Source organism: Acartia tonsa, chromosome 4 (assembly GCF_053477335.1).
Source record: "Acartia tonsa isolate MP-2025a chromosome 4, ASM5347733v1, whole genome shotgun sequence".
Classification (NCBI taxonomy): Eukaryota; Metazoa; Arthropoda; class Copepoda; order Calanoida; family Acartiidae; genus Acartia; species Acartia tonsa.
In genome coordinates, this window is record NC_137263.1 from 52,399,367 (window position 1) to 52,676,108 (window position 276,742).

A 276,742-nucleotide genomic window follows, 5' to 3' on the forward strand; every position below is an offset into this window, starting at 1 on the left:
TTTTGTGATTTTTATTTTTATATTCGTGGAAATTGTCTGTAATACGATGCTTTACACATTTTTCAGTATGGCTAAGAACCGGTTCTAATCTACCGGATATTAATCGGTTTCGAAGCCATACTGGAATAGTTATTTCTCGCATCGTATTATAAACAGCTTTCCACGGATATAGAATGTACAATTATAAGATTAAAACCAGTTTTTTTTAGCCCCGAGGTGCCGTAGGCAGGGGCTTAAAAAAACTGGTTTTAATCTTATGATTGTACATTTTTATATTCGTAGAAAGCTGGATATAATACGAGGCTAGACATAGTTTTTTCGTATGGATGAGAACCGGTTCATATCCACCGGATTCGAATGAATACGAGAAAATTAATACCTGATGTTTATTGAAAATTTCCGGGTACCCTTCCTCGATGTCCTTGCCCAGGTCTGTCAGGGAGAGGATGGTGAAGATAAGGTCGGCCATGATCATCAGACCTGTCACAAATATCCAGGGCGCCAGGAACAGGTTGGGTCTCCTTACAATTATAGGGTTATGTTAAAGAGAAATCATGTTCATGTCAAGGATGGAGAAGACATTAGGTTGGTCATTACTCTAGTCAACAAAGTTTTTACAAACGTTTTCTTATTCGTTGACTTAACAACTTTGGGGACTTTTAATTGGTTCATTAAGTTGGAGTGTCCAAACGTTTCAACCAACAATTGTGAGGTACAGAATGGATAATTTTGTGCATGATCAATGGGGAAGTACATTAATTTATCGGCCATTTGCATTGTCTCATTCCTGAAGATTCAGATTCATATGATCTAGTATTGCGAAAAAATATATATTTGTTTAAATCAAATGTGGTTTTAAAGTCTAAACTACATTAATAAACAATAGTGGTTTTACATTAACTTTGGAATTATATTTTTTTTGTTTATTTTTGAAATATTTTTGACAATTAATATAGGCATTGTAAAATTGTCCTACAGATTTTTAACTTTGAATTATGATTCTATAACTGTAAGGTACAATTTAGAAAGTGTAGCAACTCTATAATTGTTACCAAAAAGTTTGTACGTCTATTTCAAAAAAAGCTGTTTCATAACTTTTTGGACAAAAAGTTTTTTGTTTGATACTGTAACGTGGGTGATCACATGATTTCTGAAACAATGATTTCTTAAGGACAACAAGGTACAATATTTTGCAAAGCATCTCTATAATCAAATCTTACAAATGTAAGCAAGTCCTTCAACAGAATCCTGTATTTACGCAATTTTGCAACAAGTTTTTACATTTAAATCAATATTCTATTTTATTTACAAGTGTTCTACCGTTTGATTTTAGAGTGTCGCTTTTATGGATGTTGTCATCCTTGTTAAATTTATTATTAATGAAAAAACCTACTTTAAAGATTTTGGAATAACGCTGGCAGTTATAATCCAGAATAAGTAGAGAACTATGTACACTATCTAAACAAAAGTATATATATACATTATAAATATTCAATAACAACCAAACTAATTGAATTCTCCTTTTCAGGGAAGGTGCACTTAGCTCCCAGGATGGTTTTAGACTACTTTCTACCCCCTTGAAACAGAGCCCCTATATGATAGGGGCACAGCCGCTAGTAGCTTATAAAAGAAAGAAAGAAAATCACTCAAAAAAATTACCTGCCATATGACAATATTATCAGATTTAGTTAGGTCATTAGGATTGTATCTAGCAACTTGAACATCACTGTCTTTCCAGGTGCACTGACCACCTCCTAAATATAAAAGTCAACATGAAGAATATTTATAGGGCACTTTTAAAGTAAAGAGAAATAAACAAGGATGACAACATCTTTAACTAGTGGAACCCTTAAAATTAATGATAGGACAAACAGACAAAATGAGTTGTAGAGAAGATGGTCAGTTAATAAAAATGCAATAATTCATAGAAACAACGAAACCTTTCTGTAAAAAAAACTTTTATGCCTTTTTATGCATGAACGACAGACTGATAGACAAAGTCAACTTTAACTTCATCTACGTGAAATGTAATCTAAGAAAAAAGGTTTCAAGAATGTTTAATCTATGCAAGTTTTTCAAGTGCAGAATTAGCGACAACTTTATTTTTTCAAAATTTTTGACAAAACTTATTATTGGTAAAAAGGAGAGATATTAATGAAATATCTTGAATGTAGCACATCTTAAAACTTATCGGAATTCGTATGCAGACTTGACAGACAGACCAATTGACGAGTTATAGACAGGCTTCGCTTCTAATAATAACCAGGAACAGGGGACCTGGATTCTGACAAACAATTTGCTGAACCACGGCCCCCTAATAATACTATTTTACCTACAATATATTTGAGGTAGATGACCTGACCAAGACTTTCTCCATCATTATTTACCTATAATACAATGGATGTAGAATATACAAGGATATTATGACAGGGGAAAAATTGCCTTCAATTTAGGTTGCTATTTCCTAACATTTATTGGTCAGTTCGTTCATCCAGTAGGAGGGGAGGGGGTAAAGGGGCTGGATGGGGAGCTTGATATTTCAGCCAGCTGAAAGTTTCACTTTGTTAGACTCTATGATAATCTGGTGTAAGCTCCAAGTAATAATATATCCATTCCTACAATAATCAAGTAAAGTAAAATCAGAAACCCGCGATCGTGGCTCAACACCTAGCGCTTACGCTCTTCGCCGGGGAGGTGATAGGTTCGAATCTCGGGTCGAAACCGTGTCATAACTAAAGACGTTAAAAATTGTTTGTACTGCTGCTCTGTCAGGTGCGTGACATAAATAGTAAGAGTTGGGGAATGCCTTGGCTCATAAACAGGCGCAACTCATTACCATGCACAGTTAGGACTTCTCTGACAAAGGTCGTGCAATCAAAGGCTTGGTTGTCTGATGGATGTTACTTAACCTAATATCCTTGGGTGTCAGAGTATCGCATCCCATTACACGCGGATGATGCTCTGGATTCTGATCACTTAAATCGAAGGAGAATTTCCCCCTTACGATGTAATTGTAGAGTAAAATCAGGAAGTGTGATTTTAGTAAAGATCCTGTAATGAACATACTATCGACAAATCTTGAAATATAAATTGGGGGAGGTCATCTCCAACTTCCAAAAGAAATCGCTAAATCAACGATTTACCACCCACTTTTAAAACTAAAATTAAAAGTAAAAGATCGATTCCCATAGGTGACTTTTAAGGCTTCTAGGAGCGTATCCTCTAGTTATTGATATAAAAATTAATAGCGTTACCTTTATTACACAATTATAGTAAAGCAAATAAAATGAACCACAGGCTAATCCAGCTATACATTCAAACTAAAAATAAGTTTTGTTTATTTCAAATCTTAATACTTTTTTTTAAATTATCTTTTTAGTCAAAATTCGATCGGTTTCTACAAAAAAAAAAATTTTTATAATCCAATTAATTTCCGCCGGAGTAAAATCGGCTCTAACCTACACCACAAAAAAATAATATATTATATCTTATTTTTAAAAATGGTCTAAGAAAAATAAACATGATAGAATTAATCCCTGTTTGGTGACGCGCATAATATAATTTATCTTATAGCACTATACACAATTTTTAAATTAAAAAGAAATTTAAAATTTAGGATTTCTTCTGGTTCGGTCCGTAAGGGTCGAAAGCCAAAATAACAGAAAACTGTTTATATTCTTTTCGCAGAAAAGAAATGTGTCTAAACGATACAGGGATTTTCATAACGGATATTGATTCAGCGAAAATCAATCAGATTCTGGGCCACACTGGAATTTTGGAATGTCATAAAATCTATTAAAAAACTGAAGCAAAACTAACAAAACTGGTTTTAATCTTATAATTTTCATTTTAATATCTGAGAAACCTGTATATAATACGATTCAAAAAGAAGAAAATAGATAAATAAAATTAAATTCAATCAAAACATTTGCAGTAAATATAATTTTTGGTTTTTTTAACACAAAATGTTCAGTTGCTCTATAGAAAGATCTGTAGAGCATACTTCATTTAAAGAGTAGCTGCAGCTTTAAAAAGAAGTTTACCACTGTTATAATAAACGTCACTAAAGCGAGTGTTTTAAATGTAAAACACCCACTCTCACTTTCTCCTTTGCCCATTTTAGAATTTAATTTACATCATCAATTCTAATATAATAATATACACATTATTTTTATAAACTATTATTTGATACAAATAACATGTATATAATTAGTTATATATAATCACTGCAAGAAATAACTTTTTTCATGTTTGGGTAAGAGATAAGACACAGGGGTCTAAAGGGATAAGACATTTGCTGTTAAATGATGATACACTATATTACCCTTCTGTAGATTACAATGAGTGGTTTAAACGTTTAAACACCCAACTTAATGAACCAAACAATCAAAATTCAATGAAAGTCCCAAAAGCTGTTAATCCAATAAAAAATAAAACGTTATTATAAAACTTTGGGGACTAGTGTAATAAACAGCCCAATGTCCCCTCCCTCCCTGGATAAGAACTGCTTTGTGATTAGAAGGGAATGATTAGCCTTCAAGTAGGATTTAATTTATTCTTATCTTTATATTTTTATTACAGGGTCTCTATTTATTTTTATCACTAGTGGTTACTCCTCAAGTGGGAGGGAGGGGGGATTCAAAAGAATAAACTAATTTTAGGAGAGAAACATTGTAAATTACAACCATATCCGTTCAGTGGTTACCGAGATCCTTCGGTACAGACAGACAAACAATTACTGATTAAATCCTGTTACTTTCATATAAGGATTTAATAACCTTATTTCCTTGTAAAAATCGTGGGATTTACTCAGCGACTGTATTAAAAAATTTTTATCCTTCGGCAATTTAGGGTTAACAAAACTGGTTTTAATTTTATAATTTTTTATTTTGATATGCTCGGAAAGCTTTCTATCTATAATACGATGCGATAAATAACTATCCCTAACATCTTTTGAATAATATTGAACATATATTTCCTTGCGCTGATTTTTTTTTTGATGTTTTAAATATTTTGTATGTTTTTACTCGATTACAAGGATGACAACATCCATAAAAGCGAAGCTCTGAAACGGTAGGACAGACGAACATTAATTTTTGTAGAGTGTCAAATCTGAATATGCAAAATATAAATATAAAAGTTTTGACAAAATTATATGAATATTTTTTGCAAAATTCTCAAACACAGAATACTGTTTAATGACATACTTACATTTTTAGGACTTGATTATAGAGATGCTTGGCCTATAATATTGTACCTTGTTGTAATAGGAATCAGTACTCCAAAATTCAGATCAATCGGATAAATATATTACATAAAAATTTGTTGTTAAAAAAGTTAAAAATCAATATGTTTTCATTTCATTTTTTTATCACCCTGTATTATAATTCATAAAATACCTCCTGCTAATCAAATAATAATTAATCATACAAATAAATTTATATTGTTTTACTTGTAAAAAAAATAATAAAAACATCATATAGCATGAATTTTTAATGCATAAGTTGAAAAGTTTTTATTTTAAATCATAATAAAGATTTGAATACAAAAAAAAGTTTTTATTTAATTATAAGCATATCGTGATTTATAGACATACTGGATATAAATTTAATATTTTTTTAAAACTTAAGTTGATACAGAAAGTGTAATGTGTGACGTCATAAAAATATGTCTAAACAGGAAGGATGAGAGGAGCAGAGGACAAAGTAAACCCCTAGAGGGAACAGAAACGTTTAGTCTTTTTATGTAAATTTCCACTAACAAGGATGACAACATCCATAAAAGCGAAGCACTGAAACGGTAGGACAAATGGACATTAACACTTGTATAGTGTCAGAACTGAATAGTCAGAATTTAAATGTATAAAAATAAAAGAATCGGAGCAAAATTGTAAGTAAATTTGTTGAAAAACTGCTTGATACAGGATAATGTTTATGAACATACTAACATTTTTAGGACTTGATTATAGATTTGCTTTGCTTATAACATTATACTTTGTTGTCTCAAGAATCAACATACCAAAAATTAGATCAATCGGATGATTAGATCAGATAAAAATTTGTTGTTAAAAAGTAAATAAATCAACAAGTTTAAAATGAACGTACGGACATTCTTGTTATGATTATAGAGTTGCTACGCTTTCTAAATCTTACCTAACTACTAAAGAAACCACCATGCAAAGTTTGAAATCGATAGGACAATTCTAACATGCCTAAATTAACGAAAAAAGCTATCTGTCTCGGACGGACGTACGGACGGACGGACCGACCCTAATTATAGAAAAGCTTCGCTTTAAAAATACTTTGACGGTTTTGATTTTTTTGGTTTTTTTTGGTAGAGTAACTACATTGTAACGATGGTCTGTACGTACGTTTGTTCCTTGATCGTATTTTAGACAATATAAAATGAAAATCATAAGAATAAGTTTTGTTGTCACTTGCCTGTAGCCCCTCGTGGCGAATAATCTTGAATTAATCTTACAATTTATTATCCGCAAAAAGCTGTCTTTGATAAATAACTATTCGTTATCGATGGTGCTGCTAGCCTATGAGCACAAATGCCCTTATCTAAATTAAAAATATAGAATAACACAATGTTAATGAAAATATTTCTTTACTACAAGTTATCACAAAATGAAAGCTATATGTTGTTCTTTCATAATAAAACAAAATAAAAACAATGGCAGTTGATGTTAATATTCATTTAGAAGCATTTTCTGTGAACAATACCAGGTCCAGATTCATCATACTCCTGCTTAGAGATCCACATCTGCTGGAAGGTGGAGAGGGAGGCCAGGATGGAGCCACCGATCCAGACAGAGTACTTCCTCTCGGGGGGAGCGATGATCTTGATCTTGATGGTGGAGGGAGCCAGGGCGGTGATCTCCTTCTGCATTCTGTCAGCAATACCTGGATACATGGTGGTGCCACCAGACAGGACAGTGTTGGCATACAGATCCTTTCTGATATCAACATCACACTTCATGATGGAGTTGTACACAGTCTCGTGGATGCCACAGGACTCCATGCTCAAGAAGGAAGGCTGGAACAGAGCCTCTGGACAACGGAATCTCTCATTACCGATGGTGATGACCTGACCGTCGGGAAGCTCATAGGACTTCTCCAGTGAGGTTGAGGCGGCAGCTGTGGCCAACTCCTGTTCAAAGTCCAAGGCAACATAGCACAGCTTCTCCTTGATGTCACGGACAATCTCTCTCTCAGCTGTTGTGGTGAAGGAGTAGCCACGCTCAATCAGGATCTTCATCAGGTAGTCAGTGAGGTCACGGCCAGCCAGGTTAAGACGCAGGATGGCGTGGGGCAGGGCATAACCTTCATAGATGGGGACTGTGTGGGACACACCATCTCCAGAGTCAAGAACAATACCTGTGGTACGACCAGAGGCGTAAAGGGACAGGACAGCCTGGATGGCAACATACATAGCTGGAGAGTTGAAGGTCTCAAACATGATCTGGGTCATCTTCTCTCTGTTGGCCTTGGGGTTGAGGGGAGCCTCAGTAAGGAGTATGGGATGCTCCTCAGGGGCAACACGGAGCTCATTGTAGAAAGTATGGTGCCAGATCTTCTCCATATCATCCCAGTTAGTGATGATACCATGCTCAATAGGATACTTGAGAGTCAGGATACCTCTCTTACTCTGGGCTTCATCTCCAACATAAGAATCCTTCTGACCCATACCAACCATCACACCCTAGAAATAAATGATATTAAAAGTAGCAAGAAAATTTGAAAAAGCAGGCAGAATGTTTACAAAAACTTGAATGGAATATTTCAAGGTATCATTATACAATAACATGCTGTATTTAAAATCAATCAGAGAGAGAGAGAGAGGGGACAAAGGGCTGTTTATTACACTAATCCCCAAAGTTTTATTATAACATTTTCTTATTCGTTTGCTTAACAACTTTGGGGGCTTTAGTAAATTTTGATTGGTTGGTTCATTAAGTTCAGTGTTCAAACGTTTCAACCACTAATTGTTATCTACAGGAGGGGTAATTTTGTGTATTATTATTTGGGATGTACACTTTATATCTCTGAAAACAATATTTGATAAAATAAATGTTGAAAAGTGAGTAGTGACCCACAAAATAATTTTTGTTCCATAGCAAAATACTGCCGTTCCTTGATTATAATTGTACCTGATGCCTGGGACGGCCAACAATAGAAGGGAATACAGCTCTGGGAGCATCATCTCCAGCAAATCCAGCTTTACACATACCAGAACCATTTTCTACTACAAGAGCGGCTACCTCGTCGTCACACATAGTGTTTTTATTTTTTCTAAAGTCTCTAAATTATTAGAAATATAAAACGTCTACATAAAAAACTTTTAATAATATTACTAACGTGAATAAACTTAAAGAAATAGAAAGGTGAATTTTAAAAAGGGAGAACATGGTAAAAAAAAATTTTTAAAAATCTTGCTAATACTGGTATTGTTTAATCCTATTATATAAAGAAGAAATTTTTTTATAGACGAAAGCTTAAGGCCTCAATTGAACCAATTGGTTTCTTATTTTTTAGGAAGCTTCACATAGGTCCTGTTATACATAGTTTTAGGTTAATTTATTTTCAGATTTAAATCTTAGGCTGGTGTAAACCTATTTTCTAGTCCGTCTCTGCTCCTTTGAATACAAAGCCCCTAGATGCTTGAGGCGTGCCCGCTAGTAATATAAAAAGTAAAAAACCCGCGACCGTGGCTCAACACGTAGCGCATCCGATCGTCGTCTGAACCATTTTCTGGACCACCCCTGCTCCCCTGTCTCTCATATGAACTAACAAAAATAATTAAATATAGTTCTCTGGACCACCCCTGCTTCCCTGTCTCTCATATGAACTAACAAAATTTATGTTTTGAGATTTTTAATATAAAATTTACATAAAGATGAACATATTTAGAAAAAATTGTTCTTCTAGCTTCAAAAATAAGAAAATTACAGCAATTAAAAATTTAAAATAGCAAAGATTTTGTTGTAAAATATAAAAGATTATATGCCGGATATCCAGCCGGATAGTTTCCATATCCGGCCTGATATGATATAAAATGGCCGGATATCGGGCCCAACCCTACCTAAGAGTAAATAGTAGACCATAGAAATACTACACCACCCCTCTCTCCCTTATTTTGAAATAAATTTAAAGTAAAGGGGGTTTAGATTTGTCTGGTGTTATTTATTTATGATACGATGCGATAAATAACAATTATTTACCTTAGGAAACCAAAAGCAGAGTCAACATCCTAAATTAAATTTATTTATAAATGATAAGTCTTCCCTAATTAACAAAGCTTTAATTTTATTTTATTTAAAACAGAAGAAAAATATTACCTTGCCAATTTGTTTTTACAATATCAACAGAAACAATATTTATCTTAAGAAATATTTTTTTGGATGAAAGATTGATAAAAAAAAGATTAGTGCTTTCCCTAAAAATGCTTAGCGAGCACTGAAGCTAAACTGGCCTAAAGTAACAAACAACCAAAAAAAACTAGTTATTTATATTTTTTGAATATAAGGGGAGGTTTCTTTGCTCTACTAATCAATTATGGGGAAACCCCCAAGAGATTTGGTATGACAAAATATTAAAATACCTGTACAGGGACACCCTTCCTATGATGGGGTAAGACTGGAGTCTCAGCAATAGAGGCATACGCCCCACCTGCCCCAACATGCCTCTAAAAATGCTAAAAATTAGTAATTCTCAAATATATACCCGCAACTTGTTACCATGTACAGTTGGGACTTTTCATACAAAGGTCGTGCATCTCAAAGAGTTGATTGTTTGTCTGATGGGTGAATATACCGCAATCATAAGTTTTTCAAGGTGCGTGGAGAGTTCTAGTACCAGAAACGACACCAAGCCACCTAGAGTCTTAACTTTTTATTCTGAAATATGCACGACATATGGAAACATTAATGAGCTTCAGCAATGCTTTATTATTCCGAATCCGTCTCATTTCCGGTGGGTCAAAACCGGTTTGGAGTCATATTGAAATATAAATTTTCTTTTATCCCTCTTAATGGTTTACTGATTTCTAATTATATAAATACTAGTTTCTTCGCACCTTAATGGTGAAGGGAAGATTCCTGCCCTTTTACTGAGATCTTAAGCTTCAGACAGACAGTTGGAAAGACAGATATCTTAGTACTTTTCATTTTATTAATAATTGCTTTATTAATCTCGGATCTAGTGCAGTTCAAGGTAAAATGATTCTGGTAACGCTCATCTCATTTTTGGAAATAATCATTACTAGGAACATTTTATCCACAAACCAAACAAAAAACTAGCTCTTCATATTTTTTTGAATATAAGGGGGGTTTCTAGGCTCTACTAATCAAAAGGGGAAACCCCCAAGAGATTTGGTATGACAAAATATTAAAATACCTGTACAGGGACACCCTTCCTATGATTGGGTAAGACTGGAGTCTCAGCAATATAGGCATACGCCCCACCTGCCCCAACATGCCTCTACAAAAAAATTATAAAAATCAGTAATTCTCAAATATGCATGAAATTTGGAAACACTGCACTGTATTAGACATGCTTTACTATTCCAAATCAGACTCATTTCCGCTGAATCAAAACCGGTTCTGAGCCACATTGAAAAATATCTTATATTTTATCCCTCTAGGAAGTTGGTAAGAAGGGGAGAAAAAAGGGAAGGGGGTTTAAGGGAAATTTTCACTTAGTATTGTTTGTCGGAATCACATTCCCTTTTCCATGTTAAATACTAGTTACTTCGCCCCTTAATGGTAAAGAGAAGATTCCTACCCTATATTTATTTTGAAACTTTTTTTTTTGGTAGGTGGTTGTTATATCCTTGTAGACAATAGATTTAAAACCACAGAAGTTATAGTCCCTACAATGCACAACCTCGTCAGTAGTTACCGATATCTTAAGCTTCAGACAGACAGGTAAAAGGCAGATATCTTAGTACTGTGCATTATAGATAAATTGCTTTATTGCTAAAACAGTAACAATTCCGGATCTAGTGCAGTTTACGTTAAAATGATCCTGGTAACGCTCATCTCATTTTTGGAAATAATCATAACTAGGAACATTTTATCGTGAGCTGTACTAGATCCACAATTTCTAATAACATATTAATTGTTTACCTTATTTTCCTTAGTTTCTTTGATTTTGTCCTTGAAAGACTTTGGCTTTTCTGGTTGAGATCTTCCATTTGGACTTTCTGGCTGGTATCTATTATTCTGTCTGTCAGGCCGAGAGTATCTGTCACTCGTTCTCTCTGGTTGATATCCAATATTATGTCTGTCAGGTTTATATCCTGCCAGTGGTGCACACTCAGCATTACTTCCTAGATTAATGGATATAGAATATACTTGGATATCATTACAGGGGGAAAATTGTCATCAATTTAAGTTGCTATCTCATTTATAGGTAATTTTTTTCATCCAGTAGGAGGGGAGGGGATGGGGTAACAAGGGTATCGTTGTTTTAGCCAGCTGGAAGTTTCACTTTATTAGAGTACAACATCCAGGTAATAATAACTCCATTCCTGGATTATATCCTCCTTTGCTATGCCTGTTGTCAGGTAGGTATCCATTATTGTCATAGGCAGCCCGATGACCTCCAGGATTTATGACATATCCATTCAGGGGATCTGTACCATTCTGTCTTCTCTTGTGGTGTTGACCCTGCTGTGGGTCTGCATATGTGTGATGTGGAATGATCTGGGGAGTGTTTGCAGATTTAGGTGCTTCATTCTCCCTAAACTCTGAAAGTGGATATAGAATATACGTGGATATTATGACAGGAGAAATTTTATCATCAATTTAGGTTGCTGACACGGACATCATTTATTGGTCAGATTGTTTATCTACCCTTTGTAGACAGTGAGGTATTTTTTTGTTAATAATACGAATTTAAAATGGGTCTTTATTACCTAATTACTACGTTATAAAAAAACTAATTGGCAATTTTATATCATAAAATAAATCCTTAATAGTAAGTAAATTGTTTCAACTATATATGACAAGTTAAATATCCCTACAAACATTATAAGAAACAAAAACGTTCAGATTTTCCCTGTTTTTTCCTTTTTCCCTCCCAAAATACCATAAAATCAAGGCATTATTCCTGGATATTTTTGTTAATAGGACGTTTTTGGTTGATCAGTGTAGTGAAATGTGCTTAGAAAATTTTAAGATTTGATAATCAGATGAGAAATTTTTACATTTACACTCCCTTTAACAATACTAACCTGTAGTCATCTTGTGATCCAAGTCATTTGAATTATCAACACCATCCGGAGTATCATCACCTTTCTCATCATCATCATCAACACTTAAATTGTATTTTTATATAGTTAAATCAACCAATCTGTCAACATTTTCCTTTAAGCTAGAAATCAATCTTCTTACTTGCAAAATATAAAAGGAGCTAAAAATCTGCTTATAAGCTGTCCAACCGCCATGAATGTTCTATAGTTAACCCTTAACAGTCGGGCCTCTTGCCGCACCTTAATCGGTTGGTGGGGGGGGGGGGGAGGGCGCTCAACATAATTTATGTAAATTTTATATTAGAAATATCAACATGTAAATTTCAGCGGCCGCAGCTGTTCTTGGCAGCTGCCAGCCGCCGCAGTCGGTGGTCGGCGGGAAAACGGCGGCAGATCTTTATGAAATTATGTAGACATGTAATAAAAAGCCTAAGTTCAGAATCAAAACTTGCGGATACAGGATACATCTCATATTTACCTTAGGAAACCAAAAGCAGAGTCAACATCCTAAAATTATTTTTTTAAGATAAATCTTCTTTAAATAAAAAACCAGAAGAAATGTATTACCAAATTCATTGAAAGATTGGTAAAAGCAAGATTGGTGCTTTCCCTAAAAATACCTAGGGAGCACTGAAGCCCCTTCTCCTTATGTTTGAAATGAATTGAAAATAAGGGGGGGAGTTAGCTTTTTCTTTGCATAGTCCCTGCGGGAGTTCTGACCCTGCGGGGCTAATCTGTACCCAATATAACCTAACCAAAGAATAATTACCCCCTCTTATTTTCTAATTATTTTAAAATAAGGGTGGGGAGGGGGTCTATGTCGACTAAGAAATTTGAGGAAAACCGCCAAGGATATTAATATTAATACCTGTACAGGGACACCCTTCTTATGATGGGGTAAGACTGGAGTCTCAGCAATATAGGCATACGCCCCACCTGCCCCAACATGCCTCTAAAAAAATGCTAAAAATTAGTAATTCTCAAATATATACCCGGGCCGTGACCGTGGCTCAACATGTAGCACATCCGCTAGTTGTCGGGAAGGTGATAGGTTGGAATCTCGGTCCGACACCGCATCATAACTAAAGAAATTAAAAATGGTTCCCACTGCTGCTTTGTCAGATGCGCGACGTAAAGAGTTAGAGGGGTGAGGGGAATGTCTTGGCCCAAAACAGGCTCAACTTGTTACCATGTACAGTTGGGACTTTTCATACAAAGGTCATCTCAGAGAAATGGTTGTTTGTTTGATGGGTGAATGGACTCTTTATACCGCAATCATAAGCTTTTCAAGGTGCGTGGAGAGGTCTAGTACCAGAAAAAACACCAAGCCCCCTAGAGTCTTAACTCTTAATTCTGAAATATGCACAACATATGGAAATACTAATGAGCTTCAGCAATGCTTTATTATTCTGAATCCGTCTCATTTCCGCTGGGTCAAAACTGGTTCTGAGTCATATTGAAATATATCTTTTCTTTTATCCCACTTAATGGTTTACTGATTTCTAATTATATAAATAATAGTTTCTTCGCACCTTAATGGTGAAGGAAAGATTCCTACCCTTTTACCGAGATCTTAAGCTTCAGACAGACAGGCAGAAAGATAGATATCTTAGTACTTTTTATTTTATTAATAATTGCTTTATTAATCTCAGATCTAGTGCAGGTCACAGTAAAATGATCCTGGTAACGCTCATCTCATTTTTGGAAATGATCATTACTAGGAACATTTTATTGTGAGCTGTACTAGATTCACAATTTCTAATAACATATTAATTGTTTACCTTATTTTCCTTAGTTTCTTTTATTTTATCCTTGAGAGATTTAGGCTTTTCTGGTTGAAATCTTCCATTAGGACTTTCTGGCTGGTATCTATTATTCTGTCTGTCAGGCCGAGAGTATCTGTCACTCGGTCTCTCTGGTTGATATCCAATATTATGTCTGTCAGGTTTATATCCTGCCTGTGGTGCACGCTCAGCATTACTTCCTGGATTAATGGATATAGAATATACTTGGATATTAGGACAGGGGGAATATTGTCGTCAATTTAAGTTGTTAACTCATATATAGGTCATTTTTTTCATCCAGTAGGAGGTGAGGGGATGGGGTAACAAGGGTATTGTTGTTTTAGCCAGCTGGAAGTTTCACTTTATTAGAGTACAACATCCAGGTAATAGTAAATCCATTCCTGGATTATATCTTCCTTCGCTATGCCTGTTGTCAGGAAGGAATCCATTATTGTCATAGGCAGCCTGATGACCGCCAGGATTTATGACATATCCATTCAGGGGATCTGTAACATTCTGTCAATTTAGGTTGCTGACATGGACATCATATATTGGTCAATTTGTTTATCTAGTAGAAGGCGAGGGAATGGGGTATGGGGGTTGGATTGGGGTTATCATTATTTTAGTAAGCTGCAATGTTTACTTTATCAGACTATATGAAAATCTTGTGCAACATCCCAATAATAATATATCAATTATATTAACAATCTTAACCTGTAGTCATCTCGTGATCAGAGTCATTAGAATGATCAACGCCATTGGGAGTATCATCACCTTTCTTATCATCATCATCAACACTTCAATTACATTCAAATTTATTGTTTATTAATCAACAAATCTATCTAGAAAATCAATCTATTTATTGAACAATGTTAATTGTAGAAAATTTTAGAAGCGGTAAAAAAGAAAATATTCCAGTATGGCATTGAAACTGATTAATATCTGTTGGATTAAAAACGGTTCTCAGCCATACTAATAAATCATGCAGAGCATCGTATTACAGACAATTTTTCACAAATATAAAAAAAAGAGGCCGCGGAAAGCTGTCTATATTACAATACGATACATAATTATTTTTGATTTAAAAAAGGAATATTAGGAAATAAGTGAGAAGAAAAAGAAGAAGAATTTGAAAAGAAAAAATTGAAAATGCTAAATGAAATTACTTAGTAAGGGAATTGTAGGGAAAGAAAGGGCCAGGAAGAAAAAAAACATAGGATAGTTATTTATCTGCATTGTATTATAGACATCTTTCCGCTGATATTAAAATGAAAACTGGAATTGATTTTATGATTTTTATTTAATATTTGAGGAAAATTTCTGTAATTTAATGCTATACATGATTTTTCAGATTGGCTGAGAACCGGTTCTAATACAGCGGATATTAATCAGTTTCGAAGCCACACTGGAAAAGTATTTTTATACTTGCTATCAGAAGAAAAACCCAAAATTCACCTGGAGAGCTCATTTTTGATGTCATCGATGTTTTTATCTGTCCACAAGGATCCATTATCAGATTTCTCCTTCTGTAATTAAATTAACATTTATTTGGCTATAGTTTAATTTTCCCTGAAAAACAGAGTCACTTTTTTTTAAATACAAGAACCAAACAATAAGTAGATTTTAATGCATGATCGACAATCGACTGACAAAGTAAGTTGTATCCTGGATTCTCTATTGAAATGATTATCTTCACAAAGAAAATAAGCAATTTATCTAAAATGGCAGCTGATAAAATCACATTTACCCCCGGATTATTGGAAGAACAGATTAATAAGTGAGTACTTTTGCTACAATTAACAACCAAAAAAACTTTTTGGATATCTTACATTGAAAACGAAAAAAAATTACAAGACAACTATATTCAAACTAAACAAAATTCACAATGGTACCGTTAATAACTTACATTGACAATAAGATAGTTGAGAACCCAGACAAGAAGAACAACATTGATGAGCCAGATGACACCAGCCTTGCAAGAGTACAGAACCAAGCACACGATGCTCATATCCTTGGGATAAGAATATTTAGTTTTAGTGAAAGACATATATAAAAATCTATTTTCTAATACTCTAATTTAATTCGTTAGAGGATAAAGATCTCTGTTTTAAATCATTTTGAAACCAAATGAGTAAGCTTTCTATTATTTCCTTTCCTGTTGATATTGAACTGGGCTTTCAGTCCCGTAGGACCAACAAAAAAGTATTTTTTCCTGTATTTTCTTAAAGGGAGTGTGAACGTAAAAAATTCTCATCTGATTATCAAATCTTAACATTTACTAAGCACATTTTACTACACTGATCAACCAAAAATGTCCTATTCACAAAAATATCCAGAAATAATGCCTTGATTTTATGGTATTTTGAGAGGGAAAAAGGAAAAAACAGGGAAAATCTGAACGTTTTTGTTTCTTATAATGTTTGTAGGGATATTTAACTTGTCATATATAGTTGAAACAATTTACTTACTGTTAAGGATTTATTTTATGCTATAAAATTGCCAATTCGTTTTTTTATAACGTAGTAATTAGGTAATAAAGACATATTTCAAATTCGTATTATTGACAAAAAAATACCTCACTGTCTACAAAGGGTTGAATCTCATAGGTCATATAAAATAATAATATCCTTTTTTATTGTGTTGAACAATAAATAACCCACTTTGGAGAATTAGTTTACACTTTTATCAGACTGTTTATAAAGAAATATTGCGTCTTTATTATTTACAAATTTGTAATTAAAGGTGGGCGAGAGATGGGCCATTTAAAGTTAATTGGATACTAATAAAAAACCTGTTTCTGGCTTTGTTATTGTATTTGGTTTTCAATAAAAAAATATTGCTTATTTCATCAATTTCTAAGTAACTATACATTGGATTAAAGCAAGGATTATGTTAAAAGTCAGCTTAACTGTTAGGAAAAATCTAGAACTATGTGAAAAAGTTTAATTTTAGCTATAATGGGAGAAAAAAGCAATTTAATGCACATTTTATATAATACGGAAAGTTTCTTCCTTTCCCCGTACCTTATAAAAATCGTCGGAAAAAGCCATTTTTTAAGCAAACAAAAGCGCGTTTGGCTCTATCTGTGAGATATTATGAATGAGATAATGTTAAGATTTGATATTAAGATGAGAAAAATTTACGTTCACAGTCCCTTTAATTGATAAATAGCTTTTGATAAAACTACATATTACTTTAGAGATTTCTATATTATAATTTAACAACTTTATAATTCTTTAAAAATTAACTATCTTTTCATTTATAAATATAATAGTTATTTATCGTATCTTATTATAGACAGCTTTCTGGGGATATTAAAATATAAAAATTATAAGATTAAATTCATTTTTGTTGACCGTGAGTGACCGAAGGCTTGGGATAACAAAACTGGTATTGATTTTATGATTTTTATTTTTATATTCGTGGAAATTGTCTGTAATACGATGCTTTACACATTTTTCAGTATGGCTAAGAACCGGTTCTAATCCACCGGGTATTAATCGGTTGCGAAGCCATACTGGAAAATGAATACCTGATGTTTATTGAAAATTTCTGGGTACCCTTCCTCGATATCCTTGCCCAGGTCTGTCAGGGACAGGATGGTGAAGATAAGGTCAGCCATGATCATCAGACCTGTCACAAATATCCAGGGCGCCAGGAACAGGTTGGGTCTCCTTACAATTATAGGGTTATGTTAAAGAGAAATCATGTTCTTGTCAAGGAGTGAGGTTACATTGGACTGCTTATTACACTAGTCCCCAAACTTTTATAAAAAAACGTTTCCTTATTCGTTGGCTTAACAACTTTGGTTTTGGTTCATAAAGGGAATGTAAACGAGAAAATTTCTTATCAGATTATCAAACCTTAACATCATCTCATTCATATAATCTCAAAGATAGGGCAAAACTGTCTCTCGTTTCCTTAAAAAACGGCTTTTTCCGCCGATTTTTAGTATGTCCAAGATTGGAGAAAAAATTTCTAGACTATATAATTGTGTAGTTAATTGTCTTTTTTTCCATCTATGGCTAAAACTAAACTTTTTGACATAGTTCTCTATTTTTCCTAACGGTTGAGCTGACTTTTAACATAATCCTTGCTCTAAACAAATGTATAGTTATTTAGAAATTGATAAAATAAGCAATATTTTTTATTTAATACCAAATACAATAACAAAGCTAGAAACAGGTTTTTTATTAGTATCCAAGTAACTTTATTTGGCCAATCCCTCGCCCACCTTTAATTACAAAATTATAAATAATAAAGGTGCAATATTTTTTATAAACAGTCTGATAAAAGTGTAAATTAATTATCCTAAGTGGGCTATTTATTGTCCAACATAATGAAAAAGGATATTATTATTTTAAATAACCTATGAGATTTAACCCTTTGTAGACAGTGAGGTATTTTTTTGTCAATAATACGAATTTAAAATAGAACTTTATTACCTAATTACTACGTTATTAAAAAACGAATTGGCAATTTTATATCACGAAATAAATCCTTAACAGTAAGTAAAGTGTTTCAACTATATATGACAAGTTAAATATCCCTACAAACATTATAAGAAATAAAAACGTTCCGATTTTCCCTGTTTTTTTCCTTTTTTCCCTCCCAAAATACCATAAAATCAAGGCATTATTCCTGCAGATTGTGTTAATAGGACGTTTTTGGTTGATCAGTGTAGTGAAATGTGATTAGAAAATGTTAAGATTTGATAATATGATGAGAAATTTTTTCGTTTACACTCCCTTTAAGTTGAGTGTCCAAACGTTTCAATCAACAATTGTGAGGTACAGAATGGATAATTTTGTGCATGATCAATGGAGCAGTACATTAATTTATCAGCCATTGTCTGATCCCTGAAGATTCCTTTAATGGTTTTACATTAACTTTGAAATACTATTTTTTTTATTTGTTTTTGAAATATTTATGACAATAAATATAGGCATTGTAAAATTGTCCTACAGATTTCAAACTTTGGATTATGATTCTTTAACGGTAAGGTACAATTTAGAAAGTGTAGCAACTCTATAATTGTTACCAAAAAGTCTGTACTTCTATTTCAAAAAAGCTGTTTAATAACTTTTTTGACAAAAAGTTTTTTGTTTGATACTGTAACGTGGGTGATCACATGATTTCTGAAACAACGATTTCTTAAGGACAACAAGGTACAATATTTTGCAAATCTTACAAATGTAAGCAAGTCCTTCAACAGAATCCTGTATTTACGCAATTTTGCAACAAGTTTTTACAATTAAATCAATATTCTATTTTATTTACAAGTGTTCTACCGTTTGATTTTAGAGTGTCGCTTTTATGGATGTTGTCATCCTTGTTAAATTTATTATGCAAAAAAAGCCAAAAAAAACCTACTTTAAAGATTTTGGAATAACGCTGGCAGTTATAATCCAGAATAAGTAGAGAACTATGTACACTATCTAAACAAAAGTTTATGTTTATCTATAATACAAAGTAGTACCATGTCTGTCTCTCTGTCCGTCTGTCTGTCTGTCTGAAGCTTAAGATCTCAGTAACCACTAAACCGATTGGGCTCTACTCTTCAGGGAATATACCTACTGGTCATGGGATTGTTTTAAGCTATTTTATTGGGGGTTGGGACACCCCTACCCCCCAAGAAAATGAAAAGTCCCCCCCCCCAAAAAAAAAAAAAATTCAATGTTCCCCCCCAAAAAAATTTTTACTTTTTCCTTTTAAATCAAAATAACACTAAAATAGGTTGATTAAACCTCTTGGGGCAAAGCCTCTAGAGGCTAGGGGCGAAGCCGCTAGTATAATACAAAGTAGAACGATGTCTGTCTGTAATACGATGCTATACATGATTTTTCAGTATGGCTGAGAACCGGTTCTAATCCAGCCGATATTAATCGGTTTTGAAGCCATACCAGAAATTATTTTACCTGCCATATGACAATATTATCAGATTTAGTTAGGTCATTAGGATTGTATCTAGCAACTTGAACATCACTGTCTTTCCAAGTGCACTGACCACCTCCTGAAATATAAAATGAACATATTATAATTTTCTAAAAATGGAGAACTTAATCGGTTCAGTAATAATTGTTGTCTTAAGACATCTTAAAACGTGTTGTAACGTGGTACAGAAACGAAACATTTAAACATTGACGAGTTATAGACAGACTTCTCGAATAAAAATCAGGGATCTAAAAGGATAAGAAAATGTCCAATAAATTGATGTACACTCCAAATGATAATATACAAAATTACCCCTCATTTAGATTACAATTATTAGTTGAAACTTTTGGAAACCCAACTTATTGAATCTTGATGAAAGTCCAACAATTGTTGATCCAATGAATAAGAAAATGGAAACTTTTTGTGACTAGTGTAATAAACATAGCAATTTCAGCTGACAAAATAAATACTTTTTTACCTACAATATATTTAAGGTAGATAACCTGACCAAGACTTTCACTCTCATTATTTACCTACAATAATAGATTTATTATTACCTGGATGTTCCACCAGATTTTAATATACTCTAATGAAGCAGTACTCGCAGCGGGCTAGTATAGCAATACCCCCATTTACCCTCTTTACCCCATCCTCTTCGATCCTACTGGATTAACGAACTGACCAATAAATGATATTAATGTTAGCAACCTAAATTGATGACAATTTTTCCCCTGGCATAATATTTTTTCCATCATTAATAAAGTAAAATAGGGGAGGGTGATTTTTGTAGTTATCCTGTAATCAACATATGATGGACACATATTATAGGCTCAAGCATAGAGAAAATAATAAAAGAGAGAAATCGAGGTATTTGAAGGACTAAAATAGGCAGTGGGCCTACAGGCCTATATTGAGCAATTGCCGCGCTGAATTTTTAATGTTATTCCACCACTTTTCAAAATGGGAATATCTTAAAATTAAATATAATTTCAAGACAATTATAGTTGCTGTTTGAAGCATAAATCTAATTTTTAAGGGATGATATAGAAATATTTTGAATTATCATCCATTCTGATGAAACCCAAAGAAAGAATATAAAATTATCTTTATTAATTTTTCATGACTTTGCTACTGACTTTAACCATAACACTCATTATCAGCTTATAAGATTTATATTGCAGTCTATCTAACTTATATTTTTTAATAAATAAACGTTTTTACAAATTTAATATGAACATTTGATTGTAAATTATAATAATCAGTTTTTCAGTGCCATCTAGCTTTGGATATAGAACTAGAATATCAAAGCGTTCATCAATTTTTATTTTGCCTGTATTTTTCTTGTTTTGGATTTTTGTCACTAAAGGGCCAAACCCTGAGGGGTAAATAACATCACTTGAAAATGTTAAAAATATTGTAAAAACGAGTATTGTCTGAGAAAGAACATAGATAGCATTACAGATTATTCACTTATTTAGATTATTCAGTTATGAAATTTTTTATTTAATATTTAGCCTTAGTTTTAATGTATGTCTTAGAAGTAGACAACTAGCAAACCTGGTGGCTGAGAGCTAAACTATTAATTTTTTATTAGTAAACATTTAAAAGTTTTATCATGTTAATTAGATTTAAATATTACATTTAGGCTAATTTGAAAAAAAATAAATTTTTGATCATAAAAGGTGAACCCTCCTATTTTTAAACTAGGCGAATCATACTTTTCTGCTGCACTAAGACCGTCCGCGGCTGTTTGTTTTTTAAGATTCTAAATCAAATTGTATTTTAAATATTTTCTTTAATTTTTTTTAAAACATAATAAATTACAGAAAAATAATAATAATTAATAAGATAAAATTTTTTTTATTTTTTTTACATATATAGAATAGGTTATGATTAAGATGCAAAAAGCCGCGGACGGTTTAGATAAATAGCAGACAAATTATTTTAGTAGGGGGGAAGTAATATTTTACAATGAAATTGGGGTGAGTATTCATCCTCTTATCCTTTTTCCTTATGGGCTCAAGTTAATTTTTAGGATTATTAGTTTCAATAGATATTAATAAGTATATTCAACGCTTCAAAATATTGGTTACCTCTTATGCAAAATTATATTTTTGGAATCTACTGCATATTTTAAAATTTGGTTGAATAGCATTAAACGTAGAATGTAGATACAAATAAATATCTCCTACCCTTTTCCAATCACATTTTTCGTCTACTAGCAAATAGTTTTCTGCTACTTGGCTGTGTTAATATTCCCGACAACATTGGTTGATTTTCAAACACAAAATTGAGAGTTGGCACAAGGTCATTGAGATAGGAATATACATACGGTTATTTAAACCCTTCCCCATCTAGCGTTTTAATCTAATTCTACATTCTTTCAAGATAAATCGCAGTATAGAAAAACAAACTCCCACCCAACAAAAAAAAATACCTTTTAATCTAAAACTGAAAGTAAAATGTCGACTCCCTTTCCTCCTTCCTCTAATTGCTCTTTTAAGGCTTCAAGTGGCGAAGCTTCTAGTTATTCATATAATGATTAATAATGTTACCTTTATTACACAATTATAGTAGAGCAGATAAAATGAACCACAGGCTAATCCAGCTATACATTCAAACTAAAAATAAGTTTTGTTTATTTCAAATCTTAATACCTTTTGAATAATATCTTTTTAGTCAAAATTCGATCGAATTCTGCATGAAAATCTAGATTTTACAATCCAATTAATTTCTGCCGGAGTAAAACGGGTTCTGACCTGTACCACGAAAAATAATGTATTGTATCTTATTTAAGAAAAAGGTCTAGGAAAAATAAACATCATAGAATTAATGCCTTTGATGCGCTTCATGTAATACACAACATTTAAATTTAATAGAAATTTAAATTTAGAATTTTTTCTGGTTCTGGCTAAGGATCGTAAGCAATGACCAACAAAACAGAAAATTATTTTTTTTTTATTATTTTGCAGAAAAGAAATGTGTCTAAACTCTAAACAATACAGGAATTTTTATAACGGATATTGATTCAGCAAAAATCAATCAGATTCTGGGCCACACTGAAATTTTGGAATATCATAAAATCTATTAAAAAACTGAAGCAAAACCAACAAGGTTTTAATCTTAAAATTTTTTCATTTTAATATCTGAGAAACCTGTATATAATACGATGCAAAAATAACTATGTTTGCAAAATTTTATAAAGAAAAGGCAGTTAAGATTAATTCAATTTATTTAAGGTAAAAAACAAATACAATTATGTTCTTTCCATAAGAAGTGGAGAAGAAAATAAAGAAATAAAATTGAATTCAATCAAAACATTAGTATATAATAAATATAATTTTTGCTTATTTGACACAAAATGTTTAATTCGTCTATTGGAAGATCTGTCGAGCATACTTCATTTATAGAGTAACTGCAGCTTTAAAAAGATGTTTACCACTGTTATAATAAATGTCACTAAAGCAAGTGTTTTAAATGTAAAACACCCACTCTCACTTTCTCCTTTGCCCATTTTAGGATTTAATTTACATCATCAATTCTAATATAATAATATACACATTATTTTTATAAACTATTATTTGATACAAATAACATGTATATAATAAGTTATATATAATCACTGCAGAATGTAGATGGACAGGACAAGGACAAACTACAACCAAAGATGGCCACCTAATACTTTATTCTGGTCATGAAAGCCAACATATGTATGGTGTTGCTATAATTATTCAAAAACAACATGTCAATTCACTAATAGATTGGAAACCTATATCAGACAGAATAATTAAGGCTAGATTCCAATCAAGGCACTGCTAGTTGACCATTATCCAATGCTATGCCCCAACAAATGACAAAGATGGAGAAGTAAAACAAGAGTTTTATGATCAACTGCAATCAATCAGAAACTCAGTACCCAAACATGACATGTGCCTAGTTCTTGGAGATATGAATGCTAAAGTAGGAACTGACAGGACTGGAGTGGAAAATGCAATGGGACACTTTGGCATAGGTACAAGAAATGAAAATGGAGAACTTTTACTTGAATTCTGTTTAAATAATGATATGGTTGTATGAGGTACATTATTCCAACACAAAAACATTCACAAATATACCTGGACAACACCTGATGGACAAACAAGAAACATGATTGACCACATTATGATCAATAGAAAATGGGTCAAATCAATGCAAGACTGTAGGAGCTATAGAGGAGCCGACATATTTAGTGACCATGAACTAGTTGTCAGTAAGATTAAATTAAAGCTGAAGCGTACTGGCCATGATAAAAAGAGTGAGATTGGTAGACAATATGATTCTTCAAGATTAAAGGACCCTGTGATAAAGAATGAATTTGTCTTAAAACTCAGAAATAGATTTCAAGTCTTAGAGGACCTAAATAACGAGACTGAGATCACATGGACTTCAATTAAAGAAAACTTTCAATCTACTGCTAAGGAAATCCTAGGACACAAGAAACCAGAGAAAAAGGACTGGATCTCTGAAGAAACATGGATCAAAATAGAAGAGAGAAAGAAGCTCAAAAACAAAATCCATAATGCTCAACATTTGGCTGACATGAGCAATTTAAAAGCTGAATATACTGCTAAAGACAAAGAAGTCAAAAAGTGCACAAGGAAAGACAAGAGAGATTACATTGACAATCTGGCTGAAAAGGCCCAGAGAGCAGCTGACTTTGGTAACATGAAAACAGTATACAACATAACCAAGCAATTAAGTGGCAAATATAGCAAAAAGAGTGGTGAAACTATCAAGGCTAAAGATGGTAAATTACTCACTACAGAAAAAGAAATTGCTGAAAGGTGGAAATCACATTTTGAAGACCTGAACCAGAAATTACTGCTGAACCAGAACCAGGACATGAAATAGACATAGATATAAGACCACCAACTATTCAAGAAGTTAAAGCTGCTATACATAGCCTAAAGAATGACAAAGCACCAGGACCTGACTTGATAACTGCCGAAATGCTTAAGGCAGACATAGATCTTTCTGCTAGGACTCTAACTGATCTTTTTGATAAAATTTGGAGGCAAGAAAAGATACCAACGGACTGGTCTTAAGGTATTATCATAAAACTACCTAAGAAGGGAGATTTGAACAATTGTGATAATTGGAGAGGAATTATGCTGCTTTCTATCCCAAGCAAGGTCCTATGTAAAGTTATTTTAAACAGAATTGATGAGAAAATTGACAATAAACTGAGAGAAGAACAAGCTGGATTCCGTGCTGGAAGGGGCTGTGTTGACCAAATTTTCACCCTTAGGACAGTTATTGAACAATGTGTTGAATTTAACAAGCCACTTCACGTAAATTTTGTTGATTTCGCTAAGGCCTTTGACTCCATACACAGACAAACACTCTGAAAAATACTAAGAAGTTATGGTATACCAGAAAAGATGATAATTATGATAACTAAATTTTATGACAACTTCCAAGCCTTTGTTTCAGTTGGAAACAATAAGACATCTGATTTCTTTAAAATAAGCACTGGAGTTAGACAGGGATGCATTTTATCACCTATTCTTTTTATATTGGTCATTGACTGGGTGATGAAGAAAACCACAGAGGACAAAAAACGTGGTCTCCAGCTGGGCATACTAGGACACCTAGAAGATCTGGACTTTGCTGATGACCTGGCACTGATTTCAGAAACAATTAAACATCTACAAGCTAAGACAGATAGACTAGTCAAATATGCAGGACAAGTCGGGCTCTTTGTTAATGTCAAGAAGACTGAAATTATGAATATACCTACAATCCCTGATCAAACTATAACAATAAATGGTGAACAATTGAAACAAAGCAACAAATTCACCTATCTGGGGAGTGTTGTCAGCAGTGAAAATGGCTCAAAAGTTGATATTAAAACCAGGATTGATAAGGCTAGGGTTGCTTTCAACAGTCTACACAATGTTTGGAATTCAAAGAAACTTGCTCTGAAAACAAAAATCAGACTTTACAACAGTAATGTGAAATCAGTTCTTCTCTATGGAGCAGAATGCTGGAGAACTGTGAAAACTGAAACAAATCAACTTAATGCATTTCACAATAGCTGCCTAAGAAGAATTTGCAAAATATTCTGGCCAAACAAAATATCAATCCTTGAGCTGTATGCTAAGACCAAGTGCAATAGTATTGAAGCAGAAGTGAAATATGAAAGACCAAGGTGGCTAGGACATGTGCTCAGAATGGAACAAAATAGGTTTCCAAAAAAGTAATTAAAATGGAACCCCACCACTGGTAAACGTAATCGGGGACAACCAAAAATGACCTGGAGGCGGAGCACTGAAAAGGACCTCTTTAATTTGAAATTAACATGGAGAGAAGCTGAGAAACTTGCCAAAGACAGCAGGAATTCATGGAGGAACAAGGTGTCCGTATTCTCTGGCCTTCACAGTCAAAAAGAGAGATGCGTCTGATGATGAATCACTGCAAGAAATAATTTTTTTCATGTTTGGGTAAGAGATAAGAACTAGGGAGGAACGGGACATTGAGCTGTTTATTACACTAGTCCCCAAAGTCTTCTAATAATGTTTTGTTATTCCTTGGCTTAACAAACTTTGGGACTTTCATTGAATTTAAATTGGTTGATTAAATTGATTAAATTGGTTGAGTGATCAAACGTTTCAACCATTGATTGTAATCTACAGATGGGGTAATTTTGAGTTTCTTCATTGGGGATGTCTGTAAATTTATCGGCCATTGTCTTTTCCCCTTTTATCTCTGGATAAGAATTAATTTAGATAAGATTTAATTTATTCATATCTTTATATTTATATTACAGGGTCTATATTTATTTTTGTCACTAGTGGTTACCCCCAAGTGGGAGGGAGGGGGGGGGGGGGGGGGGTTCAAAAAGACTAAACTAATTTTAGCAGAGAAACATTGTAAATGAGAACCATATCAGTTCAGTGGTTACAGAGATCCTTCAGTACAGACAGACAAACAGTTAAACACATAGAGATCCTGTTACTTTTATATAAGGATTTAATTAATCCCATTTCCTTTAAAAAATCATGGGATCTACTCAGCGACTATATTAAAATTTCATTAGCCTGGGCCTTCGGCAATTCAGGGTTAACAAAACTAGTACTTATAATTTTTATTTTAATCTCCTCGGAAAGCTTTCTATCTATAATACGATGCGATAAATAACTTTTCCTAACATCTTTAGAATTATATTTTTCCTTGTGAGGTTTTATTTCTTTGTGATGTTTTAAATATTTTTAAAATCGGAGCTTTTCTATAATTGGGGTTTCCGTCCGTCCGTAACGGATAGCTTTTTTGTTAATTTAGGCATGTTAGAATTGTTCCTGTAATAGTTAGGTACGATTTAGAAAGCGTAGCAACTCTATAATCATTACCAGAATGTCCGTAAGTCCATTTTAAACATATCGATTTTTTACTTTTTTAACAACAAATTTTTATGTGACCTAATTATCATTATATAATTTTGTGTCAGAACCTAAATTGGGACATAGTGCATTTCATTACCCTAGGTTAGGTAACTTCATGAAGTGGATGAAAATTGAACTTGAAATTTTCAAATCTAATTTTCTTAAAAACGGCTGCATATTAGATTTTATTGAAAAGTAAAATTACCTGGGGTAAAGAAATGCACTATGTCCAAATTCATTTCATTTTTGATCACCCAGTATTATAATTCATAAAATACCTCGTACTAATCAAATATTAATTAATCACAAATGAATTTATATTGTTTATATAGATGAGAGGAGAAGAAGGAAAGAAGAGATGGATAATCCCTCATTTTTAGTACGTCACATGGATCATTTTTGACACAATTTTGGCTTTGTCGCAGGTGAGGGTACATGAGAAGAATATACAATAAGTACAAATCCTCTGTAAAACTCTTATGCCCCTAGAGGTAAAGCTATTTTTTCGAGTAGATTTGTCATTAATAAAAACTTGCAGTTCAGCCTCATTTGTTTACTAATGGGAAGGTATTAGGTTTGAGTCCCAAGGCTGCAATAAAATTTTAAACTGCTTGCGATCTTTTAGGCATTTCACAAGTGTCAAACGAATTTGCAGGAAAAATGCACACTCTAGTCAGCGCAATATGGAAGACGTTAAAAATGGAACTTACTTTCCAGTATGGCTTCAAAACCGCTTAATAAATGCTGGATTATAAACTGTTCTCAGCCATACTGAAAAATCATATTTTGCACCGTGTATCAGACAATTTTACACGACTATTCTAAAGTAAAAATCATAAAATTAGAACGTAGAACAAAACTGTTCAACAATTTAATGTTATATTTTTTACTTTAATATCCGTGGAAAGCTGTCTATATTAACCCATTAGTGCCGAGCGCCACTTTTATGGGCCGATCGAGCTGAAAATCTCAGGGAAGCTTTATAATGGTCAAAACGGAATTCCAATTTTTTTGTTTTGCTCTAGTGGCGTGCACAGGAAAGTTGAAAAAAAACCGGTTCGGCATGGCCATAAATGCCTTACAGGCATTGAGACCCGTTTTGGGCGGTTTCTGCCGGCATAAAAACCCGTTTTTTTTCTAAATACCCGGTTATTTCGACAAAAAAATGAAAAATGTAATTTTTGAACGCCCAAAGTGAGATGAACACTTTTTAGAACTTTAATACCATCCGTAATTGAAAACTACACAACCTCATGTAATCTATAGAGCTACAAGTAATATACGAAGCGATTTATTTCAAATTTAGTGTTTCGGCTATAGGTACCATCCTTTTCGGTTAAAAAAACCCGTTTCTCGAAGTTTTAAAACACACACACTACAAAAAAAGAACATATAAAATTTGGGTGTTACATATCAGAAAAAGAGCATACAAATATTGGAGGACACATATAGAGATTACTAGGGTATACTGATTAGGGTGGCTCAAGAATAATAAATCATAAACAAATATTTAATGGTTGAAAAGTTAAAACCGGGTAATAAAACCAAAACCGAGCAGGGTTTTAAAACTGTCGGGTATTTATGGCCATGCCGAACCAGGTCATAATAGGGCGTAAAAAAAACGATAAAAAAAATCATATAAAAAATAATAATTTGAATAAAACGAATTCACAAATAGATGTACTTGTCAATAAACATTAGATTTCACGAAAAAAAATCAGCTACTTTACTATAAAAACAAAAAAGTTAGAAGGGGTATTTTGAATTCACCAAAATTTTCGTGGTTTTTTTTGTTGAGCTATACCGGCAAACGGAAGTAAGCAAAACTGCCTGCTCCAGGGGGAAATGAAAACCAGGGTAGTAGAGGGGGGATTCATACTGAGAATGATGCAATTATGAAGCTGGAAACCGGTTTTTTTTTACATTTTATGGAACCGGGTGGAACCGGGTTTTAATACCCGGTTCGTCACTAATGGGTATATGATAAATAAGTATTATTTGTTCGACACTAGACTTAATAATTTCTTTTCATTTAAATTAATATCTTCTTCTACTGATAATTTTATTATTTAAATAATGATAATTTTATTGAACTAACACAAATAATAATTATGCGATAATAAAAATGAAAGAACAATCGATATATTATTTCTTGGATGTTGCACCAGATTTTGATGTGCTCTAATAAAGTGATTCTTGCAGCTGGCTAAAATGACGATACCCCCCCCCCCATCCCCTTCCCGTGGATGAAGAAACTGGCTAATAAAGAAGGTCCATATTTGTAAGCTAAAATTATGACTAATTTTCACCTGTCAATATATCCACGTTTATTCTATATCCATTGCATTGTGAAAAAACAAACAAATAAATAATATTTATAATAATGACATCATACAAAGTATATGCCGTGAAGCAAATGAATGTAGAAATATTATGATATATGGATATTATGACAGTTTAAAAATTGCCGTCAATTTAGATTGCGGGATAATCCTAGTTTAGGAGTGGATATACCCGGTATCATGAAAATTAAACCCCCCCCCGGGGGTATGCATCTATTTTGACACCCGGTGTGTATCATAATGGATACCCCCCGTATGCGTCATTTTTGACCCCCGGTAAATGTCAAAATGGACACCCCCCTATATATCATTATGTAGGGGGGTGTCTGTTTAGACATATACCAGGTGTCAAAACCGACACATACAGGGGGGGGGGGTCAAGTCCATAGTTGCAAGATATTTTTCAGATCAAAGTGTACAAATAAGGTGTACATTGGACCTCCAATGTGTACATTTGGAGGGGGAAGGGGAAAAGGGAGGGGGGGAAGGGGAGAAGGGGATGGGGTACAAGGGGGATTTGCTACGCTATCCTAATAGGTAGGAATTACACTAGTGGCATCTAGGAGCTCTTAAGGGAGAAGGGGGAGTCAACCTCACACTTTCAGTTGTAATTTTGCAAGTTACTACAAAAAATATAAATATTCAGTTAAACTTTAATGTTTATAACCAGAAAATCGAGGAAGGAAGCCAATTTTTGGGGGTAAAAAGTCCATTTTTGGAAGGAAAATTCCAATTTTTGTGTGTACACGTGTACATTTCTTTAAAAATGTTGAAAATGCGTACATCCTCATCGGTTTTGCCCAATGTGTACATTTGTCAAAAATCAGGTCAGAAATGCGTACATTACGCGCAAAATGTGTACATCTGGCACCGCTGGTCAAGTCTATTGAGGTCATTCCTCGCGCGAATTTCCTCTAGACCAATGTTCATCTTTGACCCCAATTCTTTTTCAAAGAGGGGAAAGGGTTGGTTAGGAGTGGTTAATACCTTGTTAACCACTAGATAGAAGTAGCAGGAGGCTCTGATCACATATAAAAGATGATTAAAATGATAAAAGTATAGGATAAAATAGTTTGGCCTTTGTTTATAAGTGTTTGTTATGTGTTTTTAATGCCTGTATGGTCATATTGTAATTTGGCAAGTCTAAGTTTCCTTAAAACTTGGAGACATCTATGTGTGAATTTTTAAACTAAACAAATATTTTAACTTTTTCTTGATTTTACTCCCAATAGATGTAAGTCCCTAGATAGAGAATTAATACAGACCAATAGGTGAATAAAAAAACGTGATTTTTAACATTTTTTTGACTATACTTTTAAAGTAATGTAATGGCTATAGAATAACGGCCTTTTTTGCTGTTTTCAACGTTGTTTTAACGTTAAAATCGTCAAATTTAATGCTATTTTTAAGCTAATTTAATAGATAAAAACCAGTTTTGAGAGAGTTTATAATGCTGTTTTCTTATCGTTTTTAGTGCCTTTTTTACGAAAGCGATAACTTTTTTCGTATTGCTTCGATATTTATAAAATTTTTTGTGTGTACTAAAAACTACTTAAACTAACTATGTTTAAAATTTCATTGATTTACGATGAAAAACTACCGAGTAAGGGCCATTCAAAGGGGGATCGTGATTTGAGGAGATATTTTTAGTGTCATTTAGTACCTACGGACAAACATCGCATAATTAAAGGATTTTAAAGTTAAAAATCGAGCACAAAGCATAACATAGCGGCGATTTTCATTTGTTTGAGGAATCTACACAAAAATTTTCAGACTCCTATCTTTATTTTAATTGTTTTTTTTTGCAAAAAAAGTTAACGTTAATTTTGTTGAAATTTAATTGATACGAAATTTAAACGTAAATAACCTACGGACAAACATCGCATAATTAAAGGGTTTTAAAGTTAAAAATCGAGCACGAAGCATAAAAGAGCGGCGATTCTAATTTGTTTAAGGAATCTACACAAATATTTTCAGCCTCCTATCTTTATTTTAAGTGGGTTTTTTTTGCAAGAAAAGTTAACGTTAAAAATGGCTTCGCAACCGATAAATATCCGCTAGATTAGAATAAGTTCTCAGCCATACTGAAATGCATCATATTACAGACAATTTTCTCTCAATTAATAAACCTGTAATGAATAAGGCTAATTATATTAAGAGGACTAATTGGTACCCAAACTTTTATAACCATTAGTAACCATTGGACTGTAAGTTATATTTGGTACCCAAAGTTTTATAACCATTAGTAAACATTGAACTTTAAATTACATTGGGTACCCAAAGTATTATAACAATTTGTAAACATTGGACTGTATATTACACTTGGTACCCAAAGTTTTATAACCATTAGTAAACATTTCACCGTAAACTACACCTGGTACCCAAAGTTTTATAACTGATATCTTTACACCTAGTCTCATACAGGACTTACTCTAAATACTGGATTTTAAAGAAATATATGTATAAAAGTTTCATATAAAAAAGTTAAAAGAATTGTATTTAAACTTGTAAAAAAAAAAGGGATAATCCTAGTTTAGGAGTGGACATACCCGGTATCCCCCCCTCCCTATCCTGATTTTTTACATCACCACCCGTCAAAAAAAGATGTTTGTGCTTCGCTACTTATGGATGTTGTCATCCTTGTTTTTAATTTTGTTTATCCAATAAAGATATTTGATAAAGATTGTTTGTGTGTGTGTGTGTTTGTGTGTGTGTGTGTGAGTGTGCGTGTGTGTGTGTGTCTATGTATGTGTGTATATGATAAAGATTTACTAATGGATCTAAAGGGATAAGACAATGGCCGTTAAATTGATGTTCGTACCCATTGATGAAAGACAAAATTACCCCTTGTGTAGATGAAAATTATTGGGTGAAAAATTTGGATAACCATTAATAATTTAAGAGTACTCAAAGTTTTTTACTAACCTTGTTATATAATTTTGGGTACCTAAGTCCCGATATTTGATGATTGAATAGTCCTATTGAAATAAAATTATTTTACTTTTATTTAAAGGGATTAGATAAACCTTATCATAAAGAGGATGTCTGTTTGTTTGTTTGTCTGTCTGTACCAAAGGATCTTGCTGAACCGATCGGGTTCTCCTTAACAGGGCCGCTACTCATAGGTCCCGGGAAGGTTTTTAACTATTTTGGGGGAGAGGCCTCTACGGGCGTGGCCGGTAGTATAAGAAAAATTGATGTACATCCCTTATAATAATAAACAAAATGATCCCTTTTGGTTGAAATATGTGTTTCATTACTGCTAACCAACCAATTAGAATATAATTAAAAGGACAAAGCCCAATCTGTCCTACTTTTGATTCCTGTGACGTCATAAAAATGAGAGATTATCCACCTCTTTTTAAGGGTTTTCTTTCCCACTTCTCCTCTCATCTCCCTCATTTTTATGACGTCATAGGAATCAAAAGTAGGAAAGATTGGGCTTCGTCTAATAAAAGTTTTTTGAGCACATAAATAAAGGAGTATGTATCTAAAACTTTGGGCACCAGTTTAATTTACAGTCCAATGTCCCCTCCCTCCCTGTTTATGATACGGATATACAAAATCATGATAACCGGTGGACCAATTTGTTTTTTTAAATTAAAGAATTTAGATAATCATTTCTTATTTATATAAAAAGTAAGGATTTGTGTATGTCTAGGTGTACCGAAGGATCTTGCTAACCACTGAACCGTTATAGTTCTCATTTACAGTGTAGCTTCTCATAGGTCCTGGGAAGGTTTACAACTATTTTGTGTAAGGGTACCACGCACCACTCATAAAAAAAAAACATTTTATTTTCCAAATTCATCTTTTTAAAACTAAAATTCAAATCGGGGGGAGGGTCAATTTCCCCATCCATCTCAAGTGCCCTTAGAGGCGAAGTCGCTAGTTTATTATAAATTAAAAAGATAAAGTAAAATCTTTTTTTGGAGGGGGGGAGGATATGTGTATTTTTTTATTATGTTATTATGTTATGTTTTGTTATGAACCTTCCCAGGACCTATGAGAAGCTACACTGTAAAGGAGAAGGATATCGGTTCAGCAGTTATCAAGATCCTTCGGTACACAAAGACAGATATACACTGATTATGTTACTTTTATATAAAGATTTGTTAATTAAGAAAATACTGTTCACAGTTATTTCTCGTATCGTATTATAAATGGCTTTCCGCGGATATAGAATGTACAATTATAAGATTAAAACTAGTTTTAATCTTATGATTGTACATTTCTATATTCGTAGAAAACTGGATATAATACGATGCTAGACATAGTTTTTTCGTATTGATGAGAACCGGTTCATATCCACCGGATTCGAATGAATACGAGAAAAATCTTTATTGAATAAAAAACCCAATAGGTCCACTGGTTATCAGTATTATAAACAGGGAGGGAGGGGATATTGGACTGTTAATTATACTAGTGCCCAAAGTTTTAAATACATACTCCCTTATTTTTGTATTCAAAAACTTTTGGTACTTTTATAGAAATTGTTTTTAAACAAGGATGACAACATCCATAAAAGCGAAGCTCTGAAACGGTAGGACAAACGGACATTAACACTTGTATAATGTCAGAACTGAATAATCAGAATGCGAATGTATAAGAGTCAAAGCAAAATTGTTAGTAAATTTGTTGAAAAACTGCTTGATACAGGATAATGATTATGGACATACTTACATTTTTAGGACTTGATTATAGAGTTGCTTCGCTTATAATATTGTACTTTGTTGTTCCAGGAATCAGTATACCAAAAATCAGACCAATCGGATAATTAGGTCACATACAAATTTGTTGTTAAAAATGTAAAAAAATTAACATGTTTAAAATGGACGTACGGACATTCTGGTAATGATTATAGAGTTGCTACGCTTTCTAACTAGTACCTAACTATTACAGGAATCACCATGCAAAATTTGAAATCGATAGGACAATTCTAACATGCCTAAATTAACGGAAAAAGATATTTAAAAAAGTAAAAAAAATCAACATGTTTAAAATGGACGTACGGACATTTTGGTAATGATTATAGAGTTGCTACGCTTTCTAAATCATACCTAACTACTCAAGGAATCACCATGCAAAATTTGAAATCAATAGGACAATTCTAACATGTCTAAATTAACGAAAAAAGCTATCCGTGACTGACGGATGGACAGACGGACCGACGGACGGACCGACCCTAATTATAGAAAAGCTTCGCTTTTAAAAATACTCAAAACCAACCCAAAGCTTCAATGAATTAAAGAAACCAAATTGGTCCGCTGATCCTTGCATAGAAAAAAAGTAGGTATATAAAGGGATAAGACAATGTAAAATAAATTAATGTACATGATTCACAAAATTAACCCTTCTTTAGATTACGATTAGTGGTTTAAACTTTGAAAACTCAACTTAATATAAACCAACCAAACAAAATTCTCTCAGGTCCCCAAAATTCTTATAAACATTATTAAAAAAAACTTTGGGGACAAGTGTAATAAACAATCCGTTGTCTCATCTCTCTCTGAGAAAAAGAAAGACAGTTAGACATCCTGTTACTTTAATATAAGAATTAATTGCACCAGTAGAAATAGAGAGAGAGGGACAATTGGCTGTTTATTACACTAGTCCCCAAAGTTTTATAATAACATTTTTCTATGACACCAACAAAATTAAGATAGATGGTCAAACATTTACCCCCCCCCCCCTGGTATGCATCTATTTTGACACCCTGTATGCATCAATTTGGACACCCCGTATGCATCAATTTGGACCCGGTATGTATCAATTTGGTCACCCCAATTTTTTTGCTTTATTGCAAATAGCTTGCCTCTTTTGTGTCTATCACATGACAAGGGAAGGAGGTGGTCCATTTTATTGAGCAGTCTAATCATCTCATAACTCCATTGATGATGAAGCATCAGCTATTCCAGGCCAAATTTCAGGCCCTATATATTAGTAACAAAATCTCCCACTAGGAGTCTCAATTTTTAAATAAAACAAGGCACAAACCTACAAACTTTCATCAATGTTAGGTAAAAAAATGACATATTCTACACCACACACATATTAGAAAACAATTTTATTATACAATAAAGTCAGTTTAATACAAAACAACATATGGATAGTGGCAGTTGTCTAACTATATACCTCCTTATGAATAGAATATCACTTTATCATTCAACCCTTTCCCCTCTTTGAAATAGAATTGGGGTTAAAGATGAATCTCAGTCCAGAGGAAATTCGCACGCGGAATGACCTCAATGGACACTAGGATTATAAGGGGGGGGGGGGGGTATCCATATTGACACTTACCGGGTGTCCAAATTGTTGCATACCGGGGGGGGGGGCTATATGTTTGACCCTTTATCTTTTTACCCCGTATCTTTCATTTTATACCCTGTATGCATTAATTTTGACCCACTAACCATTGTTCATTACCCATTTGTCTGAATTAAGCAAAAAAGTTGAGGTGACCAAATTAATATATACCGGGTCAAAATTGATGCATACCGGGGGGGGGGGTGTATATGTTTGACCCTTTATCTTTTTACCCCGTATCTTTCATTTTATACCCTGTATGCTTTATTTTTGACCCACTATGTATTGTTCATTACCCATTTGTCTGTTTTAAGCGTAAAAATTGGGGTGACCAAATTAATATATACCGGGTCAAAATTGATGCATACCGGGTGTCAAAATAGATGCATACCCCCGGGGGGGGGTTTAATTTTCATGATACCGGGTATCTCCACTCCTAAACTAGGATGCTGCCTTAGATTGCTATTTCCTCTCTCATTTATTGGTCAGTTCGTAATTACCAATAGAAGGGGAGGGGCCCGCTACAAGTTTCACTTTATTAGAGAACATACAAATCTGTTGTAACACCTAAGTAATAATATATACATTGATGTGAAGCTAAAATTTATTTAATTTTCTGTTGTTGTTGTTATAATGATGTTTTGCAGATTTAATTAATTCTTTATGCAAATATATTCTATCTAAGTTTGTCCCTAATGAGTGGGAGAATCATGCATATTTAATTACAAGGATGTGCAAATTATAGTGGCGTAGCACAATTATTCAATAAAATTTCATTTTGTCTTTTTTATGTCTTTATATTGATTATTTACTTTTATTAACCTATAAGCAGTTTTGCCCCCTAGAGGCCTCTAGGAGCACGATAAATGTTTTCTTTTCGATCTGTGTAAAGATTAGCTGTTAACCAAAAAAAATCTGCCAGGCGGCGCTAGTTATATTATTTGGATTTATGGCGATTTCTCTTGGGAAGATGGTGGTACCCCAAAAAAGTTTTAAACCTTCCAAGGGCTCACTGTAAAGGAGAACCATATCGGTTCAGCGGTTAGCGAGATCCTTCGGTACAGACATACATTTTGAAAATTTGAGAACCTCCCCTTCTCCCCCCGACAGCGAACTATGAACTCTGGCCGCAGCGCTCGGCTCCCTAGCCTGCCTAGCCGCAGCGCTCGGCCCCCTTGCCTGCCTAGACGCAGCGCTCGGCCCTCTTTCTTGCCTGCCTAGCCGCAGCGCTCGGCTCCCTAGCCGTCGTTGTCGGGGGGGGGGGGGGGCGGGGGGTACTCAAATTTTCAAAATTGAAAAAAAAATTTCCAAGAGGATAACGCCCATTTACTTTATCATTGATAATTTTCATTTATAATGTCAACATATATATCAGGCAAATTTATTTTCTAAACGGAATGTCGGTTCATATGTCATATATGTTCCCTTTAACATAAAAAGATTAATTTTTTAAATGGCCTCATAACCAAAATGATACCTTAGTTATTGAAAATTCACAATTTTGAACTCCTTAAAAAACCCTTTGAAAATTTGTTTTTATGCTAAAAACGGGACAATTGCAGAGGATTGACAACAAGTCTATTCTAAATTTGTCTATTCTATAAAATCTATTGTTGCTAGGAGTAGTTGACGTCCTTGTTATAAAGCTAGCTAGGATATATGAGTATGCACTTGAAATTTTCAATGCCATGCCATTATGTATAATTTCAATGGCAGCGTCTTATCTCCAGGGACTTCATCTGTCAATTTATGGAAAACTGAAAGAATGGATATAGGACATACGTAGATATATTGCCAGGAGATATTTGGCTTACTAATATTGAACTCATTTATTAGTCAGTTCACTTACACTGTAGGGGATGGTATGGGGTAAAGGGAGGGGATGGAGGATATCAAGAAAGCCTAAAGTGTCATGTGTGACGTCAAAAAAATACGTCTAATAAGAAAGTATGAGAGGAGAAGTGGGAAAGGGAACCCCCTAAAAATATACGGATTTTTATGACATCACACATGATACTTTAGGCTTTCTTAGGGTATCATTATTTATTCCGCTGCGAGTTTCACTTTATTAGAGAACATGAAAATCTGGTGTAAGATCCAAGTAATGATATATCCATTTAGACAAGTTGTATTTTTTTCTTTCGTTTAAATGAGTATTAAAATTAATACAAAGCTTTCCTGAAAAGTATAGACTAGTTTGTCAAGGTGTTTTAAAATCTAAAGTTAAAACAAACAAACAAACACAGTAATCCTATAATATAAAGTAGTAAGCATTTTTTTGGTCAGTAGACCCGGGTAGAGTGCCACTAGAGGCCTTTAGGGGCGTAGCCGCTGGTACTTTAGTTACGGATCTAGGCCGATAGTACATTTTTAGTAGCAAAGCTACTCTATAATTTTTAATGTCTGAGAAAGCGTGATTTTCTCGGCTCCTATATCAGTTACTTAATCAAGGTTCTCTTAAATAATAAGCATTAAGTATATAATTTACTTAGTCGGTTGGTCTTTCGGTCATGCTACAAAATACAATATATTCTTATGGACTACTGAACATCTGCCCTCTATAACTCACTTTTACCGTTTGTCCTTCTATTATTTGTTTTTGTGCCTCGTTATATATGGATGTTGTCATCCTTGTTAGTAGCGAAGCTACTCTATAATTCGAAATGTCCGTCCGTCCGTCTGTCTGAGACAAATTGGGGGAAACGTGATTTTCTCGGCTCCTGACAGCTGAATTTTTTAGTGAAGATTCCCATGACATATGCGCATCTAATCTATACATTGTTTTGTCCATCTGTTTGTTAATTGGGGTGCTAGATCGATTCCTAGATTTTTTTGTTTTCGTAATTTTCTCGACTCCTTTTCAAGACAGACAACTGAAATTTTCAGGGGTTAAGTAAATTTGCATCCTACATATTTTTACTAAGTTTCAATAAGATTTTCATATTGATTGGGGTGCTAGATCGATATCTAGTTTTTCAAGTTTTCATGATTATCTCAACTCCTGTTCAAGATAAACGGTTGTAATTTTTAGGGATTTATTAAGTCAACATTCTACACATTTCTGTAATTTTTTTTAAAGATTTTCATATTGGTTGGGGTGCTAGATCGATTCATAGTTTTTCAAGTTTTCATGATTTTTTCGACTCCTGTTCATGATAAACAGCTGGAATTTTTAGGGATTAAATAAGCCAACATTATAATATTTACACCAAGTTTAATAAAGACTTGCTATTGGTTGGGGTGGTAGATCGATTCCTAGATTTTTCGTTTTTCTTCTTAGCTTAATGCTTCAAAAGATATTATTCATTTTTAAAAGGTTTGTGATTTATTTCATTTATGTCTTTTTAACACACTCAAAAGATTAGTTTTTCCTGATGTCTATCAATAAATTTTTAGCTTCGCTACTTATTGATGTTGTCATCCTTGCTAATATTATACTTCAACATACTTTGGACTCAATTGATATAGAATATACATGGACATTATGACAGGGAAAATTGTCGTCAATTTACCTTGGACCTCTTTTATTGGCCAGTTCGTTCATCCATTAGGAGTGTGAGAATGGAGTAAAGGGGGTAGATAGGGGGAGTTGTATTTTAGCCAGCTACATGTTTCCCTTTATTAAAATACATGAAAATCTGGTGTAAGATCCAGGTAATAATAAATCCATTTTGGACTTATTCACGAGGAAGAATAACAAACAATATTTATTATTAAAATAAATCTTACCATATATAAATAATAAATTTCTTTAATTCATTTAAATTTATATTATATCAAAATTTCATATTTGTACAATTTAACAATGATTAAAATTTCTAGAAAAAAATCTATCAACTTTTAGCAGCAACTGAAAGATTTGTGTTTGTCTTTAAATGATAAAAATTTTAAGCTATGTAATTCAACAAAACAAAAGATTAGAAAAAATTTCACAAATAGTTACGTCAAAGTTATATGCATAAATAAAATTACAATAATCTTAAATTGCATTGTTTCATTTTAAAGATTTTAAAGACTTTGGCCTAAAAAAACATGTATTAAAATAAATCTTTTTATATGTATCATTATCGATCTTTTTTTATATGAAAATAAGAAATAAATATTTTTTCAGTGTGGCTTCTAAACTATGAATATCCGCTGGTTCTTAGCCACACTGAAAAATCATGTATAGCATCGTATTATTGTCAGTTATCCACAAATATTAAAATAAAAATTATTAGGTACCAGTTTATTAACCTGGTCCTTTGGTACCTAGTGTCCATCAAAACTGGTTTTAATCTTATATTTTTTCATTTTAATATCCGCGAAAAGCTGTCTATAATACAATGCGATAAATAACTATTAATCATCAACCGTTGTCATTAGCGTGGGGGGAGGTTGTTGTTGTCCTCCCCACCTGGCCGGACCATGGTGAGGCTGGTACACTGGCATGGGGTACATCTCCATCCCAGGCATAGGATACATGCCCTGCTGACCGCTGGGGTACGGCTGGATTCGTCTGCTTAGGTTTGGCAGCCGACGAAGTTCCCTATAAGAATTTATAATAGAATTAATACACTAAAATTTGTGAAGCTCTTTGTAATTCCTATTACAAATGACCAATGATAGGCCAGTTTACATTTTAATTGACCAATGGTAGGCTAGTATGGCGTAATTTTGAATAGGCACTGTAAAATGCTTCAAAACTGCATTAATACAGAAAGAGTGAAAATTGTTTGATTGAGCCAATTCAAGTCCCATACTGCAACTGAGCCTTAAATCTTAGCAACTCTTTAAAGAAAACTTTATCCTTAATTGCCTAAAGAATCCTTCTTTAACCTACAATTATTTTATCTATGTTATGAGGGAATTAAAGCATTATAGAACACGTTTCACATCGTAAATAAAATCAACTGCTCAGCGTATGCGCGTCGGCCACGGGGAAATCAACCTTTTAGAATTTTAAAAATTAGCTCGACGTCTAAAGTTGACCCAAATATGACAATCCCTCTTTTGAAATAAAATTTGAAAGCATCCAAACTGGTTCTGATGCTAGCGCCGCGTCTGAGGCGCGGCTGCCAAGCCCTGTTAAAAAATCTTACGTTTCCCTGACAACATCATCCATTGAGTAGAATTTGTAGAGCGATCTGACCGCTATCCATTGATATAGGTACCAGCACGGTAATAGTATTCCAATTATGAACATCAATATTCCTCCCAAATCATCTAGATTATAATAAGATTATCTATAATACAAAGTAGAACGATGTTTGTTTGTTTGTCTGAAGGATCTCGCTAACCGCTGAGCCGATCGGGTTCTCCTTTATAGGGTAGCTTCTCACAGGTCCCGGGACGGTTTATACATATTTTGGGGGAGGGTGCCACCACCCTCCCAAGAGAAATCCCCCCCCCCAAAAAAAAAAAATTAAAATGAAAGGGGGTTAACCCCCCACCCCCAAAAAAAAAAAATTTTGTTACTTTTTCTTTTAAAATCTAAAATAATAAATTGGGTTATCAAATTCGACTCTCCCCTCTTCAAGTGCCTCTAGAGGCCTCTAGGGAGGGGTGTAGCCGCTAGTATATAAATATAGGACTAGCGGCTACGCCCCAATAGACCTCTAGGGGCGCTGAAGTTTGGGTGGAATATTCAACCACTCACCACTTTCAATTTTGGTTTGAAAAAAATATCTTTCTAACAAAAATAACAGGGGTCATTTTTTCTGGGTGCAATTTCTATTGGGAGGGTGGTGTTTTCTTTCCCAAAATAGCTATTAACCTTTCCAGGACCTAAAATAAGCTAAACTGTAAAGGGGAACCATATAGGTTTAGCGGTTAGCTAGATTCTTTGGCACAGACAGACACACAAACACAGATCCTGTTACTTTTATATAAGAATGTGATTATTTCATTTAAGGAATAACAGGACAACGTTCATAACTATATCTCAATAATTATCTCAGTTTTGTCGGCCCTGAAGGGACGAAGGCCCGGGCCAAGAAAACAGAGATTAATTTTTAATTAGAAATATAATGACCAACCTGATGTAGGAAGTTTGTCCCTGGCCTGATTCTGGAATTCATCCTCCTGGTGTCCAGGTAGAAATACCTCCAGATCATCCCTAGTATTATTATTTATTATTCTGATCCTGGTGTCCAGGTAGAAATACCTCCAGATCCTCACTAGTATTATTATTTATTATTCTGATCCTGGTGTCCAGGTAGAAATACCTCTAGATCTTCCCTAGTATTATTTATTATCATTCTAATTCTGGAACTTATACTCCTGGTGACCGGGTAGAAATACCTCCAGATCCTCCCTAGTATACTATTATTTACCATTTTGATCCTGGTGTCCAGGTAGAAATACTTCCAGATCCTCCCTAGTATTATTATTTATTATTCTGATCCTAGTGTCCAGGTAGAAATACCTCCAGATCATCCCTAGTATTATTATTTATTATTCTGATCCTGGTGTCCAGGTAGAAATACCTCCAGATCCTCCCTAGTATTATTATTTATTATTCTGATCCTGGTGTCCAGGTAGAAATAACTCCAGATCATCCCTAATATTATTTATTATCATTCTAATTCTGGAACTTATACTCCTGGTGTCCAGGTAGAATTACCTTCAGATCCTCCCTAGCAGGGGCGTCCAAGCTTTTTATTTTGGGGGGGGTAAAATTTTTTTAATGGGGGGGGTAATTCGGTTTTGGGGGGGTAAAATGGCGCGCGAAGCGCGCCGCAAATTATTTTACCCCCCCCCCAAAATTTTTACCCCGGGCGTAAAATTTGCATGGGGGGGGTAATTACCCCCCCTGAAATCTGTTGGCAGGGGTAAAATTTGTTTACCCCCCCCGAAATTTACCCCCGGGGTAAAATTTTTGGGGGGGGTAAGTTAAATTTCATCAAAAATTTAGTATTAAAAATGCGCGCGAAACGCGCAAAAATTTTTTTGTTAGAGATTTTCTATTTTGGGGGGGGTATTTACCCCCCCAAGATTGTTTGGGGGGGTAAATACCCCCTCCTAAATGGTTGGGGGTGCCTACGGCACCCCCAGGGTAGGGGTAAATTTTAAATGGAGGGGGTAAAATGAAAAAAATTTTGGGGGTGCCTACGGCACCCCCAAATTCGTTTGGGGGGGGTAATCGCCCCATTACCCCCCCCTTGGACGCCTATGCTCCCTAGTATTATTATTTATTATTCTGATCCTGGTGTCCAGGTAGAAATACCTCCAGATCCTCCCTAATATTATTCATTATTACCAGTGGCTTCGCCAATAGCCTCTAGGGTCTTCGCCCCAAGAGGCATTGGAAAGTCTACCTCTTTGTAAAAAAAAAATAAGAAAAGAAGTTGCATTGAGGGAATTTTTATCACGGGGGCTTCGCACCAGGGTGCACTTGGGGTTCCCTTGTTATTTTACTTTACAAAAAGAAAAGAAACTCCCCCCCCCCCCCTTCCAAAGAAAAAAGCCTAAACCACCACAGGACCATTAGGTATATTCCCTGAAGAGTAGAGTATAACACAATCAGTTCAGCAGTACGGAGATCTTAAGCCTCAGACAGACAGGCACCGTTCTACTTTGTATACTAGCTAGCGGCTTCACTTATAACATTATACTTTGTTGTCCCAGGAATCAACATACCAAAAATTAGATCAATCGGATGATTAAATAATATAAAAATTTGTTGTTAAATAAGTAAAAAAATCAACATGTTTAAAATGGATGTATGTGCATTCTTTTAATGGTTATAAAGTTGCTACGATTTCTAAATCGTACCTAACTACTTAAGGAATCACCATGCAAAGTTTGAAATCGATAGAACAATTCTAACATGCCTAAATTAACGAAAAAAGCTATCCGTCTGTGACGGAGGTACGGACGGACGTAAGGACCGACTCTAATTATAGAAGAGCTTCGCTTTTAAAAATTAAAAGTTTACCAAGTTATAAAATCTGAGTTGGTTCTGTTTTGTAATTGTTGAGTTGTTGTTTGTTTACTTGTGCTGTTACCATACTCTCTAGAGCTACCATACTCAGATCTAAAATAGTTGGGAGGTTGAGTTGTTATTTGTTTACTTGTGCTGTTACCATACTCTCTAGAGCTACCATACTCAGATCTAAAATAGTTGGGAGGTTGAGTTGTTATTTGTTTACTTGTGCTGTTTCCATACTCTCTAGAGCTACCATACTCAGATCTAAAATAGTTGGGAGGTTGATTTGTTATTTGTTTACTTGTGTTGTTTCCATACTTTCTAGAGCTACCATACTCAGATCTAAAATAGTTGGGAGGTTGAGTTGTTATTTGTTTACTTGTGTTGTTACCATACTCTCTAGGACTACCATACTCAGATCTAAAATAGTTGGGAGGTTGAGTTGTTATGTGTTTACTTGTGTTGTTTCCATACTCTCTAGAGCTACCATACTCAGATCGAAACTAGTTGGGAGGATGAGTTGTTATTTGTTTACTTGTGTTGTTTCCTAATTCTTTATAGCTCATTTTAGCCATATACAAATTTCACTTCATTAGAGTACATGATAATCTGGTGTAATCTGGTGTATTAGTAAATTAATTACTATTTATCAATATCTTAAATTATCTTATTTTGAAAAAGAGATATGTGTTTGACGTCCCAACTATAAAATACAAAAAGTGATCTAACAAGTTAGCAAATATTAGGTTTATTAATATCCAAATTTGTTTAATCAATTAATGTAACTAATAGTGTAGGTTTGTCAAGCGACTGCATTCCTAGCATTTAGGTAGGAGGCAGAAAAATACCCTAAAACTAATCCCGGGACTTATTTGAAACTTCCCTAAAATGTAAAACTCAATCTGGTCAGTTAGCGAGATCCTAACAGACAAATAAAACATTACTACATACATATAACATATATCAAATTTAAATGTAAATAACAATTTACATCGGTCTAATGGCATGTAAACAGTAATTTATTAAATTTTCCTTAGATTCTAACAGTTTTAATAAAAATATTTGTTGTTCGAAACAAACACCTTGAAAAATGTTTATCCAACTTTGTTGTTTTCCATTCTTTCATTGTTGAAGTAAATTAAAGAACCCTTGGTGTAAGTTTGTGGTCAACATCAGATAGAGAGAGAAAAAGAGGGGACAATGGGCTGTTTATTACACTAGTCCCCAAAGTTTTATAATAACGTTTTATTATTCGATGGCTTAGAAACTTTGAGAACTTTCATTCATTTTGATTGGTTGATTCATTAAGTTGAGTGTTTAAACGTTTCAACCACTAGTTCTAATATACAGAAAGGGTGATTTTCTGTATCATCAATGGGGATTTACATCAATTTATCGCCCATTGTCTTATCCCTTTAGATACCTGAGTCAACACAGAGTTTAGTTAAACTCCAAATATTGTATTTTATAAAGGGTGAGCAAAAAAATGCGTAGATTTTTAAAATTCAAATTGCGCGGCTTGTGTTAATAGTAGAACAATGTTAGGCATACCATTAGAACCGCTATGAACTGTATTTTTTTGAAATATAAGAACGGTTTCTCTGCTACGTATAGTTAGGGAGCTACGTGTTAAAATGTCCCAACTGACTTAAAACTTGACTTGCGAGTATATTAGTAAATATTAGACAATAATTCTTGCAAAAAGACGTGCGTACATTTTTAAAATTCAAATTGCGCGGCTTGTGTTAATGGTAGAAAAATGTTACGCATACCGTTAGAACCGCTATGAACTGTATTTTTTGGAAATATAAGAACGGTTCCTGTGCTACAAATAATCTAGGAGCTAGGTGGTAAAATGTCCCAAAATTTACTCGCAAGTCAAGTTTTAACTCAGTTGGGACATTTTAACATGTAGCTCCCTAACTATACGTAGCAGAGGAATCGTTCTTATATTTCCAAAAAATAGACTTCTTATCGGTGCTAATGGTATGCGTAACATTTTTCTACTATTAACACAAGCCGCGCAATTTGAATTTTAAAAATCTACGCATTTTTTTTTGCTCACCCTTTAATATAATTGTTGCTAAGCTTTCCTAGGATTTTAAAATGAAATATTAAAAGTTTGATAAGAAAACTGGTATGAATTTTATGATCTTTATTTTAATATTCGTGTAAAACTCCCTTCAATGCAATGCTATACAGATTTTTCAGTATGGCTGAGAACCGGTTCTAACTAATCGGTTTTGAAAAAACCATTCTTATAATATGAAATATAGTCATTTTTCTTGCAATAGATATAAAAAATACACTATTCAACAAATTAATATTATACATAATAATTACCCAAATTCATTTTTCCGCCTTAAGCCATTAGAGTTAAAACTACTAGAAATATGATGATTACCTTAGATGAAATATTGCCATTATTCCTGCTTGAGTTATTAGAGTTAAAACTACTAGAGATATGATGATTACCTTAGATGAACTATTGTCATTATTCCTACTGGAGTTATTAGAGTTAAAACTACTATAGATATGATGATTACCTTAGATGAACTATAGTCATTTTCCCACCTAGAGTTATTAGAGTTATAACTATTAGAGATATGATGATTACCTTAGATTAACTATATTCATTATTCCTACTAGAGTTATTAGAGTTATAACTACTAGAGATCTGATGATTACCTTAGATGAACTATAGTCATTATTCCCCCTAGAGTTATTAGAGTTAAAACTACTAGAGATATGATGATTACCTTAGACGAACTATAGTCATTATTCCCCCTAGAGTTATTAGAGTTAAAACTACTAGAGATATGATGATTACCTTAGACGAACTATAGTCATTATTCCCCCTGGAGTTATTAGAGTTAAAACTACTAGAGATATAATGATTACCATCTAGAGTTATTAGAGGTACAACTATTAGAGATATAATATCATTACTAATAATTACCTTAGACGAACTATAATCATTATTCCAGCTAGAGAGTTATTAGAGTTAAAACTACTAGAGATAAAATGATTACCTTAGACGAACTATAGTCATTATTCCTGCTAGAGTTATTAGAGTTAAAACTACTAGAGATATAATGATTACCTTAGACGAACTATAGTCATTATTCCTGCTAGAGTTATTAGAGTTAAAACTACTAGAGATATAATGATTACCTTAGACGAACTATAGTCATTATTCCTGCTAGAGTTATTAGAGTTATAACTACTCTAGAGATATGATGATTACCTTAGATGAACTATAATCATTATTCATACCAGAGGTATTAGAGTTACAATTATTAGAGTTATAATATAAATACTATAATTACTTTAGACGAACTATAGCCATTATTCCTGCTAGAGTTATTAGAGGTCCAACTATTAGAGATATAATATCAATACTAATAATTACCTTAGACGAACTATTATTAGAGTTATAACTATAAGAGATATAATGATTACCTTAGATGAACTATAGTCATTATTCCTCCTAGAGTTATTAGAGGTCCAACTATTAGAGATATAATTAGATGGAGCATGTAGACTACCAGCCATGGTATCAACAGAACCTAGAAAAAAAATTCTTTTTATAATCTTTTTTTAAATGGATAAAGCAAATAAAGCGAAGCTACTCTTTAATCATAAAGCCGTCGGATTGTCTTTAATGCTCTAAAGAACATCAAATTTCAAAAGAAAATATATGCTTTTCGCTGTTGTTATTAAAGATAGACTGCTACAATTTTATCTGAAGGTATATGACCTTTAAAGATCTGTTATACATTATTCTGTCTGTCTGTTATGTTTATTTCTACCTTATTATGTGTATGTGCTCCAGCCGCCATGCCAATGTCAGCCGCGCAGAGAACCAGCAGCCAGCCGCTCAAGCCATCCATGTCCAAGAAGGTGAGAATGAACCAGGGGAGGACCATGAATGCAAGGTTCACTATGATGTTGATGATGCCCATCAGAAACACTCCTGAAAATAGTAATAAAAAAGGAGGTCGATTGTGTTTAACATTGGGGAGGGAGGGGACATTGGGTTGTTTATTACAGTAGTCTCCAAAGTTTTATAATCACGTTTTCTTATTCGTTAGCTTAACAACGTTGGGAAACTTTATTGAATTCTTATTTGTTTGTTCAAAAAATTGAGTGTTTAAACGTTTCAACCACTAATTGTAATCTACAGAAGGGGTAATATTGTATATAATCATTGGGGATGTACATCAATTTATCGGCCATTGTCTTATCCCTTTAGATCCCTGATTACCAATCATTCAATTAAGACCAATTGAATGATTATACAAGAGTTAGTAACAAAAACTTGTCTATGCCATTCAAGTGTTTTGACCAATTTTCCAACAAATAAGATTTATTTCTTAACTCAAGAAAGTTGAAAATATCAGGACTCGGCATCATCACCCGCAGACGCAAAGTCAGCCAGACGACTTTGAAAGCCACCCAGTAAGACTCAGCAAAAGCAATATAATTTCAAATTTTAAAGCTCTAAGCCTCATTATTCTTAGCCATTAGTGGGTGCAGCTGCCGAACCTTGCTTCATACAATGAATTTTAAAAAATATTTCTATTGGTAAAGATCTTCTATAAAAAAATATCAAAGAAAAGGTTGTGCAATCAAAGTGAATTACCCGAGGGAAGAGGCCTGCAACCAAAGCAACATGATTTGATTATGCAACAGCAACACATTCCAACATTACAACAACACCTTACATTTTACTCTTAATTAAATAAGAATTTTTTTATTTTAATTTGCTATAAAAATTAATATAAACCTAAAATTCAAATTTTCAAATTGTTTAGAAATTTACTGTATAACTCAAATAAGCAAATCTAATTCATATTTGGAAATGGTTCTTTGTATGAGTAGCTCTTTGTTATAGCTTCCTAAATTTAATCTTTAATTTATGCAATCAGCTAAACCTGTTTTTTCTCAACTTTTTAGGTAAGTTTTATATCTTTTGTTATGAAGCCTTTATAAGACATCAGAACATATTATGAATTAACACGAAGTAAATTTAAAGTTAAAATGAAAAGAATTTACTGCTTGAAAAACTGCCTATATCCAGATCATAAGTAAATTTAATTAAAAAATTAAAGCTTTAGCAAATATAAAAATAATAAGAAATACCAGACTAATTTTTTCTCCTATCCAAGGTCAACTTTTAAAGAAATAAAAAATTTCTGTGAATTTAGTCCAATACAAATACAAGAAAATTTATATAACTACCAACAAACCTTAATAAAGCATTAATAAAATGATTAGTTTTATAATTTAGATATTCTATAATGCTTAGTAGGATATATAAGTTGGAAGGAATTTTAATGTTAGAGGAAGATTTGAAATCTGCATCAAATTTTAAGGATTTTTTATAAAATACAATTTAAGTTCATAAATTTTGACCAATAGGATAGGTGGATTGGAAACTACCTGCGCTCTAATTGGTTGAATGATGTGCGACAATTAAGCTTCTCCTATCAGAGCGAAGATAATTTTCAATCCACCAATCACAGATCTCAAAATTAATTAACTTAAATTGTATTTCCGCTTTTAGGTAAAGAATTATACAAAAAATTAATTTTATAAAAAATCCTTAAAATTTGATGAAGATTTCAAATCTCCCTCTAACATTAAAATTCTTTCCAACTTATATATCTTACTGCTTAGACTAGGTCTTGTTGAATAGACATTTATTATAGACATTATTTATTATCGTATTATAGACAGCTTTCAGCGGATATTAAAATGATAAATTATAAAATAAAAACCAGTTTCGTTAGACCCGAAAAGCAGAAGTCCAAGGCACACATATCTGGTATCTGTCCTTATTTAAATATTTGTGGAAAATTGTCTGTCATACTGTGCTAAACACGATTTTTCAGTTTGACTGAGAACCGGTTCTGATTCAGCTAATATTAATCGGTTTCGAAGCTATACTGAAAAATGAGCATATAATAATGCATATACGGATTATGTTTTAACAACAAATAATGTGTAACAAATAATAAAACAAGGATGACAACATCCATAAAAGCGAAGCACTGAAACGGTCGGACAAACGGACATTAACACTTGTATAGTATCTGAACTGAATAATCAGAATTTAAAAGTATAAGAGTCGAAGCAAAATTGTAAGTAAATATGTTGAAAAACTGCTTGAAGCAGGATAATATTTATGGACATACTTACATTTTTGGACTTGATTATAGAGTTGCTTCGCTTATAATATTGTTCTTTGTTGTCCCAGGAATCAATATACCAAAAATCAGATCAAACGGATAATTAGAACACTTGAAAATTTGTTGTTAAAAAAGTAGAAAAATCAACATGTTTAAAATGGACGTACGGACATTCTGGTAATGATTATAGAGTTGCTACGCTTTCTAAATCGTACCCAACTACTACAGGAATCATCATGCAAAGTTTGAAATCGATAGGACAATTCTAACATGCCTAAATTAACGAATAAAAGCTATCTATCTCGGACGGACGTACGGACGGACGGACGGACCGACCCTAATTATAGAAAAGCTTAGCTTTTAAAAATTAAACTACAAAAGTACCATGTTGATTTGTTGACTAAAATAACTAATCAATTTAAGACATTTGCTCAACTCAAAGTTGGGTGTTTCAAACACCTATTCTTTTCCAAAAATATTATGTTACATATTAGTTTTTATTACTTATCGTTAGATTTAACTTTTTAATTACGAGAGGGGTAGGTTTCTGGTAGAATCCGTAAAGGTGTGTGTTATAAGTTAAAAACAGTAGTAGAACGATAAAAATTTATGTTAACTTTTTTTTAAATTTTGTCTATAGTTCTTTTCAATAAGAAATACACATATTTAGTGAACATTATCGTTCTACTACTATTTTTAAGCCTTAAAACACACATCTTTACGGATTCTACCAGAAACCTACCCCTCTCTTTCTCAATAAAAACTTTTTGATTCCCCCTGAGCAATGGGTCAAGTGAAACACATATTGTTGTGTTGATGAAATATTTCCTCAACAACGTATAAAGGTTAACCTTCAAAATTACCAATTCATTTATTATTTCATCTTTTTGGAATGTAGAAGATGTCAAACTTAATAACATCTTGGAAAATACAGAAGGCACATAAGAACATTTAATTAAAATTTGTAAAATTTTCAGTGTTGAAAATTAAAGTATGCTCTATTAATTTTGATTATAAATTACATTGCCATAAAATTAGCAAAAACTATTTTTTTAAATTGCGGCAATTAGAAACTGTCGGGAACGTTTTGGGTTCGAGTCACTACCATATTGCCTCATACAGAGACGTTAAAAAAGAACCCTAAAGCTGGTATGTCAGGCGTGTTACATTAATTTTAAAATTGGGAGGTAAAAAGGTGGAACTCATTACTAGGTATAGGACTTTTAGATAAAGGTTTTGATATCAAAGGGTTTATTGTCTATGGGTGTTACTATATCTCATTCATCAAGAGTTTATGCAGAAAGGAAACCCTTGGCTATTGAACCTGATTTTACAGCGACATTATAAAAACATAAACCCAACTTTCCTTTTACTAAAAGTGACCAAGTAAATGTTTTTATTATTATATCTCTCCAGTAACCATTATTATTAATATTTAATTAGATAATAAGTTCCCCAATTGAATAAATACAGAAATGCACCCACCAAATAATAAATATAGCATGCTTATAGGTTAGGTGGGGATCTTAAGGGATAAGACAATGGCCGATAAAATGATGTACATCCCCAGTGATGATACACAATTACCCCCTTCTGTAGATTACAGTTAGTAGTTGAAACGTTTAAACACTCAACTTAATGAACTAACCAATCAAATCCAATAAAAGTCCTTAAAGTTGTTAAGCCAACGAAAAACTTATCATAAAATTTTGGGTACTTGTGAAAAAGAACCCAATGTCCCCATGGAGGAATCCAAGTTGTATTAGTTTTGCTGGAAATAGGTCGACCTCGAACCCAATACTTCATCTTCTTAAATATAACTTTTTGGCATTTAAACTAGATTTAAAATTGAATATAGCTATGGCATATAATTTTATATTATTTGTATTTGATTAAGTAATATTAATTAGTATATAATCAGAGAATTTTGTTACATATAATATACTAGAAGTTAGAGTTTTTACTATAACCCCCCGCCCCCTCCCCACTTAATTTTTGTGCACGCTTTTCATTTTATCATTTTTAATAGAGAAAAAGAAATAGATGGTTCTCTACAATTTCATAAACAAATTGGAAAATGATCATATAATTTAAAATTCAAGTAAATGTTCTTTTATTTTAAATCGTAAAACAACAAAATTAAATTATTTAAAACAATATTGAATACGAGCGGCTTCGTCCTTAACCTATAGGGGCTCTGCCCCAAGAGGTAATTTAAAAAAAAATTAAATACCTCTGGTGCTGCTACCACTAATTTTAAATAATTTTTAAAAATTGAGGGAGATTTTTTTGTTATTGGGGGGGTTGGGGTTGTCCCAGCCCCCAATAAAATAGCTTAAAACCACCACAAGACCAATAGGCATATACCCTGAAGAGTAGAATCCAATCGGTTCAGTGGTTACCGAGATCTTAAGGGACAGACGGACGGATAGACATCATTCTACTTTGTATCTATAATACAAAGTAGCTTGGTGTCTGTCCGTCTGTCTGTCTGTCTGTCCCTTAAGGTCTCGGTAACCACTGAGCCGATCGAATTCTACTCTTCAGGGAATATACCTACTGGTCCTGTGGTGGTTTTAGGCTATTTTCTTGGGGGGTGGGACACCCCCAACCCCCCAAAAAACAAAAAAAATCCCCCCATTTTTTTTGTAACAGATATCCTTGGTCCTTTTTTTGTAGAAGATTTTTTGGTCCTTCTTATTTTTTTTTTTTTTTTTTGAATTTCACCACAAATTTTTTTATCATCTCTTGGAGCAAAGCCCCTAGAGGCTAGAGGCGAAGCCGCTAGTTATAGATAAGATAATATTCCCCTAAATTAATTCCTATCTAAAAGTGTTTTAAAACAAACTTTTACACAAAACTCTCTTTTTTTAATCCTATTTCTCTTAGTATGTATTTTGTTTAATTTTTCATAGCAAAACTTTTCTTCAATTACTTTTGTACGTCAGTGCAATTAGAATCCACATATATTCTATGTTATTAATAATCTTTTACAGGCTCCAAGACGAAGGTTGATAATCTAATTCTAATATTAAGGGTAATTCTATTATTCTACAATTAAACCTTATTACTTGCTGGGTGCTTTCTTTTCAACAAGAAAGAATACGTGATTGTCTCAGTGAGTACGTATAGACCTAGATAATCTGCTAGAGTATCTGCGCTACTACAAATTTGATGCAAATAGCCCCCAAAATGGATTTATCATTACTTGGATCTTACACCATATTATCATGTAATCTAGTAAAGTGAAACTTGTAGCTGGCTAAAATAATTATCAACTTCCACCACCTTTACCCCATCCCTTTCCTTTCTACTGGATGAACGAACTTACATATATATAATGTTTATATTAGCAACCAAAATTGACGAAAATTTTTTCCCTGTCATTCTATCCACATACGTATATTCTATATCCATTGCCTTAAATAACAGAGATAACATTTTAAGTTGCTGTCGTTGAAAATTTCATACCGATGACGTCATTAGTCCACAAGAACAATCTGGTCCATAAATAGTGCAGCTACAATCACTAACAGCTTAGCAAAACATTCGAAAGAACAATGTAATCATTTTGTCTGTTTGTTTGCACCTTAGGATCACGCTAACCGCTGAACCGATCGGGTTTTCCTAAACAGGGTAGCCGGGAAGGTTTAAAACTATTTAGGGGGAGGGTACCACCACTCACCCAAGAGAAATAGCCCCTACAAAAAAAAATAATTTTTTTTAACATAAAACTAAAAATGGGTTTTTGGATTCGACTCTCCCCTCCTTAAGTGCCCCCTAGAGGCCTGTAGGGGCGTAGCCGCTAGCAAATAATATTTTATAGGGGAGAGGGTCTTGAAAATGAATAGAGATAAAGAGGAAATCCCAAGAAATACAGAAAAAAAATTATAAAAGAGAGTGAAAACAGAAAACAAGAATTTAAATGTACTATAATAAGAAAAGAGGGCAAAAATCAAATTTAGATAGTAAAAAAAAGAGAGAGAGAGAATGCCAAGGTGAAAAAAAGGAAAATAGAAGAAGAAAAGAACAAAGTATGAACTATCTAAAAGAGAGAAAAATTAAGAGAAAGGGAGAAGAAAAAAGTTTAAATGAAAAAGATAAATAAAATAGAAAAGGAGAGGAATAATATGAACTATCTAAAAGAGAGAAAAATAGGAAGAGAGAGAAGTAAAGCTTGAATAAAAAGAAAATAATTTCATAATATCATAAAAGAGAGAGAGAAATAGAAATGAGAGACAAAGGGTGAGAGAATTTTCAGAGGCTCATAGTGTCATGTGCTTATAGCTGCGTCGGCCAATCACGCTGCCCGGGGCAAGATGCACTACACACACACACACACACACAAACACTGTACTCTCCCTCTCACCCAACACACGCACACACAGCTTCACCTGTGCAGTGTAAATAGGGGAAGTAGAAAGGTGAAGTATTATGGGCTGTTTACAAAAGGGAAAGGTTGGGTGATATAATATAAAAGAAAGCTGTATAGCAAAGGCAAAACGCCTAAAGACTAAATTACAATTTTTGAGGAAAAGAATTATATTTATATTTAGGTATTAAAGATAAAAATAAAAGTTTAAAACAATATTTGTCGAAATCTTATATTTTATTTTTTGTAATTCTTTTTAAAAATAACATACAAAAGTACAAAATATAATTATATAAGTCTAATTCTTACTTAAATTAGATATTTTGTTTCTACGCTTGAAGTGGCTTTACCCTTAGTAGAAAAGGGAGTGATTGCACTAAGTAACAACAGAACAGATTCTAACTAAACTAAACAGGTTCAGGTATACAACACAGGTATAGAAACCTGTACAGGATGGAGAAGCTGGAAAACTTCTGGCACAACCTCTTCAGGAAGAAGGATAAAAAGTGCTCTGGTGGTGCAGATGATACAAAACCTGAGGAGAAATGTGTTAAAGATGGTGGCAAAAGTGAGGATAAAAATCCAGCAAAGATTGTTACTACTAGTGATGAAAATAAGGAGAATGTTGTGAATGAGAATAAAGCAACTAATGATGCAATTGATAATCCAGGTAAAAAATATCCGCTGGATTAGGACCGGTTATCAGCCAGACTGAAAATCATGTATAGCATCGTATTACAGACAATTTATCACGAATATTAAAATAAAAATTATAAAATTTAAACCAGTATTGTTGGTGCAGACATTCGGCCCCTCGGGGCTAACAAAACTTGTTTTAATCATATAATTTCTTATTTCAAATATACGTAAAAATCTGTCTATAATACGATGCAATAAATAACTATCATGAATTTCAACATCGATTAGCTTCAAAAACAGCATTTGTATTAAGATTTATACCTCAAATTAGGGCCATTAGTCCTCAAAATGAACACATTTTCGTTGGCTTAAAAAATTTGGAGACTTTTATTTAATCTTGTTTGGTTTTTTAAAAGCCAATGGTGACCAAACTTTTCCACCAATAACTTTAATCTATAGATGGGATAATTTTGTTAAACAAGTGAATGTGAACATGAATGTATTGGTCGCTTTCTTATCCCTTAAGATCCTATCATCCTTGCATCATTGATAATCAATAGAATTTGTCTTAATAATATACTATTTTTGACTGGCAAAAAATTGGCATCAAATTGTTTTTCTTCATGTTAATTGATCTGTTTCATTACATCTATGTTAATATTTGTGACAGGTATACAGCGGGGAGACGACCGGTACCTGCTGCACACCCCGCGGTCACCAGCCATGTCCACCAGACACTACAGAGGCCACCAGAGTTTGACCACCTCCTACACATCACTGAGACCCCCACGACCATATGACAGGCATGGAATAGTCAAGTTTTTAAGACAGTAACTCATAAGTTTTAAGACAATAACAAGCAAAGCAGCTTACAGTGCCTAATAAAAAATGACGTCATACAATACAAATGACCAATGATAGGCCATTAAACATTTTAACATTGGTCAATTAAATGTATACTTGCCTATCATTGGTCATTTGTATTGTAGAACGTCATTCATTATTAGGCACTATGAGCTGCTACGTAACAAATATGTAGCTCTTCCTCTAAACGGTTTAAAATCATCAAAATTGTGCATTTATAAAACTTTTGAATCATTACCCAAGAAATAGGCACCATTAAAATCTTTAAATATTGTATAGTTAAAAGTTTTAATACATGTTTTTTTTTTAAATTGTCTCTTTAATGATCATTTTTGAATGGTTATTTTGAAACGACTTTTTTCTAAAGAAACAAAAATCTAACTATAAATTTCCTTCACTAAGATATTTGAGCTCCTTAACTCTTTTTCAATTTTTCATACCATAAATAAATCTGCTAACGGACGCATTTGCCTTGTACTTGTAAAACGAAACTATTCTAAACTAATGGCAGGCATCAGTGGTCAAGTACTCAACATTTTCATATTCCTCAAGGACAACAGGTAAATACTAGGGAGGGAGGGGATATTGGGCTGTTTATACAATAGTCCCCAAAGTCTTATAAGGTTTTCTTATTCGTTTGCTTAACAACTTTGGGGACTTTTATCAAATTTTGACAGGGTAGTTTATAAGTGTCCAGACTTTCAATTACTAATTGTAATCTACAGAAGGGGTAATTTTTTAAATCATCATTGTTGATGTACAGCAATTTATCGGCCATTGTCTTGCCAGAAATAGTGGTTGCATACCTCTTACTAACTGCTTGCAGGATACCCTACATGGTAATTTATTGCATCGTTCTGTAGACAGCCATCCGCGGATATTAAAATGAAAAATTATGAAATTACAACCAGACAAATTTAAACATATTAGTAAATAATGGGATATATTGGAATGCCCCCAAATAGAAGTGTCTGAAACTGTTTATTTTTTATTATACTACATTTTAGTAGCTTATGCAATGTGAAAATTATTTGCATCGTTTAAGCACTTGCAAATTACATAAGTAATCATTATACCAAGGATAGGTGTATGTGTTGTAAAAGGGAATTAGTAATCCCCGTATAATACATAGCTAAAACATTTATTAAAGTAAAATAAAAGAGGGGGCACGAGCTATATGTAACTCTATCCAGGGGGTGGGGACCCTATGCCGACTTTCAATTGATTTTTTGAATATCAGCGAATAGCGTCGTAAACATTAAAATAGCCAAGTCGTTATAAAAGAGCAGAAAGCAATTAGCAAACAGAAGAAAAAGGTCCCCAACACTTGGGCAAGGTAGTTGTCTGGGATATACATCTATACCCATTTATTAAACATTTCTTAGACTAATGTAAAATTTCCCAGAAAATCATAAACCAATCGGTCCAGCTGTTTGCGATATCATAGCGTTTTGTATATAGGATATATTGATTAATTCTATTTCATAAAGATTTTAGTAATTTTTAAAGAAAATAATAAATACATAAAAAAAGGAATCATTTTTAAAATTTAAGTAGATTTTAAACAATTAATTGCACCTAGTATGTCCTCGAAATGTACTATTGAACATTAAGCTATAAAAATTGGAAAGAATTTTAATGAATATAATAGATTTGAAATCTGCATAAAATTTTAAACAATTTTTATAACATTCGTTTTTTGTATAATTCTTTATCTATAAGCGCAAATACAAATTAAGTTAAATAATTTTGACATTTGTGATTGGTGGATTGAAAACTATTTGCGCCCTGATTGGAGAAGCTTAAGTGACGTACATCATTCAACCAATTAGAGCGCAGGTAGTTTCCAATTAACCTATCCTATTGGTCCAAAATTTATTAACTTAAATTGGATTTGCGCTTTTAAATAATGAATTATATAAAAAACGAATTTTATAAAAAAATCCTTAAAATTTTATGCAGATTTCAAATCTATTATATTCATTAAAATTCTTTCCAATTTTTATAGCTTATTGAACATACACAATAGTACATTGGTGGTTTCCCTCAAAGTGCATAGTCAAGCACAACCGCACCCCCCCCCCTCTCTCTTTATTTCAAAATACATTGAGAAAGAGGGCGGGGGTGGGGGGTTAGTTTCTATTTTTAGGTTATATTGGGAACGGTTAGGGCACCGCAATGGTTAGACATAAGAAATAAACTAAGTAACCCCCTCTGCCTTCCCTTATTATAAATTTATTAAAAAATTATGGGGGGAAGAGGCTTAGTGCTCTATATCTATAATACAAAGTAGAACGATGTCTGTCTGTCCGTCTGTCTGTCTGTCCCTTAAGATCTCGGTAACCACTGAACCGATCGGATTCTACTCTTCAGGGTATCTACCTATTGGTCCTGTGGTGGTTTTAAGCTATTTTCTTGGGGGGTGGGACACCCCCAACCATCCCAAAAACCAAAAAATCCCCCCCCCCCATTTTTTTTTTTTTTTTTTTTTTTTTTTTTTGAAGGAGATTTCCATGGTCCTTTACGATTTTCGCCATAATTTTTTTTTATCACCTCTTGGGGCAAAGCCCCTAGAGGCTAGGGGCGAAGCCGCTAGTGCAATATAACTGAAACACCTACATATTTACATTAGGGTTGGGCCTGAAAATTTTTTGGCTGGATACCGGATATCCGGCTGATTTCTAATGCCGGATATCCGGTATCCGGCCGTATATTGAAAAAACGGATATCCGGCCGGATATTGAAAAACCGGATATCAGGCCCAACCCTAATTTACATGAATAGTAAATACACATAAATTGCCAACATGATTTAATTTATTTGGGTCGCATTCCTATTTTCCACTTCAAAGCCTTGATTCCAAGTGGTTACCTGGCAAAACAGCTAATAGTATTATAAACATCTTTCCGCGGATAGTAATATTAAAAAAATATGATCAATTCCAGTTTTGTTGGCTGAAAGGGGATGAAGGTCCGAGCCAATAAAATGGTAGAAATTTTATGATTTTAATGTTATGACTCAACGAAAATTGTCTGGAATACGATACGATACTTGATTTTTCAAGACCGGTTTTAATTTAGCGAAATAAATTCACACTCCCTTAAGATGTATTTAAGGAAAGGGTTTATCTAAATTGAATAGAAATGATGTGGAGTATTATTGTAAAGTTTTTTTTATGGTGTGTCAGCCCCTTACAACCCCCTTATCGCACGCCTCGGAATCATATCCTATAAAAAAAAAGTAATTAAATAACTTTGGAAATTGAAGGAATTACTAAAAAAAGTAAACCTGTCGTAACTGATGAACACCATATATTCAGCAACCAATTGAAAATTTGAAAGTGGATGAAATTATCTCGCTGAACCAAATGTTAAATTGGCATACATATGTACAATCTATATTAATCTTAATCCTTAATTTCTATTATTTAAATAATAATAAAATTAAAATCAATAATACAATTAAAGTAATTAATTTTTTTTAGCAATAAGTGATTTCAAATAGTTAACGTCGTGTCATTGTAATTGCAAAGTTTTTTTTGCTCATCAACAGAAGAAACCACTAATTACTATTTACCAGCGGCTATTGGCTTCGTCTCATTTGTATCAGATGCTGGGTATTAAGCAGTTAGATGTATTCAATTTGTAGACAATTTTGACGGCTCTGTAATTTGTAGACAATTTTGACGGCTCTGTTAGAAATAAATTACTTTTTTAAAATTTCAAACCAAGAGCCATTGGGAATAAAGAGCAATTGGTTGTATTCCTGTCTTTACATAAATTTTATAGGCAAAGATGGAGACACTCCAATTTTATACGCCAATGTCTAGGTAAATTTTTCTGTTAGAAAGCCCTTAATCACCATTCTAGTGAAATAGTTGACAAATCTCTATTTTTAATTTTACTTATATTTTTTACTTTTATTTTTTGTTTTAGAGATATGGAACCATGCCGCGTTGGAAATCTGGTTCCCGCGGCGTTATATCCGCGGGCGCCAGCAGTGTCGAGTTATACCGCAGTCTCCCACGCTCCCACTCACCGACATCTAGCGGCGGCGGCGGAACTACGATGCGCCGTCCAATTGAGCCCAGCGTCAGCATCCAACACTTTCACGTGCCCAGCAGCGGTCATACACAACGGCGGCGGCTGGTGTACGGGCGGCCGGGCCAGAAGACTGCGATGTCAGTCCTGGTTGAGGAGATGAAGGCAAGAAGTCGGACAATAAAGGAGAGGTCACCATCTATGAATAATGAAGAACCTATACAAGTAATTTTTATTTTACTTTTGTAATTTGTAATTTTATATTACATCCCTTACTTATCCTTATATAAAAGTAACAGGATGACTTTCTATGTGTCTTTGTGTTTAGCGAAGGATCTTGCTAAACGCTGAACCGATAGGGTTCTCTTTTGTAGTGAAGTTTCTCTTAGGTCCAGGGGAGGTTTTTTGACTATTTTAGGGGAAGAAAAATTTACACCCCCTTCCCACTCAATATAAAAAACTTCTTTAAACTCAAATTTTTCTTAAATTAAATATTTAAGTTTTACTAGAGGTTTCTAGGGGCTTTTATAATATATGTTATTGGATTCACCCCTAGTCTCAAGGGTATGTCTCACCCACCTAACATTAACATTTGTTTTAAAAAGAAAAACTAATGTTTAGTTAGCGCACTATCCTGCTGCCAGGGCTGTCCCACCATCAGAAGATACTGTCGATAACACAGGTAAAAAATTTAGGGATTTTAAGGGATAAAACAAAGGCTGATAAATTGATGTACATCCCCAATGACCCCTTCTGTAGATTGAAACGTTTGTACACTCAACTAAATGAACCAACCAAATTTCAATAATGTCCCCAAATTTGTTACACCAACGAATAATAAAACGTTATTATAACACTTTGGGTACTAGTGTAATAAACAGGCAAATGTCTCCTCCAACCATGTATAAAATTAATAGTATCTTCTACTGGATGAACGAAGCGAGCAATAAATGATGTACAATGTACATGTTAGCAACCTAAACTGACGACAATTTTTCCCCTTTCATAATATCCACGTATATAGTTTATCCATTCTTTTAAATGAATCACCATTATATTCTAGAGATGGAGATCAATGGTGAGCTAGCTGGTGACAATAATAGTGAGGAAGAAGACAGGGATGAATTTGATGCCAGGGAGGAGAGGGAGGAGAATAAACTCAGGAAGAGTGAAGAACAACTCAGCAAAACGGGATCAGGTTGGATAATGGATTTATTATTACTTGGATATTACACCATATTTTCATTTACCCTAATAGACCCCCCTTTACCAAATCCCTTCCCCTCCAACTGAATGCCCGAACAGAACAATATATGATGTCCATGATATTAACCAAATTGACGTCAATTTTTCTTCTGTCATTCTATGTCCATTGGTTGGATTTGAAAATAGAGTAAACTGAAAAAAGAACTTTAATATAAAAATGTTGGAAGTAAGATTAACCTCAGCAACAATTGAAATGTTAACAGGTTTTTTTTTATATGCTTAGAAGTAGCATCAACTAAATTGAAGTTTATATAAATATTGTGAGGGATCTAAATGGCCGATAAATTGATTTACATTCTGAACGATAATATGCAAAATCACTCATTCTCTAGATTACAATTAGCTGTTGAACACTTAACTTAATGAACCAACCTAGTGAAATTCAATAAAAGTCTCCAAAGTGTTGAGCCAACGATTAAGAAACTTTATTATTAAACTTTGGGGACTAGTTTAATAAACAGCCCAATGTCCCCTCCCTCCTATATGAGTTTTACTTTATTGCAACCTTAATTTATTAAAGTTTTATAAATTCTAATTTGAAATATTGATATAGGAATTGGAAAAGTGTTTCTACAGACCATCAGAAAAACAGAACAAATCAAATCTTCTAGGCATCTCAGCTTAGATCCAAGGTATAACAAAAATTTATTTCATCATAATTTATAAAATCCAGTTTAATTGTGTTTGGGCACAACAAAAATTGAAACAGGTTGCCTTTTTTGCAGTCAAGTGCAGTTTTTGTCTTTCTGTTTGCCGTTTGTAATGCTAGTTTTTTTAAGATGAATTATAAAGAACAGTATCAAAGGCTTTGTTTTAATCACACTTCAATTTGTAGATCAGCTGCCCGTACTCCAAGTGCGAAGAGAGAGCCCGGGTATAGTCTGCGGTATGTGAGTCCTGTGTACGCCTCCCCCAGCAGAGATACTATGCATGTTAGGTTAGTGGTTATACAAAATGTTAAAAAAAATAACAGAGGCTAGGGGCGAAGACGCTAATCTTTCTATTATATAAAGTAGTAAGCTTTTTTAGTTTGTAGCAAAGGATCTCGCTAACCGCTGATCCGATATGGTCCTACGCTTCAGTTAAGCTTTTTATAGTTCCTGGGATGGTTTCAGGATGCTTTACTTTTTATTAAAATAAAGGACTGGGTATGGTTTTAGGCTATTTTTCTGCACTCCCATATCGCTTCGTATAGAGCCCCTATGTGCTAGGGGCGCAGCCGCTAGTATTATATAAAGTAGTATGGTTTTTTTTTGTCTAAAGCTTAAGATCTCTTTAACTACTGGACCGATTATATTATGTATTTTTTGGAAAGCTTCACATAGATTGGATAGGTTTAGGCTTTTATATTTTTTAGGATAGTTTAAAGCTATTTTTTCTGTTATTCCCTATCCCTAGATACCCTAGAAGCTAGGGCGCAGCAGCTTGTCTAAAATAAAAGTTGAACGATGTGTTAAAAAGTTAAAAACCAACTTACAAGACGAATCTTCAACTTTAATTTTATCTCTCTCCATTAAGTCTTGTTATAAATACACAATCTTTAAAATTTCAAAAATGTAATTATAACATTTATCACCTTCAAGATTCTATTTGTGTTTATATTTTGTTTCCTCTTATACCTATATGTCAGAATAAAACTTATGGTCTTTTTTAAAAAAAAATTTTTATATCTATTTCTATGGGAAAAATTATATTTTTTGTAGGCCATGGGACTCCGTGGAGGACCTGGAGCACCCAGTTATCTTGAGTGGGAGTGGCTGTGCTAGCGGGTGTGCCAGTGACATGTGCCCGCCGGTCAACACTGCCCCCACCTCCCTGCTACTCCAGAGTCCTATCCCGACACTGCCACGCAGCTCGAAGCCCGGCTCTATACAATTTTTCTCCTCATCCACTCTGCCAATTAGAAGTGTTTCAGGTAAAAAAGGGTTTTTCATTGATTTGTTCCATAATTATTTTTTCTACATCTAAAGGATCTAAAGGGATAAGACATTGGCCGATATATTCATGTATTTCCAAAATGATGGTACACAAAATTACCCTCTCAAAATTACAATTAGTGGTTAAAATGTTTAGACACTAAACTTCATGAACCAACCAATCCAAATTAAAGGCCCCAAAGTTGTTAACCAACTAATAAGGAAATGTTATCATAAAACTTCAAGGACTAGAGTAATAAACAGCCCAATGTCCCCTCCATTCCTGATAAAAATAAGTTCATATTTTGTTTTTGCAATGACACAGCAGTTTTGTATTGTGCAATATTTGTTTTCAAGTTAAACTCTAGAACAATGAAAAAGACACACTGGAGTTGAGAAATTAAGTTTCTCGTATTCATTCGAATCCGGTGGATAGGAACCGGTTCTCATCCATACGAAAAAACTATGTCTAGCATCGTATTAAATCCAGCTTTCTACGAATATAAAAATGTACAATCATAAGATTAAAACCAGTTTTTTTAGCCAGTGTCTTCGGCACCTCGGGGCTTGAAAAACTGGTTTTAATCTTATAATTGTACATTCTATATCCGCGGAAAGCCGTTTATAATACGATGCGAGAAATAACTATTAAACAAACAATGAAAATCAAGGAAGCAATATTAAAATCTATTAATATTTCTAAATCTGTGGCAGAATTTATTTTAATTAAGAACCTAGTAAAAGTGTCTGAATCAGATTATGACGTCAAAAAAAATTAACCAATAAGAGGCCACTATAAATTTTACCATTGGTCAATTACTGTGTATACTGACCTCTAATTGGTTAATTTTTTAACTAGGTTCTTAATTCGACTTGGTTGCATGAATTACTTAGATTTTCATGTACTCTGATAAAGTAATGCTCGCAGCTTTCTTAAATAAACATTCGTCCCATCTCCTCTTGTGGGATGAACTGAACAATAAATGAGGTCCCTATTAGCAATCTAAATTGACAACAAATTTTTCCCTGCCAATATAACCACGTATCTCCTATATCCAATGTTGCAGGTCGTATAATTGACAATGAGCTAGAGATGCGTCCCACCACCTCGACCCCTGTGCCCGGTCCTGAAGACCATATCCACCAGCTGCCTGGCGGTCACCATGCCCTGCCTGGCGGTCATCACACCCTACCTGGCGGGGTGGGCAGGAGCAGTGTACGTGGTGGACAGCTGGCGATCAGTATGTCAGATCTAGATGATGGCTATAGCTATGGGGTAAGCTCAATAATCTTTATATAAAAGTAACACGATGTCTATATGTATATGTGTGTCTCTAGCTTGGGATTCCGCTCATTACTGGAATAATGTTGTTCTTATAGGTACAGTGAAGTTTTAAAACTATTTATAAAGGCCCAGTGGCGTGCGAACTGAAGGGGGCATTTGGGGCAATCGCCCCCCCCCCTAGCGACCAAAACGCCCCCCCCCTGCCCCCCCCCCTAACGACCGCCCCCCCTGCCCCCCCCCCTAAATGTTAAAAAATGCCCCATTTTGCCCCCCCCCCCTAGTCAACAAAAATGCCCCTTTTTGCCCCCTACCCTACAAAAAGCAAAACTATCCCAGTTTCCAAAAAAAGATCAAGAAATACTCCAAAAAAAAAAATTTTGGCGCTTCGCGCCAAACAGACAGTTACTATTCATTTAACCTTACCAAATTTTTAAATTAGTGTAGAAATTAGGTTATAATCTTTTTTCACTGAACATAACAAACCAGGTTATAGGAAGTATTTTGTTTTGTATAATATAAACTTTTTACCAAAGAAATTTTGTACATCCCCAATGATGATACACAAAATAACCCCTTATAAAGATTACAATTAGTGGATGAAATGTATGGAAACTCGACTTAATTAACCAACCAATCAAAATTCCATTAAAGTCCCCAAAGTTGTTGAGCCAACCATAGACGTCCAAGGGGGGGGGGGGGGTAATGGGGCGATTACCCCCCCATTTAAAATTTACCCCTACCCTGGGGGTGCTGTAGGCACCTCCAACCGTTTAGGAGGGGGTATTTACCCACCCCCCCCCAAAAATAAAAAAATCTCTAATAAAAAAAAAATTTTGCGCGCTTCGCCCCGGGGTAAATTTTGGGGGGGGGTAAACTAAATTTACCCCTGCCAACAGATTTCAGGGGGGGTAATTACCCCCCCCCAAGCAAATTTTACCCCCGGGGTAAAAATTTTGGGGGGGGTAAAAAAAATTTGCGGCGTTCGCGCGCCATTTTACCCCCCCCAAAAACGAATTACCCCCCCTTAAAAATTTTTTACCCCCCCCCCCCCCAAAAAAAAAAGCTTGGACGCCCCTGGAGCCAACGAATAAGAAAATTTTATATGAAATATTGGGGACTAGTGTAATAAATAGGTTAATTTATCTTCTGTACTATTTTTTCGAAGATGCTTTCTAGCTCCCTTCCCTTCGGTCATTGCAGGGTGGGGAGAAGGGATGGGGGAGAAGAGATGGGGGGGGGAAGAGGTGGGGGATATAAATGGGAAATAGGGATGGGGGAAGGGATGGGGAAGAAGGGAAAAGGACTAGGAGGCCCATAATCAAATAATCCCATCCCTTAAAACGCCCTTATTTAAAATTAGTATATATAATCAAAATGCCCCCCCCTAGACAAAGTGCTTTGCACGCCACTGTTTAAAAGGCCTTTAATGGCGGAGCCGCTAGTAATTTAATAAAGTACAATCTTAGATAGAGCAGAATGATTTTAATTTTCTTGAATTTTTTAATCTAATATTTTGATCAGCAAAATTCAGTTGAATTTTTATTAATTTTACTTATTTTTCTTGACTTGACAGTAGTATACTATACACTAATAATAATATAATTTGTATAGGTTGGAGTGACATGTAACCCCCACAGTGGTGTACTATACACTAGGGTTGGGCCGGATATCCGGTGTGGCCGGATATCCGGCCGGATATCCGGCCATTTTCAATATCCGGCCGGATACCGGATATTGAAACTATCCGGCCGGATATCCGGCTCTATAATTTTTTATACTTTACACCAAAAATCTCTGCTTTTTAAAATCTTACATGGCTATAATTTTCTTATTATTGAAGCTAGAAGAACATTTTTTCTGAACAAGTTCAACTTTATGTAAATTTATATAAGATTTCTGAAGAAATTTTTTTTTACTACTTTAATATCTGGTAATTTGGCCGGTTATCCGGCCGGATATCCGGTAATTTGGCCGGATAACCGGATATTTGCCGGATATCCGGCCGGTTACCGGATATCCGGCTTTTGAAATCAGCCGGATATCCGGTATCCGGCCAAAAAAGTATCCGGCCCAACCCTACTATACACTAATAATAATATAATTTGTATAGGTTGGAGTGACATGTAACCCCTACAGTGGTGTACTATACACTAATAATAATATAATTTGTATAGGTTGGAGTGACATGTAACTCCCACAGTGGTGTACTATACACTAATAATAATATAATTTGTATAGGTTGGAGTGACATGTAACCCCTACAGTGGTGTACTATACACTAATAATAATATAATTTGTATAGGTTGGAGTGACATGTAACCCCCACAGTGGTGTACTATACACTAATAATAATATAATTTGTATAGGTTGGAGTGACATGTAACCCCCACAGTGGTGTACTATACACTAATAATAATATAATTTGTATAGGTTGGAGTGACATGTAACCCCCACAGTGGTGTACTATACACTAATAATAATATAATTTGTATAGGTTGGAGTGACATGTAACCCCCACAGTGGTGTACTATACACTAATAATAATATAATTTGTATAGGTTGGAGTGACATGTAACCCCCACAGTGGTGTACTGTACACAACGAATAATAATTTCTCCTGGTTGACACTTGCCAAGTTCCAGAATGAGGACACACTCAGGTAAACTTGTTGCTCACGGCAATAGATATATTATTATTTGGATGTTGCAACAGATTTCAAAATACTCTAATAAATTATTACTCGCAGCTGGCTAAAATATCGACACCCCTATCCCCTCCTACTGGATGAACAAACTGACCAATAAATGAGGTCCATATTGGCAAAAAATAGCTAAATTGACGACAATAACCTCGTATATCTTAAATCCATTCTCAAAAGCAATAGTTAGTGGTTATATCTCAATGGGTTTTAATTATTGAATAAGGACAAATTTTGTTTAAATGTACAAAGAAAAAAATACTTCCTTCTTAGTTAAATAAGAAAATATATAATAAGAATGACAACATCCATAAATAGCGAAGCTCATGAATATGAAGACTAGATATGTATTCAAGAGTAGTACGACCGACGGACCATGTCAATTATATATACATGAATCTCATCAGTGTAAAAAAACATGTAAAAAATTGTAGCCGTCTATCTTGAATGACAATCGAGAAGTTACGTTATCTTCATACCGTTTCTTACGGACATTTCGAATTATAGAGTAGCTTCGCTACTGAAAACAGCTTCATGGAAATATTATGGAAGTGTAGAGTTTTACATTATTATCTATTTTAGAAGAGGAACCTCCACTAAATTCTTCAAGAAACCTCCCTTACACCATAAATCAACTATTCTGGACCAGTAAAAACTTTTGTAAACATTTTTGTGTATATTGTTTTTATATTGTAAAAGAACGTGTCCTAACTTTTGTGATTTTGTTTTGATCCATTCGTGAAGAGCTCCCGAAGTTAAAAGTTTTGATCCACAAGGGTTCAACAAAATTATTTTTTTTCAATAATTACTCAACAGAATTAAAAAAGTAAGGTATCAAATTAAAGATCTTACTATTTTTGTTCATAATTTCAATTTTCTTCTTTTTTTGTTGCGTTTAAGTACCTTAATTCTATGAATCATTTTACATCTACTACTTACTAACAGCACCGACTAGCTATTTTTTTTAAAATCACAAAAGTGAGGATACGTTCTTTAAATAAGAGAAATACCAGTTACTTTAATTGTGAAAATAATGGCAATGTTTAAACTAGTCAATTTTGAATTATGTTATCATATGTTTATCTAAAGTCAAAACTACATTTAATGTAAGCAATATTTCTAAATGCAAGTTGTCGAAGAGAAAACATATTTTTAAGTTTGATAGTGATGTGAACTTTTTCATTAGTGGAGCAGCTATTTTAAATTAGGGACCGTCTGACCGTATTACGGCCATTTTGAATGTATTAAATTTAGACTGCAGTTACAGTCAAACAAAAATCCCTATAATATTGTTATTATTATTATTCCTGCGCACAGGGAAAAGGGAATGTGATTCTAACAAACAATTCTAAGTGAAAATTTCCCCTTCCCTTATTTCTCCCCCCATCTTACCCACTTCCCTTTCAGTTACACCAAAAAACAGGTTTTCAGCAAAATATTTAATTTTTGGCAATTTCCAATGGAATTAATTGGCTGAATAGATTTCCCTGGCTGCGCATTATTTCGTTCTTTTTTATTGTTAGTTAATTTTATAAGCATTTCTTTAAAAATGTATATTTATATGCAATCGATTCAAAACCTTCACCATACTGCTTCAACTGTTTTAAATTATAAAACGTATGCAACATCTTATATTTAACATTGGTTTTGTTAAGAATATTCAATAGTTGTTGTAAATTTTTTGTTTGATGATTTGGAATTAATACCTAGCTTGTAAATTATTGAATAAAGATTAATTGATTTAATTCATATTTTAATTGTTAGGAAAGGTTTTTCCGAATTCAGGATTTTTTTTCAATGTGTGCATGCACATGTTGTAACAAATTCCAGAATTTTTGACATCAATAAAAGCGAAGCTCTAAAATCAGAAGGACAAGCGTACAATAACTCTTGTCGAGTGTCAGAACTTGATAAGCAGAACATTAATTTGCAAGTCTAAACTAAATTGTACATAAATATGTTACAAAATTGATTAAATACAGGATACAGTAAAAGCCTAAAAGGTTATATTTTCATATTTAGGATTTGATTATAGTGATGCCTCGCTTATAATATAGTACTTTGTTGTTCAAAGAATAATTATACTAAACATATGCATAAAAATCTTTGCAAATCCACAAAAAAATGTGCAGTCTATCATAATCTAACTAATATCTAACAAAATGATGAAATCAAAAATATTTTAAGCAAATATATTTTTGTTTTAATAAACATATATATAGATGATTAGTAAATAATATTGCAAATTATTTAGATATATTTTTACAAACATCCAACAGTACTACAATAATTAATATAACTATATATAATACATATACATTTTATTTTTTTTACCCTTATAGTTTAGAAAAGGGGTAAGCATATAAAACTGGATGGGGATATATTATTAAAGAGAAAAGTACAATTGTAGAAAGGTTTCATTTTATATTTCTTAAGTTTTAAGATGCTAATCCATATTTCAAAAGTCCTATGTTTTGATGATGAAAGGGGTAATTCTACAAATGGAATCTAGCGAGTTAAGTTACATAGAATAGTGATCCTAAAAATGTTTGGGAACAGTCCCTTTCGTAACATCGCCCCATAAGGGGCGATTCGTTGTATTTTTAAAATGGCTTTTTATAGGTTATTTTAGGTTATATTGGGTTAGGTGATTGCCCCACAGGGTTAGGTAATTGGCCCCGCAGGGTTAGAGCCTCCCGCAGGAGAAATAGGAGAAGAATCGCCCCATTAGGAGCGACGTTACGAAAGGGAATATACCCAAAATGTTTTATTGCATTAGTTTATTTTTAGCAGGGAGGAAGGGAGGGGACAATGGGTCCAATATTCAATATTTTAGGGTTTAAAAGCTTGGGGACCAGCTGATTCTTAGATAGATATTAAGATAATAAAAATAAAAATTAACAGTTTCCATTGTAATTACAATCATGTAATATTAGTATTTGATTTAACTAACAAACAATTAGATACCACTAAAATGAAGATTTTTGTTAAAATAAACAAAGGGGTAGTTGCACGAATTGCATTTGAACTTGAATTTAATGAACCACATATTTTTTCTTCTTATTGGTTTTAACTATATTTATAAAGCATTTATTTGAAAGAATTTGAATTTTCCACCACGTAGGTAATTTTAAAATCATCAAGACTGAAATAGTGACTTTTACCTACACAAATTAGACTTTTTGGACTTAACTCAAAAAATGCCTGGTAAAAGCAGGGTGGGCATACAAAAAACCCACCCAAAAAAACCCACCCAGGGTTTTTCAATAAAACCCCCCAAAAAAACCTTAAAACCCTGGGTTTTTAAGGGTTTTTGGGTCGAGTTTTTAAGGGTTTTTGGGTTGGGTTGGGCTTTTTGAAAAAACCCTGGGTTTTTCCCCACCCTGGGTAAAAGCTTATTTTTATTTCAAATATCTTTATGGCTAGGTAACCTATATATCCTGAGATTTTACACAAAAAATAAAAGTTCACTTCTATAAATACCCCCAACTCGTTACATGCACTTTGTGCAACTATCCCTTTGAATTTAAGCGCTTGGATCACTTACATCATATTCAGGGGAAACACCCTCTTAACCTTTCATTATTTTAATTGTATTTTAAAAATTAATCACATTTAAAGTTAGAATCTTAATTTCTTATGCATTTAATTGAATAAGACCATTCTTTTAAAAAGATCAAAATGTAAAATGAATAAAGATAAAAAAAAATTTCTAAACATATTTCTTTGTGAATTAAACAGTTCATTTAACACATTTAAATATAAAATTTAGTAAAAAGAATTAGGTATTAATTTTAAAATTTTTAATAATATAATACTTAATTATATATCACATAAAGCCAAGGAGAAAAAAAAAGCTTTTCACATGCATAATTTTAATGTTTTCAGTCAAATTAAATGTAAATTATGTTTGCTGTTCAGACTATTTTATTTATCAACTCGTGTTATAGTGTTTTGGCTGCGGACAAGAGAAGGTCGCGACCAGCTTACTATGCACTAAGTCGATAACTAACTAATTTTAGCATACGGCCGGAAACCGGTTTTAAGCTTTACTGGCTAAATGTTAAATTTGGTTAAAAGATTCTTTTTGGTTAATATTGAGATTATATTCGTATTTTTCAAGTATTTAACTAAAAATTGCATATAACATATAGATAGAGTTAATATAATTACTAGGCATAATAATATAAGATAACATATCTAACATAAATGTGCGTTATAAAAAAAAATAATAATACAAATCTAACATTTTTTGGCAATGTTATAAAAAAATAACCTAAATTTTTCAAAAGACTTTATAATTTTGATACAGAAAAAACATAGGTTAAGAAGGTAAAAAACTAAACTAGCTTTTATGAAAGTTATGAGAAATATTTTTCTAAATGCAAAAATAAATTTACTGCAAATTTAAATTTTTTTAAAGTTAACTTTCGCATCATATTACAGACAGCTTTCCGCGGATATTAAAATGAAATATTATAAGATTAAAACCAGTTTTGTTAAACCAGAGGGGCCAAAAGTGTTAATTTTATGATTTTTATTTTATTATTAGTGGAAAATTATCTACATTGCGATGCTATACAAGATTTTTCTGTATGACTGAGCATCGGATCTAATCCAGCGGATATCAATCGGTTTCGAAGCCATACTGGAAATATCTTTCTATTTGTATTGCAAGAGTTAGGTATCTGAATTTATTTCATTTTTGGCAATTTGGAATGGGGCTTTTTAACAGTTAGTGAAATTGCAATTTTAGTGAGATACAGGTAGAAATTTTTACAGAAGAATTTTAGTAGATTTCTAATACATAGTAGTATAAAAGGTTAAAGTTTGAGAAGGACTGTATAAGATTTGCACGAGAATGCTTTATGAATATGTATACATACATATACTAATGTTTTTGAGTTAAAATATTATGTTGAATACTTTGTTTTTATTCTTTAATTGTTTTAAATTATTTTTTAATAGGCGAAAGATAAAATCTATGACATCAGTTTTTTTATCACTTTTTTTTCACAGTTTTATAATATAAATTTATTTTAGCACAACATCTTATAATACATTTTGATACATAAAAAAACTCCATAAAAGAGAAGGAATTTCAGTGGACTAACCGTGTTATCTGAGTTAAAACCCTTTGAGCTAATTAGCGTTTCTTCTCATATTTTGAGATTTTTTCAGGGATCTAAAGGGATACATTGATGTGCAATGTACATCCCATTCCCCAATGATTATACCAGTTCTAACATTTGAAACATTTGGACACTCAACTTAATGAACTAAACTATCAAAATTCAAAAAAAGTCCCCAAAGTTGTTAAACCAACGAATAAGAAAACATCGTTGTAAAACTTTGGAGACTAATGTAATAAACAGCCCAATGTCCCCTCCCTCCCTGCTTTCTAATAGCATTTGATAAACTAAAAAAGGGGAAAAACTTAGTAAAAACGTTAAGTCTAGAAATAACTTCTCTTATTAATGATATTGCATTACTTAATTAAAATGCAACATGTGTAATTTACCAACAGCTTAAATGTACAGAATAGGCAAAGCAGCCGAAGAATAAAAGCTGTTAGCCGCTAATATACATCCGTGCTGAAAGCTCGCATTGACATGACTTATATGATGAGTTTATCTGAACAGAAAGGAATTTTATACCGAGCGGTTTCAAGATGTTTGAATGAATATTCAGCTGATTTTTTTTACAGCTTACACGAGCTTGTGATAGCCGAACAGTCTGGGGTTTTCCGCGTAGCTGACAGCTGATCATTTCGTCGTAGCAATGACTCTCCGTACTGAATGCCTAAACAAAATCAAGATTGATTTTTATGATAACTTGCATATTTAAAGCAAAAAATAACGTTTGAAGTTTTTTTACTATCCACTTCATTAATGAATCTGGAATAAAGTTGGATAATATGACAGGGAGAAAATGATCGTCAATTTAGCTTGCTATTATGGACATTATTTATTGGTCAGTTCGATCATCAAGTAGGAGGGGACGGGATGTGGTAAAGGGGGGTGGGATGGTGGGTTAGTATCGTAATTTTAGCCAGCTGCAAGCATCACTTTATCAGAGTACATGAAAATCCAAGTAATATTATATCGATTCATTACTGCATCAGCTATTTTAAAGATCTTGATGGACAAATTGGATCTACTGCAGTTCACGGTAAAATATTGCTGATAACGAATATTGCCAAAAATCTATGAATTTTAAAGGCTGCTAGCTGCCAAACGGCTGAATGTACAGATCATGCACGCACACTGTTTTAAGCGGCATAAGAAGGCCTACAAATAATCTGAAATAGCCATAAATCTATAATGCATAATTAAATTATCTCGCAGTGCAGAGAAACTTTCCCTGTGCATCATTAAATCTTGGCTATTCCAGATTATTTGTAGGCCTTCTTATACCGCTTAAAATGGTGTGCGGGTATGATCTGTACGTTCAGCCGTTTGGCAGCTAGCAGCCTTTAAAATTCATTGATTTTTGGCAATATTCGTTACCAGCAATATTTTACCTAAACTGCAGTAGATCCGACAAATTAAAATTTTTACCTGAACCTATTCTCTCCGGGTCTAACTCTCCTGATTCTATTTTTGAAAGAATATTTTTTGAACATTTGAGAAATGCCTCTTCTATGCTCTCTCCAGTTTTTGCACTTGTCTCCAGAAACATTATTCCGTTCTCTTGAGCAAACCTAAATAAGGTTTTGTTTCTACTAAAATAAAAAAAAAAAACATTGTTAATGTCACACCAGAGGGCAATAAATGTTTAAACTAAATGTTTGAACAAAAACGAAAAAATATTCTTAAACTAGAAGTCAAATTTTTGGAACCTTTTTTTCTGTTTAAAAAACCAAAAAGTCGAAGAGAAAAAAGGTTAGAATAGAATGCAATTGTAAAGTTATACTTGAAATCAGTGGTTATTTAGGTTTTCAAGTACAACAGAAAAAAAAGTTGGAAATAAAAGTTTTCAGGAATGGAGGATAAATGAAAGGGATGGGGGGGGGGGGATTTACAGTAACTCACACTTTTATAAGCAGCCGAATCAGACAATTTGGAATCATTTGAGACAACGTTTATTTTTCAAAAAAAAAATTCCGGCGGCGGTTTCGGCGAGAGTGGCGGCGCTGCCGCTGTTTCTCTGAAATATACATATAGCAGAGGCAAATACTGTCTCAGTGAATAAGATTTTGTTTAAAGGAAATGACAACAAAGGCACACATGACAATTAATGCTAAAATTGAAAATTACGAATCCATATTCCCTGAACCTCTGAACAGTTTATAAAGCATTCATTCTCGTAATTTGTAAGTCTACACAACTTCCACATTTTGCGTACAATTTCAAGATAACTGTCTTTTCTGTTGTAACCTATATTTTACACTATTACAAAACGTTCACATATTTTTTATGTAAGTGGACAAATTGTTTTACTAAAAAGATATTAAATAAAGAAAAAAGGCAATTTGAGATTTGAATAAAAAAAAATAAAGAAGCCTCATACCTACTGCTTTGCTTATCTTAATATTGATCTTTCTTTTTGTCTTCTAGCAGGCTCGGACCCCCCCCCCCCCTATTTTCAAAATAAATATATTTTTTCTAGGGTTGGGCCGGATACTTTTTTGGCCGGATACCGGATACCGGATATCCGGCTGATTTCAAATGCCGGATATCCGGTAACCGGCCGGATATCCGGCCAACGCCGGATATCCGGCAAATATCCGGTTATCCGGCCAAATTACCGGATATCCGGCCGGATAACCGGCCAAATAACCAGATATTAAAGTAGTAAAAAAAAATTTTCTTCAGAAATCTTATATAAATTTACATAAAGTTAAACTTATTCAGAAAAAATGTTCTTCTAGCTTCAATAATAAGAAATTATAGCCATTTAAGATTTTAAAAAACAGATATTTTTGGTGTAAAGTATAAAAAATTATAGAGCCGGATATCCGGCCGGTTAGTTTCAATATCCGGTATCCGGCCGGATATTGAAAATGGTCGGATATCCGGCCGGATATCCGGCCACACCGGATATCCGGCCCAACCCTAATTTTTTCTTCCTATATCTATCCAATGTTGGACCTTGGTATCTCTAAACCAACTGGGCCTATCCTTGCGGGGATAACCTGTACTTAATACACCTAACATATCCAAACCTGAGCTAAATAACCAAGCTAACGAAAAACAACTCCCCTCCCCCTCGCCACTTATTCTCTATTTATTTTAAAATAATAGAGGGGGGCGGGTTTATGCTCGACTAAGAGCTTTGAGGGAAACCGCAACCTAATCCCAGTTACCTGCTGGCCTCCAAGAATGTGACCTCTCTCTCATCCTCCAGATCCTTCTTGTTACCGACTAGAACAATGACAATGGCTGGGCTGGCAAGTGTCCTGGCGTCCGTCAACCAGTTGGCCAGGTTGTTGAATGATTCCCTGGAGCTGATGTCGTACACTAGAAGGGCTCCGGCTGCACCTCTGATAAAAAAAACTGATAGGTAAACGTTTCGCAGTATAAAATATCAATAATATGAATCAATAAAAAGGGAGCTAAAGGCCAAGGGATAAGACAATGGTGGACAAAATTACCACTTCTGTAGATTACAATAAGTGGTTGAAACGTTTGCACACTCACATAATGAACCAAAAATCAAAATACAAATGTAGTCTCCAAAGTTGTTAAGCCAACGAATAGGAAAACGTTAATATAAAACTTTGGGGACTAGACTACCTAATAAACAGGCAAAATAATCGTCCTCCCTGCTCAATAAACCAGGGAGATGCCGTCAATTGCCTTAGTAACTTTGAAAAAAAAGGGACAGAGACAGAAATTGAATGTTTGTTACGTACCTGTAATAACTTCTGGTGACAGATCTGAATCTTTCCTGTCCAGCTGTGTCCCATATTTGCAGCTTTACCGTCCGTCCTCCCACTGGTAGTATCTTGCTTCCAAATTCAACACCTAAATATAGATATTGTATAAGAGTTTATTTCAATAAAATAGACATTAAGCTGAAAACTAGCATTGTTGTGGAAACCCAACCAAACTATAATACTTCAAACATTGTTTTCTGTAAATGTTTAAAAGAATATGCTTACAATCAACTTTTAAAATCAGAATAAAATAAGGTCAGTTAACTTTTTAAAATTCCAAGAAAATAACGTTTTCCCTTAGACGTTCAAGCAAACATACCGACAAGCAGACAGGCAGGCGGACGGACAAAATCAGTTGTAGAGTAGCTTCGCTACCAATAAAAGTTTTGATGCTGACCTATTGTATGACTGCTATCTTCTTTGAATGTGTTGCCTATGAACTGATGGAGGATACAGGATTTACCTGTACCTGCAGAACCTATCACAAGGAACTTAAATAAATAATCATATGGCTCATTCATCTGAAAAATGTTTTTGGTCAATTTTTTGTTATTATTACGATTAAAACCAGGATACTAATGCTATAATAATAATGTTACTAAGTGCCAAGTTTAGATTATGTATGGATTACAGGGGGTTAAGCAGGGATATTTCATTAAAAAAAATGTTAAAGTCATAACATTGTGTTTCCAAAATGACTACCTATCTTTAACTGGCGGAAAAGCAGGGATCTAAAGGGATAAGACAATGGCCGGTTAATCGATGTACATACCCAATCATAATACACAAAATAACCCCTTCTGTAGATAACAACTAGTGGTTGAAACTTTTGTACACTCAAATTAATGAACCAACCAATAAAAATTCAAATAAAGTCCCAAAAGTTGTTAAGTCAACGAATAAAAAAACGTTGTTTTTAACACTTTGGGGATTAGGGCAATCATCCCAATGTCCTCTCCCTTCCTGCGGAAATTTGTAATGCTGATGATGAAATATCATTGATTGGCTAATGTTACTTCAATAATAGTATTCATAAACAAGTATTTGCCATTTGTACACAAAATATAAATAAAAGAAATTTAAAATTTGAACGCAAAAATTTTTGCTCGTTATTTAGCAACTTTCTGACTGACACAAATTTTATTGGCACAACATCAAGTAAATGGCACAAATTTAGAAAGAACGTGTCCTAACTTTTGTTATCTTTTTTAACCCATTCGTGACGAGCTCCCAAAATTCAAAGTTTTGATTAAAAGGGGTTAAACAAAATAGATTTTTTCAATATAACTCAACAGAATTCAAACAGTTAGGTGTCAAATTAAAGATCTTATCATTTTTGTTCATAATGGCAAAATTCTTCTTTTTTGTAGCGTTTTAGTACCTTAAAACCAACTTAATTTTTTGTTTTAAAAACTTAAATTACATCAAAAATAAGAGTTCTACAAAAAAAAAGAGATTGCATATCTAAATTTTAGCTATTCTAACACCGACTAGCTATTTAAAAAAATTCACAGAAGTTAGGACACCTTCTTTAGCTTACATTTTTATGGAAATTAAAACCAAATATAATGAGATATTTTCATGACAATAATTACAAACTACATTTATAAATACTGTTGGTTACACACAAGATACACATAATAGAAATAAATTCCTAGCTTATCATAGGAGTTGCAAGGGGGGGGGGGGGAGTTCTGACACATTTGCGTAAACCTGGTGTATAGGCTTTATCTTTGGACTGAAAAGATTATTAGAGATAAAATCATTCTTATATGATGAATTTCCCCCAGATTTAAGATTTTTTAGATAGGCCTCCAGGTTCCGGATCTCCAGACCTCCAGGTGGTCTCTGTACAGGTAAAAATTAAAAATAAGAATTTTTTTGGAAGAGTTAGAGGTTAACTTATAAAAGAAAATATGCTTCTTTTTGATTGTTATTCACATATTTGAAGAAAAAACATACATATTTTGTCTAATAAGCTGACATCTCATTTTTAAAAAAATTTTATTTTTTATTTTTATCTGGACGGACACAGACCACCTGGAGGCCTGGAACCTGGAGGCCTATCCAAAAAATCTTAAATCTGGGGGAAATTCATCATATAAGAATGATTTTATCCCTAATAACCTATCCTCTCAGTCCAAAGATAAAGCCTATACACCAGGTTTACGCAAATGTGTCAGAACTCCCCCCCCCCCCCCCCTTATTTTAATTAAAGGTTAACTAAAATATAAACTGAAAGCCTATATGTTTAAGTACTGAATATATAAGGGAAGCACTAAAAAAAACTACAAATAGTATAATAAAAAACTAACTTTTAATGCCTTTGGATACAATATTAGGCTTAAATTGTTAAAATTAAGATTATATACTAATACTGAATAGAGTATAATCATATCTCTGAGATAATGTTAAACATTACCGAAAAAATTTGGCACAATACATTTTGATTATATCCAAAAAATAAGACAAATTTTGAAAACTACGAGATCAAATAAAAAGCAGACCTAAAATAGAATTTGATTCTGTTACAATTTGATTAGAGCTGCCGTTGTATAAAAAATCCAATATAGTTTTATTAAAAGGTTTACTATGTTAAGATTCAAGTGCTTTATTTAATAACAGTTAATTGCTTTATATAAAGTAAGTTTTATGGGTTTTTTAATATTTTGTATAAGTTAAAAAATCTTTGGATATTATATAAAAATTAGGGTAAAGCGGGGCGATCTCGGTTTTGAGGTGAAGTCGGTATTTTTTTGACCACCTTCATTAAATGACATTTTTCTCCATGTTCTAATCGACTGACAGAAAAAAACATAACATCAAAGGGGGGAGGCGGATGTGCCACTTTTTGAAACCAAAACTAAAAGACAACAAAGGAACTCGACTAAAAAAAGAGTTAAAGGTCTGAGATTTTGCATGGCAGTTGCTTTATAGGGGTACAATATGGAACTGTGAAGAAACGGCGGCGCAACCGCCGAAAACCGCCGTTTCCCGCCGATTTTTTTTGCAATTTCTCGGCGGTTTTCGGCGGTTGCACCGCCGTTTCTTCACTGTTCCATATTGTAACCCTATAAAGCAACTGCCATGCAAAATCTCAGACCTGTAACTCTTTTTTTAGTTGAGTTCCTTTGACTTTTAGTTTTGGTTTCAAAAAGTGGCACATCCGCCTCCCCCCTTTGTTCCTTATTAAATTGCCTATAAAAAAGTATAAAATGAAATTTTTGTGAGATGAATTTTTAGGGTACTTATTGGGTCTTAAAGTCGGACGACAAAAAATTTTTTTTTCGATTTTTTTGCTTCGGTCGGAAAAACGGTAAGTTGGACAAAAACTGGTAAGAGCTAGAGCTTAGACGTCTTCAGGGGACTTATTAAGAATCTAATAGGCTATCCATTTCCGTTTAAAACTTTAAAAAAGCTTGTATAGTTTTTTCTTAAATCGACTAAAAGTGAAGCGGGGCGAATTCGGTTTTTTCACTTTTTATACTAACTTTTTCAATTTTATATAAAAAAGTGAAATTTTCGAGAAAAAAAGTCAAATTTCTCGTACTTAGAAAAAAAAAATTTTTTTGTAGAAAAAATTTTCCGATCTTCATAATTTTTTTTTGTGAATGCTCTTTATTACATTTAGCAACTTTAACCTTTAGGGCATGCTGTAATTAAATCAATATGTCATAGGTTTTTTGAAGCTGGAAAATCGACCACAGATTTTGCCAAACTTTTCTCTTTTTTTCAACTTGATTTTTTTAGGAAATTTTGCTAATAGAACTAATTTTTTTTGGCCAAATCTATTCAAAATTGCCTGAATTTTGAGGATCAGGCCTTTAAAGTCATAAAAAGTTTATTTTTTCTAGTAGTATTTTTATGTTTTTTATCAAAAAAATTTTCGAAAAAAAAGTCAAATTTCGCGTACTTCGGAAAAATTATTTTTTTTTGGTAGAAAAAATTTACCTATCTTAATAAAATTTTTTGTGCATACTCTTTATTACATTTAGCAACTTTTACCTTTTGGGCATGCTGTAATAAAATCAATACGTCATTGATTTTTCGAAGCTTGAAAATGCGGGGCGAAGTCGGTGCCGTTTTAGAGATCAATTTTGACAAACTTCCCAAAGTCCTAGGTTTACGTCCTTTTAGGACCTGATCGACTTTTCCGAGATCTTTCTACTGGTCTTGGTCCCATTTAAAAAAAAATAATTTTTACGAGTTGCAGGTTCAAAAAACCGAAAAAAAGACCGAGTTCGCCCCGCTTTACCCTACTAGTTTATCAAGGAAATTTTTTTGCCAGTTAAAAAAAACTGGTTTTAGACCTAGAAATACATGTTTTGAAGAAACCAGTTTTTAGTCAGCAGCCTGGTGCCTGATAAATGCTGTGAGTGAGCTCATTTCCGAGGCATCCGTGGGTTGATTACCACCAGATCCAGTTACGTCAAATTCAACCTCTTCGCCTACAAAAAGATAACTTTTTAAGTATGTGTTATTTCTAATTTCTTAAGAACTATCAATAATTGGTGAAGTTTCTTTAAATATAACACAAAAACATAAGGACAGGGGTGTATATTCTGCAAAATTGACCCTGCTAAGGAGGAGAAAAATAAAAAATTATAGCATTTTTTTTCCATTTTTCTCCCTTCCTTGGTGAAAAAAAAAATTAAAAAATGCATGGGATGGGGGATAATATAAATAAAATAAAGAGTTCTGAATTTTTTCCCCCATTTTTTCCCCTTTCTTGCTTAAAAAAACACGAGGGGAAAAAAAAATTTGGAGTAGGGGAAAAAAATCAATCTTGTGTAGAATATACACCCTTGCATTAGGAGGAGCGAAATTGAAATCTTAAATGTTACCTATGTACCTTATTTTTTTTCAAAAACAATATCTACCTAAATCAAACAGCAAATAAAGATATAAACAAAATATTTTTTTGTTCTTTGACTTGTTTTGTTATTTTCGTAGGTATGCTTAGTCTATACACGCTATATGTAGACTAGAATTTGTTTTATAAGTTCTCTAAAGAAATATTATAATTACCTGTTGAGACAGTATCTTCATTTCCCCACTTCTTATGACTAGGCGCGTACAGGAAAATCAGGCCGAATATGTAGAGATTCCACATGCCATACACACCAGTCAAGAATCCACTGGTGTACTCGAGCGTGGTGCCCAGGTCCTCGTCCCACTTGTAGGCGCCCTCTGATACCTGCCCGATGATGAAGCCGATGACTGTGAGGGCGGCGGCCACCAGGGTGGACAACATTAGGAATTTAAACCTCCAGATTATACCCTAAAATAAAAGATTATTTTGTCTATGTACCTGAAGTATTATTTACAGGGAGGGAGGGATTTATTACACTAGTCCCCAATGTTTTTTGTTGGCTTAACATCTTTGAATTTTGATTGGTTGGTTCATTTTGTTGAGGGTCCAAACGTTTCAACCAATAATTGAATTCCATAGAAGTAGTAATTTTTTTGTGTCATCATTGGGGAATGGGATGTACATCAATTTATCGGCTATTGTCTTAACCCTTTAGTTCCCTGATTATTTTGCATTTATTTAAACAACAAATAGCCTACTGAAAATACTTATCATGTACAAAAAATGAAGTACAATGTAATTCTTAACAAGAGTATTCTACTGTTTCATCATTAGTAAAATCACCTGATAGTGAAGTCTTCTTATTTGTGACATGCTTTGGATGGAGGAGGCCCTGTCAGATATGGTCAGGAACACCTTGCGGATCAAGTGGCACAAGAACAGAAAATACAGTCCAGCCGAGATACCCGCCAGGATTATAAAGCCCAACGCCAGGTTGGCCCCGAACTCGGTGACCCAGATGGAGTAGAACGGATTCTGCAGCTGGACTCCGCGTTCACACATGTCAAAGACGAACAAACATGTGCAGCCAAACAGGACGACAGATAAATTCTTCCAGTAGGCCGACAGGCCGTTAGGCTCACCAATACCGCTATCACTGATCAAATGCTCGCCAGCAAAGATGAGCCAGAATATTGCAAGGTTGGCATAAAATATTCCCTGCTTGATATCATTAAAAAGATTCAGCCACGGCATCTCGTAGAACAGAGTGAAGTACTCCAGCGGGAGATTGAGCAGGGTAAGTGACATGCCCAGTGAGAACAATGTCTTCTCCAGAAGGTTTGGAGACCTTGTTAACATACTAATCCTACGCCAATACCAGTGCAGACTGAAGATAATAATGGGAAAGAAAATTGTTTTCATCGACACCCAAACTTTTGTGAATCCGCCATTTTGATTGATGGCAATCAGCCAGATGTCCACAAGCTTGCCCAGGTTTTCGTTGATCTCCTGAACCTGGTTTTTAGAATCAAGATAAACTGTTGGCAGTCGGATATTAAGCAGGTAGAAATCATGGTGCAGTGCTCCTAGATCAAACAGAGGTAGCATGGAGCAGTTGTAATAGTAGCCATTGATTCTCTTGTCTTCATCAATGTCACACTCAAGGTTTCTGGCCTCAAAACTCTTGGCGTACTCCTTCCAGTCGTCAGGTTTGTCGCCTTTGTTCCAGTAACCCAATCGTGCGTCAACCATTAAATGGACCTATACAAAATAATGTTCTTAAAACAATTTTTAATTCCCCTACAGAAAAGTACATCAATGTCATGCTTTAAGAAACTAATATTTGAATGGTGAAAAAATTATAGTTATAAGGATTTTCTGATGGTGAATTTTTCTGCAGTAGGTAATAAGTTAGTTATAAGAAAACTAAAAGAAAAAAGGAATGTTTTTTTACATGGTAATGTAACTGTACTATTTCATGCATGTCAAACAATCTTTATAGACTTTATATTCGAGGTAGGTACAATATGAAACCTGTTTAGTTGGATCATCCTCTTCTTCTTGGTATTCGATGTCCATATTCATGACACCAATCAGGTTCTGAAACCAACGACTGAACTCAATTTCCTGGCCGTTGAATAACTTCCTGAAGAATTAATCAGATTTTGTTAACAGTTATCATCCTTATCGAGGCGGATCTTTGCTCTTTTGCTTACCACCCTCATTAATTTACTCCTTTCGTGACTTAATTTTCCCCTTTTAAAAACCACAATCTCTTTATAAAAATTTAAAGTTTAACACTTTTTTTAATCTCTTTTTAACAGAATCGAATTTTCAGCGAAGCTTTTTATCCGATGGTTTTCATTTAAAAATTGTATAACTTTTACAAGATCTGATTCCTTTGGGGCATTCTAACAGAAAACACAACATTATCAGCTGTGATATGATTGTTTACAATTTCATCATCTGCAATGTCTTCAATTCTACGGCAGGCGTTGGGACCAAATGGGACAAACCAAGCATCCTTCTCCTGATTCCCTTTTGGATTGTAACACTTGGTTGCTGAAAAAAACCCATTAATAATCATCTAAGTGAATTTAATAGTTTGGCGTGGCATGTGAATAGTTACAAATATTTTAATTGATTCAATATATCAATCAATAGCAGGGCTTTATTTTGTCAGGTGACTAACAATTAGCCAATAGGATGACGCCAATCACATAATATAAAGAAGTAATTGTCTCAAACTAAAGATCTCGGGAAGTATTGATCTGATCTTTGGGTTGTTTTGGGCTATCACCAATACCTCCCATGCCCTATCCTAGAGGATAGGAATGAAGCAACTAGTAAAATCATTAAGTTTTAAAAATTAAGGTATATAATGCCTTGCCTATATTATTGTAAAACAAAATAAATTAAGTAGCACTAAATATAAAATCTTGCAATATATTAGTTTTATGTTACAAATATAGTATTTAAATATATGGCATGTAAGCAAAAAAAAACTATAAGATCTTACGAAAATACCTACATAGGTAACTAAATGAGACATGATATTTAAACAGATAAGCTACGTTACTGAAAAATGAAAATTGTATTACCTAAATGCTGTTCAGTATTGTTAGGTCTTGGTGAAAAAACAGCTCCTACAAGGAAGCAAGCAATCTGACAGACCAGCAGGAATCCCCCAATATACGCCAGCTTCCGCCCACTCATATTCTCAATAATGGCCCCCGCCATTTTTACGGATGCTCTCACAAGAGTAGTTCACAGAGTAGCTAAAACATCCAAGTTCTGAAAACAAAAGTTGAAAACCAAAATCTTAACAAGCAAAGTGAAAAAACAATCACAGTTTTAATTTCAAATTTATGTATTTTACAATTAATAAAATAATGCTTTATATGTATATTGCTGTATAAATACACAAGGCGAACATTATAAATAATAAACAAACAAAAAATATTTCATAGTTTATACTAGTTACCTATTTTTTGTCTAAATTGAATGATACATTGATTTTCAGTGTTACATATAACAAACTGTTTAATAATCAAGAAATGCACATATCTTTTTTGAGTAATAAAAATTTGGACGGGAGTTTAAATTTTTCAGGCTAATTAAAGATATAAAAAAAACAACCAAAACTGAATGGATTGATAAAATGAAGTTAAGTTATACTAACATTTGTAATCTTTAAATAAAATGAATTTTGCTTGAGATAAAAAAAAAAATGGTAATAAATAAGAAATGCGAAAACATAAAAACGAGCAGCCTATAAATCAAAATCAATCATAATTATCAGTGTTTAGTGTTTAAACTTTTAAATAAATCATTGATCAATCAAACATCACACGGTGTAAACACAGCTAATAATATTGTCATGCTAGGTAGTATCAAAGTATCTATCTGAAGAGGAAACTGTAGGGATAACCACCAGCCTTGGATCTGAATATCGAAAGCAGAAGGCTGAAGAAAACAGCCAGCAGACCCAGTCCAACAATACCCAGCGCCTTCCTCTTGCCAGCGTCTCCCTTGCTGTCTCCAGCCTCCATCAGCATAATCATTCCACACACAATAAGACCATTGATCAGCATAACAAAGTATGTCTCCAGCACAAACTGTCCCTGGCTGGAGCCGTGAATATAGGCAACGCCACCGTTCTGGGTCTTCTGGACAAAAGGTGGTCCACGAATATGGTTCCACATCTGGCCAGATGTCATGGCAAACACAAAGAACAAAGCAATCAGGGCCCAGGCAGTTCTGTTATACAAGAATTCCAGATTGTTTCTGCGCAGGTAGAGCAGACCTCCAATGAGTGAAGTGAGCATAAGAAGGGCAACGGTGCCAGTGTAGTTGGGTGGTCTGAACACACGGATCTGGGTGTCAGTTCTCTCCTGAACCCACTTGGCGATCACATCAGCGCTAAATCCAACTCTCTGTAAGTCCATGGTGTCTTGCTTCTTTGGCTTTCCTTTCTCAGGGAAATGCATGAAGACTGGAGCAGTGTTGAGCTTCATGGACTGAAACACGTCGGGTCCCTCGTCAAAGTCGACCATGGCAAAGAACAGCTTGTTAGAGAATACAGGCGAGAACCTGTAGGAATTGGCGACCAGTTGGTACTCATCGCTGGCCTGCTTACAGATGGCACACTGACGTCCTGATTCAAGGGCAGTGAACATAACAATGATGCTGTAGTTACGAGGACTTGCCTTCACCAGGTCGCGGAATCGGTTGCCATTGAGTCGGATAACAGGTCGGCGGTTTGACAGGTCAGTCAGCTGTTCCACTCTAGATGCCAAGCTGCTCTTAGTAGGCTCTTTCTTGGCGGCCTGCGAAAGGGGTAATACCTGTAGGAAACACGCCAAGAGAAGAGGATACAAATACATTGCCTTCATCTGAAAAAGAACAATAATTGTAAATGAATAAAATCTGATTTAATAATTGGCAATTAGGGTTCTAAATAAATAGTAAACATTGAAAGAAGTTTTCATATAAATAAAAATAAAAGATATATACCTACATATATTATTTTGAAATTTGATTATATAAAAACGTTATTTCTTATCTGAATTTTAAAATTCATGTAGAATCAAGGCGAATCATATTTTTGAGCACTCGATATTTTGTATGAGAAATTAAATCTTAACTTTTTTCTTATGTTTAAGAGCTACATTAGTTTTTTATGATATAATAAAAAATTTCCGACTTAACAATAATTTATATATATAAAATGCTCAAGCATTTATAAAAATACTACCTAGTTAATTTAACTTTAAATTGGTGCGATATTTACTTAAATTTAACAGCTTACGCTTATTGATAGCCCCCTTTTTAAGGTTTCAATAAAAATAATTTATGGGACCTATTGATAAGAAACCGGCATTTAATCGATCAAAGATCTTTAATTCTCTCCATAAATTAATATATTTTTAAAAACTATTTCGAAAATTAATCATTATATTAAACTTTTAACCAACTTATTAGGTTATTATAAGATTTTTATATTTAACAATTTTCAGGTAAAAATGGATTACTATCAAACAGGAAAAAATTTCTTTATTTTTATTTGTTGACTTAATTATGTCGTCGTGTATTTCTGCTACAAATCATCTTAACTCAGGGTAAACAACTTTTTAAATCTAATTTTAATTTTTTAGTATTTTGGGTCAAAATATCAATTTATCTTTGTAATTAAAAAGTTTATTATGCATTGGAGATGTTAAATACCTTTATAGAATAGAAATTAAACATATCACTTGCGTTAAAAAATAATAAAAAATAAAATTAAATAAAAAAGTTGTAACTTTGTTCTCTCAAAGTTTCCCCAATTTTATTGGTAAATATTCTTTACAATTTTTCATCTTATTTTTCGCCCAAATTTACTGTTTTGGTCATAAATCGTAATATTTCTAATAAAAAATTATTTTTATCCTCAAATATTTGTTTGGATATTGTTATGATAAAAGTTTTTAATCTAAATAAACGAAAAATATGAAAGTAATTACGAGAAACATATTTACCCTAGGTCGGGGAATGCTAGTATTGCCGCGCTCCATTATTTACCAACATCAAGTTTATATATTTTCTCTCTCCTCAACCAAAATTAGAGAAATTTTATGATTATAATGATGCATTGTTACAGTTGAAAAAATGAAAAGTTTTATGGAAAATGGCCATTTAAATTAATAATTCAATTATGTTTTTCTAAAATTCCAATATTACTTACATCTCTTTTGGTATACCATTTAATTTCGGCTACTTAATTCATTAAAAAATGCTCTTGAGCTTAAATTGAGCATGTTTGAATTTTTTTCTATTGTTAGGTAAAATCTTTGTATTTCAACATTAATAAGTATATAAAAAATTTATTCTACAATGCTGTAGTTTTCAATATAATATAGTTTGAAATTAATACCTACTTTTGATACAAGTGGGAAGATATAGATTTCGCAAAATCAGCAATAACAATATCTTTATTGTATATAATTTTATGTGATAATAAGCTATACGCAAGTAACAAATTATAATTTGAATTAAAATTTATTCATACTTAATAAAAACTTACATATTAACGATCATTACTCTTAGTTCCATCTCTTAAGTCGTTTAATCTTGGTAACTTTACTGGGAATGTGTCTAATTAAAAATATTAAATTCCACACAAATAAACAGTAAATAGTAGTTTACTTCTACATTTTACGAGACTATTTAAATAACCCTAAGTTGTAATACTTCAGTTTTAAGTTATTGCCTACTTGAAATCAAAAGCTATTGAAATTACCTAAAACAATTAGCAAATCTTGGTGGTTTTGTCTCAATTATTGCATGGAAACATCTTCAATCAAAATTGACAAATATTGAATTGATATTTGCAGATTGTGACTAGTTATGGCCCGGTGTGGAACTAACATCCACGCCACTTGCACAGAATGATAGAAGAAAAGTGGTCAAGTAATTTGATATCTTATCTCTGTGCTGCCTGGATATTGTTGGTGAGTTTCAAACTTTTTGGTTAGGAATAATAAGTTAAAATATTTTGTGGAGTTTTAAATTAGTAGGATGATTTACCACTTATTTACATAATATAAGGTGGTTTAAATAACTTTTTTTAGAGCAACTTTGTTCTCGTCTTTAGACAAACTTTTCAAGTTTTTAAGTCTTTATTGGAAATGTTATTTTTTTACTGTTTACTTTTTATATTTAGGTGACTCTTGCAATTTTTTTGCTTCGCGGCCCTCTTCGATTGAACGAGAATATCGAGATGGCAACAATGTTTCTGTCAACTCTAACTCCCAAGTTTTACGTTGCCCTGACAGGAACCTCTTCCCTAATCTCAGGGCTTATTCTAATTTTTGAGTGGTGGTACTACCGCCGCTATGGCATGTCATTTATTGAGCAGGTATCGCTCAACCATATCTCGCCTTGGCTTGGCGGTGGCGATCCGCCAGAGAATGCCGGCAGCACTGCACCCGCAGTTCCGGAGTGTAAAGTTTGGCGGAATCCGTTGAATTTGTTCCGAGGCGCAGAATATCAAAGATTTCAGACGGCAACTAAGAAAGAACCCTTGACATATTACGACATGAATTTATCTGCTCAAGACCACCAAACCTTCTTCACTTGTGAAGCGGACGCAGGTAAATTTTAGTTTTTAGAAAGATTACCTAAGATATTTAAAAATAGTTATTTTGAGTAAGTTACAGGACGTACGACAAAGGGACCATAGTTGATTAAACATTATACAGTAGCTTTGCAACTGATGATTATTTGATAAATAGGAAAACCCGAATATGAGATAATGCAGACAGCTTGGAGAGAACGGAATCCTGGGGCCAGAATTAAGGCTGCCAAGGAAGCTATTGCTCTGAATGCTGAGTGTGCTACAGCCTATATTCTTTTAGCTGAAGAAGAGGTAACACTTTCAAAGAACAACTATAAGAACAAGATTTTAAAACAAACTAAAAGAGGACTATCCACGAACCAGAGCAAGTGATTCTAAGCATCTTCCAGCATTGACCTGTAGTATTTTTTTAGTGAATATACTAGGTTTATGTTTAATATTTGCTTTATCGACTAAAAAGTTAGGTTTCACCATGGTTTTATATGAAAAAAACTTTGAAATGTAAAGCAATTTTTAAAGCAATATCATCAAATGCTTTGTTGAGTTCAAAGGACAAAATAAAATAACAATGCAGAAAAGCATCAAATGTTGTAAATTGCAAAAGTACATTAATTAAACTGTTTACAAGTTACCAACCATTTTTTTAAATATACATTTTTAATCACAACAATATACTTTTATGTCAAAGCTTTTAAACAACAGTTTGAATTCATCAAAACATTCAATGATATTGCACCAAACAATGCTTAACATTTCAAAGTTTTTTTCATATAAAACCATGGTGAAACCTAACTTTTTAGTGGATAAAGCAAATATGGGTCAATGCTGGAAGGTGCTTAAAATTACTTGCTTTAGTTCGTGGATAGTCCTCTTTATTATTTAAATTAGAGACATAAAACTCATGTATGTTTTTCAGGCTGTTGACATTGTTGAAGCTGAAACCAAGTTTAAGGAAGCTTACCAGATTGCTGAAAAAAGTTATCGTCGCTCCCAACAATATCAATATCAAAACCATCTCACGGAATCTCTACACAGACGGGACATCAACGTTATGATCTATATTCGGCGTAGGCTTGCCATGTGCGCAAGAAAGCTTGGCCGTCTGAAGGAGGCTGTCAAGATGTTTAAGGATCTAGCCAAGGAAATACCGCCAATCATGAATGTTTTGAACATCCATGAAAACCTGTTGGAATGTATGCTTGAGATGGGCAATTATGCTGATGTTCAAGCTACATTGGCGAAATATGACGACATTTCTTTGCCTAAGTCGGCAGCTATTTGCTACACCGCGGCGTTGTTAAAAGCTCGTTCTGTGGCGGACAAATTTTCGGCCGACGTGGCGGGTAAACGAGGCCTCACGGTGTCTGAAATGGCGGCTGTGGAGGCGATACATCGCGCGGTCGAGTTTAACCCGCACGTGCCCAAGTACTTGCTAGAAATGAAGCCACTGATTTTGCCACCCGAGCACATTTTAAAGCGTGGCGACAGCGAGGCAATCAGTTACGCTTTCTACCACTTGACACATTGGAAACGTGTGGACGGCGCGCTTAACTTGTTGCATTGCACATGGGAAGGAACCTTCCGCTTGCTGCCCTATCCGCTGGAAAAAGGCCATCTGTTCTATCCTTATCCCAGCTGTACAGAGTGTGCTGACAGGGAGCTGTTGCCAGCCTTTCATGAAGTGTCTGTGTATCCAAAGAAAGAGCTGCCATTCTTCATATTGTTTACGGCAGGATTATGTAGCTTCACTGCTCTCTTAGCTCTGCTCACTCATCAGTATCCGGATTCTATGGGGGTTAGTATTAGTATTTATATCTAACTTAATCAAAACCTCTGCTAATCAAGGTTTACTTCTTAGTTTTATTTTGTAAGAAAAAAATATGGTTGAGTCAATATTTATTAATAGTATATTAATGTTAATGAATGTATTATTACTTGGATATTTCATAAGATTTTTATGTTCTCGAATGAAGTTAAACTTGCAGTGGGCTAAAAAAACGATACCCTCCATTTCGATTATGATACTCTTTCACCCCCCCCCCCCATTCATACCTCTTACTGGATGAACAAACTGAGCAATAAATGAGGTTCATATTAGCAAGCTAAATTAACGACAATTTTCCCCCTGTCATAAAAATTGCTTATGTTCTATATCCATTTTAATGTTTTATTTTTTAGGTAATTGCCCGTACAATCTTGAACTGGATAGCAGCCCCGCTCCATTTTATCCTGGAGAAAGCGGACAGTGTCCTTCCAACCTCTCTTCTTCACCTTCTCTCTAAAATGTAAACAAAAAAGACCAACACATCTCTCCCACTTACACCAAGATCAATTTTAATGCACTTTTATTATCTATCATTGATATATTATTATTATTATTTACCTATTTTTCATTTAGAGAAGACACGTAGAGAGATTTATTAGATTAGATAATTTTTCTTTATCTGCCTAAGTCAAATAACATAGTTCTTGCTTTATTTTCTAACTGGTGGTGTCTGTTTGTTGTTTTCAATAGTTTTAAATATAACCAAGTATTTAAATTTTCAAGTACTTAACAATATTTTGTTGGCATATGTTAAGGTGATTGTCCATGAACGGTGTTTGAACATTTTGGTGACAGTGCATAATAACCATTTTATTGTGTACTAAATACTGGTAAAACATAGAAAAATAACACATTTCGTACATTTAAAAAAAAAATTATTTGGCCTTTTATAACACTTAAAGGTGCACTAAGAATGCTATAACTTTTTCTCCTGCATTAACAAACGCTCGTTCATGAATCGTCCCCTTTAAGTATTCAATTTTGTAACGTTTTAAGTCAATGTTTTTTGTTTAAGGGGGGGGGGGAGTTTTGACACTTTCGCTTACTCCGTGATTATTGGGCTAGGTATTAAAGTTAGACTATAGGTTATTTGGGATAAAAGTTTACTTTTGGTTAGTACTTCACGGATTTTTAATCATTTTTTGGATAACCCCACCCCCTAGCCCCCCGGGGCTCAAAATCCCCCTAAAAATGAACCTAACCTTAATTTTCTCAGGAACCATTTGACCAAAAGAGATGATTTCTTAAACTTAAGCTTTTATGCTTATAAACTAACTTCTGATTTAGAAGTCACCCCCCTGCCACCAACCCCTAGCCCTCCGGGGCTCAAAAAAACTCTAAAAATGAACCTAACCTTAATTTTCTCAGGAACCATTTGACCAACAGAGATGATTTCTTAAACTTAAGCTTTTATGCTTATAAACTAACTTCTAGTTTAGAAGTCAGCCCCCTGCCACCAACCCCTAGCCCTCCGGGGCTCAAAAAAACTCTAAAAATGAACCTAATCTTAATTTTCTCAGCAACCATTTGACCAACAGAGATGATTTCTTAAACTTAAGCTTTTATGCTTATAAACTAACTTCTAGTTTAGAGGTCACCCCCCTGCCTCCAACCCCTAGCCCTCCGGGGCTCAAAAAAACCCTAAAAATGAACCTAACCTTAATTTTCTCAGGAACCATTTGACCAACAGAGATGGATTCTTAAACTTAAGCTTTTATGCTTATAAACTAATTCAAGTTTACAAGTCAGCCCCCTGCCACCAACCCCTAGCCCCCCGGGGCTCAAAAAAACCCTAAAAATGAACCTAACCTTAATTTAAATTTCTTATTTGTAGAGTTAGAGGTACACTTATTAGACCAAATATGCTTATTTTTGGATGTTATTGACATATCTCCTGAAAAAATTAGAATCGGCCTCCAGGTTCAGGTGCTGCAGGCCTCCAAGTCCACTCAGGAGACAGGTAAAAATTTAAATTTCTTATTTGATGGTTTAGAGGTACACTTATTAAACCAAATATGCATCTTTTTGGATGTTATTGACATATCTGCTGAAAAAATTAGAATCGGCCTCCAGGTTCAGGTGCTGCAGGCCTCCAGGTCCACTCTGGAGACAGGTAAAAATTAAAATTTCTTTTTTGAAGAATTAGAGGTAAACTTATTAAACCAAATATGCATCTTTTTGGATGTTATTGACATATCTCCAGAAAAAAAAATAGAATTGGCCTCCAGGGTAAGGTGCTGCAGGCCTCCAGGTCCACTCTGGAGACAGGTAAAAATTAAAAGTTCTTATTTAAAGATATGTGTTCTAGGCAGGGTCTAGGTGACCTCCAGGCGACTGCTGGATAGGGAAAATTAAACAAATTGTATTTTTTAAATTAAGAGAAAGTTGTGCTCCAAGCAGGCTCAAGGTGTCCTCTAGGAGCCTTCTAGAGAGACCTAAAATGTCTATTTTATAATGTTTAGGTATGCTTTTTAAAGTATAATTCTGTCTCAGATGTAATATTACAGACACTCAAAATGGGGCAAGTGTTTTTGATATGGTTCAGATTATAAAGTCTAGATGAAAGTGGAGTCATTTTAAGAATTTAATTCAGAGGGGTTGATCTTATCCAGATGTCATCCAAAGCTACAGATATGTCAATAACATCCAAAAAGAAGCATATTTGGTTTAATAAGTGTACCTCTAACTCTTTAAATAAGAAATTTTAATTTTCACCTGTCGAGAGTGGACCTGGAGGCCTGCAGCACCTGAACCTGGAGGCCGATTCTAATTTTTTCAGCAGATATGTCAATAACATCCAAAAAGATGCATATTTGGTTTAATAAGTGTACCTCTAAACCTTCAAATAAGAAATTTTAATTTTTACCTGTCTCCTGAGTGGACCTGGAGGCCTGCAGCACCTGAACCTGGAGGCCGATTCTAATTTTTTCAGGAGATATGTCAATAACATCCAAAAATAAGCATATTTGGTTTAATAAGTGTACCTCTAACTCTTCAAATAAGAAATTTTAATTAAAGTTAGGTTTATTTTTGGGTTTTTTTTAGCCCCGGGGGGCAAGGGGTTGGCGGCAGGGGGGCTATTTCTAAACTTAAACTTAGTTCATAAGCATAAAGCTTAAGTTTAAGAAATCATCTCTATTGGACAAATAGTTCCTGAGATAATTATGGTTAGGTTCATTTTTAGGGTTTTTTGAGCCCCGGGGGGCTAGGGGTTGGCGGCAAGGGGGTGACTTCTTAACTTAAACTCAATTTATAAGCATAAAAGCATAAGTTTAAGAAATCATCTCTGTTGGTCAAATGGTTCCTGAGAAAATTAAGGTTAGGTTCATTTTTAGGGTTTTTTTGAGCCCCGGAGGGCAAGGGGTTGGCGGCAGGGGGGTTACTTATAAACAAGAAGTCAGTTTATAAGCATAAAAGCTTAAGTTTAAGAAATCATCTCTGTTGGTCAAATGGTTCCTGAGAAAATTAAGGTTAGGCTCATTTTTAGGGTTTTTTTGAGCCCCGGAGGGCTAGGGGTTGGTGGCAGGGGGGTGACTTCTAAATCAGAAGTTAGTTTATAAGCATAAAAGCTTAAGTTTAAGAAATCATCTCTGTTGGTCAAATGGTTCCTGAGAAAATTAAGGTTAGGTTCATTTTTAGGGTTTTTTTGAGCCCCGGAGGGCTAGGGGTTGGCGGCAGGGGGGTGACTTCTAAACTAGAAGTTAGTTTATAAGCATAAAAGCTTAAGTTTAAGAAATCATCTCTGTTGGTCAAATGGTTCCTGAGAAAATTAAGGTTAGGTTCATTTTTAGAGTTTTTTTGAGCCCCGGAGGGCTAGGGGTTGGTGGCAGGGGGCTGACTTCTAAACTAGAAGTTAGTTTATAAGCATAAAAGCTTAAGTTTAAGAAATCATCTCTTTTGGTCAAATGGTTCCTGAGAAAATTAAGGTTAGGTTCATTTTTAGGGGGATTTTGAGCCCCGGGGGGCTAGGGGGTGGGGTTATCCAAAAAATGATTAAAAATCCGTGAAGTACTAACCAAAAGTAAACTTTTATCCCAAATAACCTATAGTCTAACTTTAATACCTAGCCCAATAATCACGGAGTAAGCGAAAGTGTCAAAACTTCCCCCCCCCTTGTTGTAACGTTGGGGGGTCTTTTTTTGAAAGGGAAGAGTATAAAACAAAATTTAGATTTTAATCCATTTTGAAGGGGTCTTATTAAACAAGAACGAATGGAATATGTGCTGCTCAGCCCACTCTTAATAGAAAAATATCACTTTATCGTACTAATCAACTAAACATCACCTTTTCTCCTCAATATTTAAATATTTGTTTTTCATTTCCTGTAGTTTTGTTATATTTATTGTTGTTTTCATTATTTAATTCAGAAAAAAAGAAAGAAAACGAAACAGTCAAGTGTTGAAGAAAAATATAAAATTATAAAAAAAAAATTATCTGTTTTATGTGATCAAATGTTGTTTTATTAAAAAAAAATATGATTGAAAGATTTGGCTTCTGAAACTTTATAAACGGCAAAATTTATCCAAAACTTTTTTTTAGGATTGTTATATAAAAATTAACCAAAAATAACCATTTATTTATTTCAATCATAACATCCAGTTTGGTGAACTATATAAATTAATAGAACATTAAAAATAACTTTTTATGCTAGATTAAAATATTAATTTTGATGCCCATACCAAGAATTATTCCCAAATGTGTAATATCTATCTATCTACTGCATATTGATGTAATAGTTGCCATATTGTTGTTGCAGATAAAGTGTTTAGACAACTAGAAAAAATAAAAATGGACAGGAATTCTATGTCCTCTGCCTCCTCCCTCTATCAGGAATTTTAATTTTATGGATGATTTTATTTAACTTAAGCTTTAGAAAAAAAAATCTTATAATTATATAAGAAATCAGAAAATCAGACGTATTACGAGTTAGTCGAAACCTTAATATGCAGTAAACTTCTATATTTTTCCCCAGAGGCACATAGGGGAAGGGTAGATATACCACACTTTTCTGGGATCTTGCTGAGTCAAGTATCAACTGTTGGGAATATCAAAGGATGACTCCATGCAAAATTTGAGCCGGATCCGGCCAAAACCGGCCGTGAATTTTATGAAAAACCGGTTTTTTCCGGTTTTTAGGGGGTAACTGTAAATCGATTCAGCTGGAGCAAAACCGGTTAGAGGTACAAAAAATTTTACTTCACATGAAATTTAGCCAATGCAATTGCCTACAAAAATGTACTTCATCATCAACTTGATTGGACAACTCTTTCCCCTCCTAAATGTCCATTAAAACCTCGGAAACGGCAAAAATCGCCAAAAATCACGCCTTCGGCGGCAAATAACGGCTAAACGGTCGGCCGGAGGCGAATAAAACATAAATAAAGAAATATCTGCCTCAAAAAGTTGTTCAACATCAAAGAGATGCTTGAAGTCTCTAAAACGACTCCTTCCCCTCCTTTAAGGGGAAAAACTGAAAAAACGTGATTTTCAAAAGTATGCCCACTTCGTGGGTGTGGGGGGCACTGAACCCGTCACCCCAGGGTCACCAAATATAAAGTCTAGGCGGCCCACAATGCTGAATTTTCACCAAGTGAAAGTCTTGTGTCATTATCTTTTATGAGAAAAAAGTTATTAATTAATTAAAATTTCAAATTGTGATTTTTTGATGGATTTCTTTGATGAAATGACAGGCCAGTCAATTTTTAGGCCATTTTTTGCGGTTTTTGGGCCGTCACGCCCAAACGGTTTAAGATAATCTCACGGGACCTTTTGCCCAACCTAAGTCTGGTTATTTGTGAGGTCTAGGAAAAAAAACAGACTTACGCAAAAGATTATAATGATAATCTTTACACAGAAAAATGGCACGAGGTGAGGGTTTGAGGGGGCAAAATGAGCCGACCAGCGATTTTTGACGGCACGCAGCGACGTCGTGCTTCATCCAATCCGGGATTTTTTTTTCTTAGACCTTACAAATAACCAGGCTTAGGTCGGGCAAAAGGTCCCGTGAGATTATCTCAAACCGTTTGGGCGTGGCGGGCCGAAAACAGCAAAAAATGGCCTAAAAATTGACTAGCCTGTCATTTCATCAAAGAAATCCATAAAAAAATCACAATTTGAAATTTTAATTAATTAATAACTTTTTTCTCATAAAAGATAATGACACAAGACTTTCACTTGGTGAAAATTCAGCATTGTGGGCCGCCTAGACTTTATATTTGGTGACCCTGGGGTGACGGATTCAGTGCCCCCCACACCCACGAAGTGGGCATACTTTTGAAAATCACGTTTTTTCAGTTTTTCCCCTTAAAGGAGGGGAAGGAGTCGTTTTAGAGACTTCAAGCATCTCTTTGATGTTGAACAACTTTTTGAGGCAGACATTTCTTTATTTATGTTTCATTCGCCTCCGGCTGACCGTTTAGCCGTTATTTGCCGCCGAAGGCGTGATTTTTGGCGATTTTTGCCGTTTCCGAGGTTTTAATGGACATTTAGGAGGGGAAAGAGTTGTCCAATCAAGTTGATGATGAAGTACATTTTTGTAGGCAATTGCATTGGCTAAATTTCATGTGAAGTAAAATTTTTTGTACCTCTAACCGGTTTTGCTCCAGCTGAATCGATTTACAGATACCCCCTAAAAACCGGAAAAAACCGGTTTTTCATAAAATTCACGGCCGGTTTTGGCCGGATCCGGCTCAAATTTTGCATGGAGTCATCCTTTGATATTCCCAACAGTTGATACTTGACTCAGCAAGATCCCAGAAAAGTGTGGTATATCTAGGGAAGGGGGTCCTTTTATTGAGCAATATCCCTCCCCCCCCCCCAAAAAAAAAAAAAATTATAATAAACCTTCCTATGACCTATTTGAAACTTCTATGTATACAAGAATGTCCATAGCTGTTAGCCCAATTTTAAGCTACAGGCATCCAGTTACTTAGGCATATAAAAGGATTAATGCATTAAAATATCATAACCATAACCTATCATAAAATTACGAATTAAATATCAGAGCGTCATCAATGATGTGATAAGCAACGTGAGGGAAAGTTTCCTGGACGAGGGAGTGGACGAGAATGTTCTCATTGAACTCAAGAATTTGTGGCAACAAAAGTTGGAGGCCAGCAAGGCTGTTGAAAATACCACCACACATAATGACACAAATGTTTTAGGTAATTTTTATTTTTAAAGGGGTAGTTGCACAAAGTGCATTTAACAAGTTTGATTGCAAGCATAAGGCACATGAATATTATCTTAACAAAGTATTTTTTTTAACAATCAATAGCAATGAATTAGGCATCATAATAATAGTCATCATGCCGTTTTTGTGAAAACAGGACAGACATTTATGTTGCATATATCTAAAAAATATGGTTTTTAAGTCTTGATATTTTAAAACACTCTGGTAGAAAATTGAAATTCTTTTAAATATATGTCCTATAGATGTAATTTAAACTATTGAACAGGAAAAAATATGGAGTTCACTAAATTCAAGTTTAAATGCTCTTCGTGCAACTACCCCTTTAATTAGATTAGGTAGTTTAATTATAAATGAAAATACGTGACTGGCGTTATAGCACAAAGTTTTCTGTATGTTTAGAGAAGTTTATGCATTTACTTACAAATACATAAATAAATATAACTAAACCAATCATTTATTTACTAAATTGAAGTTTTTAGAAAAATGATTCTACCCAAAATCCAATTAAAACGGCTTTTTCATTTTTAGATTCTAAGATGAATTCTATGCGGCGGGGTGGAGCCTCCGGCGGTGCGAGCAACATGGCAGGACAGGCTGGTGGTCCTGGGGCACCTCCAGGCCCGGGTCAAGTTGTTATCGCTGATCCAAATCGCCTTGTACCTGTTCAAATTACAATCCCTGCACAGGTGAAATATTTGATATACCATTTTAAGTGTAATAAAACCATAGATTTTAAGGAAGGATTCGCTAATTGATGGTAAATTAATATACATCCCCAATGCTGATCAAGAAATTATCCCGTCAATTCTGTTGATTAAACTATTGGTTGAAAAGTTTTGGCATAATTAGTCATGACATATGAACCAACCAATCAAAAGTACCTAAGGTTTTAGAGCAAACGAATTAGATAACGTTGTTAAAAAACTTTGGGTACCTACCAGTGTAATTTACATTCTAATATTCCCTCCCTAAGGAAATATAACTGATAATTTAGTAGGTAGGTATGTCTTAAAAATTTTCTTACTCCATTTTAAAATAAGAATTTCTCATTTGCTTTCAGTTAAGGGGTTATGTGTTAGCAATTTTCCCTCTGGTTAAACTCAGATGTCTTAAGACTGGATTATTTGATTGATATCAATTGAAACACCAATCATGCAAGTTCTTGCGTAAATAGAATGCTAGAAAATCTTAAAGGTACATTAAATATCTATTTTTGTTCAGGCAAATAATCCCAACAGCCAGCCACGTGCTCTGACAGTCCAGGTTCCAGCACACGCCCTTCAACCTTCCAGCAGCAGTGGGACTACTCTACAGACTGTTCTCACAAATGCTATCACTATGGTAAGGCGTTTATATTGATTTATTTGGAAATGAAATTTAAATTAATTACCTGTCCATATATATCATTTTGTGATTTATTTTTTAATTTGACAAATATTTTGAGTTGTGTTAGGTATATTTTTAAAACTCAATTCTGACAAAAAAGTATTTTTTTTAACAGTTAACAAAGTTGTTTTATGTTTTCATATCCTGGGAAGATTATTAATTTTCATTTTTTAGTATTTTATTTATAAACTACTATTTTTCCTTTCCTTTCTTTATCCATGCTTTCAAAATAATCATCAATTAACTGGATTTTTAGTTCTCTTAATATTTAAGTGTCCATTGATAATTCTTTTTCTAGGCATTATCGTACCCACAAGAGGAAGCGGCAAAATTTCTTCAGAATCAAATAAATATGGCATTCAGACTCAGCTAGTACTCCTATTCAAATATTTTTATGAAATTGTATGTGTTTTGATACTAAAAATATCACAAAATAACAGTAATTTTACATCACTTAAAATCATTTCTTATTCATTTAATGTTTAATAATAATATTCTTTCAAATTATTTTAAATGTATTGCAAAAAAATAGCATCCATTATATGTTTTATTTATGTTTTTTTGCCGAGTTGTCAAAATTTGTTGGTGGTTTTCCTCAAAGGGCACAGTCGAGATTAGAAACATCCCCCCTGACACCACCTTATTTTTATATTGAAAATAAAGGGGGGGGGGGGGGATTCATTTGTTTGTTCATTACTTAAACCCCGAAGGGTTAGGCAAAAGTAATAAAACCACCGCCACCATCCCTTAGTTTCAATTTATTTTAAAAATAAGCAGGGAGAGGGGCTAGCGCTCGATTGTCACTTTGAGGGAGAGCGCCAATTTGATTGCAATGATTCATTCTGATCTATATGTAGTAATAATTTTTAAATTAGGGGTGGGGAAGTGTAGGTAACTTAAGGAGCCAACACAATTTTTTGGTTAGTTTCTAAAAGTAGCATTTCTCCTCCCCCTTTATTAAATTATGAATTCAATGATGTAATAAAATGTATCGTGATTTTATGTAAATAAATCAGTCAGGTAAATAAACGGGGATTGGTTTGTAACAGCTTATACCAATAACGATATTAATTCGGGGGGAAATCACGAAACCTCTACGTGTTTTTCAGCTGCCATTGTGGGGGGGGGGGGGGCAACACATCGTACAATTGACGACCTCTCCATTTGCCCCCCAAATATTATTTTATATTTATTTCACTTGTTGGTTTTACCTTATACCTGGGTTCGTAAGCGTAAAGAGAAGCATACAAAACTTAGTGTTGATGTTAATATGGTCCTTATGCAGTAATAAAAGTAGGTAAGTAAAAAAATAATTCAATTTTAAGATATAATACAAACAAAATAAAAACTTTATTTTATTGAATCTCTTAAACCGCAAAGGAATTTGTACAAAAAAAATTAAACCCTCCCAGCAAGGACTCCAAGGGGGGGGGGGGTAAATGGGTGATTACCTCCCCCCCAAAAAAATACAAATTACCCCCCCCTTAAAAAAATTTACCCCCCTCGAAATTAAAAAGCTTGGACGCCCTGCCTCCCAGTTTATTTACCTAACTAAATATTTGTGAGCACCACCTGGTGATTAATAGAGAAATTAATATCATTAGATAATTTTGTTATTTTCAGATATTAATGATTAGTTGAAGAAAATGAGGGTTATAGGGCTCATCAGTGGTGGAAAGGTATAAACCATGTTACCAGAGAGGGAGGGGACATTGGGCTGTTGATTACACTAGTCCCCGAAGTTTTATAATAGCGTTTTCTTTTCTTATTCGTTGGCTCAACAACTTTGGGTACTTTTATTGAATTCTTATTAATTAGTTCGTTAAGTGTATCTACAGAAGGGGTAATTTTGTGTATCATCATTGGGGATAAAACATCCATTTATTAGCCATTGTCCTTGCCTCGTTACACTTATCTGTTTGTTAGTCTTTTCTGTCTGTCTGTCTGTAATGCTGCCCTCTATTTGGTTCTCTATATAAATACACTTTCTTCATTCCTATTTGATCATTTAGATCATACCCTTTCTCGCTCTTTTCTTTTTTCCTCTTTTATCCATCTTTCTTCATCTTTGTTACTCTTTATATCTGTCTCTCGCTCTCTTTATTTTCTTTTTCTCTTCTCTTTTTCTTTCTTTCTCTTAATATCGCTACTTATGGATGTTGTCATCCTTGTTTTATTTAGGACAGCTGTTTTAACCTTGTGCACTGTGTAGCAGCTGGCCATGAAATTGTTGCGCTGGCAATCCTTAAACCAAAGGATACCAAAGTTGATGAAATAGGTTAGATATTTCTTGAGTAATTTTCTATAATATCATCTCGCATTGTAGATAGTTGTCCGCGGATTGAAAATGAAAGAAATTTGAGGAAAATTGCTGTTTTGTAATTTACGTTGGCCTGAAGACACGAAAGAACAAATTGGGATTATCCTTATGACTTATCTTTATGAGAATTGTCTGAAATAGAGCAAAAGGCATACGGGCATTTTTTATTACCGAGTAGATTGACCTATTGATTTCTAGCAAAATAAATATATAACTGTCTAGACAGCCAAATGTACCAAACGGTTGGGACCTCAGCTGCCGAGTATATTGCCAAAGCAATGGACCTCCCATTCTTTGTTGGCAATATTTCTGGATCTGGCAACAGCACAGGCAGAGATTATCTGCCAACTGAGGTCAGTAGCTTTATTATTTTATTTAGGTGCGAAGCATCTCATTAAGCGAATATCACTCAATTTTGGATGAGCTTTATTTTTTTTAGTTTTATTGTATTTCACTTTGAACTTCTTTTACTTACCATAAAATTATTGTTTATTCCCTTTTAATTTTAACTATAATAACTTGGCATTTTATGATTTATTTTAAGGTCAAAGAATCATATGGAATTTTTAATTTTGAACTATCTATGTATTTATGGGCACTTTTTGTTCTTATTCAATTACGTAGCTTTTATAAATGTGTATTTTTACTCAAGTCTATTATTTAACGTTTTTAATTTAATTCTTAGATTAGTTCATTCAGTTATTGATATTAAGTATTCGTATGTTCATTTAAAAAAGATTTTTATGTTTCCAACAAACACTATTAAAGTCTATGCATACGTAGAAAAAGTGTAATCTTATTTAGGGAGATGAAGTTGAAGATTTGTATGATTTACTAAAGAAAGTTTCTGAGGAGACGGGAGCACAGGGTGTGTCTGTAGGTTAGTTTTGCTGTTTAGTAGCGCAGCTACTTAAGTAAAATCGGTTATATCAATGGATAATGATATATTATTACTTCGATCTTACACCATATTTTCATGTTCTCTAAGAAATTGAAAACTTGCAGCGGGCTAAAATAACGTTAACAACCTCCCCCTTTTAATCCTCTCTACCCCATGCTCTCCTTCTGGATGAACGATCTGACCAATATGTGAGTTCCATGTTATCAAGCTGAATGCCGACAACTTTTCCCCTGTCATAATATCCTCGTATATTCTATATCCATTGTTTTCTTACCTATTTAAAACCTTATTGTCTAAATTATGATTATTTTAAATTCTTATATTTAAATTATTTTAAATTCTTATAAAAAATAGAAAGCTTTTTTTGTCTATAACTGCTTAAACGGTTGAGTTCTCTATGTTAGGGAATCTTGGGTGGTTTTGGGCTATTTTATTTTGTATTTAAGTCTTAGGATATGTATAGGCTATTTATTATTCACTGCCCATTCGAATACATAGCTCCTAGATGCTAGGGGCGCAGCTGCCAGTTCTTATTTATTTACAAATGATAATTTATGTTATTCATTTAAATGTGTTTATGTTGACAAAATAAATGATATTAAGGTGCCATATTATCTGATTACCAACGCGTCCGTGTTGAGAGTGTGTGTTTACGGTTAAACTTAACACCGCTGGCATACCTGTGGAGACGCAATCAGGTTGGTAACATTTGGTTCCGCCATCCATTAAATAAAGTTACAATGGATGTAGAATATACGTGAATACTGAATAATATGGCGGGATAAATTGTAGGTAGTCACTTTAGCTTGTTAAAATGGAATTCATGTATTGGTCAGTTTGTGCATCTAGTGGGAGGGGATTTGGTAAAGGGGGTGGATGGTAGGTATCGTTATTTTAGCCCGCAGCGTGTTTTACTCTATTAGAGAACTTGAATGATCCAAGTAATAATATATCCATTAAAGTTGCACATTTTTAAAAAATGGCATCTCTATTTTCATAGGACAACGTACGTTAACTTGATTTCTTTCTTAGTTACTTAATATTTTTATGGGATATTCTGCAGTTAGTTGCTTCAATATACCAATACTAAAGTATAAAACTAACAAAATGGTGACCCACCTTACATTCAGTGTTCTTGGTCTGGGATCTAAAGGGAAAGATAATAGCCGATAACTTGATGAACAACCCAAATGACAAATTTACCCCTTCTGTAGGTTAAATTTAGATGTTTATACCAGCGTTTCGGAGCCGTTTAATTTTGATGCGGCTCCGGCTCCTACCTTAAAATTAATATATCAATTTTTGTTCTTTATTGAAATTGACAAAATAAAATAAATCATAGGTATAAAATATTTTGCTTTTATTTGATTAAAGCTATATAAAAGTAGAAGGATGTGTGTCTATTTGTTAAGTAATAATAGTTTTTCAGTTTATTATATGGAAATATACCGTTGCCAAATTATAATATTACTTTAAAAAATCATTTTTAGCTAATCTGGAGCCGGAGCCGTTTTTAACGAAAAATACGGCTCCGGCTCCACCAAAAATGTTGCTGCTCCCGGCTCCGGCTCCGAAACGCAGGTTCTTACTCAACTTAATGAACCAACCAATCAAAAATTTAAAAAGTCCCTAAAGTTGTTAAGCCAACGAATAAGAAATGGTATTATAAAAATTTGAGGACTTGTGTAATAAACAGCCCAATATCCCCTCCATCCCTTGGTCTTGATTATAATAGAAAATTATTTAGGCGGAACTGTTGAGAGAAATGATATCATGTAAAATGGAATGTATATTGATAAAAGTGGCGTGTCTTGGCCTAGACTCAACCCATCTTGAACAAACGTAGGTAATTTAAATTGTCATTTATCTTTACTATTGAGGAAGCTTTAAGTTTTCCCTAAGTTTACAATCAACGTATTGTAAAAGAAAACAATGGGTTTAGGATACAAGTGTATATTTTAACAGGAAAAAAACCTGTCGTCAATTTAGTTTGCTAATATGGACCTAATTTAATGGTCAGTTCGTTTATCCAGTAGGAGGGGAGGGAATGTGGTAGAGGGGGGTGGATGGGGAAATCTTTATTTTAGCCAACTGCGAGTATTAGTTAAAAGTTTATCAGAGAATATGAAAATCTGTTGCAACATCCAAGTAATAATGTATCGATTATGGAAAAAATAGCCGGAAAACACAATCGATTTTCCTTCTTATTTTTTTATTTTCATTTTACAAGAAAATCAATGTTTGCGTCTAAATGACTACTTAGAGAATAAATAACTATATATATATATGGCCTCCTAAACATAGAATTTAAAATCAGTTAAAAAGATGTAAGATATTGAACCCTATTATTTATAGATTGAACTGTATGGAGCCAACATTGCTAAAATTGGAGAAAAAGTTTGGAGTAAATGTGTGTGGAGAAGGTGGAGAGTATGAAACCTACACGTTAGATTCTCCTCTTTTTATTAAGGTAGATCTTACAGCAAAGTAATCTCTTTCGTGGACATATCCCCTTAGTGCATACATCAGATTGTAGAATGTTTAGTTCAAACAAAAACAATTCTAGTTTTCTATGGTTATATATTAACAGCAGTGTAGTATAGATGTATTAACAGATAACCACCTCCCTTCCTTTTTCAATGACCTTATTCGTCTGCTACCAAAATGTTTTCTGCTACTTGGCTGTGTTACTACACACCACACCATTGGTTGATTTTCAATGACTCAATTAAGACTCGGCAAAAGGACAGTAAGTGTACATAAAATTAAATAAAAATTTTGCCTGTGCAATTTCTTATCTCATTTAGTTGGTTGCTTCCTTTAAAGTGTGCAGTGGTTATTTTAAAGCCTAGTCCCTGCTGGGCTAAACCAGCAATGCCCTAACCCTAATTGTTGTTTAGAAGCTAAAACTGGTGAAGCGAACAGTTGTGAATCATACCACGGACCCGATTGCGCCAGTATCTTATCTTCACCTTGATGAACTTGAACTGGTTGACAAGGATGTTCCTGAAGGCTTCAGTCAGCAACAACGTCTTGATTATTATGGCATTAAGGTAGGTTTTTTTTCATTTTTTGGCTGCACCAATAAATCTATAGATATAGATGTATAACGAGACAACTACCTTGAGCTCCCTGTTTGGGACCTTTTTTGTCTGCTAGCAGATTGATTTCTGCTCTTTTAATGCGACTTGGCTGTGTTAATATTCCCGAAGCCATTGGTTGATTTTCAAAGACCCAATTGAAAGTCGGAACAAGGTCCTCAGGTGGGAACATACAGTTATTTAACTCTTTCCCCCTCTTTTGTTTTAATCTAATGCTGCACTTAAAACCTTAGAACCTTTTAAAACCAAAACCTTCCAAAATATGCAGTATTTCAGTACTTTACTTTTTAGGGGTTAGAACCCGAGTCCTATTTAGATGACCTACAGTATACCAGCATATGCAGCACTGATAGTTCATCAACAGCTGATAGACTAGTCATTGAGCAAAAACAACCTGTAATATCTTCTAATTTTGGAGGGAAAAGCTTCAGATAATTTATATTATACGTATAGTTTTAACCTATGAATAGGAAAATGTAAGAATATAGATTAACCTAATAACTCTTCAGATAGATTTTGCAATTTAATAAACAAGCACACAAACATTTTATTGATTAGTTTAGACGTTTAGTTTATCTTCCATTAGCCTCTACTTGCAGAATTCATTGATGGAATTATAAAAGTAATTTTTACAGGGATAAGACAATGACCTATAAATTTATGCACATCCCTAATAATCATAAAGAAGTGTGGCTCACCTTCCGTGGTGGTAGAAGCTTGATTCACTCTGAAATACAGCAGCCATTAGAGATCAATCATACATCATCGCAATAAACAACATTGATAACATCACAGATTTTACTGCCAATATTCTGGAGACTATTTATACAGGATTCTTCACTTATGGCAGCAATCTTCGTCATTAATATCTTCAGTTTCAACATCACCCATTAGGTTGAGTCACAGGGAATCTTCTCTTCTTGTTTCTCTAAAATAATAAGAAGATACAGATTGGCGTCCCCCTTCTTTAGAGTCTAGCCCCATGGCTAGCAGGAAGCATGACGAGCCATAAAGTCCACATCAGGATGAGGATCGTCAAAGATATGGTCAGCATCTGCAGTATTGATTAGTTCGTCCAAGTGGGAGTAGTCCCAGTAAAAACCATGTTCTGCCCATATGCGTTCAGCTGTTGAAGGGGAGATAGGTGCTGCAGGTGATGTTGATATTGGTGATGTTGATTCAGACCTGTTCAATGTAATAGATGTGTCTGGAGAAGCATTTGTTGAAGATGGTGCTGATGAATCTGTTGCTGCTCCATCAAGTTGTGGTAATCTTTGAAAAGTAGCTTTAATTTTCTTTTTTGCATTTTCTTTGATTAAAGCTCTTCTATCATTATTTTCAAGAATATTATGTTCATCCAGGTCTGAATTTTCCATTTCATTGGCTACAGCCAATTGCTGGGCTGCTTGTCTGCGTTGGTTTTCCATCCATATATCTAGGTGTTGATAAATTGTTGGTCTAGCTTGTGCTGGAGAGTTGTTGGAAGAATTATGCGATGATGTTTGTTGTTGAGGTGTAGTTGTTGGGTCTGATGGTGAAGTAGTTGAAGATGAAGACTCAACAATGTTTGATCTCTTTGTCCTGACAGGTATTGTCACATGATATTCTTCATCAGAAGATGTATCATGTGAGTCCTTGAGAGGGTTCCATTCGTTGGTTGTTTTAATAGGACTATGTATAATTTGTTGCTTAGAATTGGCCTTTGTTACAAAGCAACGATTTTTGTCAGTAATGTACGTTTTAGATCTTAACGTTGGCTGTTCAGAGTGTGTGTGAAGCATTTTCTGAATTTTGACTTTATTATCTTGAGATGCAGTAACAATGAAAATATCTTTGGCCTTATGCTTATCATTTTTTGATTCTTATTAACTCCTGTTCAAGTTCATAACAAGCCTTATCAATGACGGCGTTTTCATTGATATTGAAAACGTCAGTATTGGTCAATGATATTCCAATTTTGTTAAGGTCTTGATCTTTATTTTCCAGTAAGGGTTTGAAACCTGGGGCATTGTCAACTTTAACTATTACTTCTCCTGATAGTTTGATGGGAGAAAGTAAATCAATGAGTCCTTCTTTCAGATCTTTATGGGATTCAGACTTTATAATTTTGGCTACTGTGAAAGAAGAAAAGTTATCTCTGATTGCTAGAATAAATTGGCACCTTCTGCGAATGACGTCAGCATGGAAATGTGTACCTGGGACTGTAGTATCAGTTTTAGAGTAGTGTGGTACAACAGAAGGTATTTTTTTCTGGCTGGAACAGAAATGGCAGTTTTCATATAATTTTTCAAGCTCAGGGGTAAGCCCTACAGAGTAGAAACTGCGATCAAAATGGTTTTTAAGCTGACTTTTAGTTGGATGATTTAAATTAGTATGCAGTTGCCATAATACAGCTGGTAAATGACTGGAAGGAATAACAATCTGCTCATATCTAACCGAGGCAAATGCATTTGGTTTAGATGTTACAATCAATAACCCATCACTATTTAGTTTTGCTACAGAGGAAAGCCTTCTTATTTCAGAATAAAATTTGCCACTTTGTTTGCTAGGTGTTTTGCCTGATGTAATCAAGTATTTAGCTTGTTGACATGCCCTACTTTCATCCTGCACATTTTTCCATGCTGTTTGATTGTTTAAAATAGACGGTATAGACTCAACTTTGGCTGCGTTTATGGCATAAGGATTTAAAGTGTTAACAGATTCAGAAACAAAGTTACAAATGGCACAGTAATCAGCTGCACATTCTGATGGGAACCTTGATTGGTTATCCCCGCAGGCGTTAAGTTTACCTTTTCCACTAACCAGTTGAACAGTGATAGGTATTCTGTTAACATTAGTTATAAGGGCTTGAATTCTAGGATTTGAAGAATGTTGACCTTTCCTAATAAGATTACAAGCATCCGCCACTGCTTTTGAATCTGGGCAAATAATTATTGGTTTTTTGCTTTCTTTCAATATATGATATTCAGCTGTAATTGCTGTTGCAAAAGCTAGGGCCTCTAATTCGCAGCTGTTCCATTTAGAATGGTGTTCACTCAATTTATTGGAGTGAAAAGAGACAGGTAATTTGGAGTTGTCTTTAACAGCATATAAAACATGTCCTATTCCAGGTTTAGATTTGGCTGCGTCAACTACCAATAAAAGTTGATCATTTGGGGAAGGCAGATATAATGTTTGCAAGTTGTCAATTGCTTCCTTAGCTTTATTGAAAGAAATTTTTAAAGATTCATCCCATTGAATGTCCTCTTTTGAATCTTTACCAGCCACAATCTGATCAAAAGGATCGAGGATAATGGTTAGGTTAGGGGCTGCAGGCATCAAAGTTTTATATAGACCGATCCAAGATCTTAGGTCTTTAATATTTTTAATGTCAGATGAAGTTGTATTTTGCAATGAATTTATTCTGTGAGGTGAAGGGGACAAGTAACCACCCTTTTTCCAGATCCACCCTAGTATATCAACAGAATCAAGAAAGATTTTTGTTTTGTCTGCAGAGACTTTTAAATTGGCCATATCACTATGTGCCCAGAATTCCAATATAAAACAAAAACTCATAGTTCTGTTAATTTTGCTTTAAATTGGGTAAAATCTTTTGGGATGGGTCACTAATTACCCCAATTTTTGGTATCTTTAATAAAAACGGCGGCGGGATCGCCGCTCCCGCCGTTAACCGCCATTTTCCGCCGCCAAAAAAAACAACATTATCTTAAATGATTCCAAATTGCCTAATTTTGCGAGAAATGCAAAAAAAATTTGGCGGCGGCGGCTAAAACGGCGGGAGCGGCGTGCCCGCCGCCGTTTTTTCTAAAGATACAAAAAATTGGGGTGATTAGTGAAACCCTAAAATGATTTGGATCCAATATCTTAAAAGCACAGAAGAAGCACTGAATTTAAGATATACCTTGATAAATGAGAATTTGAAAATGAAGTCCCCCACAGGATTAGTTATGAGGGGAAAAATTTTTGAAAAAAATAACACGGTCTCAAATGATTCCAAATTGCCTAATTCAGCGAGAAATGCAATAAAAAAAAATTTAGGTGGTGGCGGAAAACGGCCGTGAACGGCGATTCCGCCGCAGTTTTTTTTAAAGATACCAAAACTTTGGGTGATTGGTGACACAACCCAAAAGATTTTACCCAATTATCTTTAAAACTAAGAGAGTAGCGCCCAAAATAAAATTGCTGGTATGTCGTGTTTCAAGTCACCAAATGTTACACCCCCCCCCCCCCTTAAATAAATTATCAATGAAATACTTATAGGTATATCAATTGATTTGTTTCAGGAAGGGAGGGGACATTGGGCTGTTTATAACACTAGTCCCCAAAGCTTTATAATAACGTTTTATTATCCATTGGTTTAGCAACTTTAAAGGCTTTTACTGAATTTTAATTGTTTTTTTCAAATGTTGAGTCACGAGTGTCCAAACGTTTAAACCACTAATTGTAATCTACAGAAGGGGTAATTTTGTGTATCATTGTTGGATAAGTTCATCAATTTATCGGCCATTAACTTATCCCTTTAGATCCCTGGATTTGTTGACATTAATAACTATAAACAAGGAAACATGTTAATAACATTTTGTAAAATAATTTTCTATTTTCCTATAACCCATTTTACTGTACTTTTTCATTAAAAAATTGACCTGTTATTATTGGTGCGCTACTTGTAGACAAAACAATCCTTGTTTTAAAAATAAAAGCAAATATATCACAAATCACCCCAAAAGCACTAAAAACTTTAATCCAAAGGCCTTGCAATCAAAGGATTTGTTGTCTGCAATAGGGCCTTTATCAGGAAGGAAGGGGACATTGGGCTGTTTATCACTCTAGTCCCCAAAGTTTTATAATAACATTTTCTTGTTTGTTTATTAAGTGTCATAACTTTTCAACCAATAATTGTAATCTACAGATGGGTAAGTTTGTGTATCATTATTGGTAATGTACATCAATTTCTCTTATCCCTTTAGATCACTAGGCCTTCATACATTTATTAACAAATTTGCTTAAATCTTTTAGTTTCTTTACAAGTTTGCTGAACTCTTTTAATTCTTAGGGCGTGCATATGGAGTGGAATAGGTTTTAGTTTTATCAAATTAAAACATTTAAGATATTATGCATTTGATTTTAAAAGAATGGTAATTGATTAAAAGCAACAGGTTCGATTACATAGCTTAAATGAATATTCCTAGGCGTGTGCATGGGGGGCCTCCCCCCATACTCCGGGGGTGGGGGGGGGGGAGGATATCCTTTAAAGACTTTAAGCATTAAGAATAAGGGATTGTATCAAAAAATTGCATCAAGAACTATAAATATCACGATAAAATGATTTGTAAAGACAAATATTTTAATTTGTCTTTTTTGTGTAAAAATTGCTATAAAATGGGTCCGACCGCTCCTACAAAACTGCGGAAAAAAAATTTCAGCTAACGATGCCGCCATTGAAACCAACGGGATTCATTCACTGAGTGCCTTGGTTAAACATGTGTAAAGGTCTGATATGCGGCATCGTTAGCTGAAAAAAGATCAAACTATTTGAAGTTGAGAGTATCATTACAAAATATTATGATTCCTGATTCTTTAAGGGGGAATGCTTTGACATCAATTTTTTCATAAGTTTTATAAGTAAACGTATAAAAACTAATTTAAAATCGTATAGTATATTCAATAAGCTTTCAAAAAAGGTATAACATATTCCTGTAGCTCAATTTTTGGTAGTTTGACGATAATTTAAAGTTTGCATATAAAATGTAATTTCAATAGTCAGTCTTTTTTACAAAATCCTAAATATCTAGGTAGGCTACTTCTCGAAGCTGTAAAATTATAAGTAATTGATATTTTCATCTCTAGCTTTGGGAATCCTTCTCAAATATGACAAAGATTAACCTAAAACTTTAAATTTGGTCAATATTCAAAAATACATTTTTGGGGATCTTGGAGTTTTTGCATTGGCTGGGCACATAGTGCATATGTAATTTTGACAAGACTTGTTCATAATTGCTGGCTGTTTCAGCCGGAGTGCCGCCGCCGATATATAGATCATCGGCGATCCTGGCAACAAATCCAGATTGCATCTCAAAAGATAATACCTTAGATAGAAGTTCATCTAATTTCTCAGATTGTCCTAGGAGACCTTGACCGCTGCGTTTCATGAACCTGAGGCCTCCAAAAGGTGTTGAAATTCCAAGCCATGCGCCGTCATCTGTAGAAATATGGTTCTGAAAAAAACCTTGATAGAGATCCATTACAATTATATGTTTCCAGCGGCCCAAATGTAAAAAAATGTCTTTGGGCTTTGTAATTTGGGTAGGGATATTTTTTAAATGGTCATTGACTTTCCCAAAATTTACAACTAATCTGACGTCTTTTGTGGTCAATTGATCTTTTGGTTTATTTTTAGCCCTTTGTTTCCTAACCAAAAAAGCTGGACTTACATGCTGTATTTGTATGTTGTGTTCTTGAGGGATTCCCAAAACGTTAGCAGCCGTGAATTCATCACATACTTGTTGTAGCAAAACTTTAGTAGAATGATCATAATTGATATTGTTAACCTTATTAGCTGGGAGACGAGATTCGTTTGCCCAGTTAAGACGACAAATGTGGCGGCCAAATTGCATATTATATCCCTTGGACAGATCTTCATTGAAAACTTCCTTATATTTTTCATTTGTACTTTCTATGAATTTAATAATGTTTTCATCAATGCCATTTGAATTTATTTGAACAGATTTATATTTAATTTCGCCATCAATAGGAAAGGTTAAAGTTGCAAAGCATTTAGGTTCAACATTACAAGTAATATCCATGTCCATAGTCCTTATTTGAATCTTATTGTTGCCATGTTTAAGTTTAATTATATCATCAGTGGAGTTCGTAACAGAAATAAAACCATTGGTTACCTGGCATGTTTGAGGAGGTGGCCATCATTCATCCTTGTTTTGGTGGCATGGTTGAACTGCAAGTAGTTGATTTTCTTCATGCGGTACTTTATATGAAACAGCTTGACCAGGTAAAACAGTGTGAACATGATTGTTTTTTACAATAAGATTATTGGCTGTGGTTGAAGCATTGGTGGGTAAAATCAGCATTCTGTTTGTCTCAGGAACTGTATATTTGTTATTTATCACAATATTTTTGTTGTTTATATCTTGAACTATTTTGTTGTCTTTTATAAAATTGTTTCCACCGACGAAAGAACAATGTAGATCTCGTACAACAATTGCTTGGAAACGTAGTTGAAAATTGTTTCTGTATAATATTTCATCAATTTCGCCCATGGCAGGCAGTTTAGTCTTTCCATCGTCTAGGTTGCTTAGTTGATTGTTTGGTTTAATGAAAAATTGGTGATCGACGGCTGTAGAATATTTGACAAATGAAACTGTGGCCCCGCTATCTAGATCAATATGAACATTTTTGCCGTTTTTGTCTTGTAATGTTAAAATTTGTGAAGGAACTGGTTTGATATAATTACATCCTGCTGGCTGGTCACTGAAATTAGGACATGGATTAGATGGCATAATATTTTCTGTTCTGAATTGATTACTATTTTCAACAGATAATTTGGTAACCTGTTCATGTGGAGATATAGGTTCGTAACCATATTCAGCAGCAATGTCGTCTTCTAGTTGAAGGTTGGATAATTGCGCGGTGGCTCTCTGTAGCAGTTGTGTTTTATCTTTTTGGGACATGGATGGACAATTATCTTCACCTACATAATGGCTGGTGAGAACTTCTCTAGGCTGCTTTGAGAGCTGGCATAAGCGGCAAAAAGGAGGTAGATTTGAACGATATTGAAAAGATCTGTTTTGAGCTGAAGGTTGGGGCGGCTGTGGTCTTGGCCTGGGGGAGGGTCTGTATGGTCCTCTTGCGAATCTCTGTCTTGGTTGACGTTGTGTGTTGGAATAATTACATGCTGGCTGTGCATCAGGTTGGTCATAATCTGGATCAGATTCTTGTGGCTGGGTATTAAGATGTGAAACTTGAGGAGAGATGTCCTCAATTTCTTCGATGTATTGTTTTGCTTTGCTGAGTATGTCTGACTTGAAATCCATCAAACGTTTAGTATTGCCTATTTTGTGACAGTATGCTTCTTTGACGTAGGCTGGTAATTTTGGATGGAGAAGTTGGAGGACATTAACAAGAACAAGATCTTCCATTGTTGGAGATAGTTTTTCATCTTCTGTAAGTACTGTATTCTGCCATTGAACAGTGTCCCCAGTTTTTCCGAGGTTTCCCATGATGAGGCTCCTGTAGTTATTGTATAATCCAATCGGTGTAACATTTCCAGTAGGATCATACTTGATATCTAGAATATTAAGGAAATAAATTCCTTTCTGCTCAATGCCATAATCTTGTCTGATTTTTTTGTATATCCAGTCAACACTTGTGCTGTGTCTTACTATCGGTTGATAATAATCTTGATGTACAAATTTCGCAATTATGCAGAGAAATTGCCGCAATTCTTTTCTAATTGTTGATAAATTAGATTCTGTATCTGCAGCATGTAGAACTCTGATGCGGTCTGGATAAGTTTCAGCTGCCTCCCATGTTGTATATTCGCCGCCATTCAGGAATTTGTGGAATCATTCGTCAACTTCTAAATAAATCTCGAGTGCATCTTTCCATATGTTGAATGTTGTGTCGGTGACTCCTTCAGCTGGTAGGGGGTTCGGTGCATATATCTTGAGGGTCGCCATTGCAATGTTATCACAAGTTTATGTATGATGTATGATTGATCACCAATGTTATTGTATTTCACTTTTATATTGAAAATTTTAAAGTTTTAAATTGAAGGAAATTTACTTTTTTTTATTTGCGCGGTTGTGACCGCAAAGAGTCTTGTTTTCACAAAGTTATACTTTAGGTTTAAAATGTTTTATTAAAATCTTTGATAAAATTAAAATGGTTTAAAATATATTAAAAGATTAAAAGGATAAAGTAAAGATAAAATGTTTTAATGTTTTTTTTTAGAGGATTATCTTTTCAAATCCAATTTTTTTAAAGGTAAAATTGATAAATTCAAAAACCGTAAAATAGAGGAGATATCACTGATTATTTTATCACATCTCCAGGTAGCGTCTTTTCCCAGCTTGGGCTCGACCTCGCTGCCACCACATAAAGAAGTGTGGCTCACCTTCCGTGGTGGTAGAAGCTTGATTCACTCTGAAATACAGCAGCCATTAGAGATCAATCATACATCATCGCAATAAACAACATTGATAACATCACAGATTTTACTGCCAATATTCTGGAGACTATTTATACAGGATTCTTCACTTATGGCAGCAATCTTCGTCATTAATATCTTCAGTTTCAACATCACCCATTAGGTTGAGTCACAGGGAATCTTCTCTTCTTGTTTCTCTAAAATAATAAGAAGATACAGATTGGCGAATGACAAACAAAATTGCCCCTTCTGTAGATTACATTTTAAAGTGGCTGAAACGTTTAAACATTCAACTTAATGAACCAACCAATTAAAATCCAATAAGTCCCCAAAGTTGTTAATTCAACAAATAAGAAAATGTTATTAAACTTTTGGGACTAGTGTAATTAACAGCCCAGTGTCCCCTCCCTCCCTGAATTTTTCTGAAACTTTTAAAAAACAGATGATGATTGGTTTGAAATATTGAACTTGCAAGGATTTGGAGACACTGCTAGTGAATGTATGGAAAGTGTGGCAAGATTGTTAGACACTCAGCTACTTCAAGTTGGTATAAATTTTTAAAATTATTAGCTATCAATATGAGTTTGTTAGCGCATTTTAACCCTGGGAGGGAGGGCACACTCGGATGTTTATTACACTAGTCCCCAAAGTTTCATAATAACATTTTCTTATTCTTTGGCTTAACAACTTTTTGGGACTTTTATTGAATTTTGCTTGGTTGATTCATTAAGTTTAGTGTTAAACGTTTTAACCACTAATTGTAATTTACAGAAGGAATAATTTTGTGTACCATTATTTGTGATGTACGTCAATTTATCTGTCATTATCTTATCCCTTTAGATATCTGCAAAATACTATGTTAGTACTTTGAAATAAATTGCAGGTGCAACCAGAAAAGACCTGATTCGAACCAAGGTTTACATTGACAGGATGGAGAACTATGCAGAAATAAACAATATTTATGTTCAACAGTTTGGTCTCAATCCTCCTGTTCGGGTGTGTGTGGCCCTAGGTGACAACAATTTACCTACAGGTATCCAATCTATTTATTTTGTTTTAAATTCAATTTTTGGTTTGATGGTTTTAGGCTATTTATTAGAGCTCCTAGATTCTAGGGCCGCAGCCAATGTTATAATTCGTATTCAATTTAAAAGTACTAGCGTCTGCATCCATAGAATATAGGTGAGAAAAATTATATCAGCATAAGACTTTCCTTTCACCTTAGAAAAAGAATTCATAAATTGGAGAAATCAATCGGTTCAGTAGGTAGTTATTAAAATCCTAAGTTACAGACCACAAACTTTTTATGTTAGTATATGTTGGATTTGAATTTTATAAGGTTGTAAAGTGAGCATGGATGTAAGGGGAAAGAAACATCAAGGCCAAGAGGGAGATGATAGAAGATGTCTTCATGTGCAGGGCATCTCCCACTGGGCTCCAGCAAATATTGGTCCTTACAGTCAGGGGTACCTGGCGGGAGAATACCTCCATGTCTCGGGACAAATTGGACTTATACCTGGTAAACATTTTTGCTATATTTTTTCTTCGGCAGCTATTATTCTAAAATGACACAGACAAAAAAAGCAATTTTACTTTAAAACAAAACTTTATAAATTACCGACTGAAATGGGTAGGTAGTTGCAAAAAGTGTATTTAAACTTGAATTTAGTGTAATGCATATTTTTTTCTGTTCAATAGCTTTGAAAAAAATTCAATTTTCTACCAGGTAGTTTTAAAAATATCAAGACTTTTTTAATATACCTATGCATCTTTGTATTTACGATTGCAATCAATCTCGTTAAATTCACTTCACGCAACTATCCCTTTAAACCTTACATTTACTTTAAAGATTGTTTTAATAAGATTATTTTGAGATTAAAATACAACATTAAAAATCTTTTAGGAAGAATGACACTGCATCCAGAAGCAGACCTCGAGCTTGACCTTGCTTACCGCCACGCCACCAGGGTCCAGGAGGCCATGGCCCCAGCTGGCTGCAACATCCACTCAGCTGTTTGCTACATTGTAGACCCAGCAAATTCATCCCTAGTCCAATCTTATTGGCAAGAAAAATGTTTAGATTGTGCTGTTACAGTAATCTTAGTGGAACAATTACCCAGAGCAGCAAATTTTGAATGGGAAATTGTTTATACAGTGAACACATTGTGATATTGAAACTGGTGCTTATTATTCAGTTAGGTGCATGTTTGGATTTCTGTGTAGTAGAATTTTAAATGTTCTATTATCTTTTATATAGTTGCTTCGTCCCTAGCCTCTGGGAGGTCAGAATAATAGACTAAAGTCATCCTAAGACATTTATAAAGCTTCACTGAAAAGTACAACTCATTTGGACCAGCAATTTCTGAGATCTTAAGCTTCAGGCTAAAAACCTTAATAGATTTATTATAAAAAATGAAATAACATTGTTTTTCTCATTGTACAGTAAATCATTCTTAAACCTCACTATTTTATTTATATTTTTTTTTATTTTTAGATCCAAAATGTCTGATGATGATGACCTGGATAAATTCTTGAAGGAGATTGAGGAAGATGAATGTTTGAACATTACTGTTGTTGCCAAACAAGATCCTTGTAAAACCAGGAATGTGGGGATACATAAATGGAATAAAAATCAGGGAATACAATCCGAACGAATCCGAAAAAAAAGTTAAATCAAAATATGTTGTGTACAGATAAAAATACCTACCTTTTTCAATTGGCTTTCTTAAAGAATAAGTAGCCGGGATCAGCTCAACTCATATTAATTTTGTGTTCTGAGTTACCATCCTTCAAACAAATAGTTTTACCTACCTTTACCGACTTAAATAAGACATAATAAATATCCATCTATTTATCCTTATAACCCTGAAATGGTAGGTCTGTAGCTGGAGGTGAGAAGAAGGATGCTAAAGATCTGGAGACTGATGATGTGCTAGAGGAGGCGGATCTGTTCCTCCAGGAGCTGGAGAACACAGAACCTTTGAGAAGACAAATGTTTACAGAATCAGAGCCTTCCATGTCGTCCACCCCTATTCTTTTAGAGAAGTTCAAATCAAGGTAACAATAGATATAAAATATACGTGGATATTATGGCAGGGGAAAAATTGTCAATTTAGGTTGCTAACATGTACATCATTTATCGGTTAGTTTGATAATCCAGTATGAGGAGAGAGGATTGGGTAAAGGGGGGTGGAGAGGAGAATCGTGATAATTTGGTGTAAGATCCAAGTAATATTTAATCCATCAATGAAATTAAATCTTTGTAAATAAAGAGAAAGATTTTTTTTTCTGTAATTGACATACTTCTTGTTTTAAGGTTGGACAAAAAATCATTAAGTGCTTCCAAACCAAAAGATGAATCAAACAATGAGGACAAAAAGGAAGAAGGCGTGGTTAAAAAAGACAGTTCAGAAAATGGAAAAGATGAAATTGTCAGAGATGTTGTAAGTATATTAGGTAAGGAATAAGTTCTTTGTAATCTTTTTTAATTTAGGATTTTTATGTTTTTGGATAGTATAGAACTTTTGAATTATTTATACCATTTTCTTATTTTCGATCAATAAATTGTAAAAGATCTAAACCTCATGATGTAAATTGTGATGTTTTTGTCTATGTATGTGTGTTAAAATATATTAACATTTATTTCTGTTGGCAAATGAATCTTCGTCTTTTGGATGAAATATCATAAGCAGTCTTGTAATGGATATAGAATATTTGTGGATATATTGACAGGGGAAAATTTGTCGTCAATTTAGCATGCTAATATAGACCTTATTTATTGGTCAGTTCGTTCATCCAGTAGGAGGGGAGGGATGTGGTATAGTGGTTGAATGGGGGGTGGGCGTTATTTTAGTCGGCTGTAAGTTTCATTTTTTCAGAGTACATAAAGATCTGGTGCAACATTCAAGAAATATATTAATTTTGTTATATGATCAATGATCATTATACTCTTATATAACTAAAGCTTAACCCTTTTTTTCCAGGAGACAGGAGTTCAATAATGGCTGGAAACTTGTTCAGGAATAAATAGTTATAATAGTTAATTATCGCATCGTATTATATACATTACAGCTTTCCGCGGACATTAAAATTAAAAATTATAAGTTTTTAGATCCGAGGAGCCAAAGGCCCGTGCTAACAAAACTTTAAAATTAGTGGAAAGGTATCTGTAATTCGATGCTATACGTCATTTTTCATTATGGATGAGAACTGGTTTTACTCCATTGGAAATTAATCGTTTTTAAAGCCATACTATAATTTTATAATTTTTATAATACAAGATTCATTTTTCGTCCTTGAAGAATTATCAAGAATAGATGAAAATAGCTAAATTTGAACATAAGCTTTGGTCTAAAATGATATTTTTATATTTATAAACTATTTAATAATGCCTTTAATAGTGATATTGATATGAATGATGCTTATCTACTTGATGAAGAAGATGATGATGAACAGGAATATGCAAAGGAACTTACAATAGATCAGCTGTTAGAGCTTGAAGGTAATGATAAAAATGACAAAAATTTCGGAGGAAACCGGCGGTTCTGTTGCAGTTTCTTCATATTTTAACATTGTACCTCTTTAAAGCGGTTCCATTGGAATTCAGCCCCCATTAGGGATTCAACCCACGGAATTCAGACCAGCCATGCCAAATTTCAGTGCTGTAACTTTTTTAGTCGAGTTCCTTTTAGTTTTGGTTTTAAAGTGTCGCATCCCCCCCCCCCTCCCTTTTTTTTAGTAAAGAATTTATTTTTCATTTTTTTTAAATCAAACTGCAACAGTTTGTCTTGTCAGTTTTATTAAGCTTCGCTTTTATGGATGTTGTCATATATTGCTTCCTGGATTATTATTATTATTGGATTATTAATTACAATGTAACAGGGTTTTGGACCCGCATTGATTTTTTTGCGGATCCGGATCCTACTGGATCCGGTTCCGGATCCTTGACAATAAAAATAAAATCACCAAATTTTTCAAAAATATTTATTCTTTAATTCGAAGTCAAAAATACTTTTAATTTTCAAGTCTGACCCTAAACCTTAAAGATTGGCTCTCATCAAGAGAATGTCTGAGATTTTATATAAATTTAGGTAGATTTTTCCATTTTTTCCGCATTTTTTTGAGTCCAAGGATCCGGATCCGGATCCTTGGACTCAAAAATATGCGGATCCTTCCGGATCCGGATCCGAAACCCTGACAATGGATCCAGAGGCACAAATATTTCTCCTATTTTCTAGGTTCCTTGTAGCTGGCAACCAGCACTTCTCTTGATCCAAACATTCTGTTATATATACTTATTTAGGTTTGCTTGATGGTAGTGATGATGAGTCTGATAGTGATATTCTAGAAATTACTGTTGTTAAAGCAACAGATAAAGATGAAACAGTTACTGAAGATCAAGTGACGGTAAGAGCTCATTTTTTCTCGCTAGAATAGATAGTTAACAAGAAAAAAATCTCCAAAATCAATAGAATAGTTATTTCTCGCATCGTATTATAAACAGCTCTCCGCGGATATAGAATGTACAATTATAAGATTAAAACCAGTTTTTTTTTAGTCCCGAGGTGCCACTGGTTTTAATCTTATAATTGTACATTTTGATATTCGTAGAAAGCTGTATATAATACGATGCGAGAAATAGTTTTTTTCGTATGGATGAAAACCGGTTCCTATCCACCGGATTCGAATGAATACGAGAAATATTTTTTTATGTCTTTAAAGAAAAAACTTCCATATTTTTCATTATCAAGGGACAGCTTTCTGTTATTGAAATGAATCGAATTGTTTCTTTTAACCCTTTTCCTTTTTTATTCATACCAATACAACCTACCCAAGGATTGATTCTAGAACAAAGGCTACTAAGACTACCCAAACAAAATATCTAAATTTAAATAAAATTGCTGAATCATAGAACCTGTTCCAACGAGAAAGTAATCAGACTCTGATTATTAATATGCTTTGATATCATTTTTTTTGTGCTGATTCAAATATTAAATATACTAGGTATTTAGTTTTGATTAAACTCAACATAGACAAAGATTTTAAATGTCTTTCAGCATGAAGAAACCTAACCGAAAATAATAAATCTAGATAACCCATAAAATACGGTGTTTGGTACATTTATAAATATCCTATAAAGCTTTATGTAATATGCTATAGCACCTTAAAAACAGGTATTAGGAAGCTCACTTGGAACAATTTAAAAAAAATCATATATTAACCTATTAAGTATCGAATTTTATCGCTGTTATTTATTTTCCTATAAAAACGTTTTATGTTAATAAATGGATAAAAGTTTTAACAAACAGCGATAAATTTCGATATAAGATTTATAATATATACATATATATTCAAGCATGATTTCCAAAATACCTGTTTGTGAGAAGGGTTTTTGAATTTTTAGCTTTTTGAAATGTTTTTAAATGTACAAAACTGTGTTGTACGGGAATTTTACATTTATGAATACCCTCTTTGTTTCCGTTGAATAAAAATTAAATTTTGTAGAAAACCATGGAGGGTAAGAAAGTAGCCTCCGTGCAACCCACAGAAAAGCCAGCGGACAACTCGACCCTGCCACCCCAGCCACCAATAGTTGAAAAGTCCAAGAAGACGGAGAAATTCGACATGAACGTGGTGAAGAACATCAGGTTCGACTACTACAACGAGCTGAAGCGGATGTACCGCAAGTATTTGGACTGTGAGCCCCCGGATTATAATCTTGTCAGGGAGCCGAGGATTTTCAGGGATAAGTTTAGCAAGATTATTGGGTACGAGAAGCTGGATGAATATTTGGATAATAACCATCCCATGTGGATGGAGGATAGGAAGATGTTTGCCTATTTTATACACGGCAAATGTGATAACAGGCAAGGACGATTACATTAAAAAAAGACTTGACTTTATTTTAGGGTTGTTTCATTGTGTTATGGAAAGAAAACGAAGTTGCGGGTTTCGTCGCATTTTCACAGTAGCTCTTGAAAGGTTATTTTAGGTTAGGTTATGAAGTGTCAATGATTGCCCCGTAGGGTTAGAAAATAGGCCTCGCAGTGTTAGAGCCCCCGCGAGCGCTAGAAATTGGAGAAAAGCTACTGTGTAAATGTGACGAAACTCGAAACTTCGTTTTAATTCCATGATCTGTTTCATTAAACAGTGTTTTTTTAAAGCAACAAAAGTATTGCTTAATTTAACCCACTTTTCATTGACAGAAATTAATAAGTAATAGAAAAAAATAAGATATTGATTATTAATTTTGTCAATGGTAAGTTGTTTAAATTAATCAAAAAGAATCCTACTGTATTTTCCAACATTTTCCCTTCCCGGCCCCTTTCTATTTCTTTTCTCAATTTATTATGTAAAAATATTGAATATTTCTTTCTTTTAATTTAACACCCCTATCCCCCCTTACACCCCTACATTATTTTATTTTATGCATTATACCAAATCAAAAATAAAATAGTACCGGGATCTCGATTTCTAAACGCCCTTTAAGAAAAAAATTTACTTTATGTAATTGTTCTTTTTAACAGAGACATTGCAAAGTTTATACGTGATAAATGGAACACTGGACTCCATATTGACCTGTGCCAAAACATGACCAGTATTCCCAGGATAAAATATGTAGAGAGGGATAAAGAGAGTGTCTACATTATGCCTGTTCAGGAGGAAAAAACATTCGACCAGGTACAAGAAATTACACTCAACACAAAATAAAGTTAAATAACATAAATATTGTTTAATATTGGGCGGCAACCAACAATGTCTTTGTCCATGTTAAAGAGATTTTAATGTTCTGTACCGCCCTGGTTAGAGCTCATAATTTATGTTAGGAATTTCGATAACAATTGATTTGATTTTCATTATAGACCTACGTATACAAAGACGTGAAATCTGCGTTGAAAAGCATGCACGACACCGTCAAGAACCACGGCACCTCGGACGCCCAGGAGAAAGAGAGGTTTGACGAGTTCAACTCCACTATCAAGGAGGACGGGGATAAGGATGATGATGACGTTGTATTTGTTATGTCTCAAAAGAAAGCAGACGGCTGTGATTATTGTCTGGATTTCTGCCTGTGTGGATCACAACGAACTGCCGCTAAAATGATGGAGGAACAAAACAGCGGCAGAAAACGGAAACGGACAAACTCTGCTGGCGAAAGCGGCAGCAACAACAAGCGCCACCATACAAATCCGCCAAGGAAGATCTTGCGACGGGATGAAATAGTGAACACCATATACAACCAGAACCGGAACCTCAGGATGGACGAGTTGGCCAAGATGGTGAAGAGTGCGGAGGACGTGCTGGAGTTTAACTGGTGCTACACACAGGGCGAGACTATGAGCAGGCAAATGATCCAGGAGCTGTCCTCCCTGGAGGTTGTCTACAAGGGATTCGAGTATTATTATTCTAGTCCTTATCAGGTAAAGCTATTTTATGCCATTTCTTATTCAAAAAAACATAAAGTTTTCACTTCTTCCAATCGTTTTTAAAAGTTATTCCTTTTTTTGTCATTTCTATGGTCTTTGTAACACCCAAAACATAATTCTCCAAAAAGTTTGTTTGTGTGTGTAATACTTTTTTTAAGTGATGTGATTTCGTGTAATTACTTTGACATAATTTTTTAGGGATACAACAACAAGGGGAAGGGAAAATCAGAATGTGTTGCCAAAAAGCCTGAAACTCCACAGTCCAACAGCAAACCTGGCGGCCAGAAGGACAAACCTGTATCCAGGCCTGCATCCAGAACAAGCACTGGAGCTAGGTCTGCATCAAGATCAAGCATTGACCGGCCTGGTTCTGGTTGTGCTAGCACAGCCGACAACCGACCTGGATCCAGTGCTAGTAATGGCAGGCCTGGTTCTCGTGCCAGCACCGGCAGGCCTAGTTCAGGAGCAGGATCTGGCAGGTCAGACTCGCCTCAGGTGAAGGAGGGTTACCAGGGTATGATTGAGGATTATTAGTTAGGTTACACACACACAGGTAAGATTTCTTTTTTATTTTGGAGAATATTTTCAGGCTTTTATATAAACAAAAAAAGAATCTTTACATCTTGATATGATTTGATATTTCAATTTATTATGAATATTTTATTAAATTAATAGTTATTTGAGATGTAGTTACCTTCTCCTAAAGGGAAAAAAGGTCACTATTCAGTAAAACAGCTGTTTATTACATTTAGAATTTTCATAGAAAGCTGAAAAATAAAATTAGATATAAAAAAAATTGTTCCATTTTTACATTTAAAAGCACTAGATGATTTTGATAGATGTCCATATCAATAATAGTTTCTAATACATGTTTATATAGGAATTTGTTTTGCTTTTTATGGTGTTTATAAATGACATAACACTTGTTTTACGAGATCTTTGAAAAGTTTTCCCACTTGGTTTTGCCCTTATAACCTACTTTTAAATGTATCTTCCATGAGATTCAAATTCTATTGTGATATTCTGTTATGTTAAATTCTTTGTGTTTTCATATGTTTTCTTCATTCTTTCTAATATTTATATGTATTAGTTGATAATTAAATTTATATAATGAATAGTATTTATTTTGATGAAGATCATTATATTACTCTCTTAAAAGACAAAATTAATTCTTATGTTATGTCTTTTTGATATTTATTTTGATAATTACATAAGTTAATTTTATTATTTTTGTATTAAAATAGCCAGTCTACTCTTTATTGTCAGTTTAATATTAAATTTCGTATATTGATTTATACCTATATAATTATATATTTATCATGATGATCATAATACAAAAATATTTTGAATTACTGCCTGTACCAAAAAAAACATTTTTGTATGTTTTTGTATGATTTTTTTTAAACTTTGTTTTAATATAAATTGTGTAAAAACATTCTGAAAAAAGTACATGTATAACTAGGTTGACAACGATGTATAAAATAGTTATCTCATCGTATTACAGACAACTTTCCGCGGATTTAAAAAAAAAAATACAAGATTTAAACCAGTTTTGTTAGTTAACAAAACCGGTTTTAATTTATGATTTTACATTAATAATCGTGGAAAATATCTGTAATACGACGCTATACGTGATTTTTTGGTATGGCTTAGTAGAACTGGTTCCAATCTAGCGGATATCAATCCTTTTCCAAGCCATACTGGAATAAGTATTTATGTAAGTCTTTGTCTCCCTATTTAAGAGCAATAAAAAGACAAAAATTTCTATATCCATGAATTAAAATTATCTTTCTTACTTCTTATTACTGTTAATTTCTCGATATTTTTAGACAAGTTTTATAATTTTTTTTTTCACGACAAATTAAATCTATAGGTTTCTTTTTTTAATCATTGTTTTATTTCGGAATTTTTTATACCAGGTGGTATGCATATTTATTTAACAAGTTCTTAATACTCTAGTTCATGCAGTCCATGTTAATACATTCAGATAACAAAACGAGTCAATAATATAAAATCAGATTTAAATCTAGTTCTTTAATTTCAGATAAAGATGAAATAATAGGAATAAAAGTTGACAGACAATGGATTTGGTGTACACCGTGTACAAGCACCAGTCTGGCGGACTCTGGAGACCTGGCAGCACGGGATCTGGACAGACCACCAGGCCGCAGGCAGCTCTCTGTACAGTTTCCTCCCAGGTACAGACACATAAACAATAACCTTATTTCAGTTAACATAGATAACATATATAGAATGGGATACACTATTAAGCCTTGTTTTCACGTATATTTGTGACCCAAATTTTGCTAATAATTTGCATGATTACGCGGCCAAACATCTTACTGGAAATCAACCCTTTGAAAGCACGACCTTTGTCTGCAAGTCCTAAATGTGCATGTAATTAGTTTTGCCAGTTTCACTAGTAATTTCACGCATCTAACAAAGCCGCAGTAAGAATCATTTTTAACTTCTTTATTTATGACGAGGTATTAGGCTTTAAGTGATTTGGAATTGACTTTTTTCTTAACAAAAAATGATTTTGTTGTATATTTAGAATGTTGTAGCGTTTACAGCTGACCTGCCCCCCAGCCCACACGGGGGTGCAGACTCCAGGAGAAATGTTCTGGAAGAAAGATTTGAAGGGAAGGGAGTGTACTGTGCGGATCTTAACAACCCTTGGGAATACAAGTGAGTAAATGTAAAAATGTATAATCATTAGGTTCTAATCAGCAATCTAAAGGATAAGACGATGGCCTATTAATATATAATATTTACGTCCCAATATCCATAATTATCCAGGTATCTTAAGGGACAGTTGACGATGAATTGATACACAAAATAACCCCTTCTGTACATTACAATATGTAGTTTTAACGTTTGGACACTCAACTTAAAGTTGGTAAGCCAACGAATAAGAAAACGTTGTTTTTTTTATAACTCTTTGCCTGGGTTCTAGTATAATTATTAGCCCAATGTACATATGTCCCCTTCCTTTCTGGGTTGTAACCGTTTAATTGCCTTGTAGTTGACAGTCTTTGCCCTGCAGGTCCTTTCTGTTGATCTACTTATAGAATAAAGTTTTTTTATTTTAGTTTAGTATGCAGCACAAGTTCCAACGTGACAAGCCTGGCCTGGGACGGCAGCGGGTCGAAGCTGTGCATCGGGGACGACCAGGGCAACATCTGGTTGAAGAAGATGGTAAACATGAACCTGGGTGAGTGGGTGGAGGTGTACACCACCACCCTGCCCAGTGAAACCATTATGAAGGTCGAGTTTGTGTCATCAGCCAGAGTGATCAAGTAAGCCCTGTGTTAATTGGTGAAAATTGCTTTAATGTCTGTCTTTATAACGTTGAGACTTCAATCTAATATTATATATTTCTCCAATATACAGCTATTAAAAAGCTCTTTTTAATTAGAATATTTGTAAATGTATAAAAATATGATTATATTAAGGTTAAATACAGAGAGAAGAGATTCTAAACTTTATACTGAAAAGTTTCAATGTGCTCCAGAGGTAAAAGTAATTTTTAATAAATACTTAATTTATACGAATAAGCCTCTAGGGGCACTTGAGGTGGGGAGAAGGGAACCAAATCCTCCCCCCCACCCACATACATTTTCGATTCTAGTTTCAAAAAGAAAAATTTGGAGGGGGGAATTTGTTTTTCTATGGAGGTTTTTATCTTGTGAGGGTGGTTGTATTCTTGCTCAAAATATTGTAAAGGAGAACCATATCCTTAATGCGGTTAGCGAGATTCTTCGTTACAGACAGTCATCCTGCTACTTTTATATAGGATTACTTATATTTAAATTTTTATGGACTCAATTTAAAATTAACTTTCTCTAAATATTGTAGAAAGATGGTTTCCTTTGCAACGAAGTGTGCCTGATTTTAACAAGGACAAGCTTGTTGCATGCAGTGTCGCTGTGGCCATCAATAACCACAGAAACCATATGCGTAGGAAGACACAGGACTCTACTCACCTCTGCTGATATTGGCATTTCTACAGGTAAACATTTTTTCTGTTTGTATGTTAAACTAGTACATAATGTATTAATGCCAGGGATCTAAAGGGATAAGACAATTGCCGATAAATTGACATACATGATACAATAATGATACAAAAAATTACCCCATATGTAGAATGTAGATTACAATTAGTGATTGAAACGTTTAGACACTCAACTAAATGAACCAACCAATTAAAATTCAATTTAAGTCCTAATGTTTTCAAGCCAAAGAATAACAAAACGTTATTAAAAAACTTTGGGGACTAGTAGTGCAATAAACAGCCCAATGTTCTGTCGCGACATGTCGTTCTGCATGTAATGCTTCAGGGGATATCATAACTATGAGATTCACCACTTATAGTTGTAGTCATCCTTGTTTTTATTTAAGGAGGAGACATTCTGTTAGCCGTTTGTGGAGCAGAAACTCCTGTCGTAGTCTACCGTCTGGAAATCAACCAAAGCTCCGAGGATGGCCTCCAGGTAACCGTGCACAATCATTCCAGCTTCTCAATAACCTCCGTAGCAAGTCCCGCTTCAACCGCTGCTGGCTCAGATAAACCGGCGCAGCAGCCATCTCAGGCGGGGGCGGCCAATGCTAGCAGCAGTGCAACTGCTTCTCAACAAGCAAAACATGATAATGGTCCCGAGTGCCGTGTGTTTGGTATAAAATTTGTGCTTACAGACAATTGTGACGCTATTCTGGCGGGGTTGGACACACTGGAGGGCGGGAAAGTTAAAATGTTCGAGCTGTGCACGACCATGCAGACTTGCCATAAAATATTTGCACAATCCATCCATTCGCCAAAGCGTAAAAAAGTGAGCACGTGGCGTCAAACGGCGGAATTTAGCGCGGGTAATGGTGCTAAACTGAGTGCTTTTACGACGCCCCGTATTTCCATAGTCAGCGGCAGCAAACCTTCTTGCTATATTGTCGTGGCATTTTCAGATGGTACAATTCAGTGTCTCATCAGGGACTCGCTGCAGCAAATTGCAAGTGTTGAGTTGCCGCGATCAGGTAACCAAAATTACATGGCAGACCTTCCAGCCGATGCTAGCAGTGCAGCTGGTGGAGTTATTGTTAATGGCAGCGCGTTTGGCCGTATTGCCGACATGACTTTCACCGCCACCGGTACCGGTCTCGTAGTGGCGGATACACAGGGCCAGTTGTATTTGTACAGGATGTCGCCGATAGCTGATCCTGGCGGCCCGTATGTGCCCGCCTACCTGGTCACGCTGTACGAGTACTGTATGATGTCTGGACAGGATTGGTGGGACCTGGGACTGGCCGCTGCACAGACACATGTTCAGACCGTTGTAGATAAACTCGAGTAAGTAATCTATATTTGTTTAAATAACAAATGTTTGCGAAATAATAATTTTAGTTACTTAGGTATGAAACAGAGGAATGTTTTTTTTACAACAATTTCATTCAGCTATTACAAATGTTTAATGTAACCATATGTTCTACCCCTTATCAAATATTTAATTTTTAGGGAAACTTTTAACTACCAGCCTCTAGGAGTGAAGAATTTCTGCTGCAGCAAGTTTATGTCCATCAAAGCATCATTGTTCAGATTAATGCCGCATGGGTAAGTAACATTTTGGTCACAAAAGGTTGCATAAAAAAAACATGACTTCGCCCTTAGCACTTTTACTTTTTTTATGGGAAATGCACTAAAAATAAAATAGTTAGGTATTTGTTTAATGTAATGTAAAAAAAATGTGGGAATTAGTTTGAGAAATTCGAGTATGTTACCACCTACCTGTGTTGCGACGCCTTTTACTATGGATGTATAGAATATACGTGGATATTATGACAGGGGGAAAATTGTCGTCAATTTAGCTTTCTAATATGGAACTCGTTAATCGGTCAGTTCGTTTATCCAGTAGGAGTGTTATTGTTATTTTATCTTGCTGCGTGTTTCACTTCATTAGAGAACATGAAAATCTGGTGTAAGATCCTTTCCCTTTACATACTTATTTGCAGGGAATACAGAGCAGGTGATACTCTGAGCATGCAACTACTGACCAGCATCCACTCACACTTTGCCAGCCTTCTCACAGCAGAAACTTCCTCCGGGTTTCTGGACAAGTCTCCGTCAGAGAAGTTTGAGAATATTGTGAGGAATGTGACCAGCAGTCTGACTCTGGATAATGTTGTTACAAATCTTATTAGTGCAGGTTATATTTATTGTATACAGCGGTAAGGCTTTTTTGTCAGAAGCTCAAGATCTCAATAACTGCTGAACTACAACTAAATGTAGACTAATTCCATTTCAAGACTTTAAAATAAAGCTTAAAACAATTATGTGATCTTTGTGATTTGGCAAGCTTCTATAAAATGGAGATTTAAATCGATTAGTAATTAGCAAGGTTTTGACGAACAAACAAACAAAAACTTTTTAGTTTATGTAATACGATTCTTTTTTTTCAGGTTTGAGTCGTGAGCTGACAAACGTGGGCAGTGAAGATGTTCAAGCATTGATATCCCTTGGCAACTGGGTTATCGTCCTGGCCCTGCACATACTCTCCGCCAAGCCAGAGTTCAAGACCCGCCGGGGTCCTGGCTTCTGGATCCTGCAGGACGGAGGTCTGGAGGTGATCAGGGAGATTGTGATCATGCTACGTCTTTGGGCATTCCCCCGACCTGCAGTTACATCCAGGTACGGATATTTAGAAACTAACTATTTTAGTAAACTTTAATCGCGATTTTTTTTATTAAATAAAAAAATACTCTTAGCCAACACCGATAAGCTATTAAAAATATGAATATGGTAACAAGGAAGGAAGAGACATTGGGCTGTTTATTACACTTGTCTGTAAAGTTTTATAATTATGTTTCTTATTCGTTGGCTTAACAACTTTGCCAACTTTATTAAATTTTAATTGGTTGGTTCATTAAGTTGAGTGTCAAAACCTTTCAACCACCATTAGTAATCTAAAATGGGGTTAATTTTGTGTATCATCAGTGGGGATGTACATCAAATAAAAGGCCTTTGTCTTATCCCTTTGGATCCCTGCATTTTCATTATTTTGTTCAGGGAGAAGGATATGGATCTGAATGGTAAAGTGTATTCCATGGTAACAAAGCTCCGAGAGAAACCTGAAGATGAAAGTCTTCTGGATGAATGTCTTATACTTCCTTCCTTGGTGAGTATCTCAAGCAATGGATTTAGAATATAAGTGTATATTAAGACAGGAGAAAATTTGTCCTTAATTTAGCTTGCTAGATTTGAACTCATTTATTGGTCAGCTCGTTTATCCAGTAGGAGGGAAGGGAATGGGGTAAAGGGGTTGGGTGGGAGGATCGTTATTTTAGCCAGCAACAAGTTTCACTTTATTGGAGTACATGATAATCTGATGAAAGATCCAAGTAAAACTAAATCCATTTATGAAGCTCTATGTGGCTTGTCTATGTATTAAGTAGTAGTATATTGTCACAATTAGAACATTTTGCGCATATTATGTGTTTTAAATCTTTAAGGTTTATGGCCTGGAACATTGGATTTATTGTTATTTGGATCTTATACCAGATTGGGATGTTTTCTAACATTAGATTTAAAACAATTTGACTCTTTTTTTTCGTATTTTTTACGCGTAAAAAGGATTACAGTGTTTTTAGTAAACAACAAATAAGATTTTAATCAGTTATTAATTTCAGGTAATAATACCAAGCCTTGACACGCTAGTATCTCCTGTGGGTGTCCTCTCCAAGCTGCACTCCGGTCTTTCATTCCCATATCCCTTCCATTTTGGTCTGGAGCCAAACCTGCCTGTTTCCGGTCAGCACGTGTTCCTGGATGGGCTGAATTACACACAAGACCACGCCTCTAACCAGATATATGATTGTATGGGGAAGAGAGTGCTGGGCAAGTGTCTCACCATCAGAAGCTGCAATAGGTGCAAATCGTTTACTAAGGTCAGTTAGCTGTTCTAGCAAAGATGCTCTACAAATATGTATAATAAGTTTGTCCGTCGTCCGTAGGAAGGTGACATTGGATTGTAAATTACCCTTTTAGGCTTAGTTTTATTTAAATAATATTCTCGTATTCATTTAAATCCGGTGGATAAGAACCGGTTCTCATCCATACGAAAAAACTATGTCTAGCATCGTATTATATCCAGTTTTCTACGAATTTAAAAACTGGTTTTAATCATATAATTGTACATTCTATATCCGCGGAAAGCCGTTTATAATACGATGCGAGAAATAACTATTTTCTCATTCGATGGCTCACAAAACTTTGGGTACTTTTATTAAATCTCGATTTGTTGGTTCAAACCAACAGTGTCAAAACAATTTTTCTATTGTCTTTTCCCTGATTACTTAGTATTTGCATTACATTAAGTTTTTCATGTTTTCAGATGCCTGCAAGCAAAGAAGAGTCCTGTGGCTATTGGGAAAAGAGATGGAATAAAAACTGTCATTGTGGGGGCTCTTGGAGCATAGTTACTCAATGATTTATCATACAATATTTTACGTTACAAAAATAAATTGGATTCTTTTAAAACACAAAGATAAAGTATTGTGTTATAGCATGTTGCAGTTTCTATAAATAAAGAAATTATTGATTTTTTTAAAGGAAAAAAGTCTTGGCGGTTACTTTATTCCTGCATTTAAAAACGTGGCAATTGATATCATTTATAAAACTATTATTTATTATTAAAATAAATTTGTTATGTATTTCAGATTACTTATGTATGTGTAAATAATAATGATATAAAAATGAATTTATTACCAAGCGAACATCGACAGTTCAGAGAGAAAGAATATTGGGACACTTTCTTCAAAAACCGCGGGAAAAAGGCATTTGAATGGTACGGAGAGTACGGGGAGTTGTGCGGCATTCTGCACAAGTATATCCGTCCAGCGGACAAGGTGCTGCAGATTGGTTGCGGTAATTCAACGCTGGCCGCGGATCTTTACGATGTTGGTTATAGGTTGGTTTTAATATCAGTTATTAAGTTGAGTTACTTAGCGATATAAAGGGCGAAGACATTCATTCATGATATCTTCTATTCTTCAGATCATATTTTTAACTCTCAAACATTGTGCCTTTTAGTCGCTGCGTTACCTTTAGACAAAAATATTATTGTATGACTGTAATATGCATCAATAAAAAATGATTTTCCAGTATATCTTAGAAACGGATTAATATCCGCTGGTTAAGAACCGGTTCTCAGCCATACTGAAAAATTATGTATAGCATCGTATTACAGACAATCTTTTATTTTAAAAAATCGACCCCTTGGAACTAACAAAACAGGTTCTAATCTGCTATTTTTTTAAGCTGTGTGATAAATAACTATTTTACCTAAATTCTAAAATTTTAGGAGTATAACCTCAATTGACGTCTCCGACATTGTAATCAAGCAAATGAAAGAGAAAAACAAGGGGAGGCCAGACCTCGTGTTTGACAAGATGGACGCCATGAACATGACCTATGACCAGGACGTGTACAACGTGGTCCTGGACAAGGGCACCTTGGATGCCCTCTTCACAGATGACTCAACGGAGGTCATCAATAATATTGATAAAATGTTCAGGTTAGTACATACCTACACATTTTTAGTAGCTAAGCTTTACCTGATACAAAAATTAGGGTAATCCGGATCCGGTATCCGCCCAATTTTTGGCCAATTTTGGAATCCAATTCCGAATCCGGAATCCGGTTTTTAATAGCGGATTTGGATTCTTAATTGGTAGGCTAAAATTAGCTAAATTTATCATTATATATAATATCTTTTAAATAAAATCTGGTTCGATTTTCGGAAGTGAATTATAGAAGATTAATTTTTAGGACATATGTAGCACTTAAAATTTTTTAATTTATAAAAAGGCCTTTTAAAATATTGCTAGAATCCGGAATCCAAATCCGGAATCTGCCAAAAATAAGAATCCGGAATCCGCGGGAATCCGCCATTTTTTTGACGTATTTTTGTTAGAATCCGGAATCCGAATCCGGTCCAAAAATTTGACGGATTGCCATCCCTAACAAAAATACCATGTCTAGACTACTGTGTTAAGTCTAATCCATAAAAAAGTAGAGCTACTTTATTTTTATGTTATTTTACAATTGATAGATATTTGATATGTCACGTAATTTCGCATACACACAGTATATAAATCATTTTATGCGCCCCTAGCATATAAGGCTCTGTATTTAAAGGGGTAAAAACTAGGTAGAAGAAAAAAGCCTAAAACCTTCCCAATGCTTAAATCTTAAATTAAGATAGCTTTTAAACATCCTGGGACCTATGTAAAGCTTCTGTAAAAAAGTGAACCCAATCAGATTAGAAGTAATTGAAGTCTTAAGCTTCAGACCAAAAAGCTTTTTTATTTAAGGATATTCCTGAATCACTTCGGGTATAATATTATCACTTGACAAGAAATTACCCTTTATTTTTGTATTCTTTGTTGTTTATAAAGATATTTTTTAGTGAAATAGCTCGTGTGTTGAAACTGGGAGGCAGATACATCTGCGTATCCTTACTCCAGCCCCACATCATCAAATACGTGACACAGTGGTTTGTGTCGGCGGGCTGGCCCATCCGCGTGCTCCGCTGCTCCGAGGCCGACCTCAGCAAGGATCCGAAGGACCGCACATTCCCGGTGTTTGTTATTATTTGTACAAAGTTTAAGAAAATGGAAAATATGAAATCTGTGATAGAACTTGCGCTGTCCAGTGACAGCAAGTTGACTCGTCTGGATAAAGGCGAAAGTTTGGTGGAAAGTGTCCGCGGCTGTCAGCAGTTTGCTGCGCTGCGCGCGGGTCTTGCTGCCGGCGGGGATAGGTCCATGGAGGAAGTTTGTCTTCAGTTACGCACAGAAAATTCAACCACAGTCAAGTATTCCTTATTTTTAACAGAAAGTAAAGCAGCCGCCTGTAATCTTCCGTTTGCTGCTTTTATTGTTCCGCAAGGACGTGACGTTGAATGGATGTTTGCCACTGCCGAGGGTCGCCAACAGCTGTGTGATTCTGCCAGCTGCCGGCGGCTTATTGTAGTCCACCTGGGCCGCGACGCTACATTTAGCACGCTGGATCAAATACAGACAGAATTATCCAGTCATGTATTAGAATTTAGCCCGACCGACCTTCCGGCAGGCTACAAGGTACCATTCCTGTCAACGGGCAACGATAACGAGGTTGGTTCGCGGAAAGAGCGATGTCGCGGCCATTCGCAGATTTCCGGCGATTATGTCGTTGAAGACGTCCAAGTCGGCAGTACGTGTTACCGCCGCCTCATATTTCTTGACCGTCCTAATTTAACCCAAACAGAAGCAGTACTTGTGTCACGAAAAGACAAAAATAAAAAGACTAAAAAAGTAGTGGATCTAAATCAGTTAATATCAACCTATCACACGCTGATGATTGGTGGAATTGGGCTTTATTTGAGCAAGCCAATACGAGTTTGTGTTGTGGGCCTTGGCGGTGGCGCGTTGCCAGCTTTCATCCACAAAGCGTTCCCGCTGTGCAACATAAACGTTGTGGAGCTCGATCCCGCCATCCTTGACATTGCCAGCCAGCAGTTTGACTTCCGGACGGACAGTCGAATGGTCGTCGACATTAAAGATGGATTGGAGTTCTTTAAAACGCCGCCGCCGGCCCAGGAAAAGTTTGGCATCATCATGCTGGATGTTGACAGCAAAGATGTAACAAGTGGTATGTCCTGTCCCCCGCAAGAGTTTGTCAGCATAGAAAATTTACAGAGAATCAACCAGTGCCTGGAACCTAATGGTCTTTTTGTCTTGAATCTTGTTTGCAGGAATATATGTTTTTTATTAGCTAATATGAACTTTTATATTTAAACTAACACAAAATATTTTTACTTTTGCAAAGAAAACATCATACATGAGTAAAAGTTATTTATCGCATCGTATTATAGACATATTTTCGCGGTTATTAAAATTAAAGTTATAAGGAAAAACCTGAATTATGATTTTAATTTTTGTATTCGTGGAAAATTGTCTGTAATACGATGCTTTACACGATTCTTCGGTATGACTGAGAACCATTTCTAATCCTGCGGATAGTAATAAAGTAGTTTTAAAGCCTTTCTGGAAATAGTATTCCCTAGCTCCTTTTAGATTAGAATAAACAATAAAAAGATTTCTATAAAAAAAAACATACATAATTTTTTCACAGAGACACTGTCCTACGAAGTAACCTAATAACCGACCTGTCCTCCATCTGGCCTTCCATATCCTCCTGCAAGCTTGACCAGGAGGTGAACGAGGTCGTGTTCGCCAGCTCCAACCCTGCCCTGGGCAGTGGGGACAAGCTGAAGAAGGGTCTGGTGGATGGGTTCAAGCTTGTCAATGATCACGTGAGAAAGGCTGTCAAGATGAAGGAAGATTTAATTGATCTGGATATGGGACTTAAAACTTTGAAGATTAGTAAATGATAATTTTAATGCTGAAATGTCGGACACGTGGCCTATGAAAGGAAAGTCTTCCTATACAGGGAGGGAGGGGACTTTGTATTGTTTATCAAACTAGTCCCCAAAACTTTATAATGACGGCTTCTTAATGTTCAACAATTTTGGGGGCTTTAGTTGAAATTTGATTGGTTTGTTCATTAATATAAGCGTCCATACGTTATAACCACAAATTGTAATCGACAAATGGGATATTTGTGTTTTATTATTGGGGTTGTATATAAATTTATCGGCCATTGTCTTATCCCTTTAAATCTCTGCTTTATATACCATAAAGAGCAGAAACAAGAATATAGTAACTGAAGAAAAGAAGAGTATTTTAAAATTATTTAATTACTAGTACCTAAAAGTTGCAATATGGTAATGAAAATTTGTGATCATCATTTCTTCAGGTGACATATCTTTGTCTCTAGACCAAGGCTGCATTTAAATGTTTGTTGAAAAGCAGAACATATGACAAAAATTATTTTTTTTACTTTTTTTTCAGATCCAAGATGTATATGATGTACTATTTTGATGAGGAGGGAAACAGGAAGTACACCCTGGCTAAGGTACATCTTATTTATCTTTTGACTGTACAAGTGTACATACTTCTTAGTAGCGAATCTTCACTTTAACTCTCAATATCCGAACGTTCGAAATGTTATAGGATAGACTTTTAAGACATCTTTAATATATTTTCAAGGCCTCTTCTATTCATAACATAGACCAACTATTACAAATGATTCACTTTATTACATCTTCTAATAAGAAATTCCTTAAAGATATTTTTTATTGCTAATATGATATTTCATGAAAACAATAAGTTGATTTATTTACTCTATTAGATTAGTAATGTTACATTTTTAGCGCAGACATATATGAATAGAGGATGAATTTCTTTTAAATAAGGGGGGTTTTTTAATGCAACTATCTCGTAATCAATGTATAAATGGCACTTAGAATTCGAATTTTGATCTGAAATTTTGCTGAGCCGTTAGCCGTTATTTTTCAACCTTTTGTTCAATTTAGAGAAAATAGATCTACCAAGGATTACTCATGAAAAATTACAGATCAAAATTCGATTTCTAAGTGCATTTATACATTGATTACGAGATGGTTGCATCAATGCATCAACCCCCCCCCCCCCCTTAAGTCAAATCAGATAGTTATATGGGAATTTTTTTATGAATTTTACATGATTTAAAATTATAGGTTGACCCTACCGGCCAGCCAACCCTGAGCGCCCACCCAGCCAGGTTCTCACCTGAGGACAAGTACTCCAGGGAAAGGATCACCATCAAGAAGAGGTTTGGACTCCTCCCAACACAACAACCTGCTCCTCAGTACTAATAAACAGCCTTTGATGATCATGTAGCAGCATTTTTAAAAATTAAACTTACCAATTTAAAATTAATTTAAATCGTTTGTTGTTTCATTAACATCTTGATCTCTATAAACAACAATGTACGAAGGAATAAGGTCGTAAATCAAATATTTTTTTGATATTTTTTAAATATTTTTTTTCAGACATAATGTCAAAAAAGGCAGTGTCAAAAATAAATCATTTCAAGAATGGGTTATTCACGCATATACCTGCCCAGATGGCCATGCCAGGTCCACCGCTGGGCACACAGCTCGGCCAGCTGGGTGTTAACATTGCCAATTTTACTAAAGATTTTAACCTGAAAACTTCTGTGTTTCGGCCGGGTGTTCCTCTGCCCTGTCATGTCACCATTAATCCAGACAGGAATACAAATACAATCATTTTATTGACATATGAATCAGTATTTCAAATATCAGATGAATAGGATGATTTTAACACATTAAAATGTTAAAAATCAACCTGTTTTGAATTAACGTACGTACGGACTTTCTGTTAACGATTATAGAGTTACTTCGCTTCTTAAATCGTACCTACCTATCTGTTACAGTAATCATGCAGAGTTTGATATCAATAAAAAAATTCTAACATGTATAAATTAACTAAAAGATCTAACTTTTACGGACGGAACAAGGGTGTATATTCTACATGGGATCCCCTACTCAAGGGGGGGGGGGGAATAAAAAAAAAGTGGTTGGAGGGGGAAAAAATGTAAAAATTAAGAAAACTGAAAACATTTTTTTCCATTCCCCCTCCCCTCCTTGGTTAAAAAAAATAAAAAAATGTGTTAGGAAAACTAGGGGGAGAAAAAATAAAAAAAAATTGTAGCCGGGGAAAAAAATAAATCTTGTGCAGAATATACACCCCTGGGACGGAATGACCCTAATCACAGAAAAGCTTCGCTTTTAAAAATGATTATAATTATAATGATTAATAAACAGCCCATTGTCCCCTTCCTTTCTATTCTATACTAGTTATGCTAAAAATGATTATACTTGTATATAATAGATCGTACAATTTAACTATTAACCATCCGTACCACACATATTTCCTGAAGCAGGCAGCTGGGGTGGAGAGAGGAGCTATGGAGAGTACTAAGGCAATGGATATAGAATATACCTGGATATTATGACAGGAGAAAATTGTCGTCAATTTAGGTTGGTAACATGAACTAATTTATTAGTCAGTTCGTTCATCCAGTAGGAGGGAATGGGGTAAAGGGGGTATCGTTATTTTAGCCCGCTGTGAGATACACTTTATTAGAGAACATGAAAATCTGGTGTAACATCCAAGTAATAACATATCCATTACTAAGGAAGTAGTTGGCCTGCTTACAAGAAAACATATCTATGAAATTGCTAAAATTAAGAGTCAAGACCAATACTGGCAGATGGTCGATTTAAAGGTAATTTTAAAAGTAATATTTGGTTTTTCGTTTTAAAATTTTTATGATAGACATTTCGAAAAATGATTTGGTTCTTCTATCAGACTGTTTGATATTGTAATCAATATTTATGTGCTCTGTGAGGGGGGATAATATGAATAAAAGAGTTTTGAAAATATTTTTCCATTTTATCCCCTTCCTTGATGGAAAAAACTAGGAGGGAAAGAAAATAAAAAAATTTGCAGCAGAGGAAAAAAAATAATCTTGTGCAGAATATACACCCCTGCCTTTTTCTCAGGAACAAAAAGACCAAGCAGATAGTGCTCTATTTATTTCAACCAGAGACAAATTGAAAATGATGCTTAAATCAAAAAATAATATGTTTTCGAATAGTGTTATTTTATTAAAAATAGCTTGAAGAACACTTTGACTTTAAAATATTTCTTTTTAATCTTATGTTTATTTTCAGGATATTTGTGAATTCTTAATAGATGCAGCCTACACCATGGGCATAAGAGTTGTGGATAGCATAGATCCAGAAGAGTACAAAGAATTTCTAGATAATCAGCGGGAAATTGTAAAAGAACAGAAAGAAGAACTAAAAGCAGCCAGAGAGGCTAAGCTGTTGAGAACTCTCTAATTTTTATGTTATTATTTAATTAGTTAGTGAAATCGGTTTGCTTCTATAGTTAAACAGTGAGCTAGTATAAAAATTATGTGATATGAAAAACTGTATGATGTCAATACTATCTATAGGAGAATTATAAAAAAAATGCAAACCTTTTTTAAAAAATAAAAAAATAAAATCCTGTTTGTTGCATGATTTTTAATGATATTTCAGAGAAATAAAAATGCAATGTCTTTTGATATAGCTGATGACATAGACGCTGCCTTTGATTCCATCGTTCTTGTTGAAGATAATTTGGTCCAGAGTGGTTTCCAGGAAGGATATTTACAGGTAATAAACAGTCAGGTAAACGTTGGAGATGACCTAATGGGTCAGACCTATTTGCGTAGGATTAAGCAACAAATATATGTATGAAATAGTTGTTTAACTTCATTGTATTATTTTTTTTTAAAAACTAGTAACAGTTTAGCTTAAATCACATTAAAATCTTGGATGGGTTGTCATCAGTGCTCGAATGGCCCCTTGTGAGAAAGCACCCATTTCCAGAAAGGGTTGAGAAATTGGGCTGTTTATTTGTTAGCTTAACAACTTTTATTGATATTTGATTGGTTAGTTCATTAAGTTTAGTGTCCAAACGTTTCAACAATTAATTGTAATCTATAAAAGTGGTTATTTTGTGTATCATAATTGGGGTTGTGACACATTTTATTGGCCTTTGTCTAATTCCTTTAGATCCCTGCCCCATTGATGATGATTATGCCATGATCCACCTTGATTTGCTTATGTAAAACTAATAAACTAAAACTCTTCAGGGAGCTGTTGACGGAGAAAAGGAAGGCTTTCTTCTGGGACTTGACAAGGGTTCACAAATTGGCCAGGAGATTGGATTTTATGCTGGTAAGAATTAGATTTATATAGCTTAGTTACTCTAAATTTTTATTTGTTTGTCTGTCGCATCTGACTATTTGTCTTTCGGATAAGTGCTGTTCAAACTAGATAAATTCTGATCAGGGTGTTGAAGCCGTTTAATTTTGATGCGGCTCCGGCTCCGCGGAGCCGTATCTGGAAATACGGCTCCGGCTCCTACCTTAAAATTAATATATAAATTTTTTTTTCATTATTGAATTTGATAAAATAAAATAAATAATATAAAATATTTTGCTTTTATTTGATTAAAGCTATATAAAAGTAGAAGGATGTGTGTCTATTTGTTAAGTAACAATAGTTTTTCAGTTTATTATATGGAAATAGACCGTTGCCAAATTATGATATTACTTTAAAATATCATTTTTAGCTAATCCGGAGCCGGAGCCGTTTTTAACGAAAAATACGGCTCTGGCTCCACCAAAAATGTTGCTGCTCCGGCTCCGAAACACTGATTTTGATGTTTGGTTATTGAGATAAAATCAATGAGCATGAAAATCCACTTTTACCATTTTCAATTATAGTTGGTCATTGAGGTTTAAACATACCTACTCAATATTTGACTGAAAAATGGTCAAAAACTAACAAAAAATGACCCAAATCATGTCCAAGCAATGACAATTAGAAAACATTATTGATTTTGATTTCTACTTACCTCTCCTGAGCACTACATAAATATGTAATAAAATATGCACTCTCCATGTAAGGAAAAATTCTCCACAAGGGCTAGGAATCGAGCTGTACTGCTCAGAAGAGGTGAGTAGAAATCAAAATCCAATAGTGTTTTCTCATTGTCATTGCTTGGACATGAATTGGGTCATTTTTTTGTTAGTTTTTGACCAAAACTGTAGGGTTTATATTGAAAAGAGTGAAGCGATCGGTTTTTTTTTAGCACCCTTTAAGTGAGAATTTACTCAGGGAGGAAGGGAATAAAGTTCAATGTACTATCGGGCCATGATTTTATTTTTGGCGTGGGTTTGTACTTGTGCATTAGTAGAAGTATTTTACAATCGATTGTATTATAAAATGCCTAACATAACATTAGCCATACAGAAGTTTTAAATGATATTTTTTTTACAATTAAACGATTTTATTTGAAGACTTAAATTATTTAGGATTTGGAGAAGGGTGGCAGTCACATTTGAGTTCAATCCCTGAGTTAGAAACAAAGAACAAAAGAGTTTTATCACAATTAGAAAAACTATTAAAATTAATTGAAAGCGTTCCAGAGATAAATCAACAAACAGTTGACATCAGTGAAATTCTAGAAAATATCCGAAGCAAATTTAAAACAATTTGCTCTATGCTGAATATCAAACAAGAAGCACAGAATACAGTAATTTCCTGGTGAGATAAAGAAAAATAATGAAGTTTATCATAGAGAATGTTGCCTTAAAAGCAGTTGCCAGCAGTAGCGGCCTGTCCAGTGCTGCTAGAGCTGGTGTGCTTGAGGTGCGAAGCAGCCGGCCGCTTATAGAAACTCCGGGGCCGTTGTTAGGCAGTCGTGGGGGAGCAGTTCCACATTTAACAAATGAAACCTTACAGTTCTTGGATATAGCCAACAGTAGCATACTGCTACCTTTTCAGGTAAACAACATTTTACATCTGCAAGGACTAGGGAATGGGATTCAGACAAACAGTTCTGTTTTACGCCAATTCTACGCCAACAAAATGATTTATTTTCGGCAATATGAAATGGAGGTAATTGGCTGAATCACAGCCCCAGCATATTTGAACCATTAAGTGCTTTGTTAATGAATGATTTATTCAAATATGTCAACAAAATATCTAATATGTTTAATAATTTTTAAGACATAATTTTTTTTAGCACCATTCAAAGCAAACAGAAGTAATGAAGTCATTTAAGAAAGGTAAATTGTTTAAATAATCTATGGTGGGGATTAAATAAGTTTTGTTTAGTTATACAAATAAATAATACTTTTTCATAAATTTCCATTTAACCTTAACCCGACATGAAACTTAACCCATCTTTTACAAAGGACTTGGTGCCTTTGTTGGAGAGGCAGACCGTGTGAGCGTGGTAAGCGTACAGGATCCAGGTGTAGAGACTCCTACAGGGTATAATCAGAACAAGGCCATCTCTGTCTGGGGAGGAAAGAATAGGTAACCATTGCAGGGATCTAAGGGATAAGGCAATGACCGATAAATTGGATGTACATACCCATTGATCATACACAAAATTACTCCTTCTGTAGATTATAAATAGTGGTTTAAACGTATGGACACTCAACTAAATGGGGACTAGTGTAATAAACAGCTTAATGTTCCCTTCCTCCCTGTAACCATTGACAAATAGTTTCATCAAGGTTCGTATATAGTACTTTTCAAATATTTCTCTTTTTCAATATTGATTCATCGGAGGATTAGACATAATGTTAAAAGCGAAGCATCTCCAAAATAAAAAATCTTAAACTTGAGAACTTATTATATTTTAAATAGAATGCAACAGATTTACACTGCACTGAATTTATATTCAAACTTGAATCTAGATGGTATTATATCTGAAAAGCGTTGACACTGTATTTGTTAATATTCATTTGTCTGACATGTTATTGAGCTACGCTTTCATAGAATATGTCACATCCTTGTTTTTATTGTTTAGGAATATAGTAGATGTAGAGCAGTACAAGGAGTTTGTATTGGCTGCCAAACCTGATCTTGTTGTGGCACTCTGTGATGGTGACACCCCACCAGAATCTGCAACAAAGAGAATCAATAAGGTAAAACTAAGTTAGTATTGGCTGCCAAACCTGATCTTGTTGTGGCACTCTGTGATGGTGACACCCTACCAGAATCTGCAACAAAAAGAATCAATAAGGTAATACTAAGTTTGTGTTGATGGCCAAACCTGATCTAGTTGTGGCACTCTGTGATGGTGACACCCCACCAGAATCTGCAACAAAGAGAATCAATAAGGTAATACTAAGTTTGTGTTGGTGGCCAAACCTGATCTAGTTGTGGCACTCTGTGATGGTGACACCCCACCAGAATCTGCTACGAAAAGGATCAATAAGGTAATACTAAGTTTGTGTTGGCTGCCAAACCTGATCTTGTTGTGGCACTCTGTGATGGTGACACCCCACCAGAATCTGCCACTAAAAGAATCAATAAGGTAAAACTAAGTTTGTGTTGGCTGCCAAACCTGATCTTGTTGTGGCACTCTGTGATGGTGACACCCCACCAGAATCTGCAACAAAAAGAATCAATAAGGTAATACTAAGTTTGTGTTGATGGCCAAACCTGATCTAGTTGTGGCACTCTGTGATGGTGACACCCCACCAGAATCTGCAACAAAGAGAATCAATAAGGTAATACTAAGTTTGTGTTGGTGGCCAAACCTGATCTAGTTGTGGCACTCTGTGATGGTGACACCCCACCAGAATCTGCAGCAAAGAGAATCAATAAGGTAAAACTAAGTTAGTATTGGCTGCAAAACCTGATCTTGTTGTGGCACTCTGTGATGGTGACACCCCACCAGAATCTGCAACAAAAGAATCAATAAGGTAATACTAAGTTTGTGTTGATGGCCAAACCTGATCTAGTTGTGGCACTCTGTGATGGTGACACCCCACCAGAATCTGCAACAAAGAGAATCAATAAGGTAATACTAAGTTTGTGTTGGTGGCCAAACCTGATCTAGTTGTGGCACTCTGTGATGGTGACACCCCACCAGAATCTGCTACGAAAAGGATCAATAAGGTAATACTAAGTGGGTTTGGTTTTAAAAAAGTTTTTCTGGATCAAATGGAAAATTTAAATTTGAAAGAGGGTGGTTTTCGCAACTTTTCAGACCAATCAAGAAATTAATGTGTGTTAATTGTAATCAGTGGAATGAAGATTGTCCCCTTTCTGAACTTAGCTTAACCTACTGAATTGGCTGAATTCTGGTTTTACGGAAATAAATCTCATAGTTCAAGGTCTCTAGTGCTACATATGAGCATGATATTTGAAGTAAGATAAAAACAACTTAACAAATATTTTAGGCTGCTAAGAAAACAGTCGAGTTCCTTGATGAATTTCTGGAGGTAAAGACAGAATTACCTGATATGGCAGTTATTGGGGCCATCGAGGGTGGTAGGGACTCACAAATTAGAAAGGTTTCTGCAATTGAAACAAGGTAAAAAAGAATCCATTTTTAAATAAGGGGGGGGGGAGTTTTGACACATTTGCGTAAACCTGGCACCTAGGCTTTATCTTTGGACTGAGAGGATAGGTTATTAATGATAAAATCATTCTTATATGATGAAAAAAAAAGTTACAGGTCAACTTATAAAACAAAATATGCATCTTTTTAAATATTATTCACATATTTGAAGAAAAAAGACGCATAGTTTGTTTTATAAGTTGATTTGTAACTTTAAAAAAAAAAAAAATCATTTTTACCTGTACAGAGACCACCTGGAGGCCTATCCAAAAAATCTTAAAACTTCGTGAAATTCATCATATAAGAATGATTTTATCATTAATAACCTATCCTCTCAGTCCAAAGATAAAGCCTAGGTGCCAGGTTTACGCAAATGTGTCAAAACTTCTTCCCCATATTCAAAAGTTCAAAATAAGCTTTTCGCTTTTGGTTTAAGATTGGGAGGTCTCCAACCATGTATATATTGTCAAGTTCAAGTACAAGTCCATTGTACATTTTTATTTTTTGACCTTTTTTATGTTTACAAACAAAATTAACCGATATTTTTTTTATTCTAGCAAGCGTAATGTGGATGGATTTCTGTTGGATGGTTTCCACTGTAACGGTCCTTCCGCCGCCAATATTCAATGGGAAGAGATCAAAGAATCTTTTCTAGAAACAATATTCCACCTTCCCGGCGATAAGCCCCGCTTCTACTTTGGTCCCGCGCCCCCTGATCTTGTTATTGAGCTTGTAGCCGCCGGAGTTGATATTTTTGATACTTCATATCCTAGCCTAGTCACGGAGCGTGAGGCATACCTGGTTTTTAACAACAAGTTTATCAAAGATTCCAACATTGATGATGTAATAGAAATAAATATCAATGAAGCGCGCGCCAAATATGAAGAAAATTTTGACAATGATGAGCTACGTCTTGCCCAGAGGCCGCTGGTGGAAGGTTGTTCGTGCTACACCTGCCGGAACTTCACCATTGCTTACCTGCTCCATCTGGTCAAGGTCAGGGAGATGTTGGGCAAGGTGTTGCTCAGCTTACACAACCTCCATCACTACTACACATTCTTCCAGGCTATCAGGCAGGCTGTTCTCATGGATCAGCTGCATTTGTTCAAGAAACAATTCTTCAAAGCAAGTTGATGTGATTGATATTTAAACTTATTTAATTTTGCATTAATAATAATCCTATGAAATCTGTGATATTTTTTTTTATTCTTTGTTGAAAAAAATAGAACTTTAATGAAATCATGTTTTTTTTATTGTTTATATAATGATTTCAGATTTTTTTTCGAATGTTTAGATAAAAATGGATTTGGTTAGTTATGAGCAGCTTCTAGATGAGTTTCCTTGTGTTAATTATGGAGAAATTTCTCTGCAGACTTTACATCATGATAATATCAAAATTATTAGGAATCATTTGAAATTAATTCATGTCGAATATTGCGCAAGCGAATGGATATTACTCGAATTTCTCAGTTGAATACATCACGCAACTTCCCCTGGTTGTGTAAGAAGGGGATTATTGAGTAAGTTCACTCACCTCCTTTACTTAATCCCCTCCCCTCCTATTGGATAGAGGAACTGGCCAAAAGATGAGGTCCATGTTAGCAAGCTAAATAGACGACAATTTTTCCCCTGTCATAATATCCACGTATATTTTATATCCATTGTAAGTAAACATAACAAGAAACATTGATCAAACTTGTCTATTAACTTTAATATAGTCGATTGTGGCCTTGGGTATTTCAGCATCTAATATTTTTAAAACTATTGAAAACTAGCAGACATAGGAAACAACGGCATACTAGTTAAGACAAGAGATATCTTAAGGGATAAGACAATGGACGATAAATTGATGTACATCCCCTATGAAGAACTAAATTGCCTCTTTTGTAGATTAAAGTTAAGTTTTGAAACCTACAATCAAGGGTTTAACCAACGAATATGAAACCTTGGATATAAGTCCTAACGTACCATATTAATTTACAATTAAATACACCCTTTTTGAGTAAGAACAAAAGGATCTTTTGGGCAGAGCTTTTAATCTTAGTGTTTCTGAACAAGTCCTTGTTTATGTTCTGAAAATGCATATAGGATATACTTGAATATATTCACGGGGGAAAATTTGCCTTCAATTTAGCTTGCCACTGTGGACGTCATTAATTGGTCAATTTATTCATTCAGTAGGAGGGGAATAGAGCAGGAGCGTCCAAGCTTTTTTATTTAGGGGGGGGGGTAAAGTTTTGGGGGTGCCATTTTAGGGGGGTAATCTTTATATCATATAGGCATTTTTTTTTAGGGGGGGGGGTAAAAATTGAAAATCCTAATTCATTTGGGGGGGGGGGTGTAATCACCCCTTCCCCCCCCCCACCCCCTTGGACGTCTATGGAATGGGGGTTTCGTATTTTAGCCAGCTGCGAGTATTACTTTATAAGAGTACATTAAAATCTGGTGTAAGATCCCAGTAATAATGTACCGATTATGAAATTACACCAAAAAGATATTTTATATTAAATGTTATTCACACTCCCATAAGAATATGTTCCGATTAGAATGTTATAGGTAAAAATTGAGTATATTATATTTCTAGACGTATCTTCACTAAAGAGAAAATTTTTAGGAATCCTTCCAATCTTAAATCTTATAGATAAGCAAGTTTCAAATGAGTTTTAATTGTCAGTCATAGCCTAAATTTCTCTGCACTAATACCTGAACTTATCAATTGGAAGGTACAAGTTTTCATTTATTCAGCAGCAAAGCTACTTTACAGTCATTGGCTTGAAGGCCTGTATAACCTGTTATACGTTCCTTCATTCTATTTTATAAATTGGAAGGGGTTTTTGTCTGAAGCTTAGGTTTTCATCAACTATTGAACTGATGGAGTTCTTCTAACTAGGAAAGCTTTACAAAGGCTTGAGGATGGTTTAAGGCTATTTTATATTTAAAAGCCTTTGGATAGTTTTAGGCTAGTCACCCCCTTCCTTTCTTTTTGAAAATAGAGCTCTAGTTGCTAGAGGGCGCATTTAACCATGTTCCAAAGACACACCGTTTCTCCATTTTTTGTGTTATGTGATTTTCTATGTATCCTATTTCTTTTTCAACGTAAAATAGACACGAAAGCCTTACTGAAAGAAAGACAAAACCTACTGCTATAAAAGTTATAATACATACAAGCGGCATGAAAATTACAAGTAATTTAGTTATTTTTTAAAATCTCTTCTATGCAATCTTTTTTAACCTAAAGCGAGAAGTAAAACATTAATAAAATTCGAATAATTTTAGACTGAAAAAGTACCTACTTTAAAAAATGTAAATATATTTTTTTCTAGAACCAAGACTTAGAATCTTTGATAAACTGGGTGAATCTGAAGATAAAGCTTTCCAAAGAATTTTCCAACTTTGAACTGACAGATGTATTGGAGTCTCTGTTGTTGCAGAGCCTGTCCATAGCTGTCGGTCAGCGTAACGTTGCTGGACTCCATAGGCTGGGACAAATCATGAACCTGCTCACCAGCAAGGGACCAGTTCTTAAATCTGTAAACAAATTTTGACTTTAAGTAAAGAACATATTATTAATTTTTTTCCAAGTATGGCTCAGCAACCGATTAATATACTATAAATTTGAACCGGTTTTCTTCCATACTTAAAAATCATTTATAGCATCGTATTTTAGACAATATTTAATACCATTTTTCTTAGCCTGGGCCTTTGGGCCCTTGGGGCTTTGAAATCTGGTTTTAATCATATATATTTTTATGTTAATATCCGCGGAGCTGTCTATAATACGATGGGATAATCAATTTTTTTTTCTGGTGGATCACCCATAAACCTACTCCCGGTCCCTCCTCAAGTTAAAAAAAAATAGCATAGTCCATGTGTATAAAAAAATAAAACCAATTGTGCGGGGCGTCAAACTTAAGGAGATTCCTTAATCCAATCTTAAAAAGGTATAACGATATTTTACGTTTTTACAAGTATAAGTTGGTTACTAGAGAATTTTTTGAGAATAAGGAAAAAACAAAGTTTAAGCAGAGATGGTAAAAAAACAGGTTTTTTAAAAAAAGAACAAACCAGTTTGTTTTTTTTTGGTTTAAAACGTTTTTTTTTGTTTTTTTTTAATAATGTCCAAATTATAGGCATGCTCCCCCCTCTTTTTTCACCCCTCCCCTTTTTCTCATCTCCCAATACGGGGGGTGCCCAAAAGGACCCGATAAATGGCAGCCCAAAACCGCCCGCCCAAAAGCACCCGCCTGATTTGACAACCCTGGCTGATACAGTAATTTAGGTTTTTGACACTTATTTACTGTATTATTTACATTATAAAAAGATATAACTGGAAAATAGGCCTTTGTGTAAATATTTTTTTTAAAAACCATCCCAACCTTGGTTTTTTTTTTAAAGCTTGTTTTTTTTGGTTTCAACCACTTGGTTTAAACCAAGTGGTTTTTTTAATGCCAACTCTAAGTTTAAGTCATAAGGAAAAAGGATAAGAGGATGAATACTCACCCCTTTTTCATGGTAAAATACTACTTCCCCATCCCTAAATTTAGAAGCAGACGAAAATCAAAAGCCGCCCAGGGCTTTTTGTAAGTAAATCATAAATAATAATGTGAATAAAAAGAAAAGCGATATTTAGCAATCAGAATCAGCTGAATATTCATTATGAAAAAAATTTCCCCCTTTTTAGAAATAGAAGGATTCATCTTTCATGAACAAATTTTTTTAAATAAAAATAAAATTCTATGTAAATTTTAATTAAAACATTAAAACGAAAATATCTAATCTAATATTCTTGCCCTAAATATGGAAATAGTAAAAAGTAAAAAAATATTTTTTTTAATAATTTTTAATCCTCCCATTTGAAAAGTAGTGGAATAGCAATAAATTTTAGCGCGGCAACAGCGCTGAGTAGGCCTCTAGGCTCACTGCCTATTTTCGTCTTCTAGTTGCTTTGATTCCTCTCTTTTATTTTTTTCTCTATGGTTTAAGTGTTGGTTCTATAGGGGTATCTTGAGAACAACGACCCTGAACAGCTGTTCATGTCTGGCCCAGAGTTTGATATTTCCCTGGAGAGTCCAGAGGTAGCTGTGGCTCTGCATCAGGCTGATATTCTTCCACTTGGAGTTCAACTTGATCTTACCTGGAAAGAACAGGTCTCTTAAGCTCTATTTTAGAATTAAAACTCTTCAAAATTTATTCCTTTATTAATACGAGGCGGAGTGGTAGTGAATAGGGTTAAGACAATGACCGATAATTTTTTTATATCCCCAATTATGATACACAAAATTACCCCTTCTGTAGATTACAAATAGGGGCTAAAATGCTAGACCACTTAAATTCATGAACTAACGAATCAAAATACAATGAAAGTCTCCAAAGTTGTTAAGTCAACGAAAAAGGAAACGTTATTATAAAACTTTAGGGACTTATATTGTAAGAAGCAAAGAAAAAGCCTCCCTTCCTGATGAGAAGTATCTGTACATTTTTTAACTTTCACAATGTACGTAGTTTAAAGATGCATATTATTGATAAATAAGCCCTACAGTTTTAGTTCTTCGATTGTAATGAATTTGTTATTACTTGGATCTTACACCAGATTATCATGTACTCGAATAAAGTGAAACTTGTAGTGGGCTAAAATAACGTTCCCCCTCAACCCCCTTTATTACCCCATCCCCTCCTGACCAATAAGTGACAGGGGTAAATAGCACCCCAAATTGACAACAATTTTTACCCCGACATAATATCAAAGCATATTTTGCATCCATTTCTATTGTACACAAATATACAGGATAATTTTTCTAAACTTTTTCTTATTTACAGGATACAAAAGTTCGAAGATTCCTGGTTGAGTTTGTAAAACGAATTTTAAAGCAAAGTAAAAAGCCTTGTGAGCCAAGAAAACAATCTGCAAATGGCAACACTGATATTACTGAAGTTGGTGAAGGCGGTGATATTGTTGCTGTACATAAACTTACTGAACTTCTGGTTATGATTGCTTTTAGCAAGGTAATGCAGTTTTTTTTGCTGGGGATATGCTCTATAACTAGGGTCAGTCTGTTTGTCAGTCTTTTTTAGATATGCAATACTTGAGATTTATTGGTTCAGTGATATTCCATTTGAAGAAAAATTTATAAGACCTTTAAGCAGAAACAAAATTTTTACAAATCATTCACTCCTCTCTCTTAAAGTATGGTCATTATAAGCTTGAATTAATTCGAAAAAGTATTTGGTAATTTTTTTTTTTTGGGGGGGGGAGGTTGCGATTCCTAGTAAAAACGACCTTTTTATCTTCCTCAAATATTATTTAGATATTTGTCGCTTTTTGGCTATACCTTATTCCTGGGTCAATATAAACTTTTTTTACTTAACAGAGTAGCAGTCATCAGCAACGTAAGAAGCGTGCCCATACCTTGCTGGAGAAAATGCTAACCAAAGTTTTAGGTGAGCTTTTTTAAATGTTATTCATAAATGTTGCAGAAGACAACAGGTATCTAAAGGGATAAGACAATGTCTTATAACTTGATGTTCATTCCCAATAATGATATACAAAGTTACTCCTTTTATAAGAACGTTTGGAAACTTAATTGGAAATGAACCAACCAATCAAAATTCAATAAAGTCCCCAAGTTTGTTAAGCCAACGAATAAGAAAAAGTTATAATAAAACTTGGGTGTAGTAGTGTATTAAACATTCCAATATCCCCGTCCTTCACTGAAAAGACATACCCTATATATAATACTAGCAGCTTCGCCCCTAGCCTCTGGGGGCTTTGACCCACGAGGTTTGATCAACCTAATTTTTCGTATTTTAGATTTAAAAGAAAAGTTTTTTTTTTAAATTTGAGGGGGAGATTTTTATTGAGGGGTGGGGGTAAGTCGACCCCACTATTTTAATTAAGGTTTTAAAAAGAATTTTTTTTGGGGGGGGTTGGGGGTGTCCCATCCCCCAATAAAATGGTTATAAACCTTCCCGGGACCTATTAGAAGCTACCCTGTTAAGGAGAACCCGATCGGTTCAGCGGTTAGAGAGATCCTTCGTTACAAACAAACAGACAGACAGACAGACATCGTTCTACTTTGTATTATAGTTGTACTAAAGTAGCTGGAAGTTTAAAACATCGTGTTACTTTGAAATAATTATAAAAATGCCAATAGAAATTAAATGAAAGCTTAACATTTAATCAAAAACAAAACCTTGCACCGGTGTCCTGGATAGGAAACAGGTTTTTTTGACATACGTCTCACAAGACCTATGTAGCCATGACTGGGAGACAATGACGGTTCAGTACATGACTTTTGTTAAATCACAGCTGATCATTTTTGTGGATTTTTTTGAAAATTACTTTTATAACCAAATTTTCATAGTTTTTCCCAAAAAAATCTCAATTTTCTCACATTTGCAGCTTAGTTAGCCTAAATTTACGCAAAAAAAGTATAGTAAATACAGCTGAACCTAAGGACTGTGTTATCATCAATAACAAAATCTTTAAGAATCAATTAAATTATCTAAGATTTGTAGTCTTGAAGTAAAATCAGAGTTATTTGAAGTTAATATTTGAATTGATGACTAAACAGCTTATGTTATTATCTTTAAAAAAATATTTCATGTTCCTGTTGCATGCCTCATGACATATTATATTGTTAAAACATAGTTTCTGGCTGTGAAAAGACCTCTCTCTGAGGTTCCACTAATTAAGTTAATACAAACAACATCAAAACAATATCTGCTTGGGGTATAACATGTCCATAACCAAAGTTGCCATGTTCAAAGTCCTATAATACCACATATACAAGGCTACAATTGAATATACAACCAGTCCCTGGTTTAAAAGAGCTTGCAGAAGGTTAATATAGCTGGTCTTAATTGAGTCTCTGCCCTTTGTACACACTGTCTTTTAACACTGATTAAATGTCATAATGAGAACCATGGTAGATACTCTTGTTCTTTGAAGCAAGAGAGTTTTAAGTGGTTCAAACTGTGTTATTTAGATTAAGTAATAGTCATAACAAGGTTTTCATAGGTGAACCTACAGAATGATTATAGATACATATTGGATTCTAAGCTGGATGGATAATTTGTAAGTTAGTGTATTCAAACATTGTGTTGATATGACTCCTGAATGTAAGAGCAGCTAAATGACAGAAAAGCACTTGGCTTGTAGCTTGAAGAAAATGATAGTAGCTCATGACTAGAGTAAATGTGAATGCTGGTCTCATGATCATAACTGGATCTCATTTAAGTGTGGGTTTCAATGGTGACTTTAAAACCCAATTTGAAAATAAAACACAGGCAAGTTTTCTGTCCTAAGCAGATCAATACTACCCTTCCTAAAAGCTACCAGTAGTAAAGGGACCTAGGAAGATGTTAAACAGGAAGACCACAATATAGGATTGACAAAGCAAGAATAAAGGGCAGTTTGTCTATCAAATGGTGTTAGATTTGGAATCATAGACCGCCTAATTTTAGCATATCAATCAGCAGAGTAGGCGGAAACCATGTTGAATTTCTGAGTAATAGAGAATGAGAGGACAGGAGCTCTTAGCTGAAGTAACTAAGGCAAGGGAGTCTTAAAGACCATGTAGCTAGATGCATGGCAGTCTAGGCTATCACCCATGGAAAGGTCTCTCATGACAGTAGCTGGTTCATAGGAAACCAAAGAAAGTAAAAAGTAAGAATACTTGAAATTTTATTCTGAATCTTGAGGTATTCCCTTCATATGGCAAAAGTAAGCCACAAGTTCAATAACAAAGAAGTACCAGAACGGGAAGTTGAAAAGAACTTTGAAGAATGAGTCAAAAGTGTGTGAAATTGATGATTAGCAAACAAGGTCAGAATTCTAAACTAACTTCCATCAAGATTTAAAGGCTGGGTGAACCATGTCAGCCAGCTAGAATAGAAGTCTAGCTATACCAGGGTGGAGAGAGGTACACTGTTTAGGTGATGGTATTATGAGGTATACTTGTGAAAGTTGAAGGACAGGGACGGTAACTTCAATTTCTTGAAACATTGATCAAGAAGTTTAACAGCTGGATTGATAGGAGAGAAAGTTTTTGTAAAAGAAATTTGAGGGCTAAAACATTATGTTGCTTGTCAAAGGCAAGGTCAGATAGATTGAATCATATTGAAGCCAGGTTAAAGCCTATGGAGGCCAGAAGCAGTTCTGACGAGCAAATTTATTGTTGAACATTAATGAAAAATAATGAACTCTTACTCAATTTCTGACTACAAATCTTATTCCATTGATTGTTATAGGTGAAATCCCAATCTTCAGTACAGCTGTTACTTATTATACTTTTCTTGCGTAAATTTAGGCTAACTAAGCAGCAAATGTGAGAAAATTGAGATTTTTTTTGATTTACTTAAATAATACTAATAAGTTTTAAAATAAAATGAAATAGATTAAAATAAAATAAGTTTTTTCATAAATGTTTATATTTAGACATGACTATGAAAGGTGAAGTAAAAGAAATTGATTTGAGTTGGATGGGGGCCTTACAACTTCCTGAATCCCAGGCTAAACAATGGAAACTTTTCATTCTGAGGTCGGTATTGATCATAACTTGACTTGTGTTTTCTCACAAAGTGCTTGTCGAGCACTTCCCCCCCCCCTTAAGTAAATAAAAAGGAGGGGTTACCTAACCCCTTTGTGCCTACACCTGTAGTGTCCTAGCCCTGCGGGGCTACTCAGTACCAAATGTAACCTAAACTGACATAAAGTAATAAACTGAATCTATCCCCCGCCCCCACCTTATTTTTTTCAATAAGGCACTAACTTTAATAGAAAACGCCCTACTGATTATACTTAAAAATCTACATAAAATATAGTTTAATATCAAATATTTTTGGAAACAGGATAAAAACGTTATGATTGAACCATTTCTTAATATTATTTCTTTTTTTTAACACATCGATGCTTTTATTTGCAATCTTTTATCTTAATTTTACTATCATCAAATGCTTTCTATTGCTATTAATTTTTTATGGTTTTGTACCTAACTGTTAAGTTAATTTCTAGCTACGCTGTTCGTCACGAGTATGAATGTAACCCCCAAGAATTGACGTCACTTCTTGAAACCCACCAGACACTACATACCAACACTAAAGAAAGTGTGGGTATGGCCAGTCTGTTCCAGGTATAAATCAGGTTACCTTAATGAATATAGGATATACGTAAATATATTGACATGAGAAAATTTGTCGTCAATTTCACTTGTTTCTTTACATCATTTATTGATCAGTTCGTTATTCCAGTAGGAGGGGAGGGAATGGGGAGTATCGCTATTTTAGCCAGCTGCGAGTATTATTTTCTCAAAGTACATGAAAATGTAGTTAACATCCAAGTAATAATGTATCGATTGTTACCTTGCTTATCATCCTTTTTTGAGATTTATGGCTTATAGACACTCAGGTATCTAAAGGGATAAGACAATGGGCGATAAATTGATGTAAATCCCCGACGATGAGAAACAAAATTAAATATTGGGCGAAAGACACTTTTAGTTTTTAATATTAAATAAAAATCCTACCTACCTACTTAATGTTTTTTACTCAACCATTGAGCGATCACGTTTCTTAAAAGTTTGGGTACCAGCATATTTTTCAGTCCAATTTTACCTCCCTCCTTACTGATAGAAATAAGAGAAATCTTTAAACTTATTATATAAAAATATTTTCAAAACTCAGGGTATCTTTGAAGACAATCTTCTGGATCCTGACGAAGTTTCCAGTCTTGTGGAGCGTGTCCTCCGGCGGTCAGAAGTCAATTGGGCAACCTTGTTGACTATGATTACAGTGTCCTTGCGCACCAGCAGCAGGACGGGTAGTACTGCCAGGTCCAGTTCCGGTGGGTTGGCCGCTCAGCTGGATGATGTTGTTGTGAAAATTTTGAGGGAAGCCGTGGCTAATCAGAACAAGGATGGGTTACTTGCAGGTTAGGGAGAATAATTTTATTATATTAAAAACTGAAAAAAGCTAGAATACACCTACGTGGATATTATGACGGGGGGAAAATTGTCATCAATTTAGTTTCCTAACATGGAACTCGTTTATTGGCCAATTCGTTCATTAGTTCATTAGAGAACATGAAAATCTGGTTTAAGATCTAAGCAATAATAAATCTATTTTACTAGGATTATTAGTTGCCAGGCACGTCAGCTTGGAAGAGGCCACATCCTCGTATGGTGCTTGGTTCAATAATAAATTCTGTGCCAGCTCATCAGCTGCTTCAAATACAAATGAATCTTCTCAAGAAGGAGTTGTTATCAGAAATATTACTGATGTCGAGTTTATTCTTGATCAATTAATACAGGTATAAGTTATGTTTTTTATCATACCAAAAATAAGCCAAAATTAGGTATAAACACATAATGTAATTTAGGTATAAATAGGTGTTTAGAGCAAATAAAAGGTCAACTTTTTCAGAAAATAATAAGTTTGTCTTAAATGATTTATATTTGCGTAATTTAGAGAGAAAAAAATGGCGGGATATACCGGTTTTCGGCGGCAGCGGCGGTTTTGCCGTCGTCTCTTCACAGTTCTATATTGTACCATATTAGAGCAACTACTATACAAAATTTTGAGTTCTACTCTTAAAAATCTTAAAACTCACACATATACGGAATTCTGCGAAAGTTACCTCCCCCCTATTTTTATTTATCAATCAAATTCTTTTTGTAAAATCTCTCAGGTATATGATTATATCTAAATCTAAGGGCTAGTGGGGTAAAAAACTAAAATTATACAGTCTCTTTCTTTTATGAAATATATCAGATCTTTTTATGATTTTACCAGATTGTTCCAACAGAACCAGAATACGCTCTGCGCGCACAGCTGACGTCACAACAGCTGAAAAACGTGTGCACAAGTCACGCGGCAAAGACCAAGCTGGAGACATATCGACAGCTGACGCGTACACACCTGCTTGACTTGACCAATCAGAAGTCTGGAGGAGATGCTGTTAATGAGTTGAATGCTAATGTTCTTACTACTGCTAAAGGTTTCATAGACTTTTTTTTTCAAAACTAAACTTCTTTTATCATCTTTTAATTTAAATCAACTAAAACTTACGTAGAAAAATGCAAAATAAAGAAAAATATGAAAATAAACAATATAAATTATTTTAGAATTAATTTTGGATTGGGAGAAAAGTAAGAAAATTCCTGCCAAAATAATCGAAGCATCCATGTTTAAGTAAGTTTTCTCTAATACTAGGACTGAACCTATACCAGGGGAGGGAGGGGGGGGACGTATGCAAAATTCTTTACCCACTTAATATTCACATTTACATATTTACTGTTATAGGACCTTCCAGACAAATGAACGGACAGACATCACATTGTTGCTATAGAACAACCTCAAAATATTAGGTATAAGTCCTGTAAGGACTGAACCTATACCAGGGGAGGGGGGGGGGGGCGTATACATACTCCCTTACACACCTAATGTTTGCTTATAATTAAATTTTTGCTTAATAATTATTATTTAACATTTATATATTATTTACTGCTATAGGACAGACATCACATTGTTGTAGAGTAGCATTGATATTATATTATATTACAACATAATATTACACAGAAAGCAAGGGAACAAAAATATCTATCTTTTCAACTTTCTAGATTCTAGATAAATCAGATAAATCAGTAACAAAAGTAACTAGATGTTTTTTTTCAATCTTTCTAGGACAGTCATTCATTTTACTCTAATTATTATTTTTACTTATTTTTTCTTAAATTCTTCTTTATCAAATTTAACCTTAATTTAACTAATTAAATAAGTTCCCAGAAATTCTAGTTTAAAATGCATCAAATGGGATAGTTTACCGCTGGCTTCTTGTGGAGCAGCCTCGAAATTATATCGGAAGCTAGATTCGACTCGATTGTTATCGGCTGACAAAGAAGAAAAATATAGGATATCACTCAGAAACTGTCTATCAATATCAATGTCTATTAATCCCTATTATTTTTATCTTTACCGTCTGTTACTCAACTGTATAAGTGGGCGTGGTTTGGCGCGCCGAGCGCACAGGATCTTGGAGCAAAATTCCACGCATGCAGCAATCCTCTCCTCGAAGACAGGAGCGGCAGACTGCATGCGTCGCAACAAACTCAATCTGGACAGACAGCTAAGCCTGGTCTTAGCTGCCGCAGCGAGAAAATGTGCCCTCGGCCGCCAAATCACGTCTATATCAAATTTGTTCCTATAAATTCATATAAATTCATCTAAATAAAACATGAGAGAATCACTCTATCAAAGAACAATAACGTTAAACTGATGTGCCAAAGATTAAACAAGTTAATATCTTCTATTTTCATCCTTTAAAAATTTTTCTTTCAATTCATATTAACTTAATATTAAATTAATAAATAATCAATTATCTTCAATAATGGTGTGCAAACCAATCATACAATATCCTATCTTAACTTATCATATTTTAACTTAATAAGAATTTGATCGATAGAACTTTCTATTCCGGAACCCAATATTATTTTTTTTACTTTAAAAAACTCAACTCCTACACAAAATTAGTTGTTCTTACAAAATTCTTATTTGTATCATTTTTATTTATCTTTAGGCTTTATCTTTGGTCTTTTTCTTTCATTTCTTTTGTTTTTTTTATCTACTTTCTTAGGTACCTAGTCACGCCTCTCGTAACTAGGTATCCTTGTTATTGCAAAATTAAAACTTAACAATTAAAATATATTCTAATGTCATGTCGAACCCGGCGGATAGTAAATATTTGAATAATAAGTATTCTTAAGTGGTTATCATTCATTTATTCATTTATTTATTTTCTTAAACCATACAGGGATGTAAGGAATCTCAAGTAAACGGTTGGGAGGAGGATCAACTGGTTACCTATAGAATTGTGAGATTTTTTATCTCACGGGATTAAAAAAAAAAACTCAATTCAACATTTATCTAATCCAGGGAACTTTAGGACGGTGGAAGCCGCAGTTCAAGACGGGATTGGGAACGCGGTAAATTCCGCGGCACTGGTAACTTAATCGTACCGGTCTTACCCTGGATGAGCCCGTTTATTCTAAAGTGGAACATCTGTCATAATGGCACAAATAGCCTACCCAGTAATTATTATGTATCATGTATCGTAACAGTCACACCAACTGTCACATTTTATTATATAGCTAAGTTGCGACTTGGTAAGCACCGCGAAAACCAGCGGTTCAACAACCTCAGCAGAGGTTAAGCCAACCACTCGCCGCTCAGCTGCTCAGTGTTCATAATTGTATTAAACATGTCAGCAAAAAAAAATATTATGTAGGTGAACAGAGAAGGAGTAGGTTCACTACAGCCCTGAGCTAAGGTCTAAAATTATAAATCATTTATTAAACTATCACCTGATAAAGTTATTATAATATATATGAAAGATTATAACTTTGCAACCTATTTCAGGAAGAAATCATTATTAAAATTATAAACATGCAATCTTTTTCAGGAAGAAATTATAGTAAACCATTGTAACCTTTATCAGTAACCCGCCCTAATTATATGCACCTTAAAGAAAATAAATTATTATTATTATTATTATTATTATAAAAATCACACCAAATTAAGAAACTTTCTTCAGTAGGTATGGCTTTGGAACCGATTAATATCCGCTGGATTAGAACCAGTTCTCAGCCATGCTAAAAAATCATGTTTAGCATCGTTTTACAGATGATTTTCCATGAGTATTAAGATACAAATCATAGATTAATAAGAATAAAAATGTTATTATTCTAGGGAGCCATTTTATCAAAGTCAGCTGTTGCCAGCTCTGATGATTTGTCCACTGGATGATAGATTGAGTAGTGTCCGACAACAACTCATTCAAGCACTCAACAGTCGTGGCAAGGTAGACTATTTTCATCATTGGACATATCCCCCCTCCCCCTCCCCTAATTTCAACTTTTATGATATTTTGCTTCAATACCTAGATATATTATTACTTGGTTTATTTTCATGTTCTCTAATAAAGTGAAATTTGCAGTGGGCTAAAAAAACGATTCCCCCATTTTACTCTCTTTACCTCATACCCTCCCTACTACTAGATGACCGTTCTGACCAATAGACGATTTCCATGTTAGAAATCTTATTTGACGACCATTTTTCCCCTGTTATAATATCCACGTTTATTCTACATCTATTGTTGATCCTATCCGAGAAGCAACATGATCTTTAAAAAAAAAGAATTAGAAAAAAGTATATGTGTTAATAAGGTATCTTTAGGTTGCTGGCCACATGTATAAAGAATTTATTTCTGGTGAACTGAAAAGCAAGTACACCCCGAGTGTACCAGCTATCCATGGTGGTGGCCAGGCTAATACCAGGTAATTTTATGGTTACTTTAAAATTCATAGCATTTCATAGCGAGATCATAAGGGAATACCTATTTAAAAAGTATATAGATAGTTTCTACCTTTTTCACAACTGCTTAAAGACTACTCGTCATTTGTATATTCCCAAGGACCCCTAAAAAAATGGTTTCCTAAAAGTTTATCTGTCTGCGTTAGTTGTTCTATGCAGAAATTGGATGTATACATGAAATTTGGCCATTTTCATCGCATTTTTTATAATTTTGTATGACTGTAAAGGGCAAGAAATACAAGTTTTTATAAAAAAAACTTATCTCGCCTATTCTATTTTCGATTCTACAATTTTATTATTCAATTACAATAAAAGGATTAATACCTATCATTTTTTTTAGCATTGCAAGTCTAGACTCAGTAAACGAAGTACTTGACATCCTGTGCAACCTGCCGCCAGATTTCCAGCCAGAAATAGATTCCAGCCTGAATAAGCTGAGGCTTATCCTTGTTAAACTTATGGCCCAACAGGAAAGTGAAAGTGCAAACCCGGATTCTTCGTATTCAAACGCCAGGAATGTTGGTTCATACTACTACATAGTTTTTAAAAGTGAAGCTTTTCTATAATTGGGGACCGTCCGTCCCTCCGGGACAGTTAGCCCTTTTCTTTAATTGAAACAGGTAGTACTGTCCTATCAATTTAAAACTTTGCATAATGATTGCTATAACAATAATGTATGATTTAAGAAGCGTAGCAACTATATAATCGTTACAAGAACGTCCATTCAAATATGCTGATTTTTAACTTTTTTTTGACAACTACTATTTGTCACGGTTGGACCCTCAGATGTCAAAACTTTATTTTAGTGTTTGGCCAAAATGACTTTGCAATTGTATCTGTAAGTACGTCTAATAACACCCTTTGCTATTTTTAAAATCCTAGAAAATTTTTTTGCAAGAAAATTGCATAAATTCGCAACCTTTTTTAGAACCACTACATAACTTGAGTTTTAAAACTTTTTATATAAAATCCTTTTTACAAAAAATATCAATAATTACTTAAAATTAAACCTGAAAGAAAAAAAATCTCATTACACGTGTTAATTTGCATGTTTTAGGTATTTTTTTAAGGAAAGTATAACTTCCACATTTTTGACAATAATTATATTTTTTAACATTTCAAAGTAAAATATAATAAAACTTAAACAATTTTTCTTGAATTATCAGTTGAAAATTTCATCAAACATGCAATTTAAGTGATGAAAATTTAATAAAATCATTTTTTGAATGTTTAGAATTACCAATTTTCTACATTTAAAACAAAATGTTAACAAAATTTAAAAACATTTTAACATATAACTTCAAAAATCAATAACATTTTATAAAAAGATGTTTCAAAAAATAAATCATTAAAAGGTATTAAAATGCATTTAAAATTACTTAAAATTAAAACGAGAACATCTTTTTACACTGTATTTTGTGTAATAGAGTTTAAATGACATGATTAGTGAATGAAATATTTCCTAAACTCATTAAGCCTTTTTGTGACTATATTAAAAATAATTTATTTTGTTTAATATTGTTTTTTTATTCAAATATTTGACAAAATTTTCCCTACGTCAATAAAATAAAGTCAGTTTTTACTGTTTCCAGGTTTTTCTTTATAATTATAACAATTAAATATAATATAAATCTTCATTATCTTTTTTTTTGAATTATCATACACATTAAAATGTAAAGTATAAGCTAGAATAGCACTTTTTTCAACGAATATTTTAATGACATTATATCAAAATAATTCCTCTTAAATATCACACAACATATGATTGGGAAGTATAGACATTTCTTGGAGGTATAATATTTACAAAAATACCATTAATTCTGTTTTTATCAGAAGTTAAAAAAATTGAACAATTCTAAAACAATGGTTGGCTGTCTAGATATTGAGTACACTAAGACTACGGCTCTGTTCTATTGAAATAACGTTGCAAAAAGAGGGGTTCTGAAAGTAATCTACCTAATTTTTTTTAAAGAACCAACAAGTTCTGTCAGTATCTTTTTTCTTGTAATCTAGCAGACAATCAAATCATAACACAATTTTCATGATAAAATATTCAGGTTTCTACTTCACATTTTAAAAAATATACTGATCAATAAAATGTTCAAAATTTTACTTTGTACTAATTGAAAAAATATGTTGAAATTCTTATTTTAAAGTTACATTTTTATCCCTGACAAAATCATAGACGACTTTTAAAGGCATCTTATCTAAACTTTTTGAAGAAAAACTTAAAAACGTTAATTAAGTATTTAAACTATTTTCTTCGATTTTTCTGAAGTTATTATCGCATTCTATGGGTTTTTTATTATCATTTACTTATATCGAAAGTGCCAAACATTGTACCCTAACTTATTCATTTAATAAAAAACCAACCGTGTTGTATGATATGATTAATCTTCTTATCTGATTTTTGGAATACTTATTCATAGACAACGAAGTACAATGTCATTAGCGAAGCAGCTCTTTAGCTAAGTCCTAAAATTTAATTATGCCCGCAAACATTATCCTGTTTTAAGTAGTTTTGCAACAAGTTTTGCTTATATTCTGCTTTTACAGTTCTGACAATATTCGTTTTTCCTACCGTTTCAGAGCTTCGCTTTTATGGATGGTGTCATTCTTGTTAATATAAAATCCCACCAAAAAATAATGAACAATATCCTGAAAATTTCATCAAAATATTATTCATACAAAAGCTTGAACAATAAATATTTCCAGAGGAGTGTTGTATTTGTCTACAATAGAATCCTACAAAACAATCCACAAAGACAGAGAAACAGCTGATATTCTACAGAGTATTGTGAGCAAAGCCTGTGACGTCATCAGTGCAACCACTAGTGAGGGTGTACGACATCAGCTGATTGATATTATTCTAGAGAATAGTGAATGTCGTCTTTATGTGGTGCATTGTCTTTTAGACAAGGATATGAAACTGGAAGATAATATGATTCCTATGTGTGCTGCGCTCCTTACTATGAATCCAGAAATAACATTACAGGTAATTCAATTCCTTCAAGAATTTAAATTAAAGACTCTACATAATGTCAGGACAAAAGTGATAGGACAATGTCCAATAGATAGATGTACATCCCCAATGATGATACACAAAATTACCCCTTTTTGTAGATTACAATTGTTGGTTGAAATGTTTGGATACTAAAATAAATAAATAAATGAAAGTTCCTAAGGGTGAAAAGGCAACGAATTAGAAAACATCATTATAAGACTTTGGGGATCAGTTTAAGAAACAGCCCAATGTCCCCTCCCTTCCCTTGACATAATTTGCCTATTGTAATCATTACCTAATTCTTAATTATTTTTGTTTTACATAGGATGGAAAAAGCATCAAGCTTGGAGATTTTCTAGTTTCTGAACATTACAGCTTAACCACAGTAGAATCATTGGAAAATCTTCACAAAGTTTATCAATCTATTAACTCAGAAATGAAACTCAACCGCAGAGCTGAAATAAAATGGCTGTGTGGACTGAGAGGAGCCATGGCACATGTTACAGCGGTCAAACTAGACCAACTCACAGCAGACCAAGCTAAGTTTGTAATATCCTGTCAGCTTATGCTAACAAATGATCCATTTAACAGTATTAAGAGAAACAAACTGTATAACAGGATTCTTAATATTTTATGTACCCTGGAATCATTAGAAGATGTTTTTGATTCGTGCCTGGAGCAAATATTCTGTGATACATCTGTACCTGACCAGATATCAATCCTTCTGGATAATCTATTTCAGATGGATAGAAAACTGCACCTGAAATTATCCGCAAAATACGCTGTACTGCCTACAAGAGTTACAACTAATTTACTAGTCCTGAAATCAATACTAACACCAGAAACGACTGACATCAACGATCACTACAGCAGTGAAGAAATTAAACATATTTATGACATTGCCGAAGGATGCAAAGATGATCAAAGTTTGTTGATTCCTTTGGAGGTGCTGGAACTGATGAATTCTTGTGGAGGTCTGGAGTCCTTGCGTCTGCCTGGGAAAATATGCTATAGCCTTGCTCATTATTTGGCTACAGGTACATATAGTAATTATTATTTATCGCATTGTATTATAGACAGGTTTACGCTAATATTAAAACGAAAAATTATAAGATTCGAACCAGTTTTGTTTTTTGGTAATATTCGCGGGAAATTGTTTGTAATATGATGTTATTTGTGATTTTTCAGTGTGTCAAAGTCACATTTTATACAATAACACTTCCTATAATTTAGGTTAGGTTAGGATAAGCAAGTTGAGTAGAGATTCTTAAAATAACTTAAATGAGCATATGCAATAAACTTGATACTGAATTCATCTTGCAAAAGGCATTTCTTATCGTCCCTAAACAAAATTTGATTTTTAAACAAAATTGATAAAACAATTAAGAATACAATAATATATTAAATTTTGTAGGACTTATCAATCTTAAAGAGACCAGTGATAAACTGGAAGAGGCGAAACTGATGTATTCATCAGTGTTTAGCTGGTATCAAGATAATCCAATCCAATCAACCTTCAACAATATACCTGGAGCCATTTGGGTATGTACATTTATTTGCTTTCTGGATAACCTATTAATGATTGACGGAGATGGGTTCTCAAAAAAGAATGCCGCGTTTTTTCGACATTGATTGATTGAACGAGGACGATATCGTTATACAGAGTATACAACTTAAGAATTCAAAATTTTAAAATTATTATTTTAGCCATTTGTACAATGTCTAATACAGCTCTAATAAGATGCATTAATTAATATGCAGCAAAAATGGATTGAAGATAATTTGTTTTTCTTCTATGAAGGCCGTACCAACAAAAGCGAATTATACAAATAGCTAAAATAATAATTTTCAATTTTGGATTCTTAAGTTGTATACTCTGTATAACAATATGGTCTTCGTTCAATAAATCAATGTCTAAAAAATGTCGAAAAAACGCGGCATTCTTTTTTGAGAACCCATCTCGGGTGATCCCAGGGATATCAGGGGATAAAATAATGTCCGATAAATTGATGTACAATTTAATTGTACATCCCCAATGATAATACACAAAATTACTCTTTCTGTAGATTGAAATTAGTGGCTGAAAGGTTTGCACAGTTCACTCGAAGCGACAGTAATAGAAAAAAAATTTCCTAGACATAAGGCCAACTGTTTCTAAAATGTCCCAATGAACATATAAATTTAGTATAAAAGACTTGAAATCTGAAAACGAGGCCTTTCTGAGAAAATTAGATTTGAAAATTTCAAGTTTAATTTTCACCCCCTAGGAGTTACCGCATAATCATGACAAGAAAAGCAAAGATTATTTATTTAAAATTTTGAACAACTTTGCTTTTATGAAGTCTTTCATAAAACCTCTATGTATATGATTTATTTAAGGCTGAATTTCCGTGACCTTAGCAAAGCAACTGATAAAAATGGCCATTAATTAACTCCCTTTAGGAGGGGTTTTATGAAGAACTTTATAAAAGCAAACTTATTCAAAATTTTAAATAAATAGTCTTTGCTTTTCTTGCCATGATTTGGCGGTAACTCCTAGGGGATGAAAATTGAACTTGAAATTTTCAAATCTAATTTTCTCAAAAAGGCCTCATTTTAAGATTTTCGTTTTTCCACTAAGGGGGGGGGGGGTAAAATGTGGTGACTCGGGCCACGACATACCAGCAATTTTATTTTGGGTGCTACTCCCTTAGTTTTAGAGATAATTGGATGAAATCTTTTGGGCTGGGTCACTAATTACCCCAACTATTGGTATCTTTCAAAAAAAACGGCGGCGGGACCGCCGCTCCCGCCGCCGTTTTCCGCCGCCACCAAAAAAAAAAAATTTTATTGCATTTCTCGCCGAATTAGGCAATTTGGAATCATTTGAGACCATGTTATTTTTTTCAAAAATTTTTCCCCTTACAAGCAACCCTGCGGGGGGACTATCAAGGTATATCTTAAATACAGTGCTACTTCTGTGCTTTTAAAGATATTGAAACAAAATCTTTTTAGGTTTGTAAGTTGGTAAGTAAAAAAAGTAAGTAACAAAATCTTTTTAGGTTGGTAAGTAAAAAATATTTAAATAAAAAATAACATGGTCCCAAATGATTTCAAATTGCCTAATTCGGCGAGAAATGCAATAAAAAAAATTTTTTTGGTGGCGGTGGCGGCGGAAAAGGGCGGCGGACGGCGGTCCCGCCGCCGTTTTCTTAATTCAAATATTTTTTACTTACCAACCTAAAAAGATTTTGTTTCAATATCTTTAAAAGCACAGGAGTAGCACTGTATTTAAGATATACCTTGATAAACGAGAATTTGAAAAAGTTGCTTGTTAGGGGAAAAATTTTTGAAAAAAAACATGGTCTCAAATGATTCCAAATTGCCTAATTCGGCGAGAAATGCAATAAAAAATGTTTTTTTTTGTGGCGGCGGAAAACGGCGGCGGGAGCGGCGGTCCCGCCGCCGTTTTTTTTGAAAGTTACCAATAGTTGGGGTAATTAGTGACCCAGCCCAAAAGATTTCATCCAATTATCTCTAAAACTAAGGGAGTAGCACCCAAAATAAAATTGCTGGTATGTCGTGGCCCGAGTCACCACATTTTACCCCCCCCCCCCCCTTTATATGTTCATAGGGACATTTTAGAAACAGTTGGCCTTATGTGTGGGAATTTTTTTTTCTCTTACTGTCGCTTCGAGTGAACTGTGTTTGGACACTCAATTTATTGAACCAACCAATCAAAATTCAATAAAAGTCCATAAAGTTGTTAAGACAACGAAAAAACAGTTGTATTAAAACTTTGGGGACTAGTGTAATAAACAGCCCATTGTCCCCTAACTCACTGGGGGTGTTCCGAAGGTCTTGTTTTGGTTAATTTCATTAGTATAAATGCTTAATGACATGATTTAACCTTGTTGTCATATTTAGATTGGTATGCTAAAGATGGGAGAACTTTATCTGAAGGGTGATGTGGACCTTCTAGAAACAAACTATCATGGACAAACACAACAGATATTCAACAAAATTAAATCTGTAACAGCTGACATCTCACAAGCAGGTTCCAGTTTTATTATTTATGAAGAATAGGTTAATTTTAAAATAGATTTTTGACAAAGAAACACTGCTTTTAAAGTCTTTTCTATAATGAAATAGTAAGATAATATGGTTAACAACACCCTTAGAATGCGAAGCCCAAAAATCATGGATGGAAAAACGGACAATGTGAGTTATAGAGCAGATGTTCATTGATCATAATTAAAAAATATTTATTTTAGAAAATCTCGAAACCTTTCAGATTTCTAAAATAATGTTATTATTTTTGTCGCATGACTAGCAGACCAACTTACAAAGTAAATAAATTATGTACTTGACCTTTGTCGGTAAATTGAATCTTCTTTAATAACATCAGCTGTCTATCATGAACAGTAGCTGAGAAAACCACTCTTCCCCCACTGCTCTACGTACTGACGGACAGACAGACAAATTTAAGTATTGAGTAGCTTCGCTACTAAGCAATAAAATAATATATTTTAAGATGCTGAGGAGCTGCTGAATGTTTGTAACAAGAACGAAAATGTGTCTTATCAGTTAATGAAAGCTGCCCAGGTCATGATGCTGAAGATTTTATTCAGTTGTTCCGTCCCCTGTCCTCTGTACCTGCTGATGCCCCTAGTTCCCGCCATGTCTCAACTACACGAGGCAAGTGTACTCTCCAGCATTGAGTGCGGCATTCTCTCGCGCACACTTATTCGAAAATTGGACACGTATCCTAGCCGAGAAGTTATTGATGCATTTAATAATCTTAAAAGTGACAAGCTTAATAATGAAATTGTTACTTTATTAAAACGCTTCTTTGATTTATAATAAAGATTTTTTTTATTTATTTATAGTTATTTAATATTTATAAAATATAGGTATAACAAAATGTTATCGAAGTTATTGTTAAAAATTATGCATTTCCAGTCCAAGATGGGTAATAACATCCCCGCACACATTATTCCTTTCCAGAGCTAGAATTTCCTGGCAAAAAAATTTTCATTTTATTTCATTTCACTAGGAACAACTAAGCTTTTTTAAAATAAATAACAAGAAAGAAAATTTTACAGAAACTAATGGAAATCCTCTAAAAGCCATAAATTTATTTACCATACTTTTACTTATGGTTGCTGGTATTTATGGCAAGGATGGCAAGATGGAGGTGATAGGTTCGAATCTCGGCCCGACACCGCGTCCTAACTTAATACGTTAAAAATGGTTCCTTCTGCTGCTATGTCAGGTGCGCGACATAACTAGTTAGAATAGGGGGAATGCCTTGACCCATAACAGGTGCAACTTACTACCATGCACAGTTGAGATTAACAAACAAAGGTCGTTTAATAAAAGGGTTGTTTGTCTGATGGGCGAATGGACGCTTTACAGAGCAATCATGAGACGCGAAGTATGTTTTAAGGTGCGTTGAGAGGTATAGAACCCGAAGCGACACCAAGCCCCCTTAGATTCAACATCATAAAGATGGAGAGAGGGTCTAGGGTGAAGGGGTAATACTCCCCTCCCCGAACAAATAAGGAGAGGGGGTTACAAAATAAAAATGAATATTTTCCTTTCTATCTAGAACATTTGGCCAGGAAGTGAGGTCTGTTATCTCTTTTTCTATTCCTTCTAAGTTACCAGAGCTCTTGCTCATGCTCTCATGGGTTGTCATAAAATCCTAAAACAAATTATGAAATATTAATTTTCCAGAAATATGATCGATTATGACTGAATTAATATTTCCAGCATGGCTTCAAGATCGATTAATATCCGCTGGAATTAGAACCAGTTCTAAGCCATACTGAAAAATCCTGCATAACATTGTATTACAGACAATTTTTCACTAATAAAGATAAACATTCATAAAATTAAATCCAGATTTGTTAGCCAAGGCCTTGAGCCCCTCATGGCTGTTAAAACTGGTTTTAATTTTATGAATTTTCATTTTAATATTCATGGAAAACTGTCTATAATACGATGCGATAAATGACTATTCTTGGTATATTTATTTACTTTCATGAAAATTTAGGATCGTTCTACCCTATTTCATAATGCCTTAATATGCGGGATTTTCAGTGTAAACAAATATTTTGTTACTTTGACCTAAGCACAGCCTTTAAAAACAAGATAAACACTACAAAAACAATTATTTCTAAATTGGTTTGGTATACATTATACAAATCAAATTAATACGGAAAATGCAATTTTCAAAGCATTATTGTTAGTTTTAATAGATTAATTATTACTTGGATTTACACCAGATTCTCAAAAAGAACGAAACTTGGTCAAATAATGAACTTTCCATCCACCCTCTTTACCCCATCCCTCTCCTCCTACTAGATAAACAATCTGACCAATAAGTGATGTTAATGTTAGCAACCTACACTGATGACAATTTTTTTCTTCTTATAATATCCACGTATAATATTAACGTTGTATACCTCTTATTAGTTCAAATTTTGACCTAATAAAAGCTTTTGATACTATACTTCACCTTAATTTCTTGTTCAATAACATCAGACCATGGAGCACCAATATGGTTCAGAATACCTCGTACTTCCTAGAAATAACATAAATATAAAGGGATGGATCAATGGACAAATAGCTGATTTATAACCCACATTATTATAAACAAAATTACCCCTTCTATATATAAAAATTATTGCTTAAAAGATTTGGACACTTCAACATTGGATCAACTAGATCATTAAAACTCATTTAAGAGTACCTAAAGTTTTGAATAAAAGAATTAAATAGCGTGAATATAAAACTTTGGGTACAAATGTGATTATAGACTTTATAACTGATAAGGAAAGTGCTAAACCAAGGGCTCGGCAGCCGCCTCAGGGAAATCAACCTTTTACAATTTAAAAATCTGCAGAAAGTCTAAACTTACCCAAATTTGGCAATTACTCTTCTTTTAAAAATTTCTAAGTATCCGAAAGGGTTTAGATTTGAGGCTTCTTAGTCGGAACTGCCGAGCCCTTGATAAAACTTTCTTATGGGAAAATGGTTATAACTATTTGTTTTACCTGTTCAATATCTTGAAATAAATCCTCTTCTCTGACTAAATATCCATTTACATATCCAAATCTTGGTATTCTTTCTGTTTCAACTAAATATAAACACAATTAAAATATCCATTCACATTTCACATATCCAAATCTTGGTATTCTTTCTGTTTCAACTAAATATAAACATTATTAAGATATCTAAATCTTGGTATTCTTTCTGTTTCAACTAAATATAAACATTATTAAGATATCCAAATCTTGGTATTTTTTCTGTTTCAACTAAATATAAACATTATTAAGATATCCAAATCTTGGTATTCTTTCTGTTTCAACTAAATATAAAAATTATTAAGATATCCAAATCTTGGTATTCGTTCTTTTTCAACTAAATATAAACATAATCTAAATATCCATTCACATATCCAAATCTTGGTATTCTTCCTGTTTCAAATAAATATAAACATAATCAAAATATCCATTCACATATCCAAAACTAGGAATTCTCTCTGTTTCAACTAAATATAAACACAATTAAAATATCCATTCACATATCCAAATCTTGGTATTCTTCCTGTTTCAACTGAATATAAACATAATTAAAATATCCATTCTCATATCCAAATCTTAGTATTCCCTCTGTTTAAACTAAATATAAACACAATCTAAATATCCATTCACATATCCAAATCTTGGTATTCTTTTTGTTTCAACTAAACATATAACCTTATATTAAAGTAACAGGATGTTTGTGTGTCTGTTTGTACTGAAGGATCTTGCTAATTGCTGAACCATATGGTTTTCCTTTACAGAGTAGTTTCTAATAGGTTCTAGGAAGGTTTATAGCTATTTTGGGGGAGGGTACCGCCACCCTACCAAGAGAAATCACAAAAATAAAAAAATCCGCCCTTCGGAGATTTTTGGTACTAACAGAGAAAAAATAATTTTGGTAAATAGCTGATTTTAACATATATTGACAAAAACAATTTTACATGTCCCTAGAGGCCTTCAGGCGCGTAGCTGCTAGTTCATACATAAAAAGATAGGCATTAGTAATTGAGAAATGCTAATTATAGTCTTTTTATTATTACTTGGATCTTGCATCAGATTTTCAAATAAAGTAAAACACGCTTTGGGCTATCATAACGATATCCTGTATCCACTCGCTTTTTCCCTCACTTCCTACTGGATGGATGTACTGTCCATTAAATGAATTCTATGTTAGCAACCTTAATTGAGGACAATTTTCCCCCTGTCACAAACTCCTTGTATATTCTTTATCCATTAATATTGTAATCTTACCTACATATTCTAAATCCTCAAGTTGTCTGGAGCATATTTGTCCTATCACAGTGTTTCGTGAACTTGTATTGTACTCTCTGAAGTATTAAAAAGTTGGGTCAAGTGCAGTTCATGGTGAAATATTGCTAGTAATGATTGCTTCTAGGTACCTGGGATTTTAACACGGTTCCTAGATCCATCACCACACATATTCGCCTAATTTCTAGGTTCCTGGCAACTGGTACCTGGAAAATTTTCCATGCAACCAGCATTGCATGAAGGTTACTGGATAACATGAGTTTTTACCCAATACCCCTTTTCCACAATTACTTAGGAATATTGTAAGAATTCCCAGAAACCAGGAAGCAATTGTCACCAGCAATATTTTACACATACTGCACTCAACCCAAAACGTTTTATAATGATTAAGGTTGTCCTTGCTATAAATTTAATAGCAAAGTAATATTAATAATCTTTCTCTATATCACATGAAAACTAAAAAAAGATGAAAATTAAATTACTGCTATAGTGTAAAATGTACGTAAAGAATTTTGGCAGCGGACTATTTTGACTAAAAGCAAATAAAAATTAGGAATTCCCGACAATTGTCGTACAATCATAGAGCTAATGTCTGCAATGGTTAGAAAGTTGGTGCCTTTTGACGAATTTCAAGGCTATGGCTATTCTTTTTGTCAACTATTCCAAAGGAATAAAGACAGGGTTTAAGAGCAGGGTGATTAAATTGATTTACTACTTCCCTGCCCCCCGTCCCTTAAAGAAGAGCAGCTATCAAAGGAAGACCTTCACACAGAATAAATAAGTGTTATAAATAATTGTCCAATCCCTTATGGAATGATAATCCAAATCCTACTGATGGATACCTCAACAAACAAATGTTTTTATTTTCGACTAGGTTTAGTAAAATATCACAACATTAAACCTGGGTTTATTAGCAGAGTCCATGTATCTGCCCGCTGATTTGATTTCAGCCAATTTGGCACGTGGATCTTTGGTCAGGTAGATGGGCTGGATACGCCACAAGGAGTGCTCTTCCTAAACGCATTTCTAGATTTAGTTTAAGTCTATACTAGCGGCTACGCCCCTAGAGGCCTCTAACAGCACGTAAAATATTTATTTTTCAATGTATGTTAAAATGCCACTAAGCGACACTAGTCATATTTCTTTGTACTTTTTGAATTTTCTCTTGGGAGGGTGGCGGTACCCTTCCCCAAAATAGTTATAAACCTGCCCATGACATATGAGAAGCTACATGTAAATGAGAATCGTATCAGTTCAGCGGTTAGCAATATTCTTCGGTACCCGAAGACAGATAGAGCTCCTGTTACTTTATTATAAGGATATCATAACCATTAATAATTTTAGGAGCGAAGCTTCTGTCAAATTCGAAATGTCTGTCCGCCTGTATATAAGAAACGAAATGAAATAAATTGTGACTTTCTCAATTGCTATTCAAGATACCTAGACAACTAAAAATTTAGTGAATTATTCTGTACTAATAAGCTTCCAGTATATAATTTGCCTTGTCCGTCGATCTATAGGTCAATGTTATATTACAAAAGACTGTAAGTATACTTATAAATACTATTGTTCACTGAACATTTGCTTTGTAACTTTGTTTGTCAATCCATGATATATTTTTCTTTGCTACATATGGTTGTTGTCATCCTTGTTTTATTTTCTAAATGCAAATTTAGTATCCGTTTTATATGAAAAACATTATTGTGAATCAGATAATTATTTGAGGAAAGAAAACAAGGATTTTTCATTTATTTTCTGATAAAAATGTTAATTTACCTGGAGAAAAGCAATATCCATAAGTTTTAAAGTTGTAACTCTGATAAGCTGAATCTTTGGTCTAGTAACAGGGTGACGCAAAATTTATTTGTTTTCTTATTTTTCCTTCCATCCTATCTCTAATACAAAGTAGAATGATGTCTGTCTCTTAATATCTCGGTAACCACTGAACCGATTGGGGTTTACTCTTCAGGGAATGTACCTACTGGTCCTGTGGTTGTTTTAGGGGATGGGACACCCCCAACCATAGGCGTCCAAGGGGGGGGGTAATGGGGCGATTACCCCCCCCCCAAACGAATTTGGGGGTGCCGTAGGCACCCCCAAAATTTTTTACATTTTACCCCCCCCCCCCCCCATTTAAAATTTACCCCTACCCTGGGGGTGCCGTAGGCACCCCCAACCATTTAGAAGGGGGTATTTACCCCCCCAAAAACAATTTTAGGGGGGTTAATACCCCCCCCAAAATAGAAAATCTCTGACAAAAAAAATTTTTGCGCGCTTCGCGCGCATTTTTAATACTAAATTTTTGATCAAATTTAAATTACCCCCCCCAAAAATTTTACCCTGGGGGTAAATTTGGGGGGGGGTAAACAAATTTTACCCCTGCCAACAGATTTCAGGGGGGGTAATTACTAAGAGATATAAGTTTTCCGGAATTTTAATGTAGGGAGTAGATTTGAAATCTGCATCAAATTTTAAGGATTTTTTATAAAATTCGTTTTTTGTAAAATTCTTTATCTAAAAGCGAAAATACATTTTAAGTTAATTAATTTTGACCAATAGGATAGGTGGATTTTAAACTACCTGCGCTCTAATTGGTTGAATGATGTACGACATCCAATTAGAGCGCAGATTTTTTAAATCCACCAATCACAGATGCCAAAATTAATTAACTTAATTTGTATTTCCGCTTTTAGATAAAGAATTATACAAAAAACGAATTTTATAAAAAATCCTTAAAATTTGATGCAGATTTCAAATCTACTCCCTACATTACAATTCTGGAAAACTTATATCTCTTAGTAATTACCCCCCCAAGCAAATTTTACCCCCGGGGTAAAATTTTGGGGGGGGTAAAAAAAATTTGCGGCGTGCTTCGCGCGCCATTTTACCCCCCCCCCCCCAAAAACCGAATTACCCCCCCCTTAAAAAAATTTTACCCCCCCCCAAAATAAAAAGCTTGGACGCCCCTGCCTCCAACCCCCCCAAAAACCAAAAAATTCCCCCCAATTTTTTTTATTTGTTAATACCAAAACATTGCACAGTTGCAGTGGGGGAGAGTACCTATTTTTTTTACTTGTTTATACCACAAATTGGCGCAGTTGCAGTTTTTAGATAGGTACTTAATTTTATATTTTTTTAAAATTACCTCTTTGGGCAAAGCCCCTTAAAGGCTAGGGGCGAACCGCTAGTTTAAAAAAACATAATTTTAAGTGGCCCTAAAAAGATGTATATTATAGATATAGAGAATTGTATATACAGACAACTACCTCCCTTTCTTTTTCAAAAACCTCTTTTGTCTGCTTCTAAATTATTTTCTGATACTTGGCTGTGTTAATATAAGCGACACGATTGGTTGATTTTCAATGACCCAATAGAAGGGTTGCACAAATTGGTTGCGATGGGGAGATACAGTTATTTAACCCTTTCTCCCTCTAGTGTTTTACTTTAATGCTCTAGATATGATTTTAAAACCGGTGTGTATCTAGTGCCTATCATTTTTCATAACTTGCATTTTTGCAAGGATTAAAAGGAATAAGACAATGGCCGATTAATTGATATACATCCTCAATGATGATACTCCGAATTACCCCTTCTGTAGATTGAAATTAGTGGTTGAAACGTTTGAACACTCATTTTAATGAATAGACCAATCAAAATTTACTATAGTTTCCAAAGTTAAGACGAATAAGAAAACGATATTATTAAACTTTGGGGACCAGTGTAATAAACAGTCCATTGTCCCAGCTCTTTATCTCTGCAGACTGAACAATGGTATACAGAATGTATTTTTTTCTGTGCACCCTGCCTAGAGCATCTTTGAACAATTGTATCTAAAGTCTCCCCCGTGTATACTGTATCCTGATTACAAAATTAGGTCAAATATATCAACAGATCTATTTCAATTTCATTAGTCAGATAAAGGATTTCAACCACAAGGCAGATTTTTAGAAAAAGAAAGTTGGAAATCATTCAGAAAAAAGGATGTAGGATTTATTGGTCACGTCGTTCATCCAGTAGAAGTGGACGAATTAAACGGGGGAATAGTTAATTGGGCCCGCTGCGTGTTTCACTTTATTAGAGAACATGAAAATCTCTTCTGTAAGATCCAAGTAATGATATATCCATTCTCAGAAATATTTGGCTTTGGTGTCTGCCACCCTTCAAAGGAAAATTATGACAGTGGAAAAGTTGTCTATTAAGCTTGCAAACATGGAACTCATTCATTGGTCAGTTCGTTCATCCAGTAGAAGGGGACGAATTAAACGGGGAAATAGTTAGTTAAGCCCACTGTGGGTTTCACTTTATTAGAGAACATGAAAATCCTCTGTAAGATCCAAGTAATGAAATATCCATTCTCAGAAATATTTGGCTTTGGTGTCTGCGACCCTTCAAAGGAAAATTATGACAGTGGAAAAGTTGTCTATTAAGCTTGCAAACATGGAACTCATTCATTGGTCAGTTCGTTCATCCAGTAGAAGGGGACGAATTAAACGGGGAAATAGTTAGTTAAGCCCGCTGCGTGTTTCACTTTATTAGAGACAATGAAAATCCTCTATAAGATCCAAGTAATAATATATCCATTTTTAGAAGTATTTGGCTTTTTTGTCTGTCCTTTAAATGCACAAAATCGAAAATTGTAAAAGGCTTGAGTACTGAGTAGAGGATACGAAGATTAATGTTAATATCTTACTATAAAGGTATATTAATTCAGGGAGGGAGGGTACATTGGGCTGTTTTTTACACAAGTCCCCAAACTTTTACAATTTTTTTTCTTATTTGATGGCTGAACAATGTAAGGGCTTTAATTGAATTTTGATTGTTTGGCCCATTAAGTTGATTGTCCAAACGTTTCAACCACTAATTGTAATCTACGGAAGTTATAAGTTTGTGTATCATCAATGGGGATGTAATTCAATTCAACGGCCATTGTCTTATCCCTTTAGATCCTTGATATTAAGATAATACTGAGCTGGATCTTTAAATCATTTCAATGGTGCGCCAAATCGGGGTGAGCCAACTTTTCACCAATGAGAGCACAGCATTTTACGAAATGCCGCGCTGTGATTGGCTGAAATTCGGCGCGCCCCAATTTGGCGCACCATTGAAATGATTTAAAGATTCAGCTCTAAAGTAAAGAAAATTATTATTTGTTGATATATTCCTTGAGAAAGGCCAGAATTCTCAGCTGACAGTTCATTAGATTGTACAACATTTCTCTGCAAGTTTTAATACTCATTCATTTCAAAAATTTTACAAGCTATAAATAAGTATGCTCATTAAGATCTCAGGATACGTGCTTACATAATAAGTAACTTGTAACTCTACACTTTAATCAAATAATATTTGAGTTTTTATGAATATTATAAACTTATCAACTTTTAATTTTAGTTTTAAAAAAGATAACGTAAAAAATGATGATTTAGTTTATTTTTTTATGGACAAAAGATAAATCATCTTTGGGGAGTGGAGGTACTCTCCCGAAAAATAGCAATTAACTTTTCCTATACATATTAGAAGCTTCACTGTAAAGATGAATCTTATCTGCGGTTAGCAAGATCTTAAGCTATTGACTGTTAATAACAAAGCAGAACATTTCTATTGCAAAGTTTTTTTTATGTTTGATACTTAACCTTCTATCATAATTTAATCTTTGATTTTAATATTCGTGTAAAATTGTCTGTAATACTTGTTATGCATGATTTTTCAGTCGGTATCAATCGATTTAGAAGCCATACTAAAATGAATATTATTCCTGGTGTGTAGTGTGCCCAGATGTATTCTGCAGGTTTCTGGATTCTGCCAGCATACCTGGAAGGGAGTGTCCCAGTACATCATACTCGCAGACTTACTCAACAAGGTCCCCAGAAATTCCCCGATCTAATAAATAAATTAAATTTGATCATGAGCAGGAAGAAAGGGGGAAATGCAACAAAATTACATGGCTACCCAAAGTTGTATTCGTTAGCTCAAAATGAATTAGTTGGTCATTAAATTATGAGTAATTGGTTCCAATCAAGTATTGCATTAATTTTTCAACAAATAATTTAAAATGAAGAGGTATTTTGTTAATCACACTTGAGGATTTAATTGATTGCTCGTCAATTGTCTTATCCCTTCCGATCCCTGGCAATGAGAGGAGGAGCCAAAACCTTTAATTTGTTATATTCAGACAATATGCGCGAAATGATTTTTGGACTGTATGATTTCCAAAAAGCTAGCTCTATCTGACTTATCGTATCAAATTGTGTACACGTTCTAACCAATAATATGAGAGGATTGTTGTTCAAAAACTGTTCACTGTTGTCAAATTAACAGATAAGGGTTCTAAAATTTATTGTTTTATCATCAAATGTTTTGTTGAGTTCAAACTGTTATGTAAAATGCTTTGAAACAAAAATGTAATTTACCGATAAAAAATGTATAGTTTTGTAATTTACAGCACTTGATGATTTTTTGCGGTGTTATATTTACCTTTTTACCTCAACAAAATATTTGATGTTATTTCGTCCAAAAAAAACTTAACATTTCCAAGGTTTTTCATAGAAAACCATGGTATTACTTAGTTTTTTAGTTCTTAGAAAGTGATGAAAAGAAAAATATTGAATTGTAACGGTTACCCTGTTATTAGCAGTGACTAATACAACTTTTCTTTGTTTCATAATCAGGTTGACATGTTCGAATTCTTCTGATTTGTACTGCTGTCGCCGATCATCACTACTACATTTTTAAACAAATTATATAAAAATAGCGGCTCCACCCCTAGCCTCTAGGGGCTTTGCCCAAAGAGGTAATTTAAAAAAAAAATTAAATTTAGAAAAAAATATCTATTTCTAGTGCTGCTGCCAATAATTTATGTAGTTTCCCCAAGAATCTTTTTTTTTTGGGGGGGGGGGATTATCATTTTTTGGGGGGTTGGGGGTGTCCCACCCCCTAAGAAAATAGCTGAAAACCACCACAGGACCAATAGGTATAAACCCTGAAGAGTAGAATCAGATCGGTTTAGTGGTTACCGAGATCTTAAGGGATAGACGGACGGACAGACAGACAGACATCATTCTACTTTGTATTATAGATTAATGGATATTATGAGAGGGGAGAAAGAGTCGTCCTTTTATCTTTCTAACAAGAAACTCAGATCGTTCATTGGTCAGTTAGTTCATCCAGAATGAGAGAAAGAGGTAATCGTTGTTTTAGCCCGCTGTAAGTTTCACTTTATTAGAGAACATGAAAATCTAGTGTAAGATCCAAGTAAGTATTTTTAGTATCAAATCTTCTTGTTTAACAGTCTGTCAATTTCTTATTTAAGAAACATTTTTGATTGTTGTCATTTATTTCAACCATCGCTACTTTCAGGGCTCGGCAGCCGCGTGTATGCCTCAGGGAAATCATCATATTATAACTTTAAAAATCAGCTGGATGCTGAAACCTGTACCTAAACAGACAATCCATCTTTTCGGATTTTTTTGCACACAGGCGAATCTACTCAATAACTCATGTCTGATAATTATGTCATTAAATATTTCTCAAGTTTGATGAAATTGTGCACAGAAACGCAAACAAACACATTATGCGATGGAGAAATTCTTACCTGAAGGCAACTGTAAATATAAAAGAGAGGAAGGCAAGGCCTATGAAGACAAGAATATAGGCAGGCTCAAGTTTTCGCAGAATACTCATTTTTATATTTTCTTCATGCAGACATTTTTATTTTTAATCTAACTGGAGTCATCTGAATGTAAAGTAATATATTTATGCTGTCGTTGGGGAGCCACACTTAAAAAAATGATGACCTTTCATCTGCCCCCCAAATATTAATCTAGATTTATTTCGCTTGTTGGTTATACCTTATACCTGATTTATAGCGAGCTTTTTTGTGATAAGGATTCGTAATTAAAGCTATTTTCTTGGGACCCTACCCTCCCTCTGGAAATAAGAATATTCAGTTTACTCCCACACTTTCTCAATGCGAAGCCCCTAAAGACTAGAGGCGGAGCTACTATATCTTATAAGTAGTAAGATTATTGTTCTTTAGGATCTATACCTGTATATCTATAACTATACTGATTGGATTCCTCAATTTAGGGAAGTTTCATAAAGCACTTTGGATTGTTTTAGGCTATCTTTAAATTATAAAATTAAAGTCTTGAAATGGTTCTAGGCAATTTTCTACTCCCAAATTTCTCCTTTGACAAAAGAGTACTAAATCTATGGGCGATGAATTGATATTCAATGAGAAAATTTCAAAAACAAATTATTTTTTAAAGTAGTTATTTATCGCATAGTTATCTTTCCGTGGATATTAAAATGAAGAATTTTATGATTAAAACTAGTTTTATGAACGCCTAGATGGCTGCATACCCGAGCTAAGAAAAATGGTTTTAATTTTATGTTTTTATTTTAATATCTGTAGAAAATTGTCTGTAATGTGATGCAATACATGACTTTTCTTGTGTCTAAGAACTGGTTCTAATCCAACGGATATTAAACGGTTTCAAAGCCAATCTGGAAAATATATTACTATAACACCAATATAAAGAAAGCCATCACAATAAAGCTTAAAGTAAAATACTATTTACTATATACAAACATATATTTACACTGATATCCCCACAATTAGTCTGATTTGTGTTTACTAAACCATGAAAGGAAAGGAAAAATTTGCGTTCTTTATGAATTATTAAAAATGGTAATTTAGTCAAGAGCAAGGGCGTGCAGGAGGGATGTGTTGGAGGGCATTTACACCAATCGGCGAAAAAAAAATTCACCCATTCAACCACTCGTTTGCATAACCAATACATTTCTATCCCAGACAACTACCTGGCTCCAGTGTTTGGGACCTTTTTCGTCTGCTAGCAAATTGCTTACTGCTTTAAGTAGCGACTTGGCTTTGTTAACATTTCCATCGCTTTTGGCCGATATTCAAAGACCTAATTTAAAGTCGGCACATGGTCCACGGGGTGGTAATATACAGTTATTTGACCCCTTAACCACTCTATTCTTTTATTTTTTATTCTCACTTTATTGAATAACCCGTTTAAATCCATAAAAATTACATATCATTACCTCCCCTCCCCATTCTATATATGTTGGGGGGATGGGTGTTCACATAACCCCCAAAGCAATATCATGTGCACGCGTCTGAACAAGAAATAATTTCTAATGATCAACGTCATTGTCGTTCTTAACTTTACAATTTTCATAGTTTTAGTATATTTATTTATTTATTTATTATTTATAATTACTTTATGATAACTTAAACACAAATTTATATATTAATGCTTCGAACAATATACAAACATACATCCTATAAAATATAGTAGTAAGGTTTATGTTATCTGAAGCTTAAGATGAAGGTTTTACAATATTTTTCTGACCATCCTCGCACCTCTAGAGGCTTGGGGCTAAGCAACTAGTATAACTTAAAGTAGTATAACTTGAAGGTTGTGTTTTGAGTTGGTTTGAGGCTATTTTCCTTAACTCCTCCGTCTTACCCTACAGGCTAGGGGTGAAGCTACTAGAAACTACATAAATAATTTTTGCCTCCAAATCTTGCTTGGGAGATTTGTCTTTTTTTAGTAAAGGTATTAGCGACGCAGTAATGATTTTGATGTATTTTTTTATGGTAGCTTAACTTTAGAAGATAAATTACCCCTCGGAATGAAATTTTTTATCTCAAAGATAACTTTTTTTATAGCTAGCCGGGGCTTTTAGTAAGTAGTAGATGTAAAATTTTCCATAGAATTCAGATATGCAATCGTTTTTTTTTGTAGACCTCTTATTTTTTAAGTAATTTAAGCTTTAAAAAAAAAATTAAGTCGATTTTAAGGTACTAAAACCCAACAAAAAAAGGAAGAAAATGGCCATTATGAACAAAAATATTAAGATCTTTAATTTGACACCTTACTTTTTTAATTCTGTGAGGTAATTATAAAAAATCGATTTTTTACACCCACGAGAATAAAAACTTTGAACTTAATTATATCATTTCACAGGCATAAAAAATATAGGTTCATATATACCTTTAGAATCAGAAAAATATTACGAATCCATTGTAAGCAAAATTGAAAAAAAGTAAAAAAAATAAAAAATAAAAATGCCCTAACATATTATTTTGTACAGGAAACATTTTCTTCATCCCCTCTTTACCCCCTTCCCATTTTTATTCTCAAAACAAGAAATAAGATGGTTGCCTGTATAATATAATATAATATTTTCATATAATTCCTTTTATTGTAGTTTATTTACTACTATTTTTAGTTTTTGTAAACTTTTTATTTCAATTTTGGTTAGAATGGATTTGTAATATTTTTCTCATTCTAAAAGTAATGACGCCTATTTCTTATGCCTGGGTAATGATATAATTAAGTTAAAAGTTTTTATTCTCGTGGGTTTAAAAAAATCGATTTTTTCAATAATTACCTCACAGAATTCAAAAAGTAAGGTGTCAAATTAAAGATCTTACTATTTTTGTTCATAATGGCCATTTTCTTCCTTTTTTTGTTGCATTTTAGTACCTTAAAATCGACTTGATTTAAAAAAAACTTAAATTACTTAAAAAATAAGAGATCTATAAAAAAAACCGATTGCATATCTGAATTCTATGGAAAAATTTACATCTACTACTTACTAAAAGCACAGGCTAGCTATAAAAATAAAAGTTAATACACCTTCTTTATATTTTTTTAGGGTCAGGGATCTAAAGGAATAAGACAATTACTAATATATTGTTATACATTCCCAATGATTCTGGACAAAATTATCGGATCTACTCCAGTTCACGGTAAAATATTGCTGGTAACGAATATTGCTAAAAATTTATGAATTTTAAAGGCTGCTAGCTGCCAAACGGCTGAATGTACAGATCATACCTGCACACCATTTTAAGCGGCATAAGGAGGCCTACAAATAATCTGAAATAGCCAAGATCCAATGATGCACAGGGAAAGCTTCACTGAAGAAAAACCGCGTAAAATAGGACTTTTTCGCGCATTTCTCTGCACTGCAAGATAAATATGCATTACTGATTTATGGCTATTCCAGATTATTTGTAGGCCTTTTTATGCCGCTTAAAACTATGTGCGGGCATGATCTGTACGTTCAGCCGTTTGGCAGCTAGCAGCCTTTAAAATTCATAATTGTTTAGCAATATTCGTTACCAGCAATATTTTACCGTGAACTGCAGTAGATCCAAATTATCCCTTGTGTACATAACAATTAATGGTTAAAATATTTAGATACTTAACTTATGAACCAACCAATCAAAATACAAGAAATGTTCCCAAAGTTTTTAAGCTAACGAAAAAGAAAATGTTATTTCAAAACTTTGAGACTCACATTATAAGTTAAAAGAACATAAATGATTTTTCACAACAACATTCTTTATTTAAAAATACAAATTAAAAACACTAATAGCTAGGGGCGTCCAAGCTTTTTTATTTGAGGGGGGAGGTATAATTTTTAAGGGGGGAGGGGGAAATTTGTATTTGGGGAGTTGGTAATCACACCCTTCCCCCCTTGGACGTCTTTGCTTATAGCTCATTGCTCATGGGGATTTTTAAATCATTGGTTCCATGAACATTTGGTTTAAATGTTTTCATCTAAGCCTAAATAATTTTGCTATTAATAAATTATTTTATTTTCTTAAAACTATTGATTGATTTTATTATTTTCCCCAGATTAGGGCTTTAATACAATTACAAGACAAGGCAAAACAAGAAGATGATTAGTCACTCCACAGATTATGACAACATACGATAGAATAACCAATGAAAGGCCAGCAAACATTTTACCATTGGTCAATTACAGTGTATACTGGCCTCTCATTGGTTATTCTATCGTATGACGTCATAATCTGTGGAGTGACTTTAATCATCTTCCAAAACAATTTTGACAATTTTGTTTTTAAATAACAGTTTTGGTTCGGCTTATGTATAGCTAAGAAATCTTTTTTTTATAAAAGGGAATATTTTAGCCTTTAAAAATGATTGTTTTTACAATCATTAAAAAGAATGTGAATAGCAAAATTCCTTGAACAAGATCTCCATAAGTAACACTTCGTTGTTGTGTTTGCACACTCAGGGGAGGCAGAAAATCATCATCTATGTCTAAACAAAATATATATATATAAATATAAATGCACCCATAACATCTAAGGCTATTATTGTTTTGGTTGGGGTAGGGCAGAAAAAAAGGCCTAAAACCATCCCAACACTTAAATCCATAAATAATATAGCCTAAAACCATCGCAAGACCTATGTGAAGCTTCCCAAAGTTAGAACTCAATCGGTTGAGTAGTTATTGAAATCTTAAGCTTCAAACAAAACAGTCTTACTACTTTATATGATAGGATATGGAAAATTGTTGCCCAACATTACTCCTAAACTGATTATTTTCCGCAAGACTAAAACTGTATAATATGACCCATACTAAGAAAAACAAGGATGGCAACATCCATAAAAGCGAAGCACTGAAACGGTAGGACAAACGGACATTATTAACACTTGTATAGTGTTAGAACTTAATTATCATAATATAAATTTATAAGAGTCAAAGCAAAATTGTAAGTAAATTTGTTGTAAAACTGCTTGATACAGGATAATTTTTATGGACATACTTACATTTTTAGGACTTGATTATAGAGTTGCTTCGCTTATTACATTATACTTTGTTGTCCCAGGAATCAATATACCAAAAATCAGATCAATCCGATGATTTGATCACATAAAAATTTGTTGTTAAAAAAGTAAAATGATCAACATGTTTAAAATGGACGTACGGACATTTTGGTAATGATTATAGAGTTGCTACGCTTTCTAAATCGTACCTAACTACTAAAGGAATCACCATGCAAAATTTGAAATCGATAGGACAATTCTAACATGCCTAAATTAACGGAAAAAGCTATCCGTTATGGACGTACGGACGGTCGAACGGACGGACCGACCCTAATTATAGAAAAGCTTCGCTTTTAAAAATTTTCTAATTATATTATGGATACTTGTTCACGAAAAATTAAATATTAGTTATTTGTTTTCACCCGCTCATTTATTAGCGCAGCTTTTTGCCCCCTCAAGGCCAACAAAACAGGGATTGTCCCTATATCTTTTATTTTTATCAATGTATAAGCCTCCATAATTCAATGGGTTAAATATAATGTGTTTTAAAGATAGCATGGTTTTCGTTATAAAAAAAATTAATCCTTTCATAATTCTTTATGCTAAGGCAATTAAAAACATTAGGGATCTCTAATGAAAACGTAATGTTTATTTACTTTCACAACACTACAGTAATAAATCAAATGTATTTTGATATAACGTATACAGATAAATGAAAAGTCCCTAATTATATATTAGCTATGCCGCTAATAATAACGAAGCTTTTTATAGTGCCTATAAAAATTGGGGTCATAATGACCTGCCATAGGTCAATTAAAATGTATACTAGCCTGTGATTGATAATTTAGTCTGTTTTGACCTATCATTGGTCATTCGTAATGTATAATGTCATTTTTTATATGCACTATAAACAGCTTCACTAATGACCTACCGATTATAGAATTAGGCCGCAGTAGCAGCGGCGGGGTATCCATATCATTCAATATCTCGGGAATATCCACTTCTAATTCCTGCTTGCAGTCACCAGCAGCACTGACCAGCTGGGAGAATGGATATACATTATACGCGGATCCAAAAAATATCAAAAAATAGAAATATCAAACATTGAACTGTATGCTAAGACCAAGTGTAATAGTATTAAAGCAGAAGTGAAATATAAAAGACTAAGATGGCTAGGACATGTGCTCAGAATGGAACATAACAGGATTCCAAAAAAGTGCTTAGGATGGAACCCCACCACTGGTAAACGTAAACAGGGACGATCAAAAATGAACTGGAGGCAGAGCACTGAAAAGACCTCATTAATTTAGAATTAACATGGGGAGAAGCTGAAAAACATGCCAAGGACAGGACATCATGGAGGAATAGGGTGGCCGTATTTTCTGGACTACAGAGTCCAAAAGAGAGACGCGCCTGAACTGAACTGATTATAACAGGAGAAAAATTGTCGTCAATTCAGGTTGCTAACATGGATATCGTTTAAGTTCGCTCATGCAGTAGGAGGGGATGGGATGGGGGTAAAGAGTGATCTTTATTTTAGCCAGCTACAAGTTTCACTTTAATAGAGTACATGATAATCAGGTGTAAGATGACAAAGGAAAAATTGTCACGATTTAGGTTGCTTACATGGATATTATTTATTGGTCAGTTCGCTCATCCATTAGGGGGGGAGGTGATGGGGTAAATGGAGGGAAAGAGGGATAGTTATTTTAGCCAGCTACAAGTTGGGGGTATAGTCCCTTTAGTAGCAACGCCTCTTAAGGGGCGTTTCGTCGGTTTTTTTATAGTAGCTTTTGATAGGTTATTATAGGTTAGGTTAAGTTAGGTTGGGTGATTGCCCCACAAGTTTAGAGCCCCCAGCAGGGTCTAGACATAGGAGAAAAGCTACTGTGAAAATGAAAATACGACAAAACGCCCCTTAAGAGGCGTTGCTACGAAAGGGACTATAACTCAAGTTTTAGTTTATCAGAGTACATGATAACCTGGTGTAAGATCCAAGTAATAATATATCCATTCCTGGGAGGTTGCATCCAGGCTGGCGGCGGAGGATTTCCTGGTCCTGAAAGCTGGCAACAAGGACAGGATGCCTGCACTGCACACCAAGCTCAGGCAGGTGAAGACATATCCGTAGTTGTGGGCAAACTTCTCACTAAAGTTATTGGTGCTTTCTTATAAAATGACTATTGAACTTAGTCACTTTCCTTATATCGACCCCTGCGGGACTACCAAGGCACTTTCAGGGAAAAAATCAAATTGATACATACGTCATTTGAGAGAATATATGCCAAAAAAAGCAACTAATTAATTACTCGACCTTTGGCTGAGAGTCCTAACTCTAGACTAATTAATAAAGCTATTTATGAGCAATGGACTTTTAGATACAATAACTATCATTGTCACAGGTCTGACATAGCAACAGAATAATAATAATACTTTTTCTTACAGAGGACTCAAACACCTTCCAGAAGACGGGCTCAAAGCACCTTACTTCGTGTTCTAAATTACCTTATCGAGATATTGATTAGAATACCACAGCAGAGTGTGCCGCACTGAAGAGTGTTGATGATTGATATTGCCCACGGAAAAAGACGACATTTCATCTTATCATAGATATACATTCTAAAAGCAATAAATGAACACGAGCAATTCACTTTAAAGCAATAGGGGACACGAGCTAAATGTGGGGGCCCTTTGCTAATTTCCAATGGGGTCTTTCAATATCAGCCAAAAGCGTCGGAAATTAAAACACAGCCGAATCCAAACAAAAGAAGAGGTAACAATTTGCTAGCAGACGAAAAGGGTCTCCAACACTAGGGCCAGGTAGTTGTCTGGATTATACATCTATAACTATATATTTATTCAATTGACAAAAGTAGCCATTTGTACATTTGTGTACTTTAGACCTAAAAGTAGTATTTGACAATTAAATTCAATTGTAATATCATTGATTTCTTACATAAATCCGGTGAGGAGAGGGACATGAGATTGTTAATTATATTGGTATCCAAAGTTTCATAAACACCAAATCTTCGATGTCTCAAGAACTTTGGGTACTCTATTAAGTTTTGATTGGTTGCTTTTAGGTATTATTTATAGAAGGGTAATTTTGCTTATCTTAATTGAGGGCATACATTAATCTATAATCCCTTAATATCTCTGTTAGAAAATGGAATTTTTGTACTTTTGACTTAAACAAAGTGCTTGATGACTTTAGTTAATTTTGTTACTGTTTGTCTATGCTATTAAATTATATTAAAACGAATGCGAAGAATTTAACAATTCATTATTATTTAGATAAACTTTTTAAAAGCGAAGCTTTTCTATAATTAGGGTCGGTCCATCCGTCCGTCCGTAACGGATAGTTTTTTTCGTTAACTTAGGCATGTTAGAATTGTCCTATCGATTTAAAACTTTGTATGGTGATTCATTTAGTAATTAGGTACGATTTAGAAAGCGTAGCAACTCTATAATTATTACCAGGAATGTCCGTAAGTCCATTTTAAACATGTCGATTGTTTTACTTTTTTATCAACAAATTTTAATGTGATCTAATCATCCGATTGATCTGATTTTTGGTATATTAATTCCTGGGACAACACAGTATAAAGTTATAAGCGAAGCAACTCTATAATCAAGTCCTAAAAATGTAAGTATGTTCATAAACGTTATCCTGTATCTAGCAGTTTTTCAACAAATTTACTTACAATTTTGCTTTGACTCTTATACATTTATATTTTGATTATTCAGTTCTAACACTATACAAATGTTAATGTCCGTTTGTCCTACCGTTTCAGTGCTTGGCTTTTATGGATGTTGTCATCCTTGTTTATTCAACACTTTTCTCATATGTATTTTATCCGTATATCAAAATAATAACAGGATCTGGAGCATAGGATCTTGCTAACTGTTTTATGAATTTTTACTCATTTACAGTGAAGCTTCCTATAGGTCCAGGAAAGATTTATTACAATTATGGGGGAGGGTAAACATACCCTCTTATGAGAAATAGCCCCTGGAAATAAATGTAGAAACTAAAATTTAAAGTGGAAGTTCGATACCCTCCCCCACTTTATTTCCATCAAATGCCGCTAGAGGCCTCTAGTGCTGTATGTGCTGTTATTCCTTACCTAAATGTTAAATTGAAAGCCCCGCAGCAGATTCCATAAGACCAGAGTGCCACCTTCTCTAGCAGTTCATTCTTCAAATTTCCTAAACATAAATAAATTGTTGACAGACACTTAGTAAGCCGAGATTGTTACCAAGTTTAAGGGCATTTTACTATTAAAGCACTTCTTTTAAAGGTTTAGTAAAATAAATCTTTCAGAAATATTTCTTAAAAGTCTGAATAAAACTGTTTTGAATATGTACTGTCAAATAGGACTCTGAGAAAAAGTCCAAATAAATACAATACAAATGACATATGATAGGCCAGTATTCATTTTACCATTGATAAATTACAATGCAATGTAGGGAACAGTCCCTTTTGTGGCAACGCCCCTTAAGGGGCGATTCGTCGTATTTTTAAAATGGATTTTATAGGTTATTTTAGGTTAGGTTATATTGAGTTAGATAATTCCCCACAAGGTTAGGCAATTGGCCCCGCATGGTTAGAGCCCCCCCCCCCCCCGCAAGGGCTAGAAATAGGAGAAAAGCTACTGTGAAAGAATCGCCCCTTAAGGTGCGTTGCCACGAAAGGGACTATACCCACAATGTATACTGGCCATTGGTCCTTTGTATTGTATGCCGTCATTTTTTATTAGGCACTATAAGGTGCTTCAAAGCCCTATCGAAAACTTTACACTAAAACACGTACTTTGCTTGCTTGCTTCAATAGCAAAGCTACTCTATTTAATAAATATACAGGTTGTCAAATGATTCACAAAAACTAATTATCATTGTCTTGAAATTTCAATAATAACCTATTTTTCTTGGTTAATTTAGAAGGTCATTGCTATCATCAAAATAATGGTCCTTGTTATATTTTTAACTAGTTGCTTCGCCCCTAGCATCTAGGTAAAGGCGGAGGAGGACAAGAAAATAGCTTCTCTGTAAAGTACAACCCATTCGTTCCAGTAATTTCCGAGTTCTTTAGCATTAGACAAAAAATTCCTACTACTTTATATTATACTAACGGCTTCGCTCCTAGCTTCTAGGGGCTTTGCTCCAATAGGTGATTAAAAAAAAATTTAAGTACCACTGGTGTTACAACAACCACATTTTCAAAAAAGGGGGGGGGGGGACATTTTTTCAGTTTTAGGGGGGTTGGGGTTGATCCACCTCCAAGGAAAATTACCTAAAACCACCACAGGACCAGTATGTATATTCCCTGAATAGTAGAATCCGATCGTTTCAGTGGTTACCGAGATCTTAAGGGACAGACGGACAGACATCATTCTACTTTGTATTATAGATAAAAATGGTTAAATAAATTACTCTACTTACTTGGAATAAAAAGTATAGAAGAAAGTCCACACAAAACTCTACTTACTTGGAATAAAAAGTAGAGAAGAAAGTCCACACAAAACTCTACTTACTTGGAATAAAAAGTATAGAAGAAAGTCCACACAAAACTCTACTTACTTGGAATAAAAAGTATAGAAGAAAGTCCACACAAAACTCTACTTACTTGGAATAAAAAGTATAGAAGAAAGTCCACACAAAACTCTACTTACTTGGAATAAAAAGTAGAGAAGAAAGTCCACACAAAACCAACAAACATTGACATAATATGAACTTTCTTATCCTAGAAAATTTTTATGTCTAAAATAAAAAAATGAAAGAAGTACACTTCTTAGTAAGGGGAATGGGGGGGAGGGGGAGAATAGACCTTCTCCTGTCAATCATAATTTGAAATGAATATTTTTTAGGGGTTATTTCTCTTAGAAGCTTCACTAAATGTATTGGAGAACCGAATCGGTTTTGCTGTTGGCGAGATCCTTATCTACAGAGTGACACACATCCTTTTACTTTTATCTATGGACCATGTTGCATTTGATATTATGTATAGTATAATATTAGTTAATAATTAAATCTATAAGTTAAATAAAAAATTTAAGTAAAATAATAGTGAAAGAAGGGGTTAAATAAAAGTATGTTCATGGGGTGGAGACCCTGTGCTGACTTTCTATTGGGTCTTTGAATATCAGCCAAGAGAGTAAAAATATAAACAAAGTCAAGTCGCTACAAAAGAGAAAAAAGTAATTTGCTAGCAGACGAAAAAGGTCTCTTCCACTGGAAACAGGTATTTGACTGGGTTATACATTTATTACTTTAAAAATAATACTAACTTTGCCAGGATGAATATAAATCCCAGTGTATTTCCAACACATAGGGCCAGGCCAAGTTGACCGCTGGTATTAGTCCGCAGGAATGTCTCCAGAAATACAGGAACTAAAAGGCCAAATCCAGAAGTGAACGCTGTTGCCGCCAGTAGTTTAAATGAGTTGCTTTTAAACATGGTTGTGTTGAAAAATGGAGCCTTAAAAAAGATTTGTTCAAAAATTACTTTTTATATTTCAATTCAACAAAATTTACTCCCCCCGCTCCCTATGGTATTTTGAAATATAAGTGGTGGAGGTTAGTTTTTGTTTGTTTATTACTTTAGATCAATTAAGGATAAGTTATATTGGGTACTGATTTGCCTCACAGAGTTGGGTATGCATTTTTAGGCCTCGCGGGTTTTGCTCCCCTAGACGGTTAGCCAAGGAGTAAAACGTTAACCCCATCCACTCATTTTAATTTAATTCAAAATAGGGGGGAGGGTCTGAGCGCTCAACCGGCCACTTGTGGGAGAGCACCTTTTAGTCATAAAATAGTTTAGATTTTTGCAATTGAAAGAAATGAACATTAAATGTGACTAGAATATGAGTATAATAATGTCGCATACATTGTTTATCTGTTTAACTCAAATATAGACAATAATTATCATATTGTTAAAGATTGCATATAATGATATACACTAACATTTATTTCAGTTATGAATTATAGAACACTATTTTCTTGTTAATTGAAACCCATGGTTGGAGAAGATATTGGGCTGTTTATTAAACTAGTCCCCAAATTTTTATAACGTTTACTTATTCGTAAACTTATACTTTGGGGACATTTAATAAATTTTTATTGGTTGGTTCATAAAATTGAGTGGCCAAACGTTTCAACCACTAAATGTATTATACAGAAGGGGTAATTTTGTGCATCATCATTGGGGATATACATCAATTTTAAGGCCATTGTCTTATCCCTTTAGATCCCTGATTAAAACCCCACCTTTGGCTTAACTTGGCTGTTTTTATCATCTTTCTTTGCTTTAATATTTCTTCTCTGGTTTTTAAGATGTAGTATTGCTCTTCTTTGAGGATGGTACAGGGATGCTGATCTAAACATTTTAAAGATGTAGTATTGCTCTTCTCTGAGGATGGTACAGGGATGCTGATCTAAACATTTTTAGGATGTAGTATTGCTCTTCTCTGAGGATGGTACAGGGATGCTGATCTAAACATTTTTAGGATGTAGTATTGCTCTTCTCTGAGGATGGTACAGGGATGCTGATCTAAACATTTTTAATATGTAGTATTGGTCTTCTCTGAGGATGGTACAGGGATGCTGATCTAAACATTTTTAGGATGTAGTATTGCTCTTCTCTGAAGATGATACAGGGATGCTGATCTAAACATTTTTAGGATGTAGTATTGCTCTTCTCTGAGGATGGTACAGGGATGCTGATCTAAACATTTTAAAGATGTAGTATTGCTCTTCTTTGAGGATGGTACAGGGATGCTGATCTAAACATTTTTAAGATGTAGTATTGCTCTTCTCTGAGGATGGTACAGGGATGCTGATCTAAACATTTTTAGGATGTAGTATTGCTCTTCTCTGAAGATGGTACAGGGATGCTGATCTAAACATTTTTAGGATGTAGTATTGCTCTTCTCTGAGGATGGTACAGGGATGCTGATCTAAACATTTTAAAGATGTAGTATTGCTCTTCTTTGAGGATGGTACAGGGATGCTGATCTAAACATTTTTAAGATGTAGTATTGCTCTTCTCTGAGGATGGTACAAGGATGCTGATCTAAACATTGTTAATCTCGGGGATTTTCTATGATTATGGTCGGTCCGTCCGTTCGTACGTCCGTCCAAACGGTTAATTTAGACACGCTAGAGTCATAACAATTTGAAACTTTGCATGATTATTTCTATAACAGTTAGGTACAATTTAGGAAGTATAGGAACTCTGAAAGTCCGTACGTTCATGTAAAACATGAATTTTCAGCTTTTTTGTTTATATTAAAATAAATATTGATAGCTAAAAAGTGTTTGTTTTATGTATTAACAAAATGAAGCTGTTACTTTACCTGTAAAACATTCCACATATTGAGACGATGACCATTTGTGCAGCGATAACCTGGAGGGTACGCCTCCAGCCAATATGATTCAGGTAGATGGGTACAACTTCATGGTATATCATCATCCCTAGATAAATAAATAAATCAGTGTAAAACTGAAGCTTAATTTGCATTTCTTGTGTTTAAGCACGGGTGTTGAATTTTACCTATTTAAGGGTAGATTTATTGCCCGATTTATCTATAATACAAAGTAGCTTGATGTCTGTCCGCCCGTCCGTCCGTCTGTCTATCCGTCCGTCCGTCTGTCTATCCGTCCGTCTGAAGCTTAAGATCTCAGTAACCACTGAACCGATTGGATTCTACTCTTCAGGGTATATACCTATTGGTCCTGTGGTGGTTTTAAGCTATTTTCTTGGGGGGTGGGACACCCCCAACCCCCTCAAAAATGAAAATTTCCTCCCCCCCCAAAAAAAAATTTCATATTTTTTTCTAATTTTAATGTTTTTTATGTTTTTATATATTTTTATAAATTTTTATATTTTTTTATACTTTTTATATTTTCAATTATTTTCCTTCTTTTAAATTTCTTTTCTTCTTTTAAACTTTGTTTTATCAAATTCAAAAAGATTGTGAAAACTTCCTTCTCCTGTGGGCGAAGCCCCAAAAAGACTAATGGCAAAGAAATTTTAAAAAACAATAAAAAAAAAGAAAAATTTCAAAGGTTTTAAATAATATAAATCAATATAAAAAGTTATAAGGAGTTATAAAATGTTATAAAGAGTTATAAGATGATATAAAGAGTAATAAAATGTTATAAAATACAAAAAATATCTAAAAATATGTAAACAAAATTTTTTAAATTCTCCCCTGAACCTTCAGAAATAAAGCCCTTAGAGGCTAGGGGCGAAGCCGCTAGTAATTAAAAATAGTCTAGCATATCTGTAAATATTTTAAACTCTTTAATTATTGTCATAACACTTTTTAAGCAGAGTCTTCAGCATCTACACAGATTCATAGAAAATTAGTACGTTAAGCTCTGGAAAGTGTCATGTGTGACGTCATAAAAATACGTCTAAAAGGGAGGGATGATAGGAGAAGTGGGAAAGGAAAGCCATAAAAAAGATATGGATAATAGACATATCTTTATGTCGTCACACATGACCCTTTCTTGCGCTTCTACTACGTTCCCTCTTTCAATTAAAAAATTTTTTTAAATGGCGGCTTATTAAAAGTCGTCTTCCAATCCAAAATATTGATTGATTTACCTACACCCACAGCAAACTGTGAAATAAACTCAACGTACAGTCTTCTCTTCTTGAAATACTGGGCCAACATAATAGGTCCACTCACTCGGACAAAACACAAACCAACTCCCACAAACAAGGTCTCACTAAAACAAGGATTCTAGGGCAAAAATTTCAAAATCAATTGGTTAGCCTCGAATTTTGATTGGAGATACGGAAAGCCTCATGCGTGACGTCATAAACATACGTCTGAAAAGGAAGAATAATAGGAGAAGTAGGAAAGAAAACCCCTGGAAAAAGATGGATTTAAATGTATTTTTATGACGTCACATATGACACTTTCCGTATCTCCAATTTGATTTTCTAAGTCTTACATAGTTCTTGTACATGTTAGGCTAGCCTAAGCGACATTTTAAAATTTTGCCTAAAGTTCGCACAGCAATAACAAGCTTGAAAGATTGTTCATGAAAAAGAAAAGTAAACTGTAATTCAAATATATAAAAAAAAATCTTATGAAACATTATGTATATATCGCAAATCTTTTTTTTACATGTATTGTCCAATATAAAAACTGAAGTAATTGAAGAGTAGCCGGGCTTCTAAAACTTACCTTATAAAGAGTTGGTGAAGTTGAGTGGCAAAGGACATGAACAAGGATCCCAACGCCAACAGCAGCCCCGCCAGTACTGCCATCAACCTCGCTGACCTTTATATATTGGGTATGGGGGTGGGGTATGTTTTCTTGAGGCATTGTAACTTATCTTCTCCATCCATAAGTTATATTGCCTAAAATCTGCCGTTGAACATTTTTAAACTCCCCCCAGTTAGGGCTATATTTGAAAAACTTTTTAAAATTTGCATCTCCTTCCTCCCCAACTAGCTTTACTCAGAAAGTATGAGAACCCACTTTTTTCCCAAACCACCCTGCCTATTTGTATACCAATTGATATATCATTACTTGGATATGTACTCTGATAAAGTGATGCTCACAGCTGGCTAAATAACGATACCCCCATCCACCGCTTTAGCCTATCCCCTTCCCTCTTACGAACTGACCATAAATGAGTTCCATACAAGCAAGCTAAATTTACGACAAATTTTCCCTTGGTAATATATCAACGTATATCCTATATCAATTTTGTATACCTATTTTTGCACAGACTTGTGACAGGACAATCTATGAAGCTGGATACAATGAATGGAGATATCAACAGAGCCACAGATTCATATTTTATTTGGACTCTTTGTATTGAAAATTAGTACGATCATACCTCTCGTATAGATCGTAACAATGTTGAGTATACGATAAAGGATTTAGTATCGGACGAATAGATTGCTGGGTTGCATACCTATTTTTGCACAGACTTGTGACAGGACAATCTACCAGGCTGGAGACAAGGACAGGTGATATCCACAGGGTCACAGCTGAGTACATGTCAGGCGTGTACATCAACATCAGAGGCTTTGATAGGACATCTGTAAAATAGTCTTTATGACAAGTTTTATTAAACCCATTATGATATCCGCGGAAAGCTGTCTATAATACGATGCCATAAATAACTAGAATAAATTCATCAAGCTCTTGGTTTAAGTCAAAAGTAGTCTTTAAAACATAACAAGAATAATCGTAATCGTTGGCGTTATCCTCTTAAAAGAACTAAAAGGTCCAGTGGTCATATAATATCTTAAAAGACAGACAGACACTGACAGTCAAACAAACATCCTACTACTTACATTTTCTAAAGATACCTGAAGCACTAAAAACAAAACCAAGAGAAAGTATGGAAGTAATGAAGAAAGAAACCAGGATGACATACAAATATAATAAAAGACAGACAGACAGTCATACAAACATCCTACCACTTACATTTTCTAAAAATACCTGAAGCACTGAAAACAAAACCATGAGAAAGTGTGGAGGCAATGAAGAAAGAAACCAGGATGAGATAGAAATATAATAAGAGACATACAGACAGTCAAACAAACATCCTACTACTTATATTTTCTAAAGATACCTGAAGCACCGAAAACAAAACCATGAGAAAGTATGGAAGTAATGAAGAAAGAAACCAGGATGACATTAGAAATATAATAAAAGACAGACAGACAGTCATACAAACATCCTACTACTTACATTTTCTAAAAATACCTGAAGCACTGAAAACAAAACCATGAGAAAGTGTGGAGGCAATGAAGAAAGAAACCAGGATGACATATCCCCACCCTCCTTCGGGGTAGTACTGCCGAAATATTACTGAACCTAAGATAAAAAAAACTAATTTATTTGAATTATCAATATTTCTTAGTGTTTGTTTAATAAATCTTTGATTTTTAGCCAATAAAATAAAATGTTATCAATAAATTATGGTGAAATGATAATTCTTTTTGCTTATTCTGATGAATTGACATACTGGGAAATTTAGTAATAGACTAACTGCACAAGGGTATTAGATTTAAATAGACTTGTAGACGTTGTTGTAATTTGAAGTTGCCATATTGTATAGCATTTAAATCATACTAGATCTTTACAAGATTAAATGTTAAATTGAATCCTATAAATAAAATATTCTTTCTCTCAAAGTTCCTAACGAGCACTGAAACTCCCTCCCCTTATTTGATCTAAAGTAATGAACAAATAATTGAAAAACAATCCTACCCGACTTAATTTAATTAATAATGGTATCACAGTGCCTTCGAAGGTGCTTTGACTTTAGTGTCAGAACCTAAATTGGGACATAGTGCATTTCATTACCCTAGGTTAGGTAACTTCATTTCACTTTTCAATAAAATCTAAAATGCAGCGGTTTTTGAGAAAATTAGATTTAAAAATTTCAAGTTCAATTTTCACCCACTAGGAGTTACCGCATAATCATGACAAGAAAAGCAAAGATTATTTATTTAAAATTTTGAACAACTTTGCTTTTATAAAGTCAGTCATAAAACCTCTCTATATATGATTTATTTAAGGCTGAATTTCCGTGACCTTGGCAAAGCAATTGATAAAAATGGCCATTAATTAACTCACTTCAGGAGTGGTTTTTGAAGAACTTTATAAAAGCAAAGTTGTTCAAAATTTTAAATAAATAATCTTTGCTTTTCTTGTCATGATTATGCGGTAACTCCTAGTGGGTGAAAATTGAACTTGAAATTTTCAAATTTAATTTTCTCAAAAACCGCTGCATTTTAGATTTTATTGAAAAGTGAAATGAAGTTACCTAACCTAGGGTAATGAAATGCACTATGTCCCAATTTAGGTTCTGACACTAAAGTCAAAGCACCTTCGAAGGTACTGTGGTATATAAGATTTTAGGCTCAACAAGACTCTTTGTGGGTAAACGCAAAATAAATTTAAAAGGATTACCTTGATTTCTTCCAGCTAACATCAGGTCTTTTCCCATTTCTACTCTGTATGGTTTCCTACAAAACCCTCAAGTTAAAATTTTTGATATTTTATAAGGTTTCTTGATTTTTTTATGTGTGTTTATTGTATGTAATAGGTGTAAACAGTCAGGGATCTAAAGGGATAAGACAATGGCCGATAAATTAATGAACATTCCCAATAATTGGATAAAAAATTCTGTAGATTACAATAATGGTTGAAACGTTCGGACACTTAACTTAATGAACCAACCAATTAGAATTCAATAAAAGTCCCCGAAGTTGTTGAGCCAACAAATAAGAAAACATTATTTTAAAACTTTGGGGACTTGTGTAATAAACAGCCCAATGTCTCCTTCCCCTTTAAACGTCCCCAAAGTTTCATAAATTTGTTCTTTGTCTCAAATGTATTATCAAAATTTCAAACATGCAACTTTCCTGATTTCTTTGATGTTCGAACATTTTTTACACATAAATCCAGGATCTAAATAAAATAACTTTTAATCTACCGTTTTTAATTATTAGAAACTAACGGCTATGCCTCTAGAGGAACTTAAGGGGTGAGGGGGTTGAAGAGTGAAACCACCTCCCCACTTTCAATTTTAGTTTTAAAGAGAATTTTTTTTTTTTGGGGGGGGTCAGGAACGATTTCTTCTTATCTGTAGGTCTTCTTTTGTAGGTTAAAATTATGCGCGAGCATAATCTACACGTGCCACTGTTTGGCCGTTAGCAGCCTTTAAAGTTAATCGTTTGAGTTTAAAGTTTGAGATAATCGTTACCAGGAACATTTCACCGTGAACTGCACTAGATCCGAATTAATTATTCCAGCAAAAACTAAATTTTATACCTGGAGCTTTTTTATCCTCTTGATTGGTATCATCAGTATCAACTCCAAGGAAAACTCCATCCGTTTGCTGGATGAAACAAAATAAACCTGCAACACCAAGCTCCTGTGGACCTTTCTAAATTAGGATATAATAGTTATTTACCGTGTCTTATTACAGACAGCTTTCCGCGGATATTAAAATTAAATATTAGAAGAACAAAACCAGTTTTGAAGCCCCTAGGGGCCGATTATTGATATTTGTGGCAACTCAAAGGAAAACTCCATTAGTTTGCTGGATGAAACAAAATAAACCTGGAACTCCAAGTAAATTATCAGATAATCAACGTATATTTCTTGCATAAACAAAACTTTTGCATTTTATAAAACTAGCGGCTTCGCCCCTAGCCTTTGGGGGGGTTGGGATTTTTTTTTTTTTGGGGGGGGGGGGGTTAGTCGACTCACTATTTTAATTCTAAAAATAATTTTTTTTTTTTTGGGGGGGGGGTATTTTTCATTTTATTGGGGGGTTGGTTGGGGTGTTCCACCCCACAAGAAAATAGTTATAAACCTTCCCGGGACCTATGAGAAGCTATTGTAAAGGAGAACCCGATCGGTTCAGCGGTTAGCAAGATCCTTCGCTACAAACAAACAGACAAAAAGACAGACAGACATCGTTCTACTTTGTATTATAGATAAAATCCTGAAATAAATTAAATCATTTCCTATAAAGGGTCTATGATTAAATGATAGCGAAGCTTTTCTATTACGAGGTTCGTTTCGTCCTACGTAACGGATTGCTCATATCATTAATTTAGGCATGTTATAATTGTCCTATCGTTTTCAAACTTTGAATAATTATTCCGAAAAAATAAAGTAGGATTAGAACGCGTAGCAACTCTGTAATCATTTTATCATACCAAAATACTAAAATATTCTCTAGTAGTACATCCTGATATGAAATACAGGTGTTCAAGTCACTTTCAGGTTCCAGGTATGATCCTGCAGGTCCTGATCCTCCAGGTCTCCAGAAATCTTTAAAAGGCTCCTGTGGCCGCAATTTTTGACTTAGAGACTTCAAATCTTAAACATAAGCTTTTCTTATATGTCTACGTAACGTATTAAAATTTCATAAAGATCCGCCGCCGTTTTCCCGACGACCGCCGACTGCGGCGGCTGGCAGCTGCCAAGTACAGCTGCGGCCGCTGAAATTTATATTTTGATATTTCTAATGTAAAATTTAAATAAAGATAAACATTTTCAGGAAAAAAATTGTTCTTCTAGCTTCAAAAATAAGAAAATTACAGCCGTTTGAAATTTTTAAGTAAAAAAAAAGACCTAAAAACAAAGGTTGTTAAATAAAAGGGTGAAGGAAGCGAAAATTGACTTAGACTTATAAAAGGTCGGAAATTTATTATCAAACAGGGGACTTGTTCTCTAGCTCTAATAGGAACTGAGATAATATGGGGGGGAGGGCGTTGAACGCCCCCCTCCCCCCCGACCGATTAAGGTGCGTCAAGGGGCCCGACTGTAAAGGGTTAATATTACAGGAATTTTGTAATTTTCAGCTAACTAAGTATTGACAATCTACAAGTTTTAATGGTCGTTTGCGCTACCGCCTAATTTTGTACCTTCGTTTTTATGGATATTGTCATCATTACCTTTGGTTGTCTCAAAAACTGGTGAAGCATTTTTTGACACCTCATTGGCTTCTTATTTACCTGTTTCTGATTCTTTCCTGCTATTTCATAATCTAGTAGGTCTGGCATGGAACAATATCTTTTAGTTACAAACATTTTGGGATCCTATGTTATAAAGTAGTAAGTTTTTTTTGTCCGTAGCTCAAGATCTCTGAAATTTCCGGTCCCAATAGATTGTACTTTTCAGAGAATCTTTAAAATTATATTTGGGTGGTTTTAAGCTATTTTTATCCCCCTCCACCCACCTCTCCAAGAGGCTAGAGGCGAAGTAACTAGTCCTATTCCAAAAAACAGTAAATTGTGAGTATATCCAGAAATTTTTCTGATAAATACAAAATTTTCAGGAATGTTTAGTAATGGTCCAAGGGAGGTTTAAGGCTATTCAGATGTGATAAAATATCCACCTCTACTGTAGAAAAAGCCCTATAGTTTCCCCCTTCCACAGTTTTTCCAAACTTAAATTAATGTTGAGGGGAACTCTCCCCCCTTTCCAACCTTATATTTCATGCTAAATTACTCACTAAAGACTTAAAGTTACACACATAGAGACAACGTCCTTTAGACTACATTCAAAAACCAACTTTAATATAAAAGAAAAACATTGTGTTAAAAAAATAAGACACTTTGTAAAATAAGGTTTTTATGGCATAATTTTCTGTTACAATAGTCAATAATCCCCAAGCCAATGAATAAAATAAGATATTGCTTATTAATTTCTATTAATGGTAAGTGGGTTAATTCAAGCTATATATTTGTTCCATTAAAAAAATACACTGTCTGAAATACATATGTTTTTAAAGAGTTGATAATATGGTTAAGAAGAATGAAACCCTACTCTGATCTTTGACAAACTGAATGTAATTCTATTTCTGATAACAATATTTCAGATTGATAGATCAGGACCTGTGGAACCTCGTGGCTTTGTGTTGACATATATTGTACTTATATATGCCATTAGAATATCGATACTGCATCACTTTTGATAAAATTTGTTTCTATCAACCGGATTCGAATGAATACGAGAAATGTTATTACAAATTCCTTTAATACCATAAAGTCGACATGAGACGTTCAAATTTTAAATATCTACCATGTTAAGTTTATCTATAAAAATGACACTGTTGTTAGAGCATTTTGTAACTAAAGTTACAAGTTTAACTGGGGATGGACTTTTCTTAGCAGGGAAAAAAGGATATAAAAACAACATAAAAAATTTCTACAAATTTTTTTGTAATAATCTTAAATCCGATTATATCAAGTAGTTAAGTTTTTTTAAGATTTTAAAAACTACTGAGCTGGATCTTTAAATCATTTCAATGGTGCGCCAAATCGGGGTGCGCCGAATTTCAGCCAATCACAGCGCGGCATTTCTGAAAATGCTGTGCTTTCATTGGTGGAAAGTTGGCTCACCCCGATTTGGCACACCATTGAAATGATTTAAAGATCCAGCTCTGGACTGATTCAGTTCTGCTTTATATGAAAGCTTGACATAGGTTCTGGGATGGTTTACGGTTATTTAATTTTTAGATTAGAGCATTGAGATGGTTTTAGGCAATTTTTGTGTCCAATTTGTATACAGGTACCAAATTTAAGGTTCTTTTTATTATATGTTAATTGACAAACCCCAAACTGTCCCAGTTTGAGCAAGACGATTCCTGTGACGTCATATAAAAAGGGAAGGGGGGAAGAAAATCTCTTCTCTTTTCTCCCATCTCTTTTGAAGAGATTTTCTTCCCCCCTTCCCTTTTTCTTTCCCGAAACCTATGTGACGTCCCTGGAATCGTCTTGCTCAAACTGGGACAGTTTGGGGTTTGTCTGTTGATTGGATGGTTCAATCTAACTTTATCCAAAAAATGTTAATTTGCTTATAATAATTGGGGATGTACATTTATTAATCAATTGTCTTTTCCCTTATGATCCCTGAAGGGAAGGAGTGATTACATCTTTTTACAATAATTTTTGTCCAGAATGACAGGAAAGTTGAATCTTGGACATGAATTTATATCACTTCTAGAAATAATGACGAACCCCAAACTGTCCCACTTTGAGAAAGACGATTCCAGTGACGTCATATACGTTTCGGGAAAGAAAAAGGGAAGGGGGGAAGAAAATCTCTTCAAAAGAGATGGGAGAAAAGGGAAGATATTTTCTTCCCCCCTTCCCTATATGACGTCACTGGAATCGTCTTTCTCAAAGTGGGACAGTTTGGGGTTCGTCGGAATAATAATTTATCCTTTAAATAATGGATATATAACTAATTAGATGTTGCACCAGATTTTCATGTACTCTGATGAAGTAATACTCGAAGCTGGATATAATAACGATACCCCAGCTTCTACTCCCTTAACTTTATTCCCTCGCCTTCTACTGGATACACGAAATGACCTATAAATGAGGACCTTATTAGCAAGCTAAATTGATTACAAATTTTCCCCTGTCTATATATCCACGAATATGCTATATCCATTCTTTCAAGGTATGTTTACTTGAGGTTAGGAATAAGGAATAATTATATGTATTATTTTAATGTCATAACTAGAGAATTTATTTGTGTGAGGAAAAATATGGGGAAAAGTCCCTTCTGTGGCAATGGGTTTCTATTACTTGGATCTTACACCAGATAATCATGTACTCTAATACAGTGAAACTTGTAGCTGGTGCCTCCTCCATTCATCCCCTTTACTCCGTTATTTAAGTACTATAGGTTAACCCCCATCCCTTCTCCAACCTTTGAAACCCCTCATTTTACCCCCCCCCCCACCCCATCCCTCTTTATTTATCTAATCCTTATAATAAAGTAACAGGATGTTTGTGTGTGTGTTTGTATATTTGTTTGTACCGAAGGATCTCGCTAACCGCTGAACCGATCGGGTTCTCCTTAACAGGGTAGCTTCTCATAAGTCCCGGGAAGGTTTATAACTATTTTCTTGGGGGGTGGGACACTCCCAACCCCCCCCCAAAAAAATTGAAACCCCCCCCCAAAATTTTTTTTTAAATTTTTAAAACTAAAATGGGGGAGGGGGGGGCACTCCCCCCCCCGAAAATTTTTTTTTCGACCCCCCAAAAATTATTTTTTTCTTTTTTCTTTTAAAATCTAAAATAAGAAATTGGGTTATCAAATTCGACTCTCCCCTCCTCAAGTGCCCCTAGAGGCCTCTAGGGGCGTAGCCGCTAGTTACAATATAAAGGGGGGATCTGTGCTTGCTGTGCTTGCTTGGAAATTTGAGGGAAGGCCTCAATATTCTTATAATAAATTTCTTTAGGCAACTGTTGGGGTTTATTCCGCTGATACTACCCTACTACAGACAGGCATGCAAGTAGCGAATTTTTATAGAACACATTGCCTGTTCTGAGATTTGTAAGGCAAATTTGACACAGATTCACTTGAATTGAATGATTTTGTGATTCTGGTGGTGAGTTTGACAAAAAGTTTGGCATTTGGCCCGATATATCCAACATTTTTACATCAGAACATTGAATAAATTGTAACAAAAATAGTTCAGACCAAATATTACGTTACTTTTGAGAGAAAAAAATTTCTCATCTCTAAGAAAACAAAAAGAAAAGCAAATCTTATAATGATATAGCGTATTACCAATAATTAAAAGCGAAGCTTTTCTATAATTAGGGTCGGTCCGTACGTCCGAGACGGATAGCTTTTTTCGTTAATTTAGGCATGTTAGAATTGTCCTATCAATTTTAATTTTTGCATGGTGATTCCTGTAGTAGTTAGATACGATTTAGAAAGCGTAGCACCTCTATAATCATTACCAGAATGTCCGTACGTCCATTTTAAACATGTTTATTTTTTACTTTTTTAACAACAAAATTTTATGTGATCTAATTATTCAACTGTTTTGATTTTTGGTATATTGATTTCTGGGACAACAAAGAACAATATTATAAGCGAAGCAACTCTATAATAAAGTCCTAAAAATGTAAGTATGTCCATAACCATTATCCTGTATCAAGAAGTTTTTCATCAAATTTACTCACAATTTTGCTTTGACTCTTATTCATTTATATTCTGATTATTCAGTTCTGACACTATACAAGTGTTAATGTCCGTTTGTCCTACCGTTTCAGAGCTTTGCTTTTATGGATGTTGTCATCCTTGTTTTCTTTGGTAATATTCCAAAAATGCAAAGTATAATATCCGTCTGTTTATCTCCTTAGGATTAAAAAGAACACAACAACCTAAAGGCTAGGGGCGGAGCTTCTAATTAGATATATATAACATGTAAATCCCTTTTTTTGGCACATAATAACTCATCATTTGTTACAACAACAGGATAAAAACATTAGAATTAGCAAAGCTAAACAATAAATGTTTGTATCTGTCTGTCTGTCCTTGGTCCGTAATAATTGTGTTGTTCGATTTTAATTAGCAATTTATTTAAATATTAGCGGCTACGCCCCTAGAGGCCTCTAGGGGCACTTGAGGAGGGGGGAGTCGAATTTGATAACCCAATTTCTTATTTTAGATTTTAAAAGAAAAAAAATTTTTTTTGGGGGGTGGAAATTTTTTTTTTTTTTGGGGTGGGGGTTTCCTCCCCCATCATTTTTAATTTTAGTTAAAAAATTTATATTTTTTTTTTTTTGGGGGGGGGTTATTTTTCATTTAGGGGGGGTTGGGGGTGTCCCACCCCCCCCCAAAAAAATAGTTATAAACCTTCCCGGGACCCATGAAAATCTACCCTGTTAAGGAGAAGCCGATCGGTTCAGCAGTTAGCGAGATCCTTCGCTACAGACACACAGACAAACAAACATTCTGTTACTTTAGTAAATTTGTAAATGGAAAGAACAGCAGCTTGATTAATACAAGGAGGGAGGGGACACTGGACTGTTAATTACACTAGCCACCAATGTTTTATAACGTCTTTGTATTTGTTGGCGCAATCTATGGGGACTTTTATTGGCTGTTTCATGGAATTTTGGAAATCATCATTGGGGATGTTGATCAATTTATCTGCCATTATCTTATCTCTTTAGATCCCTGCAATGAATGTGTAATACTTGGGATATTATGAGCTAAACACAGTTTAGGTTTTTTTCTTGGTAGGGGGGGGGGGGGCTTAATTCCAATTTAAGAATGGGATATTTTTCAAAAAACGAAGTAGGGATGGAAATTCAAGGAGGTTAATAGATTATGTATATTTATACTTATCCTTATTAAAGATTAACAGATTGTGGGTGTCTGTATGTACAGAAAGATCTCACTAACTGCTGGACCGATATGGTTGACGTTGTTCTTTAAAGCAAAGCTTCTCATAGGCCCTGGAAAGGTTTTTAACTATTTTGGGGGAGGGTACGACCACCCTCTCAAGAGAAATAACTCCTAGAAATAGAATCCATCAACAAAATTTTTTTTTTTTTACTAAAACAAAAAACCCTACACACCCCCGAGAAACTGCAGTAAAAAATGCCCCTCCCCTTTACTTTATTATACTTTTTCTTTTAAAAACAAAAATTGAATATGGGTTTCGACTTCCCAACACCCGCGATAAATCCATTCATCTGACCAAATTTAACCTAACTTTTATTTGCAGAAGTACATTCTTTACAAAATACGTGAAAATTCTAAAAATAAAGTTATATGAAATTGAGTTTATATTTAGTCAAGGATAGGACAATATAATTACAGATTTAAATCGGTATTAATCATTCATTGTTAACCCTTAGCTGCTAGCTGCCAAACGGCTGAACGTACAGATCATACCCGCACACCATTTTAAGCGGCATAATAAGGCCTACAAATAATCTGGAATAGCCAAGATCCAATTATGCACAGGGAAAGCTTCACTGAAGAAAAAACGCGTATAATAGGTCTTTTTCGCGCATTTCTCTGCACTGCGCGATAATTCTGCATTATTGATTTATGGCTATTCCAGATTATTTGTAGGCCTTCTTATGCTGCTTAAAACTGTGTGCGGGCATGATCTGTACGTTCAGCCGTTTGGCAGCTAGCAGCCTTTAGAATTCATAGATTTTTGGAAATATTGCTTACCAGCAATATTTTACCGTGAACTGCAGTAGATCCATTTTGCTTAATTGCTGTACATGATGTAATTGATCACACGCCCTTTATACAACCAACCTTTGTCTGAAAGTCCTAACTTAAAATGTTTATGAGTTGCGCCTGTTTTGTGCCATTGCATGTATAAAGCTTCCTAAAAAGTACAAACCAATTTGGATTAGCATTTTGCGAGATCTTTAGCTTAAAACAAAAAAACTTACCACTTTATATGATAGGATTTAGGTATCATTCCATTTACGTACATGGGTAACAAAGAAGATATGATGGGTAATAGGGTATGTAAAAGGAAAGAAGGAAACCTATCCGGTAAAATCCCACTAATTTTGAGGTAGGCAGTCAGAACCTCTTTTACAGTAAAAAATGTATCTACAAGCTTGACAACATCCAGAAAATTAAAGTTCTAAATTAATCAGAAGGATAGACAAACGAAAAAAAACTCTTGAAGAGAACTTAATAAGCAGAACATTAGGTTTGAAAGGACAATTCTAACATGTCTAAATGAACGAAAAGACCTTCCCTAATTATAGAAAAGTACGCTTTTAAAAAGTTATTGTTTTCTTCAATAGAGTATTTTGGTATTATCTGAATGTGTCAGGGGTCTTAATGGATACGACAATGGACAATAAATTAATGTACATCCCCAATTATGAAACGCTGCTCTATTGTCGACTAAAATTATTGGTTAAAAAGTATGAAAACTTCAAATTTGGATATAACCAATCAATAAAAGTACCTAAAAGTAGTCAAATAATAAGATATCGTGGTCATAAACTTTGGTTACTAGTGTAATTTACAGTCCAATGTCACCTCAGTCCTAAGAATATGTATACATTTGGTAACGACAAATAGAAGAAGGGGACATGGGTCTCTAAACTATGGTCCAAAAGTTTTTAAACAAGTTTTCTCGTATTCATTCGAATCCGGTGGATAAGAACCGGTTCTCATCCATACGAAAAAACTATGTCTAGCATCATATTATATCCAGCTTTCTACGAATATAAAAATGTAAAATCATAATATTAAAACCAGTTTTTTAGCCCGTGCCTTCGGTACCTCGGGGCTAAAAAACTGGTTTGAATCTTATAATTGTACATTCTATATCCGCGGAAAGCCGTTTATAATACGATGCGAGAAATAACTATTCTAATTTTTTTCTCTCAATACTTTGGGTCTTTTTCAAAGAATGATTGGTTGTTTCCTTTTAGCCCTACATTAAACCTAACCTAGCCTAAGTTAGAAAAAATAAAAACTAAAGAGGGGGGGGGGCACTGTTGATATATACCAACCAACTTAATAGGAAACTACCGCTCTCTGTAAATGCCATGAGCAGCGACGGAGGTTCTCTGTTACGTCAGAGAGAACCTCTAACAGAGGTTTGGACGGAGGGAAACGTATAATGTTTTTAAAAACGGAGGAAATAAAGAGATGGAAAAGGGGAAGGGGGAATGGTTGGTTTCTTCATCCCATGACAAAGCTTAAAGTCATGAGTTTCAGTTCATTCTTTAGAATACAGTGAGAATCATTGCAAACAAAATAATATTTTGTTATTAAATTATTTTAAGTCAGTACAAATTTACAAATATTAAATAAATATTACTAAAATTAAATATATCCATTATGTTAATTTTTTAAAGTAAATTATTTAAAGCTAATAAAAAAATAAGCAAGTGTCATAAAATATACAAAATATTTTAGTAACGAAGCTACTCTATGATTTAAAATATCCGTCTGTCCGCAAGAAACGTGATTTTCTCGGTTCCTATTCAAGATAGATAGCTGAATTTTTAGTGAAGATTCCTATGACATATGCCCATCTAATCTATACATTGTTTTGTCCATCTGTCTGTTATTTGGAATGCTAGATCGATTCCTAGATTTTGAAGTTTTCGTGATTTTCTCAACTCCTTTTCAAGATAGAGGGCTGAAATTTTCAGGGATTAATCAATTTTACATTCTACATACTTTTACTAAGTTTCATTAAGATTTGTATATTAATTGGGGTGCTAGATCGTTTCCTAGATTTTTAGGTTTTCATGGATTTCTCTATTCCTATTCAAGATTGACAACTGAAATCATCAGGGATTGAATATGCTCATATTCTATATATTTCCAAAAAGTTTCATTAAGATTTGTCTATTAATTACGGTGCAAGATCGATTCCTAAATTTTTTATTTTATAAATTTTTCGTGATTGTAAGGTTGCGTGATTTTAAAGTTTTCGTGATTTCCCTATTTTATCAAGTTGGATGTTTATTGTATAACACTGCTCTATAGTAAATTTTTTCCCGATATCCATTCATAATTATTGAGCTCCGCTACTTATGGATGTTGTCATCCTTGTTTTTGTAACAACAAGGTAGTCATTGTTGCGGAACATTTGTTGGATTTATAGCTGAGACAAATTTAAAGCAAATTTAACAAGGATGACAACATCTACTGTGAGCGTAACTAAAAATTGTACCTAGCTACTACAGAAATCATCATGCAAAGTTTGGAATCGATAGGACAATTCTAACCTGTTTATATTAACAAAAAGAGCTAACTGTGACGTACGGACGGACGGACCGACCCTAATTATAGAAAAGCTCGCTTTTAAAAATATATTATAGGAGAAACAAACATAAACACTTGCTGATTGTCAGAACTTAACTATTACAAAATAAACTCATCTAAAAGTTTTTTTTAAAATTTAATGCAAATACGCAGCAAAATTGCCTGATAACTGCATACTGTTTAAGGACATACTAATTGATTATAGAGATGCCTCGCTTAAAATATTGTACCTTGTTGTCCTAGAAATTATTAATACAAAAATCATATGATTAGGATAATTATATCATACAAAAATTGTTGTCAAAAAAGTTGACAATGGTACGGTTTATTTCTTTTATTATGCCTATAACATCTGTGGTGTTATACCCAACTAGATAATAATTAGATAACAATTATTGGTTGAAACGTAAGGACACTCAACTTAATAAACCAACTTATCAAAATTAATTAAATTCCCCAAAAATGTTAAGCCTATGAATAAGAAAACACTTATTATTAAACTTTTGGGACTAGTATAATAAACAGCCCAATGTCCCCTGAAACCAATCTCAAATGCATTTAGAACTATTATAATATGTCTTATGAATAATTATACATAAACCTTATGACCCCAAATTGTCAACGGCGAAGTGTCATTTTTACAGCTGTAAAAATGTTTAATCCCCTAATTCTAAACTCTTTTTCAGTCTTTTTTTTATTCGCAATATGATGCCCCTTTTTAGGAAAATTTCTTTTTTTGCTTTTTTTATTCCTTCTAAACGCCGGCTTATCTGTCCCCACCCCACTCCCCTATAGTTGGATTTCCCTTTATTAGGTAAAAATATAATAGTCGTTCGGCTCGCGCCCTCCCGGCATACACAGACGGACGTGATGACGCGTTCTAAAAATGTGCGTGCGTGTGTCTGATTAGCTAGTGTGTGTGTGTGTGTGTATGTGTGTCTGATTAGCTAGTGTGTGTGTGTGTGTTTGTGAAGCTGCTTCTGCCTGGTTCCTAAAATTACAACACTGTCACATCACAATACATATACTGCTCAAACTAAAATTCAATTGTGATATTTATAAATTGTATTTATGGACCAAGCTTTGTGTCTGACTCTACATAAGAGAGTGAAAGTTGTCTTCCTTTCTTTCAGTTTACTCGTCTGCTAGCTAGCAAATAGTTTAAGTTTTCACCGCCTTCAAATTAATACATTTTTGTACCTTTTAAACATTGAAAGTTATTGTTAAATATAATTATTGTGATAATTTAATAGTTTTACTTTGTATGTTGTTTACTATTTTTATAAAAAAAAATTTTAATAAGTTGTATTATTATGTTTTATAGCTTGATTGCTTAGAATTTAATTTAAATTACTCTTATAATTTTTCATTTTAATATTTAAGAATAAAGCACAAATTGTTTTACAACAATACTTTTTTATTTATTTTGATGCTAGTAGCTTCGCGCGCCACTAGCCTCTAGGAAGGGATGCCAAGAAATTAGCTTAAAGTCACCTCAAGACAATTGTATAGCTTCCTTGAAAAGTATAACTAACTCGAACCAGTCCTTTAAGATCTCTATAAAAAAACATACTACTTTTCATATCATAGTATTAAATTTTAATTTTTAAAAGCGAAGCTTTTCTATTTATAGGGTCGGCCCGTCCGGAACGGATATAGCTTTTATCGTCAATTTAGGCATGTTAGATTTGTCCTATCGATTTTAAACTTTGAATGGCGATTCGTGTAAGGGTCAGGTACGATTTAGATAGCGCAGCAACTCTATGAACGTTACCAGAATGTACGTACGTCCATTTTAAACAAGTTGATTTTTAGCTTTTAAACAAATTTATATGTGATAAAATGATCCGATTGATCTGATTAAATAACTCCTAAAAATGTAAGTATGTCCTGTATTAATAAGTTTTTCAACAAATTTACTTACAATTTGTTTCGACTTGTATATTCTTAGTATTCAGTTGTGACAATCTACAAATATTAATATTCGTTTGTCCAACCGTTTTAGAGCTTCGCATTTATGGATTTTGTCATCCTTATATATTTATGATTGTTCAAAAATAAAATAATTCAAAAAAAAACTTTCAGAGAGTATGTCTGCCCGCGCAATATCAGAGGCTAGCGGCAAGCGGCTGCTGAACCAACACCTGGGAGCCGCCAGCGGAGCAGCTCAGTGCAGGTAAGAACAATATAGTATTTTTAGTTTGTGGCAGTTGTCAAGTAAAGAAACGGCTGTCAGACTACATCTCATAGCTGCTAAATTAAGAATTTCGTTCTTTTGTAGTAGACGGCTTATTGAGTCGCTTACACATTGTAGCCGCCAATTTAAGGTTAAAATAAGTGTCACGGTTTTCTCTGTTGGAAGCATCAGCAATGTAATTGAGTTGCTAATTAGCTTTTGTAGCATTTAATGAAGAAATATAATGTGGACTACTAATTTAATATTTACGAGTAGTCACGCCCCTAGAGGCCTCTAGGGACACTTGTGGTTATGGTAATGAAAAATCTTTCTTGAAATGAAGCTTATTTTTTTCTTCGCTCTTTTCATCATCTTATATAATCAAGGATGACCTCTCTCATAATAGCATCGCTCAAAAATTAGAAAAGCATGCTTAACAAATTGAGTGATATTGGGTGAATGATTAAAAGGAACGACGAAGAGTTTGCCTTATTGTCCCATAAATCACAGTTATACAACTCAAGTGATTTTATAATTTGGAAATTATTTATGAATCTTCAATTCCGCGGGCCCTAGTACTATCTTACACCTAGTAATAAAACGTGAATATATTTAAACAGTGACTATGAATTTTTGTTGCTTTGCTTATCTTTCAATTATGCTGCATATCACGAGATGATGGAATGTGGCATGCAAAAGGATATTATTTTTTCTGCTATATAAAAGCTAGGTAAGGCCGGGAAGGGTAAAAAAAAAATTGCCTAAAACCAATTAAAGACGTAATCTGAAATACAAATAGCCTAAAACCAACCCAGGACCTATGTGAAGCTTCCGTAAAAATAGAACTGAATCAGTTCAGTACTTAATGAAATCTTAAGCTTCAGAAGCTTAACTTGAGTCTCGCTCTAGTATTATGTATCTCACCAAGCCGGATTTACGTAGTAGTTATAGAATAGCTGCGCTAATAAAAAAAACTATCATATCCTTAATTTTACAAATGTAATTAATTTTTAAATGCCATATTCACCTTGTAAAATACTGCATATGCACTGTGCTACTTATACCAGGGAAGTAGAGAGATAAGACAATAGCCTACAAAATGTACTTCCCCAATTATACACAAAAGTACCCTTTCTCTAGATGGGATTTAGTAAATGGGGTTCTTTGCTTCATATGAAATTTAATGGAAACTGCCTTTAAGTCTAAATATATGTCTTTTTGTTTGTCTAAAAATAGTTTAAATGCCTCGTGACTATTGTTCATTTCATAGATAAAACTATAAATAAACATTTTCAAATTTATATTTTGAGAACACAATTATTGGATTTACTTTAAGCAAAGCTTTAATGCAATTTGTCTACTTCATAGCGGACATAGAGGACATACCTATATAAAACCGTATTTTAGTATTTTTCAAAAATCATCAATTGTGGGCTATTTGCTTCAAAGTGCCTTATCTAACACAGAACCCACTTCTCCTTTATTTTCTAAACTAACGGCTTCGCCCCTAGATAATTAAACAGATTTGGGGGGGGGGGGTTGTTTCCCACCCCCCAATAAAATAGCTTTAAACCACCACAGGACCAGTAGATATATTAAAGAGTAGAATTCAATCGGTTCAGTGGTTACCGAGATCTTAAGGGACGGACAGACATCACCCTAATTAGTATTATAGATAAATGAAAAATAAAGGGGTAGTTTTGTTTGTTAGTTTATTACTACTTTGTGTCAGTTAAGGATAGGTTACAATTTACTATTTCTAACCTTAGCTACCTAGGCATTCCTTTTTGTGTGGATTTTCTTAATTAACGGACATTTTTAACATTAAAAGACTTATTAATGCGCTACTTATTTATATAACTGTCCTTGTTATTTTAGAATTAAAGTAAAAGAATAGAGGGGGCACAAGCAATATGTAACTACCTACGGGTTGTCTACTTTCAATTTTGTCTTTGAATATCAGGCAATAGCGCCTAAAATATAAACACAGCCAAGTCGATACAAAAGAGTAGAATTAAATTTGCTGGCAGACGAGAAAGGTCCCCACAACTTGGGCCAGGTAGTTGTCTGGGTTATACATCTATACTTATACATTTATTATTTTAGATATGCTTCTTTCTTTGAATGTGACGACTGGAACAAAATTGAAACTGAAAACCCCTGGCTTAAAACAGAGGTAAGTTTTTCTTAATTTATCATACACAAAGGTACCCTATATCAGGGACAAGGGTCCAGGATTCTGACAAACAATCTTAAAAGAAGCCTGCAAGAAATACCACGCTTTAACTGCTGAAAGACTGCCACAAGTAGACCAAATACCCCAAATTTGAAGCCTTCAGCTTCTATAACAAAAAAGTTCTAGGCATTTTAAAATGACATTTTATGTACAATGAAAATTTTGAAAGAATTGCAATGCTCATGTTGAAAACTTTGAAATTAAACTACGTGGCCTAGAAACAAAATTATAAGCTTATTTTTGTCATAAATTTAGGTTTCCAGTAACTAATTATATTTTTACAATAAAAATACCCATTTTTATAGTCAAAATCATTAAAAAAAATTAAGTTTTACTTGCGTTGTACCGAATGTACTATATCCAATCAGAAGGCTGAATCAGCTTAACAACCAATCACAGCTAAGCTTGTATTAGTTTACCCCTTTGTTTCCGCTATGATTTTCGTTTAAAAATGCAATTTAAATCGAATTTTTTCATAGATTTTGACTATGAAATGTGGTGTTTTTATTGTAAAAATGTAATCAGTTACAGGCAATCTAAGTTTCTGACAAAGATAAGGTTATAATTTTGTGTCTAGGCGACGTAATTTAATATTGTTTTTTCTTTTATGAGCATTGGAAATCTTTCAAAAATTCCATTGTACATAAAATGCTATTTTGAAATGCCTAGAACTTTTTTGTTATTGAAGCTGAAGGCTTTAAATTTGGGGTATTGGGTCTTATTGTGGCAGTCTTTCAGCAGTTAAAGCGTGTTTTTTCTTGCAGGCGTCCTTTAAGTGAAAATTTACCCCCAACCCACTTATCCCCCCCCCCCCCCAATCATACCCACTTCCCTTTAGTTACCACACAAAACAAGTTAAAAAATTAAAATCCATAGGGGTAGTTGCAAAAAATGCATTTAAACTTGAATTTATTTAATAGCATTTTTTTCCAGTTCAATGGTTTAAACTAAATTTATAGGGCATATATTTATAAGAATTACAATTTTCTACCATGTAGTTTTAAAAATATCAAGACTTGAAAATCGTATTCTTGTGATATATGCAATTAATATAGCTAGCTTATTTTCACAAAAACATCATGACAACTAATTTAGTGACGGTTAATTTTTTTTTTTTTTATTGTATTACAAAATTATTTATAGGTATTTGATGGTATACTTGTAACTTATGCTTTAAATAATTTTTCTGAAATGCACTTCGTGCAACTATCCCTTTTAGGCAATTTCAAAAATTTCAAATGGAATTAATTTGGTAAATTACAGCCCCTGCTCAAGTTTATAGTCTAAAAAAACTCAACATTTCATAATTTTTTTTTTATCTTGCAACATTTATTGATTTATTACTTTCAACATAAAAAATGCTCTAAAAAATGTGTAAATGACTCATTTGATCTTTTTTTGTGCTAAATTATACGTCAGTTGTAAAATCTTAAGTAAATAAAAGCATTAAATGTACATAAACACCGTTCAATAAAAATACTTATTTTTTTGCTTACACGCAAGTTATCTATAAAACAAAGTAGTACGATGTCTGTCTGTCTGTCCGTCCAACTGTCTGTCTGAAGCTTAAGATCTCAGTAACTACTGTACTGATTGGGCTCTACTCTTCAGGGAATATACCTACTGGTCCTGGGATGGTTTTCAGCTATTTTCTTGGGGGGGTGGAACACCCCCAACCCCCCCCCCCAAAAAAAAAAAAATTCTTGCTGTAACTAAAATTTAAAAAGGTGGTCGACAAACACCCCCATCTCCCAAAAAAAATTTCCTCAAAAAAGGGGGCGAAGCCGCTAATTTCCTATAAAGCCCGACTTCTCCGTATTTGTATCTAAAAAATTTTTTGCTTTTTGACCGAGAACCAGAAATTTTTCTTTTAAACTCAAACTGTACTAAACCGTAAAGTAAAACTATTCCTTCAATTGTTTTAATAGAAATAGTTTTTAGAAATGTTAATTAAAACCAATGGATAAAGGAGGTGGATGGGGGGTATAATTATTTTAGCCAGCTGCGAGTATAATTTTATTAGAATACATGAACATCTGGTGCAACATCCAAGTAATAATATATCTATTCTAAAACCACATCCTAAATACCTTTTTTTACCAGGACAAACAGAATAGGAATTACTACTTTTATTTATGTATCTCCATTACCTATTCCCTCGTACTGGATGAACCAACTTACCAATTATTGATGTCTATGTTAGCAACCTATATCGACAACAATTTTCCCCAAGTCACAATACCCACGGATATTATATATTCATCGCTTATTTTTGGGTTTATCAACCATTTCACTTATTGTACCTTTATATGATAATGGCGGCCATTTTGTTTAGAAGCTTGTGGTGAAGCCAGATCAGCTGATTAAGCGTCGCGGCAAGCTTGGACTCATCAAAGTAAACACAGACTTCGACACGGTCAAAACATGGGTCGCAGAGAAAATGGCCGACGACCAAAAGGTAAATTTACTTTTAAAAGGGATCTGTACACTGTACAGGATTTAATCAAATCTAAATTACCCCTTTTAATAAAGAATATCTGGAAACATATTTCCAGTAAAGCCGATTATTATCCGCTGGACTAGAACCGGTTCTTAGTCATAATAAAAAATCATGTATAGCATTGCGTTACAGACAATTTTCCATGAACATTGAAAGAAAATCATAGCTCGGACCTTAGACCACTCGGGGATAACAAAACTGATTTAATTTTATAATTTTTCATTTTAATATCCGCGGAAAGCTGTCTACAATTCGATGCTATAAAGTGGTCTCTATTTTTTGTACAAAAATATGCAATTTAGAATATGCATACTATGTTGTTTATTTGCTGAAAAAAAGTTTTGTTCCTAAGCAATGATATTTTATATTATGCACGTGATTTTTGCTTACTTTTTTATACTGCTTACTGTCTAAAAAAATATGTGAAATGACTTTTCCTTTAAATTTTTTTATGCATATCATCCTTCAAATGACTCTTTCCCCACTTTTTAATTTTTTAAAATTAAACTATTTAAAAATTTAATGCGCTTTCCCTGAAAGTATCTTATTTAGCACAGAAACACTCCACACTTCTTTTATTTTTGATTTTCGTCTTACTCTTCATTACTTTAGGTCAGGTTAGGTAAAGTTACATTGGGTAGTCGAGCTGGGTTAGGGTATCGCAGTTATAGGGCCAGCAGGGGCTAGTTATAGAAATTAACTCCATCCTCCTATTTTATATAAATTATGGGGGGCGGGGGGCGGGCGTCAGTGTTCGACATACATTTTGTGGAAACACTAAAAACACTGCTATGTTATTTTTTGTTTAATAATCAACTCGTGTTTAAAGTATATACAATATAAATATGTCCTTAATCCTTTTAAAAAATTACAAAGGGTTGGGCCGGATACCGAATACCGGTTATACGGCTGATTTCTTATGCCGGATATCCGCTATCCGGCCGTATAATTTGATATTGAAGTAGCCAAAAACTTCTTCAATAAAATCGGCTGCTATTTAGCCGCCAATTGCTGGCTCTGGCGGCTGGCAGCTGCTATGTACAGCTGCCGCCACCAAAAATCATGTTCGAGATTTCTAATATAAAATTTTCAAAAAAATTAACATTTTCTGAAAAAAAATTCACGATAAAAGATTATATTGCCGGATATCCGGCCGCATAGTTTCAATATCCGGTATCCGGCCGAATATTCGGCAAAACACTAATTTTTCTGTAGATTGGCAAAGCCACTGGCAAGTTGAGAAAGTTCATCGTGGAACCATTCCTGCCCCACTCCCAAGAGGAGGAGGCGTATGTGTGCATCTACTCAACCAGGGACAAGGATGTTATTCTCTTCCATCACGAGGGTGGTGTAGACATTGGAGACGTGGACAGCAAGGCTCTCAAGCTTGAGGTAATGTCTGAAAGCCCCATTCGAGTTACTAATCTTTAAAAAAAATGCCAACCCTGCAGGCCCCCTCGATCATGATTACTTAACCTTAGAAGGACCAAAATTATAATTCTTAATGGCCTACTAATAGTTTAGTGTCCAAACGTTTCAACTACTTATTGTAATCAACAGAAGGGGTAATTTCGTGTATTATTATTAGAGATGTACATAAATTTCTCGGCCATTGTCTTATCCCTTTATATACCTACACTAACGGCTTCTCTCCTAGCCTCTAGGAGCTTTGCCCCATGAGGTAATTAGAGAAAAATTTTAAGAATAAAAAATTGGAGGTGCACCCACATTTCGAACTCTTCAAGAGAATAAAAATTGAGGGATATTTTTTATTTTTTTGGGGGGTTGGGGATGTCCCACCTTCCAAGAAAATAGCCTAAAACCACTTCAGGATCAGTAGGTATATTCCCTGAAGAGTAGAATCCGATCGGTTCAGAGGTTACCGAGATCTTAAGGGACAGACGGACGGACAGACAGACGAACGGACGGACGGACAGACATCATTCTACTTAGTATTATAAATAAAATCATAACTATTGCAATTTCCAGACTAAAAAAAGAAAATAAACGTAATAAAATGTTATGTTTCTGTAGGTAAACGTAGAGGAGAACATGGTAGTAAGTGCAGATGATGTAAAGTCAAAATTACTCACAGAATTTAAAGGAGATAAAGATCTTGTTGCAAGGTACGAATATTTTGCTGTTTTTTTTGTGTTCATACATTTTTTCAAAAATACCTAATAAACGATCATTTTCTTATTTAAAGTTTAATTGAAATGGCTTTATTTATCTTTAGTAAAATTTGAGAAACATTTATTTTGCGTTATGTTTTCAAGCACTCCCGCTTATTTTAATGGTGTGTAGTTCATTTTGGGTTTTCCAAAATTAACATGACTATTATGATAATCTAAATCAAAATTAATAGTTTTTTCTCGCTTCGTATTATAAGCAGCTTTCCACGAATAAAAGATTAGAACCAGTTTTTTTAGCCCCTAGGTGCCAAAAGCACGGGCTAAAAAACTGACTTTTAACTTATGATTGTACATTTTTATATTCGTAGAAAGCTGGATATAATACGATGCTAGACATATTTCTTTCATAAGATGAGAACCGGTTCTTATCCACCGGATTCGAATATGAATAGTTTCCCTAATTAATATTTCTTCTAGGTTCATTGAGAATTTGTACAAGCAGTACGTTGATCTGTACTTCACATATCTGGAGATTAATCCATTGGTCATTACAGATGGAAAGGTAGGATTAAAGAGGGGTTGATTGATTTGAGTCCTGCACCGAATTGCATCATAACTAAAGACGTGAAAAGTTGGTTTCATACGCTATACTCGTGTAACGGGGGGGGGGGGAGGTAAATGCAACCATCTCGTAATCAGTGAGCAAATGGCACTTAGAATTCAAATTTCCATCTGAAATTTTGCATGAGTAATCTTTGGTAGGGTTATTTTCCCTAAATCGAACAAAAAGTTGGAAAAGTGACGGATAACGGCTGGCGGCTCAGCCGTTTTGCCATTTTTTTGGATATCTATATTGCAAATTAGTCACGAAACCTATCTCCACATAATACTCTTTTCCACTTCAAAACGCTATCAAACGGTTCTAGACGGTAGCTGTTTGTACTAGAAGTTTTAAAAATGGTTATTACTATCATTTAACATGAATTATACCAAAAATATGTTGTAAAAAGTTGATTCCTACGTAATTTATGATGAATTTACCCTGAAAATATGCAAAAAACGGTTAAACTGCTGAGCCGCCAGCCGTTACTTTTGAAACTTTTTGTTCGATTTAGGAAAAATAGACCTACCAAGGATTACTCATGCTAAAGTTCAGATCGAAAATCGAATTATAAGTGTCATTTGCTCACTGATTACGAGATGGTTGCATTAACCCCCCCCCCCCTTAGGTGGAAATTCTAGCTAAGAAGATCAGTTGTATGTGATTTACAGGGGATTCAATAAAGATTTAAATTTTAAATTACTGTTGCCATTAGTAAAATTTCTTCTTTTCATGAAAAAATTTTTTAGCTTATTTTTAAGCTATCTGGTTGGTTAAATAATTGCAAGTCACTCAATACTGTAACCTAAACATTTGTTATTTTAATGGATTTATTATTACTTTGATCTTATACAATATTATCGTGGAATTTGATAAAGTGAAACTCGTAGCTGGCTAAAATAACGACCTTTTTTTCCCTTACTATATCCCCTCCCCTCCTACTGAATGAACGAACTAACCACGAAATGATGTCCATGTGAGCAATCTAAATTGATTACTATTTTCCCCTGTCATATTATCCACGTATATTCTAGATATATTTTTTATTTTCCAGGTGTATGTACTTGACCTGGCGGCCAAGCTGGATGCCACGGCTGACTTTGCCTGCCGCGCCAAGTGGGGAGATGTTGAGTACCCACCACCCTTCGGCAGGGATGCCTACCCCGAGGAGGCATACATTGCAGATATTGATGCTAAGACTGGAGCCTCGCTGAAACTCACCATTTTGAATGCAAAGTGAGGAATTTTATTCATAAAAAAACTCATTACAGACTTGTATTCTTTTAAGAATTTGGCTGAATGTATTTTTTATGTACTGCTCTTCTACAAATATGTTCGATGGTTTATAGGCAGACGATTGAAAGATAAAACTAGTTGGGGTAATGACTAATTCATTCAAAAAGGTTTAAAAAACTAAGCGATGGTACTTCAGTCTGCGAGTGAAAGTATTTCCCCCTCCTTTTTATCTAATTAAAACTTTAAGTACATTACACTTACAGGAAAAATCTGACTAATCTTTTGTATCCTAGATTTGAATAAAAAATACCTATGCTTTTAGTTAAGGTATTTTTGGTATGTATTTTCAATTAAAAGTGATATCAATTTATTTTTGGCAATAATATTTAAATTATTTTAGGGGCCGTATTTGGACCATGGTTGCCGGAGGCGGTGCCAGTGTTATCTACTCTGACACCATCTGTGCTCTCGGAGGCTCTGAAGAGTTGGCCAACTACGGAGAATATTCCGGAGCCCCCTCCGAACAACAAACTTATGATTATGCCAAGACTATTCTCTCACTCATGACCAGGTATACTTTCAAAACTATTTTTGTGTATCAAGGAGATTTAATAGGTCACATACTGGATGCTTATAGGTAAAGGGAATCTTCACAAAAATCCGCCATCTATCTTCAATAAAATCTGAGAAAATCATATTTCCCTTATAGCGTTACGAACTGACTGACGGACGGACGGACAGACAAAGTAAATTATAGAGTAGCTTCGCTACTAAAAACTTTATTATGATTATATTTTAAAGACTATTCTATGAAACCGATACATTTTTCGTCACTTGCGTTAATGTCTAAATTGAATGTTCCTTCCAAGAAAGCCTTCTATTGTATCTAATAGAAATATTTGAATATTTAGAGAGGCACACGAGAAGGGAAAGGTTCTGATTATTGGTGGAGGTATTGCCAACTTCACCAACGTGGCTGCAACCTTCAAGGGTATTGTGAGAGCTTTGGAGGAATACCAGACCCTCATAAGGAATCAGAACATCAAGATCTTTGTGCGCAGAGCTGGTCCTAACTACCAGGAAGGCCTCAGGTAAATCATTGATTTTAGTTGGTTATTGATCCACCAGGTGTCTCAGTGCAATAATTGATAGTTTTAGATTTATAACCCTGCTTGTATTATTATAAGGGACATTGGACTGTAAATTACACTGGTACTCAAAGTTTTATAACCACTTTCATCTTATTCGCTGGCTTAACAGTTTTGGTTACTTTTATTGAACTTTATTGGTTTGTTCCAAAGTAGAAGTGTCCACACTTTTCAATCAATAATTTGAATATTCAGAATGTATTATTTTGTTTATAATCATTGGGGTTGTACTTTAATAATCCCTTTTAGTGCAAAAATAAAAGGGATAGTTGCCTGAATTATATTTCAGAAAAATTATTTCAAGGTAAATTTTGTATTACAATTTATAACAAACAATTAAACATCCCTATATTAGTCGTCATGTTGTTTTTATGAAATTATCCAGCTATATAAATTGCATTTTACAAAAATACGATTTTCAAGTCCTGATATTTTTAAACTACATGGTATATAAAATTGAAATTCTTTCAAATATAGGCTCAATAAATGAAGTTTAAACCATTGAACAGTAAAATATTATGCATTTCACTAAATTCAACTTTAAATGCATTTCGTGCAACTACCCCTTTAGCATAACTAACAAGGATGACAACATCCATAAAAGCGAAGCTCTGAAACGGTAGGACAAACGGACATTAACACTTGTATAATGTCAGAACTGAATAATCAGAATGCAAATGTATAAGAGTCAAAGCAAAATTGTAAGTAAATTTGTTGAAAAACTGCTTGATACAGGATAATGATTATGGACATACTTACATTTTTAGGACTTGATTATAGAGTTGCTTTGCTTATAATATTGTACTTTGTTGTCCCAGAAATCAGTATACAAAAAATCAGACCAAACGGATAATTAGGTCACATACAAATTTGTTGTTAAAAATGTAAAAAAATTAACATGTTAAAAATGGACGTACGGACATTCTGGTAATGATTATAGAGTTGCTACGCTTTCTAACTCGTACCTAACTATTACAGGAATCACCATGCAAAATTTGAAATCGATAGGACAATTCTAACATGTCTAAATTAACGAAAAGAGCTATCCGTGACGGACGGACGTACGGAAGGACCGACCCTAATTATAGAAAAGCTTCGCTTTTAAAAAGAATTATTTTAACTCTCTCATTCATTTGCATTAAGCCCTATAATGTTTTTTTTCCTGATCAACCAATTATTTTATAGAATCATGAGGGATGTTGGTAAGAACCTGGAGATTCCCCTCTTTGTGTTCGGTCCTGAGACACACATGACCGCCATTGTCGCCATGGCCCTGGAGAAGAGAGAAGTGCCCGGGGATGTACCCGCGGAATCTTCAACCGCCAACTTCTTGCTTCCTGGATCGGTAAGTCTTACACTGCTGTATCCGCGGCATTATCGTAACATGTCTCTGGGAGTAGTCGGGTTCGAGTCTGGGCCATATCCCGTCATACTAGAGACGTTAAAATCTTACCTATTTCTGCTGTGTTTGGCACTTGACATTAATAGTAAGAGTATGTGGGAATGCCTTGGCCCATATACAGTCGCAACTCCTGCACAGACAAAGTTCGTGCAAATCAATACCCATCGAACGAATGGACGCTTTACACCGTAATCATAAGACTTGAAGAGGTCTAGAACCCGTAGCGACACCAAGCCCCCTAGAGGTCATCAATTCTAACATTGTAGGGGTTTGACAGCCACCGAATTTTAGAGTTTTATTTTTCCTTTTTATTCAGATCCAGTCAGGTTATTTTGGGTGGTTGTTTCTACAAGTAATAAGAGCAGCTGTAACCAACAACTAAAATAATATGAAAATATTTGGTAATTTTAGCTGATGTTTTCGTTTTTGGGGGGCAACGTTAGTAGTAAAGTCTACCTTTTTATCTGCCCCCAAATGTTATTTTAGATTTATTTCGCTTGTTGACTACCTTATTTCTTACTGAAAGGGTTTATAAAGAAAATAGTCTACTTTTTAAGCTGTGCCAATTAAAAAAAAAGAATGAATATAAAATTTTTAATATATAATATAATTATACAAATATATATATATATGAAGAAAGATACACTTAGTGTCTTATTTTTTGCTTCAGTTTAATTGGCGACTATGCCCTAAACTTTAATTGTTAAAGGGGAGTCTTGTGACATTAAATTGATGATTTTAAAAATTCTGGTATAAAGCTTACATGTTACGGAAAAACACGCAAGCTGGGACGTTCTACTACTTTTATATTGGATCATTATAATATACACGATATAAATACTTTTTTTTCGCAAAAAGTAAAATATTTGACTTCCCTTTTAAAAGTGATCACTTCTAAATAAGATTAATTTTTACAACTAATTTACAAATTGTAAACTTGCTGAGTAATTTTTACTTGACTAAAAGTCAGCAAAGCATTAGTTTGCAGTTTTAAAAATGTTATTACTTTTATTCATACTTATAAGTACTTTGACGGTTTTTTTTAGAATCTTAGATTTTATAATTATGGAATATTTTTACGTCTTACATCAGCTATACCAACAACGAAATTAATTCGGGGAAAAACTCACGAAACCTATACGTGATTTTCAACTGTCGTTGGGGGGGCAACACTTAGTAAAATTGACGACCTTTTATCTGCCCCCCAAATATAATTTTATACTTATTTTGCTTGTTGGCTATACCTTATTCCTTTTTTACGTTCAATATAATGCTTTCAAAGTAGGATGAATGAGATAGGGGTTACTTACTTCATGTCTATAGCCAGGGTGACATTTGACTGTGAATAACTTGAAAGTTTTATACAACTTCATCTTATTCGTTGGGTAGTAGTGTTAAAGCATTACAACAAATAATTTTATTCTACAGAAGGGATGTTATTGTTTATTATCATCGGGGATTCCATCATTTTATTTTTCATTGTCTTATCCCTTAAAATTCCTAGTTTTCTCATGATATTACCATGTTATTAATATATTGTTTAGGCTAACGAGAGTAATAAGAACAAAGCCCCAGGGGCTCCACAAACGCCAACCAAGCTGGAACAACCGAAGGCCACGCAGGCTGCATCATCCGCGTCCTTGTTCGGCAAGGGGACCAAGGCGATCATCTGGGGCCTGCAGACCAGAGCTGTCCAGGGCATGCTGGACTTTGATTATGTTTGCCGTAGGTTAGTACTTTGTTAAATTTATTTAAACTGTTTTTAACCTATTTTTTATCATATATCAAAAATATACTATGACACCAGTAGAATCAGACTGCAGAGCCCAAATTTGAATTAAGTCCCCAATAAACTTTTTTTGGGGGATTTAAAAATCAATTTTATATGTTGCTGTGATCATTTTGGTGGAAGCAAAAGCATTTTTTAGTTTGGGGTTAAATTGTTTCTTACAGAACAATTTGATGTGATTCAGATTATATCAATACAATAATAAAAACTCTACTCTGTTCGATGCAAATAATTTTTTTCTAAAACAATAATTTATATAGAAGAAATTTAACATTAAAATAAAACATATTATTCTGAAGTCTGAACCAATTAGAAGTCTCGTTTCATTTCAGTTTTTTACAATTCAATAAAGAGTGTTTTCACAAAGTGACTTATTTCCAATGTAGTTAAATAATTTTTATTTAATTAAAATGAAAAGAATGAAAACTATACACATAAAAGATACATGCTTTTTAAAAATATTTAAAAAAATAAGTTTAAATAATCTTATATTTTATCATATTTGTATATGTGACAAAAAAAATTTGTTGTATTGCGTAAACGTTTGTTGTCATCATCTTTCACTATTTAACCCTTTACAGCCAATTTTTTTGTGTTTTAAATAAGTGATGGAAAACAAGCACGATAAAGTTAATTCATTGATATATTGTAAAGAATTAAGTTTTTAATGAATTAATTTAGATGAAATCAAAAGGGCTAATTTTACTCTATACCAGAATACTATATATATGAAGCAAAACACTCTAAAAGCTACGAATTTTACTTAAATAAAAAAAGACCTTTTGCTCTGATCAAAAAAGACCACAGCAACAGTAAAATTAATTTTTAAATCCCCTCAAAAAAGTTTATTGGGGACTTAATTCAAATTTAGGCTCTGCAGTTTAATTCTACTGGTGTCATAGTATATTTTTGATATATGTTTTAAAAATAGGTTAAAAACAGTTTAAGTTGAGGTTTTCCCTCCCCATTTATTTAGGGAGGGAGTTTGGGTTTTAAAGAAGATAACCATCAGACATTATCATTTGAATTCAAGGCTATATGTATCAAGGCTTGTTAATTTTTTTTAGTAGTGAACACACCTACCTACTTAGTTCGTAATTGGCTCAATACTTTCGCATTATGAGAATAGACTTCAGAAAATTTAGTCCCCATAAGAAATTTAGTCCTGGAAATTTCTGGATGAAGGAATAGTTATTTTTTTCATCGTATTATAAACAGCTTTCCGCGGATATAGAATGTACAATTATCAGATTAAAACCTTCGATACCTCGGGGCTAAAAAAACTGGTTTTAATCTGATAATTGTACATTTTTATATTCGTAGAAAGCTGGATATAATACGATGCTAGACATAGTTTTTTCGTATCGATGAGAACCGGTTCCTATTAGTATTAATTAGATCAAAAAATTATTAAATTTAATTTTGCCAAATGATTGTCCAAAGCATAATGGAAATTATCTTATTTATGAACACACTAGATTTCATCCATTTTATTAAAAATTCAGATCTGAGCCAAGCGTGGCGGCCATGGTGTACCCCATGGTGGGCGGAGACTCTAAGCAGAACTTCTACTGGGGCCACAAGGAGGTGCTTATCCCTGTGTACAAGTCCATGGGAGATGCCATGAAAAATCATCCTGATGTAGATGTCTTGGTAAGATTTTAATATGTTTTCATAGAATTATTTTTAGTAAATTTTTCTAACAATTGCTCATCAAACTTAATGGAAAAAGTTGCTTGATACATTTATCATAGAACATTTTTTAAATTGTTATTAGACAGTAAACTTTACATCAAGGTTTTGACTATACAAACGTTTACCATATGTTATTTTTAGGTGAACTTCGCTAGTTTGCGGTCAGCCTACGATAGTTCAATCGAATGTATGAACTATCCTCAAATTAAAACCATCGCAATCATTGCTGAAGGTATTCCAGAGAACTTTACCAGGAAGCTGATTAAGCAGGCCAGTGCTAAGAACGTCACCATCATTGGTCCGGCCACAGTGGGCGGAGTCAAGCCTGGCTGCTTCAAGATCGGCAACACAGGTGGTATGATGGACAACATCCTGCACAGCAAGCTGTATCGTCCTGGTAGCGTGGCGTACGTGTCCCGCTCCGGTGGTATGTCCAACGAGCTGAATAATATCATTTCTCATCAGACGAATGGTGTTTACGAGGGCGTGGCTATTGGTGGCGATAGATACCCGTGCTCTACCTTTATGGATCATCTCTTGCGTTACGAGGCGGAGCCTGAGGTTAAGATGCTTGTTCTACTCGGTGAGGTTGGAGGTACTGAGGAGTATAAGGTTTGTGAAGCCATTAAGAGCGGAGCTATTAAGAAGCCAATTGTATCCTGGTGTATTGGTACTTGTGCTGACATGTTCTCTACTGACGTTCAGTTTGGCCATGCTGGCGCTAGTGCCGGTGCAGATGAAGAGACAGCCTCTGCCAAGAATGCCGCGTTGAAAGCTGCTGGCGCACACGTGCCATCCTCATTTGACGAGCTTGGAGAAGAGATAAATAAGGTCTACTGTCAGCTGGTTGAGTCTGGTGTCATTGTGCCCCAACCAGAAATTCCCCCACCACCCGTCCCCATGGACTACAACTGGGCCCGCGAGCTGGGACTTATTCGTAAGCCCGCCAGCTTCATGACCAGTATTTGCGATGAGAGAGGCCAGGAGCTGTTGTACGCTGGTATCCCAATTACAGAGGTGTTCCGTCAGGACATGGGTATTGGAGGTGTCCTGTCCCTGTTGTGGTTCCAGCGCCGCCTGCCTCCCTATGCCTGCAAGTTTTTGGAGATGTGTTTGATGATCACTGCTGACCACGGCCCCGCCGTGTCTGGTGCACATAACACTATTGTCTGTGCTAGAGCTGGCAAGGATCTGGTTTCATCACTGGTGTCCGGTCTCTTGACTATTGGTGACAGATTTGGCGGAGCTTTGGACGGTGCCGCGTCTATGTTTACAGAAGCTTTTGACTCCGGCCTCATTCCAATGGAGTTTGTAAACAAGACCAGAAAGGAGGGCAGGCTTATCATGGGTATTGGTCACAGAGTTAAGTCTATTAACAATCCAGATAAGAGAGTCACCCTCATCAAGGAGTTTGTCCAGGAGAACTTCCCTAAGTGTACCATGTTGGACTATGCTCTGCAGGTCGAGAAGATTACCACCAGCAAAAAGCCCAACCTGATCTTGAATGTGGATGGTTGCATTGCCGTCTCATTTGTTGATCTTCTCAGAAACAGGTAAACTTTTACGGTTTTTTTATTAAATATTCAAATCTTTTCTTTCCAATAACTTACATATGCTAAAAATTACTTTCAAATATTTTAAAAGTGTAAAAATGCGTTATTGTTTTCCAGTGGTTGCTTCACAAAAGACGAAGCTGAGACCTATATCAAGACAGGTTCTCTCAATGGAATGTTTGTTCTGGGCAGAAGTATTGGATTCATTGGTAAGTTATCATTTTTCATACTTTCCTTGGTTATTGTATTTGATTTGATCAGAGTGAAACTTGTAGCTGGCAAAAATTACTATCCCCCGGATACACCCCCTTTATCCCATTACCTCTCTTCCTACTGGGTGAACGAACTGACAAATAAATTATGTTAATTTTAGCAACCTAAATTGACAACAATTTTTCCCCTGTCATAATATCTACATACTTCTATATCCATTAAAAGATTTGAATTTTGAGGATTATTTCTTTTCAGGACACTTTTTGGACCAGAAGAGACTGAAGCAGGGACTGTACCGTCATCCATGGGACGACATCTCCTATGTTCTACCAGAAATCAACCAGTAAAATGTCGTCGTTGATATTAAATCTCTCAACCAGTATATAACAACTGAGGGAAGCCATTTTGAAAATGTTCCCGCCAAAATTTATGATTTTCTAACTGAATAATATTTATGAATAATTATGTAACATCAGTGTGTGCAAATGTGAAATTTTAACTCTTTGTAGTTTTATTTAGTGTAAAGGTAAAACCTGTGTGACTATTGCATTCCATAAACTAGTATTTTAAATATTAGATTGTATTTATTGTATTTTATTGCTACAAATAAACATTTTATCATAAGCAAAAAAAAATTTTCAATTCCCAATTCTCCAAAATAGAAAGAAGAAAAATATTGAGAGGGGTATTTTTCAGCGGCTTTAATCTTGGAAGGGTGTAGGTATCCTCCCCAAAGTTGTTTAAAATATTTGTTGGACCTATCAGAAGCCTCCCAGATTATGAGAACCATGTCTGTCAATTCGTTAGCTAGATTATAGTCCAAACATGAAGAAATTTTTAGCTACTCAGTTGCGCAAGGTTTCCCCTCTACTAATTTTTAAGGAGTGGCCCCTCCTTTTTATAGGGTGGCCCTTCATAAGGAGGACAAAAGTTGGGCTAAAAAAAACTGGTTTTAATCTTATAATATTACATTTTTATACTTGTAGAAAGCTGGATATAATACGATGTTAGACATAGTTTTTTCGTATGGATGAGAACCGGTTCCTATCCACCGGATTCGAATGAATACGAGAAATATTTTTTTCCGAATTAATTCATATGTTGGTTATACCTAAAACTGGATAACACTATGGGTTAATTTCACATTTCAAATATCATTTGCTAACTAAGAAAAAGAAAAAAATGCATTATATAAATAATAGTCAGTTTATTTTAAAATGTAAAATTATATTACTACATAAATTTTAAGCAAATATTTAGAATTGGCTGTACTTTGATGAGCTTCTTCCTTCTGAAAAAGTAAAAAGATCAGTTCGTTCGTAGGTGGGAGGGGATGGGGTAAAGAGGTGTATGGTGGTTAACGTTATTCTAGCCTGTTTCGAGTTTCACCTTATTATGCAACATGAAAATCTGGTGTCTCATCCAAGTAATAATATGTCCATTGCTAAAGGGATAGTTTCTTGAAGTGCATTTAAAAAAAAAAAGTTTTTTCTATTTTAAATAACGTAGTAGTGCATAATATAAAGTTATTGATTAAAATTAAAAGATTTGACCAGGGATTTTCCTTAAAAAATGAGTTTTTCATTTTTATTTCAACTTCGTTACATGTTATATATGGCAAAAACTTTTTTGTCATAAATACAACTTTAGATAGCATTTACTAGTTAATAGAACTTCAAACTTTTTATACAACAAAATACACATAACAACAAAGAATGACCAATTAATTATTTAGTATAGTACTTAGAGTAGTGATCTTTTTATATGTCTTAGTAGAATATATTAGGCATTGGATAGACATGATTGTGATAAAGAATTTTAACATTGACCTGACCGACCTTTTTTCATTATTGGCAACATAAATTACATGAGAATGGTCTTTTTATATATATTATATATATATATATATGTTGTATGGTTAGTTGGTATTTCCGCGTAAGTAAACCGGACGGTTTGCTCTATTTTTTTTTAAAAAGAATCTATAGAAAACCTGTCCACTAATGAACCGGACGTTATTTTTTATGTTTTATAAGTAACTTGTCCCAAGGGGAACCCCTGTTAAATTTTTTTATAACTCTTGTGAAATATGTGAAAAAAGATTCTCTGATATTGGTGTTTTGGCTATACATATTTGGAAAAAATAGACCATTCTCATGTAATTTATGTGGCAAATCACTTTAACTTTTTTAGATATTGTCAAATAAAAAAAGTTTGGTCTGGTCAATGTTAAAAATTCTTTAACATATAATCATATCTATCTAATGCTTAATATATTCTACTAAGACATATAAAAGTTCACTACTCTAAGTACCTTAACTCTTTAAATACACTTCGTAGAACTATCCCTTTCATTTAAAGTTTTCGGAAAGGCAGACCAATAAAGGTACTTATATTTCTATTGGCAGACCTATCCACGTTTTTCTTTTCAAGACAAACATTTGAACAGTACAAAGATTACAACATCCTTAAAACTTATACCCAGGCCTAGCTATTGTAACAATCAATTCTACAAAAAATCACGAAACCTTTGGAAGTTAGCTGGGGGTATATCTTGTATTTTTCCATATAACTGAAGAGGGGTGGGTAAGAAGAGAAGGAAAAGGGGAAGGGGGTGTGGGGAAATTTTCCTTTATAATTGTTTGTCAGAATAACATTCCCTTTTCCCTGCTTATACCAAGGTTGATATACCCTAATTACCGACCCAAGGGATATCCGTTAACAAACGGACCTACCTCTTTATGTAGTAAAGCTTTGCTTTTAAAAATCTTACTATGGCTATGAGGTGAGGTCGGGGCTATTCCAAATTCCGCCAGTCTCGCCTGTTCCTCTCTCCGCCTTCCCTCTGCGAGCCTGGCCCGCCTCGCCTTCAACCTCGTTGTACGCTGTTGCTCACTGTAATGCCTATATGAATTGAAAATCTTTAGGTTAAGCTGGGATACGACAATTGAGGATAAACTGATATTCTTCATTCACTTTTGATATTCATTATTAGCAATTTTACTTGTATAAAAATAGGATGGGTCTCCAGGAAGGTTAAAACTATCTTACTCTGATACAGTGAAACTCGTAGCTGGATAAAATAACTATACCCCCATCCAACCCCTTTACTACACCCCCTTCTCCCCTAACGAACTGACCAATGAATTGCATAACATCCACAAATATTGTATATCCATTTACCTTTCAAAATTGCTGACAATAATTGGAATGGGAAGAGACATGACAAGAGCTCCGCTGATGGCGCACAGTGTTCCAACTAGTTTTCCCAGTCCTGTTACAGGAAATATATCTCCATATCTAAATATAATAACATAGAGTGCTCTACATGACAAAAGCTCCGCTGATGGCGCACAGTGTTCCAACTAGTTTTCCCAGTCCTGTTACAGGAAATATATCTCCATATCTAAATATAATAACATAGAGTGCTCTACATGACAAAAGCTCCGCTGATGGCGCACAGTGTTCCAACTAGTTTTCCTAGTCCTGTTACAGGAAATATATCTCCATATCTGAATATAATAACATAGAGTGCTCTACATAACAAGAGCTCCGCTGATGGCACACAGTGTCCCAACTAGTTTTCCTAGTCCTGTTACAGGAAATATATAATTGATTGATTGATTGATTAGCCATAGTTTCTTAGGGTTTGGGCCTAAGTAGTCATGGAGTAGGCTGAGACACTTTTGTCTAGCCACTAGGGCTATCAAGCTCCACGTTCAAGCACATTATGACTTGACCCGCTGTCTCATGAGAGCTACTCATTATTACCTCACCCTCGCCGAGTATGGCAGGTGTCCCAAATTAAATCACCGTAATGAATGACGCTCTCCGCAGAGGAGCTTGAGATAAGGGTAGTACTGATGTTATGTACTTGACTATTGGGTATCCAAACTTACTCAATAATCCCCTTCTAACACAACCAGGGGAAGTATCTGAATATAATAACATAGAGTGCTCTACAAGGACGTCCAAGCTTTTTTTGAACAGCAAAGAACCAATAAGAAGTTGATGGGAATGATTTTTCATAAGAGAGAAAAGGTGAGGTATTTAAATTTTGGCTTTAAAACATATAACTGATAATTCCATACATAAAATAAAGTTAAAAACAATATACAAATTGAATATTTTTTTCTAATTGTCGGTCCGTCCGACCCTAATGAAAGCTCGTATCGTTAATTAAAGTATGTCAGAATCGTTCTATGCATTTTAAACTTTGCATGATGACTCCTGTAACAGTTTGGTAATTTAGAAAGCGCAGCAACTCAATAAAATTTTTTATTTTGGCAACATTTTTCAACTCATATAGTCATACTCTTAATTTGAATTTTGTAATATTGATTCCTGGAACGTTTAGGCATAATATCCTTATTAAAGTATCTCTATAATGAAGTATGGGCATGTAAGTATGTCCATACAAAGCAGGTGAATACCCTGGAACAAACTATTGAAAACTTACCCAACTGTGGTCATAGTGATCACGACCCAGTAGAATGAAGTTGGAATATCTGTATACCCAGAATCTTCATCCTGAGTAAAAACATAATGTAAACTTAATCTTCTTTAAACCTTGTAAATATTACATACGGTTTTGTTAATAAAATATTTATTATATTGCTTATATTTAATACAACACTATTTTAACGGTCTATCTATAATGAATGCTAGATTAAAAGCTTGTAACTCGGCAATTGTTATGTAAAATCAGTAAAAAGGGAATGAGATTTTGACAAACAATTCTAAGTGAAAATTTCCCCTCAACCCCTTCCCTTTTTTCTCTCCTTCTAGCCCACTTCCCGTTCAGTTACACCAAAAAAACAAGTTTTACTCTAACAAAATATTTAATTTTCGGCAATTTCAAATGGAATTAATTGGCTGAATAGCAGCCACTGTATAAAAGTAACAGGATAAAGACTCAGGGAGTAAGGGAGGGGACAATGGGCAATTAATTCAATTTGAGAGTATTTATGACCTTGAAGTCCAGATTAATCCAGAAAATATGGAGGAAATTGTAAAGGGAGAATTAATACAAAACAGAAAACTATGAAATAAGAAGAAAGTTCCAAGAAAAAAGCATTCATTTGAAACTGACGTAACCATTCTGTAATTAATTACTAGAAAAATCTCCCTGGAACACATTCAACCAATAGCCCCATAACCCAAAATTTAATTGGATTCTTATATTGTTTATTAAACAAATATCACAATAAAGTTTTTATCTATGAAATGATATTTTCTGGAGAGAAAAAAATTGTTAAAACCAGCCACATAATAACAAATTAAGTTTATTGATACTTGTCTGCAATATTCAAAACTAACAAACGAGTTAGCGGCATTTTGTGCGCTAGTACCCAAAGTCAGTCAGAAACTGCTAAATTCTTGCACATTCCCTTTAAGCCAGTACCCAAAGTCTGAGACTCCTAAAAATTGAATATTCGATCCATTGTCCCCTCCCTTACTCCCTGATAAAGACTTTACTGTGTAGTGGAGTTGGATTGTTTGTTTTCGAAACAAAAAATTAAGTAAGGGTTGACTCCCGGTCGATGACAAATTAATGCCACGCTGTATCACGGGATGGGGGCGTGATTGAAATATGTAGTATACTCCTTTGATTAAACTCAATTTACGGGTTTTTATATAATTGCAACGTAGTTATAAGACTTTTGGTAGCAATAAATTAAGACGTTGGGTATCCCTCTAACTGAACCGATTTTTGATTAGTCAACGGTCTAAATTTGTCTCGGCCAGGATATGATTAAAAGCCTAAATCGGCCAAGGAATAGCCGAGTACAATATTTTTAAACTTAAAAAATTAAAAATAAAGAGCTAAATGATTTATTGTGTCTTTCTCTTTTTATCGACAGACGCACTTGGATATATTATTTTCATAATTAATTATATGTATTTCCCATGTTAACGTCACCTTATGTGTAAATTTGGTGAGCCACAGTATTGAGTAGCGTTGTTAAGTTAGGATGGAAGAATTTTGTAATGAAAGCAAAAGTGGGGTAGAGGATAAGGGATGGGGTAAAACGGGTTATCATAATGTTTTATTTTCTTGACTTTAAGTTAAACTCTATCTGACTCCCCCCTCCCCGCAACCTATGAGGAAGGTGCAAACAGATTTTCCAAGAGGTTGGGATTGTCAAACCACCTTGGGTTTTCTTTTAGCCCAAGAAGTAAATATTGGTACTATTTAAATATTTAGAGAAAAAATAGCCTAATACCTGTTCGATATAATAAGCTAAACAGGAGAAAACTAATCCAGCCATTCCTAAAAAATAGATTTTGGATCATGGAAAGAAAACGAAGTTGTGGGTTTCGTCGTATTTTCACAGTAGCTTTTCTCCTCTTTCTAGCCCCGCGAGGCATATTTTCTAACCCTGCGGGCAATCATTAACATTTACTTAACCTAATCTATAATAACCTTTCAAAAGCTACTGTGAAAATATGATGAAACCCGCAACTTCGTTTTCTTTCCATGACCCTAAATTTTCTTATTCAAGTGACTCTGACCAAAGCTTTGTTGCTTGTAATATATTTTCTACCAAAATTTTCCATTAGATTTAATAAATTATTATTATTCCATGGTGATATGGGCCATAAAGTGTTCCTTAGACCTACATTCATGAAAAACTTGATTTTGTGAAGCATTTGATTAATTAATCTTTAGGTTTACATTTAAAAATTTCGTCACTGGGTTAATTTCGTCAAAGGGTTAAATTTTTCACGTTATAAATGTAACTTGCAAAATAAAAATTAGTTAATATTTTTAACGCTAGGTTTTAACCTAAATTTTAAGAAACCTTAAAAAAATAAATTTTAAATTGACAGAGAAATAAAGAGAAGATTTTAAAAAAAAATTTGTTTGTATTTTACATAAGTTTTAAAGCTTTTGCCAAAACTTGAGAAAAACCTAAATTACAACTTACTTTTTAATTATATATTTGCCTCAAATACTGCTACAATTATTATTTAACATATTTATTCCTGGTTAAATATTCATTAAATTTTGGGAATCTTATGATTCTAGTATTGTATTACATTTCTATTGGGTACGCCACTAGAGGCCTACAGGTGCTCTTTACATATTTTAAGTTTTTAATATCTAATTATGGGGGTATTGGTAATTTTTTCTAGGGAGTTTTTTTTTATTGGTTTAATGGTAAACACCTTCATATGTATAATTTTCATCAAATTTCTATGAAATAATAGTTATTTCTCGCATCGTAATATAAACGGCTTTCCGCGGACATAGAATGTACAATTTGAATTATAAGATTAAAAAAAAACTGGTTTTAATCTTATGATTGTTTATTTTTATATTCGTAGAAAGCTGGATATAATACGATGCTAGACATAGTTTTTTCGTATGGATGAGAACCGGTTCCTATCCACCGGATTCGAATGAATACGAGAAAAGGGATATTTTAATTCTAATTCTTGGGGCTTTTAAAGTAAGTATGTTATTGTTAGTGTCTTATGTATGCTTTTTGACAAAGTTATGGTCAAATACATTATCTTACCTATAAAAAGAATAAGTAGACCAAGTTCTCTGGAGCTTTGTCGAAGAGTGAAGACTATGGATTGGAGACCAGTAGAATGTCTAAATAAACAAGGATGACAACATATAAGAAAAAGATATACAATTTAGTTTGTTTTTAGTTCTTTGACATTGTACTTCCTTCATTTTTGAATGTTTATTTTTTTTGGATCTATTCAAATTCTAATAGCCAAATCATCCTGGAACCTAAATAAAGGTCCCTTAAAGTGGAGAACTTAATCAGTTCAGTGGTTAATGAGATCTTAGTAGACAAACAAAAACCTTACTATTTCATAAAGCTAGCGGCTTCGCTCCTAGCAACTGGGGCCTAAAAATAAGAAGATGGAATTGCCAAAAATTGGTTAACGAGATCTTAATGGACAAAAAAAAACCTTACTATAACATATAAATACTATACCTGGCCATTTTGAGTATCCTTGCAAGCTTGAAGACCCTGAATACCTGGAGGGTGCCCTTGAACACGGACTCCTCCTCCTCCTCGTTGCTGTCTAGCACGGTTCCAACATCAACCTAGACACACACACAAAGATTGAAGACTCTGAATACCTGGAGGGTGCCCTTGAACACGGACTCCTCCTCCTCCTCGTTGCTGTCTAGCATAGTTCCAACATCAACCTAGACACACACACATAGCTTGAAGACCCTGAATACCTGGAGGGTGCCCTTGAACACGGACTCCTCCTCCTCCTTGTTGCTGTCTAGCACGGTTCCAACATTAACCTAGACACACACACAAAGCTTGAAGACTCTGAATACCTGGAGAGTGCCCTTGAACACGGACTCCTCCTCCTCCTCGTTGCTGTCTAGCACGGTTCCAACATCAACCTAGACACACACACAAAGCTTGAAGACTCTGAATACCTGGAGGGTGCCCTTGAACACGGACTCCTCCTCCTCCTCGTTGCTGTCTAGCACGGTTCCAACATTAACCTAGACACACACACAAAGCTTGAAGACTCTGAATACCTGGAGAGTGCCCTTGAACACGGACTCCTCCTCCTCCTCGTTGCTGTCTAGCACGGTTCCAACATCAACCTAGACACACACACAAAGATTGAAGACTCTGAATACCTGGAGGGTGCCCTTGAACACGGACTCCTCCTCCTCCTCGTTGGTGTCCAGCACAGTTCCAACATCAACCTAGACACACACACAAAACTTGAAGACCCTGAATACCTGGAGGGTGCCCTCGAACACGGACTCCTCTTCCTCATCGTTCATTGTGTCCAGCACGATTCCAACATCAACCTAGACACACACACAAAGCTTGAAGACTCTGAATACCTGGAGAGTGCCCTTGAACATGGACTCCCCCTCCTCCTCGTTGGTGTCCAGCACAGTTCCAACAACCTACACACGCACAAACACTCCATTTTTAAATGTAAAGCGAAGCGCACAGATGAAATTATTCTGTTCATATGATTTTTGTAATATCGATTTTTGACAACAAGGTACAAAATCATGAGCAAGGCATCTCTATAATCAAATTCAAAAAATAATCGAAATTAATTTTACTGTCTCCTGCTTTAACGCAATTTTGCAACAAATTTATATACAATTTTGTTTAGACTTACAAATTAATGTTCTGCTTATTAAGTTTTTAAACTATAACTTTTCGTTTTTCTTTATGATTTTAAAAAATTTACAACCCCCTCACACTCCAAGAAAATTTGGGGTGCTATAGGCTCACTGAAATTTATAACATATATATGAGTAGTGGCTACAATTATATGGAGATATTTCTTCTTTATCTATCTTCTAAAATCTCATTTATTTGTTTAAATTTTGTATTTGATAATAGTTATTTCTCGCATCGTATTATAAACAGCTTTCCGCGGATATAAAATGTACAATTGCAAGAATAAAACCAGTTTTTTTAGCCCTGAGATGCTGGATATAATACAACATGGTTTCCTCGTATGGATGAGAGCCGGTTCTTATCCACTGGTTTCAAATGAATACGAGAATAAACTTACCTTTTCTTTTTGTTCTTCCCTCATAGCAAGTTCTACATAGTAAGGCATAATAGCAAGCACATCAACAAGGTTCATCTTGTTCTGAAGAAACTCCATTTTCTTTGGACACCCTACCAACCTAATTAAATGTATTCTTCAAATTTTTGGAACATTTCTTCAAGAAAAATTTTGTTTTGTGAAATCTAGGTATGTGATTGTCTAATTTAATTTTAATAGAGTAGCCACTCTATAACTAGGATATATTCCTGTGTCCATCCACAGCCCCTAGGTGGTCTCTAAATGATTGTGTATGCCGTTGGGTCTTGTTTTGGTGCAACCTCTGAACCAAATCTTGATTATAAAGCGATTGATTACTGTCTAAAATTCCTACAGAAAAAGCAACTATTTAATTGCACAAACCTTTTTCTGAAAGTCATAAATGTAATTAAGGATATTTGAAAATGGAATTTTTTCCAGTTTTGTTGTTAGCTATGCTCACTTTTTTCATTACAGCCATGTAATCGACATAAAACAAAAAAAATGTTATGTCGAAAAATGCCTCAACTTTTTGCAGGGAAATCTGAATTAAGATGTTATATGTTGAAACAGCTTATAGTGCCTTTAAAAAATGACGTCATACAATAATCAGCATATACACATTTTACCATTTGTCAATTAAAATGTATACTGGTCTATCATTGGTCATTTAAATTGTAAGACGTCATTTTTTATAGGCACTATAAGCTGGTTCATATTTGTTACCTTAGAAAATACTCAAGAGTAAACCAAGCAATACAAATAGCTTCATTCAGAGCAAGGAAAGGATTTTCTGCCTGTTCCATGTCACTATTGATTACCTAAATATACAAAATTATCACACAATATTATATTAATATAGTACAAGAATCAATATATTATTACTTGGATGTTGTGTCATAATTTCATGCACTCTAATAAAAAGATGCTTGCAGCTGGCTAAAATAACGATATTCACCATCCACCCCCTTTACCCCATCTCCTCCCCTCCTACTGGATGAACTGTGGTGTGGATTAAAGAGAAGCTTTGCCCCTCTTAAATGTAAATAGACAGCTAATTAAGGGTAAAGGCTAAAGGGGTTAGCTGTCACAATAAAGTATAACAAGCTGTTGCTTGCAAAAAAGAATGTGCAAATCAAAGGGGCTTCAGTTGGTATTTGAATTTAGCATCACTAGGTCCGCCCCCTGTAGCTGTAGGCTCGAGTCCCTAGGTGTGGACGCCACAGTTACTTTTTAAATCCAACAAAGGATAAATCCAGAGTTAAACATATATTAAAAATAATTACATGCATGGTTTTTATATGTCAAAAAAGTTCATGAACAAATATAGTGAATATTTCATTGGTAAGAACTGCAAGTCTTCTCTGTAATTAACTTCAGTCTACTGTACGTCCGTAATACAGAACAAACTACCAATAAATGAAGTCCATAATAGCAGGCTAAACTGACGACAAATTTTCCCCTGCCATAATATCCAGTTCTAATTACCTTGAGTGCTGGCATAGTGTTGAGAGACATGCCAATGGTGGACACAATCACAAAGAACATGGACATATCCATATATATATATATCCTATGTCCATTTCTAATTACCTTGAGTGCTGGCATAGTGTTGAGAGACATGCCAATGGTGGACACAATCACAAAGAACATGGACATGTACGAGACAAATTGAGCCGCACCAGAGGTCTCGGGGTGCTCTATAATATCCCACAAACATTTCTGATTCCTAAATAAAAGTAAATCTCAAAGATCTCGCAAGATATTGTTCTGAATTGGATGTACTTTTCAGAGAAACTTTATATGTTACTTCAGATAGTTTTAGGCTATTTCCCTACCCCACATCCCAACCCCCTCAAGAAGCTAGGGGCATAGACGCAAGATTCTATCAATTCTATGACTCTAGCGTGGAGGAAGAGGACATTGAAATTTAAATTACACTGTTACCCAAAGTTTAAAACTACATTATCTTATTCATTGGCTCAAAAACTTGTACTTTTATTGATTTGTAAAGGTTAGTTCCAAGCTAAAAGTACCCAAACTTTTAAAGAGTATATTTGATGTACAGGAAGGATTAATTTATTTATCCTTCAAAATAAGGCTTGTTCCTAAATTTAAATTTAAGTCACTGTAGTAGGTAACATTATAAAAATTGAGTATTCTTCAATCTAGTGGGGTTTTATAAAGATCCTGTTAAGGTTCTTAGCTATTTTCTCTAAAAGATTTAAGTTACCTGCTGGTAATTTAATTTGATAATGGGATGTATTTTTTTAAATATAAGTTTAGAAAGTTACCGTCCAATGAAGGAATTACTAAATTCTTCTTCTGCCTCTTTCTGCATTTTCTTACACTCACCCTCCATCTCCTAATCATATATAATCTTATTATCAAGGACGTCCAAGCTTTTTTATGTTGGGGGGGGGGGGGGGAGTAATCAAATATACTTACAAAAATTTTAAAGTTTGTGGGTGGGGGAGAGTGTAAATACTCCAATGCCCCCACCCCCCCCTTAACAAATTTGTGTATTGAAGGTGGGCAGTTGTCCCTAGCACTGTAACGTCACGTCGTCAGGTACAAAAACCAAGCAATATAAAACCAACTTTCCTATAGGACCTTTGTCGGTATAATACCTGTTTATGGGTCAAGGGTACAATTTTCAACGGCTTTATACTATGATGCAATGTGGTCTAGACCCGGACCAGACGGTCAGCCGACATATTTCCAAAATCACCAATGCCATGGGGGATTACTAATTTAAATTAGTATAATTTTATTCAACAATTATATCTCTTTCATGACATTTCCTTCATTTTATGTTTTAAGTTTTCACGCTATTATTGGATTTAATTGTCCTTGTCATGTCAAACAAAACCCTACCTCCATGACAAATTGTCCTTGTCATGTCATAGAAAACCCTACCTCCATGACAAATTGAACTTGTCTATCATATTTAGTTTTACAGCAAGTTTCTAGTAGGTCCTCACTCAAGCCCCAGTACTCTAAATCATCCTTAAAAAAATAAAAATTATAAAATAGCCAAAAACCAGTTAAAAAGCCGTCCGATTGCCAAAAATGTTTTATAGTTAATTATGCTCCATAATGAGGGGAATGTTGACAAGAAATTTCAGCCGTGTATCTTGAATAGTGGCCGAGAAAAACACGTTTTTAACAAACCGTTTCAGACAGACGGATATTTCGAATTAAAGAGTAGCTTCGATAATAAAAAAAAATAATACAAAGAAATAAAATCCAATAAAGTAATGGAGATATGTTATAATGAATCATATCAAATGACATTTATTATAATTTTATTATATATCATCAAAGCAATTCTATAGTTCAATTAATTGCTTCTTCTTTTTGGGCAAAGAGGTTTACAAAAAATCAGATACAAATTTTAGCAGATAACTCACTTGTAACTTTGTTCGATTTACTTGAACACAGAATAATAGGAGATAGAATTATGCTTTTACCGACTATTCGTTCTGACATTCATACTTTAATACAAGATAGTAGACTAGTTAAAAAAACTTCAATCTTATGTAGAAGTAATAAGTAGTAAACAAAATATATTATGCCTAGATACAATTGACCAAAAGAAATTAAGTAAGATAAGATTACCACTTATAAATGTTAATGATTTTAAGCCTTCCATTTTATCATTGCATTTTAAATGGCTGCAGAGAGAAAAATACGATCAACATGCCCCAAGTATTAAAACAAGGAAAAGAGATGGTCTTTATTTTCCAGATATTGAAAGTTTTGAAAACAGTTTTAAAAAAGTAATGTCATTACCTTTAATTTTGCATTATAAATCTTTCTTAGTAGAACAGCTTAATAGAACCCTTGTAAGCAGAAAAAGTTAATGCATTTTGGCTTACTTGACAATGCTATTTGTCCAAAATGCAATGCAGAATCAACAACCGAACATGGGATTTTTTATTGCTATTTTGCTAAGTATTTTATTCATGCATTGGCACTATTTCTAGACCAAAAATATAATGATGGGAATCCAGAATTCATTTTTTTAAAAGAAAACTTTTTCCTTTTTAACATCATTCATCCTCAATTCAATGATAAAGATTTTCTTCAAATTTGAACAATCATTTTAGTAGCCAAAGACAGGGACAAGGGAAGTATTCTCTGACCAAAAAGTCTATTAAAATCACGCAATCTAATCACGAAACCTTTATGAGTGTGTAATATTATTGATGATTCAACTATTATTAAAAGGGGCTTGTAGTAATTATGTCTGAGTATAAATTCACTAAACCTCATCAAATGTTTGTAGATTATTAACAGGGATCGGCAGCCGCATGTAAGCCGCGTGTAAGCCTCAGTGATATTGTCATTTTAATACTATAATATTCAGCTGGATGTATAAAACTGCTCTTTAGCAGACAATCCTTCTTTCTGAAATTTCTTTTTCTGCTCACAAGCAGGTTTAAAAGTGAGGCTGAGGCGCGGCTGCCGAACCCTGATTATTAATGTTATTAGCAGACCGATTTAAAAAAAATAACACAGTAGGGAGATTAAAAAAACATTTTTAAATACTTCCTAAAAATAATATCTTTAAATATTTTTTCTACCCATAAAATTTGTAACTGTTTAAAGACGAAAAACAAAATATTTTGACAAATTTTTACTTTGGCTCATTTTCAAACACTTCCTCATTAACCCTTTAGAGCAAGTTAAAGTAAAAGTTTCAAATTGATTCAATAACTTAAAAACATCTTACTTTAAAGCTCAAAAATAAAATCCTTTGCTCATTACTTATTAAAACAAGGATGACAACATCTATAAAAGCGAAGCTCTGAATTGGAAGGAAATCGAACATTAACACTCATAGAGTGACAGAACTGAATAAACTGAACATATGTCTATGCAAAATTGTAAGTAAATTTGTTGCAAAACTTATTAAATACATGTTACTGTTTAAGGACATACTAACGTTTTTAAGACTAGTTATAGAGAAGCTTCGCTTATAACACTATACCTTGTTGTAATAGGAATTAGTATTAAAAAAAATCAGATGACTAGGATAATTTGAACATATAAAGATTTGTTGTAAAAAAAGTAAAAAATCAGTTTGTTTTAAATAGACGTACGGACTTTCTAGTAATGATTATAGAGTTGCTGCGCTTATCAATTTGTACCTAACTGCTATAGGAATTAGCATGTGAAGTTTGAAATCGAAAGGACAATCCTAACCTTTTTAGATTAACGAAAAAAGCTAACTGTAACGGATGGACGTACGGACGGACTTACGGACCAACCCTAATTATAGAAAAGCTTCTTTTAAATAGACTACGGACTTTCTAGTAATGATTATAGAGTTGCTGCGCTTTCGAATTTGTACCTAACTGCTATAGGAATTAGCATATAAAGTTTGAAATCGAAAGGACAATCCTAACCTTTTTAGATTAACGAAAAAAGCTAACTGTAACGGATGGACGTACGGACGGACTTACGGACCGACCCTAATTATAGAAAAGCTTCGCTTTTAAAAAATAAATGACCTAGAAACATAAAGAACTAAATTCTATTTGACGATCAACTTAATTTAATATAAATCATAAAAAACATATATTGGTGCCTTACCACAAAGTTGCCTATCAAGCACTGATCCCCCTCCTTATTTGAATTATATCTTTTGGTTTCTTTAATGCTATACCAAGACTCCCTCCCCTTTGGTCGTTTACAATTTGTTTTAAATTAATGGTCGGGAAAGTGAGGATTCTGTGCTCTACAAGGCACTATTGGGGAAATTCCCCATATTTTAAATTCTGTGAAAAGTTTGTAAATGTTAATATTCGTAGAAGATTGGTTGTTTTTAGTATTGCAGTACATAATAAATCATGATTTCAGGGAAGCTTCTAATTTACATTACCCATTTCGCCACTTCCCTCCAACTTGTTTCACAATTAGAGGCAAGAAGTTGTCAAGAAATACCAAATTAAACCACAACATATATTATAAAATTTAGGATTTGGAAAAGAATAGTTATGTAGTTCAGAATTTTATTGATAGGTGTCGTAAAAACTTTTTTTATGTAAAATTTTTAGATGAGATAAATATCTAAACAATCTTAAATATTTTTGAAAATATTACAGCTATCCACTCTTTGGGATTTTCAATAAATTTTATTCACTATTAAACATATAATTTACAAGTAGTCTATGATTTAGATAAATATATAAAATATGTAAAAAGCATTATTCAACTCGTTCATCTCAAAACTGAACATGGAACTAATCTCTGACTATCATTTTTGCATGGCTTGTAGTAAAGTGAGCAAAAACTAAAATAATAATGCTTGAGATTCTTATCAAATTCTGCCAAAAGTTGCATAATCTCATCATCTAGTTTTAACTGGAAATCTATGAAATCAGCTCTAAAGCATTGTTTGCCAGAATAGCCTTCCCTTGTCCCTGGCCAAAGACAGAGCATTGAAATCTAGCAAGGACGAAGCTATAAAAAAATGGACTGTTAATAATAGCTACTCTCAAACTCTTTTTGTTGCCCAATTTGCCATAAAAATTTTAGAAAAAACTTCTTCATATATTAACATTGCATCTGAATTTTTGAATTTTCTTTTACAATATAAAGATAATATTACTTACTTTCAAACCTAAAAATGTTTTTTTTCCAATGAAGTAAAATTTTAACCATTAATACAAACAAAATATTAAACATATTGTTTCATTAATGCGAAATATTTTACTGTATTTTTATTATAAAAAAAATCCAAAAATATTATAGTTTATTTCATGTTCTTTGTAATTATATTGAAATAAATTAATTTATAAATAAAATAAAAATAGTTCAATGTATGAGTATTTATGAATAGGACAGTTATATAGGATTTTAGCGGTTATTATTAAAGATAGACGGCTTTTTTTTGTAAATGTATAATGAACAGTATAAAAAAAAAATATTTCATTCGAAGGTTTGTCAGTTATGCTTATGGTGGAAATGTGATTTTCTAGGCTGCTATTAAAGATAAATAGCTGACTTTTATGTAAAAGTTTATTTGTTAAGGAATATGTACTTCTTTTGAAAGTCCCGTAAAAGGAGTCTCATATTTTTGAACATATAATCAACAACTTACTTTTTCCGTCAGTTCGTTCTGAATATATTTTGTCAATGGATTTATTATTACTTGGATCTCCCCCCCCCCATCCACCCTCTTTACCCCATTCTCTCACCTCCTACTGGATGAACGAACTGACTAATAAGTGATGTCTATGTTAGCAACGATAATTTTTCTCCTGTCATTTTATCCACGTATATTCTAAATCCATTTTGTGCTCATATTTTGTCATTCTTGTGTTGTTTTAACTTAAGATATACTAGCGGCTTCGCCCCTAGCCTCAAGGTCTTTGCCCTAAGAGGTTTGATCGAACCAATTTTTCGTATTTTAGATTTAATACAAAAATTAAAAAAAAAATATTTCTTTGGGGGGGGGGGATTTTTTTTTTTTTTGGGGGGGGGGGGTAGTCGACCCCACTATCTTAATTTTAGTTTTAAAAAGAAAAAAAAAATTTGGGGGGGGGGTATTTTTTTTTTTGGGGGGGGGGGGGTTGGAGGTGTCCCACCCCCAAGAAAATAGTTATAAACCTTCCCAGGACCTATGAGAAGCTACACTGTAAAGGAGAACCCGATCGGTTCAGCGGTTAGCGAGATCCTTTGCTACAAACAAACAGACAGACAAACAAACAGACAGACAGACAGACAAACAAACAGACAGACAAACAAACGGACAAACAAACATCGTTCTACAATATCATTTTCCGACGGTCTGTCAGTCGGTCTGTTAGGCACCTGCTAAGCCCTTGATTACCTTAAATGCCAGGGAGCACATCTCATCTGCAACATGCAACTTCCCAGTTCGATAAAAGTTGAGGATTGTGTTGAAAGAGCGGGGATGCCTAAATACAAATTTGATAACGCGAAGCTTTTCTATAATTAGGGTCGTTCCGCCCGTCCGTCTTGTACGGTTAGCTCTTTTCGTTCATTTAAACAGGTTAGAATTGTCCTATCGATTTCAAAATTTTTATGATGATTCCTATAACAGTTAAGTACGACTTAGAAAGCGCAGCAACTCTATAGTTGTTACTAGAAAGTCCGCACGTCCATTTAAAACATGCTGTTATTTATTTCTTTTTATGACAACAAGTTTTTGGTATGTTAAAATTATTCTATTCGTCTGATTTTCGGTATACTGATGAAAACAGTAAAAGTGTCGAACTATGACGTCAGAAAAAAATTTAAAATTAACCAATGAGAGGCCGCTATATATTTTACCACAGTGAATACTGGCTTCTTATTGGTTAATTGTTAATTTTTTCTGACGTCATAGTTCGACACTTATACTGTTTTCATACTGATTCCTACTTATAAGCGAAGCATCTTTATAATCAAGTCCTAAAAACGTGTTCAAAAACAGTAACATGTATTTAATCAGTTTTGCAACAAATTTATTTATTATTTTGTATAGACATGTGCATTAATATTTAGTTTATTTAGTTATGACACTCTACAAGAGTTAATGTTCGTTTGTCCTTCCATTTCAGAGCTCCGCTTTTATTGATGCTGTTATCCTTGTTAGTTAATATTTCAGCATTAGTGTAAATTCATAATACCAGGGATAAAAAGAGATAAGATAATGGCTGATAAATTGATGTAAATCTCCAATGATGATACATAAGTTTACTCCTTCTGTAGATTACAATTAGTGGTTTAAATGTTTGAACACTTAACCTAATGAACCAACCAATAAAAATTCAATAAAGTTCCCAAAGTTGTTAACCCAACAAAAAAGAAAACGTCCCTGCATAAGGCATTCAGAACGTAGTTACGTCGATTTTATGTCAGCCTATAAAGCCTATAAATAACATAAATAATTATCAATGACGTGATTTGAAAAAAATATCAAGTCGATATTTTGTTAACAATGGCAACTCCAATGTAAAAATGTAAAACGAATCAACATGTTTTAAACGGACAAAAATGCTTTTGGATTACTCTTATAGAGTTGCTAATCTTTCAAATTAATACCTGACTGTTTCAGGAATCATCATTCTTGACTACTAGTTGTTTATATTTTTTCTAGAGGCGATTTCTCTTGGGAGGGTGGTGGTAGAGTCCATTAAAATAGTTAGAAACATTTCCAGGACCTTTGAAAAGCCAAATAGCAAAGGAGAACCATATCGGTTCAGCGGTTAGCGAGATCCTTTGGAACAGAAACACACATAGATATCCTGTTACTTTATTATACACTAGCGGCTACGCCCCTAGAGGCCTCTAGTGGCACTTTAAATGTTTTTGTTTGTTAAAGTTATTTTTTTATGTACGATACAACCTTATTTGACGTTGAAGTCCCTAAATTTTAAAAAATTTCGATTTTTTTGTCATTTCTCTTGGGAGGGTGGTGGTACCCTCCCCCAAAATAGTTATAAACCTTCCCGGGACTTATGAGAAGCTACCCTGTTAAGGAGAACCCGATCGGTTCAGCGGTTAGCGAGATCCTTAGGTACAGACACACAGACAGACAAACATCCTGTTACTTTAGTATAAGGATAAGAATGATCTACCTATCAAAGAATAATTCGTTGTTTGTTGATGAGTAATCATTTGCCAATGCCAGAACCTGACTTCTGGTCTGAGCCTTGGCCAGAGCTCCTAGCCTGCTTCCAGGATACTGACGCAGCACAATCAAAATTATAAAATCACCATAATGTAGAGAATTTTTTATGCTAATTGCTTTGAATGATAAAAGGTTGGGAGTTAATACACCTTCTACAAATAATTTTGGGGGAGGGGATAGCCGTCCAGGAGTAAATATAGCATAAAACCAGCTTTGTTTCATTATTAGATGTATTTTTTATTTTGTTAGGGTAAGTTGTTATTGGATTGAACAGCCAACTTGTCAACCCATGTCTAGACTCTAGGTCCTTAAACTCCTAGCAACATCCACCCCCCCCCCCTCCCTCAGTAATTACGTGTAGAATAATACTTGAATAATATCATTGCCGTTTTTTTATATCATTTTGGCCGCAAGAGATGTGCAGAAAGCATCATATAACTTTATCTTAAGAAAAATATATCAAGTTGAAAAATGTGTAGAAATAGATTGTGTATAAAAATGGATATAGAATATACGTGATTATTATGACAGCTAACATGGACATTACGCATTGGTCGGTTCATTCATCCAGTAGGAGGGGAGGGGATGGGGTAAAAGGGATGGGTTGGGGTGATATTAATCTCAGCCAGCTACAGTTTCACTTTATTAGAGAACATGATAATCTGGTGTAAGATCCATTTAAATATTTAGTGTTGATAATAGTTCCTGTTCAAGCATGCTCCACATTACTTCATGTCTAAAATATAAACTTAGATAGATAGAAATAGAAAGAAATAGATCGGTAGATACATAGATAGAGAGATAGGCATACATTGTTAGTAAAGTGATAGAAAGATAGATAATTATGTAGAAAATAGTTAACTTTATCTCGTTATTAAACGATGAAAATTATTTCGGACGAAAAGGGTTAAACTACTTACACTAACTAATGTTTATTCTTTCGTTTGTATTGGTTACTTTTTTCCTCGCTAAGCGTCATTCATTAAAATAACACAAATAAATGTTGCATTATTTTAGTAAACATGCATTATAAAAAATACTAAAGATACAACATTTTTATGTAAAGTGCAAATATTTTACATAGATTATCTCGATATATTATTATTTTTTTAAAAAATTTACAATTTAAAAAAAAGTTATATAACTTTATCATAATTACTGTTTCTTGATTAATATCACTGTTAATAAGAAATCCATCTTTTACTTTTTTTTGCTGAACTATGTTCTCACTTATCACCTTTAGAAACTATTGCTTAATATCAATTAATAAAGTCCTGTCCAGGACGGAAATACCATCCATGAACATTATCAATCTTAGCAGTTATCATCCTATTATATAGTTAGCTTTTTCGTCTGTAGCAAAGGATCTCGAAAACCGCTGAACCCATATCATATGGTTCTCCTTTATATATTGAAGCTTCTTATAGGTTCAGGGAAGGTTTTGAACATAAGGATAAGAGGATGAATACTCACCCCTTTTTCATGGTAAAATACTACTTCCCCATCCCTAAATTTAGAAGCAGACGAAAATCAAAAGCCGCCCAGGGCTTTTTGTAAGTCAATCATAAATAATAATGTGAATAAAAAGAAAAGCGATATTTAGCAAACAGCCGTGGGCGGTCAGAATCAGCTGAATGTTCATTATGAAAAAAAATTCCCCCTTTTTAGAAATAGAAGGATTCATCTTTCATGAACAAATTTTTTTAAATAAAAATAAAATTCTATGTAATTTTTAATTAAAACATTAAAACGAAAATATCTAATCTAATATTCTTGCCCTAAATATGGAAATAGTAAAAAGTAAAAAAATATTTTTTTAATAATTTTTAATCCTCCCATTTGAAAAGTAGTGGAATAGCAATAAATTTTAGCGCGGCAACAGCGCTGAGTAGGCCTCTAGGCCCACTGCCTATTTTCGTCTTCTAGTTGCTTCGATTCCTCTCTTTGATTTTTTTCTCTATGGTTTTGAACTATTTTCGGAGAGGGTACCTTCACCCTACTAATAAAAAATGCCCCTCCACCCACCAAAATTTTCTTTTTAAAACTCAATATGAAAACGGGGGGAGAGTCGACAATTCCCCATCCCTTCATAAATGCCCCTAGAGGCATTTAGGGGGCGTAGCCGCTAGTTTAAGTATTTATTAATAACATTAAATATTTGATTGTCAGTCGTAAAACATTGTTTACGTGAAATTCAGACAGACAGACAAACGTCCTGTTACTCTTGTTTATAATTTCCCTATTTCTTTAATCGATTGGCTTCTCAGGGATCGTAAGGGATAAAACAATGGACGTCAAATTAGTGTACATCCCGAATGATGAGAAACAAAACTGCCCATTCTGTAGATAAAAATTATTGGTTGCAAATTTTGGACACTTGAAAATTCAATAAAAGTACACAACGTTTTCTAATAAACAAATGATTTAACGTTGTAATGACAATTGGTTACCAGTGAAATTTACATTCAAATTTACATTCCCTTACATCTAGATAGATATACATATAAATGAATATTCAATGATTTGTAAATCATTTAATGTGTCCCACCCCCAAGAAAATAGATTAAAACCACCAGAGGACCAGTAGGTATATTATCTGAAGAGTAGAGCCCAATCGGTTTAGCGGTTACTGAGATCTTAAGCTACAGACAGAAAGACATCAAGATACTTTGTATTATTAGAATTACCTTATTCCTCCAACATTAAGAGCAACCCTTCGCTTCCCAAAGGCGCGTCTGCGCAGTTGGATCTCCGGTGAGGCTAGATTCTTAGTTTCCTCCTGCGCGAATGGATATATAATATACGTGGATATTATGACAGGGTAAGAAATGTCGACAATTAAGGTTGTTAACATGGAAATAATTTATTGGTCAGATCATTCATTTATAATTAATATCAATTTTTTTCTCTTTATTTGAGAACAAGAAAATCTGGTGTAACATCCAAGTAATAGTATATCCATTCCTGCACGGAGTCAACTGTCTCCTTCATCACCACCACAGAGTCCGCGGCATCCGCCACGGAGTTGGTCTCCGGAGAAGCGGAGGAGCCCCTCAGGGTACCTTTCATTGTACTAATCTCAGGAGACAGGGGGACCCGGGATTTTCTGTTTGTTGTCAGCTCTGGAGAGGGCGGGTCCCGGGATTTCATATTGTGGATAAGCATATAGTTCTCGTAGATAACTCTTTTCTAAAAACAGATTCTATAAACAGTTTATAAAAAAAGATTTATTGTTAAAGATAGCAAATTGTTGTTTTATCCTGAATGTGAAGCAGTTTACAGTACCTATAAAAAATGACGTCTTACAATACATATGACCATTTTTTATGCACTACAAACGTCTTCCTTAATTTTCAAAAACAAAAACAGAAGAATGAATTGTTAGCCGGAAAAAGTAAATTCTCAACACTTTGAGCTTAACAAAGCGTTTGACAAATAACAAACGCGTAATGTGTACATAAAGATTTTTCTCGTATTCATTCGAATCCGGTGGATAGGAACCGGTTCTCATCAATACGAAAAAACTATGTCTAGCATCGTGTTATATCCAGCTTCATACGAATATAAAAATGTACAATCATAAGATTAAAACCAGTTTTTTAGCCGGTGCCTTCGGCACCTCGGGGATAAAAAAACTAGTTTTAATCTCATAATTGTATATTCTTTATCCGCGGAAAGCCGTTTATAATACGATGCGAGGAATAACTATTCTTATTTGATGACTTAATGCAGCTGGAAAATCAATTGGGAAGCACCCTGAGCTCGCTGAGCATAATTAACAAAAACAATTGCATAAAATACATTGATACTAAACACTAACTTTTTTTACTAAATCACCTTGCTAATGCTGTGACTGCTAGAATTAATATCCAAGTCCAGATCATTCTTTAATTTGTTCAGTTTGTCTTCAGCTTCGTTGTCCAGAGGACGCCAGAACTCTTTACTTTCTAGTACATATATTTTGTGTCATTTCATATAAACCCGCAATCATGGCTTAACACGATATATTTGGCTCAATACGTCATCAAAACTAAAGGCATTAAAATGGTTCCTACTGCTGCTATGTCAGATGTGCGACATTAATAGTTGGAGTAATGCATCGGCTCAAAACAGGAGCAACTCATTACAATGCACAGTTAGGACTTCCAGAAAAGAGCGTTCAATTAAAGAGTTGTAACTTGTAATTCACACGTAGAGTATGTTTCAAATGGAGTGAAGCGGACTTGTACCTGAAGCGTCAAGTAGCATTACCTTCCCCTTTTTTTCACACCAAAAGGATTTAAATCCCCCTTAAGAATAAAAAATAATATAAATCATATATCATTATAAAAATAATAAAAGGCATAAGCTTGTTTGATTATTGTTGATGGTTCGATTCTCGGCACTAACTGAGTAAAAGCTCATAGGTTTTCTAATCATAAAAATGTGACTGAAATTGTCAGATTTAATACTATTTGATTTGAATAGAGGCTTTATTTATATTTTTTTTGTTTTTCATACATTTGTATAAATAAACAACTTTCTCTCGTAGAATAATGTATACTATCGGTTGCGCCCCTAGTATCTAGGGGACTTTGTATTCAAAGGGGTAGATAGGGGACACAAAAATAACCTAAAACCATTTCCAGAACTAAATCTACAATCAAAATAGGCTAAACCCATCCCGCGACTTAAGAAATGCTTACCTTTAAAGAAGACCTCAGTTAGTTTAGTTTTCATAGAAATCTTAAGCTTCAAACAAAAAAACCTTACTACTTTAAATAATAGGAAAAGGATATACTTGGATATATTGACAGGCGAAAATTTGTCGTCAATTAAGCTTGCTACTATGGAACTCATTTATTGGTCAGTTCGTTTATCCAGTTGGAGAGGAGGAAATGGGGTAAAGGAGTATTGTTTTTTTTTAGCCAGCTACGAGTAACACTTTATCAGAGTATATGCAAATCTGGTGCAATATCCAAGTAATAATATATCAATCATTTGAATTTTTAGATGATTTTTGCGAACATATTTATGGATATGGTTGTCCTTGTTTCTTTAAAACTTTCATTCATTTTTCGCTTTAGTTTGTAACTTGAGGTTTTGTGTTTACTTTGTAATTATGTGAAGACTCATGCAATCTGTAAAACTTGAAAAACAAGGATGACAACGTTCATAAAAGTTACGAACAAACAAACGAACATGAACAAATCAAATTACAGTATGAATGGCCAATGCATTTAATATTAAACATTATTTGGAAGACTAAACAAAAATTCTATATTAATAAATCTATACCAAAATTACTTTCATATAGTATGCTTAATATGCTTAAAAAATAAAAATTTTGTCAATTTAGAATTGTCCTATAGATTTTAAGCTTTGCATATTTATTCCTGTAAAAGATAGGTCCGATTTAAAAAGTGTAGCAACTCTATAATTACCACCAGAAAGTCCGTATGTCCATTTTTATCGCGTTTTTAATACAAATTATCCAATCTCTTGACTTTTGGAATTTTGATTGCTATGAAGATTATGTGTTATTAAAAGAGTAGCATATCTAACAGATCTATATACTGTGTTAATTAAGCGACACCATTGGTTGATTTTCAATGACCAAATAGGAAGGTTGCACAAGACTGTTATATAATATCAAAATAAATAAAAAAATTTAATAGATATTTCTCGCATTGTATTATAAACGGCTTTCCGCGATATAAAAATGTACACCTCGGGGCTAAAAAACTGGTTTTAATCTTATGATCGTACATTTTTATATTCGTAGAAAACTGGATATAATACGATGCTAGACATAGTTTTTTCGTATGGATGAAAACTGGTTATAATCCACCGGATTAGAATCGGTTTCGAATGAATACAAGAAAGTTTAATTCAAACTTTTGTTAAAACTATACACAATATCTAAATTTAAGTTGACATTTGCTTAACATTTAAAATATGATAGAAACTTTCATACATTGGTAAAACATAGGGATCTAAAGGGATAAGACAATGGCTGATAAATTTATGCACATACCAAATGATGATACACAATACAACCCCTTCTGAAGGATACACTTAGTGGTTGAAACGTTTGTACACATAACTTAATCAAAATTCAATAAAAAAAATTGTGTATCCAACGAATAAGAAAACTTAAAAAGACCAATGGGGTATTCCTGTCCAGTTTTTTGTTTAGGAATGAATATTTCTTACCCGAGGGAATAAATGATGGACCGATAGGTCATCATTTATTCACGAGGAATATCATTCTCATATAAACTAAAACTCATTTTTATGCTAGTAAAATGTGGTTTAATTTTGGTTTTTAAATTTCATTTATTTCCCTGGTATAATTTTTCTTTCTTTTAGTAATTAATAAAAATTCTAAAATCTTCCAAAAAAAATTAAAAATCTTCTAAAAATGATACCCGGGATATAAATGATCATACCTGGTAAATAAATGAATATTTACATCCACTATTTAGGGGGTCGTTTATATGGGAATGTTCCTTCCCTCCATGGGTAAAACAAGAATAAACACATGCTAAAGAAGCATAGCGTAGGAACTTTATAAGGTTTTTTACTGTTAAACATAAATTCAATGACGACATAGGAAATAAAGAATTCTTTAATTTACTGACAAAATAATTTTAAAAAATTTCAACAAAATCTATGAAAACATAGTAGATTTTTACCCTTGAACTTCTCTTTTGATATTATTTTTTTTAAATCCGAAAATGAACAAAAACGACAGAGTTAACATAAAACATCAGATAGTCAGGAATGATAAACATTGTAGAACACATTTTGAATTCATATTAACTATAAAGTTGCTTTGATTTTTAAGAGCAATGCTTTTCCAAATTATTGTCGGTCCGTAGTCAATAAATTGATCATTAATTTAAGTATTTTAGAATCATCCTAACGATTTTAAACTTCTTATGATCATATCTGTAACAATAAGTTGATAAATGTTGACAAAATATTCCTGAGATTTGTTTGTTGATGTCATTGGCAGCAATAACCGTGGGGGAGGTGGTTATTTCACTGTGAACCAAGTAACTAAAATAATGATTAAAAAACGGTTGTAATCCGCTGGATTAGAACCGGTTCCCATCCATACTGAAAAATTATCCTTAGCATCGTAGTACAACCAATTTTCGCGAATATTAAAATAGAAATAATAAGATTAGTACGAGTATATTAGCCCGGGCCTCCGGCCCGTCGTGGCTATCAAAACTGTAATTAATCTTAAAATTTGTATTTTTACAATCCGCGGAAAACTGTCTATAATACAAAGCGACAAGTAACTATTCCTTATTCCCTTTGTTTTTCATGTTTTTACTGAACCAAGATATCTGGTTTTCCAATAATGTCTATTCAAAAAGTAAAAATAACTTGAACACAGTATTTCTTTCTTCAACAAGCCAAACTATGTCTAGAGTTTAAAAATTCATTATAAAACAAGGACTTTTTACGTGCAATAGCAGCAGATATTATTAAACAAGAAGATTAAACCAAAAGCATTGTTACAAACAACTAATGACTTTTAAAACTAAAAAAATCTTTCTTTGTGTTTTAATAGCGCAATATGCATTTCAAATTTAAGACATATTTGTTACTTTTGATCATAATCATCATTGCTTGTGGTATAATCCTCCAAAATAGTTATAAACCTTCTAAGACCTATGAGTAGCTACATTCTAATGGAGAACCATATTCATTCATCGGTTACACAGACACCCAGAGATCCTGTTACTCTAATATAGGGATTAGTAACGTTACTTCTAATGAAACAAATAATAACTAAAATTTACCCATTAGCTTCTGCCTGGTGTTGTTTCTGTATGAGCATATCCAGAGCTGTTTCCCCATGCTCCAGTCCTTTGCGCAGCTGCTCTATAGTTGCTGTCAGTCCTATGACAGCTGGTAGCAGCTTCAACATCTCTTTCTCCCTCTCCTCCGCGTCAAGCGTTGTGAAAAACATCATTCTTTGATTGTTGGGCGATTTTAAAAATATATTAATGGATGTAGAATATACGTACATATTATGACAGAAGAAAAATTGTCGTCAATTTAGGCTTTTTATCCTTCATTTATTGATAAGTTCGTTCATCCAGTAAGAGGGGAGGGAATGGGGTAACTGTTGTTAAGGATGGAATCGTTATTTTAGCCAACTACAAGGTTCATTTATTGAAGTACATAATAATCTGGTGTAAGATCCAAGTAATAATAAATCCATTTATTTATTTAACATATTTTGCATGGGCGTGTGGATTAGAGGAGGTCTTTACCTCACCTCTTTGGGGAAACATTCCCCTTATTAAAGCCCTATGTACACCACTAAACAAAATAAAAAATCTAAAATTATAATGGTTTTATATTCCTTTCAATAAAGAAATTTGGATTATAGTATTAAGTAAGCATAAACAGAAATCCAAAATGATAATACATTGGCCGATAAATTGATTTAATTCCTCGATGAAGATTCACAAAATAACCCTTTATTTAGATTACAATTAGTGGTGGGAACTTTTGAACGCTTACTTTAATGAACCAACAAATAGAAATTTTGCAAAGTTCTTTAGCCAATGAATAAGAGAACATTATAAGAAAACTTTGGGGACTAGTGTGATAAACAACCAAATGTCCCCTTACACCCTACAATGTAAATCAGTAAGAAAGTTTAATAATAAAAAAAATCTGCCTCCCTTTCATCAGGGGTGTAGGGTGCAACTTGATGAGCGCCCCCACCCTTTAGGTTCAACAACTCTGGCATGAATGCCATCCTGGGCTATATTTGTTTTAGTCTTTCTTATCGAAGATTTTTTTTCATGTTAATCTGCAAAAAATGTCGAATTTTTTAGTAGCATAACAACTCTACAATAATAAATTAGAGCATCCACTCGTTGTCAAAAGTTGATTGGTTCGATTCCCTGTCATAACTAATTATGCTATATCGGATGCACGACAATAATAGGTAGAGTATTGGAAATGTCTTAGCCCACAACAGGAGCATCTCATTAAAATGCACTGCTAGAACTTGCATACAAACGTCGCGCAATCAAAGTTGGTTGTCTGCAGATGAAAGATAATTTTATTCTGACAACTAAAGGAAAATTTCCCCACAATTCCCCTCTCTGTTTTCTTCCCTTCTTACCCGCTCCCCTTCAGTCACGTAAAAAAAACAAGTTTTACTCCAACAAAATATTCAAATTTGCGGCATTTTCAATTGTAATCAATTGGCTGAATAGCAGCCGGCCTGGTTGTCTATAAGACTTTGGGTCGGGTAATCATGAACTTCATTAGCAAGATTTAGTTTAGATATTATACACTGAAATAAGACATAATGATGTATCCCGTCCTCTAGAGGTTATCCAGGTTCCACATGAACAATGAACATGACCTTTGAATCTCCAATAATACATTAAATTATTTTATATTTATGGGCCTCGCTACTTATGAATGTTGTCATACTTGATTTGAGTTTCTCTTAAATTTGATTTTGATAATAATTATATATTATGATTTTAAAAATCCTATATAATTAATATAAATTATATAAATTGTTAGATGCATAACTTTTTATAATAACTTAATTTCACATATTTCATAGAATTGATACTTTTTTTTAACATGAAATCATTTATAAATGACCCAATTAAGAGAAATTTACATTTAAACTTCATTTTATTTTCAAATTGAAATAAACTTTTGGTTTTAAGGTATCACAAATTTCTTGAATTTTATAGTATTAACTGGATTTAGTAAATAAACGACACACTTAAGCTTAAAACTAAAATAAATATACTGAGCTGTTCCGAGGTTGAATAAGAATGAAGGGCAATGAAGTAATGTGTGTTATTGTGTGTGGATAACTAAACTCACTAAGGCCATAAATTTTCCTCTCTTGGCGCGGGTTCTGAGGACCAGCCATCACATTTTGATATCTATAGAATTTAGGCTTTTCATTTTTAAAAATAGTTTGCCTACTAGGTAGCAGAACAACTTAAGAATCCGCGACTTTATTTTACCATTCAAAATTCCTTTCCCCTTTCTCTTAAATTCTGGAGAGAAAATAACATTAAATCTAAAGAAGACAATACCGTCAAAGGGGGAAAAAAGTACAGAAATGAAATTGTATTACAACAATGGATATAGAATATACGTGGATATTATGACAGGGGGGGAAATGTCGTAAATTTAGGATGCTAACATGGTTATCATTTATCGTTCTGTTCGTTCATCCAGTAGGAAGGGAGGGGATAGGTTAAAGTTTGTATTGTTATGTTAGCCAACTGCGAGTGTCACTTTATTATAGAACAAGAAAATCTGGTGTAACATCCAAGTAGTAATATATCCATTATTACAAGTAAATGTGAAGTAAAAAAATGAGGTAGAGTAAGGGAGGAGGGGGGGGGGGGGGGAGTCTGTCTTTGACATGATGTTACGAGACAATAAGTAAGGGAGGGGGGGGGGGGGAGTCTGTCTTTGACATGATGTTACGAGACAATAAGAATCAAACAGAGAATGAAAATTGGAATTTTCATTGTTTTAACCCAGGTTTTGCTATTTCTATATGTATTATTACTTGGATGTTACACTAGATTGTCATGTTCTTAACAAAGTGAAACTCGCAGCGGCCTATAATAACGATACCCTCCATCCACCCACTTTACCCCATCCCCTCCTACTAGTGGATGAACAAAGTGACCAATAAATGTTCTATTTAGCAACCTAAATTGACAATTTTTTCCCTTTCGTAACACCCACTTATATGATAAATCCATTGTTTTTGCTAGTATATTGCTCAATCCTATGATATAAAGCAGTAAGTTTTTTTTGTCTTCTAAGGTATTGAGGTATCCATTTCAGATAAGCTTTATGTAGGTCCTGTAAGGGTTTTAGGCTTTTTAATCATTAGATTTAAATCTTACATTAGACCCAGGTTTATTCTATTTTTAGCACGCACCTATATCTTGGTGGCACAGTCACTGTCTAACTTAAAACTTATGTTATTGTTATTATACTTAAGTTTTATGGCTTGAAACAAAAATAATCCTTTATTATGTACCTTTGACTTCAGCAAAGCATGTAATTTTGACAAGTAGATTTGTAATTAAATATTTCAAGTTCTACCTTGATGAGCAGGAGCATATACTGTAGTACAACCCACATAGCCAGTCAGTTACCTAACACACAAGGATATTAGGTTCAGTTACATCCAACAGAGAACCAACCATTTGATTGCACGACCCTTGTAGGAAGTCCTAGCTGTTTATCTTAATAAATGCACTTGTTTATGAGCCAAGGCATTCCCCCCCCCCCTCACTCTTATCATAAGTGTTAGAAGCCAGACATAGAAACAGTAGGTATCATTTCAACGTCTTTAGTATGATGCAGCTAGTGTAGAACAGACTCGAGCCCGATACCAAGCAGGCACGCTATCATTTCAGGTAATTGGAGATGCGATCCTCAATTTTCAAATTCTTTGAACGTACATATAAGACTTTTACAGAAATGCTTCGCATCCACAACTATCTATCTATGCTTGATATAAAGTCAACACTTTATAGAGCAGATTATGAATATTTGATTGACGCGTGCCCTGCAATTATCTAGTAGCAATCAGGGGCAAGACACAATTACTTTAGCTAGGCCCAAGGCAATATTTGTATCAATTTATGCGTTCATAGGCTTATCTCTACCTATATGACACCATATATGGGTAACGCTAGCCTATTCATGGTAATCTGTATGTGATTTGCTAATAGTATATGTTTATTAAAGATATTATGTTTATTGTTAAAGTAATCATATAAATAATCAGTACAAATATGTATGCCTACAACCATGCCTGATTTACGTCACATATTAACACACAGACATTTAATTGTACAGACAAACACTAAAATCCTGGTCCAGAGCTAATGTTATAGCATGTACCTCTTAAATTTATTCAGTTATTTATTGACTCCCCTACCATCAACTTCTCTTTCTGGCTTTAAAAGGTAATGACTTACTTGTTTGGCATGCATTGTAGTTTAAATTTAGGCCCCTTAGTACTTAGCATGAATTGAGCTTAGGCCTTGTGTTAGAACTCTAACACTTAGCACAATTCACTGCTTGGGACTTAGGGCACATTTCTGTCCTACTCTACTTATAATTTTAACACTTATCCTGTAAATATTTTCATACTTAACTTATGCACTTGTAATATAAATACACTTTATAAAAACATTTTCCTTCCTTAATACTTAATATACTTATATAATTCTGATCGAATATCAAAACCAACCATTTATTCTTAGGTTAAAGCAATATAATACTTCGCGTGGGTCTTTTGTTGAGCTTCCACCAGCTCAACCAAATTCGTATTATACTTGTGGGAATAGAGGGTTAAGCATTCTAAACAAACGAACCGACGATGAGAATGTCTATGTGTATTGCAGTAAAAGTATGTTTATAGTAGTACTCATAGAAGAGCGGTCTCCATACCTAAGTTTGGACAAACGCCCCATTCGCACACACAATGGTGCAACTTACCGGTTGTATCTTAAAAATTTTACTTCATAAAAAATTTTTTTTCTTTTTTTTTCCTTACCGTACCCGAACCGCCTAAGGCAGGTATTTTTACCAAAATCGAATAATTGTAGTTATGGCAAAATCGGATTTTCCAAAACCTGTGAAACTATTTGAGAGCAAGGTTAGGACTATGAGGCGTTTGAAGAGATAGGGACTGAAAGGCACGACACAAATGCAATTGAGAGCCTCGTGTACGAGCAGTTGCACTAGCTGACACTCTAGAGGCCCTAGAGAATGCTAGCATATTTGTGGCCATTGGTCGCCGCCCTATAAGGACACTCGCACTGGTTGACACTCTAGAGGCCCTAGAGAATACCAGCACACCGGCACCTCCATGTCCGCCTCTCTTTAGTAAAACACTTGGGTTGGAATAATCTATGATTGAGCTATGTGCAAAATTTTGATTTTTGGACTTAGTCAGAGTTCTGAAATCTAGGAGTTGTACTAGGTGGCGGAGTATATATATAAATCTTCGGACTTAGTATGATTTTTACTTATTCGGAAATTCTCTAAGTGTTGAAATACTTGAATCTTTGATACTTAAACCAGAACTTATTAAGAATCAAGCATGGAGTAACTTTTCATTTATAAGCTATCAAAATACTATTTGTAAAGGACCATTTTGAACTGTCTTATTAAATGAAAACTTAGGAGCAAATCTTATAGAACACGGGAAACGCTGTTAGTTGGGATACATATTGTCTTTGGAGCCATGTTTCTGAAACAATATGCCGAAAGCAGTTAGTACTCTTGAGTCGTAGTAAAGGGCCAAAAGATTATTACAAACTTGTAGCATTTATACTCAAGTTAAACTGTACTAATACTTTGGTACCGTTAGAACCGATTTTCTGAGATTTGCACTTACTTATACATGCCTAGGCCTTATATTCCTAATGTAATTCTGATTTATATGCGGATGTATCAAAATAACTATTTCCTCCAAAATTTTGAGTTAAACAAAATATTTCAAAGTCTCAAAGATATTCTCAACATCGATCGGTTGGAATGATATAAGTGTAAACAAATTACTTTATGCAATCAGCAATAATTCCAAAGATTTCCTGATGCTCTGAGCAAAATATTCCACTTTTTGGACTTAGCACCGTTCTATTTCTTTTGTTACAGAGAGAATTTTGAATTTCTGGACTTATAGTAATTTTTATGAAATTGTGCACTTGGTTGGAAATTTACCAAAATTTGGACTTGTAATAATTGCAATTTTTCCAACTAGATTAACAAATTTCATTTTCCACACTTAAGAGAAAATTTTGTTTTAGAGTAATTCTGTCTTAGCCAAAATATTCCAATTATGGACTTAGAGAGATTCTATTTCTTTTGGTGAAGGATAATTCTAACACTCTAATACTTTATGACTTTAAAATCCTTAACTTAGCGAGATTTGCACTTAGTCAAAATACTCCAATAGTGGACTTAGAGTGATTCTATTTCTTTTGACTTAAGGGCAATCTCTAAAGTAGCTTTGTGAATGAACTGTAAGGAAATTTCATCTTGGACAAAATATTCCACGTCTGGACTTAGAGTGATTCTATTTCTTTTGTCCCAGGATAAATTCACTAATTTTGTACTTAGCATAATTTTATTGAAAAGTTTTTGGACTTAGTCAAAATTCACTAATTTTGTACTTAGCATAATTTTATTGAAAAGTTTTTGGACTTAGTCAAAATTCACTAATTTTGTACTTAGCATAATTTCATTGAAAAGTTTTTGGACTTAGTCAAAATTCACGATAGTCTTAGCATAATTTCATTGAAAAGTTTTTGGACTTAGTCATAATTCACTAATTTTGTACTTAGCATAATTTCATCGAAAAGTTTTGGACTTAGTCAAAATTTACTAATTTTATACTTAGCATAATTTCATTGAAAAAAAAAATTTTTTTGACTTAGTCAAAATTTTATTTGACTTTTGTACTTAGAGTAATTTCATTAGAAACTTTTTGGACTTAGTCAAAATTTTCCAACTTTGGACTTAGAGTGATTTTATTTTATTTTGACTTAGAAAGTTTTTAATTCAATCTCAACTTAGAAAATTTTTTGCACGCTCTTCATAAACACATAAATAAATACAATAAACAGTTCACTCAACAATAAGTAGGACATGAAAACTAAATTTTTACTTGCTTTGCTAATGCTAAAATTTCTATTTCATGTGCCGCCAGAATTCAACAGACAACTTGAGAAGAGTTATAAACCATCAATCATTAGTGATAGTGAATATTAGTGATTTAAAAGTATAGTCAACAACCTAAGCCCTATATGTAATTAAAAAGCACACTTATAAGAGACAAAGTTCTAGTAACCAAACGCAGCAAAAGGTTGCAGCAGCCTATCTTGGGAGTCTTGGGACGTCTCTAAAAGAAGTAGCAAGTAATATTGGAAGTACTCTACTGTCTTTATAAAAATCCGGATTAAAACAAAGAAAGAAAAATTTTCTTTTTATACCATTGAGAAAATTTAATTTTACTTAGGATTATTAGCATAAAGACTATAACCAAGTAAAATAAAGTGTGTACATATAGTTCATAATCTTTATAATCTAAAATTGTTACCTTTTTAGATAAAAATAAAAAAAAAAAAAAAGTGCACTAATTCAGCTAATTTGATTTTCAATAATATTTGACCAAGCAATAACACCAACTTTGTAGTCTACTTTAAAGAGTTTGATTGACAACTTCCAGCGTATAGATTGATCACCTTGCGTAGGATATCACACTTCAGTAAGACACATAGAATATTGTGTTCTCACTAATTAAGTGGAGCACATCCGGTCTATAATAACCTTGAAAACAAACTGATTATATTCATATATATATAGGACAATCTAAATTGAGTCTCAATAATATAGTTATAAGGATTGAAATCACAAGTAAAGCCCCATAATAATTCGCGAATAATACTTAGTAGGATTGGTAGGCATACCCTAATACAACTATAAGTATTGGGTGCGAGATCTTTGATATTCAGGCAAAACTGTTGCAATACTATTAGAATATAGACGATCCTTTGGGAGTGAACCTTAGTAAGTTATATTCATAAAGCCTTACAGGAATAAGCAGATTGTAAGCTACATATCCTTAGAGTGGAGTAAGAATTCAACAAGGATTATAAATTGCTGTTTTTCTCAACAATAACATTTGCTAGGAAAGGTCGACGCCTAAGCAAATAACAGTTAATTTGTGATAGTATATTAGCATACCCAAATTAACTTCGCTGCAAACCTTAACATTCTATTTAACTTTATAGCTAATTTGAATAGCTAAACAGCCCACATTAGCTTTATAGGCAAATATAGAATAAATCTAAGTAGAAGTGTTTCTACAGTTGAGCTTAATTAAGGATAAGAGTGCATTAGCGCACACTCCAGAATAAGATTTAAAGCTCACTCACAAGCATTCACGACGTAGAAACAATTGTAGGTGAAGTAGGCAATACATACTCATCTATATTTAACAATTTTAAAGGAAAAAATTTGTTATTGTAAACAATTTTTGATTGTTTTAACGTTAGGCGCATTATTTAGTTTCTTCTTGTACCTTTGCTATTTAAATCCTAAAATAGTACAACATCTCATAAGCTTCTTTAAAGAACTCATAGAAAGTTTAAAAGCTTTAAGCTAGCTGTAATGCCATTATTTAATAAAAGTAAGAAAGATGACAACGCTGAAAAGGCGAACACTCCACGTCGAGGACGCTCGACGACGCCTGGAAGAAGAACTCCGTCAGCTGATGCAGCTTCTGCAGGAGATGATACACGAAGGGAGGAACCAATGCCCAACCAGGAGGAACCAGAACAGAATGGTGAGAGAACCAAGACGCCAGAACCAGACACGGAATCTGTAAGATCCATACCCGTGCGCGAGGACTCACCAGACGCATTGATCAGAGATCGATATGTTAGAGCAACACTATCAGATCCTCTGGGAAATTTCCTGTTCCCACAATTCCTGGATACAATAAGACTTTGTAACCCCAACATACGTGTGGACTCAGAAATGATGAGGAACTTCTGTACCAACTACACACAGAGTATGAGGGAATACAAAGAGGAACAAAGACGTGAAGTTGAGTTAGAAGCCCAGCGTATTGTACACGAGGAGAATGACAAACGCACTCAACGACACTTCAGTAACTTCACCAACCAAACTGGAATTAAACCACCAAGCAGCTATGCAAGCAAGAGCACCCTAAGCAACGATCAAAAGCTTAAGTTAGCCAATGGAACCTTCCCTCTCAAGCATTGCTTCAAAGGAGACGGCAAACCACCTTACATTACTGATTATCTATCAGAGATGAACACTGCTCAGGAGTTATGTAACCTCTCAAGATCAGAATTTGAAACCTTTATGCTTAGAACCACAACTGGCGAAGCATATACTACTATCCAGCAGAGTTTCAATCTTGGACTATCTATTGAAAGTGTCTACAATAGCTTACTGCTACAGTACGATATACTCATCAGCCCACAGGAAGCTCAAGCTAAGCTGATAGCCTTTAAGGGAACCAAAGCCATGTCATTCCCTAAGCTTGTCAGTACCATTCAGAATCTTGCCAGCAGAGCCGCTGTTCATTATACAGATAAGAAGGAACGACAGAATGTATTCAACATAACTGCAGTGGAGGCACTCAAACGTAGCTTACCAACAAATAGCCGCAATATAGCATCTGAAAACCATCACAATCTCACACATGATCTTGGAAGATCCCCTACATATCATGAGTTGACCGCTTCCATGTATCCTAGAACTGAAGACCTAGATCTGGACCTACAGCAGAATGGTGTATCAGCCAGTTACAATGGAGATTTGTCACTTCATAAAAAGACAAATAACACCAACTACTCACATGACAGGGATACAAGAATGAATAGAGACAAACAGCCTGCTAAAGTTGCCGCTACGTCGAGCTATTATAAAAGGCCAACAGTTAGAGAAGTTACTGCTAAACCAGCCTATCCTAAAACCTACAACAGAGAAAACAGGGATAACAGAGATAGACAACCACAAAAGAACACCAAACAAGATTATCATATCTCCTATGGAACATCCAATAAGCGCTACTGCGGTGCATGTGGTCAAAATTCCCACAAAATATCAGATGGATGCAGACTACTGTGCGATGACCAAGGAAGACAATATCAAACAGCACTAACATCCGGATACTGCCCAAGCTGTCACAAGAAGTATTGCAAAGACCTATACCACGCTCAACACCTATGTCCTGGACGACCAGCAATGATGGAACTGTACCATAGTGGTAAAGTAAGACCTGGTGGTGTGTTTAGACAGGCATATGAAGAATGGGTTGAGGCCAAAGCCAATGGACAATCCAAAGAGCGTGGCAGAACAAGTAGGGTTAACGCTATCACCGTTCGAATGGATCCTAATGACCCCAAGATTTTAGCGGTTGATAGTTCGGCAGCTATCATGGATGAAAACAGGAAAATGTACCTGAACTGCTCCGGCTGCATGTCAAATGGAAACTACGATGTATACATGACAGCTTTGTTTGACTCAGCAGCAGACAGAAATATCATGTCAACCAGCTATTTTGGTATGTTATTTGAAGTACAACAAAATGAGGTTAAGAACCATCTGGAAAAGAGTGACATGGTTCTTGTCAGCTATTCTGGACACAAAATCCCAGTAGCTGGAGAAATAACTCTCATGATTCGCCTCACACAGTTCTCAGGCATCTATAGACCAGTACCGTTTATGATTGTACCTGAGGAACACAAGAATGTCACACCTATGATCATCGGAATGAATGGCATTAGAGATCTCCAATTAGGGTTGACTTTCGTTGCTGACAACCACCCGCCAGCACCATATCTATACTCTATGTTCCATCCTGGGAGAGTATTAGATAGCCTGTTCTGTTCTGATTATGAGTTACAACTTTGCACAGGGACAATTGACAAAATTGACTCTAATGACACTCAGACTATAGAGATGAACATCAACCACTTCTTCAACTTGGCTCCTGGAACAAAAGTCATTCTTAGCGATGACCACATTGCCAATGATAGAAATGGAGGAATCAAAATTCAGCCTGGACAAACGCAACTGACGGTCAACAACCGAGGACAACTCAGTGGAAGAGCAATGATAACAAATGTCACTGAACATGCAATCACTAACACTGTTATCACCGGATACTTGGAACCAAGCAACCAATTTGTAGTCAAGGAGATCACCACAGACTTTGATTTTACGCAATCATTCCTACACAATGTATCTGTGACAACTGAGCTAGATGAGATTGTACAAGCCCTAGAGCAACACGCGGAGAAAGCTAATACTCCAGCCATCAATCAGATCTCACTAGATACCAGAAACAACTCAGTTCAACTCTTATAGCTACCAAAATACAGCGCCATCAATCTGGTAGAACGATCTTTTCCTTTAGCTGATGGATATATACCGAATCCTACAGCTATAAACAATGACACTCCAGTACCAGGAGTAGCCTTATCTGACTACCGTTCTAATATTGATGAAATTCTAACTACACCAGATCCTGAAAAGAATAAACTCTTTGAAAATAGTGATGACGTTATTGAACTCGGATTAAAACATATAGCTGAATCTGATAACCTCATGGACTATGTAACGGAACCTACTGGCTACAGTGTGCCTAAGGACCAGTTTGTTAAACCAGAGGATCTTGTGGTGCTGTCAGACTATCCACCAGAGGTAAGACATTATATAGAAGACATATTCCTAAAATCTTACCCCGATATCATATCTACACATTCTACTGATAGAGGTAACATGAGTAAATATCTGGGCAATTATACAATTAGACTAAAACCTGGTCAAACTTTACCCCAGCATAAGAAATTATATTATTTATCACCCGTAGAGAAAATGCAAATGCAATCTATCTTAGAGTTTTTGTTAAAGAACGGAACCATTGAAAGAGCTAATTTGGATGGGGATTCCTATAACAACTATGCAAGCCCAGCTTATCTGATTCCAAAGTCGGATCAAGGGAGCTGTCCTCGTTTAATTGTAAATTTTCAACAATTGAATCCTTGTCTGCAGTCTGAACCCGCACTGCTACCCACAGCAGAAAATTTGATTCAGTCACTAAGGGACAAATTTGTGCATAGTAGTAGTGACATGGCTAACGCTTTTCATAGTATAACGCTAGAACCTTCTTGCAGAGACCTAACATTGTTTGCAACCCCATTAGGAGCTTTTAGACACGCATCCTTACCAACTGGCATTAAGACTTCACCTGAAAGTCTATCACGCTTTATGGAAAAGATATTACACTGGGAATTGGCTTATGATGATAATGGTAATGTTGTAATGGACGGTGATTTAGCCAAAATGGTATACTCACCTATCCCAGAAGTCCAGCACATTTATGATGATTTCATTGTCTCAACTGAACTAGCTAAAACTAGATCAGAATCATTGAATATACATTTTAAGATTTTAAGAAAGTTATGGGGAGAATACACACGCATAAAGGAAAGATTAGTTTAAAGAAATCACAACTTTTTAAAAGTAGGGTAAATTTCTTTGGATTCTTCATTTCGCATAATTATTGCTGTGTAGATCAAAGGCGAGTACAAAAACTTCTAAATATTCCCATGCCTACTGATATTACTATAATGAGATCTTTTATGGGTGTACTACAAAGTATGCATAAACATTTAAGATTTGATATTATGGCTCCTACACATATTCTAACTTCACTTACATCTACTAGATTAGGTAAAACTTTTGTCCCAACTCCAGAACAAAGACAAGCCTTCGAAGATATTAAGAAAGCTTTAGCTTCAGGACCAATTTTTAGCAAATTAGTTAACTTATCGGCACCTAAGATTATATTGTCAGATGCAGCCGGCACTTCAACTGGCTCATATTCAGCAGTCTTAGCGCAAATAGTGACACCAGAATTACAAGCTAAAACCCTACCCCCTGGGCTAAACTTCGATGATCCTGAACACCATGTTATTTATGATAACAGATTACCAATTTTACCCCTACCTTTGCAGATTGAAGGTGAAAACATTAAGGATTATGCTAAACGTATGTCTGAAGATGGACCGCCTGAATTTGAATATTTGGCTAGTAAAACTTTGGGCTATCCTGAAGACACTGTACACAATAGTCTTGGGATATCTTTACAATTGCTTTTGGAACTAAACAAAGTTCAAACACCTTTGACCACCATCCTGCAACGAGCATCAAAAATCATACGTTCTACGATGTTGAGACAAAAGTATATTCAATTTGTATTTAATAATGATAGGGATAAATTCTTAGACTTTATTCGCAAACTAGAGCATGGATATGTATATCTAGATCCGCAACAACTCATATTTGAAGCTCTTAGTGTAGCTATGTACCGCCCTGTAATAGTTATCACAAATATAGAGGGTGTCAAACCTGTCACTCAACACTGTTCAGACAAAACAAAACCCCCTTTTGTATTTTTACTATATGGACACAAGGAGCAACACATAGTAAGACCCGCAATGGTTTCATCAACCAATAGCTTTAATTTAAAATCTTTAGCGTCTATGTTTGAAATTATCGCATACACCTCAAAGAAAATTACTGTTGCTGAGTCAAGATTACATATCATAGACATTGAAATCCTAGGAATTATTTATGCAGCAAACTCATTTAGAACTTTAATAGGTCCAAGCTGTGAATGCACTTTGTTAACAGACGCAAAATGTGCTTACTATCTCTTCAATCCTAAAGCATTAACATCTGTTAATAAATTGAAGAGGTGGAATACCACTTTGTTAAATCTAATACCAAAGCTAACAATGTCTTTCTTGAGAGGAGAAGACAATTTGGCGGATTTCTTAACAAGGGCATATAAGGCTACTTTACCAAGCATCAAAAAGGTAGCCCTACCTAAATTTGTTAAATCTGGGTTTGAAGATAACTTACCCCAATATAAAGTTTGGACTATTGAAGAATGGACACAGTTCATTATGGATAACCCCGACTATTTGGGTTATGATGAACAACCTCCACAACCGAAGCAACAAAAACCCAAAATCACCATAAATTCACTTGCCGCAGAACATAGAGTCATAGGCAAAGTACTAAGACCTTTGGAAATCCTAAAAGAAAGGATTAGCATAGAAAATATAATTGCAAACCAAAAAGAGGAATACTCTGACATTTACACACGTTGTCTAACCTCTAAATCAAACACCTACACTTATAAAAGACAGAACTACGAACTTAAAGACACGATTCTGTTTACAAAGATAAAAGGAGATTTAAAGGTTTATCTCCCAACCAAACTATTACCAGTATTAGTATGCTATACTCATCTTTTGTTAGTACATAGTGGAGAAATTAAAATGCTTTTAAATATGCAAAATTTCTTCCACCCTAACCTTAAGAAATATGTTAGAAATTACACTAGATCTTGTTTAAATTGTCAACTTCAAAATTCATCTACAAAACTAGAACAAGTAGGAACCTATAGTACAATTTCAAGACCTTTTGAATGTGTAAGCATTGACTATATACAATCCTTACCCCCCTATCGTAGTTATAATCATATCCTCACTATAGTCTGCCAACTAACAGGAATGATTCTTGCATATCCCATGAAATCACTCACATCCCGTGAATTTATAGACAAATTCATGTTTTATTTTTATCCTAACTTTTCCCCCGGACAAATATTGTGTGACAATGCAAAATCATTTTTAGAAAAGCAAAATTTGATATTCTTTGCTTCTATTGGCATCCGAGTTTTGTATTCTACTGCGTACTTTTCACCCTCTAAAGGATTGGTGGAAGCTAGCAACAAAGTAATAAAATGGCCAATCATTAAAATTTTAGCGCAAGACTCAACAACCTCATGGTTATATCTACTACCGTTAATAGTCCGACAATATAATTGCACTAAAATACCAAAAACTGGATTTTCACCCATGGAATTATTATTCGGGACACGCAGCTCCCTGTCTAAATTGTTCTTTGGAGCAATAAAACCGGACGAATATCACCCTGAAATAGCTCGCACAGAAGCCTATGTGCAAGACCTCTCGGACGGTATACAAGAAAACTTGGACATCTCAGCAAAAGCTATTGAAAAGGGAAGGGAGGCAAGACTAAAGTATATTAACAAAACCCGCATACACAAACAATTTGATATAGGAGATCTTGTCTTGGTTAGAAAGAACACTATTACACCTGGTGTTAACCCAAATCTTACTCCTATCTATCATATTTCACCCTATAGAGTTTTGGATGTAAGCCCTAACAGTTGCAAGCTTGAAAGAATTTCTGACAAGAGAACTGAAATATTTAAATACTCTTTCAACGAAATCAAAAAGTTCAAGCCAATTGACGAACATTTTGACACCCTCCCAGAGGAAATAAGGGGAATTATTACAAAGCCTTATAATAAACTCACAAATCAAGAGATAGCCACATTAGTTAAAAACGACACACTTCCGCTTATATTCCCGGTCAATTCAAAGGATCCGCAACCAGGAATACGCGCACACTCACCCTTAGAAACACGAAAACAAGCGTCACAAAGTAAAAAACCATTAGACTCTGATTCGGACATAGAGGACTCAAGTGCCGATGAGGACATGACACTAGACTCCGTATTTATTACCGGAGGTCGACGACTTAGAAAAATAAATGATAGACATGTCAGATTTAGGAATGGCACAAGTTCACAACCATAATTTACATTTCCATTTACCCTGTAAACTTGTGAACAATATGATAATATGTTATTCTAATCTGATAACTAAGTCATCATATTCATGCAAAATTTTCCCACTCAAGGTTATATATCCAGTGGTAAAATATACGTCTTTTCTCTTAAGCGAGGGAGACCAACTATATGCAATACACGTCGACTAAAAAGTCGATCCCTTCAAAAACACTTACATAAAATTGCATATAGAAAGTTTTGATTCTGTATAGTCAAACAGAGTCAAACGATTGACACAGATTGTACAAATATACGAATGTTACGAATGTTTAATACGCACCCTGATATATACACAAAAACTATTTAAAACATTTAATACAAATTGTATAAAGTGTACAAACATAGCATTACTATTAGGCAACCTATATATATATGCCTTGAATTGTGGCGAGTTTGATTAGTTATTAGAAACTATAACCACTCTACATACAAAAAAAATATGTCAAAACTTTAATTATAACTTCGGACAGGAAACGCCCACTCAGAATTTTAGTAGTAGTGAACAATAACGATAACTTAAATTTTATCCTGAAATTGAGTCAGTTTACTATAACATATCCACAAGTGAGGAAATCACCAACCTTGTGAAGTACTACAGTTATCACATAACACGTAAGTCTTAACAGAATATTTTATAAAATTTATAAAAATGCAAACTAGATTCCGAAAGCCTATGCCTAGATCACAACGAATTCTACACGAGACCTTCGCGAACCTAGTAGAATATTGTTATAACTTGCTCACGATGATTAAAGAAATGTTATCGTTTAAAATTAGTTGTGGAATCAGCCAACCCAGTCGTATTGTACGATACTTGCATTGTCGTCTACTTAGAAATACTTATAGAGACGCATACAACCGTTTGGTTATACGGTACAGACAGCAAGAGTATAGAAGCCGGCAGGCTATAACAGACGAATTACGCGCAGTAGCACGCCAAATAGAGAACCTGAGAGACACAATCCTCCTCATTTCTGGACATTGCACCCTCCCCACTATCTACGAAGAGTAAACTAAATTAAAACTGATTCTTATAATCTGACTTCTATCAATAACGTACGGACGTATCCTAACGATATAAAAGTTTTGCATATGGAAAGTATAAAACCTCTTGTACATATATATATTGATGTAAAATACTTATATTCTCATATATCTCTATGTAATTATTGTAAAATTTATCTTAAATGAGAGCGATAAAAACGATAGGAAATTAATCGCATAACTCCTAGCTGAGATATCAAAAAGAACATAGCAAGAAGTTTTGTTATTTATGAAAGTTATCATAAATCAAGTGAATGTAAGCTAGTTTAAGCACCTTGCAAAAATAACAATTTAATTATGTATCTAACTAAATTAAGGAACAGACAGTAATACTTATAGAGTAGCTACGTAAACGGGAGTTGTACACAACATATACTAAATCAGTAAATAACAGTGTATATGTTACTTAAAATCTCTATATTTATTTTAACAAAAGTAAATAATCTTTAGGAAAAGGTATAAAAATTTGACAAATATTTCTCTTTGGTGAAAATATAAAATTAAATCAATTTTGAAAACAGAACATAAATTTTTATTTTACAGTATTTGAAAAACATTATGATAGTAAGAAGATTTCTGACAATTTAACATCTTAGTTAATATAATTTTGGACATAAGCTGTATACTGGCACATAATAAAACTTCGAGATCGTTAATACTATTAATTGAACGCTAAATGTTGAATTTGTATATATATAAAGGCACATAGCCTAACAACAAGTCAATGTGAGCCAAATTAACTCTACTTGTTGGAAAGAAGACTTAGTTTCAAATTTAAAGGGACATAAGAATATTTTACCTCGAAACATTAAGCTTAATGACTATTGTATTGAAATTAAAAAAGGGATGTTAAGCTCTATAATTTTAAAAGGAAACGCTATTTATTCTAAGCCTTATTAATTAAATAAATCTTCCTTAATGAGATCATCCGATCAATGATATTACTTTAATTGCTCGAATTACAAACCGTCTTTACATGAATCTTCTTAAAAATACTTGAATAAGCGTACTTAAATAACTTTGTCTAACGTCAGTCTTTCGGTCTACTTAGATATTGGTTACAAAAAAAAATATATATGCTATTTACAAGTCTTCTCTATATCACAGCACAATTAAAATTCACGATTAATGCACAGGGATGGATATAAATGAAATTTGGAGAAAAGGTACTGAGGTGCGAGTTCGATAAAATATCTATATATACATAACCCTTAAAAGCTAACAAGAATGAATAAACTGTGACATAAGGCTGTAATTACAGTTGTTAATATACTATTGAGAAAAGAAAAAAAAAATGGTTCGCTTACGAAGAAAGTAATTGAGATTGAATGAAGTTTTAAATTATGGGCATAAGAAAATACAACCTTATAATCATTTCCTTACATACTAATATCCTTACAGACTAACATGTATATACATAACATAATGGCAAAGGTGTAAATTAATATTTAGTTTTGTACAGTATAAAAAGTCATAACGTCTAATAACAAAAGTCTTTACTTCATAGTGATCACTATTTGACTAGTTACATAAAAATTAGAAAATCTGTAAATTTAGTCACATGTTGTCTAAACTGGTCATTGTCTTAAAATTTATATGTCATATCAACCAAGCTAACAGCGCCACTTTACGGCGTACGTTTAGGGAACGTAGGACCCCGACGCCGAGGGACTCCCTCAACGCCGGAATCCTCTGTCCTGTTATTATCTGAGGAACGCGTAGCCGAATCGAAGCTATTTTCCGCCGACGTTATCTCTTCCAAAATGGCAGGAGTTGGAGTACGCATGGAGCGGCGCAGACGTTCCAAACTGAGAACTCTCAGTGGTGTAGGGTACTCGATCTCATCACTCACCGCATTAAATCTAATGGGCGGGAGATCAACTTCCTCAATATCGTCGACCAGAGGGACTATACTATCCACATCCTAAAATAAGAAAAGGGACATTAATAGACAATCATTTTAATAAACGTTCACAAGAAATATACCAACGCTTATCCATACATGTTTGCGAGTCATTTTTTTTACAAGATTATTAAATAACTTATCCAGAATCTTAATGTTGACCATTAGGAAGGAACTACACCATAGTTACAGTAAAATTATTGTCTATAAGCATAGCTAACCGCGCTAAAAAGCCTAATCTAAGTTACGTAATTTTTGCAACGAAGAAAATAAGAATATTATAAGAGCTTATCAAACTTACCTCAGACAAATCAGCTGCAGATGGAGACTCAATGCGACTAAGGCACATAATAGAGCTCAATGAAGAGCTGTTGCTGGATCCCTCAGCTGTCCTCTCAGTACTGGCCCGATTACACCTCCCCATAGTTGTGTAGAACCGCGTCAGGGGGATTGAATTTGTCGCCTAAAATATAACAGATTTTATTAGCTTAATCGCAACACTAAAATAGAATCCAGGAAAATCAGGAAATAAGAATGCTTAAAATCCTGTAAAGCTATATGATTAGGTAGCGACTCAACCCACTTTATAATAGAATTAAAATCTTAAAACGGTTCAAAAATGCTTACGCAACCATACATTTTAAGGTTAATATTCTACCAATATAAGAATTTTAGTTGCAAACACCTCTAGATACGTGTACAAAGATACAGCCTCTTTCTGAAAATTAATATAGAAAAACTAAAGCATGGATACTTACATGAAGACGCTCTGATTGATCAAATATCAATGGACGGAAGCCAGGACTTCCCGACGGGGTGTCCAATCCCGCAGGCACATTACTTCCAGTAACTCGATCCTCAGTGGCAGATAGGCGGTGTACAGCAAACAGCCCAACTCTGGACCTCACCTCAGCTGGAGTTGATGGACTAGCAGAGGGAGCCTAAAACAAAAAGAAAACATTAAAGTCTTGAACTAACATTCAAAACCCCAATGAGAAACGTGCGGCACGAGCAGACTCTCAACCTTCCCAGAGGGAAATAATATTAGCTTGCTAATTAAGATTATAGTAAATGTTAACTGGTATCTCAATTTGATTGCGGTAACCGAGCGGATTTCTCTGGTGACATAAAACGATGACAAGCGGTGAGCGATACATATGGAAGAGCCGAAAGTCAACGTTGAGGAAGTGAGAATAGGACAGAACAATCCTGCAACAACATGATGCTTTACTAGACAAAACGGGTGGCTATACAAAAAAAAAAGAATACAAAACAAAACAAAAAAATATACACAAAAGAAGAAAAGCTCACCTGTGTATCTGACAGAATATCATCCATCACAGAAGACGCGGCTTCGTAGATGCCTGTATCCGACGGCTCCACAGTTGGCGACGTAACTCCAGATCTAGTCCTGTTACCGCAGTGAAGAAGCTCAATGGTCCGGACGCCTATATCACGGAGGCGCGTACATACATCTCTTATCCAGCGAGCCAGCGACCTGTCTGAGGTGTTATCTAAACGAGTTAGAGTCTCAAGCCCTACAGCGCCGAAGAAGACAACTAAGAGAGCACAAGAAAATAAGCCTAAACCCAACAACATGTTGAACAAGCCATCCATGTTGAGTGCGTCCAGACTCGTCTTCTGGTCTCTCCTCGACTCGGCAGACCCAGAATCACCTCCGGCAACATCGTCACCAATGTCACCGCAGGAATTCCGCATCACCGAATTGAGGAGAGACCAGATGATTTGTATCGTTCTACTAAGCATCAGTGAGAGATGCTCGTTGCCAAACATCTCCCCTTGATCCCTTTCGGACTCTACAGTATCAAAAGTACTCCCATAGTCATCAACGTCAGCAGGGCTTGGCATCCCAGACACGTCGCTGTACACTGAACTCGAGTCGTCTAAGGAGGTTTCGAGAAGCGAGGAATTGGCGAGAGTGGCCGCAGCCGCTCTCATCGACTCCTCGAATCTCTCCTTAATATTCTGATGCGCGTCCAGGCTGTCCGGAATATACATAATGAGCGGATGTAAATTTAAAATAAAGGACTAGTGATTCTGAAAGGCAATATAGTAAAATTAATTTTATGAAAAAGACTGTACACACGAATATTTTTTTTTATCCAGTATTTTAAGCAACTATGGTTGAGCTACCTAACCATTAAAATTTTGATTTATCATTTAAAAGTAAACTTACTTAAGTTAAAGAATGTGTAATTAATCTTACATAATTCAACGCTTAAAAATAGCTATCGTTAAGCTATTCAAACATTAAAACTTTGTTTTATCATTTAAAAGTAGATTCAATTAGGCTAATAGAAGTGTAATTAATTTTACATAACTCAAAGCTTAAAAATAGCTATCGCCGAGCTATCAAAACATTTTCATTATGATGTATCAAGCAACTAAAACTTATGTACTAGCTAAATCTGAATATTTTCAATGACGTTTTAAAAAGTACCTACGAGGAAGCTAGCTAAACATACTTTTGTAAGCGACCACTTTAAAATAAATATGGTTGAGTTACTTGTAACGTAAATAACCTATTAATTAAACGACATTATAACTGAATTAAGTAAAACGAAAATCTTATTTTAAAATCTATAGCAAAATTGTCTTAAAAGATTTAAGTCAATATTCAATAAATTTTGATTACAAACAGGGGCGCTGTAATCAAAAGTTAAAACGAATAAAGTGATGGAACATATCTGTGTCAATATAAGTTTTGCTTACGATGAACAAATTTAACTTTTGCAGACAGAAAACGTAAACAAAACAAGGTACGTCAATTTACCTGATGATTCAGATATGTCCTATCAAAAACTACAAATATTATATAAAACAAAATTGTCGTAGATTGAAGATATACCCATATTGTTTCTAACCCACTTGTGATCAAAAATATAGTGATAAAAGCCTTATCGACGAAGAAAATAAACTTCCTGAGTCTTAAATAGTGGCTAACGGATGCAATAATGGGCATATCAACAATCTATAACATAAAAACATTTATATAAAACAAACGAGTTACTATATTTTATCACTTTTATATAAATTCCCTTGGAATTAGCGGTAAAATTAAACACTCGAACGCAAGCTCCGCTCGCAAAGACAATTGTTGTTAAAATGAGCATAATTATTGGGCCGCCAGCTTTTTATAACCTTGCTCAAATCCAACCCCTATCACTTTTGACCGCCCAAACATAAACAAAGGGTTGACAACTTATTGTTACGTAAATTTTAATTACGGACGTCGGACGATATATTTCGTAGATATTAAGTCTAAAAGGTATACTTGACAGCGATGTAACGTAAGACATTAGTCTTCAAATTGATTAAAATTTATTCATGTTAAAAATAAAATGAAATACAGCTAATACCAACAACGATATAAACCATATGTACATATACAAAATATACAAACAAGGGTTACCAACTATTGTTAGTAAAACCTTATACTTATACATATATACGAGTAATGTAACCAAAGAAATTATTACGATATGTAAATATTAATTGTACTTATAAATTTTTATATAAAATATTGTTTAAATTCAGGAAACAGTTATATTTAACAGAAATAGAGATAACTAATCAATCCATTATAGGTCTATCTGTAACGAAAAGAATTTCTATAATATCCTAGGGATAAAATGATTAATAAAAGATTATTAAAAGTTCTTTTGTTTAGATTACCATAGCCAGGATACCCCAAGGAACCGGTTGGAGCACGCGCACTAACTCTTTTTAGGATCTACCATGGACCAGCCTGGAGATAACCTAGATGATCATGGAGTATTGGAGCCCTACCACCACCCTACCTTGGACGGATTGCGGTTGTGTTCCTGTCAACACCTTGACGCTATAGACGAGAACAACAACATTATCACCACACCAGAGTACGATGGATTCGCAGAGAACCTGTCCATCACCATCAGGAATTTCTTGTTAAATACAGCCCTGAATACCAGAGAAGAGAGTAGAGTGGAGACCGATAGTGACATTAGCTCCAGCAGCACACTATCCCTCTCTACCGATGACCTCAACCAACTCTACTATGACCTGGAAAATCACTCAATCACCTTGGACGAGAATGGCAACAAGGTAGCACAAGTGGACGCCCTTAGCTACATATCTACCTCACCCCCAACCTCAGTCTACACTTCGAAAGAGAACATTTCACCACCTAGTTCATCATCAGAAGAAGCTGAACTATCCAGAATAACCAAAGCAAAAACATTTATTGATGTGACAATGTTAGATAAAACTAAACCCCTCAAGAAAAGAATGTATTCTATTTGGGAGGTTTATCATCTTGTATACCCAGCCATGAAAATACGCAAAGCCTACTTTCTTAATGGAAAGCGTATTTAACTTAGCTTGGAATACATATTTATAGTTTATTATATATGCCTATACTGGGACTACTAAACTTTTTCTTTTTCTCTTTTTTCTTTTTTAACAACTTACCCCCATTGGAGATGCGATCCTCAATTTTCAAATTCTTTGAACGTACATATAAGACTTTTACAGAAATGCTTCGCATCCACAACTATCTATCTATGCTTGATATAAAGTCAACACTTTATAGAGCAGATTATGAATATTTGATTGACGCGTGCCCTGCAATTATCTAGTAGCAATCAGGGGCAAGACACAATTACTTTAGCTAGGCCCAAGGCAATATTTGTATCAATTTATGCGTTCATAGGCCTATCTCTACCTATATGACACCATATATGGGTAACGCTAGCCTATTCATGGTAATCTGTATGTGATTTGCTAATAGTATATGTTTATTAAAGATATTATGTTTATTGTTAAAGTAATCATATAAATAATCAGTACAAATATGTATGCCTACAACCATGCCTGATTTACGTCACATATTAACACACAGACATTTAATTGTACAGACAAACACTAAAATCCTGGTCCAGAGCTAATGTTATAGCATGTACCTCTTAAATTTATTCAGTTATTTATTGACTCCCCTACCATCAACTTCTCTTTCTGGCTTTAAAAGGTAATGACTTAGTTGTTTGGCATGCATTGTAGTTTAAATTTAGGCCCCTTAGTACTTAGCATGAATTGAGCTTAGGCCTTGTGTTAGAACTCTAACACTTAGCACAATTCACTGCTTGGGACTTAGGGCACATTTCTGTCCTACTCTACTTATAATTTTAACACTTATCCTGTAAATATTTTCATACTTAACTTATGCACTTGTAATATAAATACACTTTATAAAAACATTTTCCTTCCTTAATACTTAATATACTTATATAATTCTGATCGAATATCAAAACCAACCATTTATTCTTAGGTTAAAGCAACATAATACTTCGCGTGGGTCTTTTGTTGAGCTTCCACCAGCTCAACCAAATTCGTATTATACTTGTGGGAATAGAGGGTTAAGCATTCTAAACAAACGA

At 34.2% G+C, this 276,742-nt stretch overlaps 23 protein-coding genes and 1 long non-coding RNA gene across 27 annotated transcripts in view; 13 read left to right on the forward strand and 11 right to left on the reverse strand.

The window, feature by feature from the left end:
• Positions 1–23,572, reverse strand: part of LOC145317714 (uncharacterized) — a 36,865-nt gene extending 13,293 nt beyond the window's left edge. The window contains exons 1-9 of the mRNA XM_080158936.1: positions 23,416–23,572; positions 22,532–22,597; positions 20,455–20,509; positions 19,961–20,055; positions 19,416–19,480; positions 17,575–17,716; positions 15,949–16,053; positions 15,498–15,568; positions 12,241–12,323 (exon numbers count right to left, since the gene is read on the reverse strand). Coding sequence (XP_080015062.1) covers positions 12,241–12,323; positions 15,498–15,568; positions 15,949–16,053; positions 17,575–17,716; positions 19,416–19,480; positions 19,961–20,055; positions 20,455–20,509; positions 22,532–22,597; positions 23,416–23,490 — 757 coding nt within the window. The 5' untranslated portion in view covers positions 23,491–23,572. The remainder of the gene's footprint in view (positions 1–12,240; positions 12,324–15,497; positions 15,569–15,948; positions 16,054–17,574; positions 17,717–19,415; positions 19,481–19,960; positions 20,056–20,454; positions 20,510–22,531; positions 22,598–23,415) is intronic.
• On the reverse strand, positions 6,599–9,692 carry LOC145317716 (actin 205-like). The gene is made up of 4 exons (XM_080158937.1): positions 9,607–9,692; positions 9,227–9,255; positions 8,156–8,306; positions 6,599–7,707 (listed from the first exon to the last, which is right to left on the reverse strand). Exons 3-4 carry the CDS (start codon positions 8,279–8,281, stop codon positions 6,703–6,705), a joined length of 1,131 nt encoding a protein of 376 aa, XP_080015063.1. The 5' UTR covers positions 8,282–8,306; positions 9,227–9,255; positions 9,607–9,692; the 3' UTR covers positions 6,599–6,702.
• On the reverse strand, positions 12,730–14,244 carry LOC145317722 (uncharacterized). The gene is made up of 3 exons (XR_013879071.1): positions 14,040–14,244; positions 13,127–13,210; positions 12,730–12,765 (listed from the first exon to the last, which is right to left on the reverse strand). It is a non-coding gene; the product is annotated as an uncharacterized LOC145317722 (long non-coding RNA).
• A 16,204-nt stretch (positions 23,573–39,776) lies between the features above and the next one.
• On the reverse strand, positions 39,777–48,692 carry LOC145318367 (uncharacterized). Its single transcript, XM_080159664.1, has 7 exons — positions 48,600–48,692; positions 47,767–47,930; positions 47,417–47,523; positions 43,964–44,062; positions 42,063–42,142; positions 41,127–41,250; positions 39,777–40,573 (listed from the first exon to the last, which is right to left on the reverse strand). The coding sequence occupies exons 1-7, from the start codon at positions 48,655–48,657 to the stop codon at positions 40,387–40,389; spliced, it is 819 nt and encodes a 272-aa protein (XP_080015790.1). The 5' UTR covers positions 48,658–48,692; the 3' UTR covers positions 39,777–40,386.
• Positions 48,693–54,867: 6,175 nt separating this feature from the next.
• On the forward strand, positions 54,868–68,360 carry LOC145317724 (uncharacterized). Its single transcript, XM_080158945.1, has 12 exons — positions 54,868–55,190; positions 55,830–55,962; positions 56,535–56,583; positions 59,959–60,288; positions 60,685–60,745; positions 61,127–61,261; positions 61,883–61,961; positions 62,165–62,266; positions 63,033–63,244; positions 64,313–64,521; positions 67,089–67,189; positions 67,811–68,360. Exons 1-12 carry the CDS (start codon positions 54,974–54,976, stop codon positions 67,878–67,880), a joined length of 1,698 nt encoding a protein of 565 aa, XP_080015071.1. The 5' UTR covers positions 54,868–54,973; the 3' UTR covers positions 67,881–68,360.
• Positions 68,361–70,596: 2,236 nt separating this feature from the next.
• On the reverse strand, positions 70,597–77,574 carry Rab4 (RAS oncogene family member Rab4). The gene is made up of 5 exons (XM_080158948.1): positions 76,507–77,574; positions 76,086–76,197; positions 75,537–75,713; positions 73,789–73,931; positions 70,597–73,030 (listed from the first exon to the last, which is right to left on the reverse strand). The coding sequence occupies exons 1-5, from the start codon at positions 76,628–76,630 to the stop codon at positions 72,930–72,932; spliced, it is 657 nt and encodes a 218-aa protein (XP_080015074.1). The 5' UTR covers positions 76,631–77,574; the 3' UTR covers positions 70,597–72,929.
• Positions 77,575–80,350: 2,776 nt separating this feature from the next.
• On the reverse strand, positions 80,351–84,215 carry wls (Wnt ligand secretion mediator). The gene is made up of 6 exons (XM_080158946.1): positions 84,024–84,215; positions 83,319–83,484; positions 82,957–83,065; positions 81,766–82,683; positions 81,138–81,390; positions 80,351–80,557 (listed from the first exon to the last, which is right to left on the reverse strand). The coding sequence occupies exons 1-6, from the start codon at positions 84,160–84,162 to the stop codon at positions 80,451–80,453; spliced, it is 1,692 nt and encodes a 563-aa protein (XP_080015072.1). The 5' UTR covers positions 84,163–84,215; the 3' UTR covers positions 80,351–80,450.
• On the reverse strand, positions 84,215–85,824 carry Ostgamma (oligosaccharide transferase gamma subunit). Its single transcript, XM_080158947.1, has one exon. The coding sequence runs from the start codon at positions 85,815–85,817 to the stop codon at positions 84,825–84,827; it is 993 nt and encodes a 330-aa protein (XP_080015073.1). The 5' UTR covers positions 85,818–85,824; the 3' UTR covers positions 84,215–84,824.
• A 1,948-nt stretch (positions 85,825–87,772) lies between these two features.
• Positions 87,773–95,126, forward strand: LOC145317734 (suppressor of tumorigenicity 7 protein homolog). Of its 2 annotated transcripts, none has more exons than XM_080158956.1 (6): positions 87,773–87,914; positions 88,127–88,556; positions 88,698–88,831; positions 89,457–90,335; positions 90,719–91,120; positions 94,694–95,126. In XM_080158956.1, the coding sequence occupies exons 1-5, from the start codon at positions 87,852–87,854 to the stop codon at positions 90,827–90,829; spliced, it is 1,617 nt and encodes a 538-aa protein (XP_080015082.1). In that variant the 5' UTR covers positions 87,773–87,851; the 3' UTR covers positions 90,830–91,120; positions 94,694–95,126. The 2 variants fall into 2 exon arrangements, with proteins under 2 accessions (XP_080015082.1, XP_080015083.1); XM_080158957.1 differs by having other exon boundaries at positions 94,733–95,126.
• LOC145317737 (transcription initiation factor IIA subunit 1-like) lies at positions 95,118–100,567 on the forward strand. The gene is made up of 7 exons (XM_080158961.1): positions 95,118–95,189; positions 97,363–97,528; positions 98,086–98,243; positions 98,779–98,898; positions 99,242–99,528; positions 99,754–99,963; positions 100,510–100,567. The coding sequence occupies exons 1-5, from the start codon at positions 95,154–95,156 to the stop codon at positions 99,314–99,316; spliced, it is 555 nt and encodes a 184-aa protein (XP_080015087.1). The 5' UTR covers positions 95,118–95,153; the 3' UTR covers positions 99,317–99,528; positions 99,754–99,963; positions 100,510–100,567.
• On the forward strand, positions 100,556–116,923 carry LOC145317733 (uncharacterized). 2 transcript variants are annotated; one of them, XM_080158954.1, is made up of 13 exons: positions 100,556–100,622; positions 101,125–101,221; positions 101,486–101,616; positions 102,068–102,143; positions 102,768–102,862; positions 103,912–104,006; positions 104,520–104,634; positions 105,065–105,217; positions 105,557–105,681; positions 114,869–114,975; positions 115,312–115,461; positions 115,768–115,947; positions 116,332–116,923. In XM_080158954.1, exons 1-13 carry the CDS (start codon positions 100,590–100,592, stop codon positions 116,595–116,597), a joined length of 1,623 nt encoding a protein of 540 aa, XP_080015080.1. In that variant the 5' UTR covers positions 100,556–100,589; the 3' UTR covers positions 116,598–116,923. The 2 variants fall into 2 exon arrangements, with proteins under 2 accessions (XP_080015080.1, XP_080015081.1); XM_080158955.1 differs by having other exon boundaries at positions 115,777–115,947.
• Positions 112,616–113,755, reverse strand: LOC145317723 (uncharacterized). Its single transcript, XM_080158944.1, has 2 exons — positions 112,831–113,755; positions 112,616–112,750 (listed from the first exon to the last, which is right to left on the reverse strand). The coding sequence occupies exons 1-2, from the start codon at positions 113,497–113,499 to the stop codon at positions 112,748–112,750; spliced, it is 672 nt and encodes a 223-aa protein (XP_080015070.1). The 5' UTR covers positions 113,500–113,755; the 3' UTR covers positions 112,616–112,747.
• Positions 116,924–117,289: 366 nt separating the features above from the next.
• On the forward strand, positions 117,290–124,903 carry LOC145317731 (uncharacterized). Its single transcript, XM_080158952.1, has 9 exons — positions 117,290–117,485; positions 117,745–117,884; positions 118,412–118,446; positions 118,827–118,929; positions 119,731–119,834; positions 120,933–121,294; positions 121,955–122,108; positions 122,291–122,848; positions 123,053–124,903. The coding sequence occupies exons 1-9, from the start codon at positions 117,421–117,423 to the stop codon at positions 123,386–123,388; spliced, it is 1,857 nt and encodes a 618-aa protein (XP_080015078.1). The 5' UTR covers positions 117,290–117,420; the 3' UTR covers positions 123,389–124,903.
• MED16 (mediator complex subunit 16) lies at positions 124,869–131,558 on the forward strand. Its single transcript, XM_080158951.1, has 12 exons — positions 124,869–125,052; positions 125,409–125,542; positions 125,947–126,153; positions 126,310–126,370; positions 126,713–126,866; positions 127,256–128,195; positions 128,361–128,456; positions 128,855–129,048; positions 129,302–129,530; positions 129,909–130,017; positions 130,529–130,786; positions 131,233–131,558. Exons 1-12 carry the CDS (start codon positions 124,936–124,938, stop codon positions 131,326–131,328), a joined length of 2,595 nt encoding a protein of 864 aa, XP_080015077.1. The 5' UTR covers positions 124,869–124,935; the 3' UTR covers positions 131,329–131,558.
• LOC145317732 (eEF1A lysine and N-terminal methyltransferase-like) lies at positions 131,547–134,692 on the forward strand. The gene is made up of 3 exons (XM_080158953.1): positions 131,547–131,808; positions 132,202–132,414; positions 133,309–134,692. The coding sequence occupies exons 1-3, from the start codon at positions 131,594–131,596 to the stop codon at positions 134,675–134,677; spliced, it is 1,797 nt and encodes a 598-aa protein (XP_080015079.1). The 5' UTR covers positions 131,547–131,593; the 3' UTR covers positions 134,678–134,692.
• A 1,039-nt stretch (positions 134,693–135,731) lies between these two features.
• LOC145317739 (H/ACA ribonucleoprotein complex subunit 3-like) lies at positions 135,732–136,816 on the forward strand. Its single transcript, XM_080158963.1, has 2 exons — positions 135,732–135,857; positions 136,501–136,816. The coding sequence occupies exons 1-2, from the start codon at positions 135,801–135,803 to the stop codon at positions 136,636–136,638; spliced, it is 195 nt and encodes a 64-aa protein (XP_080015089.1). The 5' UTR covers positions 135,732–135,800; the 3' UTR covers positions 136,639–136,816.
• A 4-nt stretch (positions 136,817–136,820) lies between these two features.
• Positions 136,821–138,905, forward strand: mRpL11 (mitochondrial ribosomal protein L11). Of its 2 annotated transcripts, none has more exons than XM_080158960.1 (4): positions 136,821–137,036; positions 137,679–137,768; positions 137,985–138,074; positions 138,523–138,905. In XM_080158960.1, the coding sequence occupies exons 1-4, from the start codon at positions 136,821–136,823 to the stop codon at positions 138,691–138,693; spliced, it is 567 nt and encodes a 188-aa protein (XP_080015086.1). In that variant the 3' UTR covers positions 138,694–138,905. The 2 variants fall into 2 exon arrangements, with proteins under 2 accessions (XP_080015086.1, XP_080015085.1); XM_080158959.1 differs by having other exon boundaries at positions 136,821–137,033; positions 137,676–137,768.
• On the forward strand, positions 138,865–140,956 carry LOC145317738 (uncharacterized). The gene is made up of 3 exons (XM_080158962.1): positions 138,865–139,011; positions 139,494–139,578; positions 140,721–140,956. The coding sequence occupies exons 1-3, from the start codon at positions 138,883–138,885 to the stop codon at positions 140,954–140,956; spliced, it is 450 nt and encodes a 149-aa protein (XP_080015088.1). The 5' UTR covers positions 138,865–138,882.
• A 14-nt stretch (positions 140,957–140,970) lies between these two features.
• Positions 140,971–145,045, forward strand: LOC145317735 (queuine tRNA-ribosyltransferase accessory subunit 2). Its single transcript, XM_080158958.1, has 6 exons — positions 140,971–141,192; positions 141,434–141,476; positions 141,606–141,729; positions 142,229–142,346; positions 143,610–143,743; positions 144,328–145,045. The coding sequence occupies exons 1-6, from the start codon at positions 140,971–140,973 to the stop codon at positions 144,902–144,904; spliced, it is 1,218 nt and encodes a 405-aa protein (XP_080015084.1). The 3' UTR covers positions 144,905–145,045.
• On the forward strand, positions 145,040–166,998 carry LOC145317729 (uncharacterized). Its single transcript, XM_080158949.1, has 20 exons — positions 145,040–145,172; positions 146,443–146,493; positions 147,094–147,280; positions 148,766–148,917; positions 149,588–149,773; positions 150,139–150,208; positions 153,207–153,309; positions 153,783–153,900; positions 154,451–154,697; positions 154,897–155,075; positions 155,558–155,762; positions 155,890–155,956; positions 158,510–158,621; positions 158,996–159,096; positions 159,474–159,643; positions 161,845–162,128; positions 162,463–163,174; positions 163,552–163,679; positions 166,044–166,173; positions 166,651–166,998. Exons 1-20 carry the CDS (start codon positions 145,071–145,073, stop codon positions 166,977–166,979), a joined length of 3,633 nt encoding a protein of 1,210 aa, XP_080015075.1. The 5' UTR covers positions 145,040–145,070; the 3' UTR covers positions 166,980–166,998.
• A 637-nt stretch (positions 166,999–167,635) lies between these two features.
• LOC145318368 (uncharacterized) lies at positions 167,636–172,309 on the reverse strand. Its single transcript, XM_080159665.1, has 6 exons — positions 172,253–172,309; positions 171,378–171,490; positions 170,459–170,535; positions 169,178–169,260; positions 168,640–168,705; positions 167,636–167,823 (listed from the first exon to the last, which is right to left on the reverse strand). Exons 1-6 carry the CDS (start codon positions 172,271–172,273, stop codon positions 167,641–167,643), a joined length of 543 nt encoding a protein of 180 aa, XP_080015791.1. The 5' UTR covers positions 172,274–172,309; the 3' UTR covers positions 167,636–167,640.
• Positions 172,310–185,055: 12,746 nt separating this feature from the next.
• On the reverse strand, positions 185,056–198,676 carry LOC145315533 (monocarboxylate transporter 4-like). The gene is made up of 11 exons (XM_080155514.1): positions 198,602–198,676; positions 196,905–197,019; positions 194,829–194,939; positions 194,029–194,155; positions 193,290–193,385; positions 192,701–192,825; positions 191,445–191,562; positions 190,357–190,465; positions 189,378–189,568; positions 185,596–185,709; positions 185,056–185,239 (listed from the first exon to the last, which is right to left on the reverse strand). The coding sequence occupies exons 1-11, from the start codon at positions 198,674–198,676 to the stop codon at positions 185,056–185,058; spliced, it is 1,365 nt and encodes a 454-aa protein (XP_080011640.1).
• A 10,564-nt stretch (positions 198,677–209,240) lies between these two features.
• ATPCL (ATP-citrate synthase) lies at positions 209,241–226,486 on the forward strand. Its single transcript, XM_080158964.1, has 15 exons — positions 209,241–209,346; positions 211,453–211,522; positions 213,918–214,040; positions 215,298–215,474; positions 216,117–216,208; positions 216,692–216,776; positions 217,870–218,051; positions 218,452–218,622; positions 218,963–219,142; positions 220,385–220,544; positions 222,146–222,330; positions 223,896–224,043; positions 224,227–225,638; positions 225,756–225,847; positions 226,107–226,486. Exons 1-15 carry the CDS (start codon positions 209,261–209,263, stop codon positions 226,196–226,198), a joined length of 3,255 nt encoding a protein of 1,084 aa, XP_080015090.1. The 5' UTR covers positions 209,241–209,260; the 3' UTR covers positions 226,199–226,486.
• Positions 226,487–227,034: 548 nt separating this feature from the next.
• Positions 227,035–253,026, reverse strand: LOC145318369 (potassium voltage-gated channel protein Shab-like). The gene is made up of 20 exons (XM_080159666.1): positions 252,852–253,026; positions 252,023–252,096; positions 248,890–248,999; positions 248,015–248,241; positions 247,740–247,829; positions 245,758–245,788; positions 245,000–245,106; positions 243,247–243,334; positions 238,323–238,412; positions 237,698–237,768; positions 236,997–237,132; positions 236,130–236,224; positions 235,389–235,506; positions 233,810–233,922; positions 233,375–233,454; positions 232,076–232,122; positions 230,308–230,378; positions 229,032–229,148; positions 228,622–228,752; positions 227,035–227,142 (listed from the first exon to the last, which is right to left on the reverse strand). The coding sequence occupies exons 1-20, from the start codon at positions 253,022–253,024 to the stop codon at positions 227,108–227,110; spliced, it is 2,004 nt and encodes a 667-aa protein (XP_080015792.1). The 5' UTR covers positions 253,025–253,026; the 3' UTR covers positions 227,035–227,107.
• Between the last annotated feature and the right edge of the window lie 23,716 nt (positions 253,027–276,742).

Excerpts from the sequence above, each read along its gene's own strand:
- LOC145318367 (XM_080159664.1), bottom strand. The coding sequence starts at position 48,657 with ATGTGTTGCTGTTGCATAATCAAATCATGTTGCTTTGGTTGCAGGCCT. Across the intron at positions 47,524-47,766 it reads GAGCACATACACATAATAAG|GTTCTGTTGATACCATGGCT; the intron begins GTAGAAATAAAC and ends TTTTTTTTCTAG. Across the intron at positions 41,251-42,062 it reads GGACAAACTTCCTACATCAG|ATGATTTGGGAGGAATATTG; the intron begins GTTGGTCATTAT and ends ATTATAATCTAG.
- LOC145318368 (XM_080159665.1), bottom strand. The coding sequence starts at position 172,273 with ATGGATATTGCTTTTCTCCAG. Across the intron at positions 171,491-172,252 it reads TGGATATTGCTTTTCTCCAG|GAAGAGCACTCCTTGTGGCG; the intron begins GTAAATTAACAT and ends AAATGCGTTTAG. Across the intron at positions 168,706-169,177 it reads TATTTCAAGATATTGAACAG|GAAGTACGAGGTATTCTGAA; the intron begins GTAAAACAAATA and ends TGTTATTTCTAG.
- LOC145317724 (XM_080158945.1), top strand. The coding sequence starts at position 54,974 with ATGGAGAAGCTGGAAAACTTCTGGCACAACCTCTTCAGGAAGAAGGAT. Across the intron at positions 60,746-61,126 it reads AGATACTGTCGATAACACAG|AGATGGAGATCAATGGTGAG; the intron begins GTAAAAAATTTA and ends ATTATATTCTAG. Across the intron at positions 62,267-63,032 it reads AGAGATACTATGCATGTTAG|GCCATGGGACTCCGTGGAGG; the intron begins GTTAGTGGTTAT and ends TATTTTTTGTAG.
- LOC145317735 (XM_080158958.1), top strand. The coding sequence starts at position 140,971 with ATGAAGTTTATCATAGAGAATGTTGCCTTAAAAGCAGTTGCCAGCAGT. Across the intron at positions 141,193-141,433 it reads GCATACTGCTACCTTTTCAG|CACCATTCAAAGCAAACAGA; the intron begins GTAAACAACATT and ends AATTTTTTTTAG. Across the intron at positions 143,744-144,327 it reads GTTTCTGCAATTGAAACAAG|CAAGCGTAATGTGGATGGAT; the intron begins GTAAAAAAGAAT and ends TTTTTATTCTAG.
- Ostgamma (XM_080158947.1), bottom strand. The coding sequence starts at position 85,817 with ATGAAGGCAATGTATTTGTATCCTCTTCTCTTGGCGTGTTTCCTACAG.
- LOC145317731 (XM_080158952.1), top strand. The coding sequence starts at position 117,421 with ATGTTTACAGAATCAGAGCCTTCCATGTCGTCCACCCCTATTCTTTTA. Across the intron at positions 117,885-118,411 it reads AGATGTTGTAAGTATATTAG|GAGACAGGAGTTCAATAATG; the intron begins GTAAGGAATAAG and ends CTTTTTTTCCAG. Across the intron at positions 122,109-122,290 it reads AGGAAAAAACATTCGACCAG|ACCTACGTATACAAAGACGT; the intron begins GTACAAGAAATT and ends TTTTCATTATAG.
- LOC145317732 (XM_080158953.1), top strand. The coding sequence starts at position 131,594 with ATGAATTTATTACCAAGCGAACATCGACAGTTCAGAGAGAAAGAATAT. Across the intron at positions 131,809-132,201 it reads CTTTACGATGTTGGTTATAG|GAGTATAACCTCAATTGACG; the intron begins GTTGGTTTTAAT and ends CTAAAATTTTAG. Across the intron at positions 132,415-133,308 it reads AATATTGATAAAATGTTCAG|TGAAATAGCTCGTGTGTTGA; the intron begins GTTAGTACATAC and ends GATATTTTTTAG.
- LOC145317738 (XM_080158962.1), top strand. The coding sequence starts at position 138,883 with ATGATATTTCAGAGAAATAAAAATGCAATGTCTTTTGATATAGCTGAT. Across the intron at positions 139,012-139,493 it reads TCCAGGAAGGATATTTACAG|GGAGCTGTTGACGGAGAAAA; the intron begins GTAATAAACAGT and ends AAAACTCTTCAG. Across the intron at positions 139,579-140,720 it reads GGAGATTGGATTTTATGCTG|GATTTGGAGAAGGGTGGCAG; the intron begins GTAAGAATTAGA and ends TAAATTATTTAG.
- MED16 (XM_080158951.1), top strand. The coding sequence starts at position 124,936 with ATGGATTTGGTGTACACCGTGTACAAGCACCAGTCTGGCGGACTCTGG. Across the intron at positions 125,053-125,408 it reads TCTGTACAGTTTCCTCCCAG|AATGTTGTAGCGTTTACAGC; the intron begins GTACAGACACAT and ends TTGTATATTTAG. Across the intron at positions 128,457-128,854 it reads TTCAGATTAATGCCGCATGG|GGAATACAGAGCAGGTGATA; the intron begins GTAAGTAACATT and ends ACTTATTTGCAG.
- LOC145317734 (XM_080158956.1), top strand. The coding sequence starts at position 87,852 with ATGATAGAAGAAAAGTGGTCAAGTAATTTGATATCTTATCTCTGTGCT. Across the intron at positions 87,915-88,126 it reads GTGCTGCCTGGATATTGTTG|GTGACTCTTGCAATTTTTTT; the intron begins GTGAGTTTCAAA and ends TTTTATATTTAG. Across the intron at positions 88,832-89,456 it reads TTCTTTTAGCTGAAGAAGAG|GCTGTTGACATTGTTGAAGC; the intron begins GTAACACTTTCA and ends TATGTTTTTCAG.
- wls (XM_080158946.1), bottom strand. The coding sequence starts at position 84,162 with ATGGCGGGGGCCATTATTGAGAATATGAGTGGGCGGAAGCTGGCGTAT. Across the intron at positions 83,485-84,023 it reads CAATACTGAACAGCATTTAG|CAACCAAGTGTTACAATCCA; the intron begins GTAATACAATTT and ends GGTTTTTTTCAG. Across the intron at positions 80,558-81,137 it reads TGAAGATACTGTCTCAACAG|GCGAAGAGGTTGAATTTGAC; the intron begins GTAATTATAATA and ends ATCTTTTTGTAG.
- LOC145317716 (XM_080158937.1), bottom strand. The coding sequence starts at position 8,281 with ATGTGTGACGACGAGGTAGCCGCTCTTGTAGTAGAAAATGGTTCTGGT. Across the intron at positions 7,708-8,155 it reads TTGGCCGTCCCAGGCATCAG|GGTGTGATGGTTGGTATGGG; the intron begins GTACAATTATAA and ends ATTTATTTCTAG.
- LOC145317739 (XM_080158963.1), top strand. The coding sequence starts at position 135,801 with ATGTATATGATGTACTATTTTGATGAGGAGGGAAACAGGAAGTACACC. Across the intron at positions 135,858-136,500 it reads GGAAGTACACCCTGGCTAAG|GTTGACCCTACCGGCCAGCC; the intron begins GTACATCTTATT and ends TTAAAATTATAG.
- Rab4 (XM_080158948.1), bottom strand. The coding sequence starts at position 76,630 with ATGAATGAGCCATATGATTATTTATTTAAGTTCCTTGTGATAGGTTCT. Across the intron at positions 73,932-75,536 it reads ACATTCTTGGAGGCCAGCAG|GTTTGCTCAAGAGAACGGAA; the intron begins GTAACTGGGATT and ends AACCTTATTTAG. Across the intron at positions 73,031-73,788 it reads CCCGGAGAGAATAGGTTCAG|GCATTCAGTACGGAGAGTCA; the intron begins GTAAAAATTTTA and ends GATTTTGTTTAG.
- LOC145317723 (XM_080158944.1), bottom strand. The coding sequence starts at position 113,499 with ATGGGAAACCTCGGAAAAACTGGGGACACTGTTCAATGGCAGAATACA.
- LOC145318369 (XM_080159666.1), bottom strand. The coding sequence starts at position 253,024 with ATGATGTTTTTCACAACGCTTGACGCGGAGGAGAGGGAGAAAGAGATG. Across the intron at positions 237,769-238,322 it reads AAGTTCAATTTGTCATGGAG|GAGATGGAGGGTGAGTGTAA; the intron begins GTAGGGTTTTCT and ends ATATATGATTAG. Across the intron at positions 233,455-233,809 it reads AGGATACTCAAAATGGCCAG|ACATTCTACTGGTCTCCAAT; the intron begins GTATAGTATTTA and ends TTGTTTATTTAG.
- LOC145317729 (XM_080158949.1), top strand. The coding sequence starts at position 145,071 with ATGGATTTGGTTAGTTATGAGCAGCTTCTAGATGAGTTTCCTTGTGTT. Across the intron at positions 150,209-153,206 it reads AATGCTAACCAAAGTTTTAG|ACATGACTATGAAAGGTGAA; the intron begins GTGAGCTTTTTT and ends GTTTATATTTAG. Across the intron at positions 166,174-166,650 it reads AGCTGACATCTCACAAGCAG|ATGCTGAGGAGCTGCTGAAT; the intron begins GTTCCAGTTTTA and ends ATATATTTTAAG.
- LOC145317733 (XM_080158954.1), top strand. The coding sequence starts at position 100,590 with ATGAGGGTTATAGGGCTCATCAGTGGTGGAAAG. Across the intron at positions 100,623-101,124 it reads GGCTCATCAGTGGTGGAAAG|GACAGCTGTTTTAACCTTGT; the intron begins GTATAAACCATG and ends TGTTTTATTTAG. Across the intron at positions 115,462-115,767 it reads TGACAACAATTTACCTACAG|GTTGTAAAGTGAGCATGGAT; the intron begins GTATCCAATCTA and ends GAATTTTATAAG.
- ATPCL (XM_080158964.1), top strand. The coding sequence starts at position 209,261 with ATGTCTGCCCGCGCAATATCAGAGGCTAGCGGCAAGCGGCTGCTGAAC. Across the intron at positions 222,331-223,895 it reads TTTGATTATGTTTGCCGTAG|ATCTGAGCCAAGCGTGGCGG; the intron begins GTTAGTACTTTG and ends TTAAAAATTCAG. Across the intron at positions 225,848-226,106 it reads CAGAAGTATTGGATTCATTG|GACACTTTTTGGACCAGAAG; the intron begins GTAAGTTATCAT and ends ATTTCTTTTCAG.
- mRpL11 (XM_080158960.1), top strand. The coding sequence starts at position 136,821 with ATGTCAAAAAAGGCAGTGTCAAAAATAAATCATTTCAAGAATGGGTTA. Across the intron at positions 137,037-137,678 it reads TCACCATTAATCCAGACAGG|TCGTACAATTTAACTATTAA; the intron begins AATACAAATACA and ends GTATATAATAGA. Across the intron at positions 138,075-138,522 it reads GGCAGATGGTCGATTTAAAG|GATATTTGTGAATTCTTAAT; the intron begins GTAATTTTAAAA and ends GTTTATTTTCAG.
- LOC145315533 (XM_080155514.1), bottom strand. The coding sequence starts at position 198,676 with ATGTTTGTAACTAAAAGATATTGTTCCATGCCAGACCTACTAGATTAT. Across the intron at positions 197,020-198,601 it reads CAGGAAAGAATCAGAAACAG|AAAGGTCCACAGGAGCTTGG; the intron begins GTAAATAAGAAG and ends ATCCTAATTTAG. Across the intron at positions 185,710-189,377 it reads TTTATATTCATCCTGGCAAA|AATGTATATCTATGATAAGA; the intron begins GTTAGTATTATT and ends TATTGCTTTTAG.
- LOC145317737 (XM_080158961.1), top strand. The coding sequence starts at position 95,154 with ATGGACAGGAATTCTATGTCCTCTGCCTCCTCCCTC. Across the intron at positions 95,190-97,362 it reads TGTCCTCTGCCTCCTCCCTC|TATCAGAGCGTCATCAATGA; the intron begins TATCAGGAATTT and ends TTACGAATTAAA. Across the intron at positions 98,899-99,241 it reads TCACAAATGCTATCACTATG|GCATTATCGTACCCACAAGA; the intron begins GTAAGGCGTTTA and ends TTCTTTTTCTAG.